General features: G+C 45.4%; 1 protein-coding gene across 1 annotated transcript; it reads left to right on the top strand.

Annotated features, from left to right (window-relative positions):
• The first annotated feature begins 88298 nt into the window (after nt 1-88298).
• LOC122541251 (complement C4-like) lies at nt 88299-217524 on the top strand. The gene is made up of 41 exons (XM_087979483.1): nt 88299-88517; nt 94703-94895; nt 99269-99449; nt 100674-100744; nt 101046-101131; nt 106361-106443; nt 107441-107528; nt 109487-109592; nt 111514-111640; nt 114021-114136; nt 117058-117201; nt 117523-117711; nt 119768-119962; nt 120882-121034; nt 125419-125545; nt 129745-129816; nt 143868-144062; nt 144690-144804; nt 148717-148787; nt 150012-150151; nt 155794-156003; nt 158056-158107; nt 159096-159179; nt 161220-161423; nt 162522-162597; nt 164958-165114; nt 166933-167043; nt 172692-172860; nt 179498-179712; nt 182876-183034; nt 184193-184252; nt 188057-188150; nt 192871-193024; nt 195975-196077; nt 203969-204043; nt 205372-205474; nt 206486-206575; nt 209230-209322; nt 213776-213859; nt 215113-215245; nt 217210-217524. The coding sequence occupies exons 1-41, from the start codon at nt 88453-88455 to the stop codon at nt 217349-217351; spliced, it is 5085 nt and encodes a 1694-aa protein (XP_087835609.1). The 5' UTR covers nt 88299-88452; the 3' UTR covers nt 217352-217524.
• The last annotated feature ends 70834 nt before the right edge of the window (nt 217525-288358 follow it).

Below are 288358 nucleotides of genomic sequence, written 5' to 3'. Positions count from 1 at the left end.
ACCCACACAGGCACTCCCACCACACATACACACAACCACACACAGACACCCCACACACACACACATACACAAACGCACAAAGACAAACAAACACACTCACACATACACACAACCACACACACAGACACAAGCACATGCAGACAAATACACACACAACATCCACACCCCACCCACATATGCACACATCCACACACAGAGACACACACGTACATACACACACATATGCACAAATACACACACAAAACACACCCACCCACACATACACACCCACCCACACACCCACCCACCCACCCACACACACACGCCCATGCACACACACACAGACATACGCATATTTACAACCGTAGTATTCCGTGCCTCAGAGCAAGAAATAATTCACTTAGTCACATTCGTCCACTCTGTTCCTATGGCCCTCCACATTTGCCATGCACTTTCTTTTTTTCAAAACTGCTACCGGGAACTATACAAAGCCAGGTCCAGAGGGCAACTATTAATGTTAAATTGTTAACGCCTCTTCTGCAAGAAGCTGGCGTTGTGCTGGCATTGTCATAGACTGTGCAATCCACTGAGTTCAGGATAAAGCTCTGGGATCATGGGTCAGCACCCACTAGGGCAGCTGGTAGACCTTGCACTCGCTTAGTAAATTGACTTAAATCACATAACACCAGGTTATAGTCCAACAGGTTTATTTGGAAGCACTAGCTTTCAGAGCGCTGCTCCTTCATCAGGTAACTACTGGGGCAGCATCATAAGACACAGACTTTATACCAAAAGATCGCAGTGTCATGCACTTAAAATGACATTTTGAACAATCCTAGATTACTGTTCATTCTTTACCTTTTAGAACGGTTTGCAGGTCTCAGTTCATTAATATATAAGTCCCAGAACTTCTTTTAACTCACATTCTCGAGGTAACTTAAGGTTTTTTTAAAAACAGATGACAGCTCAACTCAGGCAATGTATTAAGGGTGTGAGGTTAGAGTCTATCTGTATCCCAGTCTTGAGTCAGACCGGTTCTATTTCCAAAGTAGGAATTTATAAAATGTTATATGGATTAACTACCAGCATTGACTGCCTGCAGGTTGTGTGCTGTTGAGAAAAAATATAATTGTATCTGCAAATAAAATTCTGCAAATGCAAATTCACCCCACTGACTTATATAATCTCTGTGTGTGTGAGAGTGTGTGTGTGAGTGCATGTGAGAGAGTGTGAATGTTGAGACCTGCAAACCGTTCTAAAAGGTAAAGAATTAACAATAATCTAGGTTTGTTCAACATATCATTTTAATTGCATGACACTGCGATCTTTTGCTATAAATTCTGTGTCATATGATCCAGCCCCACTAGTTACCTGATAACGGAGGAGCGCTCTGAAAGCTAATGCTTCCAAGTAAACCTGTTGGACTATAACATGGTGTTGTGTGATTTTCAACATTGTCCATTCCAGTCCAACACTGGCATATCCAAATCAATAGTAAATAGATGTTGTAAAGATGGTTTCTTTGGAGCTGCGGAGACTTGTATTCTGTGGGAGTCAATGTAAACCAAAGATAGGTTTGTTATGAAGCTGTAGAGATGTACTGTACCTTTAAGAGAGTTGAAAAACTAGTAAGGACTAACAGAGCACAGAAAGTCCTGAACAAGGTAATAATGTAACACTTGGTCAACACAAATAGCAGTAGCTGGGTTGCCATGAAATGAAAATAAATTCAAATTTGGCCAATCAGTTTAAATTATGCCCCGAGATACAAAAATCCAATCAAATTTTTATTAAGTATTTTGATAATATTTAAACTGTTGAAACAATCTGATGTTTAAATTAATAAAAAGAAAATGTTCTCATTGTTGAAGAAATTATTTAGTCTGAGACTTGTTTCAAGAACTTTTATTTTTCGTGAATTCAAAGAGACGCAGTGACAGTCTTCATTGTCTCACAGCACTCTCCCAAGCCGAACAGTCTGCCTATATTTATACAATAATTCAAACAACTTTACTTGTTTTTACTTAGATTAAATACGATAAATAATGACAGAGAAAAACAAAGTGGAGGTACTCCCTTTGTTCCCAAACTTGCTCAAGGACAGAGAGACTAATGAGCTTAAGATACACCCTCTATATTTCATCAAACTATAATTACACAATCACTGTGATCTCCAGCAGTATTCTCTCATGACAGCTGCAAGCCTGAGAGCCAAGTCACCTTAAACTTTGGTCAAGTATCCCATCATGCAACAGTATGTCAAATTCTTACTACTTCCACACTCATAGTAAAGACCTGTTTTTCTTATCGAAAAGGTCCTTTACTGTTTCTTTATTCTTTGATGTGGGCGTCTTCATCCGCCTCTGAATTTAAAGGTTTGCTGGGCTATTTCAGAGACCAGTTAAGAATTAGAAAAATTAGAAAATGCATTTTGAGTCACAAGTAATAAAGAGAGATGCTTTCCAGTTGGGATTTAATGATTCAAATTAAATTCCACCTGCTGCAGAACTGGGATTTAAATCCATGCCCTCTACATTGCAAATGCAACAATATAGCTATTACAGCTTATTAAGATTTATGTTCAGCCATTTAGGACTACCAAGCAGGTTCAGTTCAATCCCATGGATTTTATTGCAGTTTTCCATAGTGTGGGCCTTTGGGCAACCACCATCTCCTCAATAACAGCCTTGTCTCCTCCTGCTCACCTTCGTGCACGTTCAAATGACAAGCATTTCTTCTTCAATGATATAGGAGCTGGGAGAAAAGCTGAGTTTACTCACTTGAGAGTGAAATTATTGCCAACAGTTTCCTGAGTCCATCCATTCACACTGCAGAAATGACATTTGGAAATAGAATAAATTAAACTATCAGCAGCACATGAGAAGAAATTATGCTCTCTCCATGCAAGGGAGAGTCAATGTAGGGCACATTTTCTTTCCTTCTTCAATATCCTTGCGTTGTAGAGACATCGAGTACAGCAGAGGTCCTTTGGTCCATCGAATCTGCACAAATCTATCTACAATGATCAGGCTTTCCACCTCCTGGCTCATGGCTTAGAATGTTATTGCATTCCAAGAGTTCATTCATGGACCTGTTTAAAGATTGTTAACCATTTCTATTGCATTCCCGGGCAGTGTATCCCAGACACTCTCTGGATAAAAGAAAAACGCTCATCAAATTCTCTCTAAACGTCCTGCCCTCCACCTTAAAATTACGTCCTCCTTCATTATTGATTCTCCAAATGAGAGGAACAGTTATTCCCTATCCACCCTGTCGATGTCCCTTATAATTAAAGGGAAGAGGGCGGCCTATGTAAAGATGAGGCATGAAGGTTCAATTGGGGCGATTGAGAGTTATAAGGTAGCCAGGAAGGATCTGAAGAGAGAGCTAAGAACAGCAAGTAGGGGACATGAAAAGTCCTTAGTTGATAGGATTAGGGAAAACCCTAAGGCTTTCTATAGGTATGTCAGGAATAAAAGAATGACTAGGGTAGGAATAGGTCCAGCCAAGGATAGTAGTGGGAAGTTGCGTGTGGAGGCTGAAGAGATTGGTGAGACACTGAATGAATACTTTTCATCAGTATTCACTCAGGAACAGGACATTGTTGCCGATGTGAATACTGAGTCACAATTAATTAGAATGGACGGCTTTGAGGTATGTAGAGAAGAGGTGTTGGAAATTCTGGAAAGGGTGAAAATAGATAAGTCCCCTGGGCCTGATGGAATTTATCCTAGGATTCTCTGGGAAGCAAGGGAGGAGATTGCAGAGCCATTGGCCTTGATTTTTATGTCCTCTTTGTCTACAGGAATAGTGCCAGTAGACTGGAGGATACCAAATGTGGTTCCCTTGTTCAAGAAGGGGAGTAGGGATAACCCTAGTAACTATAGGCCGGTGAGTCTCACTTCTGTTGTTGGCAAAGTCTTAGAGAGAATTGTAAGGGATAGGATTTATGAACATCTGGATAGGAATAATGTGATCAAGAATAGTCAGCATGGTTTTGTGAAGGGCAGGTCGTGCCTCACAAACATTATTGAATTCTTTGAGAAGGTGACTAAGGAGGTGGACGAGGGTAAACAGTAGATGTGGTGTATATGGATTTTAGTCAGGCGTTTGATAAGGTTCCCCATGGTAGGCTACTGCAAAAAATACAGAGGTATGGCATTGAGGGTGAGTTGGAGGTTTGGATTAGGAATTGGCTGGCTGGAAGAAGACAGAGGTTAGTAGTTGATGGTAAAGGTTCATTTTGGAGTGCAGTTACTAGCGATGTTCCGCAAGGATCTGTTTTGGGACCATTGCTGTTTGTCATTTTTATAAATGACATGGAGGAGGGGCTAGAAGGTTGGGTGAGCAAGTTTGCGGATGATACGAAAGTCGGTGGAGTTGTTGACAGTGAGAAAGGATGTGGCAGGTTACAGCGGGATATAGATAAGCTGCAAAGCTGGGCAGAAAGGTGGCAAATGGAGTTCAATGTAGGTAAGTGTGAAGTGATTCACTTTGGTAAGAGTAACAAAAAGATGGTGTACTGGGCTAATGGTCGGATACTTGGTAGTGTGGATGAGCAGAGGGATCTTGGTCTCCATGTACACAGATCTCTGAAAGTTGTCACCAAGGTAAATAGTGCTGTGAAGAAGGCATATGGCGTACTGACTTTTATTGGTAGAGGAATTGTGTTTCGGAGTCCTGAGGTCATGTTGCAGTTGTATAAGACTCTGGTGCGGCGCATCTGGAGTATTATGTGCAGTTTTGGTCACTATACTATAGGAAGGATGTGGAGGCACTGGAACGGGTGCAGAGGAGGTTTACCAGGATGTTGCCTGGTATGGTAGGAAGATCATATGAGGAAAGGCTGAGGCACTTGGGGCTGTTTCCATTGGAGAAAAGAAGGTTTAGGGGTGACTTGATAGAGGTGTACAAGATGATTAGGGGTTTAGATAGGGTTGACCGTGAGAACCTTTTTCCACGTATGAAGGCAGCTATTACGAGGGGGCATCGCTTTAAATTAAGGGGTAGTAGATATAGGACAGATGTTAGGGGTAGATTCTTTACTCAGCGAGTCGTGAGTTCATGGAATGCCCTGCCAGTAGCAGTGGTGGACTCTCCCTCTTTATTGGCATTTAAACGGGCATTGGATAGGCATATGGAGGATAGTGGGCTAGTTTAGGTTAGGTGGGCTTGGATCAGCACCACATCGAGGGCCAAAGGGCCTGTACAGCGCTGTATTTGTCTATGTTCTATGTTCTATAATCTCATACACCAATCAGATGCACCTTCAGGCTCTTCTGCTCTATAAAAGGGGGTAATACAACGAACATCAATTGTAATTTACTATAATTATATTATAAACCTCTGTAAGGTCACCCCTGAGCCTCCGACGCTCCAGGGAAAACAGCCCTACCCTATTCAACCTCTCCCTGTAGCTCAACTCCTCCAACCCTGGCAACATCCTTCTAAATCTTTTCTGAACCTTTTCAAGTTTCACAATTTATTTCCGATAGGAAAGAGACCAGAACTGCAATATTCCAAAAGTGATCTAACCAATGTCCTGTACAGACGCAACATGACCTCCCAACTCCTGTAGTCAATGCACTGACCAATAAAGGAAAGCATAGCAAATGCCTTCTTCACTATCCTATCTACCTGTGACTCCACTTCCAAAGAGCTATGAACCTGTACTCCAAGGTCACTTTGTTCAGCAATACTCCCCAGGACTTTACCATTAAGTGTAAAAGTCATGCTCTGATTTGCTATTCCAAAATGCAGCTCCTCACATTTATCTGAATTAAACTCCATCTGCCACTCCTGAGTCAATTGGCCTATCTGATCAAATTCCCCTTGTACTCTGAGGTAACCTTCTTCGCTGTCCACTACACCTCCAATTATGGTGTCATCTGCAAACTGAGTTGCTTTGGTCCCCTTATCTAGGAACCCATATCTTAATGTTGGAAGCAGTACACAGATGGTTCACAAGTTGATCACTGGTATGGTGCGATTGTCTTATCAGGAGAAGATTGAGTCAATTGGGCCTGTACTCATTGGAATGTAAAAGGTTGAATGGTGACCTTATTAAAACATATAAGATTCAATGAGGGGTACATTCATAGAGGATGTTTCCTCTTGTGACAGTGTGTACTCCCTGAGGGCATAATTGCAGAGTTATGAGGTTGAGGCATAGAATTGGAGTAGAGGATTATCAGGTTACCCATTTCTTCTCTGTCTTGCGGTATTATGTCATGTGACATAAAGTAAAAAATTACAATTGATAAGGGATTAAGGTTTTTATTGGGGGGTGGGCGCTGTCAGTATGGGTAGGTATTTGTGCTTATAACTTCAATGTTTGGTTGTCGTTGTTTATCACGGTGGCTGAGTGGTTAGTACTGCTGCCTCACAGCGCCCAGGACCTGGGTTTGATTCCTGCCTCAGGCGACTGCGTGGAATTTGAATGTTTGCTCCGGTTTCCTCTCACAATCCAAAGATGTGCCGGCCAGCTGAATTGGTCATGCTAACTGCCCTTAGTGTTAGGTGCATTGGTCAGTGGTTAAATATAAGGTGGGGGAATGTGTCTGGGTGGGTTACTCTTCAGATGGCTGTGTGGTCTTGTTGGGTCGAAGGGCCTGTTTCCATACTGTAGGGGATCTAATCTTCCAAGTTTTGTAGACCTTTTGCAACGTCTAGTATTAATTATCAGGTATTTTCAGAAAGCAATTTAAATAAACAAGCCTTAAGGGTGAACAAATTTCTACATGGATACTTAAAGACAACTGCCTTGAACAGCCATGGTTGAATGTCCTGCTAACTGATTCCTGAACCTGCTGGTGCGAGTTGGAATCTGGCATGTTCTTTCGGCATCTCTCTAGAGGTAGGATGATTGCATTCACCTTATACTCACAAGGCAGAGATTAACTCAAAAATATTCCTTACTATGTTGAAACAACTAGCCTCTTTGTAAATGCTTCAGTGCATTACTGAAAGGACTGAGAGTCCAGTTAAGTATAAAGCCAGATCAGACCTTGTCTCAAAATGTTCCCTCTGACCAGGAACAGGCAGTTTGTCCTTTTAAACTCCAAAGGTCTTTTATGCAGAGATATCGCATGTCTTGGACGTCAATGGCTGTGTGTGTATCACCGAAACAGAGCATTTTGCACGCATTTGCACCTTTAAGAAAAAGCTACAGTTTGCAGTTGAGTGCGGTTTTTGTTGTTAAAATACACAATTGACGACTCTCACGTGCCTGGTTGAAAGTGAGATATAAATACCTCCACAAAAATAAACTCCTGTCTGAATCCGACCTGCACACCACTGAAGTCTTACAGTAGTTTTCGCATTGAGGACACGCCACAAAACTGATCAAATGTCATCTGAAAGAAATATCGCCTTCTGTGGCTATGTTTTACTGTAACACAATTTACAGTAAAGGTGCTATGTGCATTTAAACTGTTGTTAAAGTCTAAAATGACAAAAGTATAATCATTTCAATACGATTTCTTCAGGTGTCTGCCCAAATTGCTTCAGATAACTGAAACAAAAGAAGTTTCACAAAACTTGGAACATTTTTGCACAAAGGACGTCAAGAAGTGGCACCTGCAGTTTCACATCTCGGAAATATTTCTGTCAGTTCCTTAAAGAGACAGCTATGCAGTGTTGTGCTTGCAAAAATGGGAAAAAGAGGCATATTGTTTCCCATATTACTTCTCCTTTTTCGGGTTTCTCCCTTTAATCAACCATAATCCTAACCCTACCCAACCCCATGTAGGAAAACATACTTTACGACATAGAGTTGTAGAGATCTACAGCACAACGGTCCCTTCAGCCCATTGAATCGGTTCTGATCAAAAACAACCACAAAACTATTCTACTGTATTTTCCAGCATTTGGTTCATATCCTTGCATGCCTCGGCATTGCAAATCTACACCTAACTGCGTCTTAAATAGAATAAGGGGTTCTGCCTCCACCATCCTTACAGGCAGTGAGTTTGAGATTCGCACTGAGTGAAAATAAATTTCCTCACATCATCTCTGTACCTCCTACTCCTTACATCTCTCTCTCTCTCTCTCGCTCTCTCTCTTTCACACACTCACACAGAGTTGATATTCAAATCAGTCATGCACCCTGTCCCACGTCCCCCAAGTTATTTTACTGTAAGGAAAACAACCATAGTTTGTCCAACCTTTCTGCATAACTGGCATTCTCCAGCCCGGAGTAATTCCACTCTGCACCACTCCATTGTAATCACATTCCTCCGATAATATAGATTGCAGGACTGCACACAGTACTGTAGGTGTACCCATTTTATACAGTTTCAGCATAATCTCCTTGCTCTTAAACTCTGTATCTTGGCTAATAAAGGAAAGCATCCCATATGCCTTCTTAACCCCTTTAACTACCTGACGCACGCTCTTAAGGGGTCAGTGTACATGCACCCCACTCTTAATATTCGGTGCTTCCACGGTTCTGCAATTGTTCGTGTATTCCCTTGTCTGTTTGTCCTGCCCAAGTGCATCAGCTCAGACTTATCTGGATTGAATTCCATTTTCCCACTGGTTAGTCCATCTGGCCAGTCTATCATTATCTTCCTGTAATCTCAGGTGGTCCCCTTCACGGTTCAGCAGCCCCATAACCTTTCGTGTCACCTGCAAACAACCCTCCTACATTCAAGTCTAAATCATTTATATATACCTTAAACAGTAAGGGCCCCCAAAACTGGTTATTGCAGAGCCCCACTTGACCCAGGTTTCCAATCACAAACAGTCAATCATCACCTTCTGCTTCCTGTCACTCAGCCAATTCTGGATCCAGATTCTAGATTAGAGTGGTGGTGGAAAAGCATCTGATTCCTGATGAAGGGTTTTTGCCCGAAATGTCGATTTTCCCACTCCTCGGGTGCTGCCTGACCTGCTGTACTTTTCCAGCACCACTCTAATCTAGACTCTGGTTTCCAGCTTCTGCAGTCCTCACTTTTGCCCAATTCTGGATCCAATTAGCCAATTTCCTTGGATCCCATGTTATCCTCGCTATCAGTCTCCCAGGGGGGACCTTATCAAAAGCCATGCGGTAGTCTTTATGCAATCATCTATACACTTTTTCAAAAAATCCAATCAAGTTAGTCATGCATGACTTTCCCTGAGTAATCCGTGCCTCTCCAGAAGGAAATTAATTATGTCCCTCGCAATTACTTCTAATGGCTTCCCCAACATTGAGGTGAGACCACTGGTCTGCAGTTTCCAGACTTATCCCAGGTTGGATGGTAGACATTACACAGTGATTGTCGTTGAGTGGCAGGAGATTTGTGAGGATGGAGCTAAACAGACGAGTGTGGATTTCCACGTCAGAAGACGCCATAAGCAGGAGTAGTTTACAATCAGAGGCGAGTCTCCTGGACTTCCTATTCTTTGTTTTAGATTGCCTGCAACAGCAAGTTCTCCTGATCGTTGGGAAATATAACTGAATTTCCATACTTTCACCTGGCGGGACGATTAATTTCCAGTCTCACAATCTGGGTGCTGTTTGATAAGTCATTATTTCAGAGTGGTTTGCAAAGCAATCGCGTTGCAAGCACTGAGGTCCCATTATCGCATGATTGTCACGACCTGAGTTTCCTTAAAAACTACAATGCAGGAACTGCCAAAGGCGAATGTGTGAAAACCCCAAATTCAGTGGAAGCAGGCTGAGAAAAATACGCTTTGAGTAACTGTTTCCATTGCGTCACATGGAGGTAAAAGATAGGTTTAAAAGTGTTGTAAATTGTTGTTGGTTTTAATACTCTCTGTTAGACTTAAAGAATAATGTTGTTCAATTTTACATTACATAGTAACCTCTTGGATAGTTCTTTGCCTCTTGAATTTTAACAGATTACAGCACAGGGTGAATCTTTTCTGTGTTGCTGGTTTAAATTCGCAGAGGGTTTTACCCCCGTGTCATAACAGTTTCATGATATCTGATTGAACATGATGTCACTTAATGCGTTGAAAAATTGAAAGGTTCATCAGTTGTCCTTAAAGTTCCACCTTTTTCACTGATGTCTTTTAGGGCAGGATATCCTCATCCTTACCCAGTCTGACTTTAGATGCACACGAATGTGTGAAACCCCCAAAGCCAGTGGAAACAGACTGATACCTCTCCGTACCAGAGGTGAGAAAAATAAGCTTTGAGTAACCGTTTCCATTGCGTCACATGCTGTCAGTGTTATGTTGCGTTGTAACGCCCACTTGCCTGTATAGTGGGCAATCTGGATGTATTTCCACCCTATTTGCAGAGCATCAAGAATGGCTTCCAGTGCAGTGTTCTGTATCCTGAGTCTTGGCTTTGGTAAGAAACTTCATTGATTCACTTGTTGGTATTAACTGGAGCGCCCAGGCAAACTTTGAAATGCACAAGGTTTGTGCTTGCTGTGGCATGGGACATTTCATATTAGCAATTTCTCACTGGGTATACTTTTACTTAATCAGTTTTGCTATTTCCTTTTAATAGATGTGGGGGCATGAACGACTGTCCAAGTATGCATTCTTTTGTGAACGTGCATGCGTTCACAGGTCAAGTCCAGTAATCAGTTCTACTCCGCAGCACACCCAAATTGGGAAGTGAAAAAAGAATAATTATTTCGCTTCTTTATTTCAGTTTCCGAACCAATTGTTCCCCACTGTGGTGACAGCATACATGTAAGAAAAAGTACTGCAGCACCGATGTTGATGTCTGTAACTATGGTACAGCGTGAGACTTCAAGTTAAGACAAAATATCGGCTGCTTTAAACATTGAACTAAGCAGCATAACATGGGATATGCCCGAAAGGAAAATAGAGCAAGGTTTATCATGGGTTTCTCAAAACTTCGTAAAAGTTCGCTCGGTTATTAGGGGGGAACCAAAATTTGTTGATACATTTGGAAGCGAACAGGCGAGATATAGTCTTGCTGGTTTTAAAACGGTTCTTTGAAGACGTGATTTGGCACAAAAAACATATTTTGGAGACCTACATTTGGTGTAATAGACATTGGCAATTGACATTGGCATCACGAGATGTTAAGAACAAAAAGTAATGTTTATTACAACCCGAAAGATGATAATATCCTCATAATTGGCGCGCTTTCAAAACAAAAAAAATAAACTACTGTATCTTCATCTATATCATCACGGAGTGAAAAATACGGGTTGGCAATGAAAGGATTGTACTTTTGAAATCCATTATCCAATGTTCAGTTAAACTGGGTGAATTCAAAGCTTAATATCTCCGAATGTGAATTCGCCCAATGGCGCGATTATCTTCCATAATCTTCATCAAAGTATTTATACCTGATTTATAAATCCATCACAAAACGATAACATCATTGAATCACAGTTCATCGTCTACCACCACAGTGGGAGAGCAATTTTAGTGTGTCAATTTCTGTAAGAGCTTTGGACAAGTTCACGTGGCCGTTCCGTTAACATTCCAGTAATTACCTTTAGGAGCAATATTTCACGCAGGCGCGTAAATACGGCGTTAAGTGTCTGACTTCGGTGTGAAATGCTGTTTGCTCTTTTACAGCAATGAGCGCTGAGAACATCAAAGTTCTTCAAAGCCCGGCATCTATGAATGTCACCGAGGGGAACACAGCCGCTATGCACTGTATGTACAAAGGATCTAATGGGCCAAGTGTCTTCAGGTGGTTCAGGGACAGGAAAGGAGGAACCGAGCTTTGCAACAGCACAGCACAATACAGAGGCCGGGTCATTGGGCCAGACAGGGAGAAAATCGAGGGAATGACGGGCACCTGGATTCAACTCACAAAGGTGACATTGAGCGACCAGGCGACCTATTATTGTAAAGTGGAATTTGTCACAAACAATGAATATTATGGCGAAGGAACAACACTTATTGTGACAGGTGAGTATTTAACAATAAAGTAGTACATTATAGAATCGAGGTGATGTAGCACAAAAACATATTTTGGAGACCTACATTTGGTGTAATAGACATTGGCATCACGAGATGTTAAGAACAAAAAGTAATGTTTATTACAACCCGAAAGATGATAATATCCTCATAATTGGCGCGCTTTCAAAACAAAAATAACCTACTGTATCTTCATCTATATCATCACGGAGTGAAAAATACGGGTTGGCAATGAAAGGATTGTACTTTTGAAATCCATTATCCAATGTTCAGTTAAACTGGGTGAATTCAAAGCTTAATATCTCCGAATGTGAATTCGCCCAATGGCGCGATTATCTTCCATAATCTTCATCAAAGTATTTATACCTGATTTATAAATCCATCACAAAACGATAACATCATTAAATCACAGTTCATCGTCTACCACCACAGTGGAAGAGCAATTTTAGTGTGTCAATTTCTGTAAGAGCTTTGGACAAGTTCACGTGGCCGTTCCGTTAACATTCCAGTAATTACCTTTAGGAGCAATATTTCACGCAGGCGCGTAAATACGGCGTTAAGTGTCTGACTTCGGTGTGAAATGCTGTTTGCTCTTTTACAGCAATGAGCGCTGAGAACATCAAAGTTCTTCAAAGCCCGGCATCTATGAATGTCACCGAGGGGAACACAGCCGCTATGCACTGTATGTACAAAGGATCTAATGGGCCAAGTGTCTTCAGGTGGTTCAGGGACAGGAAAGGAGGAACCGAGCTTTGCAACAGCACAGCACAATACAGAGGCCGGGTCATTGGGCCAGACAGGGAGAAAATCGAGGGAATGACGGGCGCCTGGATTCAACTCACAAAGGTGACATTGAGCGACCAGGCGACCTATTATTGTAAAGTGGAATTTGTCACAAACAATGAATATTATGGAGAAGGATCAACACTTACTGTGACAGGTGAGCATGCTGCACACAGTTATCTTTATCAATGAAATAGTAACATTATCGAATTGAGGAGCCTTTTAGCTCACGGTTATTTTTCTTAGACTAACAACGGTCCGATAGGCACAACTTCACAATTGAAAACATTAGGAACCATACAGTATTATGATCGGCGATTTTTTCTTTTGTTTTTCCGACCACGCGTCTTAAATGTTGTTCTGTAGTCTGACAACTCGAGAAATTATTTGATTCCATCCAGGCTACAAAAAAACCATTGCACCAACAACTCTAGGTTGGAAGGTAGAAGGGAGAGAGAGAGAGAGACACTTTGGGAAGTTACAATCACCAGGGAAGCGTGATGACACGTCTCCGGGTCCCAATGCAGCTCATCCCGTCTTAAAAGAGATGGTTACTTCGGCAGTTGGTACATTGGTGTTAACCTTGGAGAAAGTGAGGTCTGCAGATGATGGAGATCAGAGTCAAAAAGTGTGGCGCTAGAAAAGCACAGCCGGTCAGGCAGTATCCGAGGAGCAGGAGAATCGATGTTCCCAGCATAGGCTCCTCATTTCTGATGAAATCTGAATTCAATTTAAAAAAAATCTGGTCCAATGATGACCATGAAACAATTGTCGATTGTTGGTTCACGAATCTCCTTTTGGGGAAGGAAACTTCCATCCTTACTTGGTTTGGCCTACATGTGACTCCAGACACACAGTGATGTGTTTAATTCTTAATTGATTTATGGACAGTTAGGGATGGGACACTAAACTAGCCAGAGGCGCACACATCCTGTGGTGATAAAAAAAAAATGCATTGTGTTCTATGGAATGCTGCTCAATACATCGCCGGTATAATTTTAAGATGAGGGGAGAAAGATTAAAAAGGGGCGTGAGAGGCAACTTTTTCCACACAGCTCATAGCGGAATGTCTGCCAGAGGAAGAGGAAGGTGCAGATACAGTTGCAACATTGCAAATACGTTTGGATAAGTAAGTGACTAGGAATTGTCGAGAGGGATATGGGCCAAAGGCTGACAACGTGGGAGCAGTTTAGTTTGGGAAAACTGGTGGGCATGGGTGAGTTGGACCGAAGGGTCTGTTTCCATACTGGGTGACTCGATGAGAGCAGGTTAGGCGGTAAAGGAAATTAATAATATTTGTTTGCTTCCAGCAGCGATGACCAGAAATCACATAGCCATCGTTTCCAAGGGTAGACGGACAGCCCTGTTTATAACGGTAGCGGCATTTCTCCTGACCTTGCTCTCAGCGATAATTATCGTGATCTCCTGCCGGAACGAAACGAAAGGTACACACCGTTTCATTGGATAATCTCAGTCCCTCCACGCTGCTAGTCATGTCGCTTGCATTTTCATATATCCTTGCTCGGACGAGATGTTAATAGTCATATGTTTGGAACTCCCAGCTCTCCCATGGTGGAAATTCAGATCGGGGACGTAAAAGGGCCGGGTTCCTTGTATTCGGGCGCGTATTATATTTGTTTTGAACCGGTGTCCAGGTTTCAAACCTGAGGTGTCCTCAGTGGTTCAGAAAGGGAAGTAAAATCAGGGAAACTGAGCGTATAGGAGGAGGAGTCGGCCACTCATGGTGGAGCCCGCTGCTCCATCCAATGCCATCGGGGCTGATCCTTTATCTCAGCGCCATCCTTGTGCTTTAAGCTTCTGGTTCCCCTCCTCTCAGCCCTACAGGTGCTGCTCTGTAAAGTGAGACTGCCAACCCTCGTTCCAAGCACCGCTGTCGTTCCTCTTCGGGAAAAGAAAATGTTACTTTTGTCACATTTCGAATTTTTAACCCCGATTAACAACGATAGCTAACTGTAACTGCTTCCTGCAATTCGTCTCCAAGTTTCGGGCCCGACTGCCTTCATTGCCCCTCGCACCCTGCGTCTCACAGCAACTCCGTCAGTCAATGCTCCAATCAGATCGACTCTCCCACCCAACTTGGCACACACATTACCGTTTAACTATCATAGCAAGGACGAAATCAAAGCATGTGTGGATGGAACGCAATACAAATTAATTATGATTTCCTGAGCTGAATACAAACATCTCCCAACCCCGTTTACTTTGCCTCTCCTTCCGAAGCTAAAAAAGCAACAACTACCTCAGACTTATTGCAGTCGAATTTTATGATGTGTGATAATGCACGTGTTTAATAGAATAGTTGAGGCGGAGATGAGTTAAAGGCGCAAATTCGGAGCAGGGGAATTAAAGGGTGGCAATTAAAGCTTGGAAATGTTGAGCTGCGATTTCATGCCATTGACGTTTCTGATATTCCTTTTTTTCTCCCTGTACCAGAGACATTCCACAGAAGATCATCGCACAGAGCTGAAGATCAGGTGCATGACATCTCAGAATAACTGATTTGGAGATGCCGGTGTTGGACTGGGGTGTAAACAGTTAAAAATCACACAACGCCAGGTTATAGTCCAACAGGTTTAATTGGAAGCACTAGCTTTCGAAGCGCTGCTCCTTCATCAGGGCAACCCGCAATCACTTGATGTGAAGCTAGTGCTTCCAATTAAACCTGTTGGACTATAACCTGGTGTTGTGTGATTTTTAACTCAGAATAACCGAGCTTGGTTGTATCTCTTCAGCGCTGTGATACCTGTTAGCTAATAGCTGATGTGTATAAGCTGCAAATCCAAAACGATCATTCAAACGTTGGCTTGAGCGCTCATAGATTTATTAAGCAGGCAGCAAAAGTAAACCGATCAGACCCTACAGTGAGTAGGTAATGCTCATAAACAGAGTTGGGGATTGAAATGCAACACAGGCCTGAAGTCTGTATTTCATCCTAACATCAATTCAAATCACATTTCTCTTGAATTATTCATTGGGTGGTTTAGGCCAGTATTTATTGCTCACTCATATTTGCCCTTGAGAAGGTGGTGATGAGCTACGTTCCTGAACTGGTGCAGCTATTGTGGTAAAATCATAGAACCATACAGTCCAGAGAGGAGCTTGGGCTCATCAAGACTCCACTGGCAAAAACTACTCTCAATCCACACAAGTCCCACTTTCCAGCACTTGGCTCACCAATGTTATAACATTTCAAGTGCTTATTTAGAAAGGCTATGAGGATTCCTGCATCAATTACTCTCCCAGGCATTTCATTCCAGATTCCTAACACCGTTTGGGTAAATTTTGACTTCCACAAATCATTTCTAAATCTCCTGCCTTTTACCTTAATATTATAGCCCTTTATTGCTAACCTTTCAAATAAAGAGACTAGTTGCTTTCTATCCGCCCTGTCCACGTGCCTGATAATCTTTAACACATCAATAAGGTCCTCTCTCAGCCTGCACTTATCTAGCCGAGTTTATTCCGTTTCCCTTTGTGACGAAACTGCTCCATCTTAGACAACATCTTAGTGATTCTCCTCAACGATTATAATGACATCATTTCTATAGTGACCCAGAACTGTACACTGTCTCCCAACCAAATTCTTGTATAGCTCCAACATATCCTCCCTGTTCTTATAATCTATGGCACGACTGATGTAAATGCCCTGTCTACTTTCTTAACTACCCTAATAACCCGTCCTACCACCTTCAGGGATCTGTGGCCAAGAACCACAACATTCATGTGAGCTTCCCAGTGTCCTGCCATTCAATAAGTACTCCCTTGTCTTTTTATTTGTACTGATCTTCATCGACTCACATTTATCCGGGTTAAATTCCATCTGGTGCTGATCTACCCACTTGACCAATCTGTCTATACCCTCCCGCAAGCTGGGATAGTCTTCCTCACTGTCAATCAACCTGTCAACCTGTGTGTCATCTGCAAACTTACTTGTCTTCCGCCCCCATCCCTACATATTTCTTCAATTTTAATTGTATGCATCATGAGCAATAAAGGACTCAGTAATGAATCCTTTGGTATACCGCTAGCGACAGGCCTCCAACTGCACAAGCAGATTTCCTCCACCATCCTGTAGCTCCTATCACTAAGCTAATTCTCGATCTAACTTGCTAAGTCACTGTGAATCCTATGTACCTTTACGTTCTCTATCTGTCTTCCATCTAGTACCATGCCAAACGCTTTGCTAAAATCCGTACAAATGATAGCAACTAAACTATCATCATCTATACACCTGCTCACCTCCTTGAAAATTTCGATCAAATTTGTTAGGGAGCACCTCCCTCTGAGAAAGCCATGATGACTATTCTTGATCAAGCTTTGTCTGTCTGAGTGGAATTTCGTTTCCTCTTTTAGAATTGCCTTCAAAAGATTCCTTACCACTGATCAGGGAGAGCCATGTGGTTGTTTGAGAGGCTGTTAGGGAGGGAGTTTCAGGACTTCAACGTAACATCATCTATAACTTATATAATTCCCTCACTTTGAGCAGTATCATTCTGTGCAGATATCCAACTCTTGTCCAAGAGTATCAATGGCCTGAGCAACATCCTAATTAATAAAATGCCTTCCTTCCATACCATTGCTTTCCGATCAGAAATACTCACATAGTTCATTATCTTATGAATCATTTCAATCTTGTTGCACATCACTGCCATTTCATCACATCACACAATTGATTATAAGTTTAGTTTTTATTATGTTCATTTGAAAAAGAAGCAATTACCTCACGTTTTACAAACGGGAATTAAAAGCTAATATTTACTTAGATTCTTCTTCAAGTTACTTTCTGATTTTGAACTATTAACGAATTGCAGCTTCTTTAAATTTAGGAATATATTAACACACCCCTAATTATAGTTCCCTAGTACTCAGATGGTCACTTTAAATAAAACCCTGCAACGCCCAACTTCAGATTCAATGGCCTCTATAGCACTATCAGATTCTGATGCATTGGACTCAGAGTGAATTCCGTCCTTGGTGATCCTTTCATTCCAGTTTTGAAAGTTACTGTGGCTTGTTTTCGCTGGTCTAGCCAATGAGTACTTAAGTTATGTGTAGAACCATTTCAGTATCTCATCAGAGAGCAGCAAAAAGAACAGCCTTGAGTCCCCTGGCCTCAAGGTCTTTTGGCATGCCGTGATAGTGTCCCAACCTCGGTACTAGGAGGCCTAAATTCAGGTCCCTCTTCCTTCAGAGGTATATATTAACATCTCTGAGCAGATTAATTTGAAAATTGCTAAGCCTCACTCTGTTGTCATTTATTCCTTCTTCAAATAACCTTTTTAACATCTGCATATATTTAGACTTAAAATATTATCAACAGTAAAACTTAGTCATAAATCAACTTAGAGCTATTCAAATGAAACATTTTACATATTATTGTCATTTAGTGTTATTGTCAGTTAATACACTAATATCAAAGAGGTATTTTGCCTACGATGATGGTCAGTTAAGAAGTAAACTCTTTTTCAAGTTAGTAATCGAGTTTACTTAATAGTGCTATAATCATGCTTGTCGACAATTTCTCAACTATAGGGTGTCAATTCTTGACTGAAAATGCTGACTAAAAACAATTTGCAGAGGAAACAGAAGTGTTGATAAAAAATAATCGAACAATAGATAAATATATATCCATGCTTTCAGAGTAGGTGCATCTCCTTTTCTAAGCATTTTTCTCTACTTGATATATTCAGTAATGTATTCTATTTCTGTTCAACCAGGGAAGTGAAGAAGATAAGGTTCAATATTGTGCACTAGACTTTAAAGAAACAGAGCGAACATCTACAGCGAAAGACAAGGTAGCATGCAGTTTGTTGAAAGATTTATATTCATGTTAACTAACTTGATAATGCAGAGTTGTGCATGTACATTATGCAATAACGAAGCACTTCATTCAAATTTCGTATCTCATGGTACATTGGTCTATCCAGTTATCCTTCATAATATTAATACTGATATTAGAAATCACACTGAAAAGTCCATCAGAGCCATTACATGGACTGTTTAAAACCGTTATTACCCCTTTATATATTAATATGATTCTAAGATACTGAATTACTAAATTGCCCATGATGTAACCCATTGTTGGCTGATGCATACAGTTCTACTATGGAACATAGAGATCAAGTTCACTGACCAACTAATTTGACGAGGTAAATGCATCGTTAGTGGTCACTGATTAATTGCAAGTTATCTATTTTCAAGTTTCAATTCTAAACACTGACAGTAAGCACGAGGGAAAAAATATATACCAAAAAGCAACCTGACAGGAAACATGCCATAGTGTCTTCAATATATTTTTAAAAACCCACATTGAAGTGTAGCTCAAGTAACACATATTGTCAAAATAATATGTGATCTTAATTGTGTCCATGTTTTACTCTCCTCAAACAGACAAATGCAGAGGATAATTTACAATACTGCGCATTAAAATTCAGTGAGAAAAAGTGAAAACCAGTATGTCTGAAGAAAAGAACAAGTGAAGGTTAAGCGTCAATTTGTGGAATTATGGCAGAAAATTGGAATTCATTCAACATTTTTATCTCCAATGTTATAAAATTATTGTATATTTTAAAGGTGTGCAATTCAATGTATCTATCTATCTATTCAAAGTTTGTGCGAAGATTTGTAGCTCGGGTGCTCGTTGTTGAGGTTCTGTTCGCCGAGCTGGAAGTTTTTGTTGCAAACGTTTCGTCCCCTGGCTAGGCGACATCATCAGTGCTTGGGAGCCTCCTGCGAAGCGCTTCTTTGATGTTTCCTCCGGTGTTTATAGTGGTCTGTCCCTGCCGCTTCCGGTTGTCAGTTTCAGCTGTCCGCTGTAGTGGTTGGTATATTGGGTCCAGGTCGATGTGTTTGTTGATGGAGTTTGTGGATGAATGCCATGCCTCTAGGAATTCCCTGGCTGTTCTCTGTCTGGCTTGCCCTATAATGGTAGTGTTGTCCCAGTCGAATTCATTTTGCTTGTTGTCTGCGTGTGTGGCTACTAAGGATAGCTGGTCGTGTCGTTTCGTGGCTAGTTGGTGTTCATGTATGCGGATTGTTAGCTGTCTTCCTGTTTGTCCTATGTAGTGTTTTGTGCAGTCCTTGCATGGTATTTTGTACACTACATTAGTTTTGCTCATGTTGGGTATCGGGTCCTTCGTTCTGGTGAGTTGTTGTCTGAGCGTGGCTGTTGGTTTGTGTGCCGTTATGAGTCCTAGGGGTCGCAGTAGTCTGGCTGTCAGTTCTGAGATGCTCCTGATGTATGGTAGTGTGGCTAGTCCTTTTGGTTGTGGTATGTCCTCGTTCCATGGTCTTTCTCTTAGGCACCTGTTGATGAAGTTGCGCGGGTATCCGTTTTTGGCCAATACCTTGTATAGGTGTTCCTCTTCTTCTTTTTGCAGTTCTGGTGTACTGCAGTGTGTTGTGGCCCTTTTGAATAGTGTCCTGATGCAGCTTCGTTTGTGTGTGTTTGGGTGGTTACTTTCATAGTTTAGGACTTGGTCTGTGTGTGTGGCTTTCCTGTATACCCTTGTAGTGAATTCTCCGTTTGGTGTTCTCTGTACCATCACGTCTAGGAATGGGAGTTGGCTATCCTTTTCTTCTTCTCTCGTGAATCGGATTCCTGTGAGTGTGGCGTTGATGATCCGGTGTGTTTTTTCTATTTCCGTGTTTTTAATGATTACAAACGTGTCATCGACCTATCTGACCCAGAGTTTGGGTTGAATTTGTGGTAGGACTGTTTGTTCTAACCTTTGCATAACTGCCTCTGCTATGAGTCCAGAGATTGGTGATCCCATGGGTGTTCCGTTGATTTGTTCGTATATCTGGTTGTTGAATGTGAAGTGTGTTGTGAGGCACAAGTCCAGTAGTTTAAGTATGCCGTCTTTATTGATAGGTTCAGCGTCCTGTTTTCTGTTCTGTATGTCCAGTAGGTTGGCTATTGTTTCTCTGGCTAGGGTTTTGTCAATCGAAGTGAACAGTGCCGTCACGTCGAATGATATCATGGTTTCTTCTTTGTCTATGTGTATATTTCTGATGATGTCCAAGAATTCCTGTGTTGATTGTATAGAGTGTTTGGATCCGCTGACCAGGTGTTTCAGTTTCTGTTGTAGTTCTTTGGCCAGTTTGTATGATGGTGTCCCTGGCAGTGATAATATGGGTCTGAGTGAGATGTCTGGTTTGTGTACTGGGGGTGTTGTTGCTTTTCGGTTTCATTCTTTGTAGGTCAGCTCTGGTTATCTGTCCGTTTTTTTGTAGATTCCTCAGTGTGTTATTTATCCTATTGGTGAGTTGTGGTGTGGGGTCAAATTCCTTCATTTGGTAGGTGTTGATATCTGCAAGTAGTTGTTGTGCTTTTTGGATGTAATCTGATTTATCTAGGATGACCGTCATTCTGCCTTTATCTGCTGGTAGTATGATTATGTTCTTATCGTTTCTTAGTGATTTCAGTGCTTCCCTCTCCTTGGTGTTGAGGTTATGTGTTTGTCTTTTCCTTATTATCATAGGTACGACCGTTTGTCTCACTGTTTGTTGTGTCTCTTCTGTCAGTCCATTGTTCCTGAGTGTGCATTCTAGTGCTGCTAGGAAGTCTGCTGTCTTGGCGTCCCTGTGGTTGTAGTTGAGTCCCTTGGCCAGTATTGTTCTTTCCGTGTCTGTGAGCTGTCTGTGGGAGAGGTTTTTAACCCAGGTGTGTGTTGTAGTGTCCTCTTTGTTGTGTGTTAGTTCGGCCATTTTTTCTTTTAGTGCCGTTTTTTTGCGGTGTGTAGTCCTGTTCTGTCCTATGGTGACAGCCTGTTCTATGGTCCGGGTCCATTCCTGATTCGTGGTTTTTGAAATTAACGACTTTTGGCGCGCAATTTCTTGTTTGTATCTGTGGAGTCGGTTGTGCGCGTCTGTGATCATTACCTGGATCATCCTGAATCTGTTCTGCTTGGCTGTTTCCCCGGCTTGTGGGTTGTTAACTGGCGGTCTGTATCTGACACATTGTGGAAGGATTCGATTCTTTCGGCATTCGTGTAGGAACCGGAGTTGTTCGTATGTGGCGCTTAGTCGGTTAGCGCAGGATTCCCATTTCCTGGCTTGTCTCAGCATCTCTCGCCCGTAGGTGTTCAAAGTTTGTGCGAAGATTTGTAGCTCGGGTGCTCGTTGTTGTGGTTCTGTTCGCCGAGCTGGAAGTTTTTGTTGCAAACGTTTCTTCCCCTGTCTAGGCGACATCATCAGTGCTTGGGAGCCTCCTGCAAAGCGCTTCTTTGATGTTTCCTCTGGTGTTTATAGTGGTCTGTCCCTGCCGCTTCCGGTTGTCAGTTTCAGCTGTCCGCTGTAGTGGTTGGTATCTATCTGTCTATCTATCTGTCTGTCTGTCTGTCTGTCTGTCTGTCTGTCTGTCTGTCTGTCTGTCTGTCTGACTGACTGACTGACTGACTGACTGACTGACTATCTATCTATCGATCATATGAGCAATATAAACCATTTATCCCCTTGAGCTTGCACTGACGGAATAGAACATAGAACATTACAGCACAATACAGGCCCTTCTGCTCTTGATGTGGTGCCAACCTGTGGTACCAATCTGAAGCCCATCTATTCGACGCTATTCCATTTTCATCCATATGTTTATCTAATGACCATTCAAACGGCTTAAAGTTGGTGAAACTACTGTTGCAGGCAGTGTATTCTACGCCCCTACTACCCTTTGAGTAAAGAAACTATCTCTGACATCTGTCCCATATCTATCACCCTTCAATGTAAAGCTATGTCCCCTCGTGCTAGCCATCACCATCTGAGGAAAAAGACTCTCACTGTAACCCTCTGATTATCTTGTATGTCTCAATCATTTCATCTCTCAACCTTCTTCTCTCAAAAACAACCTCAAGTCCCTCAGCCTTTCCTCATCAGACCTTTCCTCCATACCAGGCAACATCCTAGTAAATCCCTCTGAACCCTTTCCAAAGATTCCACATCCTTCCTATAATGCACTGACCAGAACTGTACACAATATTCTAAGAGTGGCTGCACCAGAGTTTTGTACAGCTGCAGCAGGACCTTATGCCTCCGAAACTCAATCCCTCTCCCAATAAAAGCTAACACACCATATGCCTTCTTAACAACCCTATAACCTGGGTGGCAACGTTTAGGACATGGACACTGAGATCTCTGTATTCCTGTTGCTCACACTTTTATGCATTAAACTCAATTTGCCACCTCTCAGTCCACCTCTGCAGCTTATCGATGTCCCTCTGTCATCTGCAACATCTTTCAGTACTATCCACAACTCCACCAACTTTAGTGTCATCTGCAAATTTACTAAAGCAAAAGTGAGGACTGCAGATGCTGGAAACCAGAGTTTAGATCAGAGTGGTGCTGGAAAAACACAGCAGGTCAGGCAGCCTCCGAGGAGCAGGAAAATTGGCGTTTTGGACAAAAGCCCTTCATGAGGAATACTAACCCATCCTTTTACACCCTCATTTAGGTCATTTATAAACATGGCAAACAAAAGTGGCCCCAAAACAGATCCCTATGGTACACTACAAGTAACTCTACTCCAGGATGAACATTTCCCATCAATCACCACACTCTATCTTCTTTCAGCTAGCAAACTTCTGATCCAAACTGCTAAATCACCCTCAATCCCGTGCCTCTGTATTTTGTGCACTAGCCTACCATGGGGAAGCTTATCAAATGCCTTATTGAAATCCATATGCACCACATTAACTGCTTTACCCTCATCCACCTGTTTGGTCACCATCTCAAAGAACTCAATAAAGCTTGTGAGGCATACCCTATCCTTCACAAAACCGTGTTGACTATCCCTAATCAACTTATTCCTTTCGAGATGATTATAAATCCTATCTCTTACACCTTTCTCCAACACTTTACCCACAACTGAAGTAAGGCTCACTAGTCTATAATTACCAAGGTTGTCTTTTCTCCCCTTCTTGAACAAGGGGACAACATTTGCTATCCACCAGTTTCTATCCCTATTCCTGTAGACAATGACGACATAAAAATCAAAGCCAAAGGATTTGCAGTTCTCTCACTGACTTTCCAATAATCCTGGGATGAATCCCATGTGGCCCAGGGAACTTATCTATTTCCACACTTTCCAGAATTGTTAACGTCTCCTCCTTGTGAACATCAATCCTGTCTACTCTGGTAGCTTTTATCTGAGTATTTTCCTCGACAACATTTTTTTTTCAGTGTGAATACTGACAAAAAATATTCACTTAGCATGTCCCCTATCTCCTTGGATTCCGCACACAACCTCCCATTATTATCCTTGTTTGGCCCTAACCTTCCGCTAGTCATTCTTTTGTTCCTTACATATCTATAGAAAGCTTTAGTGTTTTCCTTGACCCTATCTGCCAACAACTTCTCATGTCCCCTCCTGGCTCTTCTTAGCTCTCTCTCTAGGTCTTACCTGGTTAACTTGTAACTCTCAAGCACACTAGCTGAGCCTTCACATCTCATCCTAACATAGGCCTTCTTCGGCTTGACAAGAGATTCAACTTCTTTAGTAAACCATGGCTCCCTCACTCGACGACTTCCTCTCTGCCTGCCAGGTGCATACTTATCAAGGACAAGCTGTAGCTGTTCCTTGAATAAGCTCCACGTTTCAATTGTGCCTATCCCTGAAGTTTCCTTCCCCATCCTATGCATCCTAAATCCTAATCACATCATAATTGCCTTTCCTCCAGCAATAACCTCTTGCCTTGCATTATATACCTATCTCTTTCCTTTGTTAAAGTAAACATAACCAAATTATGATCACTATCACCAAAGTGCTCACCAACCTTCAAATCTAACACCTGACCGGGTTCATTACCTAGTACCAAATGCAACATGACCTCGCCCCCTTGTTGGCTTGTGTCAGGAAACCATCCTGTACACATGGGATAAACACTGCCCCATCTAAAGTACTCAAACTACAGTATTTCCATCAATATTTGGAAAGATAAAGTCCCCATAACAACTACCGTGTTACTCTCACTTCTTTCCATAACTATCTTTGATATTCTTTCCTCTACATCTCTGGAAATATTCGGAAGCCTGTAGAAAACTCCTAACAGGTGACCTCTCCTTTCCTGTTTCTAACCTCAGCCCATATTACCTCAGTCCTCAAATGTCCTTTCTGCTACCATAATATTAACCTTGACTAATAATGCCATTTTGGATGTTATGGGGAGGTCATGGTTGATCATCCATTTAATTGCCATAACTCCTCACTATCCCCTACCATTAGAAAATCGAAATTTATCAACCTCTGTCTTGAACTAACTTAATGACTGAGGTTTCAGAACCCTCTGAAGTAGAGAACTCCATAGATTCGCTATCCTCTGAGTGAGAAAGCTCTTCTGCACACAGTTCTATATGGCTTCACTTTTGTCTTGAGATGGTGTCCCTCAGCTCTAGACCCCCATGATAAATGTCCTTTCCCCATTTATTCTGTATATCTGTTGAATAACTTCAGATGTTTTAATGAAGTTGCATCTCAATTTTCTAAACTGCATAGAATACAGGCACAGTCGCCTCATCAGTCGCCACAGAATCTTCCCACCATCCCAGAAGTCAGTTTGCTAAACCTTTCCTGCTTTCCCCTCCAGGGAAGTTATGTCTATCCACAAGGTTGGGGACAATATCCACACACAATACTCCAGGGGCAGTCTCATCAGTGTTCTTTATAACTGAACTTAGGTCTGTGCTCAATCTCTTCTCGTGATAAAGGGTAACATTTTTTGCCTTCTGAGTCTCTTGCTGCTGCATCTGCATGCTAACTTTCAGTGACTTATGAACAGGATTAGCTTTTTTATTAGTGCTACATTCCAACGGTTTTTAAAAAAATTGTTACCCACAGCTACAATCTATTTATTTGTAATAAATAATGATTATTATTCAGTTCAGAAATCTGGTTAGTGTTTTCTATCAATATCGGTCCGAAGGTCAGTGACACTGGGGAACGTTATGACCTTTTAAAAATATTTAACTTTTGTGCCGATTCTGAAAATAGCAGGGATAGATTTGCAAGGTGGAACACCAGTTAAAGGCAACAACTCTTTTAGATTTCGCTTTCATAAATCCATGAAGACTCTATCCAATCCGATCATTATTTTCTACCCATGAGGTAGTCTTTTTTATAATACATTCCGACATATTTCCATTGACGTCAAGTTAACAGGGCTCGAGTTAAGTCTTTGTCTCTCGGCCTCCATTCTGATACAGTGCGAGGAAACATGTAGAAGGTTCACCATTGCAAATTTAATCAAACATTGAAAGATATCAATATATCCACTTGTCTATCTATCGAACTACTCATTAATTGATCTACCCTTCCACTTACCCATCTATCCACCCAATCCATCTTCTATTCATCCAACATCCATCTGTCCATCTCCTGACCCAGGCACCCACCCACTTGTATACTTCTGAAATAAATTTATTTCACTTTAACAAAATGCTTTTTCAACAGAAATCAGACAAAGTCTCAGTGTCGTTTTCGGTTGATTATGCTGTTGGTGAGGTGTTAAACAAATTGTCAGCCAAGTAGAAAATTGTAATGGTAACCATTGAATCTGGTCCCTGAATGAGAATGCCAATACCTGAAGAATTAAAAATTTGTTTCCCAGCAACCTCCACAAATTCCACAGAACCCGTAATCTAAGTAGTTTTCTTAAACCTTTTTCGTGTTGTTACATAATAACTGGAAAGAATGTTCAGTTTTTGTGACATTGGCCACAGAATACTTCTGGATAACAACATATATTATTTGAAAGTTGCATAGACTTTGTAGGAAATAAAGGCTCATAGCAAGACTCGGGGCAGGAGACCATGAGGCAACCCAAGAAGACCTAGTCGAAGATCTAACCTTAACTGTGAGGCCCACCTTCATGGAAGAGAGCGTGCCCTTTATCAGACAGGATGGAAATTCCAACGGCCCAGCTCAAACTCGTGGATTGTTGTAGGAATATCCTTTTTCAGACAGCTATAACTTGAGAGAGAGTAAATATTGTGGTGATATGGGGAATGCTCACATGCTGTTAATAAGAAATATTTTGTTATTAAAGTTGAGTTGAACTGCAAACCAAGTTATGTGTCTCTTTGCCCACCTCACCGACAAGAGTGCGTGGGTAAAGTGTTTTTAATCTCTTTGTCCACCTCACCGGCAAGAGTGCATGGGTAAAATGTTTGTAATCTCTTTGTCCACCTTACTGACAAGAGTGTTTTAATACATAAAGTGGTCTACGTGCCCAAAGTACAGACAACATCACGTACGCATTCTTGACTAGATATAATGGGCCACTTTATTCATAGAGTTGACCAACAGTATTTAATAAATAACACCAGCACGACATTAACTGATAAAGGAACTCGAGATCGAATCATTGCCAGAAGAAGTTTTATCGCTGCACACTTGACTTTCTGAATAGAATGTGGTTGAACCTATAGTAGGCCACCAGCCCCAAGAGGAAAGGCATCAAATCAAAGTGGAATTATTCAACCATTACGCAAGCGCTGTTTGATAACACTGATGACTAAGATTAAAGTGATGGAGAGATACTTGGTTGGGTTAGTTATGTCCTGGGTTTTAAAAACAGGGAATGTCACAACATATTGTTGAGGACGAGTCAATATTCTTATTGTAGTGGAACAGCTCAGCTAGGAGTGTGGCAAATCCTGTAGCACATATCTTCAGTACCATTGTTGAAATGTCAGAGCCCATATCCTTTGCAGTATCTAGTGCTTTCATCTCTTTCTTGATATCACGTTGAGTGAATCAAAGGCTGAAGACAGTCAGTTGTGATGCTAGTAACCTCTGGAGAAGCCATGATGAATCATCCCCTTTGCATTTCTGTTTGACGATTATATCAAATATTTCAGTTTTAACTTTTATATTGATGTGTTGGGCTCGCCCATCATTGAGGATGGGAATATTTATGCAGCCTGTGAGTTAATTGTGTGCCAATGTACATGATTGGATGTAGCAGGACTACAGAACTTCGGTCTGATCCCTTGGTTGTTCAATCACTCAGCTCTGTCTATCACTTCACTCAAGTTTATAGCTTCAATAGATTGACACCTCATTTTTAGCTATACCTGGTTCTGACCCAGACATCTACGCCTGAATTCTTCCTTGAATCAGGACGTATCCCTGGCTTTCTGGTAATGGGAGAGAAATTGAAATTCCAGGCCTTGAGGTGGCACATTGTGTTCCAGTACAATTCTGCTGCGGCAGATGGTGTACAGCATCTCAGAGAAACTGAGCCCTGAGTTGCTTCATCTGGTCGAACTCTACTCCATTTAGCATGGTAGTAGTACCAAACAACGTGATGCATGCGCTCAGTGTGAAGTTGAGACTTTGTCTCAGGCAAGGGCCAATAGATGGTCACACAAGGGTGGCACAGTAGCTCAGTGGTTAGCACTGCTGCCTCACAGCACCAGGGTCCCAGGTTCCGTTCCAGCCTCGAGCGACTGTCTGTGAGGGGTTTGCACATTCTCTCCGTGTCTCTGCGGGTTTCCTCCGGGTGCTCCGGTTTCCTCCCACAGTCCAAAGATGTGCAGGTCATGTGAATTGGCCAGGCTAAATTGCCCACAGTGATAGTCAGAGGGAAATGGGTGTGGATGGGTTACTCTTCGGGGGGTTTGTGTGGTCTGGTTGGGCCGAAGGGTCTGTTTCCACACTGTAGGGAATCTAATCTAATCTTCTACTCCTCCTGTTATGAATGGATGTGCAGCTGCAGCAGGCAGATTGGTGAAGATGAAGTCATTCCCTTTCCTTCGTTCCCTCACCACCTGCTGCAGACTTGGTTAGCAGCTATGCCTTCTAGGACTCGACCAGCTTGGTCAATAACGTTGCTATCGAGGAAATCCTGGTGATGCACTTTAAAGTTGGCCACCACAGAGTAGATTCTGTGCAACTGACATATGGGCGAGTATTGATTCGTCAGCCAAAAGGGTGAGAAATGAGGTTGTCAGCAGATTTCATTCTGCATGTTTCCAAACAGAACCACCCTTTTCCTTGATGGTTTGAGAATTAATGGGGTCCATGGGAACACCCATGGTAAGGCCATCCTGATGTTCTCCCACTTCATAACCACATCTGCTGGGCCTTTCTGACGTTAGACAGAACCTCATTGAGAAAGAATATGGTCGAAGCATTCAAACCCGCCAGATGATATTTTTTTGGCGGGATCAGCTGCTCCTGATTCAGGAAGCTCACCTGAAACGTTAAATAGGCAGCCTTCTTCATTGACACTAATCTAACCTGTCTAATGTTCTCAGCCTTGTTTCAGAATTTCTTCACTGACGGTTCACAGAAACAGACACTGCAACGTACAAATGGGGAGCAACTGTAAGCCATTTGGCCCCTCGAGCCCTATACCGCCACTCAACATGTTCATGGTTTTGATTACTCCAACACTCCCACCTCTCTCTCTGATGACCTTTCACCCACTTGCTAACCGTGATGTTCCCTGCCTCCACATTCAAAGACATACCAACTCTCTGTCTCTACCACCTTTTAGAGTCATAGAGACATACAGCACAGAAACAGACCCTTCGGTCCAACTCGTCCATGCCAACCAGATTTCCCAACCCAATCCAGTCCCACCTGCCAGCACCCGGCCCATATCCTTCTAAAGCCTTCCTATTCATATACCCATCCAGATGCCTTTTAAATGTTGCAATCATACCAGCCTCCACCACTTCCTCTGGCAGCTCATTCCATACGCGTACCACCCTCTGCGTGAAAAATGCCCCTCATGTCTCTTTTATATCTCTCCCCTCTCACCCTAAACCCTCTCGTTCTGGAGGAAGGTTTTTTTCCGAGCTAAAAATAATATTTTCTACAGCACAGTGGTGACATCATTCTTGGATAACTGTAATTGCTGTATTCATTTAAAGAAAAATGTCTATGTATGGAAGTCATTCAGAAAATGCCCACGAGCCTGGAACCGGGAGGTTCTCTCAGGAGGAAAGGGGGAGCAAGCTTGGGTTAGATCAGCTGGAGATTAGAAGCGTAAACCCGCTAGACTTTCCTGAAATCTATATGTACCGCTGTCAAAATGTAAAATCAAAATGTCTAAACCCTGCAAGAGAAAAACCAAAAATCCTCATCTGCATCTTAAATGGAGAGCCCTTCTGTAAAAACAAAAGGGACAGCGATACATTTTGCCAGATTCTACAATAAGCAGTGACGTTGTCTCTGACTCCACTCTGTACATATGGATTTCAGGTAACTCACCTCTTACGCTTCTAAACTCCAATGGCTTGCCCAACCTTTCCACCTTATACAATCTGCTAGTCCGAGACTAATGCGCATTTTCTGAGTGACTTCGATACATTTACATTTTTTCTTTAAATAAGGACAGCCATCACACGCACAGTTATCCAAGAATGATTTCACCACTGTCCTGTAGAAATTAGTAATTTTGTATTCGATTCCTCTGACAATAAACAACGATACTAAATTAGCATTCTGCTCAGTTGCTGTGCCTGCACACTTGTTCGTTCACGCACTAGCATACCCAGACCACTCGGGAACCATGCGTAATCGAAAAGACCACATTCCAGTCATGAGGAAAGAGTAAAACCATGCATACCAAAATAGAGAACGAGAAGGTGTTAAGCAACTCTTTCCATTGCATCACAGCTGTATTCGCACAGAAGACGAGCGATCATTTTCTTGGCACACGTTCATGGGCAAGTCGGACGCACGGGTCTGTAGACAAAAATGGCTCTGAGCATAAGCAGCTGGGCAGCGATTGTGCTTTCTGATAACAAAGTTTTCAATGCATTTTATGTAACTGATAATGTCCATGCAGATTGCCCATTGTTCGCAGCTGGCAGACTCCGTGCAAAAATAAGCATAAGGAATTTCGTTCCTTTTGTAAAGTTGCATTTAAAATTACAGATGGCCTTTGCTGTCCAGACAAGCTAATGTGTTTTAGATTAGATTACATTACATTACAGTGTGGAAACAGGCCCTTCGGCCCAACAAGTCCACACCGACCCGCCGAAGCGAAACCCACCCATACCCCTAATCTAACACTACGGGCAATTTAGTATGGCCAATTCACCTGACCCTGCACATCTTTGTGACTGTGGGAGGAAACCGGAGCACCCGGAGGAAACCCACGCAGACACGGGGAGAACGTGCAAACTCCACACAGTCAGTCGCCTGAGGCGGGAATTGAACCCGGGTCTCTGGCGCTGTGAGGCAGCAGTGCTAACCACTGTGCCACCGTGCCGCCCACCGCTACTGCATTTAAAATCGAATTTTGGCGTCGTCACAGCAAACTCTTGTGTCCCTTTTCTGTCAGCAATAAGAGAAAGGCTGATCGCTGAAGGAGTCAAGAGCAATTTTGTCCAGGTTACTGTAGGCTCACATTTTCTAACTGTTCTTCAAAAGTATTGCGGAGGACTTGCTTACCATAATCACACCGAGTGAAAAAAACTCATTTTGTATAATTTCAGACGCTAGTGGTATGATGCAAATTTTCTGTCCAGTCCAAGCATCACAAGCATGTGAGGAGTATATGGTCCAGTATCTGTAATTGCTCATTATTATGCAACAGTAACGCGACACTTTAGTCAGTTAAGTTGATATATTTCTTAATTTGTTTCCAACTTCTTGCTAATATTCATGACGCTAATTATCATTTCCAGTTAGATACAGTTGAATGAGCATTATAACTAACTCGTTATAAAAATTGTCATTGTGCAATGATCGCGTCTAAAGGTAACTGGATTATAGTGCTAACAGTTAACCTATACTCACGCTGTTAACTACATGAAATGTGGAATTCATGTTGTTATGCTCACTTGTCTTGTTCATTTATACATTGACGCAGATGTTCTATGCTGTCAGAAACACGCAACGACGATTATCCTCCAATTCATTTAATGCACCAGTTAACCCAATAGCGATTAGAGGCAAAGATATTGCAATGGTAGGACATGATGTGAAGCAAGCCAATTAACTATGCACTTTAGGAAATGGAGAAAACCAATTTGGAATACAAATGGAATGTTTCTTTAAGAATGTATTTAATACAAGAAAGCAAGAATGAACTCTTGGTCAGAAGGAAGGAAAACTAATGATTGGGGCAAGTCAGGACCCAAGACCAAGAGGACGCCAGTAAAATATTTTCTTCATATCAATTTGTTATGGACCAGACCAAGCGCCCTCAAAATATACAGAAGGTACTCTAGACCCTAATTGTTTTCTTATTTTAGAAGTAAGTGCCAGGTGTTGCATCCTGGATTAGTCAAACTACCAGATTTAAAGCAAAACACACTTTAATCATAGTTAAAACACAAGAAAAGAAGGAAGAAAATTGAATAATTTGACACTACTGGAAAATTTAACAGAATGAGAGATGATCCAACTACTAAACAGTAATTGTTCCAATGCAGTAACACCCTTTGCAAAAGGCAATTTCTGTATCACAGTTTATCTCAAATGCAATTCTAGCAGCAGTAGAAAAAATATCAAGAGAAATACCCTGAGATAGGGTGAGCAGCAGGGAGAGATGTATTGAGGCTCTCACCCAGCTTCGAGACCCCAGCAGTTATAAATGAAAAACAAATTAAAACTGAAAACGCTGGTTTTGTGGGAGTTTGTCCCATTCCTTCGGGCTGCTTCTATACTCATTACTTTTAAAAGAAACTCCACGCCTCACCGGCGGGTAACTTTATGGAACCCAATAGACAGCTTAGTGCCATTGTCTTAAAACCGTTCTTCAAAAAAACATAACAGGAACAAAATATACTTCTTAAGCCATAATAAAGTCACAAATTAAAGTGACTAATACATGACAAACCAAAAACAAATGCCACAATTAATTGCAGGTTACTCAAATTAATAAGGCAAGTATGATTCCTCAGGAGTAGATAGCCAGTTTTCATTTATCTTCTTGTGGCTTGTCGTCAACGCTGCCTGGTCCAGAATTCTTTGCTCATCTTTAATTATATTTCAGAAGGTTGCCATGACCAACTTTCTGGAGAAGCTGCGGAATATAGCTGCAATAATAGCAATCTTTGGAAGGACGTTCAGTACTATCAGACTGCGACAGTGAAAGAACAGTGGTATGATTTGATGACAGGATGCTGTGTGCTCAAAATGGAACGTGCAACTGGTGCTGTTAATGTGTGTGTGCTGGTAGCGATCATTTGGAAGGTGCTGTCAAAGGAGGTATCCTTACTGGATGCACTGCATTTTGCAAATGGAGCACACTGTATGGTGGAGACAGCCAATGCTCAATTGTGCAGTTAAAGTGCCAATCATGACTTTAGACGTTAGATTAATTACAGTGTGGAAACAGGCCCTTCGGCCCAACAAGTCCACACCGACCCGCCGAAGCGAAACCCACCCATATCCCTACATTTACCCCTTACCTAACACTACGGGCAATTTAGTATGGCCAATTCACCTGACCCTGCACATCTTTGGTGCTGTGGGAGGAAGCCGGAGCACCCGGAAGAAACCCACGCAGACACGGGGAGAACGTGCAAACTCCACACAGTCAGTCGCCTGAGGCGGGAATTGAACCCGGGTCTCTGGCGCTGTGAGGCAGCAGTGCTAAACACTGTGCCACCGTGCCACCCATCATGTGGACAGCTTGCTAACTGTTATTGGGTTGCACACATCCAGACACGTGGATATTAGTTCATTTCACTCCTGACTTCGCCTGCGATGGTGGGCAGCCTTTGGAAATCAGGAGGAGTGTTTTGTTTTTATACTTGGGAGTCACTGGCCAGCCCACAAGTGGCAGAATCCCCAATCTTTGATGTGCTCCAGTAGTTGCAGTATTTACATGATCTACTAGTTCACTTTCTGACCAGGGTAATCCCCAGAATATTAATAGTGAAGGATCAATTGCCATTGCCTTGCATTAGGTGGCACAAATGTAACTTGTTCCTGTCAGCCCAGCCCTGGATATTTCCTAGGTCTTGTTGCATTTGGAAAGAAGCTGATTTTGAAGCTGAGGATATGTGAGTGGCAATGATCAGTGAACACCCGCATTTCTCACCGTGTGATGGTGGGAATGTCAGTGATTAATTAATTGAGAATAGTTCTATTAATCGAAGATAACAATACTGCAGTACACTGATTGACCACTACGTCTTAGCAACATGAAAATTCCCCCCTCTCTCTGTCTCTGTCTCTCATATATATATATATATATATATATATATATATATATATAATTTATATATATATAATTTATATCCACACATATACACAAGCTCTCTGGTCTCAATCCAACTTCTGTGTCAAGGTCTGATATTGTCATGTCATTATTAGCTGAGGTAAAGTGATTAAGAGCTGGGAGGCCATGCTGAAACTGTATAAAATGTCCTTTAGGCTACAGCTAAATTATTGTGTGTAGTTCTGGAATTGGAATTCACATTATAGTACGGATGTGATCGCCCTGGGGAGGGTACAGATGAGATTGACCAAGATGTTGTCATTGTTGGGGCAAATAGATTGTTTGGAATTGAGATTATTTCCTTCAGAGTAGATGAGATTGAGAGGGCATGATGCAGGTGCATAAAACTATGAGGAAAATAGAGAGGGTGGGTGGGAATTAACTTCTGCCCTTGGTGGAGGGGGCCAGTGACCAGGGTTGAGAGGAGATGCAAGGATAAACGTTTTCACACAGTCGGAAGCTGACACTCACTGCTTGAAAGGTTAATAGAGGCAGTAATCCTCGTGGCATTTAACATGTATTTAGATGCGCACTTCTGACGGCAAGCATGCAAATTTACAGGGCAAGTGATGGAAAATGGGATTAGAATTGTTCAGAGGTTGTTTTGGTCAGGGCAGAGTCAGTGGCCAAAAAGCCTTTTTCTGCGCTGACAGCTGTAAGAATCTATGGTTCAAGGACATGGGGTAAACATATTAAAGTTTGAAATGTCTCTTTCCAACATCAATTATACCAGTAAACCAGTAACTGGGTTTCATTTCGCTTTTTATTTTAGAAAACAAAATGACTTAGGGAAAAACATTTACTACCATTTATTTTAAACAAAAGAATTGCATTTATGTGCATTGTTCAACTTAATCGGGTTAAGACATTTCCTATTTATGTAATATTATAACCGTGTTCAAATATTTCACTTGCCCCAGGGATAGTAACATTCCATGGTGGCTCATTCAATACCTCACTGAACTATCTCATGAATAGGAAGTATTTAGAGGGATATGGACCAAATGCTGGGAAACGGGACTACACTAATTGAGGATATCTGGTCGACATGGACGAGCTGGATCAAAAGGTCTGGTTCCATGCAGTACAACTCTATGAGTCTATGACAGGGTCTTTATTTCAAGGCAGCTGTGAATGCCGTTTCAGGATGGTTCAGAGATTATCTGAAACCAGAGGTCGACATTTTCTGATAGCAATCAAAGTTAAAATGGTTTGTTCCACTAGTTGTTTCCCGACGTTTCTGTTTCCATGAAGCAATTGAGTTTGTAAAACAAAGGGTGGTGCATGTATAGAATGAGCTGTCAGAGGAAGTGATGGAGGCTGGTATAATTACAAATTTAAAAGGCATCTGGATGGGTACAGGAATAGAAAGGGTTTAAAGGGATATGGGCCAAATGCTGGCAAATGGTACTCGATTGATTAACATAACTGGGTGGCGTGGACAAGTTGGACCAGACGGTCTGTTACCATGTTGTACAGCTCCATGACTCTATGACACTTTATCACGTGTGCCACTTGTTTACATGACTCGGGTATGGCAGCTATGCATTAGGAAGCATGAAGAACTGTGACCGCACGGTTCTGTAGCAGACATATCCCTGACGGTTGTCTGTCCAGTCCATCAATATAAAATGTTGGGAGTGCAGATTCCAAAGGCATCAGCAGCGTGGTGGGATCCATCTTCAATCGTGAGAAGGGTTTCGGAAGATTCCATCCAAAATATTTACCTAAGATAAACAGAATTCAACTGTATTAATAATGTAGAGTTAATTATATCCAATGTATACTGCCTATGATGCTTGCATGTACAGCAATAATAGTTCCATATAATACCAGAGTATCAGGAAGCGGTTCCCAATCTAGCCAAGGCGAAGTTTTGGTCAACAGTTGCTCGTATTTCTCTCTTTGTTTATGATTTCTTTCGTCATTAACAGATTTTTAAAGTCCAGGCTATTTCCTGTTTCATAATAGGACAAACGCTTGGAAACATCACGGTGATCCAGAGCCCACCCCTGATTACTGCATCCGAAGGTGAAACTCTATTTCTGCACTGTATATGTAACGGGCAAATACGGATAGGTGCGTACAAGTGGCACCTCTATGTTCGAGGGGGCACTGCAGTGTCCAACAAAACTGTGCACTACAGAGGGCGTGTGTTCTTTCCAGACAGGGAGGCCTGCTTGGTAACAAAAGATGCATCGCTAAAAATCACTGACACCAAAATGAGTGATTCTGGAATCTATTATTGTGAAATGGAGTACACGATTTACGGAGCAAGATATGGGACAGGAACAAACCTTAAAGTGACAAGTTAGTATTTGATTACTGGTCTGGCCACTAATTCCCAGGAGAATTGTGGCAAAGTGTAACTTGGAACAAGGTCTTTCTTTCTGCATGACTGGAATTTCAGAGTTTTAAAGACTCAAGGGCTGATTCTTACGCTGAGATCTTCAGTGCAGGATGACCCGAACCTCAAAGAAATCAATTAACTCCAAACACTAACTAGAACTGGCATTCAGTTCAAAACCGCCAGATTTCATAGGTCACTTTCAATGGACAAAATCCACAGCTGATCGGTAGAACCACTTGTAGAATGAGGGAATAAATGTGCCAGGAGCAGGCAGTTGGGACTAGTTTGATTTGGGATTATGTTCGGCATGGACTGTTTGGATCGAAAGATCTGTTCCCTTACTGTATGACTGTGTATGCCTTCATATTCACCTCGCCCACCTGTCCTGATGCCTTAAGTGATTGTTGTGCATGCACACCAAGGTCCCTCTGATTCTCGCTGCTTAGCAGAGAGCTACTATTCATCAGCTATTTCCTTGTCTAGAGTGTGCTGCCAAGTGCATTCCAGATTGAGTGCCAGTTGCCACTGAACAGCCCAATTAACTCCCTCTTCCGTATCCTCTGTATCTAACTTTGTCCACCTCAGTATTTACCAGCCCCGCCCATTTTGAATCATCTGCAAACTTACTGATCAATCCTCCCACCTTCAAGTCAAAGCCATTTATCTCAACCGCAAACAGCACGGATCTCAACAATGACGGCCGAGGAACCCTACTGGACACAGACCTACTGCTGGAAAAACACCTCGCAGCAACTACCCTCTGCTTTCTTCCTCTCAGCCAACTGTGGGATCGAATGTGCCAAATTTCCTTGGGATTCCATGTTCTATTGGTCTCTCATGTCAAGATTTGCTTAAGTCCAAGTAGACTACAGCAAAAGCATTGCTCTCCTCGACGAGCAATTCAGTGAAGTTGGCCAGACATGACATATCCTTAACAAAACCATACTGACTTGATTAATCAGTGCATCTCCAAAAGCAGGTTAATTCTATCCCTTGAATTGGTTGCAATATCTCCCATCAGCAAGGTTAGTCTGGACACACAAACAAAACATTTCCGAGCAAAGACTGTGAACTAAAAGAAAAAGCGTCTTGTTGACTTGGTGAAAGAAATACACGACCTATCCTGAAAAGATTCACAATGCTTCTCGTCCCCTTGAGTAGTTGCTGTCAAGTAGAAAAACCACACAATCTCTGCATAACGAGCGCCTCGCAAAACCTGAAGTGCAAATACCGAACGATCAAGTCATTTCTTTTTAATTCTTCTTTTAGAAAAGTGCTACAACTTGTCGGTGAATCGCCTGAAGTAATGGCTTCAGTTTAATGGCCTAACATAAAGATGACACATGCGCAGATATGTGTTGCTCTGCTTACGTATGACAGAAAAACCCCACATAGAAAAATGTTTCAGTGGTGATGTATCCCGACAGTGATAGTGTTGCGATACATGTGAAATAACAAACAACACCCATTTTCAAGTTTTAAACTAATGTTTGTTTTTATACAGATATACGCTAATCACAGAATGAATGGAGAACGATAACTATCAAAAGTACAATAACAAGTATGTTATTTATTTTTTTTTTGTTTTGATCCTCCACCCACATGCCATCAGATCCAGCTAATGCCACAAGGATCCTTTGGACCATCAGAGCAGTGGTAAAGGTTGGATTGGTCCTCACAGCGATTTACTTCAATCGACGCTCCTGTCCCATTAAAGATACTAACGCTGAAACTAAAGAACCAGAATTTTTTTTTATTCACATTTGCACAGGGAAGGACATGGATTAGAGTCATACAACATGGAAACAGCCGGTTTGGCCCAGCTAGCCCATGCTGACCATGGTTCCAAACTAAACTAGTCCCACCTGCGAGGGCATGGACCTTTCCTGTTCGTGAACTTATTCAGAAGTCTTTTAAACGTTGCAACTGCACCTGTATGCACAGCTTTCTCTGGAAGTTCATTCTACACACCAGCCGCTCTGGATAAAAAAAAATTAAATCTTTCTCCTCTCGCCCTTAAAATATTTCCTCTAGTTTTGAACTTCTCCGTCCTGGGGAAAAGAGCCTTGTCATTCACCTTATATATGCTCCTCATGATTTTATAAACTTCAGTAAAGCCACCCCTCAACCTCCTACGCTCCAGTTAAAGGAAGTCCCAATCTTTTCAACTTATTTTTATGGCTCAGACTCCCCATTGCCGGCAACATTCTAACAACAGGACCGTTATCTTTAGATGTTAATCCAGGTAATATGGAATTTGAATTCTACAAAAGTGCAGAATTAAGACTGTACTGGTGACCACAGTCCCTTTTTGCAGCCCTTACCTGAGCTTGCTTCCATGTGACCCCAGGTCCCCAGCAAAGTTGCCAATAAACGTTGGCCGAGCCAGGGACATCAACATCCCATGAATGAATTTAAATAAAACCAAGGCAATCATAAAATCACACTCAGAATGCCCACTTCACTCAATGGAAATCGACTTTCAACATACTTTTCCTTTCATAATGAAATTCAAGTTATATTTGTACTTTCATTTCATGGTTCTTCTCCACCCCCGCCCCCACCCCCTTTAGTTCAACTGTCGCTTCAGTGGAGAGTTCACCGCCAGAACTGAGGCTGGCTAATAACTTACCTGATTTTACGAGATTCTTGTGAGTTTAACTTTCATTTCATTTTTTTCTTTTTAATTTTGATGCAGAGCTAAACTGCAAACAACCTTGTTTGCACTGCTGGGTGAACGGTCCTTAAGATCGAGTTTGCTTCATTTTAGCATTTAGTATTAAAGTTGCTTGGCTGCACTGAGACCTTTCCTTCATTCAGCTTGCCGCGTTACTGTGCTTTCTCCGTTAGTAAAGGCTAAAAAGAGAAACGCTGCCTCGTCATGGTTTGAGCTCAGACAGATTTTGGTATAGAAGGATTCATTGAATTTCCTTGCCTCGGTTTCCATTTTGTACCGCTTTGGGATTTTGGGGTGAGTCTTATTTCCACGGCATGAAAAAGTGAGTTTTGGCAATTTCACTGAACGCCGTAACTATAATTTTCAGATTACTGTTTTAGATGAGGTTCTGAAAGTCGCCCAGTAAAAGTTTTATTTCACCATATATGATATGAGATTCTTAGATCACGTCGATAACTCAATTAGATGCGTAGTTACTCAAAGGAAACAGTGATTTCAGTAGAAAAACCAGTTATCATAATTTAATCTATCCTGCCTAGTATCAGTCTGGGACAGCTGTCTTGCGCCATCTCCGTGGTCACCATGTACTCGCTGGCTGTACTGTACAGAACGGGTTGAACCAAAACATAGAATGCAGGGAAATATTTGGTGGCATCTTGAAAAATGTCCATATTACAGAGGAGGGAGTGATGGATGTCTTGAAATGTGTAAAGATGGATAAATCCCCAGGATCTGATCATGTGTACCTTACAACTCTGTGGGAAGCCAGAGAAGTGATTGCTGGGCCGCTTGTTGAGATATTAGTATCATCGATAGTCACAGGTGAGGTGAGGGAAGACTGGAGGTTGGCTAGGGTGGTGCCACTGGTTAAGAACGGTGGTAAGGACAAGCCAAGGAATGATAGACCAGCAAGTTTGATGTCAGTGGTGGACAAGTTGTTGAAGGGAATCCTGAGGGACAGGATTTACACGTATTTGGAAAGGCAAGGACGGATTAGGGATATTTAACATGGATTTGTGCGTCAGAAATGATGTCTCACGAATTTGATTGAGTTTTTTGAAGAAGTGACAAAGAGAATTGGTGAGGGCAGAACAGTGAACGTGATCTCTCTGGACTTCAGTAAGGCATTCGACAAGGTTCCCCATGAACACTGATCAGCAAGGTTAGATCTCATAGAATACAGGGAGAACTGGCCATTTGGATGCAGAACTGGCTCGAAGGTAGAAGACAGAGGGTAGTGGTGGAGGGTTGCTTTTCAGACTGGAGGCCTGTGACCAGTGGAGTGCCACAAGGATTAGTGCTGGATCCACTACTTTTTGTCATTTACATAAATGATTTGGATACGAACATAGGAGGTATAGTCAGTAAGTTTGCAGATGACACCAAAATTGGAGGTATAGTGGACAGCGAAGAAGATTACATCAGATGGCAACTGGATCTTGATCAGATGAGCCAATGGGCTGAGGAGTGGCAGATAAAGTTTAATTTAGATAAATGAGAAGTGTTGCATTCTGGGAAAACAAATTTTAGCAGGACTTATACACATAATGTTAAGATCCTCCTAGCGAGTGTTCCTGAACAAAGAGACCTTGGAGTGCAGGTTCATAGCTCTTTGAAAGTGGAGTCGCAGGTAGATAGGATAGTGGAGAAGGTGTTTGATATGCTTTCCTTTATTGGTCAGAGTATTGAGTACAGGTATTGTGATGTCATTTTGAGACTGTACAGGACATTGGTTAGACCACATTTGGAATATTGTGCACAATCCTGGTCTCCTTTCTATCGGAAGGATTTGAAATTTGAAAGGGTTCAGAAAAGATTTACAAGGATGTTGCCAGGGTTGGAGGGTTTATAGGGAGAGGTTGAATAGACTAGGGCTGATTTCCCTGGAGCGTTGGAGGCTGAGGGGTGACCTTACAGAGGTTTATAAAATCATGAGGGGCATGGATAGGGTATATAGACAAGGTTATTTCCCTAGGGTGGGGGAATCCAGAACTAGATAGCATAGATTTAGGGTGAGAGGGGAAAGATTTAAAAGTCACCAAAGGGGCAACTTTTTCACACAGAGGGTGTTCGTGTATGAAATGAGCTGCCAGAGGACGTGGTGGAAGCTGGTAAAAGGCATCTAGATGGGTATGTGAATCGGGAGGTTTTAGAGGGATATGGGCCGGGTGCTGACAAGTGGGACTAGACTGGGTTGGGATATCTGCTCAGCATGGACGAGTTGGACCAAAGGGTCTGTTTCCGTACTGTACATCTCTATGACTCTATGATTCTATAACAACTCTGCCAGGTGTCGGGTTTATGTTCGAGCTACTGGAATGGGAAGTGGAACAACCACCTCCTGACTCAGTGACAAAATATCTCGAACTTGGCCACTGTGAATAAGTTAAGAAAGAACGAGGCCTTTAGAAATGCTTAATAATAATCATGCTTAAAGTTATTTTTTCTTGTCTGGAAGTTGAGCTAAATGTTGTTTGATCAGTCAAATTGAGTCTTAATGAAGCATTCCGATAATGAATGGTCTAATGTGCATATCTTACTGCAATTCTGGACAGGACAATGGGTGTTACTACTGAAATGCAGAGCTTCGGAAGTCAATATCAAGAATAGCTCCAGTCAAACATTTTCTCCCAGTATCAGTGAAGTCGTCCCTGAGAAACTCGGAATTCAATAATGATATGAAGCTTCTGGCTGTAGAAAACCAAGCTGTGAAGGACTGATGGAAACAGCCGTTCTTTGGAACTACACAGTCAAGATTGTTGCTTCTGTGTGCCTACTGATTGATTACTTCCCCGCCAAACACAACAGGAACGTCTTGGCTATTGCAGCAGTCTACGCGACGCAGGGATATTATTAGTTCTGATTAAAGTTCACTGGACTCGAAACGTTCACAGGCAGCTGCTCACTCCGACCTTGCAGTAGGACCTGCAGATTCAGTGGGTGAGCTGCTCTTTTTTCAAATGATATCACAATTGCAAAGTCATTGGCGTGTTTGAAGAAAATAAGTATTGGGAGTTAGAGAAGAGCATTGGTGGACAGACCCAGGACCTGGGGGGCGGGTGGTGGGGGGGGGGGGGGGGGGGGGGGGGGGGGGGGGGGTGGGTGGGGTGGGGGGTGTGGGCTGGGGTGGGGGGGGTGGTGGGAGGCGAGGTGGTTAGGGATGGATGGATACATGACAGGATGGGTTGGGCTGGGGGGAGCTCAGGATATGGAGTAGAAAGGGGGTCCCAGGACATGGGGTATAGAGGATAGGGGGACCCAAGTCAAGGGGTAAAGAGGGTAGGGGCCCCAGGAAATGGGGTAGAGAAGGTGGGGGGCACCCAGGAGCGGGGGTAGAAGGTTTTGGGATTTGTGATGATGTGGCGATCCAGGTCAAAGGAGATAAGAATGGGACCACCCAGGGCAGGGGAATGACCGAGACAGAGCAAGAGGGAACCCAAGACATCGAGGTGGCAGATAGAGGGTTCAATCCAGGTGGAATGATGGGCTGAGAGTATGGGAGCAGTGAGGACAGGTGATGTTGTGAGCGAGGATGGGGGAGAGAGGATGGAGAGGCCATCAAAGAGAATCAGGGAGTGAGGATGGGAGGTTGTGAGGAAAGAGGAGACAATGAGGCCGGGAAGGCTGTGATGGAGGATCAGGGAAGTCAGAAAGGGGGAGGAATGAGGAATGAGGATGCTGGGTGGGTGTTGGTTGTCATGAGGATGGGAAGGATGCGTGGATGTGTGTGGTTGTCGGACTGAGGTGGAGTGAGAACTGGTGATAGCATGTGAAGACAAGACTGGAAGGGTGCACTGGAGAGGATAGGGTGTGGAACCACCAGGATATCTGTGTTGAAGTCCCAGAGATAACATTTCTGGGCACGTTCATTGGAAAATATTAGCTTGGTTAACTTTGGCTGTCTGTCCCACAGTCACAGTCCAGTCCCACAGATGGGAAAATCAAAGTGTCTGATAGACTGCACCACTAGTCTGGCTAATTGTTTGACCAAGTTGCAGTGTAGCAAAGGAGTAATTTCTGGCATCACCCAATCCCAGCTGAAGAACATAAACATGTGGAAGAATTATTTGAATTAGTCCCAGAGTGGGAAATGGCTGTCTCATTAAATGAGAGAGTGAGACTCAATGAGATTCTTGTAGAGAGGGGAGGAGCTCTCCTCTCTCCTCCTCCCTCTGCAAGGATCTCAGTGTGTGTGTGTCTCTCTCTCTCACTGTCATGTCCTCGGCCCTGAAACTCTTCAGCCACCTCCTGAAGCAGATTCGCTACCACAGCCACATCCAATTCCTCAGTTTCTTCTCCTCCTGTGTCATTAAATACCTAGTACTAACGGGCAAAGGGAACATTTCTCACACTGTTTTCAATCTATCCAGAGGGGAAAGGAACAGCGTCAGATCCATTCTCCCATCCCTTCCCAGAAGAGAAAAAATAACATTTTTAGGATCATAGCATCGTCACCGTCAGATGTGGAGAAACGTTCTTCTGCACTTTGCAGGAATCGGAGCAGACAGGAAAGTGACCATCCAACAGAGCAAAGGTTAAACAAGTTGCGACCTTACACTGGGGTTCAGAAAAATGAAAGGTAATCTCCTTGGAACATATAGGATTCTTAAAGTGGCTCAGCAGGGTAAATTCTGGAGAAACTCAGCAGGTCTGACACCATCTGTGGAGGCAACTAGAGTTAACGTTTCGAGTCCAGTCATCCAGTCTATTCAGATTTCTAATGTTCGCAACTTTTTTTTGTTTTATTTAAATGCTGAGAGGATGTTTCTCCTTGGGAAGGTCTAGAGCCAAGAGAGCAGAGTCTCCGAATAAAGAAGCGTCGATTTGAGACGATGAAAATAAATTTCTTCTCTCAAGGGTGGTGAGTCTCTGCAATTCCTTGCCACCGAGAGCTGTGGGGGCAAAAGCCTTGTATACACTTCAGGCTGAGTTAGATCGGTCATTGATCAGTCGAGGAATCATGGGTTATGGGAGAAGGCAAGAAAGTGGGTGTGATGAGAATCAGATCTACAGTAATCCTATGTAATGGTGAAGCAGGTTTGATGCTGTGAACAGGCTATTCCTGTTCCTGTTGCTCATGGTCTATCATCCAGCTACATGTACTAAGTTTGTAGATATAGAATCTTTTCGAATTCGTCACTTAAGACTAGGTTAGTAACTGAATATGCAAGCATAGATCCCAACCCCAGCTTTTCAACATGGCAACCATAGATAGAGACAAAAGCGCCCAGAAAATGACGTCTGGTAGGAGATAGTCATTGAAGAGTGTTGGATTTATTGTGACACTTCAACTAAACTTTAGCAAAGACTATACAGCATTGATCACGAGGGCCTGGAAACACATAGCATTTATCTTAAAGAAATGAGCAAGGATTGCATTATGCAATAAAAGTTAACAAGTATTCATGAAGTCGGAGAGAGTGAGGACTGCAGATGCTCGAGATCAGAGTCCAAAAGTCATGCATCCGAGGAGCAGGAGAGTCGATTTTTGGAGCACAAGCTCTTAATCGCGAATGTATCTATCAGAAAGTATTTATGAAGTAACTGTTATAAGAAGGACGGTCCTGGAAATAATTGACATCTAACGGAACCTATCAGGGTCTAGTAGGCGGTGTCATTAGTGAATGTCCATCACCCTCAAGAGCCAGTCACAGATTGATCACACACCCTTTGATCCAATTAGACATTAGCTTCGCTTCAGGTAGCCCAATCAGAATGTAGTAAAAGCATTGAGCGTGCAGTCGGTTGTGACTTTAAAGTAGCTAATAAACAGCGACTTTCAGTGACTAAAACACTATCTGCAAACGTGAAACTAAAGTCTGCAGAACCTGCAGCCCAATGAAAAATGGAAGACCACAGAATTGTCGTGGCGAGACGTGAGACCGAATGATTACCTCATGCAGTCGAAGCTGAAGCGGAAAGCAAGGACTGGAGGACAGCCAGACAGTCGCTTCTCTACTTCGGTAAATACTACCTGAACACTGAAGCTTCCCGAGTTACCTTACCAGAGTCTCATGTTACTTAAATAGTAAAAAATTCAAACATACAAATAGGTATTGGGATTGAGCTTTCAGTTAAAAGCATATGTTCTTGCATATGTTCCTTTGTGAGTTTTTTTTTGCATGTTTGTTGCACGGCCACTTATTTTTTTCTCGTCCAACTGAAATTGAACAGTTCATGAAACGCAAAAATCAAATCAATCCGAGAGTTGAACTGTTCACTGAAAGGAAGTGTTCTGGTGAGAAACCTGCAACACCGAAAGGAATTGGAGCGGCTCAGCCGAATCTTTGACTTGGCGCTGCCGTGCAATACCGTCAGCGCTGAACACTTGTTACACCCTACTCTCCCACAAACCCTCCATATCCTTTGATTCTCTGAGAAATTAAAAAATAACCAATCTTAAATGAACATGGATGATGACGAACTCATAAACACCTCAGATTGAGAATTTTAAGTATTAGAACATAGAACATACAGCGCAGTACAGGCCCTTCGGCCCTCGATGTTTCACTGCCCTGTGAAACCAATCTGAAGCCCATATAACCTACACTGTTCCATTCTCGTCCATATGTCTATCCAATGACTATTTAAATGCCCTTAAAGCTGGCGAGTCTGCTACCGTTGCAGGCAGGGCATTCCACGCCCCTACTACTCTCTGAGTAAAGAAACTACCTCTAACATCTGTCCTGTATCTATCATTCCTCAATTTAAAACTATGCCCCCTCATGCTAGCCATCATCATCCAAGGAAAAAGGCTCTCCCTCTCCAACGTATTTAACCCTCTAATTATCTTGTATGTCTCAATTAAATCACCTCTCAATCGTATTCTCTCTCACGAAAGCAGCCTCAAGTCCCTCAGCCTTTCCTTGTAAGACCTTCCCTCCTTACCAGGTATCATCGCAGTAAATCTCCTCTAAACCCTTTCCAAAGATTCCACATCCTCCCTATAATGCAGTGACCAGAACTGCACGCAACACTCCAAATATTCTGTCGTCTCTGAACAAATAATTTCTCCATCTCTCAATCCTAAGTGACCCAGGCATTACCCAGGCGTGTACTCACATGTTATGCCAGCCAGGGGTAATTACCACACAGTCTTTATCATAACAAGCCCTTTCAGTCTCTTCTTTATTATTGGGATCACCTCTAATGCCTCGAAAGTCCAGAAAGTTTCAAGAGAATGTCTGTTATAATATCAAACACTCAGCACAAAAAAAATCAATGCAATGAAACGTCACTTTTGAAAACATAAACAGAAATTGCTGGACCCAGTGAGCTTTCTTCAGAATTGATTACAGATCAGAAATAGTAGGGATATGTGCCAAACATGGACTGAGGGTGGGGGTAGAGGGAGGAGTAAACGATAGGTGAAGAAATGGGTAAAGGTCAGCCTGCGAGAATCAATGGCTGCTCATGGGGATCAATGGTAGCTGATAATGACTTGGTTTTGTAGTTGCCCATGCGATGACAAGGCCTGGTGTGTGGGTGTTGGGATGACCATATGGGAGAAGATACGCAAGCTCTAAAGTTGATGAACTCGATATTGAGTCCTGAAGGCCATAGGGTCCCAAGTGGGACATGAGAAGCTGTTCTTCCAGCTTGCGTTGAGCTTTCAGCAAGCTGGAGACAGAGATGCTGGCCAGGGAGTATGGTGGGTGGTTTGAAGCGTCAGGCAACAGGAAGCTCAGGGTCATTGCTGTGGACTGAAAACGATTCCCAAGCCTTTGTTTTATCTGGCCAATGTAGAGGCCACCTTGTGAGCAGCGAATACAGTAGACTGGATTGAATGAAGTGCAGGTAAACCCCTGTTTCACCTGGAACGTGTGTCTGCTGCCTTGGATATTGAGGAAGGAAGAAGTACATGGGCAAGTGTTACACCTTCTGCCCTTGCATGGGAAGGTGCTTGGGGGCTTGGAGTGGTTGTGGTGAGGACATGTTGCGAGTGGAGGAGCAGTGGAGGAGAATGTCCTGCAGGGAAGGTCCCTACCAAAGGCTGACAAAGGTGGAGTTGGGAATATATAGTGGTGTGTTCAGTGAAGGTGGTAGGAATGGTAGCTTATGATCCTTATTGCTACAGATCTTTATCCTGAAATGGTCAATGCTGTGTTTTATATATGCTAAAGAACAAATTCCTAATTGGAATTATTATTATTAGCTTAAATCATAATTGAGTTCAGGAATAAACATCTATGTCTAACTGGAAGGAATAATATACTAGAATATTTCACTCCGGAGCACTTTATTTCTCTCTGTGGGGATTATGACAAGGAAGGGGATCATTTATCTCCTTGATTTCTATGAGATAAATGTGATTGGTTTTGCATAGAACCAAGCGTTATGCAATGAAAGGTGCTTCATATCATTTTGGCACAAAATTGGAATGTAACTATGTAAGCCATTTAGTACAATTCAGTCATCGTTAATTTTTTTTTGTTATTTTCAGCGTCTAAGAAGGGAATTTCCTCAGTAACAAATTCCCAGCTTCTCCAATCCCTAAGCCACCTGCCATCTTTCCTTCCCCGTTGCTTTGTCAGGATCCAGAAACTCCCGACACAGAATCCTTTTACGAGTTGCTGCACCATACTGACTGCAGTACCCATCAACGTCTCAAGGGTAACGTAGGGGTCAGCAAGAAATACCCACTTTTGAAGAATGAGTAAGATACATGCAGCCAATGGGGGAAGCCAATGAGTGAATTCAATCCAACGATGGTTCGGCGGTATTTTCGTAAGGCAACAGAAAACCACAACCATCATAGGAAGGGAGAATTTTGCAATAGGTATATTTGGTGAGGAGAAGCATTTTTTCAAGGTTTGAAAGTTCCTCATAGAAAAAAAGCATTAACTGAAATAAAGTGCAAAAGGCTAATTATTACCTAGCTTGCAATCATAACAAATAAAGACCAAGTGTAAGATATGATGCCGCTACCTAACATGATTGAGATTTCAGTGCCGAGTTGACAATGGTTGAGACCCTCAGAAACACCCTTATTACTAAGGTTACAGTCCCGAAGTTGAGCTCACTGTCAGAAGCAATTACTTTTTTCATGTTTTCAATATTATAATACTAACTAGTAAGATTTACACCGAATCACTGCACAAACTCAAAGCGAATGTTAGAAACCGAAATAATGGAGCACACTCTAATCTCAGGGAATAAAGAAGTAGGGAGGGAGGAGTGGAAGGTTTGGAAAGGTAAATGGGAAAATATAAAAACGCATCAATACATCATTTTATGTTCTGTCCTGAGGCTTTTCTGAGGATGGTCACGAGAACTACAGTTCAACTTTCGGGCCTACATTTCACTGACTTTCCCTTAACTTTCCCTAACTCCAGTGATACACTCAAATGGAGTTACATTGTCTGGCACATTTGCGTTGACGTATGGGGCAACTTCGATCAGAGTGGTGCTGGAAAAGCACAGCAGGTCAGGCAGCATCCAAGGAGCAGGGAAATCGACGCTTCAGGCAGAAGCCCTTCATCAGGAATAGAGAGAGGAAGCCTCCAGGGTGGGGAGACATGGGGTAATTTGCTGAGTCAGGACATGATTTGGAAGAATTCGGCAATATCTTCAATGATCAACACCACTCTGCTCGAGCTGAAGCCGTAGTGCACAAGGGTAAACCTGAATTGCGCAATTTTATTCTATTCAAAGTGAGGGGAGGCAATCGGCATACTTTAGACATAAAAATGAAGAGGAAGAACTAACGCACACAACTGGGTCCCAGGTTCGATTCCAGCCTCGGGCGACTGTCTGTGTGGAGCTTGCACATTCTCCCGGTGTCTGCGTGGGTTTCCTCCGGGTGGAGAAAGTGAGGTCTGCAGATGCTGGAGATCAGAGCTGGAAATGTGTTGCTGGAAAAGCGCAGCAGGTCAGGCAGCATCCAGGGAACAGGAGAATCGACGTTTCGGGCATAAGCCCTTCTTCAGGAATGCTCCGGGTGCTCCGGTTTCCTCCCACAGTCCAAAGATGTGTAGGTCAGGTGAATTGGCCGTGCTAAACTGCCCATAGTGTTAGGTGCATTAGTCAGAGGGAAATGGGTCCAGGTGGATTACTCTTCGGAGGGACGGTGTGGACTGGTTGGGCCGAAGGGCCTGTTTCCACACAGGAGGGAATCTAATCTAATCTTTTCAAAGTACCATCACGGTTGATATGTTTTCGCTGATTGGTGAGTCACGGATAATCAATTGCATATGTGTTTCCAAAACAGTCTCAAGTAAGTCACAATGCGAGAGTCCTTCTGAGAAGTGACAGCATATAAACACAGATCTTTATGAAATAAAGTTCAGTCTTGAATTGCCAAGTTGACATCATGTAAGTTTCAATAGAGTCCATTATTCCTTTCTACGAACCTCTCCTTTTTGCAGCTCCTCCATCAAGACCTTCGATCCTGTCTTTCTACAACACACTATATGAGAAGAAGCTTCATGTATGTCACGGGAAATCCAAAAGGAAGTGCAAGGCAGAAGTCCAATATCGCTTCATAGGTCCACGTGCATCTGCTATTGTGGCGCAATGCACCAACCAAGTCCATTTCCGCTGCGTCACAATTCAAATAGATACATCTGAGCGGAGCCGGCACGAGGTGGGTAATTGTTGGCAAGAGTATATTTCAATACAGTTTCGAAATCTCGAAAATACCGGAATCTCAATCCCCAATGACATTTCAGTTGATCTTGCAAAACCTGCTCAATGTGAACATTGCTGTTCACAAAGCTGGAGCGTCGAATTTACCCTAGTTCTTTAAGAAGGGCCAGATCGATCATTGGAAATTGGACCGCGCTGTTCAAAACAAGCTCAATTTGCAACAGAAATTAGTTCCTAATGGATATTCTCCTGGCAACGAATCTCGCTGCTCTTGTCAACACACGGGAAGAGTTATAGACCGTGGAGGAAAGTGTCTGGGCGGCACGGTGACTGAGTGGGTTAGCACTGCTGTTTCACAGCACCAGAGACATGGGTTCAATCCCAGCCTCGGGCGACTGCCTGTGGAGGTTGGACATTTTCCCCGTGTCTGTGTGGGTTTCTTCCCAGACTTCAAAAATGTGCAGGTTAGGGTAAATTGCCCATAGTGTTCAGGGATGTGTAACTTAGGTACATTGGATAGGGATAAGTGTAGGGGAATGGGTCAGGATGGACTTATTAGCCTGTTTCCATAGTGTCGGGAATATAATCTAAGAAACACATTGGTGTCCAGAAAAATGATCATACCGTTGGGGGTAGATTTCAGGAGGAAGAGAAACACTATGCGCTTTGGAGAAATGTGAGCCGTTTTCCCCCTTCCTTTGATATCCTCAACCCTGAAACTAAGGGCGCCTCAAATATGAGCTGTTGTCTTCTTTTGGCGTTTGGAAACATTTGAAGTTGGGTGAAAGGCGGAGGGTGGGTGCGTGGCTGAAGGGGAAATGGAATTGGGGGCTGACTTCTTGCTCAGCAGCTGTTCGAGAAGCTCAAGGCTGGACGATCCAAACCCCCATACTATCCCTCCCCTCAGCTGGAAAACCCGTGCAGCAAGGCCCTGCTGAAAAGAGTCTGTAATAGATTGACCAGAACCTCAAAGACCACTCCACTTTGAGCTGGTGACAAAGCACCAGCTCGCTATAAAAGCTGACTACACGCACCACAAGTAGTAAACAAAGCTGCTGAAGCATTTGCTGTCCTTACCTCTTCCGACGGAAGCAGACTGCTCCGAAGATCCCACCGATACCCAGTAAAGTTACCACCGCGGCACGAACACACCACAATATCTGTACGTCGCTCATGACGACCGTTCCTTCGTTGTTCCTTATCATATTGCCCCCTGTGGAGTTAGAGGATCACTGTGTGAATCTCCAATTCGCCTCCTGATTCAAGGCAAAGAACGCGGCACCTCTAGGGGACGATGTTTGCCTTCAGCGCTGAGGTGGCGACTGACACAGAGCAGACCGTTCAGTCAGAGAGATGTACAGCACCTCAACAGACCCTTCAGTCTAACCAGATATCCCAACCCAAATCTAGTCCCACCTGCCAGCACTGACTGATCGAACAACATTTGGCTCAGCTTCCAGTCAAGAAAAAAACCTTTAAGAATGATTATTATTAAACCTTTCTAAAGGTCTCGTTCTTTCTTAACTTATTCACAGTGGCCAAGTTCGAGATATTTTGTCACTGAGTCAGGAGGTGGTTGTTGCACTCCCCATTCCAGTAGCTCGAACATAAACCCGACACCTGACAGAGTTGTTATAGAATCATAGAGTCATAGAGATGTACAGTACGGAAACAGACCTTTGGTCCAACTCGTCCATGCTGAGCAGATATCCCAACCCAGTCTAGTCCCACTTGCCAGCACCCGGCCCATCTTCCTCTAAACCCTTCCTATTTACATACCTATCGAGATGCATTTTAAATGCTGTAATTGTACCAGCCTCCACCACTTCCTCTGGCAGCTCATTTCATACACGCACCACCCTCTTTGTGAAAAGGTTGCCCCCTTTGGTGTCTTTTAAATCTTTCCCCATCTCACCCTAAACCTATGCCCTTTAGTTCTGGACTACACCACCCCAGGGAAAAGACTTTGACTATTTACTCTATCCATGCCCCTCATGATTTTATAAACCTCTATAAGGTCACCCCTCAGCCTCCAACGCTCCAGGGAAAACAGCCCCAGCCTGTTCAACCTCTCCCTATAAACCCTCCAACCCTGGCAACATCCTTGTAAATCTTTTCTGAACCCTTTCAAGTTTCACAACATCTTTCTGATAGGAAGAAGACCAGAATTGCACGCAATATTCCAAAAATGGCCTAACCAATGTCCTGTACAGCCGCAACATGACCTCCCAACTCCTGTACTCAATACTCTGACCAACAAAGCGGTTTCTGTTTTACCCTAAATCGTTACCTCCAAGGCTCCAAACGCCAGCATTAATCTTTATGGTTAAGGTTACAAGATGGCTTTTGTTTGTAACGATAATCAAGTAAGAAGACTTCCTTCATGACACATGTTGGTCCATTTCTAGATGTTCCCTCTCCCCAGCTCAGTCAGCCAGCCTGGGAAAGGACTATCCCTTGAAGGCTTGAAGATAAGGCAACATTTGTTCTGGGTGTTGGTGATGTTTTCTCGGTAATGTCTGGGCTAGGCTTTATTAACCATCCCTAGTTCTCCTGGACAAGGTTATTCTGAACCGCCTTCTTGAAAGTGTGGCCTTCTTCTATACTGTCGGGATTCTATGATTCTTGCACTGTGCAGGGACACTAAGAGAAGGGAATCCTAGGATTTTGACACAGGGACAGCAAGGGCGCTTTATAATACAATAATACATAATTCTAATACAATAAACTTCAATCTGCAATTTGAGAGGGAGAGGGTACAATGGGAAGTGACAATATTTCTGTTGAATAAAGGGAACTATGGAGCTATGAGGAAGGAGCTGGCCAAAGTTCAATGGTGCAATCCCTTAGCAGGGATGACAGTGGAGGAACAATGGCGGATATTTCTGTGTATAATGCAAAAGATGCAGGATCAGTTCATTCCAAAAAGGAAGAAAGATCCCAGGAGGAGGCATGGGTGGCCGTGGCTGACGAGGGAAGTTAAGAAACATATAAAGTTAAAAAATAAAAAGCATAACATAGCAAAGATAAGTGGGAAAATGGAGGACTGGGAAGCTTTTAAAGAGCAACAGAGGATTACTAAGAACGAAATACGCAGAGAAAAAAAATGAGGTACGAAGGTAAACTGTCCAATAATATAAAGGAGAATAGTGAAAGCTGTTTTTAGGTATGTGAAAGGCAAAAGCATGGTTTAGGCTAAAATTGGGCCCTTGAAGACAGAAACGGGAATATATTACGGGGAACAAAGAAATGGCAGAAGAATTGAACTGGTACTTCAGATCTGTGTTCATTGGGGAAGACACAAGCAATCTCCCTGAGGTAACAGTGGCTGAAGGACCTGAACTGAAGGGAATTTATATTTGCCAGGAATTGGTGTTGGAGAGACTGTTAGGTCTGAAGGTTGATAAGTCCCCGGGGCCTGATGGTCTACATCCCAGGGTACTGAAGGAGGTGGCTCAAGAATTCTTGCATGCGTTAGTGATTATTTTCCAGATTTCGATAGATTTGGGATCAGTTTCCTGCAGATTGGAGGGTGGCTAATGTTGTACCACTTTTTAAGAAAGGTGGGAGAGAGAAAACAGGAAATTATAGACCAGTTAGTCTGACCTCAGTGGTGGGAAAGATGCTGGAGTCTATTATAAAGGATGAAATCATGACACATCTGGTTAGTAGTAACAGGATAGGTCAGAGTCAGCATGGATTTCTAAAGGGGAAATCATGCTTGACTAATCTTCTGGAATTTTTTGAGGATGTAACTCTGAAGATGGACGAGGGAGATCCAGGAGATGTAGTGTACCTGGACTTTCAGAAAGCTTTTGATAAAGTCGCACATCGGAGGTTAGTGAGCAAAATTAGGGTGCATGGTATTGGGGGCAAAGTACTAACTTGGATTGAAAGTTGGTTGGCTGATAGGAAACAAAGAGTTGTGATAAATGGCTCCATTTCGGAATGGCAGGCAGTGACGAGTGGGGTACCGCAGGGATCAGTACTGGGACCGCAGCTTTTTACAATATATGTTAATGATATAGAAGATGGTATTAGCAATAACATTAGCAAATTTGCTGATGATACTAAGCTGGGTGGCAGGGTGAAATGTGATGAGGATGTTAGGAGATTACAGGGTGACTTGGACAAGTTAGGTGAGTGGTCAGATGCAGATTAATGTGGATAAATGTATGGTTATCCACTTTGGTGGCAAGAACAGGAAGGCAGATTACTACCTAAATAGAATCAATTTAGGTAAAGGGGCAGTACAAAGAGATCTGGGTGTTCTTGTACACCAGTCAATGAAGGCAAGCATGCAGGTACAGCAGGTAGTGAAGAAGGCTAACAGCATGCTGGCCTTCATAACAAGAGGGATTGAGTATAGAAGCAAAGAGATTCTTCTGCAGCTATACAGGGCCCTGGTGAGACCACACCTGGAGTACTGTGTGCAGTTCTGGTCTCCAAATTTGAGGAAAGACATTCTGGCTATTGAGGGAGTGCAGCATAGGTTCACGAGGTCAATTCCTGGAATGGCGGGATTACCTTACACTGAAAGACTGGAGCGACTGGGCTTGTATACCCTTGAGCTTAGAAGACTGAGAGGGTATCTGATTGAGACATATAAGATTATTAAAGGATTGGACACTCTGGAGGCAGGAAACATGTTTCCGCTGATGGGTGAGTGCCGAACCAGAGGACACAGTTTAAAAATATGGGGTCGACCATTTAGGACAGAGATGAGGAGAAACTTCTTCACCCAGAGAGTGGTGGTTGTGTGGAATGCCCTGCCCCAGAGGGCAGTGGAGGCCCAGTCTCTGGATTCATTTAAGAAAGAGTTGGATAGAGCTCTCAAGGATAGTGGAATTCAGGGTTATGGAGATAAGGCAGGAACAGGATACTGATTAAGGATGATCAGCCATGATCATATTGAATGGTGGTGCAGTCTCGAAGGGCAGAATGGACTACTCCTGCACCTATTGTCTATTGTCTATTTAGTTCCAAGTCATGGTCGTGTGTTGCTTGGAGGGGAAGGACTGCGGCAGTTGCTTTCATGGAATCATACAATCCCTTCAGTGTAGACGCAGGCCACTCGTCTAGATTAGAATGGTGCTGGAAAAGCACAGTAGTTCAGGCAGCATCCGAGGACCAGTAAAATCGACGTTTCGGGCAAAAGCCCTTCATCAGGAATACATCCATCGAGTCCACACCTTGCATCTCATAATGGGCAGGCTACTCTTGTAAAGCAATGTTAGCTCACTTGGCTGCAAGGCCAGTTTGCAATGCAGCAACCCATGTGTGTGCTCAATTCACACTCTGGATGAGATTACCGTGAAAGTCTCTCTGTCTCAACCTCTCCCTTCACATGAGATGTGGTGGCCCTCAAGATAACCCGCCATCAAGAGTCTGCCCTACAGTCCTTGTCAGTCTGGATGGCGGAGGTCGCGGGTGTGGATGGGGGATTTGTGATTAACTGCAGTGCACCCTATTGGGTGGTCGAGATACTGCTGCTATTCCCAGATCTCAGGCTCTGCAGCTCTGTTGGATTTTCAGAAATTGCATTGGGACATGTGCAGGGGTGCGGAGAACAATCGCTAGTATCTGGGCTTAAGGGGAATTTCACCTCATAAGCACCAGTGGTATCCCTATAAGTGGTTGTCATATCGAACACAATCATAATCGAGCATGATGATCGAAATAAATTGGCAAGTGGACTATGGCAAGCAAATGCGGTTCAAACTATTAGCAACTTCGGTTATCTGAAGTTTTAATTTTATCTCAAGTAGTCCCACCATCAGTATCTATTGACCACTGTATGCACTATCCCAAATGTTTCTATCATTTAGAACTTCGTCAATTTTGGTTTTGGTACAATTTCTTTCAAAAATTGCCTATTGATCGGTCTTACTGCACTTCATGATTTTTTTCACAGTAAACAGTCAGAATTTCATCCATGCCATTCATAAAAAAAGTTTGTCATTCCCCATTCCCCTCCACTCCACTCAGAAAAAGATACACAGAGACCCGGCTTATTCCAAGATTCAGATATAAACTAAAACGCCAAGGAACTGCAGATGTTGGAAATCAGAAATCGCTGGAGACATCTCATAGAATTCTATTGGAGTGTAAAAGCATGCCATTTGGCCCATCGAGTCCACAAAGACCCTCCTACGCAGATCAACCCTATATTTCCTTAAGCTAGACCTTGTGGGCAATCTAGCAATCCCCAATCCAGCACATATCCAAAGTGGAAGGAGATCGAAGCACCCGGAGAAAGCAGCTGCAGACGCGGGGAGAATGTGCGAACTCCACACAGTCACCCGAGTGTGGGAGCGAACCCGCGTCCCTGGCGCCTTTGAGGCTGTAGTGCCACGAAGGCGGAGTGAACATGTCAGGTACAATGACTCATGTTCTGCCTCGACCCTGCAATTCCTCTGCAATTCCTCACAGATGCTGCCAGGTGGGCTGAGGTTTTCCAGGTTTTCTGCGCTCATTTTGGAGAGCTGGTCATTGCTCGACTTTGCTATTTTCCAGGTCAAAGTTATTGACAGAAGTTGTCCCTTGCTGTGAAAACAGGCCTGATCGGGATGTTTCGAAGTTTAGTATGTGCTAACAACATCATGACTCCAATTTCTCACAAACCGTTACTTTTTCCTTCATTGTTCTGTCCCATTCTTTGTCCATCGGCTTAACAACAATTCTTAACGACAAAGAATTAAAAAGAACGTAAGAAATGTGGTTTAGCATTGTTGTTCTCTGTATTACTTCTTTGGGTGCTTCGCCATTCAGTCATTACCAAAGAATAGAGTCCCAGTTTGCTAGTTCGAGGCTGATATTAGGCATATGTAATTTGCCATCGTTAATTTCCTGACTGCATGAATCACTTCAAAATCTGGGAAACGGGTAAGTCAGTAACGTTGTTGTTTTAACAGATGCCGCCCTGTTATGCGTCTGGATTCCACCACCTACATCAAGGGTGTTTGACTTTGTCAAATTAAGTACCAAAGCACTAATATTTTACACTTCTGATTCAAGTCTGGTAAGACTTCTGCGGAACTGATTGAAACATGGACTCCATTTCTTCCCCCCCTCCTCCCCCGATCCTGTCAGTCCTGCTGAGTTTCTCTAACACTTTCTGTCTGTTTTCCGCCAGCCGCAGCTTTATGGTACAGAGGTCGAATATTTCACTTACTTGTCACGACCACTGTAGTCCCTGTTCCATAGGCGTCACCCACTCCCACGAGTACAATTTTGCAGATATAGAACCCGGTGTCCTCCGCTTTCAGATCGATGATTCTGATCGAAGCGTCTCTCCTCTCCCTGAAATCCTCTTGACTAGCCGCGGCCACTCGGCCTCGGAACTCCGGTGTGTTGTTGGAGACTTCTCTCCCCTGTGCAATGCCTCCCCTGTACCACGTGTAACCGCCGATAACACTGGGCCCCTGATACCAACAGCCCAGGCGCGCTGTCTCACCGGGCTCTTTACTGAGAATTTCCGGGCTTTGAATGACTGTGATATTGCCAACAGCAGCTGCTGCAAATGGTTAAAGTAAACGAGTTATGGGGTGAGCTGCACGTTGTATGAAAATTATTGCGTACTGCATCAAGCGGGAGCGCTCACGTCCTGCAAATGAACCCTTTCAAAATTAACCATGTCATTCTAAAGCACACATCGCCAATCTTCCAAATCCATAGGTAATTCAGAGGCATTTGGATGGGTATATGAATAGGAAGGGTTTGGAGGGATATGGGCCAAGTGCTGGCAGGTGGGACTAGATTGGGTTGGGATATCTGGTCGGCATGGACGGGTTGAACTGAAGGGTCAGTTTCCGTGCTGTACATCTCTGTGACTCTATGTGTTCACTGCAGCAAGTTAATAGGTCGCTATATACTTAGGAGAACATGGACTTCAATGGAGTACTATAGACAGCATACAGACGCTGTGGTCAGTTGGTTCATCCGATTACAGTATTGTACTCGAAATACAGGTCATCTAATTTAACAAGTGGACTGTGACAAGCAAATGACTTTCGAGCAATGTACAATCAAACTTCTGTTATAGAAATTCCCACCCTACCTTTAAATTTGTATCTGAATATTAACATCTATTGCTCATCAATCTCATATTACTATCGGTTAAAACTCATCATCTTTGTTATTGGTTCCATGTACAAATGACTATTGATCGGTCTTATTCCAAGTCAAGGCAAAACGGCGAGGATTCTATCTCTGCCACTTATGACGAAATGTTTGTCATGCCCCGTTCCACCGCCGCAGAAACTACCCTCACCCCGTTTATTCCAAAATTCAAACATCACCCAAAAAAACCCCAGAGAACTGCGAATGCTGGAAATCTGAAACAAAATCGAAACAAAAACGAAATTGCTGGACAAACTCAACAGGTCTGACAGCATCTGTGGAGAGAAAGTAGAGTTAATGTGATACATGTTCTGAAAAAGGGTCCCTCCACCCAAAGCATTAACTCTGCCTTCTCTCCACAGACGCTGCCAGACCTACTGAGGTTTTCCAGGAATTTTTGATTTGACTCAAATATTAGCGTGGTGCTTATTTGCTCACTGGAAGAGCTCGACTTTGCTCTTTTTCAGCTATTACATTGACAAATGTGTCCCTTGGTGTGCAAATAGACATGATCTGTATGTTACAAAGCTTGGTACAAGGTGTTGACACCATCTTGGCTCCAATTTCTAATAATCCAATTATTTTACCTTCATTGCTCTGTTACATTTATTGCACGTCGGTAATTACTTTTTCAACAACTAAGGCTTAAGAAGAATGCAAAAAAAGTGATTCTGACATTGCTATTCTCTGTATTACTTCATTGTTAAAATTCACACGATACCAGGTTATAGTCCAACAGGCTTAATTGGAAGCACTAGCTTTCGGAGAGACGCTCCTTCATCAGATACCTGATCAATCCCCTGATGAAGGAGCGCCGCTCCGAAGGCTAGTGCTTCCAATTAACCCTGTTGGACTATAACCTGGCGTTGTGTGCAGCCCAGTCCAACACCGGCATCTCCAAATCATTACTTCATTGTGTGTTTTGCCTGTAGGGTCATTGACAAACGATAGAGTTCAGGATTCCAGGTTGATGGTTTTCGCAATTATTCGACTGTATAGATTTGACGTCGGTATATTTCTCTTTGGAATGAATCATTTCAAAATCTGGGAGAATGCTTTCTGGCCTGAAATTCATGGCGCCGTTCTGAGGAGGGAGTGAGCTGAGCAACAGTCATGCAAGACAAATAATAATCGAATAGCAATCGTAGAGATGCATATTTTAGCGCCTATTTACGTATCCAGGTTCCATCATTAACACCAAGGATGCTTGACTTCGACAAGTGAGCGTAAATAGCTAAGCACGACAACAGTATTATGCTACATTTCTGAATCAAGTCTTACATAACCCCGATTGTACTGGCTTCCTCCCTCTTCCGTCGTGTAAAATATAAAAAGGTTTGTACACCCGTACGAATATGTTCAGGAACAGCTTCTTCCCCGCTGTTGTCATTAGAATTCTGAACAGACCTCTCACATTTTAACTGTAATGTTGATCTTGCTCTCTGTGCACCTTCTCTGCAGCTGTGACATTGTACTTTACCATTGTCTTACCCTGATGGACTTTACAGGGCCTGTACTGCGCCGACAGCAAAACCTCTCACCGTACTCAGGCACATGTGACGATAGTAAATCAAATTAAACCAAAATATGACTTCTTCGGAACTGAAGAGCTACTTTCAGTCTTGAAACATTGACTCTGTTTCTCTCTTCACAGATGTTATCTGTTCAGCTGAGTTTCTGATTTCTTTTTTTTTTAATGCTACATTTCAGTGATTCGCACCTACCATCCTGCATTAGGGCGGGCACGGTGGCACTGTGGTTAGCACTGCTACCTCACAACGCCAGAGTCCCATGTTCGATTCTAGCCTTGGGAATGTAGAGTTTGCACATTCTCCTCGTGTCTCCTCCCGCCATCCAAAGATTACATTATTTGTGGTATGGAAACAGGCCCTTCGTGCCAACAAGTCCACGCAGAAGTGCAACCCACCCAGACCCATTCCCCTACATTTACCCCTTATCTAACACTACGGCTAATTCACCTAACCTGCACGTTTTTGGACTGTGGGAGGAAACCGGAGCACCCGGAGGAAACCCACGCAGACACGGGGAGAACGTGCAAACTCCACACTGACAGGAATTGAACCCAGGTCTCTGGTGCTGTGAGGCAGCAGTGCTAACCATTGTGCCGCCCACGAGTGCTGCCATGTGCAGGTCAAGTGAATCGGTCATGTTAAATTGCCTATTAGTCAGAGGGAGTTGGGTCTGGGTGGGTTACTCTTCAGAGAGTCGGTGTGGACGAATTGGGCCGAAGGGCCTGTTTCCACACTGTAGGGAATCTAATCTAATCCACTATCAGAATGAATAGCTTTGCTTCACACGCGTCCTTACCTGTGATCATTGTCATGATCCAGCTTTTCCCAGTAAAGTGGCTGAAATTCATGGCGCTGTTCTAAGGAGGAGGTAAGCTGCGCAACAGTCGTGCAACCCAAATAATAATCATCGAGATGCGTATAAACGGCATGGAAAGCATTGCGCAACATCCTGACAACCGCGCAGGGGACTTCGGAGGCGGCGTGGCTGCAGGCTCGGTCAGCCTGTGAAGGTCCGAGCCCGAGCTGGGATGTCTGGAGCGGGCAACTCCTGGCGGCGAGGCGTCCCTGAAGGAAAGTTTGAACTCTTCTTATTTCAATTCAGACTCTTTTTAAGTTATATTTTATTTATTTTTACTTAAAGTTAATGTGAATGACGCTTATACACAGCGATGGTGCAAGTTTTTCACTTTATCTTATACTGAAATACATACTCTCTTCCAATTTTTCTCTCTCTCTCTTTTCCGGAAATAAGCTAAGTTAAAGTCAGCAATTTTTCGTTTTGCGATTTCTAGTCCTTGGCCCATATGTTTTGTGTCGTAGATCAGTTGTAACTACAATGAAACCCTACTTAAGACCATAAGACATAGGAGCGGAAGTAAGGCCATTCGGCCCATCGAGTCCACTCTGCCATTCAATCATGGCTGATGGGCATTTCAACTCCACTTACCCACATTCTCCCCGTAGCCCTTAACTCTCTGTGACATCAAGAATTTATCAATCTCTGCCTTGAAGACATTTAGCGTCCCGGCCTCCACTGCACTCTGTGGCAATGAATTCCACAGGCCCACCACTCTCTGGCTGAAGAAATGTCTCCGCATTTCTGTTCTGAATTTACCCCCTCTAATTCTAAGGCTGTGTCCACGGGTCCTACTCTCCTCGCCTACTTGTTTGGCTACGCCAAACTCACATTTATTGCAATCACTTGGTTAATACAATATCTAAATGAGATAGTGTAACTTAACATTTGATACTTCCATGGAGAGTAACAGTCACGTGACTCCTTTATGTTATGTCGGATGATTGATTTGCTTTGAGAGCACCCATTTTGATTTTTTTAGTTTGGGAGCACAGATCATAAGATTTCAACAAGCACTTTGCTGTTCTGTAGAATTTTGCATTTTCCACTCGACACTTCTACAGCATAATTATAATTTTTGTATGTGCAGTGAATTCGTTATGGGAGGCTAGATCGCGTGGTCACCCGTCGAGTTCACGGACAGTGATGGGATTAGATTAGATTTAGTGTGGAAACAGGCCCTTCGGCCCAACAAGTCCACACCGACCCGCCGAAGCGCAACCCACCCATTCCCCTACATTTACCCCTTTACCTAACACTACGGGCAATTTAGCATGGCCAATTCACCTGACCTGCACATCTTTGGACTGTGGGAGGAAACCGGAGCACCCGGAGGAAACCCACGCAGACACAGGGAGAACGTGCAAACTCCACACAGTCAGTCGCCTGAGGCGGGTCTCTGGTGCTGTGAGGCAGCAGTGCTAACCACTGTGCCACTGAAGAAAGATGCAGCTGACCTAAGCCAGTATAGTTCACCAAATGGAGGGGTAGATATAATTGGCTCCGATTACCCCAAATACGAAAATGGAGGCCTGCCAAGTGTCCAGTTCCTGAGAGAGCAGAATTATCGTCATGTTCATTTACGAGTCAGGTGGATAGTTTATGTATAATTGTTGCGCAATTTACTGTGGCTCTGTGGCTTCAATACTGTTAAACATCTTTCTGAAATAGTTACCCAAACTAATATTCAGTCTGCGGCTTCCTGAATGAAATCAGTGTTGTTACAACATTTGCAAAGCCAGCAGCACTCGAGCTGTACCAAACCAGAAAATGCTGGGAAAGCTCAGCCGGTCTGGCAACATCTGTGCAGAGAAATCAGTGTTAACTTTTCGGGTCCGCTGACCCTTACAGCACAGGAGTTGTACTAACTTTGTAGGAGAGAGTGAGGACTGCAGGTGCTGGAGATCAGAATCAAAAAGTGTGGCACCCAGCCGGTCAGGCAGCATCCCAGGAGCAGGAGAGTGGGTGTTTTGAGCATAAGCTCTTCATCCAGAAAGTGGGGGGTAGAAGAGAGGCAAGGGGACTGAGAGATAAATGGGAGAAGGCTGGGGCTGGGGGAAGGTAGATGGTGATAGGTCGGAGTGGAGTGTAGAGTGGATAGATGGGAAGGAAGATGGACAAATAAGACAGTTCAAGAGGGCCGTGCTGAGTTGGAGGGTTGAGTCTGGGATAAGGTTGGGGGAGGGGAGATTAGGAAACTGATGAAATCGACATTGATTCCGAGTGGTTGGAGGGTCTCAAGGTGGAAGATGAGGTGCTCTTCTTCCAGTCATTGGTGACTAGGATGTGGCTGTGGAGGAGGCTCAGGACTTGCATGCCCTTGGCGGAGTGGGAGAGGGAGCTGATGTGATCTTACAGGGTGATGGGGTTATTTAGTCCGGGTGTACCAGAGATATCCTCTGAAATATTCTGCAAGTTTGCTCCTGTCTCCCCAATGTAGAGGACACCACATGAGAGCAACAGACACAGCAGATGAGGTGTTTGGATGTGCAGGAAAATCTCTGCCGGATGTGGAATGACCCTTTGGGGCCTTGAATGGAGGTGGGGGGGGGGGGTGGTGGGAGGTGTGGGCGCAGGTTTTACACCTCTTGTGGTGGCAAGGGAAGGTGCTGGGAGTGGACGGTGGGTTGGTGGAGGGCATGGACTTAACTAAGGAGTCAAGGATGGAATGGTCTCTGCGGAATGCTGAGAGGGATGGGGAGGGAAATATATTTCTGGTGGAGGGGTCTGACTGTAGGTGGCGGAAATGGCGGAAGATAGTTCATTGCATTCAGAGCCTGATGGGGTGGAACGTGAGGACCGGGGTGGGTTCTGTCCTTGTTGCAGTTGGAAGGGTGGTTTTCAAGGGCAGGGGCGCGGGAAGGGGACTTCCTCAAAAAACTTCAACTATTTTCATGAGATGTGATTCAATCTTTTTTATGAATCCAAGTCGATGTGCTGCAAAGACCAAAATGATTTGAGTGCAGTAATTCTGTCTATCAATGCATATTGTAATAATTCGACATTTGCCTCGAACAAAGATCAGTAATTTTCTACAGGAATCATCGAAACATCAGATAGTACTCCACCAGACATCCTTCACTTCAGTGAGAGGTACCCACTTCCTCAAAAGTCTCACTGGTTTCTCGCCATGTTATTTTCAGTAGAATGGATTTTTAACGTAATATTCTGTAAAACGTCTCAAATGGATGACACAACGCGATTTTCTTTGACATGCCTATAAGTGGCACACTGATAATTTAGGAATGGGGCAATGCATGTGTGAATCCGAAGGACATTCGCATAGTGTTAAGTGAGTGCTTCACATCTGTCTTTACGAGGGAGCAGGACGGTACTAATACAGTATTCCAGAAGATGGACTTTGAAGCTCTTCAGCAAAATGAGTGAAGAGGTTTTTGAAGGTTTTCCCAGCTTTAAAAGGAGACAAATCCCTAGATTTGTATTCCAGTCTAATATGGGAGATGTAGGAGGACATTATATGGGCTCTGACCCAAAGGTTTAAGTCACCTCTGGCTACAGTGGAGGTACCAGAGGACTGAGGGACAACTAATGTGCTCCATTTTGCAAGGAAGGTTGAGATAGACCAAGGAATTACAGACCAGGAAGTCGAACATCAGTGGTAGGAAAACTATTCTAGAAAATACTGAAAGATAAAATTATTCTTTTTTTTTCAAGAAGGTGTTTGTGTAAGAGTAGGATTGTTGATATTTTATTTTGATTTCAGCACAGTCTTTGGCAAAGTCCCTTATTGGAAACCGATAAGAAAGGTAAAAGCGAATGGATCCAAAATTGACTTAGTGACAGGGAACAGAGAATGGTGGTAGAAGGCTGTTTGTGGGATTGGAGCCCGTTGTGCAGTCGTGTACCACAGGGATCATTGCTGGATCCTTTACTATTTGTAACACTTATGAGGAATTTAGTTAAGAATCTAGAAGGGAAATGTCAAATAAGTTTGCAGATAACACAAAGGTTGGCGAGATTGTTAGCAGAGGGGTAAAGTGTTAGGGTACAAGAGAATGTAATTGGATTGGTCAGATTGACAGATCAATGAGTGAATGAAAGTTACCCCTAATAAACATTCCTGAAGAAGGGCTTATGCCCGAAAAGCCGATTCTCTTGCTCTTTGGATGCTGCCTGACCTGCTGCGCTTTTCCAGCAACACATTTTCAGCTCTGATCTCCAGCATCTGCAGCCCTCACTTTCTCCCCTAATAAACTTGTGCACTGTTGAATAAAGAACAAGACAAAGGAATACTCAACGAATGACAGGACACTGGGAAGCTCGGAGTACCAGAGGAATCTTGGGGTCCTTGTCAACAGATCCTTGTACGTGGCAGGAAAGTGTTAACAGAATAGTTAAGAACGCTTATGGGATGCTTATCTTCATAAGAATGCTGAGTTATATTGAACTGTACATAACTTTGGTAAGGTCACATTTGGAGTACTGTGTGCAATTGTGGTCACCACACTATAGGAAGGATGTGATTGTGCTGGAGGGGGTGTAAAGGACATTTACCAGGATGTTGCCTGGGATGGAGCATTTTTATTGTGAAGAGAGGCTGGGTAAGCTCAAGCTGTTCTTTTTTGTTTTGGAGTAGCGAAAGTTGAGGGGGGAACCTGATACGATGTGGAAGATTATGAGGGACGTGGAGAGGGTGGATGGAAGGCACCAATTAGTTGAAGAGTCAACAACACGGGAACATAAATTTAAAGTGGAAAGCAAGAGATTTAGAGTGAATTTGAGGGAAAATGGTTTCACCCAGAGGGGGTGGGGTGAAGTGGAGGGGGGATGTGCGATGCAGGGTAGTTAATGCTGGAACCCTCACAAACTTTAACAAGTACTTGGGCGAACACTTGAAGTGTCATCACATTGAAGTCTATGGATTAAGTACCAGAAAATGAGATTCGAGCATGTAGTAGTTTAGTTTGATGTGTACATATTTTTATTTCTGTATTTAATAATGGTGATGCACCTTGTCGATAGTACCCTTGCACTGGTCCAGAAGTAGATTCAATGGTTTGGATATGATGATGAGAATGAAGAATGAAAACTCACAAACCTTTATCCATATCTTTGATATAAATACACAAGAGTTTTCAAGTTAAGTTAGGGGGTGGTTTCACCACTGTATTGTATTTAAAATTAATTCTTCCCAGGGTTCTGACTTGGCTATATGTCATCATCTGTACTTTCGTGTTGCCATTGGTAAGATTAAACTGTTTCTAAAGTATTTTTAGTTTCTATGCTTTCTACGTGACGGTGTTCTTTAGAGTAACTGGAGCAAAATGATCTTTATGAAAGGAAATTCACGTCGAGAACGTGTTGGATTTCAATCGCTTAATTTGTAATTAGAGACGTTTTACACTTTGTCATCAAACCAAAAGAAATAAAACAGACTCATTAATGGTTAATGAGTCCAATCCAATAACCATTGGCTCTGCTAATTGATACTTAACCCTTTCTAATAAATTGATCACAGAACACACAGTAAAGCAAATAAAGATTGTGGACCCTGGCACTCTGAAATGGCAAATGAAGCATGATGGGAATGCCCAGCAACCGTGGGAAGAAACAAATTTGTCACTTCCGGTTTAGTTTTCCACGATTCTCCGACAGACCGAATGCTATTGGACCTGATAAAAATGTACAAACCTATAAAAAAGGGAGAGTCTGTGAATCTGAACATAAGGGCAGGAAACTGTTGGCTTTGCACAGATTCCCTTCAACTGCCACGCTTGAATTCAAGCCCATTGGTGTCAATAGAACAGAATGACAAGTAAATTTAAAACGGTCAGTCACTGAAATCTGTTTGTTTTGAGCAGTGCAAGTGTCCAATTTCATCAGTAAAATCAGTAAGGCCAGAAATAATAGAGGAAAGTTGATATTGAGGCAAATGTAAGGTTTGTCGTGTAACGGGGAGTTGCTGTAAATATGGAAAGAGTGAGGGAGATCTAAAGGAGTGCCAAGAGAGAACATGAAAATAGAGGAAGGGAAACTAATCGCAAAAGCAAAACTCCATCCTAAATATAAAGCAGACCAAGACATTGCAACTAATCAAAGACACTAAAATAAATACGTTTCAGAAGACCAAATGCATGGGCGAGGTTCCCAATGATTGTATTCCCGAAAGATGCAGACACCTAGCAATGTATCAGCAAAAATAGATATAAATCAGATAGGTTCAAGTAGTTAAAGACATGGTGCCCCAAATAATGGTAATTCATAAACGAAAAAAAAAGTATTTTAATTGAGAGGCTGTAGAGGCGATCACGTTGTCATTCGGCTTATTCAATATCTTTATTTTTCTGGAAGAGTGTTTGAAGTATCTTGGGTTCTCGGTATTCAAACGTCATCCGAGGCAGATGGTCTGTCTCCAAGTTTCATGACGTAATTGCGCTGGCGTCAGCCGCAATCTTTCATGTCACTCCTGTCTCAGAGGTGGCTTCAGAGAGTTGCGGTCCTGCACACTGCTCGCCATTGCACGGGGTTTTTTTTTCAAAGAGATAGCGCTCTGAATCCACTAGCTAAATACAATCGGGCGAGGGGAACGAATTGCAACAATTCTCAGGAATAAGTATCGCTGGCATTTCGGGAAGGTATGGACTATGAAATAAAAACCCGCGTTGAATTGGACAAGAAAAATCGTGTTGATTAATTGGTTAAATTCGTTGATTTCAGAGAGTGCAGTGGTGAGGACAGTGAGGCTGCGGTTTTCCAGACGGGCTTTAATTTGGAATATATCGCGCAATCAGTGTTTCGACGAAATTAATGTCCGTGGCGTGAATAGCCAAGATCTCTTCCCCAGAATAGGGGAGTGCAAAACTAGAGAGCATAGGTTTAAGGTAAGAGGGGAAGGATTTAAAAAGGCAACCTGATTTTCACGCAGATGGTATATGCAATCAGCTGCCAGAGAAAGTGGTGGAGGCTGGTACAATTACAACGTTTAAAAGGTTAAAAATCACACAACACCAGGTTATAGTCCAACAGGTTTAATTGGAAGCACAGATGATGAAGGAGCGTCGCTCCGAAAGCTAGTGTGGTTCCAATTAAACCTGTTGGACTGTAACCTGGTGTTGTGTGATTTTTAACTTTGTACACCCCAGTCCAACACCGGTATCTCCAAATCATAACGTTTAAAAGGCATCTGGATGGCTATATGAGTAGGAAGGATTTGGAGAGTCATGGGTCCAGTGCTGGCAAATGGGAGTAGATTGGGTCGGCATGGACGAGTTGAACCGTAGGGTCTGTTTCCTCTATGACTCCAAGACTAGCGTAACATTAACTTCCAACCAACAAATGGCAATGATGGTTGGCTCGCGGGGCGCAAGATCTCTTCATCACTGGACGCCAAGAGGAGAACTTAAAACGGTTACATTGTCTACAGAGAGGTGGGTTACTTGAATGAAATTTGCGCAAGGTGACAAAAATGTCGGGTATTTTTGTTTACGCGCCAAGGAAAAGATGGAGGGACATCTGTGGAAACGGAGTAACACGAAGCAAAGGAAATCATGAGCATGCAGCAACACAGTATCTGACCATGGCGCGATTTGGTTAGAGGTGACCACCCTCTGGCTCTGGGAATGGGCGAGGTAGGAGAGTCGGCCAACCCATCATCCACACATTGCAGCAACTAACTACCTAACTCACTAAACTAGCTGCTGAGCGCGCCCCTGCTGGCAAAACTGCCGAAGTACCGACCCAGAATCCAATGCTGGAGGATGAACTCAATCCCCTGAGGAGGTTTCTGATTTCCTCTCTCGGAGGGCCATGTGACTTTGGAACTCTCTGCCTCAGAAGAAAATGACGTGGAGATCATTTCCAGCAAACAGGGGGCCGGGTCTTGCTTGGCAAGAACCATCAGGCTCATAAGCGACAGGTGGGAATGTGGAATTCAAAACACAAACGGGTGAACCTGTATTAAGGTGGCACAGACTTGAGCGGCCAGATGGTCTGTTTTGGCTTCGTGATCCGAAAACGCGTATTCAATCCAACATAAGGTATTGCCCAGAGATGAAGGGAAATATAGAGTAAATCCGGGGTGTGTAAACTGGCTTCCTTTCCTACCAGCGCTCCAAGTCAGCAGGTCCCAGCCTTATTGCTGCCACTTTATGTGCAAGGGTGGGAAGGCCAGCAGATCGGATCGAACACCGGATTTACGTTTCAATTCAGATTTTCATTTGTCGAGTTCCGTGCAGAGCAAATTGAAGTGGCGTGTAAAATTAGCACGACATCCGTTCTGGACTTGTTTTTTTCCGGCAGACAGCCAGGTTAAAGCTGACTCCAGTCAATGAGAGCAGGTCCCGATCAGATTACATCAATTGTCCCGGAGTAAATTGTGCACTATTCCAAGAAGCCTGTGGTCATCGGCCTTGCCATTTCCGAAAATAGAACGCAACATATTTCACACATTTCAGACCTGCTTCACGCGAAGTTTGAGTCGGAAAATGGGGCGGTTCCTGTATGGCTATCGCTTGGGGCAGTTTCTATCTTTATTCCCCGGGAAGTTGAATTGAGGAGGTCAAGCAGACCATCCGGTCAATGTTTCAGAGGAGCTCCCTGAGTACTCATTGAATTAACAATGTGAAACACCGGAAATGTGACTTTACAGTATCCTTGCTCACCCTGTGAAAGCTACAGTCCTGGCCCCACAGAATTGATTGTTGCTGGCAGCCTGCGTGGTAAGCTGCATAGAATGTGGGTGTTAAGCAGCTGCGGCACGTTAGAGACGGGTTTTTTTTGCACCAAGCGAATGTATGATTTTTTTAAACTGCCAATCCATCTAATACCTTAGACTTCTTGCTCAACATTTACCTGCAACTGTGATAATCTCGACCCTTCTTTGCAATTCAATGCAAGTGAGTGAAACTCCGGAAATACGTGCTACGTGCACGCACACACCTACACAAACACAGTGACGCACACACAAACATATACACACAAACACACGCATACTCGTGCACCCACATGTACACACACAAGCTTACATACAAATACACAGATACACACACGCATACACAAGGACACACATACACAGAAACACACAAACACACCCGTATACACACATACACATGCAAATGCACACACACACTTTCTATCTGTGGTGTCCAAGTTGTATTATACTGAAAAGACAACTAACGGAACCTTCAGCGAAAGTGAGGACTGCAGATGCTGGAGATTAGAATCGAGTGTGTGGTGCTGGAAAAGCACAGCAGCTCAGGCAGCATCCGAGGAGCAGGGGAGTCGACGTTTCGGGCAGGAGCCCTTCCTCAGGAATGAGGCCACTGATTGACTGAAACTTAATGTGGACAAGCATAGTCAATAATGGCTGCCGAATTCTACACTAGTCGTAAAACGACTGAAGACGCTTCCATAGTTTGCCTGGAGAAGAGTAAAATGTGGAAACCCGTAAAACTGTCGGGTGTGACTGTCCTGAGCTGTAGCATATGAATTCCAGGGCAGCACTTTCCAAACCCATCAAAAACCCATCAAGGAGGACAGCAGCAGCAGAAACGTAGAAACACGACCATCTGCGATTTCCCTCCAAACCATACTCCAGTTGCAACTATATTGCCATTTCTTCCCGGCCCAATGACGCTCCTTTGTTAATCACCGTCACTATACATGGGTCACGGTCAAAAGATATGGGGTAGGCAATCTAGAGCAGAGTTAAAGTGAGGAGAAAGTGAGGACTGCAGATGCTGGAGACCAGAGCTGAAATCAGCCCAGAGTTAAAGTGAAATGACTTCGCCCAGGGAGTAACCAGGTCAGGTCTGCTCTGGGGTCGGTGATTCACCATGACCAAACCTATGCCATACCGGGCAGGAAGATCGCTGAGTGTCTCGCACTCCTCAGGGATATGATCGCCTACGTGTAGGACAGAGGGTTGGACACCTGCCTGATCAGCCTGGACCAGGAGAAAGCCTTTGACAGGATATTGCACACGTATATGAGAGATGTTCTGTCCAAAATGGGCTTTGGGGAGGGAATCTGCAATTGGATCAGACTGCTCTACACCAACATTGTCAGTGCAGTCTCAATCAATGGGTGGGAATCAGATAGCTTCCCAGTCAGATCTGGAGTCAGGCAGGGCTGCCCCCTCTCTCCTGCCTTGTTTGTGTGCTGCATAGAGCTATTTGCCAAGTCCATCAGGAAGGATGCGAGCCTGAGAGGGGTGACTACTCCTGGCAGCGGGGGCCTGCAGGTTAAGGCCTCCCTGTACATGGATAACGTCGCCGTTTTCTGCTTGGATCCGCTGTCCATGCGCATATGTGACCAGTTCGAACGGTCCTCGGGGACCAAGGTAAACCGAGGCAAGAGCGAGGCCATGCTCTTCAGGAACTGGGCTGACCAATCCTCGATCCCCTTCACTGTCAGGACTGACCACCTGAAGGTGCTGGGTATTTGGTTCGGGAGGGTGGGGTGGGGGGTGGTGCGGCTGGGGCGTGCGCCAAGTCTTGGGAGGAGCGTATCAGGAAAGTGAGGCAGAAACTGGGCAGATGGAAGCTACGGTCGCTCTCCATCGCGGGAAAAAATCTGGTCATCAGGTGTAAGGCACTGTCATTGCTATTATACGTGGCACAGGTCTGGCCTAATTCCAGAACCTGTGCCGTTGCAGTCACCCGGGCCATCTTCCAGTTTATATGGAGATCAAAGATGGACCGGGTCCTAAGGGACTCACTGTACAAAGATCTGGGCAACGGGGGAAAAATACACCCAATGCCACCCTCACCCTGATGGCCACCTTTGTGTGTGGCTGCATCAAGCTGTGCGTGGATCCCCGGTACGCAAACACCAAGTGTCACTACATACTGAGGTTCTACCTGTCCCCGGTGTTGCAAAGGATGAGCCTGGCCTCGCTGCCGCGGAATGCTCCGAGTAGTTGGACCATTCCATATTACCTGTCCTTCGTGGAGAAGTTTATGAAGAAAAACACCTTTGACCACAAGTCCATCAGGAAGTGGTCAGCACATAGTGTACTTGACACCTTTCGGGAAAAGGAGAGGGCGGATCCTATCGAGTGGTTCCCTGAGCAGACTGTCAAAGCCATTTGGCAGAATGCCTCATCGCCAGAACTTTCCAACAAGCACCAAGACATGGCTTGGCTGGTGGTGAGAAGGGCTCTGCCTGTGAGATCCTTTATGCATGCCCGGACTCTCAGCCGCACCGCACGCTGCCCTCAAAGCAGCTGCGGGGGGGAACGGGACTGTCACACACCTCCTTCTGGAATGTGCCTATGCAGAGGAAGTCTGGTGAGGAATGCAGTGGTGTTTGTCGAGGTTCGTCCCGAGCAGCGCCGTGACGCGGGACTCCGTTCTCTACGGTCTGTTCCCCGGGACGCACACCGAGACGAACATCAACTGTGCCTGGAGGATCATCAACTCAGTGAAGGACGCTCTCTGGGTGGTCCGAAACCTGCTGATCTTCCAGCTGAAGGAGTTGACCCCGACTGAGTGTTGCAGACTGGCCCATCCCAAGGTCCAGGACTACGTGTTGAGGGACGCACTGAAGCTTGGGGCAGCTGCCGCCAAGGCGCGGTGGGGAAAGACCACCGTGTAACATCTGCCTGCCTAAAGAAGAACAGGGGACCCATGCAGTCATTTGGGCTCCACTGACGCCTCAGCAGAAGAGCTGGATAGTAAATGTACAGACTTGTATATAGGAAAAATAAATTTCAATGTCTGTATGTAAAGCAATGCAATGTGTGCACAAGAATGGCATGACCAATTGTAAAGAGATCCAAATAATTTTATGAATAAAGTATATTTTTGAAATTTAAAAAGATTCTCTGCCAAAGAAAGCAGTTGATGCCGATGCATTGAATGTTTTCGACAATGAGGTAGTTCTAGCTCTTAGGACTAAAGGGATCAAATGATATGGTGGGGGTGGGGTTGGGGGTGGGGGGAAGAAGAAAAAGGATGCAGCCTTGGATAATCAACCATGCTCATATTGAATGGTGGCATAAGCCTGTAGGGATGAATCATTTCTTTTTTATAGGGGAAGCTGCACTAACATTCCCAGATCTGCAAACATAGTCGTGGTAAGCTGGAAGCTAGGTAACTATTCTCACATTAATACCTGGTTGGTCTGCAGAGATGAACATCCCTGGAGCTACGACCATAGCCTGTTCTGTGGGATGATTAGTCATTGCAGATTTCAACAATCATTTTTCCAGTTGGATATGTCTGTTTTTGTTTCTAAATAATCAAACTTATACAGTCATAGAGTCATAGAGATGTACAGCATGGAAACAGACCCTTCGGTCCAAACCGTCCATGCCAACCAGATATCCCAACCCAATCTAGTCCCACCTTCCAGCACCCGGCCCATATCCCTCCAAACCCTTCCTATTCATAGACCCATCCAAATGCCTCTTAAATGTTGCAATTGTACCACTTCCTCTGGCAGCTCATTCCATACACATACCATCCTCTGTGTGAAAAAGTTGCCCCTTAGGTCTCCTTTATATCTTTTCCCTCTCACCCTAAACCTATGCACTCTAGTTCTGGACTCCCCCACCCCAGGGAAAAGACTTTGCCTATTTATCCTAACCATGCCCCGCACTCCAAGGTCTCTTTGTTCAGCAACACTCCCTAGGACCTTACCATTAAGGGTATAACTCCTGTTACGATTTGCTTTCCCAAAATGCAGCACCTCGCATTTATCTGAATTAAACTCTATCTGCCACTTCTCAGCCCATTGGCCCATCTGACCAAGATCCCGCTGTAACCTCCTTTCTCTTATGTTTCTATACCAGCACCCCATGGAGTGTAAGCATTGAAGAGTCTGCTGGCGAATTCGCAATACCCTGCCCCGAGACTTCATCAGCTTTCAACTGCCCTGATTCGTTTGCATTTTCGCCATTCGGTCAGAACGCTGTGACTGAAGTGGGACCGCTTTCCCAACAGGAAAACCACGATTTAAACCCTGGGTTTTTCAGGGCCTTTTCTCACGTTTATAGTGGAGCAGGAAGGACACGAATGGAATCAGTTTCGGGGACAGGGTGGAAATGCAATGAGAGGACCCCTGATTGTGGCATTGTTGACTGATGGTCGTTGGTATGGGAGATGTTTGGAAGGTTAAAAAAAAGAAACCAATTGCTCGTTGTAGGTTTATGCAACCATCACAAGAGACTTAAAACATATATACCACTGGCAATATTTTTTGCGTTAAAATCATTCTGTTCCAAGTGCCAAAACCTAATACATAGTGAGGACTCAGGCGTTAGTAGACTCATTGTCGAAACATTGCAGATACCCCTGAGGGCAATTCAGGTGCGTTATATCTCATGATCTCGATAACATCGTCATTCCTTTAAGAATGAGCTGTATAACGAGTTCTGAGAAGATTTGTAGCTCAGGTTGAGCTTCATGAGCTGTATGTGGTGAAATATTGCCACCTATTGGTGTGGACACGTATAACACAAACGGAATGTGCAGACCAAATTTCTCACCTTTTGGGGCCGCCATCTTTCAGATTTGAAGTCGAGCGAAAGCCCTTCCTCCTCTCGTTCAAGTACAAATTCCACAGGATAATTTAGAAACCCAGCAACTTTCCCTTTGACCAGGAAAATATTTATTCCTCAACTGACGCCGACAAGAAAAATCGAGCGTCTCATCGACTTTGGAGTTTATAATGATTGAACAAGCCATGAACAAACATAGTATTCTTCCATGTCCTCCTTAAGTAGCAAATATTATGTGAAATATTATGTGAAAGTACTTCATCATCTCTCAAGCTATTTGTAAGATTGTGGAGTTCGATCGAGGATCCTGTTTAAATTCAAGTCTTTCAATTAATCCCAGAACCAGTCAAACCAGAACTAGAGGTATCTTGTGGTGCAATGGTCTTAGTACCTATATCTCAAGAATAAGAGACCTCAGTTCCACCCCACCACCTCCAAAGGTGTGTTAACATTTCTGTGCAGGTTGATGAGGGAGTATATCTACAATCAGAGCCAGCTATCAGATATGATGAACCATGAATGATTTTATTGTCTCATGTATTTAGGAAAATCCAGTCAGAAGTGTTCTGTCCCCAGAATCCGGCGCCAATTTGGATTTCAAAATGAATAAAATGCAATTGCTTAAATACAGCCTCATCTTCTGTTCAGTTGGCAGAAAACTGTACAGGCAGAAAGATGAGAAAGAATACAGTGTTTCGGGTCCTCCACAGCCCTTCTGGTCAAGGCCAGCTCCAGGTTTGCTGAAGGTCTCCGGGGTTTCTGTAAGGTGTTCCCCTTTCCGGGCCGTGATGAGTCTCAGTTCGGCAGCCCAGCCGATGCCCCAGGAAGCCCTCGCTTGCTGCCACCACCACACCAACATCACTAGAAGTCCCAGTCCGGGTCATACAACTCAGTAACTCAGCTTCATTTCCAAGATATGTGGTGACTTTTAATGGCAGGAAAGTCAATTTCGTTGGCTAATATTCTAGGAATAACCTTTGAGGGAAGGGACCTACTGGACCAGAAATGATAGTAGAGGCATTTCAAAAATCTTGGAGGACCGATTTACCTCCTGATGTGCAGAGAAAATGGTGTCTGACGGCTGCAATCTGCCGTCAAGCCTTTCCACAGGTTATGGTTTCACTCGCATTCACACACTGTATTGTACAAGACACCCTCGAGAGACCAGGGAAATCTCCTGGAAAAGTGACAAACAGATCTGGCGAGGATCAGTTTGTACTTAAGTTGATCCAATGTTGCATCTTCAAATGCAGGTAATGCTTCACATCAACAGAAGTTAATTCACTGAGACATTAAAGTTAGATGTTGAATGAAGCTTGCAGGCATACTGAGATCCAAGTGAATAGAACCCTCAAACATTGGAAGCTAGTCTTTGTGCTATCCATTCATGGGATGTCGTTTTCCTTGGCTCAATGAGCATTTATTTCCCATTCTGATCTGCCCTTGAGAAGGTGGTGGTGAGCTCCCATTTTAAACAATTGCAACCAATTTGCTGTAGGTCAGTGAACGATACTGTTCAGAAGGGAGTTCTGGGACATTAACGCAGGAAGGATGAGGTATTCCCAAGTCAGGATGATGAGTGATTTGGAGGGGAACCTGCAATGGTCTCCATGTATCTGCTGCCTTTGTCCTTCCAGATGACCAGTGCGTTTCGAAGATGCTGTCGAAGGAGCTTTGTGGGATTTCTGCAGTGCATACAGTTGCTATAGAGCACCACTGGTGGAGGGACTGACATTTGAGGATATGGAACCGCTCAAGCGAACTACTTTGTCCTGGATGGAGTCATGCTTCTTGAGTGTTGTTGGAGCTGCACCCATCCAAACAAGAAGAGACTGTTCCATCAAGTGTCTTACCTGTGCTGTGTAGATGGTAGATATGGTTTGATTTCCTACCTACGAGATGCCTAGCTTGCATCTGTAACCATAGCACTGATATGACCAGTTCAATTTAGTTTCTGGACAATGCTAACTCCATCAATGCTAACTCCATGCTGTTGATAGTGGAGGATTCACTGAGGATGATCCTGGTAAACATTGGGCACAAAAATCCTTATTCATTCTGCAGTAACTAGTTATTTTATTGACAGTTGATACTATAGTCTTAGCAGGACCTATACACTTAATGGTAAGGTCCTAGGGAGTGTTGCTGAAAAAAGAGACCTTGGAGCGCAGGTTCATAACTCCTTGAAAATGGAGTCTCAGGTAGATAGGATAGTGAAGAAGGCATTTGGTATGCTTTCCTTTATTGGTCAGAGTATTGAGTACAGGAGTTGGGAGGTCACCTTGTGGCTGTACAGAACATTGGTTAAGCCACTGTTGGACTATTATGTGCAATTCTGGTCTCCTTCCTATCAGAAAGATGTTGTGAAACTTGAAAGCTTCAGAGAAGATTTACAAAGATGTTTCCAGGGTTGGAGGATTTGAGCCATAGGGAGAGGTTGAATAGGCTGGGGCTGTTTTGCCTGGAGCGTTGGAGGCAAAGAGGTGACCTTATAGAGGTTTATAAAATCCTTGAGGGGCAGATTCGATTACATACAGTGTGGAAACAGACCCTTCGGCCCAACAAGTCCATGCTGACCCACAACCCACCCCCCCCCCTACACGTAACACTATGGGCAATTTAGCATGGCTAATTCACCTAACCTGCACATTTTTGGACTGTGGGAGGAAACCGGAGCACCCGGAGGAAACCCACGCAGACACGGGGAGAATGTGCAAACTCCACACAGTCAGTCGCCTGAGGCGGGAATTGAACCCGGGTCTCTGGCGCTGTGAGGCAGCAGTGCTAACCACTGTGCCACCGTGCCACCCACATGGATGGGGTAAATGAACAAGTTCTTTTCCCTGGGTGGGAGAGTCCTGAACTAGTGTGCATAGGTTTCGGGTGAGAGGGGAAAGATGTAAAAGAGACCTAAAGGGCAACCTTTTCATGCAGAGGGTGGTGTGTATATGGAATGAGCTGCCAGAGGAAGTTGTGGAGGCTGGTACAATTGCAACATTTAAAAGGCATTTGGATGGGTCTATGAATAGGAAGGGTTTGAAGGGATATGGGCCAGGCGCTGGAAGGTGGGACTGGATTGGATTGGGATATCTGGTCAGCATGGACAGGTTGGACCGAAGGATCTGTTTCCTTGCTGTACATCTCTATGTCTCCATGACTCTATATGTAAAGCTGAGGTTAAAAGTAATGTTGGTCATTCTCAGAAGGCAAGTCAGCATTGGTGGCGAGAAACAAAGTTAACATTTCAGGTTGATATTCTTTCATCAGGCAGAAGAAAGATGATATCACAAGTTTTTCTTTAAGCTCGTGCAAATGTGCAAGCAACAGAAAAGTGCCAGAAGATTTGTGGAAGGGCAGGAGAGATGAACTAACAAGAGGTTTCATGATACCAAAAACCAAAAGGAATGGAAATTGATGCAATAAAGAAACAAAGACCAGGTACAGACAAGGTGTCAGTGACTATATAGCAAGCACGCGAATGTATCAGGAAGGGCTAAAGGAATAAAGAAGCCGAGAGAGAGAGAGAGACAAAGAGACAGACAGAGAGAGAGAGAGAAAAAAAATGCATGTATGCATGATGGTGGCGGAGGTGAAATGATGTAAAATTGTTGAACTCAATGTTAAGGCCAGGAGTCTATGAACTGCTGAGATGAAAGATGAGTAGCTGTTCTTCAAGGTTGCCTTAAGTTTGATTATTTAGGAACGAAAACCAACATATCCACCTGGAATAATGATTGTTGAAATCTGCAATAACTAATCGTCCCACAGAACAGCTTGTGGTTACAGCTCCAGGGATGGTCACCTCTGCAGACCATCCAGGTATTAACGTGAGAATAGTTACCTAGTTTCCAGCTTACCACGACTATGTTTGCAGATCTGGGAATGTTAGTGCGGCTTCCCCTATAAACCAAATGAGTGTGATTACGTCCATATTAAGGAAATTTGCATAACATCTTCACAGATTGATCTAACAAGATTCTTTAGATGAATTTCCTTATGTAAAATCATTTCAGTACACTTGGGGAACCAAGGAAATTCATCCCATAATGCATTTTGTATAAGTAATTTGAGAAACTCTTTTACAGACAGAAATTGTTTTAACTGCATGACAACTTTTGAAAGAAAAACCTGTGCAAAGAGACATTAAAGAGCTACACGAATAAAAGCTCTTGCTGTTGTATCTGGCTTAGGTTGCCCTCGGCTATTCTCTGCCTCTAGTGTATCCTATATAAGTGGCATTTAGATTTGGACTGTCGATGTAAGTGGGACCTACATTTTCTCTCCCATTTTGAATTATTTCTAGATTTGCTTACTAGTTGAAAATGGTCCCTCAATTTGATCACGGCTGAAAATTATTTCTACTTGGTCATAGCTACACAGTTATCTGTCTCACCTGAACGTTTCCTATTGCCGCAAATTGTTGCTTTATGAATATAAGTGCAACTTTATTTCAAAAGTGACCACTGAGTCCTTTACTATCACCTATTCCGGCGGAAAAAAAATCCAGATCAGAACAAAGTCATGAGGTTTAAAAAACAAAATGCCACACATCTCATTAAAATGTGACCGTTTATGCCCTCTATTTCATAAAAATGGGTGGGTGGGGGTTTAGAATTGATTGAATAATAAAATTAAATGGCTTTCAAGGAGAAATCAAATGTGTTTAAATGAATCATTATTTAGGGGACATTTGAAGAAGATGTTTCTGGATGTTGACTTTTTCTGTAACCCACATGTTTAGTACACTGGATTGGACCTGAACAAGCAAGTACCTCATGATATGGATATGGTGCAGCAAACAATGAAGAAGGCATGCAGATTGTTGGTGTTCATAGCCAAAGGATTCGAGTACAGGAGCATGGATTTTCTGCTGTAGTTGGACACATGCCTTGGTGAGACCATACCTGGAGTAATGCGTGCAGTTTTGTTCCCTTTACCTGAGTAAGTAGTTCTGATGATGGAGGGGTTACAGCAAAGATTAACCAGTCTGTATCCTGAGATGGCAGCACTGATGTACGAAGAGAGATTGGATCAAATTTTCAAATTCACTGGCGTTCAGAGGACTGAGGGGAATGTCATAGAAACCTCTAAAATTCTAGCAAGACTGGGGTGGGTGGGAGAGGGGATCTCATAGAAAATATAAAATTGTAAGAAGGACAAGACAGAGTAAACTCAGGGACTGTATGCATGGTGATTAGGAGTCTAGAACCAATGCGACAGTCTAAGGATAAGGGAATGATCATTTAGGATTGATATGAGGGTAACTTACTTCACACAGAAGGTGAGACCAAAGCATTGAGTGTTTTCAAGAAGGTGATAGATATAGTATTTAGCGTGAAAAGGGTCAAATTGTAAGAGGAGAAAGCGGGGAGAGGGTAATGAGTTGGAAGATCAACCACCATCACAGGGAATGGTGAAGCAGAATGAATCCTGCTTCTATTTTCTATGTATGTATGAGACATTCCAGTAACAAGGTGGGATGTATGAGAGACTATCTGATTGAAACACATTTTAAGGGGCTTTACAGGATAAGTGCTGAACACGTGTCTCCATTAAAATCACAGGGTCAGATTCTCACAATAAGGGAATTGTCACATCAGACTGCAGTGAGAAATTTCTTCCATGGAAGGTGTGGGAATCGTTCAACTCTCAGCCAGGAAACGAAGTGATGGTTGACTCACTGAGTCTATCCAAGTCTTTCCAAGATTTTAAGTGAACCGAATGAAAGGGGGTTAATGGGGAACACTGTACCAAAAACATGTCGATGAACCTCATTGGGTTGAAAAATGGAATAGACTTGAGGGGTCAAATGTTCTGTGCGAGCTCCTTTCTACACTGTTCTTGTGTTTCAAATGAATTTTTCAAGAATATCAATTGTGGCAGTCGGAGTAAATACGAAGCAGCATTTATAACTTACAATTTGTAATAACCTCTATAGGGAGAGAAAGTCCTAACTGTAACATACATTCCAGACAAAAGCTGCTCACCAACAGGCAATACTAGAATTGTTTGTTTCAAACTAGCCTCACATCCCATGAGAAGATACCCTATTATGTATTCGTTGACTCATGACGAATGTTATGCTTCTGGACTTCATTCACGGGTCAATACCAAATGTTGTGCAACTGCTCCGGCTCGTTTTCCCGTAACTGATTTGCATGGATGGGAAATCACCAGGTACAGAGAAAAAAATGCCCTTTATTCCAGAGATAAATGGACATTGAGAAACATCCCCTCAATGAATATTATCTGCAGTGATAGAGTCATAGAGCACAGAAACAGACCCTCCATCCAACCAGTCCACGCCAAACATAATCCCAAACCAAACCCTTTGGAAGCTAATGCCGCAAGAGTTGAAACAGATCTAGGCCATTCAGTCTGTTGAATCTTCTCTCTCATTCAATTACATTATCTGATAACTCTGAACTCCATTTTCCTCCCATTATCCCATGCCCTTGATTCCACTATTGGTTAAAAATAGACCAACTCATCTTTGAATATATTTAACTAAAATCCTCTGTGGTAAAGAATTCCAGATTCACCACCATCTGAGAAAAGACATTCCTCCCGTCTCTGTCTTAAATTGGCGACCTTTACTCTGAGATTATGCCCATTTGATCCTCAGCATTCCCACAAAGGGAAATACTCTGCCAACATGTATTCGGTCAAGCACATTAAGAATCTTATATGCTTCAACTGGTTGCCTATTTCTCTTCAAAACTCCAATGTGCACACACTCAACTTCTCCATGTAGGGAAAAAAACTATGCCTGATATCAAACTTGTCAACAATCTCTGGACTGCTTCCAATGCCAGTCCATCCTTCTTTCTCTGGGCGACCAAACGGTACACAGTATCTAAGTCAAGCCTTACTCGTCTCTTGCTCAACTTTAGCAAAAAGTTTCCTATTTGTACATACAATTCATTAAGGCCTACGTTCCATTTTCCTTGCCTACTACCCGCTGAATATATATGCTAGCATTTCAATGATTTATGCACGAGGACACGAAAATCCTCAGTGCTGCAGTTTTCCACAGTCCTCAATTATAATAATATTCAGCTCATCTATTCTTGCCAACTTCACATCTTTCCACACTGTATGCCATTTGCTAAGTTTTTCTCAGTCACTTAACCTGTCCATATTCTGCTTCAGATCACTTCTTTGATCGTCACTGATTGCTGTCCCACCTGTTTTTGGATCATCTCCAAACTTTATAAGGGTCCATTCACTCCACTCATTCATCTCATTAATACACATTCTAGGTGATTCTGGTCCCACTATGGATTTTTTGTGGGACTCCACTTGTTACCAGTTGCCTGATTGTAAATGCTCCCATTGCCCAAATTGCATTTTTTTTTAAAAAAATTAACCAACCCTCTAGGCACGCAAATGATTAAGTTAGATTGAATTCCCTACAGTATGGAAACAGGCCCTTCAGCCCAACAAGTCCACACTGACCCTCCTGAAGAAGGGCTAATGCCCGAAACGTCGATTCTCCTGTTCCCTAGATGCTGCCTGACCTGCTGCGCTTCTCCAGCAACATATTTCCATCTCTGATCTCCAGCATCTGCAGACCTCATTTTCTCCACACTGACCCTCCAAAGAGTAACACACCCAGACCCATTCCACTACCCTATATTTACCCCTGACTAACGCACCTAACACTATGGGCAATTTAGTATGGCCAATGCACCACATCTTTGGATTGTGGGAGGAAACCAGAGCACCCAGAGGAAATTCACGCAGACACGGGGAGAATGTGCAAACTCCACACAGACAGTCACCCGAGGTGGGACTCAAACCCGGGTCACTAGCGCTGTGAGGCATCAGTGCTAACCACTGAGCCACCGTGCCGCCCCCACATACACTTTGCATATGTCTTCGTGGTAAGGAATTTCAAAAATACTAAGCAAATATACTACCAGTATACCAAGTTTTTTAAAGAATTAAGTACCACTATGTGTAATATCTTACCAAGCACCTTTTGGTAATGTGCATGCACGGGCTCTCGATGATCAATTCTGCTTCATACCTCCTCAAGAAATTCAATTAAATTTATCAGATATAATTTCCTCTTTATGAAACCATGCTGACTCTACTTGATTATATTGTGTACTTCTGTATGCTCTACAATTACATAATTTATAATAGATTCTGTTACATTATTCACAATTACAGATGTTAAGGTAACTGGCCATTTCTTTCACTCTCCTTTTCTTTGTCTCTCTGTTCCTTGTTGAATATTCTTAATGCTACATAACAAAATTAAATGGTCTATCGAGGGGAGGTCAAGTTTGTTCGATAGAGTACTGGTTTAGGTTTGGTAAAAGAGCAAGATTCTGTATTTGTTTTTGTTTCTTGTGCCTGTTTAATGGATCTCTGTGTGTTGTGCAACTGACCTGAAGCTGACTTCGTGATTCATTGACATTCTAATAAAAAGTTGAGAAGTGTCCTTGTTTAATATGTTTCGCATTTTTTTAGGGATTTGACAGAGTGAATAAGAGTGTTACATTGGCAGTTTTCCAATCCTCTGGCACTTCTCCCGAATCCAAGGATTCTTGGGTGCTAACTATCCGATCATCCACCAGCTCTGTAGTTACTTCCCTGTAAATATTCTAGGATGTAACCCATCAAGTCATGTGATCTTTCACCTTTAGCCCCATTTGTTTCCCAGGTACTTTTCTATGGTGATAGTTATTATATTAATTTCACACTCCCTCCCCATTTGCCCCTTGATTGTTTAGTATTTTTGAAATTCCTTACCACGAAGACCGATGCAAAGTGTTTATTGTTTATTCAACTCATCTGCCAGTTCCTGATTCTATGCTGGTATGTTCTCAGCCTCACTCTCTAAGGGACCTGTTCTTAGTTTGGCCTGGAGCTCCTTATTATCCGTGTAAAGAACTCCTGGTGTCCATTTTTATGATTCTTGCTATTTTACCCTTTTCTCTCTCTTCGATTTTAGTTGACCAGTTTTGTAATTTCACTATCTCTTGGTAACTAACTTCTTCCATTTTGAGTCTGGGCCACAAGACCCCTTTAAACGCTGCTGCAAGGCCCTTCAGACTCCATGATGATAGTGTTCCTGAAAGGGCTATGGTTGGCAACAAATGCTCTCTCGTTATCTCCCTGCCCCTCAGCTCCCACCCCCCACCGCCCCCCCACCCCGCCCCCCATTGTTTTGCCTCTGCAACAGTATTCAGTGAAATATTTCATGATTAGTCTGCTGTGGCATTGTTATGAAATTGAACTTTCTACATAAAGTGGTTTCGTTTTACTTTTTCTTCAGCAAACGCACTGGGAAAGTGGACTAGATTCCCTACAGTATGGAAATGGGCCCTTCGACACAACAAATTCACACCGACCCTCCAAACGATAGCCCACCTAGAGCCATTCCCCTACCCTATATTTACCCCTGACTAATGCGCCTGACACTATGGCATTTTAGCATGGACAATTCACCTGATCTGCAGATCTTTGGATTGTGGGAGGAAACTAGAGCAAACCCACGCAGAGATGGGGTGAATGTGCAAACTTCACACAGACAGTCGCCCAAAGTGGGAATTGAGCCCAGGTTCCTGGTGCTGTGAGGCAGCAGTGCTAACCACTGAGCCAGGAATGCACCGCATAATTGTACTAGTCAAAGTGTAAATTTGCATGGCACTATCCAAATTCTCTCTTGATATGCGAGCATCCATATGAACACCACCTATTGCTTATTGCTGCAGACACTGGCAGAGAATACAACTATTTCTGCAAGCCTGGGGTTACTGATTAATGCCCTTCAACCTCGAACTCCTGAACAAGTGGTCACTCGCTTTGCACACTACCAGAATAAAGGTCTTCTCCCTGCAATTGCATCATATGTAGTGAAAGTCCAGACACAACAATCAGTTTGCGAGTGTCTGTTGATCATTAGCTAAAAGAGTGCGAGGGAACAGTTTCCATCAATATCTGCTTCAGCTAGGCTTCTGTCAACCATCTGTCACACCATGGAATATCCACTATTTGTCTGGGTGAAGGCAGCTCCTACAACACTCAGGAAGTTTGACACCATGCCAAACAAAGCAGCCTGCTTGGTTGATACCATGTCCATAACCATTCGCTTCTTCCACCACCGATGTTCAGTAGCAACAGTATCTAACATCTAAAAGAAACACAACAAAAATTAACCAGTGATCCTTAGACTGCACCATCCAAGCACAAAACCATTACCATCGGAGAACGAGTTACAGATTCATTGGTGCACCATCTACTGCAGGTTCTATACTGCAAGTCATTCACCATCCAGAGTTTGAATATGTCACTGTTTCTTGACTCTTTCTGGGTCAATATGCTGGAGGTCCATTCCTAATAATATCTTGGGTGTCTCTACACCACATGGACCTTAACGGTTTCAGAAGACAGCTCACCGTCACCTTCTCAAGGCAATTGGGGGTGGAAAACCAATTCTGGTGCAATAAACAAAGTCAACAACCCATAATTGAATAAGACAAATGCATCTTCTTAATATTTCTAATCTAAGCTTATCTAACTGGGCAGCACGGTGGCACAGTGGTTAGCACTGTTGCCTCACAGCGCCAGAGACCTGGTTCAATTCCCGCCTCAGCCAACAGTCTGTGTGGAGTTTGCACGTTCTCCCCGTGTCTGCGTGGGTTTCCTCCCACTGTCCAAAAATGTGCAGGTTAGGTGAATTGGCCATGCTAAATTACCCGTAGTATTAGTGGAAGGGGTAAATTTAGGGGAATGGTTCTGGGTGGGTTGCTCTTCGGAGGGTCAGTGTGGACCTGTTGGGCCAAAGGGCCTGTTTCCACACTGTAAGTAACCTAACTTCACCATAAACACAATTATTCAATTCATCAGTTGCTTATTGTGGCAGCAAATTCCTCATTCTCACTTTTCCCTGCGAAAAAAATTCCCAACACTATCTATCACATTAACAGTGATTTGGAATGATTAGAATCCCTACAGTGTGGAAGCAAGCCACTTGCCCCATCAATATACCAAAGCTGACCTTGGATATCTGCGAGGCTTTTTTTTTGGATCCCCCTGGAAATGCTGTACAACCTAACATATTCTTGCACTAACTAAAAAAATAAACATCAATTGGATCACCTTTGTGTGGTATCTTTTAAAAAAAAAACTCTCAATACCTATAATCTCTCAATTATGGTTTTATCTTCAGAATTCCTCTTTGCATCTTCTCTAGTTTCTCCTGGTTTGTCACAACCTCCATTCTCCATCATACGGTGGCTCAGTGGTTAGCAGCAGCAGAGACCCGGGTTCAATTCCCACCTCGAGCAACTGTCTGTGTGCAGTTTGCACATTCTCCCCATGTCTGCGTGGGAGTGCTCTGGTTTGCTCCCCCAGTCCAAAGATGTGCAGGTCAGGTGAATTGGCCATGCTAAATTGCCGGTAGTGTTAGGTGAAAGGGTAAATATAGGGAAATGGGTCTGGGTGGGTTGCTCTTCGGAGGGTCGGTATGGACTTGTTGGGCTGAAGGGCCTGTTTCCACACTGTAAGTAATCTAATCATATTCTTCTTTCTCTTTTCCATCTTCTCTCTCAGTTTTTCTATAACAGATGCTGCTTTCTTGTAGACTATGGGCAAAGAATAACCGACTACTGGGACATCTGGTTAATATATTGTGTGAGGCAGTCAGATACTATGCTCAGTGCATGAGTTATGTATGAAAATGGAAAATATGTGAAATTTTCTGGAGTTAGTGTTATTACTGCTCAGACCAATTCCCTTGAGCACAGGCGGAAAACATGTTGTTATCCTGAATCTGAGTCTCTTATCAGCTTATCAAGTTGAATGACAACATGCCCCTAACTCTATTGGGACTCTTCCTATCTGTGAGTTACAACATCATTTTATTGGCCCAACTAAAACCTTGGTGTAACATCCATTTAGAAAATTAGATTATGTGTGTGTTTGTGAGTGAGTGAGTGTGTGAGTCTGTGTGTGTGTATGAGTCTGTGTGTGTGTATGTGTGAGTGTGTGTGAGTGAGAGAGCGAGAGAGTGCATGTGTGAGAGAGTGTGCGTGTACGCGCATGTATGTGAGAGAGAGTGTGTGTGAGAGAGAGTGTGTGTGTGTGTGAGTGTGTATGAGAGAGTGCGTGTGTGCATGTGTGAGAGAGAGAGTGAGAGTGCATGTGTGTGAGTGTGAGAGAGAGTGTGCATGTGTGTGAGAGAGTGCGTGTGCATATGTGTGAGAGAGAGAGTGAGAGCGCGTGTGTGTGAGTGTGAGAGAGAGTGAGAGTGCATGTGCTCGCGTGTGTGTGAGTGTGTGAGAGAGTGCGTGTGTGTGAGAGAGAGTGAGAGTGCGGGTGTGTGAGTGTGAGAGAGAGTGAGAGTGCGTGTGTGTGAGAGAGTGTGTGCATGTGTGTGAGAGAGTGCGTGTGCATATGTGTGAGAGAGGGAGAGTGCGTGTGTGAGAGAGTGCGTGTGCGCGCATGTGTGTGTGTGTGTGAGAGAGAATGGATGTGTGCGCGTGTGTGTGTGAGAGAGAGTGTGTGTGTGTGCATGCGTGTGAGAGAGTGAGAGTGCGTGTGTGAGTGTGTGTGAAAGAGTGCGTGTGTGTGAGAGAGAGTGAGAGTGCATGTGTGCATGTGTGTGAGAGAGAGTGAGAGTGTGTGTGTGTGAGTGTGTGTGAGAGTGCATGTGTGTGAGAGAGAGTAAGAGTGCGTGTGTGCATGTGTGTGAGAGAGGTGAGAGTGTGTGTGCGTGTGAGCGTGAGAGAGTGAGAGTGCATGTGTGCGAGCGAGAGAGAGAGTGAGAGTGCGTGTGTCTGTGTGAGAGAGAGTGAGAGTGTGTGTGTGTGAGTGTGAGAGAGAGTGAGTGCGTGTGTGCATGTGTGTGAGAGAGAGTGGGTGTGTGCGTGTGTGTGTGAGAGAGGGAGAGTGCATGTATGCATGTGTGCGTGTGTGAGAGAGAGTGAGAGTGCGTGTGTGTGTGAGAGAGAGAGTGAGAGTGCGTGTGTGCATGTGTGTGAGAGAGAGGGAGAGTGCGTGTGTGCATGTGTGTGAGAGAGAGTGGGTGTGTGCGTGTGTGTGAGAGAGAGGGAGAGTGCATGTATGCATGTGTGCGTGTGTGAGAGAGAGTGAGAGTGCGTGTGTGTGTGTGAGAGAGAGTGAGAGTGCGTGTGTGCATGTGTGTGAGAGAGAGTGGGTGTGTGTGTGCATGTGTGTGCGTGAGAGAGGGAGAGTGCATGTGTGTGAGTGTGAGAGAGAGTGAGAGTGGGTGTGTGCGTGTGTGTGAGAGAGAGAGTGAGAGTGTGTGTGCGCGTGTGTGTGAGAGAGTGTGCGTGTGTGTGAGAGAGTGCGTGTGTATATGTGTGAGAGAGGGAGAGTGCATGTGTACGTGTGTGTGAGAAAGTGCATGTGTGCGCATGTGTGTGTGTGAGAGAGAGAGTGGATGTGTGCGCGTGTGTGTGTGAGAGAGTGAGAGTGCGCATGTGTGAGTGTGAGAGAGAGTGAGTGTGTGTGTGCATGTATGAGAGAGAGTGCATGTGTGTGTATGTGTGAGTGTGTATGAAAATGTGTGTGTGCACATGTGTGAGTGTGTGAGAGAGTGTGTGGGTGCGTGTGTGTGTGAGAGAAGAGAGTGCGTGTGTGTGTGAGTGTGAGAGAGGGTGTGCATGCATGTGTATGTGTGTGAGAGAGAGTGCATGTGTGCGTGTGTATGTGAGTGTGTGAGAGTGCATGTGTGTGTATGTGTGTGAGAGAGTGTGTCTGAGTGTGTGAGAGAGAGAGTGCATGTATGTGCGTGAGTCTGTGTGTATGTGTGTAGTCTGTGTGTGTCAGTGTGTGTGTGTATGTGTGTGAGTCTGTGTGAGTGTGCATATGCGTGTGTCTGTGTGTGTGTATGTGTGAGTCTGTGTGTGTGTATGTGTGTGAGTCTGTGTGTGTCTGTGTGTATGTGTGTGAGTCTGTGTGTGTATGTGTGTGAGTCTGTGTGTGCGAATCTGTGTGTATGTGTGTGTATGTGTGTGAGGCTGTGTGTGTGTCTGTGTGTGTATATGTGTATGAGTCTGTGTGTGTATTTGTGTGTCTGTGTGTGTGAGTCTGTGTGTGAGTCTGTGTGTGCCTGTGTGTGTATGTGTGTGAGTCTGTGTGTGTATGTGTGTCTGTGTGTGTGAGTCTGTGTGAGTCTGTGTGTATGAGTCTGTGTGTGTATGTGTGTGAGTCTGTGTGTGTGTCTGTGTGTGTGTGTATGTGCGTGTGTGTGTGTGAGTCTGTGTGTGTATGTGTGTGAGTCTGTGTGTATGTGTGTGAGTCTGTGTGTGTCTGTGTGTGTGTATATGCGTGTGTGTGTGAGTCTGTGTGCGTGTGTCTGTGTGTGTGTATGTGTGTGAGTCTGTGTGTGTATGTGTGTGAGTCTGTGTGTGCGAATCTGTGTGTATGTGTGAGTGTGTGTGTATGTGTGTGCGTCTGTGTGTGTATATGTGTATGAGTCTGTGCGTGTGTATTTGTGTGTCTGTGTGTGTGAGTCTGTGTGTGAGTCTGTGTGCCTGTGTGTGTATGAGTGTGAGTCTGTGTGTGTGTGTGTCTGTGTGTGTGAGTCTGTGTGAGTCTGTGTGTGTATGTGTGTGAGTCTGTGTGTGAGTCTGTGTGCCTGTGTGTGTATGAGTGTGAGTCTGTGTGTATGTGTGTGTCTGTGTGTGTGAGTCTGTGTGAGTCTGTGTGTGTATGTGTGTGAGTCTGTGTGTGAGTCTGTGTGTGTGTATGTGTGTGTGTCTATGTGTGTGAGTCTGTGTGAGAGTCTGTGTGTGTGTCTGTGTGTGTGTGAGTCTGTGTGCGTGTGTATGTGTGTGTGTATGAGTCTGTGTGCGTGTGGTTGGTCGGTGTCTGGGTGGGGGGCAGAACATCAATTCAAATTACGCACACGAGTCCACTGAAATGTCCAGCAATGTAAATGATTAACGATTGAGTCAATATTCCTGTGGTGTCCTGTCTATAGAACTTTCCACCACACATTCAGGTTGCCATTTCGCGGAGCCTTCCCACAGACAGCGGCCCGTCCTTTCCAGCAATGGCATGGCAAGTCTTCCTCTTCTGGCTGTCTGTGCTGATATCTGTGGCTGAACAAACACCCTCGTAAGTGAATGCAAAGTCAATGCTCCAGAGCTATTCTGAGTGCGTGATGTTAAGAATGGTGAAACGTCAAAAGTTCGCGCCCTGACAAGGCATTTTACAAGGAGCGAGGAGAGTTCAGCGGCATGGAGTCTCGAATCAATGGTCTCAGGGTTACAGAGCGAATCGGGGAAGTTCCACGCGATGCCCATTTTATTTCCTGTCAGTTGGGTTGTACATGGTTCCAAGGACATGGAGGGCACTCCATTCTCATCCTGCTCCCAAACGCACGAAACTTCTCTCACCTTTTTTTTCCGCCTGTGGGCTATTCTGTGAAAAGAGCCGACCGCGTCCCTTCCATTTCAACGGTGGCTATATAATTCGCAAGTGGCCAGGGCATCGGCTAGGATTTCTGTGGCTCTGGATTTTTGTGTTTAGTTGTTCCTTTTTTTTCCCGTTCTGGTCTGCTTTGTTTCTGCTTGTAGGGAAATTTGAGGCGCCCAGCCAATCTGAAAGACACTTGACTGACGGTTAAGGAATTTGTCTCCCTCCGGTGGTAATGTTGGTTTACTTATTGAGGTGTGGGTGTGGGTGGAATTTGGGGCTGTGTACGGGAGGTTTACCAGATTGGTACCAGAAACGGACACGTTGGCATCCACACCGGGAGGTTGGATGGGCCTCAGGATTCACCCTGTTCGGAGATCTATTTTCCTTAGAGGTTTCTGAAACTTTGGGACATTCGGCCTCAGAAGGCTGTGAACGTGGGGACAGAGGCGGAGGGATTCTCGTTGGGCAGGGAATCAAAGGTTTATCTTGGGTTAAATGGGCAAGAGGAATTCCAAACACAACCGATCAGCCCCTCAAATTGCCCCCCCCCCCCCCCCCGCTCATACTTACTTTTAAAAAAAAATCAATTTGCTGTTTTGCATTGCTGTGCGTGTGAGCGTCAGTTTGTGTGTCTGTCTGGATGCGTGTGCGTCTGTGTCTCTGTGTATTTGTGTGTCTGTGTGCGTGTGCGTCTGTGTCTCTGTGTATTTGTGTGTCTGTGTGCGTGTGCGTCTGTGTCTCTGTGTATTTGTACGTCTATGTGCGTGTGCGTCTGTGTCTCTGTGTATTTGTGTGTCTATGCGCGTGTGCGTCTGTGTCTCTGTGTATTTGTGTGTCTGTGTGCGTGTGCGTCTGTGTCTCTGTGTATTTGTGTGTCTGTGTGCGTGTGCGTCTGTGTATTTGTACGTCTATGTGCGTGTGCGTCTGTGTCTCTGTGTATTTGTGTGTCTATGCGCGTGTGCGTCTGTGTCTCTGTGTATTTGTGTGTCTGTGTGCGTGTGCGTCTGTGTCTCTGTGTATTTGTGTGTCTGTGTGCGTGTGCGTCTGTGTCTCTGTGTATTTGTACGTCTATGTGCGTGTGCGTCTGTGTCTCTGTGTATTTGTGTGTCTGTGTGCGTGTGCGTCTGTGTCTCTGTGTATTTGTGTGTCTGTGTGCGTGTGCGTCTGTGTCCCTGTGTGTATTTGTGTGTCTGTGTGCGTGTGCGTCTGTGTCTCTGTGTGTATTTGTGCATCTATGTGCGTGTGCGTCTGTGTCCCTGTGTGTATTTGTGCGTCTATGTGCGTGTGCGCCTGTGTCTCTGCGTGTATTTGTGTGTCTATGTGCGTGTGCGTCTGTGTCTCTGCGTGTATTTGTGTGTCTATGTGCGTGTGCGTCTGTGTCTCTGTATGTATTTGTGCGTCTGTGTGTGTGTGCGTCTGTGTCCCTGTGTGTATTTGTGTATCTATGTGCGTGTGTGCCTGTGTCTCTGCGTGTATTTGTGTGTCTGTGTGCGTGTGCATCTGTGTCCGTGTGTATTTGTGTGTCTATGTGCGTGTCCGTCTGTGTCCCTGTGTGTATTTGTGTGTCTATGTGCGTGTGCATCTGTATCCCTGTGTGTATTTGTGTGTCTATGTGCGTGTCCGTCTGTATCCCTGTGTGTATTTGTGTGTCTGTGTGCGTGTGCGTCTGTGTCCCTGTGTGTATGTGTGTGTCTATGTGTGTGTCCGTCTGTGTACCTGTGTGTATTTGTGTGTCTATGTGCGTGTGCGTCTGTGTCCCTGTGTGTATTTGTGTGTCTATGTGCGTGTGCATCTGTGTCCCTGTGTGTATTTGTGTGTCTATGTGCGTGTGCGTCTGTGTCCCTGTGTGTATTTGTGTGTCCATGTGCGTGTCCGTCTGTATCCCTGTGTGTATTTGTGTGTCTGTGTGCGTGTGCGTCTGTGTCCCTGTGTGTATGTGTGTGTCTATGTGCGTGTGCGTCTGTGTACCTGTGTGTATTTGTGTGTCTATGTGCGTGTGCGTCTGTGTCCCTGTGTGTATTTGTGTGTCTATGTGCGTGTCCGTCTGTGTCCCTGTGTGTATTTGTGTGTCTGTGTGCGTGTGCGTCTGCGTCCCTGTGTGTATTTGTGTGTCTATGTACGTGTCCATCTGTATCCCTGTGTGTATTTGTGTGTCTGTGTGCGTCTGTGTCCCTGTGTGTATTTGTGCATCTATGTGCCTGTGCGTCTGTGTCTCTGCGTGTATTTGTGTGTCTATGTGCGTGTGCGTCTGTGTCTCTGCGTGTATTTGTGTGTCTATGTGCGTGTGCGTCTGTGTCCCTGTGTGTATTTGTGCGTCTATGTGCGTGTGCGTCTGTATCCCTGTGTGTATTTGTGTGTCTGTGTGCGTCTGTGTCCCTGTGTGTATTTGTGCATCTATGTGCCTGTGCGTCTGTGTCTCTGCGTGTATTTGTGTGTCTATGTGCGTGTGCGTCTGTGTCTCTGCGTGTATTTGTGCGTCTATGTGCCTGTGCGTCTGTGTCTCTGCGTGTATTTGTGTGTCTATGTGCATGTGCGTCTGTGTCTCTGCGTGTATTTGTGTGTCTATGTGCGTGTGCGTCTGTGTCCCTGTGTGTATTTGTGCATCTATGTGCGTGTGCGTCTGTGTCCTTGTGTGTATTTGTGCGTCTATGTGCATGTGTGCCTTTGTCTCTGCGTGTATTTGTGTGTCTATGTGCATGTGCGTCTGTGTCCCTGTGTGTATTTGTGTGTCTATGTGCGTGTGTGGCTGTGTCCCTGTGTGTATTTGTGTGCCTATGTGCGTGTCCGTCTGTGTCCCTGTGTGTATTTGTGTGTCTATGTGCGTGTCCGTCTGTGTCTCTGCGTGTATTTGTGTGTCTATGTGCGTGTGCGTCTGTGTCTCTGCGTGTGCTTGTGTATCTGTCCAGTTGTCTGTTTTTTCGTAATCTTATGTCGATTTGTATGGGTGAATATATGTATTTCTGAGTGTGAGTGTGCATCTTTGTGTGCATGTGTTTGTGTGTATGTGTCTGGGTATCACTGTATGTGTATTTGTCTCTGAGTATCGGTATTCTTATGCCACTGTGGGCGGGTACGTGTTTATTTGTGTTCTGTGTGTTAATGTGCGTCTCTGTGTGTATATGTATGCGTGTGTATGCGTCTGTGTTTGTATGTGTCTGTGTCTCAGTATATGTGTGCGTGTGTCTCTGTGTGTTGGTATGCACACATCAGTGTGTGCAGGTCGATGTACATTTGTTTGTGTCTCTATCAGTGTGCGTTTCTGTGTGTAAGTGTATGCATGTGAATATGTCTGTGTGTACGTATGGCTGAGCATTAGTTTATGTATGTTGGTATTCCTATCTCAGTGTGTGCGGATGTATGTGCATTTATCTGTGTGTGGGTGTGTCTGTGCATTTGCTTGTGTATCTGTGTGCGTGTCTATGTGTGGGTAATTCTTGTGTCTTTATGTGTACATGTCTGTGTGTCAGTATGTGCCTCTCTGCGCGTATGTCTGCTTTGTGTCAGTGTGTGTGTGCAAAATCATAAACGGTGAGTTATAAAGAAAGGCTGGATAGGCTGGGACATTTTTTCACTGAAGTGGAGGAGGCTAAGAGGCGATCCGATCGAAGTTTGTGCAACAATGAGAGGGATAGACATAAGAGGGATTTTTTTTCACACAGAGGGTGGTTCGCGTGTGGAATGAGCTTTCTGAGAAAGTGGTGAATGCGAGGAAAATTACAACGTTTAAAAGACATTTGAATGGATTCATGAATAGGAAAGGTCTGGAGGGATATGGGCCAGGAGCAGGCAGGTGTGATGTCCACCACGGTCTGTTGGACCGCAGGGTCTGTCTCTGCGCTGTTTGATTTGATGACTACTCTACCGACAGAATAGATGGGGAGAAACTGTTCACACTGAGAAAAGGGGGGAAAAAAAGAATGGGAGGGCACAGATGATGTGCAAAAGAAGGAAGGTGGTGTGGGGGGAGGGGAGGTGGGGGAGGGCGTGGGAGAAAAGCATTTTCACACATCGAGTGGCTAGCCTTTGGAATCCAATGCCTGGGAACGTGGTGGGAACGTGGTTCAACTGAGTCATCCAAGAGGAACGTTGAATGGTTCATTAGATAGAGATTGTAAGCAGGGAGGTGGCGGAGTGGCAGGATCTTGGCACTAGATAACAGAATGGGTGCAGGAACGATGCTGTGTGTGTAGCTGTGTGTCCTGACGTATCTGTGTATGTGGCTTGTGTGTATGCATGCCTGTATTCGTGAGCATGACTGTGAGTCTGTATGTCTGTATCCCCCCATGTCTGCTTAGATGTACGTTCAGGTCTGTGTGCATATGTTAATGATTGCTTGTGTTTGAGGAAATCTGTGTTTGCGAAATGTGTGTGTGTGTATGTGTGTGTGTGTGCATGTGTGTGCGTGTATGTGTGTGTGTGTGTCTGTGTGTGCGTGCCGATCTGCGTGAGAGAGCCTGTTTTTGTGAATGTGTGTACGTGCGTGAATGTGTGCGTTTTCGTGTGTGTGTCTTTGTGTGTGTGTGTGTGTGTATGTGTGTGTCTTTGTGTGTGTGTGTGTGAGAGAGAGAGAGAGAGAGAGCCGACATGTATGTATATGTACGTGTGCTTGCTATTTCAGGTGAGGTCAGAGCCTTCAAATAATCCTCCTGATTACAGGTGAAACATGTTAGCGACTAGTAGGGCTGCATCTGTCTTGGGTCACAGCCTTTAGAAAAGGATGCAAGCCTGAGTGAAATTATGTAATGCAGATATGAAACACAATCACATGGGGTGCTTTGGATTTCAGGGTGCAAGTTTAACCTCCCTAACAGCAGTGGTCAACGAGAAAGCAAAAACAGTGGAAATCTGTTTTCTTAACAATTTAGCCTCATGAAGCAGAGTGGGACGTTTACTGTTGTTGATGTAGAACTTTTTTCCGCACTTGCGGTAACTTTAATGTGACTGATGTAGTATTTGGAACTGGCAGCCTGAATGGATGCTGTTTGCAGCAATGATGAATTACAATGATAGAGCGACTTATCTCTGGTTGATATTTAGCAGAGTCCCCATTGCATGAAACATCCCCAGATGATGTTTCGGCTGGTCAATGGGCTAAGTGTCCACCATCTGTCGCGAACGGAATTCATTTCCAAATTTAAGTTTCGCTTTTTTTTTTCAGATGCGACCTCATATCTAAGGTCAAACAAAACTAAAGTTTAATTCCTGCCCTATTTAACTGTGCTGCCTTATACACGGATAACTGTCTGACAGGCTAAGGACTGCCAAGCGTTAAATTAATATTAATAACATGACAAGAAGTTTGACACTCCTGCTTCCCAAGGCCAGCCGGTTGGTTTCCATAGAAACAGCGTAAGGAAACCATCACAGTGCTATGTAGAATATTCGATACAGAACTTGATCATATTTAGCAGATTCCAAATCAGAAGAAGAAGAAAATACAGGAGATAAATATTAAATTAATGCCGTTATAATGGCAATTAAACTTTGATTGGAATTCATTAAATCATAATTCTGCATTTTTTTTCCTTAAAAGTTCATTTTGAATACAGGGAAGTGTATTCAAAACATCTCTGGGGAATTTTGCAGCGAGACTAGGGGGTAAAGAGTTGATGCTGCATCCAATCAGTGCTGCTGGCATCTGCGGAGAGTGTAACAGAACACAGCGTGTGGTGAAACTCACGCCTTTCCATTTAGTTGGTCATTTCAAATGAGCAAGTGACGGAAATGCGTGTCAATTTCACGCAGGCTGGCGCTGGCATGTTCAAGGCCATTCGGGGGGCCGCACTGTCCCCTGCACGCCCCGCCTCCCAATGGCTGCACTCACTTGCTATTTTGATTAACTCGTTGTTTGACTCCTCTTTTGTAATTGACAAAACTCCTAGCTACTTAATCAGTGCCCCCAACATCATTCACATCGGGGTGAAGGAGAGCGTCGCTATCCAGTTGGATGGAGCAGAAAATCCCGTCAAGGTCAAAGTTTATTTATTCGATGTGACGGGCTCCAGAAAGCTTTCCAAGGATGTTGATTTTGAACTAACGGCAGGAAATGGTTACCGTCAAATCAAAGACATTGCCGTAAGTACTGCCATCGGGACTCATGCAGCGACGTGCGAACCCCTCTGTCATTTATTGATTTAAGTGCCACTGTTGAGGGAGTGCACCTTCTCGCCCCAAATGAGACGTCCGTGTTTTGATACAAGGTGGAAGCTTCCTGCGCTTATACTTAAAATTCCAGTCCACTAGTCTCTCCCAGAACTTGGCGATTATTTAAATGTGGAGAAACTGAGGTCTGCAGATGCTGGAGAACAGAGTCGAGAGTGTGGTGCTGGAAAAGCACAGCGGGTCAGGTAGCATCCGAGGAGCAGGAAAACCGACGTTTCGGGCCGTTTCCTGACCGAAACGTCGATTCTTCTGCTCCTTGGATGCTGCCTGACCCTGCTGTGTTTTTCCAGCAACACACTGTCGACAATTATTCAAATGTGGCCTCGGTACACCTTTGCGTAATGGCGTTGAAACTAGACCCTAAAATACTCTTGACTTAACCACTATAATAAATGCCGGTAATATTTGTACAGGTGGGTTAACTGAAGTGCTCAGTTCATTCTTCAAAGCTCTACGTCTTTTCCTTTAGTGTCGGTGTCACTAACAACGCCAGTGTTACATCCCCATCCTTAGGGCTCAATGGGCTGTTGCGCCGTTTAGAATGCAGTGGAGAGCCAGTTACAGTGCTATAGTTCTGCAACAGGGGGCTGGTTTCCTTCCGTATTGGATATGACTCAAGCAAATGGGTTTTTACAACAACTGATGAGAGTTGCTATGGTCACCACAAAGGGAATCAGCGCTATATTCCACATTTGACGAAGTAAACTTGAGTACCACCAGCAAAAGCAGTGAGGGGATTTGAACCCAGGTCCACAGATCATTAACTTAGGCATTTTAGATCACTATCCTAATGACATTGCTTTTTCACAGCCAGCCCCTTGCATTTTTGCACCGTAAGCTACACTCTAATGGATGTAAAATATGTTCCTATATGTCTGCACCGTAGCGCATACAAAACACATCTTGCAGCCATGATAAATGCAAGTTAGTTGATGCTATTTATAAAAGACGAGCACATAAAACATGTACATTGATGCATATCCTACATGTGATACGGGCTAAGTTAAAGCTAATATTTCCATTCTTAGAAATGGTTTTAACCTATGAAAGCTATCCTTGGTCATAGAGTCATAGAGATGTACAGCATGGAAACAGTTACTTCAGTCCAGCCCGTCCATGCCGACCAGATATCCCAACTCAATATAGTCACACCTGCCAGCACCCGGCCCATATCTCTCCAAACCCTTCCTATTCATGTACCCATCCAAATGCCTTTTAAATGTTGCAATAGCACCAGCCCCTATCACTTCCTCTAGCAGCTCCTTCCATACACTTACCACTCTCTGTGTGAAAAGATTGCCCCTTAGGTCTCTTTCATATCTTTCCCAATTCACCCTAAACCTATGCCCTCTAGTTCTGGATCCCCAGGGAAAAGACTTTGTCTATTTATCCTATCCATGCCCCTCATAATTTTGTAAACCTCTATAAGGTCACCCCTCAGCCTCCGACGCTCCAGGGAAAACAGCCCCAGCCCTGTTCAGCCTCTCCTTATAGCTCAAATCCTCCAACTCTGTATTTCGACTCACCGGTATGTTACGGTCACCATTCCCAGTTGAAGCTAGTGTTAATACTGGCTGAAATTAGTGGTCCCACCCTGCAGGAAACTGACCAGAACTTGTGGAGTCCATGCATGTTGAACATAAAAACTCAGGAATTGTTTTCACGAATTCTGCATTTTTCAATATTAAAGTTCCACTTTAAAAGTTTTCCAACCTGTCTTCAGAGGGACTACATTGGCCTGGCAATAATAAGCTTTCCCCCTTACGCCACTGGTCTTCCTATGAATAAATAAAAATGAAATTTCACACCATGTATCTAACAGTATATTAAACTTCAAATACAACAAAATAGCTTCAATGCTTGTGAGAAAAAAAGATGTATGTGTTTGTGGAATGTTAAAATCCTTTTATTACTATTGAATATCATATTTTAAAAGTCTTGAAAAAATATTAGTTCTTTTAATTTCAACTTCCACCTTAATCCAACCTATCTGTTCTAATAACTTTCTTTGAAATGGAAAAAAAACTGACTTGCCGTCTGTGAGCATACTTTGATATGGTTGGTTGCTTCATTTGGTGGATGACATCCCTTCTGATGGATGCCTGAGATCCCCAAGTCTTGGCATCAGTTAGGAGCAGACATTAAGAAACGGGAAGCCATGCAGGGAGTTTGCTGGAAAGAAAAGGTCGGGGCAACTTTTCCACGATTATGATTTCAATTACTATCACTTTAATGCTGACGACACAACCTGGGGCAATGTGAAGACGCAGAACAACATGTGTTGGAGGATTCACTTTTTATGGAAATTTACAGATTACAGACAATTTTGTGAGATTTGTGTTATACTTTAAAATTTCAAAATGCAACAGTTTATTTGAGACTTTAACCCTTCAGACAACAGGAAGCAGTTTGATCAGTTAAGTCAGGAAGCTTTATTTAAGTCACCAAGTAATATTTATTAAAGTAGGGCAGGGACTTGACAGGTTTATTGCGGCCCTTGCTTCCCAATTCAACTTATGGTGCACTGTGGACACTCAATCTCTGGTTTCTCTTGAAGAACACTGCTCCAGATTCGCCAGTCTGGTGAAGAAACCACTCACTATCTACCCTGTCAAGATCTTCCATGAGCGTGCATTTTGTACATGAGATAGTCATTGAGTCATAGAGATGTACAGCATGGAAACAGACCCTTCGGTCCAACCTGTCCATGCCGACCAATCTAGTCCTACCTGCCAGCACCCAGCCCATATCCCTCCAAACCCTTCCTATTCATATACCCATCCAAATGCCTTTTAAATGTTGCAATTGTACCAGCCTGCACCACTTCCTCTGGCAGCTCATTCCATACACGTGCCACACTCTGTGTGAAAAAGATGCCCCTTGGGTCTCTTTTATATATTTCCCCTCTCACCCTAAATCTATGCCCTCTAGTTCTGGATTCCCCGACCCCAGGGAAAAGACCTTGTCTATTTATCCTATCCACGCCCCTCATGATTTTATAAACCTCTATTAGGTCACCCCTCAGCTTCCAACGCTCCAGGGAAAACAGCCCCAGCCTGTTCAGCCTCTCCCTGTAGCTCAAATCCTCCAACCATGGCAACATCCTTGTAAATCTTTTCTGAACCCTTTCAAGTTTCACAACATCCTTCCAATAGGAAGGAGACCAGAATTACATGGGAATATTCCAACAGTGGCCTAACCAATGTCCTGTACAGCCACAACATGACCTCCCAACTCCTGTACTCAATACTCTGACCAATAAAGGAAAGCATACCAAACGCCTTCTTCACTATCCTATCTACCTGCGACTCCACTTTCAAGGAGCTATGAACCTGCACTCTAAGGTCTCTTTGTTCAGCAACACTCCCTAGGACTTTACCATTAAGTGCATCATCTCGCATTCGTTAAAATTTCAGCGTGCGCCTAATTAACCTAGCCTCCCATTACAATACAACACTCTCACCCTAGCACTCAATGTAATGTTTATTCACTTTGCTTGTCAATGTAGATATATCGGTCCTTGAATATGAAGACAAAACGGTATAGTATTCCAGATGTTGCCCATATAAAGCCATGCAAGTATAGCTAGATATTTAATTCCTGTATTGCAATCACCTTGCAATAAAAACCACAATGCCGTTCCATTTAAGTTTTTGGGCTTTTTCTTTACAAGATTACAAAACTAATACAAAATAATGTGACCACTTTACAATATAATAGCAACAACAATATAAATAAAGCAAACAAATTATTAATCTACTCCACAAACTACCAAAACACAGAGTAAAATATAAGAAAATAAAACTCTCTATAAAAAAAGCTACGATACGGTAAATAACTAACAGAAAAGGATAACTAAAGATTCAAAATCGAATTACATCAAGTCATAACAAGATAGCTTAATAAAGTTACAACACTCAACGCTGTCTCATTGTAGCTCCCCATCGATGGGAGCAATAGTAAGCAGACCCGTATTTATACGGGATTCTTCCTCCAAGGGGCCTTCGAACTGACAGACATCATCCTCACGGCTAGACAAAGGCACTAGATACCATTCCATTTCTTAACTGCTTAATGTATTTGCATGTTGCGTTTGAGCTCATTGCACAACCAGATCTCTCTGAGCATCGGGATATGCAAATATCATACTTATTAATCAAATCCTATTCAGTATTTCTATTTCTATAGCAAAGTGAAGAATCTCACACTTGATATGATGCAATTAATCTTGATGCAAAGTAACTAGGTAAAGGTACTGCTAACCTCCATGTTATCCAACCCTGCAGGCTTCCGCTAATCTCATGAAGGAGGTTAACATTATGAAACGTAAAGACAAATACATTTCTCTTGCTGCTGAATGCCCGCAACTCTTTACAGGAAGGAGAATGGTTCCAATCCTACTATCAACAAAAAAGGGTTACATATTCATTCAGACTGACAAGCCAATATACACGCCCGGTGAAAATGGTGAGTGATAGGCCCGCTATAATGTACAGGTTTCAGCACGAGCGTGAAATGGCGAGTGAAGTGTACCCGCCGAATGGCTTTGAATAGCTAATATTCTGTCTGCTCAATAATGAAAGTGAAACAACAATTGGACTTAAGAAAAGAATTTGGTACAAGTCTGTCTTGGATTGATTATCCAACTCCTTCATGGGTATTGCTGGTTTGGCCAATTTTTATTCCTCATAACCAATTCACCCGCAAAAGATGGTACTGAGCTGTTTCCTTGAACCTCTCCGATCCTTGGAGCGTAGGAGCATCCACTGTGTTGTTAGAGAGAGTATTTCAGGGCATTGAGCCAGTGACAGTGGTGATGTACAACTTGGAGTGGAACTTGCACTTGCTGCCCTTATCGTTTCAAGTCGTAGATGTAACGGGTTTGAAAAATGGTGTCAAAGAAAATTTGGTGAGTTGAGGCGGTGCACCTTGGAGATGGTAACATTTGCACTTCAACCCATGCCCAGTTCCATTGATTTCGATTGAAATATTCGTATTTCAAAGGAAGTCACACGATCATTCGAGAATAGAAAGGGGGGGGGGGGATCACATAGCTGTTAGATATTCACAGGGGAATCACGTGGGAGCGTAAATGAGAACAATCTGCAGTATGGGCGGAAGGGGGCAGAAGATTGACTTAGTCAGAAAGCTGGTCCAGACCATAGGAATGCTGCAGTTTCTGGGATTCACCCGCATCAAAAGCGAACCCATTCGTCCACACTCCCCACTCGTGTCCAACTGTGCACACATCGCGCTAAGAATCAGTTTGAGGCCCCTTGTGCTGCAGTGGTAGCCTCCCTAACTCTGAGCCAGGAGTCCCGAGTTCAACTCCCACCTACTCCAGTGTTGTTTCAAAACATCTTTAAAAGCTTAAAACCCAGTTCTAAAGACTGAAGGTCTGTCTCATTGATAGCCTTGCTTTCTGTTCAGTCTTATTGAAGTTATTGGGATTGATTCTACAAGGAGATTGTAACTGGTGACAAACACAATGCTATATTCTATGTAACTCGCAGAGATGCTTATTGGCTCTAATTTCCCACTGGGCTTTTGAAGTGTGGGGTTATCATGCAACCAGGCTACTTAGAACACTGGAAGTAAATGAATAAACAAAAAGGGTGGTTATGAAAACCAGGTTTCTTTTTCATTTAATAAATATTATTATTCAAACGTCAATTTATTTTTATTGTACAGTGCGTTACAGGATCTTTACTCTGGATCAATATATGAGACCAGTGAGCGAGACGATTAAAATAACTACATATGTGAGTACGCTACTAATTATATCGCACTTTCTCACTGATTTCCTTTTGTTTGCTTCGTTTAATTGACTTCAATTCCCAATGTCATCTTGGTGAACTTTACCAGTCCTGGCCTCCTTGGTAAACAATGAGGCACAACAGAAGTCAACATTCACAATGAACAAAGTTTTGAATTATGTTCAGTGAATTAACCAGCAAAAGTACAGCGGCATGGTGGCTCGGTGCAGTCATGCTTAATTTACTTGAATAGAAAAGGGGTGCCAAATATGACCAATACCAAAGATTCATCCAATTGTCCTTCTAGAATTCCAGAAATGTGCAGTTTCCCAGCAAGATCATGCGGTCGGGAGAAGTGTTCAGTCGCCACATAAAAATCCCGGATATCGCCGAGTAAGTACATGAAACTGTTTTGGAAATGGGTCTTTTACCCTGAGGGAGAACCCTAATCATTTACTTTTCTCAAGAAATCGAAACGCTTCGGCAGATCCGGTAATAATCTCCTCCGAGTGGGCACCTGTTCGCCAGTGGAATACCAAATAATCATATCACCGTGAAAAGAATTTGCAAGTAAACTAAATCATTATTCATTCGTTAGAACGGAGCCTTCCCTGCTATCCAGATCCATAGAAATGACTTACACTTTGAAAATTGTACTTCGACATTATCCATTAATTATCGCATAGAGTGGTGCCTTCAAATTTAAACTTAATGTTCACCTCGCTCGTTGTGCAGCTGTAACATTGTATTCCTCGCCCTGTTCTACCAGCCTAATGCATTCGTTTTGGTATGAGGTGCCTGTACCGCACGCAAAACAAAACCTCTCACTGTACTTAGGTACATGTGACAATAATAAATCAACTCAGAAAAACAAATCAAATCAAAAGTGAAAAGGGGTACAATGCATAACCACAACAGTTTGAGGTTGAGGTATTGGAGAGAAACATTCTCAGGATATAGATAGGACTGGAAAAGGCTTTTGCAAACGATCTAGCTATTTGTACTATTTATTTCTAGATAGATGTCGAGTTGTGTAGATGTCCAGATAGATAGATGGATGTCTAGATAGATAGATGTCTAGACAGACAGAAAAATGGAAATCTAGATAGATGTCCCGAGAGATAGATGTCAAGATAGATTGATGTCTGGATGTATAGCTGTATAGGTGGATAGACGGATGGACAGATGGGCAGGTAGACAGATAGATAGAAACATTTAATTGACAATATGACCCTGCCTCTGTTCTGCGAAACTCCCCACATTTTAACTCTCAAACCTCCACTTTAACAATCAAAAATGAGCCGGGCCCTTTGGGAGGAAACTCCACACAGACAGTTTCCTGAAGCTGGAATCAAACCCAGCTCGCTGGCAGCTATGAGGCAGAAGTACTAACCACTGTGCCACCCATTAGGCATGAAGGTGCCCTAATGTGTGGAACTTACTGCCCACCCAGCCCTCAACAAGGCCACTGGGATTGAAATGATGGCTTTCTCCCGTGTGCTGGTACATGATCATTAATCTGATTCTTTCTCCATGGCTCTTCTGGTACCCTAGCAGAGTTAAGAGGATTGGCCATGGGAAATGCAGGGTTATAGGGATAGGGAAGAGGGTGGGTCTGGATGGGATGCTCTTGGGAGCGTCAGTATGGACTCGATGGGCCGAACAGACTACTTCCACACTGTAGGGATTCTATCATTCATTACAAATCTGCCTGAAAACAATGACCATATTTCCTTTGTATGGCTGCAAAGTTTCCTTATATCAACCTAGAGTCTGACTGACCATACGTCAATGTATATTCAGTCAGTCTGCAACTGATGGCTAGAACCCAATGAAATGTACAGTTCACAGAGGCCTCCCAGTCCAGGAACTATAACAAATGGGAGATTTGTGAAGACACCAGGTGCTCCTCTCTCCTCCCACAGTCCAAAGATGTGCAGGTTAGTGGATTAGCCATAGGAAATTGTCCCATAATGCCCAGGGATTTGCAGGCTGGGTAGACTAGCCATAGTTAATGTGGGTTACAGGGATGGGCTAGGAGGTGGAGGGTAGGTGTGGTCCTCTTGGGAGAGGCAGTGTGGAATCGATGGGCTGAATGAGCCACTTCCACCCTGTCAGGATTCTATGATTGGCATTTGTCCAGTTTCTTTCAGAATGTCCCAGAACACGTTACATCTAAAAATGGACGTGCTGTTAATGCAAAAGAAAGGTCAAATGCAGTTGCACATAGCAAAACCATTCAAACATCAACTTGATGACACCTCCTGGTCAGTTTGGTTCACCAGTAAAGGACTCCAAGATGAACTCGCATGCTCTATTTCAACACAAGCATCATGGGATTAGTTCCATCCTTTTGGTGGGTCAGATTATACATTGAATATGATGTCTCATTCAGAAGATGTCAACTCCAACTGTCGCTCAGTATGACGCTGGGAATGCCAGCTTAGGACATTTTGAAGAAAACTCGTTCTTCCACAGATGCCATGGTATGTTGTTAGCTGAAATGAAACAATTTCACCCGCTCCCTTTTAGCCCTGGCCTTTACACGTGTGAGCGCTACACCTCAACCACTGCTGATGCAATGAAAGAATGGGATGGCGCTGTGCTCTTTGTTACACCCCTTAAGGATTTGGAGCAAATGGCAGGCGTGATTTAAACTTTGAGAAAAGTAAAGTAGGTACATGGAGCAGATGTGAGAATAACATGGCAAAGGAAATGCATCATGGATCATGAATTCTTAGTCACATGTTTGGAACCCAGGAAAGCACATTGTTAGCTGGATATGTTGCTCTAGTCAAAAGTAACATGCAGGTATTATAGTGCAGGGCCGAAATGAAATTGTCAAATGCTATTAATGCCATCTGAATTTTACAAGTTAGTCACTGGTAGTTCTTGTGCGGGGTAGTGGACTGACGCAAACTAAGCAGTGGTAATTGTACCATCACTGCGCAATACATAGCATGAGAGGTGATGTCATTGAAACACGTGAGATGCTGAGGGGAATAGACAGGATGGATGTTGAAGGGCTGATTCTCCTTAAGGCAGAGGTTGGAACGAAGGGGCACTGTTTAAAGATTTGGTATTTCCTGTTTAAAGATGGACCTGAGCGTGAGTCTTTGAAATTCTCTTCCACAGCAAATGGGGGAGGAGGAGTTATTGAACAGCTTTGAGACAGGCTTGTCTTCATTCAGCAAGGGAGTTCATGGTTACCAGGTGGAAACAAAAAGGTGGAGTTGAGGCCATATTCAGATCGCTTGTAATCTTAGTGAATTGCAAAGTAGGCTGGATGAGTCTTTTTCCTGCTCCTAATTGAAGTAAACGTATGTTTGTTCCAGTGCATGCATCCAATTAACCAAATGTGGTGAAGTCTCAGTTTCCACAATATTTAACCAAAGCGAGTTTATACATTGACCAATGTGAATTTCCCTTGACTTCCATAGAAAATAATCTTGTGTGAGCTAGTGAAGGTGTTTATCTTTTTCACCTAATGTCTCGGGCCAGTTTCTCATCACAACACCAAGAATTCAACAACCTACTGAATTAGTGAGTTTTGAGAAGGCTTGTAGTTCAGGTTGAGGTTCTGGATGTAGGTTTGCTCGCTGAGCTGGAAGATTTGTTTTCAGATGTTTCGTCACCATACTAGGTAACATCTTCAGTGAGCCTCCTCAGTGAGGAGGAAACACTGGTGGTGCAGCCTACTTTCTATTTACATACGGATGAGGAAGGACACCACTTCGACTGGGACAACACATCCATCCCAGGACAAGCCAAACAGAGAGACACACTAGAATTCCTGGAAATATGGCATTCCAATCGGAACTCTATCAACAAACACATTGACTTGGATCCCATTAACCATCCCTGAGAAAAAGAACAGGAAATGACATCACCAACCCAAGGAAACCCAAATACATAAATAGAAAGCAGGCTACACCACCATTGCTTCATCCAGAGGCTCACTGAAGATGTTACCAAGGGTAGTGATGAAACATCTGAAAATGAACCTTCCAGCTCAGCGAGCAAACCTACATCCAGAACCAACCAATTGTTCAATGCAACAGGAACCATCTTGTGCCCAGTTAAAACATTCTTATCTTGAACTCAATTTCCATAAAAGTCAAGGAAAAACTGTGTCTTATTATGTGTATTTTAAATGATTTTTTTTAACTCCCAGAGGAACCTAGAGAAAAAAACAATAAATAGATTATGCGAACATTTGTATTCCATTTGTTTTAGGTGGGATTTCAACTTCTGACCATAGTATAAAGGAGAAAGTATTGAATTGCTCACCTCCTACAATCAGTCATGCTTTATTACTCATCTGACTGGATAGCTGGCAAAGAACCTGATATCAGTCAGTTTACGAGAAACAGAAGTGCATGTTACCTTCAATCTGTGATGTCCGACTTGTATTCAGCTGTATAAAGGGGATGTGAAAGCCAGCTTCACTTACATCAATGCAAGTTACCACAGGACAATTCTTACAAAGCAAACATACTTTCCACGGTACAACACTATTAAACCCAGACATTTTTTGTGATACAGAAAATAGACCATCTGTCCCAAATTGGGTGAGGTAGATGCTGTTTTGACAGATATAGAGTCCTACAGCAGAAAAACAGACCCTTCAGTCCAACCGGTCCATACCAAACATAATCCCAAATTAAACTGGTCCCACCTGTCTGCTCCTGGCCCATATCACTCCTAACATTTCCTGTTCATGTATCTTTCCAAATATCTTTTAAATGTTGTAATTGTACCCGCATCCACTACTTTCTCAGGAACATCATTCCACACCCTCTGTGTAAACAAAATGCCTCCATGTAATTTTTAAATCTCTCTCCTCTCACCTTAAAAATGTGTCCCCTAGTCTTGAAACTCCCCCATCCTCGGGAAAAGAAAACTACCATTAATTGTATCTACACCCCCTCCCCACCCCCCACCCCCAACTATTTTATAAACTTTGTTCAGGTCGCCTCTCAACCTCCTACACTCCAGTGAAGTCACAGCCTATCCAACCTTTCCCTATAACTCAACCCTCCATACCTGGCAACATCCTGTTAACTCATTTATGAACCCTCTCCAGCTTAATAATATCCTTGCTATATAACTGGGTGACCAGAACTGGACACAATACCCCTGAACAAGCGTCACCAACGTCCTTATACAACCTCGGTTAAAGTACGAACATCGAATCAGATTTGTTCCAATGTGTGTTTGATTGGCTGCAGTCACGAGTTTTTCTTTTTAGCTTTGTTCAGCTCAGTTCCTCATTTCTTTGAACTTCCTTGTCTATTTATTTTGATCTGTCATGGTACTTGGTTTTACCTGAGCTGCTAACTAGAAAATTGTCCGACTGACTTGTGTCTGACTGAAGCTAAAGCCAGGTCAGGCCACTGGTGTTTTGAAATTCCAAGAACATATTTTTACTGAAAATATAATTTGCAACAAGTTCCTGGAATCACCTATCAGGCAGAATGTTATCTGTGCCCGATTCAACATACGTAGCTCATATCAACAGCTAAATTGAATTTCTGTACCTTTCTATCACCCGCGTGAAACCATTCTGAGATCTACTTGACTGCAGCTCTGAAGAATGCCCTGTTAAACTTTTCTAAACAGGCCTGGCATTTGGAGGATTGAGGCTCAATTTGAGGATTCACCAATGTCCAAGGAATCCGCACGATTTGAGGTCAAGGAATTCGGTAACCATCTTTAACACTTGTATAATGAGGGAGAAAATATAATGATTTACCTTCAATTGTTCCTGACTGTCTTTTAACGCTCATTTGAATTATCTCAGTATCTTGGTCGAGAGGCGAGTTTATAAAATATTTTTAATGTCCATGTTTGATAAAGTTAGAGAGGGGAATAATTTCAAATCAGACTGGTATCCTGCTGATATCCTTGAATAGGGCTAAGTTCAAATGTTGTTACTCAATGTGTAAAAAACTCATAGATAATGCTTATACAGTTGTTACAAAATGTATCACCTCACCCCTATATATCCATCCGAAGTGAAGTGAATGGAAATATAGATCTGGAGAGATATGTGTAATTCACTACTGTTCATTTTCCAACCACCACAAAAGCAAAAATGAATCCAAGCGACTTATACCCATCTGGCTAATCGACCAGGCAATTTTCATTTCTATCTAAGTCTTTGGAACATGACATTGTTGGGTAACACTATCTAATACAAGTTGTTCCAATCAGCATTTGTCTGCTTGTTTCTTTGCCTTTCTATTCATCCATCCACACATCTACTTATCTTTCTGTCTGTCTGTCTGTATCTGTTTGCTCACTTGTCTAGCTCTGTATACAATGCTACTTTAAAGAAATTTGTGCATGCATGATATGGAAAGTTGATAGTATTGCATAAAGCCATTGGATTCTAAACATCCATTGTGGATGTGTTAATGCATTGCATGGGTAACCTTAGGTAAAATCTGTAGTATGTAATATCCTTCAGAAAAGCCAGGGAAACCCAGAGAGGTGTTAACCAGTGACAGATCCAATCTCATCTGTATTTAATATTTTTTTTGCCAAAGTTCAGACTATTTTTCAACTGAGAAAGAGAAACAAGTTACAGACTTTCATTCATAAAATCATAACCTGCTGCAATGCAAATATTGTATTCTCTCTTAAGTACCCATACTACAAATGTTTTGGAATTATATTTGACTTCAATATATTTTAAAGTCCTCCCCAGTTTCAAAGTCGAGATTGAGTGCCAGGAAAAATATTACCTCATAACGAAGGACGAATTCAAGTGCAAACTTTCGGCAGAGTGAGTACAATATCGTTATCTCATACAACACTCTTTATGCAACCCTACATTTCTGTCTGTTTTTCTGCTTGCATTGCTTCGAGAAACGAAAAGTGAGGCAGCTTCTGCAATCAGTGACCAGTTCTGAACTCATGTACCTCAGACAGACAAGGGTTCAAAATAGGACTCATTCGGTTTTATTTGAGAGTTGTCATAGCCATAGAGTCACAGAGATGTACAGCATGGAAACAGACACTTCAGTCCAACCCGTCCATGCCGACCAGATATCCCAACCCAACCTAGTCACAGTTGCCAGCACTTGGCGCATATCCCTCTAAACCTTCCAATTCATATACCCATCCAGATGCCTCTTAAATGTTGCAATTGTACCAACTTCCACCACTTCCTCTGGCATACACATACCACCCTCTGCATGAAATAGTTGACCCTTCAGTGTCTTTTATATCTTTCCCCTCTCACCCTAAATCTATGCCCTCTAGTTCTGGACTCAGGGAAAAGACCTTCTCTATTTATCCTATCTGCACCCCTAATGATTTTATAAACCTCTATAAGGTCACCGCTCATCATCCGACACTCTAGGGAAAACAGCCCTAGCCTGTTCAACCTCTCCCTATAGCTCAAATCCTTCAAACCTGGCAACATCCTTGTAAATCTTTTCTGAACCCTTTCAAGTTTCACAACATCTTTCCAATAGGAAGGAGACCATAATTGCACCCATTATTCCCTAATCAATGCTCTGTACAACTGCAACATGACCTCCCAACTCCTGTATTCACTGCTCTGACCAATAAAAGAAACTATACCAAACGCCTTCTTCACTATCCTATCTACCTGCGACTCCACTTTCAAGGACCTACAGGCAAAACACGCCTTTATACACACAGGGCGTGTGTTTCAACTTAACAGATGAGGTGACAACTATTCGCTGCTTTATTTCTTGGTAGATAAGCAGGAGGCTGGGAGAAAACAGCAAGGCAGGCAGCATCAGGAGGTGGAGAGGTCAGTATTATGGGTTTAATCTTCTTCAGGTTACAGCTTGCTGAGTTCATTCAACCTCCTGCTTGTCTACCTTGGATTCCAGCATCTGCAGTTTTATTTTTGTCTGACCAGGTTTTATTTCTTGGATAAATTCCCTAATCAGAGTCATCCAGATTAAAATGTATAAAGAGACTGGCAGTTCTTTGTCAATCAGTATGAATGGGTGCAATCACATTGGGAAAGCATCTAGCAAGTAGATTGTAGTTCCAGACTAAACAGCACTCTGCTGCAGGAGAAATTGTTATGAAGGGACAATATTTTAGCAATTTGCTAATTTAGCGACCTTAATAAAATAAACATCATTGTTAGAATCCAAAGGCAAGGTTATATAGTGTCACGATAAGGTGCCTGAGAATAGGGCATATAAGTCTAGACTGAAGAATTCTCTTATGGGTGAAAATATCATGATTTGGAGATGCCAGTGTTGGACTGGGGTGTACAAAGTTAAAAATCACACGACACCAGGTTATAGCCCCACAGGTTTATTTGGAAGCACACTAGCTTTCGGAGCGCTGCTCCTTCATCAGGTGGTTGTGGGTTGTCCTGATGAAGGAGCAGCGCTCCGAAAGCTAGTGCTTCCAAATAAACCTGTGGGGCTATAACCTGGTGCCGTGTGATTTTTAACATTGAAAAGATCATGACCACACCAGATGCATTCATTTCAAAGTACTGATATAAATCATGTTGCGATTTCCCCTTGAATTGGTATTCTTGAGCATTGTCCTGATCCACGCAAGACCAACATCCTTGACAAAATGCATCTTATTTCAGCAACACCATTTCTCACTTTTTGGCCATCGGAAGTGTTGATTTCGTATACCTTTGGATTGCCCTGCACTATTCCAAATGTTTACAAGCAGCATCTGGTCTCTTTGGAATAACGTTGTCACACTTTTCCCAATTTTTATTTTAATGAAAAGCTACACATTCGGAAAACCTGTGGAAGGAATGGCTTATGTGAGATTTGGGACTGTTGATGAAACAGACAAGACTGAATATCTTCGGGGACTGGAACAAACAGAACAGGTGAGGTTGCCCTTACATTCAGAAACAAAATGTTGCTGATAAGCAGTCAGAACGACATGAAAAAGAGCATTATTTTCCTCAGTTGTCATGAAGCAACAATATTTTGTCAAGTTGTTGATTTAGCGACCTTCATAAGTGAACATCATTGTTATAATTCAACGGCAAAGTGATATAATGTCACAATAAGGCGTCTGAGAATAGGGTGTATAAGTCTACACAGAGGGATATTGTTATGGGTGGAATACACAACCTGACCTCCCAGACACATGCATTTCTAGTCACTGATATGAATCACGTTGTGAAATTTCAGATTCGGAGCATATCGGCAGTCCAACATAACTAATAATAAAGAGTTAGACTTCAGTAGTAGATGTTGATCACAAGCAGGGAGAAGTCTTTGATACTAATGTGAAAAACAAACTGCCCGCCTGCTTTAAACGCCATCTGATTTCCATTGACTTCAAAGCAGCATAAGATCAGGCTGGTGTATAGAGCAGATGTCCCAACTTTGCTCTCAATGTTCTACGGCTGCTCATGGCTTCCTACACGTGAGCTGATGAGACTGACGTTCACCCTCGGGCTATTTTATGAGTAATCGTGCAGTTCCTATGAATTTGTGTCGTAGATACTGGCAGGTTTGTGGACAATTTGCCTAACCAAACTAAACATTTCAGGACAATCCATTTCAACAAGGTCTCCGATTTGTTTTAATCACAGTTAGAGTTGGCCTATGCAGTTGGAATCTGAATATTAAGATCGAGTCATCGAGAGATACAGCATGGAAACAGACCCTTCAGTGCAACCTGTCCATACCGACCACATGTCCAAAATTAATCTAGTCCCATTTGCCAGCACTTGGCCCATACCCCTCTAAACCCCTCACTATTCATGTACCATCTAGATGCCTTTTAAGTGTTGTAATTGTTCCAACTCTACCATTGCCTCTGGCAGGCCATACTATACACGCATCACTCTCTGCTCCTTAAACCATTCCCCTCTCAAGTTCACCCTATGCCCTCTAGTTTTAGAATCCCCTAGCCTGGGGACAAGACCTTACCCATGCCCTTCATGGAGTCATACAACATGGAAACAGACGCTTTGGTCCAACCACTCCATCCTGAACAGAATCCCAAACTGAACTAGTCCCTCCTGCCTGCTCCTGGCTCATAGTCCTCCAAATCTTTCCTATTCATGTACTTATGTCATTGTAATTGTGTATGCATCCACCACCCCCCCAGGAGGGCCATTCCACATGTGAACCACCCTTTGTGTAAAAGAAATTGCCCCTCATGTCTTTTTTTAAAAATGTCTCCGTCCTCTCACCTTAAAAATGTGCCCCCTATGATTTTATAAACCTCTACAAGGTCATCCCTCAGCCTCAGACACTCCAGAGAAAATAGATTAGATTACCTACAGTTTGGAAACAGGCCCTTCAGCCCAACCAGTCCACACTGACACTCCGAAGAGTAACCCACCCAGACTCATCTCCCTCTGACTAATGCTCCTAACACTATAGGACAATTTAGCATGGCCAATTAACCTGACCTGCACATCTTTGGACTGTGGGAGGAAACCGGAGCACCCGGAGGAAACCCACGCAGACACGGGGAGAATGTGCAAGCTCCACACAGACACAGTCGCCCAAGGCTGGAATTGAACCTGGGACCCTGGTGCTGTGAGCCACAGACTCTCCCTATAGTTCAAACCCTCCAACTCTGGCGACATCCTTGTCCATCTTTTCTGCACTCTTGCAAGTTTCACAACATTTTTGCTACAGCAGGGAGACCCGAATTTAACACGATAATTCAGGAGTAAATTCTAGTAAACAAACCTCAAGGTAGGAGAAAGCACGGAGATAGAAAACAATAAAGCACTGAATTACACTTGGACGACATTGATGTATATTCATTCTCATCTCTAGGTCAAGCATGGAGAAGCAGAGATTTCCCTAACAACGGCAAATCTCCTGGAAAGAATCAAACCTTTGCAAATGAAGGATCTTGTGGGTCACAATATGTATTTGGCGGTCACTGTTTTTGAAACATCCAGTAAGTGTCTCTTTCCAACTTTGATCCTCCTTTACAAGTTATTCCCCTGATGACCATGGGAGAACCATCCCTAGGCCGGATGCAGCTGGGTTGAAGGGTGCAATGCTTGCTTTGGATTTTAGGCATCGCATACTGAAATGGAACTTGCCTTCACCCGACATTTCAAGATCAGAGTGGTGCTGGAAAAGCACAGCCGGTCAGGCAGCATCCGAGGAGCAGGAAAATCGATGTTTCGGGCAAAAGCCCTTCATCAGGCATGAGGCTAGGAGCCTTGGGGGTGGAGAGATAAATGGGAGGGGGAGAGGGCTGGGGAGAAGGTAGCTGATATTTTCCTAATTAGCCTGCTCAGAGGTGTAATTGCACATCTCCAGGGAAGGTTAGACTCAAATTCCAGCCTCTTGGTTCAGAGTTAGGGTTACTATCACTGTGGACCAAATGATTGCAATCTTAGAACTTGCAGGTAAAATGCAATTTTCTTGAAATCATTACCCACAACGTAATATTCAGGTCACAAGAAACAAAGCAATTACATTGTTAGCATTGTGTTACCTCGTTATCAAATAATTGTCTTCATTACTTTATGTCATTTCTGGGGGGGAAATGGCTGTCTCCTCAAGCCCTGGCAACCAATGTCATCATGAGTGTGTGTGCATTTAACTCATATCCTATACATAAGTATAAAGGCAGTCTAATTGGACTGCCAAGTTAACTTGATCAATTAAGGTTGATGCAGCCCCAGCTTCTGATAAATGTTATCAATTGAACAGATTGGACGATGGATATGAGGGTATAGTGGTAGGAGTAATTCAGAGACCTGAACTACTCTTTCAAAACCTTAAGGTTTGGAGTAGGAATAGGCCACTGATCCATCAAGTCTTCTTCACTAGTCAATGGTTGATCACTTAACCATCTGCTCCACCTTCCCTCCTTATTGCCATAACTCCTGATCTCTTATTGATTAAAAATATGTCCATCTCTGGCTCGCTTGTTGTCTCTCTCTGGAGACATAGGAGTCGAGCCACACTACTTGCATTTGGTCAAATCCAGTTCATAAATCAGGACAATATGTCTAGGATGAGTAAGTAATATCAACTGTATTTGGATAAGCCCAGTACAATGCTGAACAAAACAATGGACACTCACTCGGCATCTTATCAATTTTGGTCAGAATTAAATGTCACAAGGTACGTAGTTCAAATCAGATGAAACAAATCATATCTAACTGAAGGAAACAAGGTCCAGTCACAATCAATACACCATCAATAAATGAGCTGCAATTGCGAAGCCTTGCATTTCATTAGTTACAACCTATTATCCAAAAATTAACCATTTACTCCTACTTTCCATTTTATCCCCATTTCATGCAAAATAAAATGCATCCAGTCCCAGAAGACCTAAATGCAATAACTCTTGTGTGGTGTCTCATTGAATGCCTTTTAGAAGCTCCAATATATTACATTCACTGTTTCCCCTGAACTACTTTGCTAGCTACACCATCACAAAAACTCCACGCTTTGTCGAACACAATTTGCTTTCGTTAAGTTGATTGCCTCTGTGTAGTGATTGGGACCAGGTGGATCTTACTGACTATGAAATCCTTGATTGCAGTTATTTACCTGGGTGAATCAGGGAGCCCTGGCTGACCAGTATAAACACAGGGGTAAAAAGAAATAAACAAAAAATAAGCAGATTAAATATATATATATATATAAATAAATAAGGAATGCAGAGAGTCTCCTGATTTCAAGGACTAACTGCAAGCTGGCTGGCCACAGCCAGTGTACTGTGCACATGTAAATAAAGTGTGATTTGGTGATGGGATACTGGCCCGTGTGGAGTGATTTCAACCTGCATGAAGATATTATGATTTACCATATGCCCATGGTCCGTTGAGGAGCTGGGCTTGCAATATTAGTAACATTAAATTCCATCTGGTTCATTAAGGCAATGCTTATCTTTTCTGATCGACATGCCCACAGCAATGGGTTAACTCATATCCCTCTGAAATGCTCCTAACAAGCACCCAGTTCAGGGACAAATAAGGGTGGACAACAAATGCTCCCTTTTGTCAGTGACTCTTGTGGTGGAAACAAAGAGCAGCAGGAAAATGATTGCAAATGGAAATGAAAGAAAACTTCATCAAAAACTTGAATTCAAACAGAAGGTGGTGGAGGCAGATGTAATAGCAACATTTAAGAGGCATACATGATAGGTAGGGAGTAGAGGGATATGGACAGTATGGAGGCAAATGCTTTTTAGTTCAGAAAGGCATTATCTGTTGGCATAGCCTTGGTGGATCAAAGGATCTGTTCCTGTGCTGTATTATATGTTGTTAAATAATAAACAAACACAAGTGAAAGCTCTTTCTATTTTCTGACAGGTGGAGAAATGGAAGAAGTCGAAATCAAAAACATCAAGTTTGTTTCCTCGCCGTATGCAATCGATTTATCAAAGACCAGCGGTTACTTCATCCCAAAAGTTCCATTCACTGTGTTGGTATGTACAGCCACAGTGGCTCTGTACATAGTGTCTGATATAGTACAGACCCACATGGGTATATCCAAAACAAGGACAGAAATTACTGGGAAAACTCAGCAAAATCTGGCAGCATGTGGAGAGAAGGCAAAGTTAATGTCTTGGGTCTAGTGACCCATCTGCAGAGCTGCTAGCAACTAGGACAAGGTGGTATATATGCTGAAGGTAACGTGGGGTGGGTGGGGGAAGGAGTGAGGGGATAGGCAGTGACGCAGCCCAGAGAAAGAGAGAGAGAGAGAGAGAGAGAGAGAGAAAGAGAACAACAGTTAGGAAAAGAGATGGATGCTAGTACCTGTGGGAAACAAGAAAATACCAAGGAAAGGAGATGGCTTAGTGGTATAATCACTGGACTGTTATTCTAGAGACCCAGGTAATGTTGGAGGGATGTGATTTTGAATCCCACAGATGGTAGAATTTGAATGCAATAAAAATCTGGAATTGTGAGTCTGATAATGAACAATCGTTGGGGAGCAGAGGAGGGGGACAAACCGTTCTGTTTCAATAATGCCTTTTACAAAGGGAAATCCTACGGAAACCCTACCTGATCTCGCCTGCTTGTAACTCCAGACCCACAGCAATGTGGCTAACTGGGTGGATAACAAATGCTATCCTAGCCAGTAGTGCCCAGATCCCATGAATTTAGGGAAAACAAGCTGGTAACACGTTTTAAAATACTTGTGGTCCCTACTATCAGTAATTCACTCTCACCAGCCTGTTATAATCCATCCCTTTGTCTGCTCAACAGCTGTTGTCTCTCTGGGTTCCATCTCCACCCAATTCCCCCACCCTCCTTCCTCTGTTATTTCCGCACCCAGCCTTCTTCAATCTGACTGAAGGTGTGAAGCTTGCCAGTTAAGTGGCTGAGGGCTCCCTCCTGTTCTGCAGTCTGGGAGAAAGCTTTGTGTGTGAGGGCGGTGGGGACAAGATTTGAACAAGGAACAAATCCCAGCTTAATTAGTGTTAAATAATGCTTATCCAGAAATGCTCTTGTGTTCAGCAATGTGCGTTCTTGTCCACTGCACATACCCCATTACCTCAGGTACCATTATGCTGACGTTTCCACCAGAAATGTCATTGTCATCAATCTGTCAGCAATTTGGTCAAAATCCCAGCTGCCCATATGGCCTTGCTTCAATCCTTCCACAGTAATAATTACAGCAGGAAATCTGGATCCATCGTGTTATCAGGGTACATTTGTACATCTGCTTTAACAAAAAGTTAAATGATGAAGTATGATACTTTACAACACCATTGTAGGGAAGGCAACATTTGCAGGTTTCATTAAAGGGATTGATGGTAGTCCAGCAATGATGGGCAAAGTACTTAGCTGGTGATCATTTAATGAGGTTGAAACCCAGTGAGATAAATCAATAAACGATATAAATGGAACACGAAATGACACGACCAGCTATCCTTAGTCACGAAACGACACGACCAGCTATCCTTAGTAGCCACACACGCAGACAACAAGCAACATGAATTCGACTGGGACAACACTACTATCATAGGGCAAGCCAGACAGAGAACAGCCAGGGAATTCCTAGAGGCATGGCATTCATCCACAAACTCCATCAACAAACACATCGACCTGGACCCAATATACCAACCACTACAGCGGACAGCTGAAACTGACAACCGGAAGCGGCAGGGACAGACCACTATAAACACCGGAGGAAACATCAAAGAAGCGCTTCGCAGGAGGCTCCCAAGCACTGATGATGGCGCCGAGCCAGGGGACGAAACGTTTGCAACAAAAACATCCAGCTCGGCGAACAGAACCACAGCATAAATGGAACCTCAGGAAATGATATACCAGACCAGAAAGCAATTGCAGATAAAGGCATTGAGTGAGAATTCCAAGTCTCGCTTACAAGCTGAAAGGAGTTGGAGAGGCGAGATGTAAAGCCAAGAATAGAGCCAGGGAAAATTGGAAGCAAAAGAAAGAGGAAAAGGCCATTTTAGGAAGGTTGGAGGCAAGGTTGGTACGTTTGTGAATGACACCGAAATTGATGTACAGTGGACAGTGAAGAAGATTATCTAGGATTACAAAGAGATCTTAATCAACTGGGTCAATGGGCTGAGGAGTGGCAGAATGAGTTAAATTTGCATAAGTGTGAGGTATTGCATTTTGGTAAAACAAACAGGGGCAGGATTTGATAGGACCCTGGGTAGAGTTGTAGAACAGAGAGACCTAGGGATTCAGGTACATAATTCTTTGAAGTTTGTGTCATGGGTAAACAGGGTGGTTAAGACATTTAGCACACTTGCCTTCATTGCTCAGACCTTTGAGGTTGTACAGGACGTTGGTGTGTTCTCTTCTGGACTACTGTGTCCAGTTCTTGTCGCCATGTTATAGGAAAGATATTATTAAGCTAGAGACGTTCAGGAAAGATTTACCAGGATGATCCTGGGAATGGAGGGTTTGAGTTATATGGAGAGATTGGGTCGGCTGGGACTTTTTTACTGGACCGTAGGAGGTTGAGAGGCGACCTAATAGAAGTTTATAAAGTTATGGCAGATATAGATAGAGTTAATGGTAGTTATGTTTTCCCTAGGATGGGGGATTTCAAGACTAGGAAGCATATTTTTAAGGTGAGAGGAGAAAGGTTTTAAAAGGACATGAGGGGCAACTCTTTTACAGAGTTCATGTGTGGCATGAACTTCCAGAGGAAGTGATGAATGCAGGTACAGTTACAACATTTAAAAGACATTTGGACAAATAATTGGATAAACATGGATAAGAAATGTTTGGCGGGATATGGGCCAAGCGCAGGCAGGTGGGAATGGTTTAGTCTGGGGACATGAAGGCTGGACCGAAGGGTTTGTTTCTGTGCTGTATGACTCTACGTCTCATCCCGAATCGCTGTCCTTTTCACTTTCAGGCACAGGTAACATATCCTGATGGGTCTCCTGCCTCAGGCGTACCTGTGAAATTGGAAGGAAAACAGCCACAAAATACAGAGGAGAATGGCCAGGTGATGCTAATAATGCAGTCTCCTGCGGATGCTGACACCTTTGAAATTAAGGTGAGAACAGACAATTCGCAAAATTGTGATCTTTAAGAATTCATGCATCAACTTGTTGCAAGTATCAGTGCGCCTTTGGAAAAGGTCGCTAACTTGGGAGTAATATCTTGAAAAATCTAGAACAGAATCCAGAGTATCAAATGAGTAAATTGCATTGAGTAGGAAAATTCTTTCCTTCTTGATCAAATCACTGAAAAGTGCTCGGGCTCATTTCATCATAAAGTCATGTCTGTACATCTGATTAGACAAAAGGAAGCAAGGTCAGCAATAGTCACTTGATGAGGAAAGGTGGGATAACCTGTGTCTGCCTTGTCCTGCCAGGTGACAGCTGGGAATGATGCAGAAATAATGGAAGCAAAGAAAACTGTGAGAATCTACCAATCCAACAGCAAGAGCTACCTCCACGTCAATGTGCCACACGACGTATTAGATCCAGGTAGCTCATTCTCTGCAGATCTAGCAGCGGTCACTTCAATAGGTAGTGAAAATGTCAAGTATTACTACTACATGGTGAGTACGTTACTGTATCACAATTGATCCTGAACTCTATTCACACACAGATATGCACTCAATTTGGGTCCATCTTTCTTTTTCTGGGACGAGCCACAGCAGATAATATTGGCAATGATGCAAGAATGAGGAGCAGGTTGAGGCCATTCCACACTTGGAAAACATGGATCCACAGCTAGTAAAGTGGCAGCTGCTCGAATGATGGCCTCAACTCAACTTAATAGAGCCATAGAGCATGAGCAACTCACCCGAGCTGATCAGGTTTCGCAAACTGCACTAGTCCTATTTGCCTGCATTTGGCCCAAATCCCTCTAAACCTTTCCTATTCATGTACCTATCCAAATGTCCTTTAAATGCTGTAGTTGTACCAGCCTCTACCATTTCCTCAGACAGCTCGTTCCAAACATGCACCACCCTCTGTGTGAAAAAGTTGCCCCTCAGGTTCCTTTTAAATCTTGCCTCTCTCACCTTTAACCTATACCTTGTAGTTTTGGACTCCCCTACCCCGGGGAAAAGACCTTAGCTAGTCACCTTATCGATATCCTTCGTGATTTTATAAAACTCTGTACGGTCATCCTTCAGCCTCTGATGCTCCAGGGAAAAATGTCCCAGTGTATCCAACCTCTCCTTATACCTCAAACCCTTCCAGTCCGATCAACGTCCTTGCAATTTTTTTTTCTGTAACCTTTCTAATTTAACAACATCCTTCCCATAAAATGGTGACCAGAATGACTTGCACAGCTATAATATGACATCCCAACTCCTGTACGCAATGCTCTGACCGATAAAGGCAATCAGGAGCCTTCTTCACTATCCTATCTTCACTATCCTATCCATCTGTGTACATGCACCCCTGCAGATACCTGCAGGTGTTTGTTCAACATTCGGGAAGGTCTTGGTTTGCTGTCTAGTCCCCATTGCCCTAGATTCCCTTCTCGATTAAAAATCAAACTTAGCCTTAAACATCCTAAATGATCCTGCCTTCACTGCTCTCAGGGAAAGTGAATTCCACAGATCACTGACTTAAGAAATAAAATACATTTTCTCTTAAATGGCGAATGTCTCATGTTTAAACTATCACCTAGTTTTACAGGGAAACATCTTTTCAACACTAATCTTTAATATGTATGTTTCAGTTAAATCATGCCTTATAAAGTTTCAACTTTGATCTCCAGCATCTGCAGACTCACTTTCTCCTCGAAAATTCCAATCAATACAGGCTTAATCTTCACTTATAAGACAAGCATCTTCTTTGAGCTGCTTCCAATAGAACTTTACCCCTTCTTTATGTGGAGTGGAAACTGTACACATTACTTCAATTACAATCTAAATAAGATTCCATGCAGTTGCATTCTGCTCTTCTTACAGAAGATCACTATGCTCCATTTGCCTTTCTAAATGTTTATTGCACCCACTTTTTATGATTTGTGTACAAGGACATTATCATAACAATCAGGCCTGTAGACAATAAACTCTTGGCCAGTATAGCTGCTATTGACTCATTTTACAATGTCGTTGCCCTTCATGATAACCGCAGCTGGTATGGGAAGTGAACCCACACGGTTGGCATTACTCAGGGTCGCAACCCAGCCCTCCAGTCAACCGATCCCCCTACTACACCTGGTGGACAAACCTCGAAATTACCCCAAAGCAGCAAGTTTTGTCAGGGCATGCAATGCTGGAGCACAAATTCCACATTAAAGCACCCAATTCTGCCAGTGGGGCATGTTTTGGGGCACCTCTAAGTCCTAGAGCCACACACATGTAAGCGTGACAATTCAGCCTGGTTCGTGTCCTCGGTTTTATTAAAGCAGGGATACGTCAAGAGGCCAATCCGAATATCTCCCATCTATGCAGACAACTTCAAATTTACACATCTACATGCACACAGCTATCTAAAGGACACGCATAGCATACATGCACCTACACATGCAGGAGTATAAACATACATTTGGAGACACGTGCACACCTACACCCTTAAATGTACTCATATTCCAAAACATTCTGTGAGATTGTTGCTTATGTGGGTACAGTCTGCTGTTTTTGCTCCTGACAGATCATTAGCAAAGGCACCATCCTTAAAATGGATAGAATTCAGAAAACGGAAATCACAAAACTTTCCTTCCCACTGAGTACCACCATGGTTCCCGCGTTCCGGCTGGTCATCTACTATTACATCAATGTCGGTGGCAAAACAGAGAGGGTGGCAAATTCTGCCTGGATCGATGTTAAGGATGTCTGCGAAGGCAAGGTATGGTTTTACTGATGTGATTTCGGAACGTTATGACACTGAGCTTTAACCTGAAATATTGGAACAGTCAGCCTGGGAGAAATGAGTTGCTCTGCAACTTTCTGTAAATCAAAAATGGCCCTGCAGCCGACTATGTCTATGATGTCCATTCACCTGCCTATTGTACTGTGGCATTTTAAGTGCTCATCCAGATGCTTCTTTAATGTTGAGAGACTACTTTCCTCAACTACTCTCTCAGGCAGCACTTTCCATATTTGTACCACCGTCTGGGGTGAAGTAATTCTTTGTCATATGGTCTCTAAACCAGTTCCCCCTCACCTTAGATTCGTGCCCTCTGGTCTTAGATCCCCATCATGGGGAAGAGATTCTCATGATTCCTCTGTCTGTGCCTCAATTCTTTAGGTCACAAACTTCAGCCTCCTCTGCTCCAAGGAGAGCAAACCCAACTTGTCCGGTCTCTCCTTATAACTGAGATGTCTCATCCCAGGCAACATTCTGATTGGTGGAGAGGTGTGTGTGTGTGTATTTTCAGTAAGTTCACCAGGCAATATTCTGGTTAATCTCCTCTGTATCCTCTCCGGTTAAATCATCTCCTTATCTCCTTTCAACAGTATGGCGCCCAGGACTGTACATAATAGTCCACTTGTGTCTAACCAACCTTTTATACAGTTGAAACCTGCTGGGTTTCTCTGGTTTTGTGTATTTCAGATCTCCAAACATTCACAGTTCTTTTTTTTCCACACTGTTGATTCTTATGCATGTCCCCTTTTGGTGTACAAGGACGCACTTTCATAGCATTTAAGGTGTTGTGTTGAGAATTTGGATATTGGTGATCAGTGATCACAGTCAGTCACTACATACTCCAAAAACTAGCATCATCCACCATTGACTCTGGGTCCCACTTTCATGTTTGCTCCAGATTACACTAAAAGGTATGACCAAGGAGTACTATAACCCGGGAGGAAAAGCTAACCTGTTTGTCGAGACTGAAGACAACGGAAATGTGTACCTTGCCATTGTTGACACCGCGATCTACATCCTCAACAACAAGAACAAGCTTACAGCAAAGAAAGTAAGTGGTTTAATGCACGGAGCTTTGGGAAGACCTAATGTTTTGTTCTGTAAAATGCATCAATTTACAATAACCTCTCCCTAGTTAAAGGGAAAACTGCTACTGGCCATTTCACATCATGATTTTGCCCAAAATATGTTCCCTTCCTTCTCAGGGAGAGCTTATAATGCAGGTTGGGCACAACAAGGAATCTCTCAATGTTTAGTTAGAATAACTAATCGTTATTTACTTAGAGTACATGGTCACAAAAAGTTGTATGTTTCAATCTCAATGAAATGTGTATGCTCAGAGACTTTTCCGTTAACATGCGCTTCATGTGCCACCAACACAATTTGTCCTGCCAGGACTGGATGCAGTTTAAAATGGGCTCTTGTGGTGTGGTGGTAGTGTCCCAACCTCTGGATGAAGGGGCCCAAGTTCAAATTCCACCTGCTCCAGAGGTGTGTAATAACATCTCTAAACAAGATGACTGGAAAATAACTAAAACTCTGCAGTGACCAGCCATTGAAGAAACTGTACTCATTCCCAACCTGAGGAAAGGTTTGGAGCATACATTGAGTACTACCAGGAGTTATGCTACCTCTACTCTAACATGACTTTGAATTGGGGATTATCTGCAGGCTGCTGGAAGTATCTGGCAAGGAAAAAAGAATAACGTTTTTAAAAATGCACTGCAAGTGAAATAAAGGTTAGGATGTCATATATGGGATTATGGAAAATACGGAAGCAAATGATAAGGACTAATACAAGAACAAGAGAGGACCATCAGTCGCTCAAGCCTGTTCAACCGTACAATGAGATCACAACTGATCTGTGGGCTAACTTCATAACACACTTGAACAATTTTAAAAATCAATATTTGATTCCATTTGATGCAGAATGAATTAGCTTGTATGATTTTTTCTGATGAGAAAAGTTATTCATAATTACATACACAAGAGGTAGGAAGGAGAATAGACCCAATGGCTTGGTCTACAAGTCAGAAGAGTTTTGATCAGATTCACACTGCGGATCCACTTCCCATCCACTCCCTAGATCCCTTCAATCACTGATGTACTGCAAATGCATTTATCTAAGTCTTAAATACACCCAAAGATGTAGCACTTGCAACACTCTGGTCTGGAGAATTCCAAAGAGACGTAACCATGTGAATGATGACATTTCTCCTCCTTCAGCCCAAAACATCTGCCTCAAATCTGCTCTGAGCACTATCGCATCGTGTCAATTTCCTGCCCTTCCCCCAATAACACCTTTTCTGTTCAATAACCATCCAATGCCATCTCAGTTGAACCTGCCTTCACCAAATGTTGAGGCATTACATTGCATTGATTAACTACTTACTCATGCGTGAAAAAAAAGGTTTTTCTCACTAAGATACTTTAAAACTGTGCCCTTTGGTTTTTGGTTTGCTTATGAGTGGGAACAGTTTCTCACTGACCGTTCTGACCAGGCTCCTCATTGTTTTGAAAATTTCTATCCACCCTCCTGCTAACCGTCTCCTCTTCCAAGTAAAACAAGCCCCAATGTCTCCTAGCTTTCCTGAAGCATCTCATCCCTGGGATCATTCTTGGAATCCACTTTTGGACTCTCTCCAATGCATTTACATATTTCCTATGGTTTGGTGCCCAGAACTATATACAATACCACAGCTGAGGTCTGACAATCGTTTTAATGTAAGTTTACCATAACTTCCCTAATCTTGCAGTCTATGCCACTAGTAATGAAGCCAAGAATATGCTCTGCCTTATTAACAGATCTTGCTACCTGATCTGCCACCTTTATTGACATATATACACATAGACACATGCTCCAGCACACCCTTTGAAATTGTACTGTGATAATCCCTACAAGACACTTTGGGAATCTCTAATTAATCTCCCCATGGATCTGATTGAGTATGAGCCCCCTTGGTATCAGGCAATGGCTACCCAACTGGAATTCACCACCTGAGTCAGGGATGACTCTGCAGAACTATCTGTCCTGGGCTAGTGGCTCAAGTAGTGGCTCTATTTTGGTGCTCAACTATAAATGATGTTTCTTTCCAGTCAGGTTTCCTGAGTTATTCCCAGTATCCTTTATTTTGTGCTGCCTCCTAGTGTTTTCACAACAATGTGCATCACCTCACACTTCTCCACATTAAGCTCCCTCTGCCACCATTTTGCCCCCACTCTACCAATGCTTTAAAACCCTTCAGTTCTATACTGTCCAACTCACAGCTTACGATTCTACCAAACTTTGTGTCATCCAGAACTTTAAAATTGATCTCAAAACACCAGGGATATGGATAAGGAAAAGTGGGTTCTGTTTATCTCCCATTGAAGCCCATTCTTTGTCTGTGGATTATTCTTATTCCAATTGAGCAAGATCATTTTCTGCAGTCATCGTGGATGTTAACTACAATGATCACTGCTTCTAAATGTGTTTCCAGTACCACTTGATCTATCTGGACCAACTCACACCCAAGGATCAGGTCCAGCAGTGTTTTCTGTGGACTGAACATATACTGCTGTTGGATATTTACCTGAACACACTTTTGCTATGCTTCGCCCACACTGCCCCTTGAAATACCACTATTCTAGTCATTGTAGAGTTAATTAATATCCCACAATATGACTTCCCTATGATGTCGCCACCTCTCAATTATATGCTTGCAGATTTGTTCCTATATATCCTTTCGGTTAGCTGGTGGTCAGTATATTGGACTGAGCAATGTAGTTGTATCTTTCTTAATCCTTAACTCAACCCAAAATTAATCTGTCCTGGAACTCTCTGAAGCAATGCTGCCCTGAAACAAAACCTAGCCCATTACAACTAAGTCAAACTCAATTACACCTTGTCGAACAGACTACGCATTTAACACTGGGTGTTCAAGATGTTTGAATACTTGACTAACATAGACTCATAGAGTCATAGAGATGTACAGCATGGAAACAGACCCTTTGGTCCAACTCATCCATGCCGACCAGATATCCCAACCCAATCTAGTCCCATTTGCCAGCACTGTGCCAGTATCCCTTTAAATCCTTCCTATTCATATACCCATCCAGATGCCTTTTAAATTCTGTAATTGTACCAGCCTCCACCACTTCCTCTGGCAGCTCATTCCATACACACACCATCACCTGTGTGAGAAAGTTGCCCCTTAAGTCTTTTTTATATCTTACCCTAAACCTATGCCCTCTAGTTCTGGACTCCCCCACCCCAGGGAAGAAAATTTGGCTATTCATCCTATCCATGCCCCTCATGATTTTATAAACCTCAGCCTCCGACGCTCCAGGGAAAACAGCCCCAGCCTATTTAACCTCTCCCTATAGCTCAAAGCCTCCAACCCTGGCAACATCCTTGTAAATCTTTTCTGATCCCTTTCAAGTTTCACAACATCCTTCTGGTAGAAGTCGTCCAGAATTGCACGCAATATTCCAATAGTGGCCTAACCAATGTCCTGTACAGCCACAGCATGACCTCTCAACTCCTGTACTCAATACTCTGACCAATAAAGGAAAGCATACCAAATGCCTTCTTCACTATCCTATCTACCTGCGACTCCACTTTCAAGGAGCTATGAACCTGCACTCCAAGATCTCTGTTCAGCAACACTCCCTAGGACTTTAACATTAAGTGTATAAGTCCTGCTAAGATTTGCTTTCCCAAAATAAGCACCTCGCATTTATCGGAATTAAACTCCATCTGCCACTTCTCAGCCCATTGACCCATCTGGTCCAGATCCTGTTGTAATCTGAGGTAATCCTCTTTGCTGTCCACTACACCTCCAAACTTACTAACTGTACCTCTTATGCTCGCATCCAAATCATTTATGTAAATGACAAAAAGTAGAGGACCCAGCACCGATCCTTGTGGCACTCCACTGATCACAGCCCTCCAGTGTGAAAAACAACCCTCCACCACCACCCTCTGCCTTCTACCTTTGAGCCAGCAACACGTCAGATGATTCGACGTTCATCATCAACACAAAAACTCTGCACCTTTTGGAGCAGTGAGTTTTTTTTGAGTTTTCTGATTATAACATCACTTGTGGGTGCCCCAGACATTTTTTGTGTGTGTGTGAGTTTTATGCAGTTGTGTCAGTTAACACTGAAAGCTTTGTGGTCAATAAAAGGCCAAATTATGGGCCACTGTGACCACCAGGCCAGAGGAATGGAGATAGAGACTTTCTCCCTAAAAACTTCCTATTCAGATCAACTAACAGAACTCAGTGACCCAATGAGAAAACACAAGGATTATTATTTTAAATAAAATTTACTTGGATTTATCCTGGAAACTGGGGCCATGTTTTAAATTATAATAATTGTGTGAAGCTCATTATGTTCACTTAGATCCTTCTTCGTTGAGCTATTTCTTCTGTTTGACTTTTGGCTGTAATTAGATCTTTGAAGAGATGAATTCCTATGACCTTGGTTGCACATTTGGAAGTGGTGCTGACAGCAAACATGTTTTCAAGGATGCTGGGCTGGCTTTTATTTCCAATGTGGACACTGCAGACTATCGAGATGGTAAGCTAAGCATTTGGAAACAAATCACGTGTGTGTGTGTGTGTGTGTGTGTGTGTGTGTGTGTGTGTGTGTGTGTGTGTGTGTGTGTGTGTGTGTGTGTGTGTGTGTGTGTGTGTGTGTGTGTGTGTGTGTGTGTGTGTGTGTGTGTGTGTGTAAACAGCATCCATGTGTGAGAGTGAGTGTGCGTGCGTGAGAGAGAGAGAGAAAGAGTGTGTGTGAGACTGCGTGTGTAATAGCGTCCATGTGTGAGAGTAAGTGTGTGTGTGAGACTGTGTGTGTAACAGCGTCCATGTGTGAGAGTGTGTGTGTGTGTGTTAGTGTGAAAATGAGTATGCGTGTGAGTGTGTGTGTGTATGTATGGGTGTGCGTGTGTGAGAGAGCGTGTGGGAGTGTGTATGTGTAAGAGCATGTGTGTGTAGGAGTATGCACGTGTGAGACCATGTGTGTGTGTGTGTGTGTGTGTTGTGTGTAACAGCATCCATGTGTGTGTGTGTGTGTGTGTGAGAGACCGTGTGTGTGAGACTGTGTGTGTAACAGCATCCATGTGTGCGAGTGAGTGTGTGTGTGAGAGAGAGTGGTGGTGTGAAAGTGAGTGTGTGTGTGAGTGTACGTGTGTATGTAAGAGTGTGAGACTGTGTGAGAGTGTGTATGTGTCAGAACATGTGTGTGTAAAAGTATGCGCATGTGAGATGGAGTGTGTGTGTGTGTGTGTGAAAGTGAGTGTGCGTGGGAGTGTGTGTGTCTAAGTAAGAGTGTGCATGTGTGAGACTGTGTGTGTGTGTGTGTTTGTGTGTGTGTGCTGTGTGTAACAGCGTCCATGAGTGAGAGTGAAGGTGTGTGTGTGAGAGAGAGAGAGAGTGTGTGAGAGCATGTGTGTGTAAGAGTATGCATGTGTAAGAGAACGCATGTGTGAGACTGAGTGTGTGTATGTGTTGCATATAACAGCATCCATATGTGAGTGTGTGTGTGTGTGTGAGAGAGTGTGTGTGAGACTGTGTGTGTAACAGCATCCATGTGTGAGATTGAGTGTGTGAGAGAGTGTGTGTGAAAGTGAGTGTGCCTGTGAGTGTGTGTGTATGTATGTATGAATGTGTGTGCATGTGTGTGAGAGACTGTGAGAGAGTGTGTATGTGTAAGAGCGTGTGTGTGTACGAGTATGCGTGTGTGAGACCCAGTGTGTGTGTGTGAGTGAGAGAGAGTGTGTGTGAGACTGTGTGTAACAGCATCCATGTGTGTGAGACTGTGTGAGTGTGTATGTGTAAGAGCGTGTGTGTGTAAGAGTATGCGCATGTGAGAGTGTGTGTGTATATGTGTGTGTGTGTGTGTAATACTGAGTTTCATAGATATCCACACGAATGTTTGCACCCCCCAGTATCACAGTATGTGGCAGCGCTGATGAGATTAATATTTGCGTCCATTCTATTTCCCTTGAACTGAGTGGATGATTCGGCCATTACAGAGGGGAATTCAGAGTCAGTAAGCCTGGGTACAGATAGATGCAGTAATTCCTCCAGATTTCTTTCCCTAAAAGACACCAATGATCTGAATCTTTTATATTTTGAAGAAATAACAACTGAAGTCAATTTTCACTGTCACTAAGACGAGTTGTGTTCTCCAAATGTATTGATTCAAGTTCTACCATTGGGTATGATTTGAGCCTGAAAGAAGCCTCTGGAGGCAAGTCCAGTGACATTGGCACTATGTTAACATCTTCAAATCACATTTACTTAGATAGTTCCCCTTGACGGAGAGAAAAAATCCTACATTTTTAAACATGAATGTTGATGAGGAGCAGTCACCACAATCAGGTTCAATGATGTAGCTTACTGGAATCAATCCACTGTAACTTGATGACCCATGCGTATTTGGCTTTAATTGAATTATTATACAAAAGAATAATTTAAATTGGTGCTCAACAGATTGAGACACAATTTTGGACAGGTAAGGTATATTGATGAAACTTTTAGTCTTTGCTATTTCTGATACGACAATATCAGATTCCTGGCTGCTACCTTTAGCAGAGCATTGTAAGGTTAAAATTTATTCAAAAGTGTAAGATTTTCACAGTCTAGTCTAGAGACACGTGAGCAGATGAAACATGCACTTGCGTTAGTTTCAGGAGCTCACTTTGCTGGACAGTTCCTCAGCTGAAATCAGAAGCAATACATTGGGCCATCAAGGTAATGAGCAAGAATAGGTCATTCAGTCTGCTCCATCATTTAGTTAATCATGGCTGGTCTGATTGTAACCTCCTTTGATGTCTTTTCATCCCCATGCTTGCCAATCATCCACCTTCCTCTGTCAGAAAAAAAACATCCAAAGAATCTGCTTCCCTCTGCTTTTCAGGAGCAAAGCACCAAAGACTCATGGCCCTTAATGAGAAATGAGAAAACTCACCTCACCTTTGTTTTGAATGGGTCACCCTTTGTTTTTGTCCGAATACCTTCAGTGCTGGACTCTCCCATGCGCAGAAACAGTTTCTACATATCTACTCCGTCAAGCCACTTGAGGATTTTATGTGCTTCAATCAGTCACTCTTACTCCTAAACTTCAGCTGATACATTCCAAGTCTTGCTATTCCAATGTATTTCCTCATAAGAAAACTTGTCCATTCCCGGCATTAGTCGGAAAGCCCTTCTCGAACATTTTCCCTGAAATAAGGTGACCAATTTGTTTTAAAATTCATTCATGGGATGAGGAAATGGCTGGCCGGCCCAGCATTTATTGCCATCCCTAATTGCCCAGGGGGCAGTTAAGAGTCGGCAACGTCGTTGTGGGTGTGGAGTCACATGTAGGCCAGACCAGGTAAGGATGGCAGTTCCCTTCCATAAAGGATATTAGTGAACCAGATGGGGTTTTTCCTGACAATCGACAATGATTTCACAGTCATCATTTGGCCCTTCATTTCAGATTTTTAAAAGATTGAACACAAATTACATCATTGCCAGGATTCAATCCAGGGACCCCAGAACATTACCTGGATCTCTGGATTAATAGTTTACCAATAATACCATGGGCCATCACCTCCCGTTGAACATGCTACTCTCCTACACTGTTCTCCAGGTGTGGCCTCACCACTGTCTGACATAACTGAAGGAAAGCCTCTCTCCTTTTGTGCTCAATTTCCCTCACAATAAGCAATAACATCCTATTAGGTTTCCTAATTACAGGTACTGCTATAGTCACATTTTATGATTCATGCAGTAGGACACACATCTCTCTACATCTCAGGGTTCTGCAATCTCTCATTATTTGAGTAATGTTTTTTTTAAAAAAATTCTTCCGAAATGGACAACTTCACATTTGCCAAATGGTTGCCCACTCACTTAACCGATCTATATGTGTTTTTGCAGCCTCCTAATGTCCTCTTCATGACTTACTTTCCTACATATCTTTATATCATCAGCAAATTTGACACTGGTGCTTTCTGAAGGCCACAGTTTCTGGCTTAGGGAGTATCATGCTACCCCAGAGTGCCACAGGGCCTCCCAGTGCAGGTTTGTGTCATGTTTAAAGTTGAGTTGAAATTATACATTCCTGAATTAAAATCTCTGCCTTACTTGAACCCAATAAGATCCTTGGAGTACTTTCAATTTTGAGCAAAAGTAAGGAATATGCAATCTTGAATTCACCATCCATTAAACTCCACAGTAGATTTCACTTTCCAATGAAGACAAGAGAAGGGAAAACTCAATGAAGTGAAGAGTGTGGGACTTAGTCTACATGACCAATTTGTTCAGCATTGCTAAAAATGTAAAATAGCCAAACTGGTTGCATATGCTTTACACTATGCGTATGAAAAAGATCGAAATGTCATGTATGTACAATGTTTGAATGAATTGAGTGGTTTAAATCTCGGATTGCCATATTTCCTCTCGGTATAATTTCAGCAAACAAGTTAATCAAAACTGAGTTTTGCTCTGAGACTGAAATAGCACTATGACATCATGTTTCAAGTGATTTCAGTGACAAAGCATCACATTTTTACTTACTTTTTCACTTGCATTCCATCACCCTAACTTCACCCTAACCCTATGTTTACACTAAGTTTTCACTGTGGCCAACATAAAGGATGCCAATAGATAATCAATAATCAGTAAACATTTAATTGACATAAGGTCACTGGAGGCATGATATCCTGTCAGTTTCTAGACACATGAGACATTTCATTATTAATCAACAATGTAATCTCTTTACAGGATATTCCTGCAAAACGGGTGACAGTAGGATGAAAAGATCTTTGGACATTCAAGCACAGTACGTGGGAAAAGGTAGGGAAGAAGTTGATATTCACTCTGATTTGAAGATTTGGCTGGAGAGGTTTAGAATGGTCACAAGACTTGAAATTATGTTGTGTGCTTATTGTGCCTGGAATTTCTTTGCTAGTTCAGTGATTCATTTATCTGTTTTACAGTAAGTGTTGTCACCATCTATGCAGCAATGAACAAAGTAATTTATTGGTATTAGTATAGCTCAGTTTTAAAGCTACAGAATTTATGATCACTTTTTTTCCCCAAGTCTGCATTGCAGCAAAGTCACAGCTGTGCACTGGGGTAGTGTCAATGTTACTATGTACTTTGCAATGAAGAAGCTGTTTGGAAATTTAATTGTTTAGATATAAAGTCACTTATACATTGAGTGAGAAGTTCGGGTACATGAATAGTGTTTTCAACTTAAATGAGCACAATTATAAGATAATGAAGTCAGAGTGGCTAAAGCAAACTGAGAAAATAGGTTAAATGATAGCATAGTACAGAATTTGTGGTAGATATTGAAGGAAAAATTCAATAAATCACCGTGAAATTTTTTGTAATGTAAAAGAATCTATGAGAAGGATGCACCATCCATGCTTTTCTAAGGAAATTAAGGTTAATATAAAATTGAAATTGAATGCCTACAGTAGTGACAAGATGAATGTTAGGTCAGAAGATTTTACAGATTTTTGAAATTACCAAAGCATAAATTTGAAAAAAGGGAGAAATTAGGGTATGAGAGAAAGCTAGCCAGAAATTTGATAGTTGATATTATGAGTCTCTACAAATATTAATAAGAGAAAGCAGGCCACTTAATTGATAGTTGGTGACTTGGAGGGTTAAAATGGTGAATTAATAATGGGAAACAATGAAATGGCAGGAATATTTAAAGGGCATTTTGCGCTTGTCTTTATTATAAGGAAGTCACAAAAATCATCCACATAATTCTTCAAACTCAAGAGGTGAAAGGGAAATGTTTCATTTCAAACACAATTGAAGGTTTTTTTTTTGTTTTGACACTTTAACTTACAAGGCAAAATGAGACAGTCTGGTGCAGAACCACAGTAAACGTAACTTAAGTTATAAATAATACCTGTTAAAGCTAGGCAGTGCCTTTATGGGTATAAATGGCTCTTGCTTCACATTTGAGTGTAGGGCATGAATGGACACTCAGCCCTGGTCTCTCAGCAATATCTAAATGGTCTTCTGCCTCCACTTGGCCAACATTTCTCTTGAAGTCTTAATGGGCACGGTGGAAGTCGCTACATATTAAGTCTTTCCAAGCCAAAGCCAACAGCAATTGATTCATTATGATCTGATTAACCTTAATGAGGCAAGACTTAATGCTGATTAAGTCACGTGATCACTCTTTAATTGTCACTCATTGATTGATATTTTCTCATGAATGGTACTTTAATGTGTCATTTTTCCAACTCTCTATCCTTTTCACTACAGTCTGTTTATTGTCTCCATTTGAAATTTTGACTGAAATATTATTTACCACATTATTTAAGGAAAGGTCAATGTGTCCCGGCAAAACCCAATGACTGATATTCTTAAGTTAATTTCTCAATTCTCATTGGGTTGGTGAAGTTCACATTAGGCCAGACACTTTCTTATAATTGACTGTTTGGTCTTCTTAGAGTTATTTGTGAAATGATGTTTTGTTTTAATGACTTGATAGAGATTTTGTGACCCTGTTTTATTTAATAATGACTAAAGATAGGTTATAAAGAAGCTACTTATCACACCAAAATAATAGAAAACTAATGCAGAATAACACAAAGTACCAAGCTATACAAACTGTCAGACAGAACATGTGAAAAGTGTGAAGTAGTGAGATCCTTCAATATATAGCCTTGAGTGCTGAAAGTCTAATGGAAATTTACAATTGAAAAGCTGAAACACAATGGTACGAGTTAACGAGAATATCAAGATTACATTTAATCAAAAGATTAAGTTTAGGTACGTGTTACTGCATCACATCAAGAACAAACTGAACCAGCACCACTACCAGCACCACTACTAGTATAGGATAGCTACAACCATGATTCCTTGATAAGATCTAACAAGCTGGAAAGAGTTAAAATTCACAGAACACCAGGTTAAAGTCCAACAGGTATTTTTGGAAGTCCTAGCTTTCGGAGCACTGCTCCTTCGTCGGGTACCTGTGGAGCAGGATGATAAGACGCAGAATTTATAGCAAAAGATCATAGTGTCATACATGCAACTGACACGATATATTGAACAAACCTCCACATCTAAGCTGGAAGGACACCAACTCTACCTTATTCAACACTGGAAATCTGCATGTTCTCACAATCATGAAATCGCACTGAGCTAAACAGGGGCTCTCAGTCTTTAGCTGTAACTCGCAGACAATTTTGCTTTGTCTTCATTCTGTTTGCAATCCAAAGATGCATTTCTTTGTCAAATTGAGGCTAAACAGAGTTACATGATATTAAAACATTAAAATCTACACTGAGTACAGTTGAGCAGAACAATATATTGTTAGATAAATCAATAAGTATTGTATTGTTAAACTAAACTAAACTAAGCATAAAATCTTCGAGTCATAGAGTCATACAACATGTAAACAGAGCCTTCAGTCCAACCAATCCATGTCGACCGTAATCCCAAACTGCACTAGTCCCACACGCCTGATCCTGGCCCATATCCCTCCAAACCGCTCCTAGTCATCGAATTAAATGCTGCAAATGTGTCCACATCGATTACTTTCTCAGGATGTTCACTCCACACACAAAACACCCTCTGTGTACAATCTGCCCCCATGCCTTTTTTAAATCTCTCTCCTCTCACCTTTAAAATGTGCCCTCTAGTCTTTTCATCCCCTATCGTAGGGAAAATAAACTACCATTAACCCTATCTATACCCGTCATTATTTTGTGAACTTTTTTTAAAAATTTATTTTTATTCAAAAGAAGAATTCTTTTTTCTTTTGAATATTACAACAAATGCAAAACCAAACGATTCAAACTAATATTTAAAAAGAAACAGAACTGTGAATTACACAAATAAATACTAACTAATAACTAAGCTAAAAAAGAAAATTCTTAATGATAATAATAATGATAACAGCCATAACACAGCTCTGCAAAACACAACAATAGTCCTCAATTATTGAGCGTACAAGTTTATACATATTCATGTGTTCGCAGTTCCTCTCCTCTGGATATCAAACCCATTACTTAGAATTGTCATGGCTAAATAAAAGCCCTTATTAGTATAGTGGACAAATCTGTACCCAGATAGTCCAAAGAGGACTGCCACATCTTATAGAAATTCTCAATTTTATGGTGCACCATACTCGTAAGAAAGTCCAAGGGGATGTGCTCCATGACTAGCTTATGCCAGCTCACCAGCTCCAGGGAATTTCCTGACACCCACCCTAATAGAATGTTCTTTCTTGCACAAAAAGTGTGGATGCTGAAAAGCCTTTTTTTGTTGTGTGTGTCCAATGAGAGTGAATTAACAAAGCCAAGAAGAGGAGATACCGTGTCCATCTTCATCTCTGTCCCCAAGGCCTTTTCTATCTTGCCTACCACGGTGCTCCGGTATGCCTGCAGTCTGTGGCAGGACCAAAGACAATGAGTAAGCGTGCCCCTGCTCACTTTGCATTTAGGACCCATTGGAGATGCTCCTGCTTTAAATTTAGCGAGGCAGTCTGGGGCCAGTGGATCCTGTGGAGAATCTTCAATTGCAAGGCATAGATCCTGTTGCAAATCGAGACCCTTCTTGCATTTTCCTAGATATCCTCCCATATTTCAGAAGAGATCTCAATGTCCAACTCCCCCTTGCATATCCTACAAAGCCACTCGGTCTCATCCGAGGGACCCTCTCCCAATAGGTGATAAGCGTTGCTAACAGATAACGTATCCTCAGCACTCAACACTCTCTTCTCCATGTCAGACCTATAATGGTCAGTTAGAAGTGTGTGACGTTTGTAATTTGGAAGAACCGAAAGAGGTCCCTACTGGGCAACTCATATTTCCGGCCAACTGGACAAAAGACATCAGTATGTCCCCTTCGAATAAGTTACCCAGGCAAGACACACCCCTAGCTGCCCATAGCTTAAACAGAGTCCGTCATCCCTGGCTGAAAGCCCAGCATACCAACTATGGGTATCAAAAATGATGTTTTGGCAATAGTGCCCTTACGCTGATGCATTGCCCTCCACGCCTTGACAGTGTTGATGACTATCGGGCTATGGCAATATTCCTTAACTGTTCTCATTTTGTCCAAGAACAGCAGGCTAATAAGGGGGCATCTTGTCTCAGATGCTTCAATGTCCAACCAAAGTGGGTGAAGGTCCCCTGGGCCCAATCATTCATGTAAGATAGCAACAAGCTTAACTGATAGTTTTTGATATCTAGGAGGCCCAGTCCTCCCAGTCTGTATGGTAACTGCAGTTTAGTCAATTTAATTAGGGGTCGCTTGTGATACCAGAAAAAAGAACTGAACCAGCCATTCAGTCTTCTAAATATTTGCTTCGTAAAAAGCAGAGGAAGCCTTCACATAGAATACAACATGCAGGGCTGAGTGTTCATTTTAATGAGGGCCATTCGATCTAACCAAGAGATCAGAAACACCTCCCATCTACGAAGGTCCTGCTTGATTCTGTCGAATACATGGGCAAAATTGGCTTTAAATGGCTGATCAAAAATGGGACTATAAATATACCTACGTAGAGAAAGCCCTCCTGCAATCATCTAAAAGGGGAACTGAGATCCGCCCTCAGGATCGGACGCTCTCGGGAGACCACCCATGGGCATGGCCTCTGACTTTGCAAAATTGATCTTATAACCTGAGAAGCCACTAAATAGATTGATGTATTGTATCAGGTGTGGCACCGAGACTGTGGGGTTTGAGAAGACGAGAACATCATCCACATACAGTGCAATCTTATGTGATTTGATTTCCACTTCTGGAGCGGTTATATTGGGATCCCTGCGTATTGCCTTGATCGTATTGATTCGATCACCAATGTGAAAAGCAATGGTGACAAGGGACTGCCCTGTCGACTGCCCCTACAAATATTAAAATTGCTTGACCGTACACCCTTGGTGAGGACCGCTGCAACAGGATCACTAGACAAAGCCTCCAGCCACTTGATGAAGGTCCCTCCCAGGCCAAACCACTTCAAAGTATGAGAAAGATATGGCCACTCGACCCTGTCAAATGCCTTTTCCACATCTAAGGAGATCACCAATCCCTGTACCGATCCCTCACTGGGAGGCTCATCAGGACCAGGCGCCTTTCCATCCTGGAGCTGCTTCACAGCCTCCTGCACCTCTTGTTCTGACAACGGGGCATTGAGGAGAGACTCATGTTCAGGGGTCAATCTCGGAAAAAAAGACTCCATTCTAACCCGTCCACTCTCACAGCTCTCAGATTGGTACAATTCAGAGTAATATTTCTGCAATGCTGCATTGATCCTTTTAGAATCGTGGGTCAAATTTCCAGTGTCTTCTCTGATCGAGGTAATGGCTTGGGAGTCGCTCCTTTTCCTAGCAAGGTATGAGAGGTACTTGCCCGGCTTATCCCCATGCTCAAACAGCCTTTGACTTGCCAGTGTAAGCTCCTTCTTGGCTGTCCATATGAGCATCGGGTTCAGTGTAGGCTGGAGCGCCGTGATCCTCTGAAGTTTAACCAGCGAGGGCCTGTCAAAGTCTGCCTTTTCAGCTACTTTCAGACACGTCTCGAGCAAGCGCTGCTGTTCGCCTGTCTGCCACTTCTTACTGGCTGAATAGGAAATAACCAACTCCCTAGCATGGGCTTTAGCTGTTTCCCAAATGATGGATGGGCTACAGGCTGAGCCTGAATTAATGTCTAAAAAAGCCCTGAACCCACTCAAAAAGAATTCAATAAACTTTCTATCCTTAAGGATGAAGGAGTCCAGTCACCAGTGCCTTGATCCTATCACTGTATCCTTACTCTTCACCATTAAATACACTGGGGCATGATCAGAAATAGTGATATTGCCAATTGTACGTGACACCACCGAGCCCAGCCCAGGGGTCAGAAAAAAGATCAGTCCTGGTATGGCATTTATGTGGGTTCGAAAAGAACATGAAGTCCCTGTCAGTAGGGTAAAGGTGCCTCCAAATATCTGCCAACCCCAATTCAGCACCCTTAATTGTTTAGATTGCAAAGAAGATATCAGTGGGCCTTTGGGCAATCTGTCTACCACAGGGTCTGTGAAATAATCAAAATCCCATCCTACGATGATATGTTGAGGTGCAAGGTTAACCAGCCTAGGAGGTGCGTCTGTCAAGAATTTAAGGGGGTGGGCCGGGGGACACCTGCCATTAAAAATTTAATATCCTATACTCTTCCTCATGTATCAAAGCTTTAGGGATTACAAATCTCCCGTGTGTGTCTTTAATGCCCTCTAATAACTTAAATGGGAGATTCTTTCCAACTGAACTGGCCACCCGTCTACTCCTCATATTGAAAGATGAAAAATAAACCCGGTCATCCCCATTCTGTTGCAGTTTCAAATGCTCTGCATCATCCAAGTGTGTTTGTTGTAATAAGGCAACATCCACCCTCTCCCTTTTAAGGCTGGAAAGTACCTTCAAAGAGAGTCTGGCTCCTGTATCTGCTACGCTGCAAGACCTGGGTAAAAGGGCTGATGAACCCCTTTGACACCCCTTAATATTCCAGGTGCACCACTTAAACACATCCTTAGCCATAACCTTCCACAGCACCATCTAGACTCCAGAGAGGAAGAATCCAAACTACAGGTTGCTGAGCTTTAATGCAAAATAATCCACAGAACCCAAAGTTTACACGGACTAAAATAACTACATCCAACAAATCTCCAAAACTTATAAAAATTATATCCAGCAAAAACAGAACAAACAAAAAAAATCGCCAAAGGCACTGATTGGAGAAATTTATCCCCTATTCAAAGGGGGTACCTACACATCCTACAACCCTACTAACCATCCCATCCGCCCTCTCAACACCTACCAGCTAGGGTCGCGCCACATGCACCAATCACCCAGTAGAGAAAAAACAAAACCCAAGAGCAAGGTTAGTACTATAGACGTGTGAACTAAAAATAAATATATCACCCATCCCTTAACATAACTTAGAAATTAGGAAAAAAATACTCTATCCATCCCGGACATCATTTCACACAACTTATTAACAGAGAGGAGACTCCACCAAGTCCTTGCTAAAGAAAATCAAACCTGAACAGCTCTGCCCTCTGCGCCTATTCAGCCGTTTGACTAAAGTCAGCGCATCCACAAAGTTCTACACTTTCTCTGAACTATCAATCATAATAGTTCTCCATTATGATTGATCCGAAGCACAGCTGGATATCTTAAAGAATACTGGATCCCAAGCTCTCTCAATCTCCTCTTGATGCCGTCGTAGGGCTTCCTTTTCCAGACCACTGCCGCCGAGAAGTCTTGAAAAAACTTGACCCTGGAGCCACCACATACCAATGTCCTCGGGTCCCTCCTCTGGGCTCTAGAGGCTTCCATGACCCTCTGCTTGTCTTTATAATAATGGAACCTCACCAGGACAGAGCGTGGGCACTGATCCACACCTGGCTTTCGTGCTGCGATCCGGTGGGCTCTCTCAATTGTTGTTGTGGTTCTGTTCGCCGAGCTGGGAATTTGTGTTGCAGACATTTCGTCCCTTGTCTAGGTGACATCCTCAGTGCTTGGGAACTTCCTGTGAAGCGCTTCTGTGATCTTTCCTCCGGCATTTATAGTGATTTGTCCCTGCCGCTTCCGGTTGTCAGTTTCAGCTGTCAGTTGCAGTGGTCGGTATATTGGGTCCAGGTCGATGTGCTTATTGATTGAATCTGTGAATGAGAGCCATACCTCTAGGAATTCCCTGGCTGTTCTCTGTTTGGCTTGTCCTATAATAGTAGTGTTATCCCAGTCGAACTCATGTTGCTTGTCATCTGAGTGTGTGACTACTAAGGATAGCTGGTCGTGTCATTTCGTGGCTAGTTAGTGTTCATGGATGCGGGCCATTAGCTGTCTTCCTGTTTGTCCTATGTAGTGTTTTGTGCAGTCCTTGCATGGGATTTTGTACAGTACATTGGTTTTGCTCATGTTGGGTATCGGGTCCTTTGTCCTGGTGAGTTGTTGTCTGAGAGTGGCTGTTGGTTTGTGTGCTGTTATGAGTCCTAGGGGTCGCAGTAGTCTGGCTGTCAGTTCGGAAATGCTCTTGATGTATGGTAGTGTGGCTAGTCCTTTGGGTTTCAGCATGTCCTCATTCCGTTGTCTTTCCCTTAGGCATCTGTTGATGAAAATGCGGGGTATCCGTTTTTGACAAATACATTGTATAGGTGTTCTTCTTCCTCTTTTTGCAGTTCTGGTGTACTGCAGCAGATACCCAGCATGAGCAAAACTAATGTAGTGTACAAAATCCCATGCAAGGACTGCACAAAACACTACATTGGACAAACAGGAAGACAGCTAACAGTCTGCATCCATGAACACCAACTAGCCACGAAACGACACGACCAGCTATCCTTCGTAGCCACACACTCAGATGACAAGCAACATGAGTTTGACTGGGACAACACTACTATTATAGGACAAGCCAAACAGAGAACAGCCAGGGAATTCCTAGAGGCATGGCACTCATCCACAGATTCAATCAGTAAGCACATCGACCTGGACCCAATATACCGGCCACTGCAACGGACAGCTGGAACTGACAACCGCAAGCGGCAGATTCAAATCACTATAAATGCTGGAGGAAACATCACAGAAGCGCTTCACAGGAGGCTCCCAAGCACTGAGGATGTCACCTAGACAGGGGACGAAACGTCTGCAACACAAATTCCCAGCTCGGCGAACAGAACCACAACAACGAGCACCCGAGCTACAAATCTTCTCCCAAACTTTGAATCTTTCAATTGTTATCCTTCCCTGCTGAGCTTCCAAACCAAGGAACTCTGGGAACCACTTCTCAAAGAACTCCACCGGCCGCTCACCTTCCGCCCCATCTGGTATGCCAACACCGCGCAGGTTCTTTCTTCTGCTCCTGTTTTTGAGATCGTCTACCAGATCCAACAGACCCTGGACCTGAGCTTCAATCCGGCTCTGGGAGGAGTCAGTCTCTGCCTCTACCCCTGCAGCCTGGCGCTTGAGCTCATCAGCCCTTTTACCCAGGTCTTGCAGCGTAGCAGATACAGGAGCCAGCTTCTCTTTGATTTTTTTTTCCCCTGGATCTGCTTCCCCAGGATCTCGCGAGATTTGGCCAGCTCCTCAATCAGGGTGTGGTGAGCAAGCAAGCCCTCTGCTTCAGAGGGCTGGGCCATGGCCCCGGTCCCAGGTGAACTCCCTCCTTTCTTTGTCATTCTTCCAGCTGCAAGGACAAAGGTAAGTAAGATTTTTCAGGTTTCCAGCTCCTGTGCTGTATTTTTATGCACAGTAAAGTGCTTTGGATGGGTTCTGGCTCTCTCAGGTCGGTGTTGCAGCGCGGAACCCAGCAGACGCGATCCTACCAGGACTCCGCCATCTTGGATCCCCTCCATTTTGTGAACTCTGTAAGGTCACCTTTCGTGGTCCAGTGAAAGTAGTCTCAGCCTTTCTCTATAAGTTAAACTTTCAATATCTGGTAACATCTTGACCTCTCTCGTGCTTCATAATATTGTTCCTATAACTGGGTGACCAGAACTGGAAACAGTATTCCAGAAGAGGCCTCACCAATGTCCTGTACAACCTCAATATCAGAAGGAAATTAAAACAGTTATTATCACAGGGGAAAGGATCTGGGAAACCTACTAGAACTAAAGGTTCACAACTCCCATAGTTTTGATCATTGAGTGGTAAAAGACACTGGATAGGAGATCCATTAGCTGTGATCTTCAAAAATTCCTCACATTATGGAAAAGTCACGGCAGATTCGAAAATGGTTAATGTTACACCTTTATTCAAGGCAGGAAGGAAAGTCGTAACTTTGGAACAATAAGCAAGTTAATGCAACTTAGCTCCAAAGAACACTGTGAGAATTTCTTGTTAAAGACGTAATGGTGGGACTTGTAGGTATCATAATATCATCAGGTAGAGTCATCCTCATCTGGCAATAGTGAAATCATCAGCTTGAACGAGGGGGCATAGCTACAAATTGTGGGGTGATAGATTTAAGACAGATGTCAGAGGCAGGTTATTTACTCAGAGAGTGGTAAGGGCGAGTAATGCCCTGCCTGCCAATGTAGTTAATTCAGCCACATTAGGGAGATTTAAACAATCCTTGGATAAGCATGTGGATGATGATGGGAGAGCGTAGGGGGACGAGCTAAGAATAGTTCACAGGTCAGCGCAACATCGAGGGCCGAAGGGTCTGTTCTGCGCTGTATTATTCTATTTCTATGTTCTATGTTTGATTAATTTAATAGAAGCAAGGTGGATAAAGGGGAAAAAGTGAACTTGTATTTCTGAATGACATTCAAAAAGTGTGACGTTAAATATTATTAAACACAATAAAGAGCTTATGATGGAGGGCTAACATGTCAGCATGGAAAAGAATGGGTTTTCTAATAGGAAGTTGAGAGCACAGATAAATGGCTCACTTACAGACTGGCAAGCTTTTGCTAGTGGCACAGGGATCAAGGTCAGGGCCACAGCTATTTACGGACTACGCCAATGACATGGATGAAGGAAGAGAATGTCAGTTTCAGAATTCTACTGATGACATAAATGTAAGTAGGAAACTAAATTGTGAAGAGGATTTGAGGAGTTTGCAAAGGGATTTTGATATCTTTGATGAGTGGCAACACACTTGGGAGGCAGATGACAGTGTGGGCAAAAGATGAACTTGTCCCTTTTTGATGAGGAACAGGAAAGTAGCATACCAATAGAATACAGGGAGACAGCAACACTTCGTGATACAGCGTGTTCTGGGTGGCCTGGTAGATGAATCAGTAGAAACATAGAAAGTAGGTGCAGGAGTAGGCCATTCGGCCCTCCGAGCCTGCACTACCATTCAGTACGATCATGGCTGATCGTGTAATCTCAGTATCCCACTCCTGCTTTCATTCCATGTCCCTGGATCCCTTTTGCTGCAAGGTCCACATCCAGCTCCCTCTTGAATATATCTAACAAACTGGCCCCAACAGCTTCCTGTGGGAGAGAGTTCCACAAGTTCCCAACTGTCTGAGTGAAGAAATTCTTCCTCATCTCAGCCCTGAATGTCCTACCACTTATTCTTAGACTGTGACCCCTAGTTCTGGACTTGCCCAACATCGGGAACATACTTCCCGCCTCCAGCCTGTCCAGTCCCATCAGGATTTTGTATGTTTCCATGAGATTCCCCCTCATTGTTCTACATTCCACTGAATACAAGCCCAGTTGATCCAGTCTTTCCTCATACGTCAGTCCTGCCATCCCGGGAATCAGGCTGGTGAAACTTCGCTGGAACTCCTCAATAGGAAGAATGTTCTTCCTTAGATTAGGAGACCAAATCTGCCCACAATACTCAAGGTGTGGCCTCACCAAGGCCCTGTCTAACTGCAGCAAGACATCCCTAATTCCAAATCCTCTCGCTATGAAGGCCAGCATGCCATGAGCTTTCCTCGCTGACTGCTGCACCTTCACGCCAACCTTCAATGACTGCTCCACCATGACACCCAGGTCTTGTTGCACCTCACCTATTCCTAAACCACTCAGATAATAACCTGCCTTGATGTTTTTGTGACCAAAGTGGATAACCTCACATTTATCCATTTTATTTTGTATTTGCCAAGTATTTGTCCACTTACACAGCCTGTCCAAGTCACCCTGCAGCCTCTTAGCATCCTCCTCACAGCACACACTGCCACCCAGCTCAGTGCTGTCTGCAAATTTGGAGACATTGCTTTCAATTCCTTCGTCCAAATTGTTAATGTATATTGTGAGCAGCTGAGGTCCCAGCACTGAACCCTGTGGCACCCCACTGATCACCGTCTGCCTGTTATTCCAACTCTCTGCCTCCTGTCTGCAAACCAGTTCTCCATCCACATCAATACATTACCTCCGATAGTATGAGCAAGGGACTTGGAATGCAGCTGCAGCACGTGATTCAGGCGGTTAGTAGAATGTCAGTGTTTAGTTTGAGGTGTATCGAGAACAAAAGCAGGGAAATTTTTATTTTTCTCTTGCAGTTTTCCAGTTGTATGGGATTTTAGTTTGAATGTATCGAGAGTAATGTTTAGGTCTTCACACTGAAGAAAAGGTGGAATCACATTAAAAGCTGTTCATAGAGAGTTCAATTGATTGATCCCAGTGATTAAATTGCAGTCTTATGAGGAAACATTAAGAGAGCTGTTCTGATGCCTATCGGACTTTAGAAAAATGAGAGAGAGGCTGTAAAATCAGCAGATGACAATTTGGAAAATTGAGGCCTACCATTTAAGAGAGAGAATCATAGAAAGAACCCCTACAGTGTGGAAACAGGCCCGTCGGCCCAACAAGTCCACACCGACCCCCCGAAGAGTATCCCACCCAAACCCAATCCCCTATCCAATTACTGTACATTTTACCCCTCACGAACACATCCCTGAACGCTGCAGGTAATTTAGCATGGCCAATTCACTAACCTACGCAGCTTTGGACTGTGGGAGGAAACCGGAGCACGTGGAGCAGAACCGCGCAGACCCGGGGAGAATGTGCAAATTCCACAGAGACAGTCACCCGAGGCTGGAATCAAACCCAAGTCCCTGGCGTCGTGAGGCAGCAGTGCTAACCACTGAGCCACCATGATGCCCCAAAGTGGGAGAAAATGTGTGTTTTTTCTCTCTCAGAGACTCGTTGCCATAGAGCAGTTGAGGTTAGTTGGTTGAATATATTCAAAGTTAAAAATCACACAACACCAGGTTATAGTCCAATAGGTTTAATTGGAAGCACACTAGCTTCCAATTAAACCTGTTGGACTATAACCTGGTGTTGTGTGATTTTTAACTTTGTACACCCCAGTCCAACACCGGCATCTCCGAATCATGAATATATTCAAGGCTGAGTTACACAATATTAATTTGCTTTATGATTAAGTGAATGGTTTGGGATATGGAGAGTGGTGCTGAGGACCCAATCAGAACAGCTGTGTTGTTACTGCATGGTGCAGAAGGCTTGGGGAGCAGCAGGGCCTCCTCCTGTTAACAATTTGTATATACTTGAAAGAACATTAAGCACAGCATCTAATATTGCCTTCAATTTACTTTTATAAGTCGGGAAATCAGATGTGGTACATAACAGCCGATCAATTGATATTAATCGTTTTTTAAAATTTACCAAAGCTAAAATTACCGCTTCGGATCATCGTGCATTAACAATGTGGAGATTCAGAAAAGATTTACAAGGATGTTGCCAGGGTTGGAGGGTTTAAGCTATAGGGACAGGCTGAATAAGCTGGGGCTATTTTCTCTGGAGCGTCAGAGGCTGAGGAGTGACCTTACAAAGGTTTATAAAATCATGAGGGGCGTGGAAAGGGTAAACAGACAAGGTCTTTTCCCTGAGGCAGGGGACTGCAGAACTAAGTAGGTTTAGGTTGAGAGGAGAAAGATTTAAAAGGGACCTAAGGGGCAACATTTCCACCCAGAGGGTGGTGCATGTGTGGAAAGAGCTGCCAAAGGAAGTGGTGAAGGCTGGTACAACTACAGCATTTAAAAGGCATCTCGATGGATGCATGAATAGGAAGGGTTTAGAGGGATATGGGCCAAGTGCTGGCAAATGGAACTAATTGGGTTAGGATATCTGGTTGGCATGGGTGAGTTGGACGGAAGGGTCTGTTTCTGTGGTATGACTCTATGATTATGACTCTATTTGACATTATCTGTTAAATAAGCGAGAAGGTGCACAGATCAACATTAAATTTAAAATTTGAGAGGGTCATTCAGAATAGTGGGGAAGAAGCTGATCTTGAGTCTGTTGATACGTGTATATTGCGCCTTTTAATGTTACATTGATACACGCGGGAATGCCTTTGTCTACAGGCAGAGTTCCAGTGAGTGCGACACTCTCTGTGGTTTGAAATGCAGAGCCTGATGCATACTCATTGCAGCATCTCATTTGTCTGCCTCTTTTTATCGTATACAGTAAGCCACTATACCAACAGCAGCCTAAGGAAGTGCTGTACGGATGGGATGACTGAAATTCCAATGAAGACTGCCTGCGGAGAACGAGCAAAACGCATCGACGAGGAAGAATGCAGAAAGGCGTTTCTCACCTGCTGTGACTTTGCTGTGGAACTGAGGAAGAACCAGTCACAGAAGGTGGACCTGGTGGGAAGGAGTAAGTGATCATCAATAAAGCAAATAAATGGGGAGCTACCCATATTTAGCCTGGAGAGTAAGCAAGGGGCAAGACAGGCATTCAGGAATGCTAAGGAAACTGATCTGTTGTAATTGCAATATGTTAGGCAATAGCCAATCACTCTGGGTGCCACTGTTAGAACAGACACAGCTGGAAATGTTTATCAGGCCTATGGAGGGGAAAACAGAAAGAGCTACAATTAGGGTGTGGTAACATGAGAATTCTGTCAGGTTTTGGGAAGAAGGTAGCACCACAGTAAATCACTGGGCCCATCCTATTTCCTGAACACTTCCATTTCACACTGCTCCCCCACAACTGAGTGAGTTATTGTGAGGAATGTCGCCGGAGAATTCAGTAGAATTAATATCGCGAGAGATGAATTAGGGGCTGTCCACTCAATGTTTTAAAATATTGCATAAACATCAATCAGAATGCATGCAACTGCTTTCCCCCGGCACCTCCCCCCTTGAACTGTCTTTGCAAACACAAAAATTATTTCTGTTATTTGTCTGAGCAAGTTGGGCAGATTGCATTTGAGATTCAGTGGAATATACTTGCTCGAGCTATTTTCCAAAATTTGAAATGACACCATTTGTTGTTATTCAGCTGCGGGAGATTATGAAGATGACTTCTTTGATGAGTCCAGTGTCCGCATTCGTAGCAACTTCCCGCAGACCTGGCAATGGAGAACCTATTCCGGTTTGAGGAAAGGAGAGAATAAGTAAGATTAATAATCAATATTTCTCAACGTGCGGGTTTCTGAGGCACAACTGGTGGCGAGTTTAACTGCTTGCCACTATCTAGAATAAATGATGCTAGTTCAGTTGTATATGATTCCCTGTTTTCCCAACACTACAATGGTGACTGTTCATTAACAAGCTCTTCCCTGGCTAAAATATGCCCTCAGATATCCCAAAAGGTCATGGACATCCCAGAAAAACTTTGGAAATGCACGTTGTTCATTGGGTGATATCGAATTCAGTGGGATGTCATGTGGTCCTTGCCTCTGGGATAGCAGATCCAGATTTTACCTCGCAAGGATAGCAAGCCACACCAAATCAGCCTCGCTATCACTGGATTGGCAACACAATGGAATTTAAATATTTAACAACCCTCAAAATTGCTCAATTTTCCTCATCAGACCTTTATTAAATATTAAATGTTGGACAACCGTTTTGTAACTTAAACAAATATTAACAGTTCATTATTAAGAATGCAAGTTCTGCAGAACACAGTTGGATTACAAGGAGAAAGTGAGGATGGCTGATGCTGGAGAGTCAGAGTCAAAAAGGGTGGTGCTGGAAAAACACAGCCGGTGAGGCAGCATTCAGGGAACAGGAGAGTCAATGAAGGGCTTATGCCCGAAACGTTGACTCTCCCAGCCCACAGATGCTGCCTGACCAGCTGTGCTTTTCCAGCACCTCCCTTTTCAACAGATGGACTACAAGACAATCAAATTAATATTTATGATCTAAGCCCAATCTTCTTTAAACATAATTCCCCATGCTCACACCAACAGACAGACATTAGGGATAATATTTTTTAAATAAATGAATCCTAAATTGCTGGGGTGATATCCATTTTAATGGTGGATACCAAGCCTTCATGAAATCTGCTGGGTTGTGCTACAGGCTTGTAGGATTGTATCTTGCTTGAATTCTGAAGTCACTGGCCTTTGGAAACAGAATCCGCAGACATCTGGAGACATTTCCTGATTTCTTGTGCACTGACATTCTTTTCTCAGGACTTTCAACAAGTCAGTAACTAAAGAGTGCAAAGGAAAGGAAGCAGCTCAACAGCTCACAAAGCAACACAGCATCATGTTCAAAGCCCAGTCAAATAAAGCTCAGCCTTTTTTTTTCTTTCTTTTATGACATTCCCTGTGATTGGCTAGCCAGCACCAGAACTCCCATAATTGGCCAATTCAACATCCAGCTTGAGTTCCCTGACCATCACCACATAGTACCAATTCATCTACAGTGTTCTTTGAGCAGTAATAAACCTACATTATATTTCCAGGCCAATCCCCAAGCAGCAAGCACCCGTCTTTTGTTCTCTCCTTTGTTTAAAGAAAAAAACAAGCTGCAGTTTAAAGTTCAAATCCGAACTTCAACTCACAGTTCCAAATCAAGAATAAGAGAAAAAAAGGACAAATAATGATGGTCTCAATGTAGTCAAGAAATGTGCATTCATAATGTGGTAGGAATATTGAGTTTCAACGTTCAAGCTGAGAAAAGTGAGACATTCCTGTTTAGACCTGCATTTGAAAGGAATTTGAAACCTCTGTTATCACAATTCAGAGTTTGACACTATAATATTCATTGATAAGTGCATTACCAACATGACTGTGGGGAAAGGAGGGTGTGGCAGGGAGGAAGTCAATATAGGGTCTATTGGTTGCAGTGGAATAAACTGATGAGATAATCGAAAGTCCCATCACCATTCTGGTTGGGATAGATTCAGGAACAACCTCTTTGTCCTGACCATGGAGGGCATCATGACATGATGGGTCACAGATGCCTTTGGGCACGGAACCCAGGAAGTGGGTTAACATTTGGGGATGGAAAGCCGCGATCACCCAGTTAGCTGAAGAACATTGGGAAGAGGGTTCCACGGAGCTTGCACAATGGCGCAGACCCATGATGTGTTTCCGCACTTTGTATTCTCTGTAAATCTGTAGAAATCGATGGAAATACGCATCTCCTGCATATTTGATTTGTTGCAAGTTTCTGCTCAATTCAGTTCCTGTATTCTGTGCCATTGCTCTGAAAGTGCTTGGCTGAGAAGCTTCAGTTTAATTGTAGCCTAATCATCAAAAGAGTTAACGTTTCATCATCATATAACTTATTTATGTCCATTCACATTTCAATTTAAATGATGGAATGCAACATTTGAACATGTATATCAGTGTGAAATATTTTGTTAGCTATTCCCAACACATAATTTAAAATAAATTAATACACAGGATTTTTCAATTCACTCACATTCATGCTGTCCAAGGTCACTTTGTCCATAGCAACTATTTTGCACTGTCCTGACCTCAACCGTTGGCCACCATTCATGTCCCCTCCACCTTCCCCAATAGTAGGTCACATTTATTGCTCCCCCATTTCTCATCACTGATATACGGGTCTGGAACTTTTAATATCACCACTGTTAGCGGGAGGAGGAGGGAACATAAACCCGATACCTCTGTCTCAACGCACCAGCATCAGGTCTCCAATGAACTTTTCCTCTTCGAAGACCTTCAATCTGACTCAGCCTCCTGGATTCCAGTTCACTTCCACATGTGACCATGAGTGTTTCTCCCCAGCCTTTCCTGCAGCCCCTCCCCCATAGAGATACAAAGAGATGTACATTGCAGAAAAATGCTATTCTGCCCATTGCATCTGCAGCAGTCAGAAACAACCGCCTAACTGTTCTAATCCTATTTGGCCCATTGTCTAAAATACCTTGGCATCATTAGTGCATCTCTAAGTACGTGTTAAACATTGAGATTTTCTGCTTCTGCTACCCTCACAGGCAGTAAAGTCTACTTTCCCACCACCCTCTGGGTGAAAAGGTTTCTCCTCACAGGCAGTTAAGCAGTTTTTCCTCTAATACTTCAGCCCTTTAACTTAACTCGATGTCCCCCTGGGTAACTGACTCCTCCAACAAGGGCTAAAGTTTCTTCCTGTCTATGTTATGTGTAGTGATGGTATTTGGCACTTACAATATGCTATCATCTCTTCGTGTTTGGTCTCCTCGTCATCCCAGTCATTATTACTGACAGAGAATTTGGAGGGTAGGCGTGATTGATTAACTTGTCTGTGGCAGTTCATTCCAACAGTTTCATTCTAATTTAGTGTCATCGTTATCATTGTATGAGTTCCCATGGGAGGGCTATTGTGATGTAGTGGCAGTGTCTTCTCTCGGGGCCAGTCAGTGTGTGATCAAGTCCCAACTGCTGCAGAGCTGTGTCATTGCTTAAAAATATCTATGATGCCCGCTCCAGTTGTAAATTGCAATGCTGAAAGTCAGTTCATTTCCACCTTGCTATGCAGGGAAGATTAGATTACTTACAGTATGGAAATAGGCCCTTCGGCCCAACAAGTCCACACTGACCCGCCGAAGCGCAACCCACCCATACCCCTACATTTACCCCTTCCCCTAACACTACGGGCAATTTAGCATGGCCAATTCACCTGACCTGCACATCTTTGGACTGTGGGAGGAAACTGGAGCACCCGGAGGAAACCCACATAGACACGGGGAAAATGTGCAAACCTGGGAATTGAACCCGGGTCTCTGGCGCTGTGAGGCAGCAGTGCTAGGCGCTGTGCCACCGTGCCGCCCACTGCCTACTGCACCTGGTATTCCCAGGCGTTCTCCCATCCAAGTACTAACCAAGCCTGAGTCTGCTTAGTTTCTGAGATCAGACGAGACCCCATTCAATGTTGAACGGAACAGCTTGCTCTCCAATAAGCTGCCATGGTCCAACTCAGCATTCAAAAGCATTGCTTACTAAATTCTGTTCAATACTGCACAGTAACTCTGAGAGTTTTAACCTCCAACAATCGACACTTGGGCATCACCTTTTGTCCTCCCATATCCAACCTTTCAGATATTCATGTACATTCTCGTGTATTTCCAGGTTGGTCCTCAACCTTCCGGATTCCATCACAACTTGGGAAATTCAGGCGGTTGGCATGTTTAGGAACAAAGGTAAAGTGTATGGCTACTCTGACATAAGTTTGTGAAACGGTGTTAGTGTTGAATTAATGTACTCACTCCTTCAATGTTGAGCTCTGCTCAACTCATCCTTGTCTGGTCTACAGTGAGATTTTAAGTTCTGGCCCCACACCACCAGGGACCCAGGTTCAATTCTACCCTCAGGTGACTGATCAGCATGGACGAGTTGGACCGAAGGGTCTGTGTCCATGCTATACATCTCTATGACTTTTTATGACTGTCTGCGTGGAGTTTGCACGTTCTCCCCGTGGGTTTCATGTGGGTGCACCAGTTTCCTCCTACAGTCCAAAGGCCTGCAGATTAGGTGGATTCACCATGCTAAATTGCCCCACTGTGTTCAGGGATGTGTAGGCTATGTGGGTTAGCCATGGCAAATGTAAGGTTACAGGGAGAAGGTTGGGGGAGGGGTGGGTGTTTAGTGGGATGCTCTACGGAGGGTCAGTTTGGACTCGATAGTCCAAATGGCTTGCTTCCACGGCTGGGATTCTATTTATCGGGGCACACATTGCATGTTTGAGATAGCTGACAATTCTAGTCAGAAGTGGGTACTGCAGATGCTGGAGATAAGAGTCAAGGTTAGAGTGGTGCTGGAAAAAGGACTTTTGTCCAAAATGCCGATTTTTCCTGCTCCTTGGATGCTGCCTGACCTGCTGTGCTTTTCCAGCACCACTCTAATCTTGACAATTCTAGTCTCAGCTCAAATGTGCAACACCGATGTCCAATCTGGCCCATTTTATTTCCATTCATTTTGGGGCAATGTAAAAAGGATCGCCAGCTTGTTGTCACTGATGTTTTCATAAGCTTGACTACAGGTCAACCTCAGTTGTGCAGACTTACGGACTTTGAAGGAGCTTTCTTGTGGGACAAGTATTTGGAGAACATCTGACTTTTGGCAGAATGTGCATGCAGCCCAGCAACAGGAAGTCAGATGAGGCAATTTGGCTGTATGAGTTACTTTCAGCAAGAGGTTATTTCTAAAACAGCAACTTCCACCAATGTAAAGAGCTTCTCCCTTACTCCGATCCTGATGTAGGATGGCGTATTGTAAGCCAGCACTGAAAAACAGCTCATGCTGAAGCACCAGCAGCCAAGCTGCAAGAACCTTCCTTCCAGCAGTGTGTGCATACAAGAAGAGGCATTCACAATGGTCGCCAAATATGTGCACATACATTTCGACATGTCTTTGTTAATTTCCAGGTTTTTGTGTTGCGGAGCCAAAGAAAATGAAAGTCTTCCGGCCATTCTTCATACATTTGAGGCTCCCATATTCGGTCAAAAGAAATGAACAATTGGAAGTGAGAGCAATATTGTACAATTACCTTGCTGAGGATATTGAGGTAAGATTGAAAACAGAAAGTAACCGTTAGCATTGACGTGATAGTCCCATAAATATAGGTGTAACGGATGTGAGATAGTTCTGTTCAGTTGTACTGGCAAGCTCAAAAGACCTCCCCTAATCTCTGTCCATTCATAGAGTGAGCAAATGATGTCTGGAAATCCCAGACATGACTCTCACTACAAGCTATATGTCGACATCAATGCTGAGCTAGCTAAAATGATGAGGGAGGTAAGTTAAAAGGTAGGGCAGTGTGGTGCTGGAAAAGCATAGTACGTCAGGCAGCATCGGAGAAGCAGGAGAATCGATATTTCAGGCAAAAGCCCTTCATCAGGCTTGTGAGTCGAGGGGGTGGAGACATAAATGGGAGTGGGGTGGGGCTGGCAGGGAGGTAGCTGGGAATGTGATAGGTAGACGGAGGTGGGGATAATGGGGATAGGTCAGAGAGGAAAATGGAGTGGATTAATGGGAAGGTAGATGGACAGGTAGGACAGGCCAAGAGGGCAGTGCTGAAGGTTAGATCTGGGATAATGTGGGGGGAGGGGAAATGAGGAAACTGGTGAAATCCACATTGACCTTGTGTGATTGGAGGTTCCCAAGGTGGCAGATGAGGTATTCTTCCTCCAGGTGTCTGGTGGCTAGGATTTGGCAGTGCTCACTTTCTCCTTAAAGATAGAGCAGTGGTGCTGCAGTGGTAGACCTTTGAAGCGTTCGTTAATAACCCTTAGCAGGATTTATCACTGTGAGAGAGAAACACTCTTTGAGAAATATGCATCATTCTCAACAATAAAGTTGAGAATAATACAAAATTGAAAGAGACGTGGATTCTCTTTAAGAACCAATCAAATTAAAATCCTGTTAGTGTCAGAGACATGGATTATCTTTAAGAAACAACAAAGAAGTACTAAAAATAACATGAAAGAATAGGAAACAGAGTGAGAAAGCAGGCAAGTAATATGAAAACAGATAGTAAGAGCCTCTACAAATATTTGACTGGGAAATGTGTAGCTAATCTTGGTATTATTTCAAAACAGAGAGAGAGAGAGAGAGAGAGCTAATCTGGGAATAGAAGTCAATGAAATGGTTGAGATTTGTGTGTGCAGAAAATCTGATTCAAAACTCATCAGGTTTGGCAACATCTTTGGGAGAAAAGCAGAATTGATCATTTGAGCCCAGTGATACTTCATGCCCCCCATTAACTCCGTGACTGTTAATCTGAGTTTCTTAGCGATTTTTGCTCTTTAATTAAAAATATTTTGTACTTGCTACATTTGCTTAAAGTAAGATCTGGCACGACACCAAATAGGGCACTATTCGGGTAGATGACAGAAAACCTGGTCAAAACGTGCTGATTTTTAGGAATATCTTAAGAGAATTAGACTGGCTGAGAGATTTGGAGCTGGGGCAGTTAATGGTACTGATGGTGGGGAGGTTAACACTGAGTCTGCTCTAGACCCCATAACTGATGGAGTACATTAAGCAGGAAGAGTGTGGGGATAACCAGGATGATACAGGATATGAAGGGATTTGGAAACCAAAGATAAGAATGTTTATAATTGAGGCTGTGCTCGCTGGGAAACAGTGGAGGCTCGCAAGGCCGGCAGAGGTCTTTGAACAAGACTTGATGTCAGAAAAATGTTACAGTGTTAAATAATCCCACATATATGGAAGGCTGAATGAGGGAGGATTTCACTAAAAAGGCAGCCAGATAGAATGCATAAAGGTCCGATAGATCCACTTCCCAAAGGATCCGAGTGTTCTTTCCGGTGTCCGAACCACTCTTTTGATCATCTCTGGGATATGGACAGACCGGCATTTTTTGGACAATCCATGGTTGCCGTGGAGAAAGGAGGGATGAGCCGTCCTCTAGAATCCTTGGGATGTAGATATATTGACAATTGAAGGGCACAGAGTCTGCATTAGAGTGGTGCTGGAAAAGCACAGCAGGTCAGGCAGCATCCGAGGAGCAGGAAAAGGGCATTCCAGGATTTTGACCCAGCGAGGAATGGCGGATAGCACGTGGCTTGGAGGGGAACTCACAGTTGGTGGTGCCCTTGTCCTTACAAGGTGACAGAGGTTGGCATGTTTGAGAGGTGACCTCACTGAGCAGATTCGCTAGTCAGCCTCGAGATGTCTAAAATCAAACTGCCGACAGTGTTGCCCACATTAAAACAGTGACTGCTCTTGGCTGTGAAACACTTTCAGACATCCACAGTATGGTTAAATTCAGAAAACAGATGGAAAGGGTGAAGATAAAATCCAGTACCGGCATTCTGTCCTTAAACAAAGGAGACTCCAACAATATGAGGGAGGAGTTAGCTAAAGTAGACTGGAAGCAGAGTTTATGGTGGAACAGTTGACCAACAGTGAAGGATTTTCAAAGCAACTTTTCAAAATGCTCGGCAAAAGGATATACCAGTGAAAAGGAAGGACTGTAGGAAAAAGGGGTCATTTGCCATGGGTGTCTAAGGAAATAAAAGAGGCTATCAAAGTGACAAGAGGAGGCATACAACACGACCAAGATCAGCAGGAACCTAGAAGATTGGGGGAGCTTTAAAGGTCAACAGAAAGCCAGCAAAAGGCTATAAAGAAAAGTAAGTTGGATTATGAGAATAAACTAGCTCAGAATATAAAGACTGATAGCAAACGTTTCTATAAATATATACAATGAGAAAAAGTGGCTAAAGTAAACATTAGTCCTTTACAGGATGGGAAGGGGAATATAGTAATGGGATATGAGGAAATGGCTGAAGCATTGAACAGGGATTTTGTGTCATCTTCACAGTGGAGGTCACTAATAACATGCCAGTGATTGACAAAGAGATGAAAGTAAGTGAGGACCTGGAAATAATCATTATTATGGAAGAGATAGCGTTAGGCAAGCTAATGGAGCTAAGGGTAGACAAGTCTCCTGGCCCTGATGGAATGCATCCCAGGGTTCTAAAAGAGATGGTGGGAGAAATAGCAAACTGACATTTGGTAATTTTCCGAAATTCACTGGACTCTGGGGCAGTTCCAGCAGATTGAAAAAACAGACAGTGTGATGCCACTGTTTTAAAAAGGAGGTAGACAAAAGATGGGGAACTATAGACCGGTTAGCTTAGCCTCTGTCATGGGGAAAATGCTTGAGTCTATAATCAAGGAAGAAATAACAAGGCATCTCGATAGAGATTGTCCCACAAGGCAGACACAGCATGGGTTCATGAGGGGCAGGTCATGTTTAACTAACCTACTGGAATTCTATGAAGACATTTATGAGGATGGTGGACAAAAGGGACCCAGTAGATATGGTCTATTTGGATTTCCAAAAAGCATTCAACAAGGTGCCACACAAAAGGCTGCTGCATTAGATCAAGATGCAAGGCATTATAGGCAATGTATTAGCCTGGATAGAAGATTGGTTAACCATTGGGAATCAATGAGTAGGGATTAATGAGTGCTGTTCTGGTTGGCAATTAGTAACTACCGGTGTGCCTCAGGAACAGTGCTGGGACCACAATTATTCACAATTTACATAGATGATTTGGAGCTGGGGACCACATATAGTGTGTCAACGTTTGCAGATGACATGAGGGTGAGTGGTAGAGCGAGGTGCGCAGAGAACTGTGAGACTTTGCAAAGGGCCATAGATAGTTTAAGTGAGTGGGCAAAGGTCTGGCAGATGGAGTACAATGTTAATAAGCGTGATGTAATCCACTTTGGTTGGAATAACAGTAAAAAGAGCTATTCCTTGTGTGGTAAAAAACTGCAGCATGCTGCTGTGCAGAGGGACCTGGGTGTCCTTGTGCATGAATCACAGAAGGTGCAACAGGTAATTAGGAAGGCAAATGGAATTTTGTCCTTCATTAGTAAAGGGATTGAACTTAAAAGCATGGAGGTTATGTTGCAGCTGTACAGGGTGCTGGTGAGGCCACACCTGGAGTACTGCAGGCAGTTTTGGTTTCCTTACTTGAGAAAGGATGTACTGGCGCTAGAGGGGGTGCAGAGGAGGCTCACCAGGTTGATTCTGGAGTTGAGGGGGTTGGCTTATGAGGAGTGACTGTGTAGTCTGGGATTATATTCATTGGAATTTAGAAAATTGAGGGGGGGATCTTATAGAAACATAAAAAATTATTAAGGGAATAGATAAGATAGAAGTAGCGAGAATGTTTCCACTGGCGGGTGTAAATAGGACAAGAGAGCATAGCTGTAAAATTAGGGGGAAGCAGATTTGGGACCGAATTGAGAAGAAACTTCTTCAGCCAGAGGGTTGTGAATCTGTGGAATTCCCTGCCCAGTGAAGTAGTTGAGGTTTCCTCAGTAAATGTTTTTAAAGCTCGGATAGATAATTTTTTTAAACAGTCAAGGAATTAAGGGTTACAGTGAGAGGGCGGGTAAGTGGAGCTGAGGCCATGAAAAAGACCGGCCATGGTCTTACTGAGTGGCAGAGCAGGCTCGAAGGGTCAGATGGACTACTCCTGCTCATTATCCCAAGGATGCATAAAGGTACCAGCAAAATGCTGAGGTAGGGTGTAACAAAGTGAAAGGCAGCAATAGAGATCGAGATAGATTGTGAACGGCACGGTGGCTCGGTGATCAGCGCTGCTGCCTCACAGCACCGGGGACCTGGGTTCCATTCCAGCCTCGGGTGACTGTCTGTGTGGAGCTTGTACATTCTCCTCGCATCTGCTTCAGGTGCTCCAGTTTCCTCCCACAGTCCAAAGATGTGCAGATCAGTTGAATTGGCTGTGGGAAATTGTCCATAGTGTTCAGGGATGCACAGATTAGATGCATTGGTCAGGGGTAAATGTAGGTAAAAACAAGGACTGCAGATGCTGGAAACCAGATTCTAGATTAGAGTGGTGCTGGAAAAGCACAGCAGTTCAGGCAGCATCCGAGAAGCAGGAAAATCGATGTTTTGGGCAAAAGCCCTTCACCAGGAATAGAGCTCTATTCCTGATGAAGGGCTTTTGCCTGAAACGTCGATTTTCCTGCTTCAGGGGTAAATGTAGGTTAGAGGAATGGGTGGGTTACACTCTGGGGGGTCGGTATGGACTTGTTGGGGTGAAGGGCCTGTTTCCACACTGTAGGGATTCTAAAACTAATCACAAATTTAAGAACATAGCTTTCACCAGTCGTTTGAAATGGAAGTCATGTTTTTCAATGGTGGTGACCTGAACTAGCTTCAAGACCCATGTGAGATGTGGACTCAACAGACTTTAACCTGGAGACAGCAGCACTGTATCTAGAATTCCTCAGTCTGAAATAGCTGACACCGAACAGGCGGAGGCCTGGTTGGTTAGCTCAGTTGGCTAACCAGCTGTTTTTTTTTTAATGCAAGGTGATACCAACAGAGTGGGTTCAATTCCTGTAGCAGCTGAGGTTACTACAAAGGAATTTCCTTCCCATTCTCTCCCCTCACCTGAAGTATGCTGAGCCTCAATTAACCATGACCCCAGTTCATCTCTTTCTCACAAAAGAGCAGATCTATGGCCTGGGTAAGACCATGACAACTTTATCGTACAGTCCCAGTTGCTACAACAAGCAATTGGAGCTCAGTCTCTTTGCAAAGATGGATAATGGATATCTTTATTGAGAGAATGCATGATCTGTAACTGTTTCACTTTACTGATATTAACCCAACAACATCTATCTTGCAAACAGATCAAGATATACATGAAGCCTGTAGATTCCCTTTGCAGTCCTGCCACAGGCGAGAAAAATGCAAGAACTGTCATCGTTCAAGCGAACTCGGCCTATCCTATCTACTTCTCTGTTGTCCCACTAGCCATCGGCACCATTCCAATTTCTGTGGTGGCATACAGCAATGCAGGAATGATAAGTGATGCCATTACAAAGAACCTCAAAGTGGTGGTGAGCAGTAGTTGTTCATTTTTATACAAAAGCAATACACGGTATACTGAAAGAAACACAGAGAATGCTGGAGGAACTTGGTAGGTCTGGGCAGCATCTGTAGAGAAAGGAAAACAGAGTTAATGTTCCAAGTCCAGTGTTACTCTTGTTCAAAACCAATGTAGTATCCCCCCAGCATTTTATCCCTCACTTGTTACTATGCAGTTGCAGGTTCTGGTAAGGAGTGTGCTGCTGAATTGAATTGAATTGAATTGGCTTTATTATCACATGTACTCAAATGAATACAGTGAAAAGTTTATAAGTCACCACTTGCAGTGCCATTTTAGGCACTGAGGACCGAGGTACAATCCTCAGTTACAGAATAGAGAAATGAAGAACAAAATGACGTTACAGCTACACACAGTACAAGGCATCCATCAGTTGAGGTGGGGGCTGATGTAATCGTGAACGTTTGTGAACACTGCCTGAAACCAGTAGCTGCAGTTCAAAATGTCACAGGCAGTGGTACACAATGGAGCAGCCTGAGGTTATAAAAGCTGCCTTCTACATGCAAGTGTTTATTTGTATTTCTCATTGCAACACCAATATCAATATTGGGATCTGAAACAAACTGAAAAATGTCATTACGCAAGGTCCTTGAACTGAAATGTTTACGGTTGTGACCTGTCCAATTCACGACCCAAGAGTATTTTTTGATTTTATTGACGAACATGTTCGATGAGAGTGTTAGCAGAGGCTGGTTTAAAGCTATTACAACCATGTTCCCATTCATTCTTACACTCATACAGTGGCTATTGACTGAATAGTCAATTGGAAACATAGACAAATGAACATTTCAGCTACATTGTAACTCACCAGCAGCCCACCTGACTCTAATACAGCTTTAAATAATAATCCCCGCTTTAATTGGGGTGGCATGGTGGCTCAGTGGCCTCACAATGCCAGGGAGTTCGATTCCCACCTCGTGTGACTGTCTGTGGAGTTTGCATGTTCTGCCCGTGTCTGTGAGGGTTTCCTCCCGCTATCCAAAGGTGTGCAGGTCAGGTGAATTGCCCATGGCGTTAGGTGCATTTGTTTGGTGGGTTACTCTTCGGAGGTCGGTGTGGACTTGTTGGGCCAAACGGCCTGTTTCCATACTGTAGGGAATCTAATTTATTTCACAGTTGCGTCTAAACATTGGTGCCTTAAGTCGCTGATGTGAAAATGAAATTTCTTTGGCACATTTCAAAGTGAGCGTCAACAAAATTGACTTATCTAACTTGCAACTCTTCCAAGGCACATTTATGTCACATGTACTTCACATAGTCTTTTCACTGTGTTGCATTTGAGATAAATAAGATGGCACACTGCAAAAATGCTGAAAGAATGAACTATCGCAACAGACATGAAAGAAATACACAATAACCAGATGCTTTACAGCTCCATTGCCAGAGCGGGGTTCAATTCCCACACTGGCTGAGATTACCCAGAAGGAATCTCTTTCTCATCTTTGCCCCTTTACCTGGGGTGTTGTGATCCTCAGGTCAACCACCACATCCAAAGGGGTATAGATGTTCCTCAAAAGGAGGTTAAAAACTTAATTTTGACACTGGCCCTCAGAAGGGTATACAGTACTAGGATAAGTGACCATATGATTTGCCACTTTGAAGTCTTAAGAAGCACCTTAGGGCAAGAGGTAACAATACAAAGAAACATACAAAGCTGAGAGCTTCCATCAATGATGGAGGAGTCAAAAATCAGGGATATACAGGATTGGCAAAATGCTGTGTTTCTTTTACAGAGGGGGCGTGCTGTTGGGTGTTAATAGGAGTGGGGGAGAAATTACAGAAATAAAGATAAAATAAAAGGCCATGGAGGGATTTAAAAAGAATTACAAGAATGTTAAAATTGCTGGGCCAGAAGGCAACGTAGATCAGTTAGCACGAGTAATGTCTGAAGAGCCATTCCAAGTCACCTTTGCCAAGGCTACAATACCGGAGGTCATGAGGTCTATGTTATGTGACGTCCTCATTTCTGTTCCACTCAGCTGTGCCCATTCTTTTGCTCATCTAGGGAGAAGGGGTGATGAAAACAGAAGAAAGAAGCATTGCTATTAATCCAAATGGTGAGCATTAGGGCATGCGCAATAAATAACTTTACTCCATAGTCGAACAGAAAAGCATCTCTCTGGCACATCCACTGTGTTAAAGTTGTCATTGAAGAGTCAATGAGTTGTGCATCAGGCTGAATGAATGTTACCAGCATTCTGGGGATGAGAGCCCTGAACACAGCCAGCAAAGGAGGAAGATTTGGTGCTAATAGCTTCCTGGTGTGACCCCCTCCCCACTTTCCTTTCCTCAGAATCCTTTCCTCAGGGTGCAATCCCAGCAGTGTCACCGGCTCCAGTGGCGCTACGGAGACGCCAACCCCTTGTGGCGGGAAATCGGCAGCAATAAATCCCGCGCCTGCTTCCTGTAAAATACTGCGCCAGGATGGGGATCACTCCCGGCCGTCATCTGCACCCTCGCCTTAAGAAAAGAAAATCATGTAAGGTTTAGGGTGAGAAGGGAAAAATTTAAAAGGGGCCTAAGGGGCAATGTTTTCACGCAAAGCGTGGTACGTGTATGGAATGAGCTGCCAGAGGAATGGTGGAGGCTGGTACAATTACAACATTTAAAAGGCATCTGGATGGGTACATGAATAGGACGAGTTTGGAGGGATATGGGCCCAATGCTGGCAAATGGGACTCAATTAATTTAGGATATCTAGTCAGCATGAATGAGTTGAACTGAAGTGTCTGTTTCTGTGCTGTACATCTCTATGAGTCTATGTCAACCAAGATGCACCATGATTTGAATAAAAGATGAGAGACTTAACAAACAATCCACATCTATTTCAAAATATAATTTCAGTTACATCACACTGTAACCCTTTTGCTATAAATTCTGTGTCTTACGATCTTATACTCCACAACCACCTGATGAAGGAGCAGCGCTCTGAAAGTTAGTGCTTCCAAATGAACCTGTTGGACTATAGCCTGGTGTTGTGTGATTTTTAACAAGATGCACCATGACCATCTTTCTGAAATTGTTTATCTTCTTCATCATCATTAGGGAGGAGTGCCTATGAGATCTTTGAAGAAATACCTTCCAACATGGTTCCAGACACCAATTCCTACCTTTACATTCGTGCCAGAGGTAAACCACATTTTTACTTTGAAGAAGGAAATCTGCAATTGGTCATCCTGTGACTATCACTGAAGATTATGTGAGCTTTTCTTCAGCATCTTGTCCCACTGTAGTTCCTCCTTTCCCAAGGCATACCATCCTGAAACTAAGAGCAAAAAGTGTTGGAGAAACTCAATCAGCCTGGCAGCATCTGTGCAGAGAGATACGGAGCTATTGTGGAGAGCCCAATAGGAATCTTCCTCAGAACTGAAGAGAGGTTAGAAAGTGAAGGGTTTTGTGCTGAACATGAGCAGGAACAAGTGGAACAGAACGGAAGGTCGGGGGAAGGGGTGATTAAAGATCACAGGTATCACAGGCCTGGGGTGGCACGGTGGCTCAGTGGTTAGCACTCAAGCCTCACAACGCCAGGGATCCGGGTTCGACTCTCACCTCGGGCGACTGTCTGTGTGAAATTTGCACATTCTCCCTGTGTCTGTGTGGGTTTCCTCTGGGTGCTCTGGTTTCCTCCCACAATCCGAAGATGTGCTGGTCAGGTGAATTGGCCATGGGAAATTGCCCATAGTGTCAGGTGCATTAGTCAGGTTTAAATGTGGGGAATGGGTCTGGGTGAGTTACTCTTTGGAGGGTCGGTGTGGACTTGTTGGGCCGAAGGGCTTGTTTCCATACCGTAGGGAATCTAACCTAAAAACAAAGGCAGTGGGAATGCTTGTGAAGAAAAGATAAAGCATTGGGCCAGAGAAGGTGTTAATAGCAGAATAATTATACTTTAGCTGAAAGCAAAAGTGTGATACAGATGCTGGGGAGGAAAAGAATGGTGCATTCTGTTTGGAAGATGTTTTCTGTTTTATTTCCTGCTCAAGACCATTTAAAATCCCAACATTTCTATGATGTGCTTCCATTTGATGAAACTCACAATTATTACTATTTCTCAACACTTGTCAATCTCTGGCATACAAATGTCATGAGAAAGCACAATATTTATTGCCTATTCATAATGTGGGTGCAAATACAATCTGCAAGCATGTTACTGAGACTGAAAGGTTTGAGTTATGAGTAGATGCTAGGTAGGTGGGAGCATTGGAGGCTGAGGGGTGATCCTGTAGAAGTTTATAAAATCATGAGGGGGACACAGAAGGTGGGATAGCCAAGGTCTTTTCCCCAGGGTAGGGGAGTCCAAAACTAGAAGACAGAGATTTAAGGTGAAAGCAAAAAGATTTAAAAAGGGGGTGATATATGTATGAAATGAGCTGTCAGAGGAAGTGTTAGAAGTAGGTACAATTGCAACATTTAAAAGACATTTGACAGGTCTGTGAATAGGAATAGTTTAGAGGGATAAGGCTGGTTCAGTTTGTGAGATCTGGTTGGCGTGGAAAGTTGGGCTGCGATTCGAAAAGTGTGGCGCTGGAAAAGCACAGCAGATCAGGCAGCATCAGAGGAGCAGGAGAGTCAATGTTTTGGGCATAAGCCCTTCATCAGGAACGCTCGCAACGTAGGGCTTGTGCCTGAAATGTCAATTCTCCTACTCCTCGGATGCTGCCTGACCGGCTGTGCTTTTCCAGCACCACACTTTTTGACTCTGACTCTCCAGCATCGGCAGTCCTCGCTCTCTCCTAGCTGGGCTGAGATGCCTGAATTTGTGCTGTTACAAAAAAAATAAAAATTGCTTTTCGAAAGACGATGGTGAGCCACCTTCAGGGGCTGTTGTGGTGGAGGATAACCAGAGACGCTCAGGGAAGGAGTTCAAGGACTTTGACCCAGTGACAGTGAAAGAGCACCGATACATTTCATAGTCAAGTGACTTGGTGGGAAACTTGTCTTTCTAAGCTGCAAAGTTAAAAGGTGCTATCGAAAGGGGAGCCTTTGAGAATTACACCAGTTTGCAGATGGTGCATGTGTCTGCTCAAGTGCGAGTTCAAGTTCAGGAACTACCAACGTTTAATTCCAGGAACTGCCTGCTGTTCTTCAATGCTGTCTTTGGAAAGATCCCTGGTGCTCCTGTGTTCAGTGACTAAAGTGCTTCTTTCCCATTCCATCTTCTTTTTCCTTCAGGTGAAATGATGGGAGAGTCAGTGGAGAACTGTTTAACGCCAGAGGGAATCAACCTGCTCATCCGACAGCCCAAGGGGTGCGCTGAGCAAACATCAATGTACATGTCACCGACTGTCTTTGCTGTTAGGTATCTAGATAAAAGCGAGCAGTGGCTCAACCTGAAAGCTGAAAGGAAAGATGAAGCCATTCAACATATCGAAGCAGGTGGAGTCTCCACTATTTGGATGTTTAACCAAAATGGTTATGTTTATATTTTAGCTACAGAGTGAGCACTCATTGTTATAGAGTCATCCAGCTTGGAAACAGACCCTCCCATTCAACCAGTCCATGCTGAACATCATGCCAAATTAAACCAATCCCACCTGCCTGCTCCTTGCCCATGTCCCTCCAAAACTTTCCTGCTAAACCAGGTGAGTTTTAAATGTTCTAACTGTGCCCACATCCACCACTTCCTCAGGAAGTTCATTCCACACAGTGTGTAAAAAAAAAAAATTGCCCCTCATGTTCTTTTTAAATCTCTCTCCTCTCACCTTAAGAATATGCCCCCTAGCCTTGAAATTCCCCATCTTAGGGAAAAGGTACCTGCCATTAACCCTGTATATATCCCTCATGATTTTATAAACCTCTAGGTCACTCCTCAACCTCCTACACTCCAATGAAAAACATCCCGGCAAAACCAGTCTTTCTTTATCTCTCAAACATTATATACCCGTCACTATCCTGGTCAATCTCCTCTGAACCCTCTCCAGCTTAATAATATCCTTCCTCTAACAGGGCAACCAGAACTGGACACTGTACTACAGAAGAAGCCTCACTAATGTCCTGTCTAACCTCAACATGATGTCCCAGCTCCTGTAGTCAATTAAAATTGGGCATCTGAATATGGTATTAGCCCCAGTGCGTTAAATTTCAAGCCTGAATAGGGAAAAAAGGCATCCTTTACCAAATCAAAGTACAAATCTGCAGTTCTTTCCCCTAAAGGTGGAACTGGAATCTTTCAGTTTAAAGATGTTCTTTGGTTGGCTGGGAGCATTAGAGCTACTGGCATAGATGTTGAGAATCAGATCAGCTATCCTTCTAATTAATGGTGAATCAGTGAGTTACTGTTGTATCTCCAATATGATGGTGACAAATTCAGGCCATTGGCTCATAGTGTGCAGCCTAAGAGTGCTGATCGACCCTAGTATTTTACAACAATAACTGTCCCTTACTGCATAGGTTCCTAAAAACCCGCGTAATATAGATAAAGGAGACAGTTGATGCCATTTAGTAAGCGTATTCAATCTGACATTTTATTTTCAGGGTACAATAGAATACTGGAGTTCAAAAAGGCAGATGGTTCCTACGGAGCGTGGCTAAATCGCCCCAGTAGTACATGGTGGGTTTCACATCTTTCCCATTCTTCTCGCGAAACAAATGTGGTTGTTAATTTCACTCAGTGTCTGAATTCAGTGTGAATTACTGGATGTACCCTTGAATAACATGCAGTTGAGAATGTGGTGCTGGAAAAGCACAGCAGGTCAGGGAGCATCCGGGGAGCAAGTGAATCGACGTTTCAGGCAAAAGCCCTTCATCAGGAATAACATGCGGTCAGGGGATAGACACTCATTCTGTCCTCATGCCCAAATTTCGTAATCTATGAATTGGGATTGAAATTGAAGTAGATGATCTTAGATTTAGAGTGACTCTTTTTTAAAATCCATTCACAGGATGTGGTCATAGAATTATAGAGTTAATGAGATGTACAGCATGGAAACAGACCCTTCATTGTAATTGTACCAGCCTCCACCACTTCCTCTGGCAGCTCATTCCATACATAAACCACCCTCTGCATGAAAAAAATTGCCCATTAGGTCTCTTTTAAATTTCTCCCCTCTCACCCTAAACCTATGTCCTCTAGTTCTCGACTCCCCCAACCCAGGGAAAAGATGTTGTCTATTTACCCTATCCATGCCCCTCAAGGTTTTATAAACCTCTATAAGGTCACCCCTCAGCCTCCGACACTCCAGGGAAAACAACCCCAGCCTTTTCAACCTCTCCCTATAGCTCAAACCCTCCAACCCTGGCAACGTCCTTGTAAATCTTTTGTGAACCCTTTCAAGTTTCACAATATCCTTCCAATAACAGGGAGACCAGAATTGCATGCAATATTCAAAACGTGGCCTAGCCAATGTCCTGTACAGCTGCAACATGACCTCTCAACTCTTTGACTCAATGCTCTGACCAATAAAGGAAAGCATACCAAATGCCTTCTTCACTATCCTGTCTACCTGCGACTCCACTTTCAAGGAGCTATGAACCTCACTCCAAGATCTCGTTGTTCAGCAACACTCGCCAGGACCTTACCATTAAGTGTATAAGTCCTGCTCTGGATTGCCTTCCAGAATGCAGCACCTCACATTTATCTGAATATCCTGGCCTTGCTGGCCAGGCCACTGTTCATTTCCCATCCCAAAGGATAGCTGAGAGTCAAGCACATTGCCGTGGATCTAGAGTCACATGTAGACTACACAATGTAAGGATAGCAGATTTCCTTCCCTAATGGACATCAGTGAACCAGAAGGGCTTTCCTGACAATTGGCAACAGTTTCACAGTCATCATTAGACTCTCAATCCCAGATCTACTTTTATTATCAAATTCAGATTCCACCATCTGCCATGGTGGGATTTGAACCAACATTCCAGGATATTGCCTAGGTCTCTGGATTAATAGTCAAGAGCTAATGCCACTAGGCCATTGCCTCCTCTTCCAAAGATTCACACATCATTTAACATCAACTTTTGAATATATTGTATTAATGACAATTTGTTCTTTTGAAAAAAAAGTATTCTTAAATGTACTCAACCAGGGTCTAAGTGGATGCAGATCTCCCTGGGAAATGTTTCTGGAAATGTTTCCAGATGCTCCCATCAGGAACAGTAACATAGAATGATTTGTAGCAGATAATGAGACACAGTTAATATATCCCGTCTGTACCGATTATGTAAGAACCATCCAGCTAAATCCCAAATTTCAGTTCGTGGTCTGTAGCCCAGTAGGTTTGGGGAGCTCAAAAGTATATGTAGGATGTCATCAAATACAGCCCGTACAATCCTACTGGCAGGGAGTTTGAAACTCTCAATACAACTCTAAGTTCAAATACCAAAGAATTTGCATGACTTTATTTGATTGAAATACCTAAAATGACAATGTATTATTTAACCACTAGCTGTTCCAATACAGACAGCATCCCACAAATACACCATCGATGAAGGCTATGCAGCAACACTGTTTTTAATCTCATGTGTTGTTTCTCTCCAGTCCACAAAAAGAAACAATCTGTCCTCTTGATTTTTAAGACAAAGTCTCTCTGCTAAAGACTTCACTCTCACAGCAGCGAATTCAAGTTTTCAGTTCCAACAGCCAGCAAAAAAACACCAACTACCTGAAAGCGAAACCAAAATCCTATTAGGTCTGTGTGAGCCTGACCCTGCCCACTCAAGATTCTTCTGTCTTAGTAAAGACATCCAGGGTAGGACTCAGAACTGTTTTCCCAACTCTCTCTGTGAAGGAGACATTTCAGTCCCACTGTGGCATCACCCATCTGCAACAGAAACAGGACACAACACATCATTCTCAAAGGAGGAATATTGAATATTCTGGTTTTGGGTTCACTTGTAACAGAATAATTAAAACAATACAGATTTCAACTCGTTTCTGAATGATCTTTCTATTTCTTTTAATGTCTCACATTTCAGGCTAACAGCGTTTGTGGTTAAGATACTCTCGATTGTTCGGACTCAGATTCAGGTCAACGAAGAGCACATTCAACAATCCGCCTTGTATTTGGTCAAAGGTCAGAGGCCAACCGGATACTTTGTCGATCCCAAACCAGTGATTCACAGAGAAATGCAGGTTCGGTGAACTTTTACACTGACTCCAAGTAAAGTCATGCCAAGTCTTTGGTATTTGAACTGAGAGTTGTATTTTATGATCTGCTTTTCCAGCCTTGGTATTGGTCTCCGCTGATTTCAGTAAAGGAATGAAACTCCTGGGGGATAGGGTGTGAACTCGATCCCTTAATCTTCCAGATGGATGGTTTGAGTTGCGTTCCACGTGAACCCAGTTCCTATGAGATTTCAAATCCATTAATCCAGGAGTGATATGGGGCTGTTATAGTCATGTTTATTGGTTGTTTGCAAAGATTTCCCACATTCCAGGTCATCATAGCTACTTCAATTGTCCACCTATTGATCCCCAACCATGCCCTGGTGTTTTACCTGATGCAGCAATGCTTATGACATCCATTGCAACAGGAAACTGGTGTTGGATATCCTGGTATTGAATAATTCAACAAACATTTACCGCAAGTAACTATTAAATGCACATTTTACATGTATAGGCACATAAGTGTCTGGGATAGGTTTAAACCATTACCTGAGAACAGACACATAAGTAGCTAAGTTAGCTATAAACTGTTAGGTTACAACAGAGCAAGTGCCTACAATAAGCTATCATGCTTCAAGTGATCATGGGTTAAGATGGAGTTTGCATTTGTCATAATGAAGCAGTGATGAATGCCATGAGCAGTACACTTACATATCCATCGTGATACACTAAACAACACGGTGGCACAGTTGTTAGCACTGCTGCCTCACAGCGCCGGAGACCCGGGTTCAATTCCCGCCTCAGGCGACTGACTATGTGGAGTTTGCACGTTCTCCCCGTGTCTGCGTGGGTTTCCTCCGGGTGCTCCGGTTTCCTCCCACAGTCCAAAGATGTGCAGGGTCAGGTGAATTGGCCATGCTAAATTGCCCGTAGTGTTAGGTAAAGGGGTAAATGTAGGGGAATGGGTGGGTTGCGCTTCGGCGGGTCGGTGTGGACTTGTTGGGCCGAAGGGCCTGTTTCCACACTGTAATGTAATCTAATCTAACACTTGGTGCTTTGCTGAGATAAGGAATCTCAAGTGAGTACTAATAGCTCTCATGCCTTTTGAGACTGAATTCCATGGCCAATTTATCTTTGTCCTAGAAAACTGTGGTGCTGCTGGGAACAATTTTGTCACGCTTATCCATAGTCTTCCAGCACCGGGTATTACATGGCAGCATGTTCACTGAATTGATGTTAAGCACTCAGAACATACAGCCAGGGTTGGTCTGAAACAGTACACCACCTTGGACCCATTAGGGCCAACTGGGTAGGGGTGGTTTATACCATTCCTTCTCGCTGGTTCAACTAGTTATTCAGATCATGGCTCATCTTATCCCAGAACTCCCCTTCCCTGAAACAGCCCTGAAACTATTTATTCCACCAGATTCCAAAATCTCAGTCTTTGAAGCACTCCTCACTGCTCTCTGGAACTGAAAATTCAGAAGGCTCACTGTGCTGTGACTGAAGATTTTAAATGTCCAACCTGCATATCTGAGATTATGGAGGACTAGTTCTTCTGTCTGGCCACAGTTCCTGCACAGCTTCACTCTATCAAGGTCTTGAAACAATGCATATATTTCAATGTGATCACCTCCCATTCTTCTGAGCTGCATGTGGCTCACTGCATACTATGTATATATTCAACCTCTCCTCCAAGGACAACAGCTGAAAACCAATGTGGGGAATTGTGAATGTGCGTGTGAATGTGTACTGCTGGACTCTGATACAATATCAACAATCAGCAAAGTGGACTTCTTCCAGTCAGCTCAGCCAAGCTCTCCTCCTCTGATTTGTGTGTTTCAGGGTGGAATTGGTGGAGCCGAAAGCAAAATTGCCTTGACTGCCTTCGTTACCATAGCACTGCAACATTCCCTGCCTTCATTTCTGCCAGAGTCTGAAAAGGAGCAGCAAGTGGTAAGGCTCATTTCTCCCGCGTTATCCATATTTCCCGCGCGTCTTTGTTGCAGAGATGGCAATGTTGCAAGTGGAGATCAAATGCAGATAAAACGGGGGACAAGAGAAGATGTTCCAGGTCAATATCAACTCTGATTATGACACAATGTGGGAGGGAGCTGTTCTGCTTCCTGTGTGTCCAGTTTTCCTCCCTGGACATTGATTTCACAGCTACAAACTATTCCAATGGCTCAGTTCTAACGATTTCGGAAAGTGAATGCTGCTGTTATTTTGCTAAAAGCATTCTTATTAGTGACTTTATAGATACTGTTGGAATATTGCGTGCAATTCTGGTGTCCTTCCTATTGGAAAGAGGTTGTGAAACTTGAAAGGGTTCAGAAAAGATTTACAAGGATGTTGCCAGGGTTGGAGGATTTGAGCTACAGGGAGAGACTGAATAGGCTCGGGCGTTTTTCCCTGGAGTGTCGGAGGCTGAGGGGTGACCTTATAAAAGTTTACAAAATTATGAGGGGCATGGATAGGATAAATAGGCAAAGTCTTTTCTTTGGGATCGGGGAGTCCAGAACTAGAGGGCATAGGTTTAGGGTGAGAGGGGAAAGATATAAAAGAGACCTAAGGGACAACTTTTTCACACAGAGGGTGGTACGGGTATGGAATGAGCTGCCATAGGAAGTGGTGGAGGCTGGTACAATTGCAACATTTAAGAGGCATTTGGGTGGGTCAATGAATAGGAAGGGTTTGGAGGGATATGGGCCGGGTGCTGGCAGGTGGGACTAGATTGGGTTGGGATATCTGTTCAGCATAGATGAGTTGGGCCGAAGGGTCTGTTTCCGTGCTGTACATCTCTATGACTCTGTGACTCTATATCTGTATTCGATGCATTACCAAATTCGTAAATAGCTACATCTGGTGGACAGCTATGTACCTGTCATTTCTGCACAGGATAAAACGACAAATTGCATTCCAATAATCTTCACTTGGATTCCAGTGAGATTACCATCATTGAATCGGTCGGCATTCTGGATCTTCCCATTGATCAGTACTGGACTGGAACAGTCATCTAAACTACAGGAGCAGGCCTGAGGCAGTGAGGAACTTATCTCCTCACTCCCCAGAACTTCTCCACAATCTGTGGGATGTAAAGTCAAGAGTGTGATGGAATATTCCCCACTTGTCTGTCATGAGTGCAGCCCCAATGACACTCGAGAATCTTGAAACCATCCACGCGAAATCAGCCACTTGATTCGCACCTATCTGTCGCTTTCAATATTCACTCCCTCCTGCAGCAGCCCACAGACAGCACAGTGTGTACCATCTTAGCGAGTTTTGAGAAGATTTGTAGCTCAGGTTGAGGTTCTGGAAGTAGGTTTGCTCGCTGAGCTGGAAGGTTCATTTTCAGACGTTTCGTCGCCCTACTAGGTAACATCATCAGTGAGTCTCTGGATGAACATAGAACATAGAACAATACAGCACAGAACAGGCCCTTCGGCCCATGATGTTGTGCCGAACATTTGTCCTAGCTTAAGTACCCATCCATGTACCTATCCAATTGCCGCTTAAAGGTCACCAAAGATTCTGACTCTACCACTCCCACAGGCAGCGCATTCTATGCCCCCACCACTCTCTGGGTAAAGAACCCACCCCTGACATCTCCCCTATACCTTTCACCCTTCACCTTAAAGTTATGTCCCCTTGTAACGCTCTGTTGTACCCGGGGAAAAAGTTTCTGACTGTCTACTCTATCTATTCCTCTGATCATCTTATAAACCTCTATCAAGTCACCCCTCATCCTTCGCCGTTCCAACGAGAAAAGGCCTAGCACTCTCAACCTATCCTCGTATGACCTATTCTTCATTCCAGGCAACATCCTGTAAATCTTCTCTGCACCCTCTCCAAAGCTTCCACATCTTTCCTAAAGTGAGGCGACCAGAACTGCACACAGTACTCCAAATGTGGCCTAACCAAAGTCCTGTACAGTTGCAACATCACTTCACGACTCTTGAATTCAATCCCTCTGCTAATGAACGCTAATACACCATAGGCCTTCTTACAAGCTCTATCCACCTGAGTGGCAACTTTCAAAGATCTATGAACATAGACCCCAAGATCCCTCTGCTCCTCCACCTCACTAAGAACCCTACCGTTAACCCTGTATTCCGCATTCTTATTTGTCTTTCCAAAATGGACAACCTCACACTTGGCAGGGTTGAACTCCATCTGCCACTCCTCAGACCAGCTCTGCATCATGTCTAAGTCCCTTTGTAGCCGACAACAGCCCTCCTCACTATCCACAACTCCACCAATCTTCGTATCATCTGCAAATTTACTGACCCACCCTTCGATTCCCTCATCCAAGTCATTAATAAAAATTACAAACAGCAGAGGACCCAGAACTGATCCCTGCGGAACTCCACTTGTAACTGGGCTCCAGGCTGAATATTTACCATCTACCACCACTCTCTGACTTCGACCGGTTAGCCAATTTTCTATCCAATTGGCCAAATTTCCCTCTATCCCATGCCTCCTGACTTTCCGCATAAGCCTACCATGGGGAACCTTATCAAATGCCTTACTAAAATCCATGTATACTACATCCACTGCTCTACCCTCATCCACATGCTTGGTCAACTCCTCAACGAATTCAATAAGACTTGTAAGGCAAGACCTACCCCTCACAAATCCATGCTGGCTGTCCCTAATCAAGCAGTGTCTTTCCAGTTACTCATAAATCCTATCCCTCAGTACCCTTTCCATTACTTTACCTACCACCGAAGTAAGACTAACTAGCCTGTAATTCCCGGGGTTATCCCTATTCCCTTTTTTGAACAGGGGCACAACATTCGCCACTCTCCAGTCCCCTGGTACCACCCCCGTTGACAGTGAAGATGAAAAGATCATTGCCAACGGTACTGCAATTTCCTCTCTTGCTTCCCACATAATCCTAGGATATATCCCATCAGGCCCGGGGTACTTGTCTATCCTCAAGTTGTTCAAAATGTCCAACACATCTTCCTTCCTAACAAGTATCTCCTCTAGCTTACCAGTCCATTTCACACTCTCCTCTTCAACAATACGGTCCCTCTCGTTCGTAAATACTAAGAAAAGTACTCATTCAAGACCTCTCCTATCTCTTCCGACTCAATACACAGTCTCCCACTACTGTCCTTGATTGGACCTACCCTCCTTCTCATCATTCTCATGTTTTTCACATACGCATAAAATGCCTTTGGGTTATCCTTGATCCTATCCGCCAAAGATTTTTCATGCCCTCTCCTAATCCCTTTCTTCAGGTCCCTTCTGGCTATCCTGTATCCCTCCACTGCTCTGTCTGAACCCTGTTTCCTCAACCTTATGTAAGCCTCTTGCTTCGTAGCATTGCTTCATAGCATCCCTACAGTGTGGAAACAGGCCATTAGGCCTAACAAGAGGAACTCATCTCCTCACTCCCTAGAGCCTCTCCACCACCTGCAGAACGTAAAGTCAAGAGTGTGATGAAATATTCCCCAGTTGCCTGAGATGAGTGCAGCTCCAATGACACTCAAGAATATTGAAGCCATCTACGAAAAATCAGCCACTTGATTCACACCTACCCATTGCTTTCAATATTCACTGAAGAGTCGCCCACCCAGACCCATTTCCCTACATTTACCCCCTGACTAATGCACCTAATCGACACATCCCTGAACACTGTGGGGTAATTTAGTATGGCCAATCCAGCCTAGCCGGCACATCTTTGGATTGTGGGAGGAAACCCACGCAGACACGGGGAGAATGTGCAAACTCCACACAGCCAGTCGCCTGAGGCTGGAATCGAACCCAGATCCCTGGTGCTGTGAGGCAGCAGTGCTAACCACTGAGCCACCGTACCACCCTTGGCTCATCGTGCATGTCCTATCTAACAATTGGCATGCCTTCTCTTCCTGTGCAATCCATAAAAATAAAGGAGGCAACAGCATACTAGTGTTATCGATAGACCATTAATCCAGGTAATGATCGGTGGACGCAGTTCCAAATCCTGCATGAGCAGACGGTGGAATTTGAATTCAATAAAAGTCTGGAATTAAGGGTCCAGTGATGACCATGAATCTGTTCTCAATTGTTCGAAAAACCCACCTAGCTCTCCAATGCACTTCAGGGAAGGAAATCTGCCATCCTCACCTAGTCTGCCCTAGATGTGACTCCAACCCACATCAACATTGTGGTTGACCCTTAACTGCCCTCTGGACAATAAATGCTGGCCTAGTCAGTGATGCCCACATCATATGAGTGATGTTTTGAGGAAAGACCTGGGATAGGCTTCCAAGATTATCACCTTAACTGCTCATTCAGGGGCAGCACAGTGGCTCAATAGTTAGCACTGTTGTTTCCCAGCGCTAGGGACCTGGGTTTGAATCCAGCCTTGGGCAACTGTCTGGGTGGTGATTGCATGTTCTCCCCATGTCTGTGTGGGTTTCCTCTGGGTTCTCTGGTTTCCTCCCACAATCCAAAAGATGTGCAGGTCAGGTGAACTGCCTATGCTAAATTGCCCATAGTGTTAGGTGCATTAGTCAGGGGTAAATGTAGGGTAGGGGAATGGATCTGGTTAGGTTATTCTTCAGACGGTTGGTGTGGACTTGTTGGGCCGAAGGAGCTGTTTCCATACTGTAGGGAATCTAATCTAATGAGGGCTGAATTTACACACTTAATGGTAATGGCCTGGGGAGTTTTGCTGAACAAAGAGACCTTAGAGTGCAGATTTGTAGTTCCTTGAGAGTGGAGTTGTGGGTAGATAGGATAGTGAAGAAGGCATTTGGTACACTTGCCTTAATTGGTCAATGCATTGAGTAGAGGAGTTGGGAGGCCAAGTTGCAGCTGCACAAGACATTGGTTAGACCACTTTTGGAATACTACATTCAATTCTGATCTCCCTGCGATAGGAAAGATGTTGTGAAACCTGAAAGGGTTCAGAAAAAAATTACAAGGATGTTACCAGGGTTGGAGGGTTTGATCTACAGTGAGAGGCTGAACAGGCTGGGGTTGTTTTCCCTGTAGCGTCGGAGGCTGAGGGGTGACCTTATGAAAATTTCTAAAATCATGGGGGGGCATGGATAGTGTGAATATCCAATATGCTCCCCAGGGTAAAGAAGTTCAAAACTAGAGGGCGCAAGTTTAAGGTGAGATGGAAAAGATTTAAAAGGGACCCAAGGGGCAACATTTTAATCAGAGGGTGGTGCGTGTATGGAATGAGCTGCCAGAGGAAGTGGTGGAGGCTGGTACAGTTACAACATTTAAAAGGCATCTGGATGGGTATATGAATAGGAAGGGTTTAGAAAGATGTGGGCCAAGTGCTGGCAAACGGGACTAGATTAGTTGAGGATATCTGGTCAGCATAGGCAAGTTGCTGTACATCTCTGTGAATCTATAATTATCACATCCCTTGTGCTTTTGCCCCAGTGTGACCAATGAACCTCTCCTGAACTGATTGTCGAATGGAAGGTGCTGGCCGTTAGCATTATGAAATCAGAGGGACAAAGGAAGCCTCCATTTCAAGCGTACTTTCCAGGACATTGTATGTGAATTCAAAGCTTCTGCCAAAAGGAAGCATTCCCATGGTGTAAATTGTGAATACTTCTTCCTCACAATTCCGTCTTAATGTTTTGTACTTTCAGAAAAACAGCATTCAGATGGCTTTTAACTACCTCTCAAATGAACTTGACAATATCCAGCGACCCTACGTGTTGGCCATTACCGCTTATGCTCTTGCCTTGGTGAATCTTGAAAGTTCGGAGGCTCTTATTGCAAATGACAAACTGAGAAAAATTGCAATTTATGATAAAGGTAAGCGGTTAACATCAATCTTGGTGTAGGAGCTGGTGGGAAATATCGAAGAAGGAGCATTTTGTCCTTGAAGTGGCTTTTTAACAGTGTTGCATGTTTAGCCCTATGCAAAAGCACGTCATAAATAAAGTTATGAAGGTGACTTGATCACATAGAGCTGGCAGGATGGTAAAGGCTTATGCAGCGACATGGATTCACTCCCGCTTTGTTCGGTCCCACAAAATATGTTGTATCTAAACAGTCATCAAACCTTTACATCGCAGCAGGTATCTTTTTTCAAATTCCATATCCAGTCAGCTGTTAACATCTTCACCTCAAATATTAGTAATCTGTCACACGAGAGGAAGCTGAAGAAGATCTCAGGAACTAAATCCAACTTTACAACCATCTGTCTGTACAGGTTATGCCATGGATATCCATGGACTTTTCAGTACAATTAGGATAGCAGCCTTTCCCATCATTTCAGGCAGGGAGCTCCACAGACCGAGCACCTTCCGAAACAATTTCTACCCTCCTGTTGTTAGAATACCAGATGGACTCACAAACTCTTAACATTTGCCTGTACCTGTGTTTTTGTTTATGCCGCTGTTTACCTATTACTTACTTACCTATGCTATTTAACTCTGTGATCTGCCTGTACTGCTTGCAAGACAAAGCTTTTCACTGTGCCTCAGTACATGTGACAATAAACTCAATTTAATTCAAATATTTTACTCAATTCCTGCTTGAATCATCCTACAAAACACTTTGAATCTATGTCCCCTGGTTACAATCCCTGCCCTATTAGGGGCAGCATGGTGGCTCAGTGGTTAGCACTGCTGCCTCACAGCACCAGTGACCTGGGTTTGATTCCAGCCTTGGACAACTGTCTGTGTGGAGCTTGCATGCTGTCCCTGTGTCTGCCTGGGTTTCCTCTGGGTGCTCCAGTTTCCTCCCACAGTCCAAAAATGTGCAGGTCAGGTGAAATTGCCCATAGTGTTCAGGGATGTGTGCATTAGTCAGGGATAAATGTAGGATAATAGGGGAAGGGAACAGGTCTGGGTGGATTACTCTTTGGAGGGGTTGGTGTGGGCTGAAGGGCCTGTTTCCACACTGTAGGGACTCTAAAACAAAATGGCTCCTTCTTATATATTCAATTGAAGTGCCTGAGAGGTTACGACAAAGGACTTTCTTTCACAACTTCCTCCCCCTTACCTGAGGCATTGTGACCCTCCAGTTAAATCACCTCCAGTCGTCTCTGTCTGATGAGCCAGTGCTTTTATCTATTGCGTTACATATCTCAATTAAGTCACTTTCCACATCCATTAATCTACAGAGGAAGAATACTCCACAAATAATTCTTCATAACTGAATAAAAACCATAATGTCTGTGGATGCTGGAAATCAGAAACAAAAACAGAAATCGCTGGGAAGGCTCTGCACATCTGTGGAGAGAAATCAGAGTTAACGTTTCAGGTTCAGTGACCCTTCCTCTGAACTGATGGTACCTGGGAAACATTGCTTTTTATGCAGAAGGTGGGGTCGGGGGAGGGGGTAAGGAGTAAAGGAGAGGTGGGTATGGAACCCAAAGGGAGAGAAGAAAGGATTCTGGGTAATCCAAAATGGAGGACAGGAAAAATTTCTGGCTGTAACAGGCTGCTCCTTTTTTGAAGTATTTTAGTTGTTGGAGGTGAATTCCTCGAATTCCAGGTGCAGCAATTACTTTTTTATATGCTGTTGCATTGTTTTGGAATTTTGGAGATAAAACAAGTCAAAACAACAACACTTTTAAAAGGGAGAAGAACAGACAAAGGAAGCACATGGTAAGGTCAGTGCAGGAGAGTGAGAGAGAGAGAAAGAAACCTACATTGCTAACTGTCAGAGTTAGCAGTTACTGCCTTTGCTGTTGAATTCATGTATCGCTGGACATCGAAATGCATCTGGGAAAATTAACAAACAGTGAAGTTCACAACTGATCTTGGAGGAACCTGTCTGGGAGAGGTCACAGCACAGAAACAGAATAATGCATGCAATTCTGGTCTCCTTCCTATCGGAAAGATGTTGTGAAGCTTGAAAGGGTTCAGAAAAGATTTACAAGGATGTTGCCAGGGTTGGAGGATTTGAGCTACAGGGAGAGGCTGAATAGGTTAGGGCTGTTTTCCCTGGAGCATCGGAGGCTGAGGGGTAACATTATAGAGGTTATAAAATCATGGGGGGGAGCGTGGACAGGATAAATAGACAAAGTCTTTTCCCTGGGGTGGAGGTGTCCAGAACTAAAGAGCATAGGTTTAAGGTGAAACGGGAAAGATATAAAAGAGACCTAAGGGGCAACCTTTTCACGCAGAAGGTGGTACATGTATGGAATGAGCTGCCAGAGGATGTGGTGGAGGCTGGTACAGTTGCAACATTTAAAAGGCATTTGGATGGATATATGAATAGGAAGGGTTTGGAGGGATATGGACCAGGTGCTGCCAGGTGGGACGAGATTGAGTTGGGATATCTGGTCAGCATGGACGAGTTTGACCGAAAGGGTCTGTTTCCATGCTATGACTCTATGAACAGTTGGGTAAAGGTGTGGATAGACTTGGGAAATTAATAGCAATTTTTGGACAATAGTGACCAACAATGGGTTGTGTGTGTAATATCAGAGTGTGTGAGCAAGGCAGCAGAGAAAGGCCTAGTATTTGGAGGTTGGGGTAAAGGCATGGGAGAAGGTGACTCCAGCACTAAAATTGTTGAACTTGATATTGAGTCCAGGAGGCTGTCAAGTTCCCAAGTGAAAATGAGCATTATTATCTCAGGCTAGGCACTTTCCCTTCCTGAAGAAGGGCTAATGCCCGAAACGTCGATTCTCCTGTTCCCTAGATGCTGCCTGACCTGCTGCGCTTCTCCAGCAACACATTTCCATCTCTGATCTCCAGCATCTGCAGACCTCATTTTCTCTACTTTCCTCTTCATCCCTTCTGAATAAGGTCCTGTATACCCTTCTGAGACATTTTATGTACCTGCCCTGTTACCTGCAGGAGCCCCACAGACATGCATCTCAAGGTACATCAGTTTCTCTTCACCTCTCAGAATTCCTGTTTATTCTTTTGTTCCATTCTCCAAAGGAATTGTGTCACACTCCAGATTGAATTCTGACTGGCCCTCAGTAGGAATAACAGATTAAACATCTGTATTATTTCAGACACTCATATCAAAATCATTAATGCACATGACAAAAAAGTACAGGACCCAAGACTGAACCTCCTGGGACTCTACTGGAAGCAGACATCTGTTACAGTCATAGAGATGTACAACATGGAAACAGACCCTTCGGTCCAACCCGTCCATGCCGACCAGATATCCCAACCCAATCTAGTCCCATCTGCCAGCACCCGGCCCATATCCCTCCAAACCCTTCCTATTCATATAACCATCCAGATGCCTCTTAAATGTTGCATTTGTACCAGCCTCCACCACATCCTCTGGCAGCCCAAATAGTCTATTTATTCCAAGTTTGCAGGCACTAATTGGTGTAGTATCCCAAGATCACTACTATTTACAATCTATATTAATGCCTGCATTTCAATACTCTATTCGTTTGTCAATGGTCTCAAGCAAGATTGGATTGCAAATGGTGAGGAGGGCTGCAAAAACCCTGCGCTCTTTTCACTAAAATAGTAATGCAAAGACCTAGGTAACTCTGAGCTTGAAATCCACCACAGATGACCACTCTTAACTGGGAGGAAAACTGCTATCCTTATCTGGTCTTGCCTAAGTATGACTCCAGACCTAGAGCAATACAGGATTGAAACTGGATGGACCACAGTATTAACTAAAGCACAAGAAACAATGGCCTGACAGTCATACTTTTAATCACACCTTCCACACTACGTCCAAGACACCATCAACACCAGGGGGGGCGTCACTGAGGTATTTTAGTCGAGGGAGTCGCCCTGGGAGCCCTCAACGTTGCTTCAGAATCCATGAAGTCTCACGGTATCTAGTCAAACATGAACAAGGAGACCTCCTGATTACGATGCATATTCCTATCTCCTGATGGATAGATAATGTGGAGCAACATTTTGAGGTAGCATGAAGGGTGACAAGAGCACAATTGGTGTGGGATTTCAATGTCCATTGCTAAGACTGACTTAGTACCTTCACAAAAAAGAAATCATTGAGCAAGAAATCTTTGCTTCTTGCAACTGAACCGATTTTACTGTCGATTGCTCTTGGGATCCAGTAGATTTTAGCTTTTCTGATCAAGCTGCTGGGAGGGAACCTCGTAAAAAGCCATTCTGAAATCCGCTCAGGGTGCATTGAGTAGGCGATTGAGATCAATCCTCCTTGGTAATGTCTCAAAAAGATTACAGTCATGGAGATGTACAGTACGGAAACAGACTCTTCGGTCCAACCCGTCCATGCCGACCAGATATGTCGGGGTAGTAAGACAAGGCCTTTTATTAAGAAATCCAGCTAACTGTCCTTGATTCATCTCTGCCTTTCAAACTAAAAGTTAAACTTGTTCCCCAGATTTGTTTGGAAGAATTTTTTTCCTCTATTAATGTCAGGCTGACTGAGGAGCAAACAGTCAGCAAATGTCTTTTACAGTAATGGTACATGATCCCATCCTAATCCTAACACATTCCCTCCAGCACCCTATCTCCGGTCCCATTTTAATCCCATATTATATCCAATTTGGAATAGCGTAACCAGAACTGTCGAACCTTGGTTGCTGTCTTTCTGCATTGTACGCTGACTCAGTGGTTAGCACTGTTACTCCACAATGCTAGGGTCCTGGGTTCGGTTCCAGCCTGGACTGACTGTCTGCGTTGAATGTTCTCCCCGTGTCTGTGTGAGTTTGCTCCAGGTTTCTTCTCACAGTCCAAAGGTGTGCATGTTAGGTGTATAGGCCATGCTAAATTGTCCAGAATGTAGGCTACAGGGATTAGCCATGGGAAATGCAGGGTTATGGGGACAGAGTAGGTTGTTGGGTCCGGGTGGGATGCTCTTTGAAGGGTCGGTATGGACTGAATGGCCTGCTTCCACACTGTAAGGATTCTTGCTGCACCACTTAAGTGATATCTGTCCTGTCCTTCCAAGTGCCCACTTGTATCCTTAACTCATGTAATTTCATCACTTGACTCCTATCATTAAACTATATGTCACTAATCCCTGACAGCTTCTTTATTAGCTGTTTTTAAGTATTTGATCCATACTCAAATACTGTTTTTTTGCCAAAGACATGCGGGTTAGGGCGGACTGGCCTTGCTAAATTGTCTGTAGTGTGCCGGGGCATGCAAGCTAGGTGGGTTAGCTGTGAGGAATGTAGGGTTACAGGATAGAGTAAAGGGGTTGGGTCAGGGCAGAGGATCAGTGTGGACTTGATGGGCTGAATGACTTGATTCCACACTCGTAGGGATTCTATGATTTACAGTTTTCTTCTCTCCCTTCTAAATGTAGGCTCCTTTCTCCATCACCCTGGCAAGCTAATTTAACTTGGCCCCAACAAAGTCAGTCATGCTATTGCTTAGGCCACCTTTGGATTAGTGCATTCAATTCTGACCTCCCTGCTATCGGAATGATGTTGTGAAACGTTGGTAAGTTCCCAGGGAGTGTTGCTGAACAAAGAGACCTTGGAGTGCAGGTTCATAGCTCCTTGAAAGTGGAGTCGCAGGACATAGGATAGTAAAGAAGGTGTTTGGTATGCTTTCTTTTATTGGTCAAAGCATTGAGTATAGGGGTTGGGAGGTCATGTTCCAGCTGTACAGGACATTTGTTAGGCCACTTTTGGAATATTTCGTGCAATTCTGGTGTCCGTCCTATTGGAAGGATGTTGTGAAACTTGAAAGGGTTCAGAAAAGATTTACAAGGATGGTGCCAGGGTTGGAGGATTTGAGCTATAGGGAGAGGCTGAACAGGCTGGGGCTGTTTTCCCTGGAGCGTCGGAGGCTGAGGGGTGACCTTATAGAGGTTTACAAAATCATGAGGGGCATGGAAAGGATAATTAGGCAAAGTCATTTCCCTGGGGGTCAGGATGTCCAAAACTAGAGGGCATAGGTTTAGGGTGAGAGGGGAAAGATTTAAAAGGGACCTGACAGGCAACTTTTTCATGCAGAGGGTGGTACGTGTATGGAATGAGTTTCCAGAGGAAGTGTTGGAGGCCGGTACAACTGCAACATTTAAAAGGCATTTGGATGGGTATATAAATAGGAAGGGATTAGAGGGGTAGGCCTAATGCTGACAAATGTGACTAGATTAATGGACAGGTTGGAGAGGTTTCTGTGTTGTATGTTTCTGTGTCTCTAGTTAAGAGTCCATTCTTGTCTGCCACCTCTCCTGTGGAGCCATTTGGGATCAGTCAATAGCTGTAAGGCACTGACGAAACTATTATTACAGAAGTCAGCACCAGTCCGAAATCAGAGTGATCATCGAGTGACAATATCTGACTTGACTTGGTGCTTGGTAGCATCGTTGTAAATTGTAAACTCCGGTTATCATTGGAATAGTACAAGTACCAAAGTCAACTGAAATAACATCCGCCCACAATGTTACTGTTGGCAGAACACAGCAGTTGGACCTTGAACCTCGAGGTCAGTAGGGAGTTAACCAGCCTTCCCATTTGCAGGCAATAACTCTGATGACCTGTTTGTGTTTTGAAATGCAAAAATAGAAAATGGAACCCGTCACTGGAAGGCTGACGAGAAAATGTTGTACATTGGGGAACAACAACTGGGCAAGGTGCCCCGGGCCTCAGCTATAACTGTGGAGGCCACCTCATATGCGTTGCTGCTGGCCTTACTCATGGAAGACCTCCACTACGCAAACACCATTGCAAAATGGCTGACGGAACAGCGGAACTACAATGGTGGATTCCGTTCCACTCAGGTATATTTTGTGCTGATATCGGGATGATTGTATGTGTTTGTGTTCAGAAAAAAAGAAGCACAAGATGTGCTTTCTCTTTGTAGCTCTCCCCGCACCTGACATCTTTTACATACGTCACAACAAATCGGGTGTGATTTGGGGAATATTTGGAAAGCGTTTTGGCGTTAGCCACACTGATTCAGAGTTTGTGGGTGTAATTCCACTGCAAGGAGCTGAGTGCAAAAGTCTAGAGTGATCCCCAGCGCAGTACTGAGGGAGCACTGCACTGCTGCAGGTGCCATCACTCACACCAGTCGAATTGAACCCTGTCTACCCTCAAATGATGTGGAAGATCCAATGGCACTAATGTTGAAGAAAAGCCCCAGATTATGATTCTCAAGCACCTCACAGGCTCTAAAATATTTTGGAATGTTCTGACATGGAAAATGGCTGCAGCAATTCAAGTCTTTCTTTTCACATGTCAGGTGGCCTGTTTCGTTTATACCACTTCAAATTGCTTTTCTCAGGTACAAAGAGGCAGGGCTTCTTTTTGAATTTTTCTAAAATATCCCATTTGTCTGCCACTGCTTCTGTCTCTCTCTCTCTCTCACACACACACACACACACACACAGACACACACACACATGCTCTCTCTCTCTCACACTCTCTCTCACACGCGCGCACACACACAGTCTGTCTCACACACATACAGACACACACACAGTCTCCCTCACACACAAACACTCTCTCTGTCACACAGTCTCTCTCTCACACACACACTCTCTCATACACACTCACTCACACACTCTCCCTCTCTCTCCCTCTCACATTCTCTCTCACACTGTCTTTCTGTCTCTCTCACACATTCTTTCTCACACACACACTCCACACACACACATTCTCTCTCTCTTTCTCACGCACACACACTTGTTCTTTCTCTCTCATACTCGCACTCTCTCACACTCATACACTCTCACGCACACACGCTCTCTTATCACACATGCTCTTTCTCTCTCACACATGCACACATACACATGCTCTCTCTCTTTCTCTCTCTCTCTCTCACACACACACACACACACACACACACACACACACACACACACACACACACACACACACACACACACACACACACACACACACACACACACACACACACACAGAAGTCTATGGGGTGAATTTGTATGTTTAGAGTTGTATTTACAGATACATTCTATTTTGTTCAAAAAACACACAATTTGTAGCCACAGTCAGTGTGGCATTTTATAAATTGGTGCTTTGGAAATAAAACCAGTCTGACTCCAAGTTAAAACACCGACAGATTGTAATCGAGGCCTCACATCTAAAATGCACCTGAGATGTCACCTCTTGTACGTACTGATAAAACCTCTAGTTTTCTCTTGGAAGAAATTCTGGGAGTAGCATTTTAATCAATTGAAACCTGCGTCTCCTCTCTAACTGGTTAGCGATTTAATGGGAGGGAGTCAGCCATTTTCGGTGTTCTGTACATTTACATCAGTTGTATGACCCTTTGATCTTTTACTTATAAATTCTGTGTCTGAGGCATCCTCTCTCACTACACCTGATGAAGAAGCAGTGTACTGAAAACTTGTATTTCACATAAGCCTGTTGGACTATAATCTTACATTAAGGAGTTAGTGATAGTCCTAGACCAGAAATCTCGAGATGAACTACTGAAGAGGATTTGAAGCTGAGCTTTTTTCTAGAAGTCACAATTACCTCAAACCTGTCAATGTGTCAGAGAAAGGGATTCTAGTGTGAGTGCTGTACAAAGATTGCTGTTGGATTGTAAAAAAATGCAGAGAATTGTGGATGGTGGAAATCAGAAACAAAAACAGAAATTGCTGGAAAAGCTCAGCAGGCCTGGCAGCGTCTGTGGAGAGAAATCAGAGTTAACCCTTCAGTTCGATGACCCTTCCTCAGAACTGATGGCAGTGCAGAAAAGTTGGTTTTGTGCAGGAGATAGAGAAGGGTGGGGTGGGTGTTAAGGAGGAAACAATAGGTGAGGATCGAGCCCAGTGAGTAGAGAAAAACAATTAGATTGTTTTAGAACTTGTAAAGGAAGGTTTTGACCAAAGTGATAACACTTTTACCTTGTGTTTAAAACTCTTTCGATCTGGGTTCAAAGTAAGGGGATTGGCTGATTCTATTTTACTGTTTTGCTGAATAGATTCCCCTTTTATTTTGGTATCAAAATCTGCAACATTACATTCTTCTCTCAGAGTGAAGGACTGACTCTTTAAAAACAAAATATGATCTGTTTAGTTGGATTTCAGTGCTGGAAAAGCACAGCAGGTCAGGCAGCATCCAAGGAGCAGGAGATCGACCTTTCGGGCATGAGCCCTTCTCCATTCTCCTGCTCCTTGGATGCTGCCTGACCTGCTACGCTTTTCCAGCAACACATTTTCAGCCCTGATCTCCAGCATCTGCAGTCCTCACTTTCTCCTTGGTTGGATTTCAGTCAGGCATCTGACAAGTCCAGTAAGAGCATCTCATCCAATAATAATTATATAGCTACCACTATGACTTATCAAGCGCACATTTAATTAATTGAATTTAAATTCCACCAACTCCTGGGTTAGAATTCTAGAGATATTAATACATTGCTACCATCTCAAGGATGAAACATGAGGAAGGTTCCTATCACAGGTTTGTCTGAAAGGAAGCCTCTTTATCCATAGCACACCAAGTGAGCTGGTCACACATAGACATGATTATATACTTACTTTTTGCACATGATACAAACCAGTGCAGCCATATCATTCAATCAGCATGTGTATGCCCATCAATTGCTAATGAATACATTGCAGCAAAGTTAACCCTCATTTGTGGGCGGCACGGTGGCACAGTGGTTAGCACTGCTGCCTCACAGCGCCAGAGACCCGGGTTCAATTCCCGACTCAGGCGACTGACTGTGTGGAGTTTGCACATTCTCCCCGTGTCTGCGTGGGTTTCCTCCGGGTGCTCCGGTTTCCTCCCACAGTCCAAAGATGTGCGGGTCAGGTGAATTGGCCATGCTAAATTGCCCGTAGTGTTAGGTTAAAGGGGTAAATGTAGGGGTATGGGTGGGTTGCGCTTCGGCGGGTCGGTGTGGACTTGTTGGGCCGAAGGGCCTGTTTCCACACTGTAAGTAATCTAATCTAATCTCTTTCCCGAAAGGACACAGTTTTAGCCCTGGAAGCTCTGGCAGAGTACAGCATTGCGAGCTATCAAGAAGACGAAGTAGATATTACATTCACATTCAGCAGCCCTAGCAGAAGCGGTTCAGAGAAAGTTGCAGTAAAGGGGAAAAACGCTCTGGTTCAGGAGCAACTGAAGGTAAGAACCGAATCACAAAGCAACTCTTTGCTGAAAGGATTTCAACACCATTCCGAATGAACAGTACGTTAAATCTGTGCGAATATATCAACACCAAATGTGCATTCGAAAGTGAGTTTAGAAATCGCAAGAGCATCCCGATCTTCCTCAGAGCTGATTTTGGGGGGTATTTGGTTTGCAGGGACGGTGGGGGAGGGGAGGGGGCTGAGATATGTCTCACTTGGAAATTCACCAACAGGAAAGCTGGTATCTATCACGCGGGGAGTCGGGAAGGATAGAGCAAGTGAAATTGGACTTGGGAAGACCAGCAGAATAGGCTGAATCCCAGTGTCATGACAGCACATGGCATGCATTGCTTCTGAAGGTGTTCAGGATGGGTTTTGGTCCAGTGTGTTTAACCAATGACTGACGCAACGTCAATTGCTTTGCTCTCCTTGTCCAGGTCCATTTTTAACATCCACAGCATGCCAGAGCAGCTCAGCTTGGATTTAAATCTCGCCATCAGATGATGTAGGTGGTAGATCACCTTTTGATCTTTTACTTATAAATTCTGTGTCTTCTCCGTCACTACAGATGAAGGAGCAGCACTCCGAAAGCTTGTATTTGCAAATAAACCTGTTGGACTGTAACTTGGTATGATGTGATTTTTGACTGACAGCACGGGATTAGTAATAGTCCTAGACCAGAAATGTTGAGATGAACGACTGAAGAGGATTTGAAACTGCACTTCCTTAGAAGTCGCAATTACCTTAAACCCAGTTTGAAGTAGGGATTCTCTTGTGAGTACTGTACAAAGGTTGGATTGTTAAAAACCCAAAAAGAATTGTGCATGCTGGAAATCTGAAATAAAGACAGAAATTGCTGGAAAAGCTCAGCAGGTCTGGCAGCACCCGTGGAGAGAAATCAGAGTTAACGTCTCAGGTCGAGTGACCCTTCCTCAGAACTGATCGTAGCTCGGAAATGTAGGTTTTGTGCAGAAGATAGAGAGGAGGGTAAGGAGTAAACATTAGGTGAGGATCGAACCCCTCAGAACACTGGTGAGACAGTGACATGAATACAACCTTGAGCTGGATCAGAGAATAACATTCAAAGACCTGGCGTGTGAACTACAAACAGAACCATAGTCCATAACATGCAATTTGTTGTGTTTTGTCATAGTTCCCCCTGGGAGAATGTATTAACGTGCAGCTGTCGGGCAGAGGGAATGGAACACTCACTGTGAGTAGATTTTTTTTGTTAACTGTTTGACTAACTATGTAAACAGTGCATAGTACTTTCCAGAGTTGTGCCACTCCGGGTGGCATGGAAAGAGTGTTGCCAATGACAATCCAGAAAGAATGGGTTATCCTACACAAAACACCTATCAGCTTTGGTACATACAATGAGACAAGAATGTTTCACCTGGCCTCGGGGGGTTTTGTGAAGTTGGGGAGTGGGGGCGGGCAGAAACTGGGGACACAGTCTCAGTTTCATGGGGACATGGTGGCTCAGTGATTAGCACTTCAGTCTCACAGCACCAGAGACCTGGGTTTGGTTGCACCCTCGGGCATCTGTCTATGTGGAGTTTGCACATTCCCACCATGTCTGCGTGGGTTTCCTCCGGGTGCTCCGGTTTCCTCCCACAGTCCAAAAGAGGTGCAGGTCAGGTGGATTGGCCGTGCTAAGTTGCCCATAGTGTCAGGTACATTAGTGAGAGGGCAATGGGCCTGGGTGGGTTACTCTTCAGCGGCTCGGTGTGGACTACATTTACTTACATTAGATTACTTACAGTGTGGAAACAGGCCCTTCGGCCCAACAAGTCCACACCGACCCGCCGAAGCGCAACCCACCCAGACCCATTCCCCTACATTTACCCCTTCACCTGACACTACGGGCAATTTAGCGTGGCCTAATTCACCTAACCTGCACAGTTTTTGGATTGTGGGAGAACACGGGGAGAATGCGCAAACTCCACACAGAGAGTCGCTTGAGGCAGGAATTGAACCCGGGTCTCTGGCGCTGTGAGGCAGCAGTGCTAACCACTGTGCCACCATGCCGCCTGTAAGTTGGGCCAAATGGCCTGTTTCTATACTGTAGAGAGTCTAATCTCAGTCTAAGGGACAGACAATCTTGGACAGAGCTGAGGATGACTTTCTTCATTCTGAGAGTGAGCCTTTATATTAGATTACTTACAGTGTGGAAACAGGCCCTTCAGCCCAACAAGTCCACACTGACCCGCCCTCCCAGACCCATTTCTCTATATTTACCCCTTCATCTAACACTACGGGCAATTTAGCATGGCCAGTTCACCTAACCTGCACACCTTTGGATTGTGGGAAGAAACCGGAGCACCCGGAGGAAACCCATGCAGACACAGGGAGAATGTGCAAACTCCATACAGACAGTCGCCTGAGTCGGGAATTGAACCCGGGTCTCTGTGCTAACCACTGTGCCACCGTGAATCACTCAAGGTAGAAATAAAGAGATTTTTAGATATTAAGGATGTTGAGGAATACAGGTATGCCCCGCTATCCGAAAGTAGAGTGTTCCTATGAAACCATTTTAAGTCGAAATGGCAACGAAGCATTAATTTACATAAGAAAAACATCACCTTTTCTCGTAAAAGCAAAAATCCGCTTTGGATTTCTTTCGGTTAGCGAAAACAGGTACTAACGTAGGTCTTTCGGAAAAGCGAAGTAGCGTAAATCGGGGGGATACCTGTGCAAGGACGTTGTGGGAAAATGGCATTAAGATAGTAATCCTTCCAATTAAATGAGGGGCAGATTTGATGGTCAAATTAGCCTACTCCTGCTCCTATTTCATAGTTTCCAATACTCCTGTATTCCTATGCTGTGGCCCTGTTATATTCAACAGATATCTGCTGTTTTTATCAGTTCTACGTACGTTGTTAATCAAAGACAAGTCTATTATCCGACTTTGATGTGGTAACATGTCTCTTTAATTTAAACTGTATTCTGCAACGCTCCATATGATCACAGTCCTAATGAAAGGCTTTTGCCCGAAACGTCGATTTTCCTGCTCCTCGGATGCTGCCTGACCTGCTGTGCTTTTCCAGCATCACTCTAATCTTGACTCCATATGATTACGGCTCATAGTCCCCCAACTCCTGCCCCTACACATGCACTGAATACAATCCTTCATCCATATTGTCCTGTCCTTGAAGCACTGGAGTCACTGCAGAAAACAACATTGCAACAAGTGAGCCAGAATAAAGGGATTACAACTATCAAGAAAGATTGAACAGTCTGGGTGTATTCTCTTCACAGAAGAGAAGGTAGGGGAAAATATCTGTAATGACCCACTTGGAAAAACACACTGATACTCCAGCCCCACAAGCATTGCCACTGAAATTAAAGATTGAACCAAGTTACTCAAAGTGCCTAACTTATCTGCCAGTTCAGGTTAGCAAAAAATACTAACTGGATTTCTGTACCTAACAAGTACTATTAGCTTATGCTCGATAGGCTGAATGGCCTGCTTCCATACTGTAGGGATTCTACTATCAGTTCTCACCACAAAATATGAATGATCAACTCATGTCTCTAAACTTGAACCCCTTCTTAAACCTCGATAAACGCAATTTCATATAGACACCAAGAAACAAGAAAATATAAGGGGTGGCATGGTGGCTCAATGGTTTGCACTGCTGCCTCACACTGCCGGACCCAGGTTTGATTCCACCCCTCGGGGGTGACTGTCCGTGTGGAGTTTACACATTCTCCCCGTGTCTGCGTGGGTTTCCTCCAGGTGCTCCATTTTCCTCCCACTGTCCAAAGATGTGCAGTCTGGGTGGATTGGCTATGCTAAATTGCCCATAATGTCCAGGCAAGTGCAGGCTTAAGTAGGTTAGCTGTGGAAAATGCAGGGATGGCATGGGTCTGGGTAGAATGCTCTTTAGAGGGTTGGTATAGGCTGAATGGCCTCTTCCACCTTGTAGGATTCTATGGTTCTATCATCAGTTCTAACCACAAACAAACAAAACATGAATGATCAATTTTTATCTCTACTAACTTAAACTTGAACACCTTCTTAAACCCTGATACACAATTCCATACAGACACTGAAAAACCAGAAAATATAATTGTTATGAGTGATGAACTTAAAGAGAGGAACACAGTTCAATAGCACCAGGATTCAATGATATATCAGTTTGCTCCTTCCAAATCCTTACGGTCTCTGATTTCCTAATTTGCATGTCCTTCCAATATTAGCTTGGTGACTAAGTTTCAGACAGATCTTCCCATCATCGAGTCATACAGTACAGAAGCAGACCCTTCAGTCCAACTCGTCCCTGCTGACCAGATACCCTAAATTAATCTAGCTCTATTTGCCAGTATTTGGCCCATATCTCTCTGAACCTTTCCTATTCATGTACTCATCCAGATGGCTTTTAAATGCTGTAATTGTCCCACCTCATTAGTATTCTCAACAATTAGATTAGATTAGATAAGATTCCCTACAGTATGGAAACAGGCCCTTCAGCCCAACAAGTCCACACCAACCCTCTGAAGAGTAACTCACCGAGACCCATGGCCCTACATTTACCCCTGACTAACGCACCTCATACTATGGGCAATTTATCATGGCCAATTCACCTGACCTGCACACCTTTGGATTGTGGGAGGAAACCCGAGCACCCGGAGGAAACCCACGCAGACACTGGGAGAATGTGCAACCTCCACACAGACAGTCGCCCAAGGTGGAAACAAACCTGTGTCCCTGGCGCTGTGAGTCTGCAGTGCTAACCACTGAGCCACCGTGCCACCCCTTCTATGCACGTTCTAGCAATCTGGCCAGTACTCATCTTATTATAGTTTTGCACAGTGTCCCTAAAATATTCTGGCCAAATAATTGTCTCCTGTTTACTTAGAAGTCCTAATGCTAATCATCACCTAACCCTATTGATGGTTTCTCAAGAAATGAACTATAAACATCATCATTACCCACATCCCTTGCCAAATTGCTGAAAGTCTGATTCATTGTTTTAACCAAGATTTTATCTTTCTCTCCAAAAAATGTTAGTTCCTGAAAACGTACCAACTGCTGGAGGAACCTAAGGACACCTGCAATTATTTCAAACTTGAGGTCACAGTTAAGGGCAAAGTGGAATATAAAGGTAAGTATTGGCTGGGTCCATGTTGCATTTGGATCATGGAATCGTAGAAAGCTACAGAACAAAAAAATTGCCATTTGGACCATCCTGTCTGTGCTGACACTGTAAAAGACCAGGCAGAGATAGGCCCAGATCATACCTTTTACCTGTGATCTTGTAAGTTCCTCAGCTTCGTGCTTTTACAAATGACGTTTACATTTATTCGTGAAATCATCTTCCAATATCTTCTCAGGAGCAATAGCATTTGGATGAATCATTGAGTGAAAAACTCCCTTATCTCCAGTCTCATTGTTTCCCAAAGTTATAAATCACACAACACCAGGTTGTAGTCCAATAGGTTTATTTGGAAGCACTAGCTTTCAGAGCGCTGCTCCTTCATCAGGTGGTTGTGGAGTGTAAGATTGTAAGACACAGAATGTATAGCAAAAGTTTACAATGTGATGTAACTGAAATTATATATTGAAAAAGACCTGTATTGTTTGTTAAGTCTCTCATCTGTTCGAATGACCATGTCGGTTTCAGTCCTTTCGTATGTAAATCGCAAAACTTTTTCTCAAAAGTTATATTCTCAAGTATTATACTCCACAACCCCTTGATGAAGAAGCATCGCTCCGAAAGCTAGTGCTTCCAATTAAACCTGTCAGACTATAACCTGGTGTTGTGGGATTTTTAACTTTGTACACTCCAGTCCAACACCGGCATCTCCAAGTTATTGTTTCCCAATGACTTTAATCTATCACCTCCTGTCCTTAACACACCCCCTCTGCTCCCTCTCAAAAGCCTTTCCATCTTGCCTGTAATTGGGTGATCAAAATTCCAAGTATGCACATAGACAAGCAGGAAACAAGGGGAGGCAATTCAGATCATTCCGTCTGCCTCACCTTTCACTTAGATCATGGCTCATCTGATTTTAACCTCAACTCCAACAATCTTCCTTCGCTTCGGTCATCGACAATCTATCTACATTGACATTATGCATGCACTGGGAAGGGAATTCCAGATTCATGCTCCGAAAGAATGTTTTGCCTCACCTCTGCCTTAAGTAGGTGACCCCTTACTTTCAAGCTACCATCCCCGGCTCTAAATTCTGCCTCACGAGGAGCATTCTTTCCAACATCAACTCCGCTCAGGATCTTACATGTTTCAATTAAGTCACCTATAACTCTTCTAACTTCCAGAGGAGACATTCCTGGAAGTGTCTAGCCTTTGCTCATAAGGCAATTTGTTTGTTCCATGTATTAGATCAGTAACCTTTTCTAAAGTGCTTCCAGTGCATTAACATCCTTCCATAAGACCAGTGACTTTGTATTGTATCACAGTACTCCAGATACAGTCTTACCAAGGAAAGCAAAATGCTGCACATGGTGTAAATCTGATCAACGTTCTCCAACGTACTTATGCACCATCCTCCACAACCCACCAACAGCTGTGTCATGTTTGTGTCTTGTCTGCTTTGCACTTAGTAGAGGACGTATTCTCTCCTTTTCTCACCTTAACTTACACCCACTTTATGTCTCTTTTCTTTCCCCACTGTTAGCAATCCAGTTTGCCCTTTGCACTGGCACTCTACATCATCTGCCCTCTTGCTCCTTCTCTGCTCCTGAGAAAAGAATCACTTTTCAACACCCTTCAGTTTTGAAGAAGAGTCCTACCAGACTCGACATATCAACCCTGTTTCTCTCTCCACAGACCTGCTGAGCTTTTCCAGTACTCTCTCTCTCTCTCTCTGTCTGTTTGCAATCTCTCTAAAGCCCTATATAACTGAAGTGTAACCTCCCTATTCTTGCAGCCAGCACCCCTCACAGTCAAATAGGACATTCGATCAATTTTGCTGATTACTTGCCGTATGGAATTTCCCATATTACTCCAACCAAGTCCGAACCAATGTTTTATAAATCTCTAATATGGTCTTTTAGGTTTTATTTTCATTCTAAAGTCATAGAGTCATAGAGATGTACAGCCCTTCGGAAACAGACCCTTCGGTCCAAATCGTCCATGCTGACCAGATATCCTAAATTAATCTCATCCCATTTGCCAGCATTTGGCCCATATCTCTCCAAACCCTTCCTATTCATATACCCAACCAGATGCCTTTTAAATGTTGCAATTGGACCAGCCTCCACCACTTCCTCTGGCAGCTCATTCCACCCTCTGCATGAAAACATTGCATCTTAGCTTCCTTTTAGAACTTTCCCCTCTCACCCTAAGCCTATGCCCTCTAGTTTTGGACTCCCCTGCCCTGTGGAAAAGGCCTTGGCTATTCTCCCTATCCATGCCCCTCATTATTTTATAAATCTCTATAAGGTCAACCCTTAGCCTCTATGCTTGAGGGAAAACAGCACCAGCCTATTTAGCCACTCCCTATAGCTCAAATCTTCCAACCCTGGAAACATCCTTGTAGATCTTTTCTGAACCCTTTCAGGTTTTCTAACATCCTTCCTGTAACAGAGAGTCCACAATTGCACACAGTATTCCAATAGTGGCCTAACCAATGTCCTGTACAGCTGCAGCACGACCTCCCAACTCCTGTACTCAATGCACTGACCAATAAAGAAAAACGTACCAAGTGCCTTCCTCACTATCCTATCTACCTGTGACTCCACTTTCAAGAAGCTATGAATCTGCACTCTAGGGTCTCTTTATTCAGCAACACTCCCCAGGACCTTACCATTGAGTGTATAAGTCCTGCCTTGATTTGCCTTTCCAAAATGCAGTACCTCACATTTATCTAAATTAAACTCCATCTGATCAAGATCCTATTGTATGCTGTCCACTGTGCCAACAATTTTGGTGTCATCTGCTATCTTGATAACTATACCTACTACGATCACATCCAAATCATTTATAAAAAATGACAAACAGTAGAGGACCCAGCACCAATCCTTGCAGCACTCCACGGTCACAGGCCTCCAGTCTGAAAAACAACCCTCCACCACCACCCTCTGTCTCCTACCTTCGAACAGTTCTGTATCCAAATGGCCAGTTCTCCCTGTATTCCTTGCTAACTAGTTGAAAATATTTTTCCTGTCATTGTGATGAGAGAATTGTGCAGATCATTTTCATCTTCAGAAGATTCAGTCTTGCCACAGGCTCGGCGGTAACCCACTCAGAATGGACAGCACTGTCTCCTCCATGAGGCTTAGAACATGCAGATGCTCTCCTCCTCCAGATAGTTTCTGCTGCTTCAGTCTGTCCATTGCATTGGCTGCCTGATGGTGCAAAGGATGTCATTGTTATGCCATCTGTCTGGGTGATGCTGTCAGTTGGCAGTTGTAGCCATTGTTTTTTTTAAAAACCCTTCTCAACTTGTCCTGTCATCTGTAGTGGTTTGTGTATGTGAATATCAATGTCTTTTTGCTTACTTACTATTTTTCAGAGTCATGTTGTCCATACTATAGTTTTCTATAATAGCCCTCCCAAAGCAATTCTTCACATTTAATGCCATCTGTCGTGTTTCTAACAATTTCTCTGTTCTGTCCATATCATCCTGAAATCTACAACTGCACTAACATACAACTACTAATTTAGTGAGAACTTGATAAATTCACTGAGATGCAAATTTCTTCAATTCAAAAGCATATTTGAAGATTAGCAAATGCCTGTTGTGATTAGATTAGATTAGATTACTTACAGTGTGGAAACAAGCCCTTCGGCCCAACAAGTCCACACCGCCCCGCCGAAGCGTAACCCACCCATACCCCTACATTTACCCCTTACCTAACACTACGGGCAATTTAGTATGGCCAATTCACCTGACCTGCACATCTTTGGATTGTGGGAGGAAACCGGAGCACCCGGAGGAAACCCACGCAGACACGGGGAGAACGTGCAAACTCCACACAGTCTGTCGCCTGAGGCGGGAATTGAACCCGGGTCTCTGGCGCTGTGAGGCAGCAGTGCTAACCACTGTGCCACCGTGCCGCCCACCACGTGTGATTAAAATTTTGATTAAAATTGCATTTGTAAGTGTTGTTACCTTGCTTCTCAGAGGGGCGGGTGTTCATGTTTCTATGTCAGTCATTGTATAACGTGTGGAAATGTGCAGCTTCTGTTATAGACCGAAAACAATGCAAGTGCCTAAATCATGCATCAATTTAACCAAACATAGTCGAAGAAAGTGGGCATTTATAAACCAATAATGTGATGGGTCTCCTAATCTTGGAATTCTCTTCATTAGAAAGTAGTAGAGGCTAGGACATTGATATTCAAAGCTGAGCTCGATAGAGTTTTGTTAAACGGGCATTGGATAGGCATATGGAGGATAGTGGGCTAGTGTAGGTTAGGTGGGCTTGGATCGGCGCAACATCGAGGGCCAAAAGGCCTGTACTGCGCTGTATTTTTTTCTATGTCTAAAAGGTTATAGAGAGTAGAGTTGGCGTCACACCCAGATTACCCATGAACTTATATAGTTGTGGAGCAAGGTTGAAGGACCAATTCACCTTCTCCTGTCCCTGTTGTTATGATCCATCGGACAGGAGCAATTGGCTACTCGGCAAAAGTGAGGACTGCAGATGCTGGAAACCAGAGCTTAGATCAGAGTGGTGCTGGAAAAGCACAGCAGGCCAGGCAGCATCCGAGGAGCAGGAAAATCGACGTTTCGGGCAAAAGCCCTTCATCAGGATTAGAGGCAGGAAGCCTCCAGGGTGGAGAGATAAATGGGCAATTGGTTACAGCTGAATGCAGTAAAGGAATAGAATGATGCTAAAATTTTCAACTCTTGCAGGAGACTCAGATTACCCTGACTATGGAGATTATGGCGCGTTGGCAGCAGACCAGCCCATGGATAAGATTAGATGGTTTGATCTGCGTTCCCGGAGAAAGAGGGATGCTCCAGCTAATGATGCAGCCACAACCCTTTATTACGAAGTCTGTGCTTGGTCAGTGTCAACAACGTCGGCAGAAATCGATGCTGATTTGTGGGATTTGCAGTTGACCTGCGAAACTGTCAACGATTATTGTTGTTACTCTGACTGAAACTAACTTTTGGAGCATGCGCTTAAACAGGAATAGGCTACTCAATGCCCTTGAGCCTGCTCCACCATTCATTATGGTGCTTGAGCTCAATATCCTAACTCCCCAACCCACCCCAACCACTCCCCCCCCGCCCCTTCATCACCCCTTGGTCCCTTTAGCCACAGGAGCTGCATCTACCTCCACCTTTAAACAACATAATGTTTTTAATCTCAGTCACTTTCTGTGGTCACAGAGTGATGGAGTTGTAGAGATGTGCAGCACGGAAACAGATCTCTCGGTCCAACTTGTCCATGCCAACCACACATTCTGCATTAATCTAGTCCCATTTGCCAGCATTTGGCCCATATCCCTGCAAACCTTTCCTATTTATCTACCCATCCAGATGCCTTTTATTTGCACCAGACTCCACCATCTCTTCTAGCAGCTCATTCCATGCATGCATCACCCTCTGTATGATAACATTGCTCCCCCAGGGCCCTTCTAAGTCTTTCCCCTCTCACCTTAAACCTATGCTGACTAGTTTTGGACCCCCCTATACTGGGGATAAGACCTTGGCTATTCACCCTATCCATGCCCCTCATGATTTTATAAATTTCTATAAGGTCACCCCTCATCCTCTGACATGCCAGAGGAAAATAGCCTCAGGATTGAACGCAGCATTCCAAAAGTGACCCAACTGATGTCCTATACAGCTCCAATATGACATCCCAACCCCTGTATTCAATACTCTGACCAATAAAGGCAAGCATACCAAACGTCTTCTTCATTACCCATGTCTACCTGTCACTTTGCTTTCAAGGAACTATGAATTGGGTAACGAATTGCACAGGCTCCCTGCTCTCTGGGTGAAGAAATTTCTCCTCTTCTTAATCCTAAAACATTTAAACCTTATCCTTTAAACTATGACCCCCAGGTCCTCATTTCCCCCCACCATTGGGAGCATTCTTCCTGCATCTAACCTGTGTGGTCCTGTTAGAATTTGACAGGTCTCTATGAGAACCCCTCCCCCCATTCTTCTCAAGTCCAGTGAGCATAATCCCAACCGACCTAATCTCTCCTCATACATCAGGCCTGCCATCCCATGAGTCAAAGTGTAAACCCAGTTGCGCACAGCACCTGTTACCAGTGACGCTACATGCCTCCAGTGGGTGTACGGTAGAGGCATTCCCAGTTTGCAATCATATTGATGAGAAGGTTCTCATTTAGAGGAAATAAAATGCCGGGAGAAAGTCAGAACGGTGAACGTGATATAGCTGGAACATTCACTTCACACTGCAAAACAATCTTACTGGTGTCGACCAGATATCCCAACCCAATCTAGTCCCAACTGCCAGCACCCGGCCCATATCCCTCTAATTCATATACCCATCCAGATGCCTTTTAAATGTTGCAATTTTACCAGCCTCCACCACTTCCTCTGGCAGCTCGTTCCATACACGTACCACCCTCTGTGTGAAAAGGTTGCCCCTTAGGTCTCTTTTATATCTTTCCCCTCTCACCCTTAACCTATGCCCTCTAGTTCTGGACTCCCTGACCCCAGGGAAAAGATTTTGTGTATTTATCCTATCCACGCCCCTCATAATTTGATGTCACAATTTCATGAATTTTACACGAACCTTCTCACGTTTAAGTCAGTATTATCGCTTCTAGAAGGCTTAGGTTTAAGGTGAGAGGGGAAAGATTTAAAAGGGACCTAAGGGGCAACTTTTTCACGCAGAAGGTGGTGAGTGTATGGAATGAGCTGCCAGAGGAAGTGGTGGAGGCTGGTACAATTTCACATCTGGATGGGTACATGACTAGGAAGGGTTTAGAGGGATATGGACCAGGAGCTGGCAAATGGGACTAGATTATGCTGAGATACCTGGTCGGCATGGACAAGTTGGACCGAAGGGTCTGTTTCCGTGCTGTACATCTCTATGGCTGCGTCAAGATATCTTTTCTCTTGAACTGACTACAAAGCAAGCTGCCAATCCACCTCCACCCATTATCATCTTATTGAGCCATTGGCCCATCAGGGGAGGGAAAGGAGGCAAGGTTCAAATCCCCTCCAGCCAAAATGGGGATTGAGCCTCATGGTGTTGGCAACAACTTGATCCATACCAGTTGACTGAGCCAACCAACCCAGGAGCCCAGGTTGCTCTGGCAATGACACTTTTACTTAATCGGGGGGGGAGACAACAGCCTCGTGGTAAGATCACTGGCTGTTAATCCAGAGACCCAGTTAAATTTCTGGGGATCCAGGTTCAAATCCTAGCATGGCAGATGATGGATTTTGAATTCACTGACAAACTGGAGTTAGGAATCTAACGGTGACCGTGAATCCACTGTCAGTTGTTGACATCAGGCTCACTAATGCCCTTTAGGGAAGGAAAGTGCCATCCTTACCTGGTCTGTAAAGTAACTCCACAAGGACCAGTGTCCTGTCACCCGTTATTTGCACGTGGAGAAAGTTTGACTTTGATCCAGCTCCATCAGAGCTAGTTTTCAGAGTGAACAGGGCGTCTGACACTCCTGTTTGTATCTGTCAGCCAGGGCTCCCTAATTGAACAAGATGAACAGCCCCAATCAGAGAGCTCACATTCTATGAGGTCCACCTGGCTGACTTTATTACAATCACTGTAGTCGGGTCTGACCTACAAGTGACTCCAGACTGACAGCGATGTGGTTGACTCCTAACTGCCCTCTGTCCAATTAGGGATGGATAATAAATACTGGGCCTAATTAGTAATGCCTTCATCCTATGAACAAATACGCACATTAAAATGAAACTTGGCATTCACTCTTACTTTGGCTGTACTGTGAGCTAACCGATTATAGTGGAGCGATTTGAAAAATTTGTTTTATTTCACAAAGGCATGACCCAGATGGTGACAACGAACAGAAGGCCTCTGGGATGGCTATTGTGGACATCTCACTGCTCAGTGGCTTTGAGCCAGAAAACGCAGATTTGGATAAGGTCAGACTTATTACCTTCCCACGTTTATTGCTGTTCGAATAATGATGGGCGTTACTAACTTGTCGAAACAAAACAGTGCACTTGTTATGAAATCACAGAATCAAATTAGGCTGTCAAAATGATCTGACGTTGGTGTCTTCTTGTTGTTTTGTTGAGATGGGTGGAATCCTTCCATTGCTAAAGTGGGCCTGGAGTAGGGACAGTAAATTGAAATAAGCTATCAGACTTCTTCTTTTTGAAAATAGCCCTTTTCCTGTCAGTGGCATGGCATGGATATTATTATGTCACTATAGTCTTAGTGGACCATAGGGGTTGCTCTCCCATGAGAGAGAAACGACTAGTGGTGATTTAACCTGAGGGCCTCAGGTGAGGGAAGAGTTTGAGAAGGAGAACCTTTCATGGTAACCTCAAAACCAGTGATGGGAATTGAACCCATGCTGTTGGCATCACACTGCTCTGTGAGCCAACGATCCAGCTGAACTGAACTAAACTAATTCCCTGCTGTGAGTATGAGCTGCCACTTATCAACTCAAGTCTGAATGGGTCCAGGTCTTTCTCCAGATGCAGACTGCGCTATTATGCACAAAGTTGCAAGTGGAGAGGGACCCTACACAGACATTAGTGAACATCCCCACTTCCAACTTTATAGTGGTTGGGGAGGGTTTAAACTAAAAGGGCCGCAGGGTAGGAATCTACCCAAGGTGTCAGAGGAAGCAAGGACAAATGACAAGGGGAATAAGAGAAGTGAGAGGCCAAGGATTCAAGAGTTCGAGTCATAGAGTCATGGAGATGTACAGCATGGAAACAGACCCTTCAGTCCAACTCGTCCATGCCGACCAGATATGCCGACCCAATCTAGTCCCACCTGCCAGCACCCGGCCCATATCCCTCCAAACCCTTTCTATTCATATACCCATCCAGATGCCTTTTAATCGTTGCAATTATACCAGCCTCCACCACTTCCTCTGGCAACTCATTCCATACACGTACCACCCTCTGCGTGAAAAGGTTGCCCCTTAGGTCTCTTTTATATCTTTCCCCTCTCACCCTAAACCTATGCCCTCTAGTTCTGGACTCCCCCACCCCAGGGAAAAGACTTTGCCTATTTATCCTATCCATGCCCCTATCCATGATTTTATAAACCTCCATAAGGTCAGCCCTTAGCACCCGACACTCCAGGGAAAACAGCCCCAGCCTTTCCCTATAGCTCAAATCCTCCACCCCTGGCAACATCCTTGTAAATCTTTTCTGAACCCTTTCAAGTTTCACAACCATGCCATATTCCAACAGTGGCCTAACCAACGTCCTGTACAGCCGCTACATGACCTCCCAACTCCTGTACTCAGTGCTCTGACCAATAAAGGAAAGCATACCAAACGCCTTCTTCACTATCCTATCTACCTGCGACTCCACTTTCGAGGAGCTATGAACCTGCACTCCAAGGTCTCTTTGTTCATCATAAAAGGTTTCTTTGACCACGTTTGTGTGTGTCATTGTTGCTGCATTAGCACTGCCAAAGTGCTGCATATTTGTTTCTGGCAAGAACTAAGTGCTGAGAGTAATTTGGTAGTCCCCTTGGGAGTTGAGTTTACTTGCCAATTCACAATGAATGGCAAATCAATGTTGATCCTCAGGCAGGCCAATCTAGTAGAATATGTAGTTTGTGTCTCTTTCCTCAGGATGTGACCTTTCTAGAAATCTGTATTACGAGGGAATTTTGCCTTGATTGCATTTGCAATCCAAACCACAGTTTTGCTGCTGTCACTGGCACTACAGGTTTGGAAATATTCACATGATTTCCAGAAACACATCCCAAAAATCCCTCACCACCTGTGAATTGGCACCACCCTTAGTTGATCAAATGGTAAAATAGTGGGAATGGGACAAGGAAAGTTTAAAAAGTCAAGCCTTAAGGCTTTGTGTCTGAATGCATGGAACATTCAAAATAAAGTGGATGAATTAACCCCGCACATCGATGTGAATGGATATGATAGAGACAGGAGTACGGAGACATGGCTGCAGGGTGACCAGGGATGGGAACTGAATATCTGGGGATATTCATCATTTAGGAAGGATGGACTAGACTAAAAAGGTGCTGGAGTCGCACTCTGCTTAAAGCGGATATGTAAAAGCGCTATTACGGGAAGATATTGGCTCACGTAATGTCGAATCTATGTGGATAGAGTTGAAAAATACCAAGGGGCAGACAAACATTAGTGGGCTTGCACATAGACCATCAAAAAAAAGGTAATGGTGGTGTTGGGAGTGGAATTGAAAGGGAAATCAGACATGGCTGTAATAAACGAATATGGGTAATTATAGGTGCCCTTAATCTGCAGATAGGATCAAATTAGTTACAATACAGTAGAGGAATTCCTAAAGTGTAGACAGGATGGACCAAAACATTGAGGAACCGATTAGAAAACCGATTAGACTGGGTGTCATACAACAAGAAAGGAATAATTGGTAATTATTGTTGTGAGAGATCCCTTGGCGATGAGTGACCATAATATGATAGAACCCTTCATCCAGATAGAAAGGGAAGTAGTTAATTCTGAGATTAACATCCTGAATCTTAATAAGCGAAACTGCAAATGAGGTAGTGAGTTGGCTATGCAGGATTGGGAAATGTTACTGAAAGGAATGACAGTGGATTGCAAGCATTACAAAAGTGAATGAGTAAACTACAAAAGAATTTTTCATTCCTATCTGGAGCAAGAATGCAAAAAGAATAGTGGCCAATCCCATGATTTATGAAGGGATTTAGAAATAACGTTAGATTCAAATGTAAGGCAGGCGAATTAGAAAGCAAAAGCAACAGACCCGAGAATTGACATTAAAAGTCATCAAAGAAGGCCAAAGGGGTCGATTACTAAGGGGAATGTAGAGGATAAGCTTGCGGTGAACATAAGAACTGACTGTAAACATTTCAAAAGGTATGTAATGAGAATAAAATTGATGAAGACTAATGTAGGTGCCACGCAGTCAGAAACAGGGGAATTTATAATGGGGAGTAATGAAACAGCTGTCAAATCAAATTCACGCTTCACTTCAGTCACCACGAAGGAAATAACATACCGGCAACGATGGAGAGTACAGGGTTTAGAAAGAGGGAGGAACTGAGGCAGATTCTGAAATAGCTTTGGAGAAACCGACAGGATTGAAGACTGATAAATCCCCAGTGCCTGATAATCTACATCCCAGACTACTTAAGAAAGTTGCTGTGGAAATAGTGGATACATATACGGTCACCTTCCAAGATTCTTCAGACTCTGCAACAGTTCTTATGAATTGGAGGGTAGCTAATGTAACCCCGCCATGTTAAAAGGGCGACAGGGTGAAAACAGGGAATTACAGACCAGCGAGTCTGATGTCTGCAGTGGGAAAGATGCTTGAGCCCATTGTCAAGGGACGTATAGCACAGCCATTAGAAAACAATGGTAGAATTAACACAGTCAGCGTGGATTTACGAAAGGGGGAATCATACTTGACAAATCTACTGGAGTTCTTCAAGGATGCAACCAACAGAATTGATCAGGAAGAGCCAGGGAATGTGACTTATTTGGATTTTCAAAAGGGCTATTGACAAAACCACGTAAGAGACTAATGTATAAAATTAAAGCACATGGGATTGAGGGGTAGTGTATTGACATGGATAGAAAATGGGTTAGCACACAGGGAGCAAAGGATGGGAATAAGGAGTCTTTTTCTGAATGGCAAGCAGTGACTAGAAGGGTGCCACAGGAATTGGTTCTCCGACCCAAGTTATTCATAATATATACAAATGATTAGACGAGCGAACTAAATATATTATCTCAAAGTTTACAGATGACACAAAGCTGGGTGGTGGGTGAGCTGTGAGGAGGATGGATCAATGTTGCGGTATGATTTGGACAGGCTTTAGTAAGTGGGCAAATGCATGGCAGGTGAAGTACAATGTGGTAGATGTGAGGTTTTACACTTTGGCAGCGAAAATCAGAAGGCAAATTATTATTTGAATGGCTGTAAACTGGCATAGGGGAATGTTGAATGAGACCTAGCTGTCCTCATGTACGAGTCCCTGAAAGCTGCAGCAGTCAGCAAAGAAGGAAAAACTGTGTGGTAGTCTTCATCATCAGAGGATTCGAGTACAGGAACAAGGGTGTCTTGCAGCTTGTTATACAGGGCATTGGTGAGGCTACACCTGGAGTGTTCTGTACAGATTTGGTCTCCTTATCTGAGGAAGAACGTTCTTGCTATTGGAGTGCAGCAAAGGTTGACCAGATTGATTCCTGGGATGGCAGGACTAAGAGCTTGATTCGGTTGGGTTGTATTCCCTGGAGTTGAGAAGAACAAAGGGGGAATCTCATAGCAACTGCGGGAGAAAATACGGGTCCCGGCCTCCCCATGACATGGCCACAAAACAGACAGCGCAAAACGTCTGCACTTAGCCACTGAGACTACCCACAATGCCAAAAATTAGCCAAACCAGCCGCCCCAGGCATCACAGGACATGACTCATTCAGCCCCAGACCGAGTCTTCAGATTAACTGATAATGAGCCTCCCACTCTACAATAGCCCAGCCACCTCTGATGTCCCTAGGTCACAGCTGCTCCCACTAGGAGTCAAGCCTTTGCAAAGGGTCCCCAGACAAGGAGGCACCAAAGGTGCCCCCTCAATAAGACGAACACATTGATACCAGGATGAAACCCACTAACACCTACACCAGCCAAGAATCAGAATCTCCTGAGTCAATTAAGAAACTCATTGTCAGACACCGGACACTTGGCTCTTTTCAATGAATGAACTTTATTCCTCTTTGTTGTACAACCAACACCATTGTCTCATAACTCACACTTCATTTCTGTTAGGGATTAAAACTCCACTGTATCCTCTGTTCGGGGAAGAAGCTGTGACTCGTTCTGAACAGCCTGTCAGTGACTGTTTCAGTGGGAGTCAAGTCTCTTCCGCAGTGTCGCTGTCTGTTAAATAAATCCTTGTCAGTTCTCAGTCCGATCTGTGTGTTGGTGATCTCTGATTAATTGCGCTAAATTCTCCGACGGAAACCTATGAAATGCTGACAGGATTAGAAAGGTTAGACACAGGACGGATGTCCCAGTCGTGGGAGAAACAGGAACTGCAGATGCTGGAAACCGGAGTCTAGATTAGAGTGGTGCTGGAAAAGCACAGCAGGTCAGGCAGCATCCGAGGAGCAGGAAAATCGATGTTTCGGGCAAAAGCCCTTCATCAGGAATTCCTCCTGATGAAGGGCTTTTGCCCGAAATGTCGATTTTCCTGCTCCTCAGATGCTGCCTGACCTGCTGTGCTTTTCCAGCACCACTCTAATCCAGGGGTGGGAGAGTCCAGTCAGAGTTTAAGGTTAAGGTGGAAACGTTTTGAGACAAAGAGGGGAAATTTCTTCACCCAGAGAGTGCTGAGCATTTGTAATTCACTACGACAGAAAGTGGGTGACAGCAAAACATTGTGTTTTCAAGACAAAAGTAGAGATAGATTTTGTGGCGTTAGGAGCAAGGGACACAGGACTATGGTACTGAGCTCCATGATCAGCCATGATCATAACGAAAGGCAGAGTAGGCTTGACAGGTCCAATGGCTGTCTCCTGCTCTTATCCTCCAGGTTCAATACCCGGGTTCAATTCCAGCCTCGGGGCGACTGTCTATGTGGAGTTTGTACGTTCTCCCCGTGTCTGCGTGGGTTTCCCTCCGAGTGCTCCGGTTTCCTCTCACAGTCCAAAGATGTGCAGGTTAGGGTGAATTGGCCGTGCTAAATTGCCCGTAGTGTAGGCTATTAATTTGGGATAAAAACATAGAACAAAACACTGCAGAGCAGGCCCTTCAGCCCTCGATGTTGCGCTGACCTGTGAACTATTCTCAGCTCGTCTCCCTACACCCCATCATCATCCATGTGCTTATCCAAGGATTGTTTAAATCTCCCTAATGTGGCTGTGTTGACTACATTGGCAGGCAGGGCATTCCACACCCTTACACTCTCTGAGTAAGTAACCTGCCTCTGACATCTCTCTTAAATCTATCACCCCTCAAACTGTAGTTATGCCCCCTTGTACAAGCTGACATCATCATCCTAGGAAAAAGACTTTCACTGTCTACCCTATCTAATCGTCTGATCATCTTGTATTCTCTATCAAATCCTCTCTTAGCCTTCTTCTTTCCAATGAGAACAGACCTAAGTCTCTCAGCCTCTGAGCCTCTCAGGTTAGGGGAATGGATCTGGGTGGGTTGCTCTTTGGAGGGTCGGTGTGGACTTGTTGGGCTGAAGGACCTATCTCCACCCCATAGGGATTCTAATTCTAGACTTGGAGTAATGTGTTCAGCTTTGGTCCCATTCTTGAAAGGAGGATAGATTCAGCAGATTCATTCCTAAGCCTTTTAAGGAGAGATTGAAGAGGCTGGGACTGTATACTGTAGGGTTTCAAAGAATGAGATGTTATCTTATTGAAACTCACCAAGTTCTTACAGTGCATGTCAGGTTGGATATAGATAGAATGTTTCCCCGAGGCTGGTGTGTCAAGAGCCAGAGACCACAGTCTCAAAGTAAGGAATAGTCCAATTAAGACTGAAATGGGGAGGAATTCCTTCAGTCAGAGGTTGGTGAACCTCAAGAGGGAATCTCAAGATGGAAATCAATAAGTTTCTGGAGATGGGAATGAAGGGACATCATTGAAGTAGATGAGTATCCATAACCTACAATGCTAGAAGAGAGGCTGAAGGGCTTTCTCCTGTTCCTATGCTCCTGTATCCCTGAGTCTGTGATGATTAACCCCCATCAACAACCATCTTCCTTTTGAATGGGTTGTAACCCAAGCAGGTCCCCTTGACTTTAATTACACGAGGCTCCTTGGTCTACAGTTGATGGTCACTCTCACTGCTGGAGTCCAGCTCTTCAGCCCAACTGAACGATCAAGGTTATACTGAGGTGAAGAGCTGAGAGATCCGGGAAAGACCCAAACTCAGCATCAGTGAGCAGGTTATTGACGTACAAAGGTTAACTCATTTGACAAAGAAGATGTATAACTACATACATAATTCACCTTGCCCTGTTAAGTCTGGGGCAAATTTCACAAACCATGAAGCAGTTGTTCCAGACTGGCACCCTATCTCCTGCACTTCGCAAGGTCAGCCCACCTACACACCTTTCAACTGTGGGAGGAAACTGGAGCACCAGGAGAAAACCTGCACAGACACAGGGAGAATGTGCAAACGCCACACAGACAGTCACCTGAGGCTGGAATTGAGCCCCGGTCCCTGGTTTGGCCTCAAAGGGAGAAACTCTCCATGAAATTCAATGAAAATGGCACTCTGACTAAATGTCGGAGAACTCAGTTCTGTCTGTTACATCTCTATATACATCTGCTACTTAGCTCACTGCGCATCCCATAGATGGACAAAACTTGATAAAAGATTAAGTTGCAAACCATAAATAGTTATTCAATCAGAATTGACTTCCAATTAATGGAGATAGTGTAAAGGTGTGACAAGGAATGCAACTATTTTTCCTTGACCCACTATTGGACAGAGACAAAAATGGGAGCACCCTTTGTAATGTTCAGTTCCACCATTAGGCCATGTTGGTCTCCCAAATGCTTCTGATCAGCATGAGCTATTGCAACCCCTTCTTTGGTATCTCCACTTTCCAATCAGTGTTGATTAATAGAACTAATTGGTAATTGTCATGAGCGTTTGGACACGAGGGCCAAAGTGAATTTGAATATTCTTTCCCGGATGAAGAGCTTCCCCTTGTTGCAATCAGGTGAACCCCAGAATCTGTCATTGCACTGTCCCTCTATTAGAATACACAGCAAGAGAAGTGTCGCTATCAATAAGGAGTGAACATGTTTGTCATGATGGTAATTGGAAATATGTTATTTTCCAGCTGAAAAACCTCGCTGACAGGTACATCGATTCGTATGAGTTCAAAGATGGGAGGATGCTCCTCTATCTAAACACGGTAATGTTACGGTTTGCCAATTATTTTATATATGCTCATTCCCTCTTTGCTTACCATAACTGGAAATTCAGGCAGCATCAGCCAAATCTATTGCAATTGAGTGTTTGGGGCAAGGAACCATTGCATAGGGATCCCTTGGCCTGTTCACCTTAAAGCAAATGGAGCTTTCATCTAGAACTGAATTTTGAATGAAAGCAGTCAGCACATTACAGAGCCTTGAGGAATTATCGGTTTATACACCAGCAATGCTATGATGGCCACTGTGAACAATGGAATTGTCCTTTATGCTTCCATCAACAATAATGTCTGAGCTTTTCATCTATTGCAGTTCCAATAGCGAGGAAGATATTATGTTGTGTAGTACAGGAGCCTAGTGCAACGGGACATGTTATTTTTGACATTTGAGCTGAACCTTTCAGGAATCAAATCAGAAAGTACTTTATCACATGAAGTGATGTGGATGGTTCAATGCTTCCTGCAAAGAACACTGGATATTAGCAATAATTGGACCTTTAAAGACTTAGACTCATAGAGCTGTACAGCACAGAAACAGACCCTTTAGGCCAACCCGTCCATGCTGACCAGATATCCCAACCCAATCCAGTCCCACCTGCCAGCACCCAGCCCATATCCCTCCAAAACCTTCCTATTCATCCAGATTAATGTTGGAATTGTACCAGCCTCCAACACTTCCTCTGGCAGCCCATTCCACACACATGTACCACCCTCTGTGTGAAAATGTTGCCCCTTTGATCTCTTTTGTATCTTTCCCCTCTCACCTTACACCTATGCTCTCAAGTTTTGGACTCCCCCACCCCAGGGAAAAGACTTTGTCTATTTACCCTATCCATGCTCCTCATGATTTTATAAACCTCTATAAGGTCACCCCTCAGTCTCCGACGCTCCAAGTAAAAACAGCCCTAGCCTATTCAACCTCTCCCGAGAGCTCAAAACCTCCTGGCAACATCCTTGTAAATCTTTTCTGAACCCTTTCAAATTTCACAACATCCTTCTGATAGGAAGGAGACCAGAATTGCAGGCAATATTCCAAAAGTGGCCTAAAACCAATGTCCTGTACAGCCGCAACATGACCTCCCAACTCCTGTACTCAATAACTTTTACTGGGGAGGGATATCAGGGGATCTGTTACTAAAAGTCGGAAAAATGGGATTATCAATAACCTGGGATCACAGTGAATAGAGTTGAGGGCTCAATCAGCAAGCCGTCACCTCCCATGTCTATGTCCTAGAATTGCAGTTTAAAATGATGGGAGAGTGCATTTTATGTGTCCCTTTGTGAACCTGCTTTGTGAATTGCTTCCCATCTAGGTCACAAAATACAGAGAATGTTTTGTATTCGGTGCTAAGCAGATTATTCCCATTGGATTGATACAACCAGCAAGTGCGACACTTTACGATTATTACAACCCAAGTGAGTAGAGAATCTGCCTCAATATATTTCCTGGTTTGAAAACATAACAGAGAGGTCTTCTCTTGGAATGATGAACCATGGCATGAAACATTCATTTCCCAACTGTGGACTCCAGGGTAAATCTAATAAGGCTGTGGACTCTTATGGAACAGTCTAAAGCCCATCAAAACATATCCAGGAGAGTTAGTGGTGGAACCATGTAAGGAGTCCCATGAGGCTATTCTCAACGCCAAGAGCATCTTGCTGCATCTTTTACTCTTTGTCAAATGGCAAGGCAAGTTTCATATTAGACAGGAGCGGGTTGCTGCTGGAGGGGAACATGGCTTAATATTCAGTTCCTATCTAAACATGGCACTGGGGCTAGGAATGCTGGTCAATTCAGGGATATCCCGGCAGTGGCAAGTTTTTCCAGCAACAGCGCATGGGAAAAGGGGGCTAGAATTGGACGTGAGGGACAGCACAGGGATTGCTTGATGAGGCGAGTTTGGTAAGATGCAGTGAGAAATCTCACTCGATTGCACGGCAATGCAAAACCTTCTAAAAATCTAAATGCGTTTATCCAGAAATCATATAAGGTTCAGCCTGAGGAGCTGGCACTGAGACTCAACACTGGCCGTCTGACTCCTTGGGCCTACCAGGCCAGACAATAAGTTCATTGGCTGGTCTTTTCATGGACTCAGCTCCACTCACCCACTCGCTCACCATGACCCTTAATTCCTTTACTGTTCAAAAATCTATCTTTGCCTTAAAAATGTTCAACGAGGCAGCCTCAACCGCTTCACTGGGCGGGGAAATCCACAGACTCAGAACCCTTTGGGTGAAGAGGTTCCTCCTCAACTCAGTCCTAAATCTACTCCCCCCCTCCCCTCGTTCCAGTTTCACCCGCCAGTGGAAACAACCTCCCTGCCGATATGGTAGACATTAGCGTTTGGAATGTCAGACCACTGCAGCTAACAGTAACACAAATATGGCAAGTAAGTTAATTCTGGTCATTTGTTGATTGGGTTGCAGGTATTAAATGCTCCATATTTTATAATGCTCCAGAACAAAGCACCATCGTATCAAAGCTCTGTCAGCATGACGTTTGTGAATGTGCTGAAGGTAAGTTTCAATCCGTGCATATTAGAAAATAGAAAGATAATCAACAACTGTGCTTAACCTTCTGGTACAGTCTGATTTGTGCTGTCTGAGCTGTTGCAGTTCCAACATTATTGGATGATGGTTCTTTGAGCGAGACTGGCGAAAGTTTGAGTTATTCTCCCTCAGAGCAGGGAAGGTGAAGAGGGCATTTAATAGAGTTGTTCGGACTCACACGTGGCAGTGACCGAGTAATTAAGGAGTAAAGTGGTTAGTAGAGGGCATGGAATGACATAATGTCTTGAGGCCTGTGTCATATATACAGACAGGGTGGTTAAGAAGCTGTTTAGCATGCTTGCCTTCATTGCTCGGTCCTTTGAGTATAGGAGTTGGGACGTCATGTTGAGGCTGTACACGACATTGGTGAGGCCTCTTCTGGAATACTGTGTCCACTTCGGGTCACTCCGTTACAGGAAGGATATTATTAAGCTGGGAAAAGTTCAGAAAATATTGACTAGGATATTGCCAGATATGGAAGGGTTGAGTTAGGCTGGGACCTTTTCCGCTGAACTGTAGCAGGTTGAGAGGAGACCTTGTAGAAATTTATAGAATCATGATAGGGTGAGATTAGGTAGGGTTAATGATCAGTGTCTTTTCCCTAGGATGGAAGGTTTCAAGACTAGCGGGCACGTTTTCAAGATGAGAGGAGAGAGATTTCAAAATGACATGAGGGGCCAGCTTTTTACACAGAGGGTGCTTTGCGTGTGGAATGAATTTCCTCAGGAAATGGTGGACATGGGCACAGTTAGAATGTTTAAAAGACATTTGGACAAGTGCATGCGTAGGAAGGGTTTGGACATGGGCCAGGAGCAGGCAGGTGGGTCTAGGAGAAAGTGAGGACTGCCGATGATTGAGATCAGAGCTGAAAAATGTGTTACTGGAAAAGCGCAGCAGGTCAGTCAGCATCCAAGGAGCAGGAGAATCGACAGGCTTATGCCCGAAACATCAATTCTCCTGCTCCTCGGATGCTGCCTGACCTGCTGCGCTTTTCCAGCAACACATTTTTCGGCAGGTGGGACTAGTTTAGTTTGGGATTATGGTCGGCATGGACTGGTTAGCGAAAGGGTCAGCTTCCCTGCTGTGTGATGCTCTGACTAATAAACTAAAATCACAGCAGTTCTCTGCAGTCTGGATTGTGTCAGCTGACAGGACAGCAGCAGGAAATTTAAACGTAGCTTTCAAACAGAAATTGAACATATACTGGTGTGGGGGGAGGAGCAGGAATGGGAGACCAATTGTACTTCTTTTTGCAAAAGCCAGCACAGATAGGATGGATTAAATGGCCTTGTTCCATTCTATAATTCAATGGAAGCATCACCTTAAGATATTAATGTTTGGGGTAGTGGTAACTTTTAATTATATTATTTAAATTGATTTATCAAATCCATCAATCATCACACACTAGTATCCAGAGGTGGAATATGGATTACTCTTAAAATAAGCACTACTTTTCACCCTGGCCCATAACTTTAATTTTTAATCTGATTGTGGGATGTGGGCGTTTATTGCCTGTCCCAGTCGCCCCTTGAAGAGGCGGTGGTGAGCTGCCTTCTTGATCCGCAGCAGTGTTGGGGTGGAAGACCATCCACAGTGCTCTCAGGAAGGAGGCCCCTGGAAGGAATAGCAATATATTTCCGAGGGGCGGTGGGGGCTATGGAGGGAAACCTGCCAGTGATGGTGTTTCCATGTTTCTGCTGCTCTTGTCTTCACTGCGGAGGGTTTGGAAGGTGCTGTTGGAGGAGCCTTGGTGAGTCACTGCAATGTAGACGGCACACACTGCTACTGTCGTGCGTCAGCGGTGAGGGAGCTGGGTGTTGAAGAGCGATAGATGAGTGCTGCTTTCTCCCTGGATGGTGTCAAGCTTCTTGAGTGTTATTGGAGCTGCACTCATCCAGGCAAGAGGGGAGTTCTCCACCACACTCCTGGCTTGTGCACGTAGATAATGGAAAAGCTTTGGGCATCAGGAGGTGAGTTACTCACTGTAGGATTACGAGGCTTTGACCTTGCCAAAGTATGGCTGGACGAGCTTGGTTTCTCATCAACAGTAACACCTGAATACTCCAGTCACACTCACTGTTGTCTCATAGAGTCATGGAGATGTACAGCACGGAAACAGACCCTTCCGTCCAACTCGTCCATGCCAACCGGATATCCCAAACTAATCTAGTCTCATTTGCCAGCACCCGGCCCATATCCCTCTAAACCCTTCCAATTCATATACCAATCCAGATGCCTTTTAAATGTTGTAATTGTACCAGCCTCCACCACTTCCTCTGGCAGCCCATTCCACACACGCACCACCCTCTATGTGGAAATGTTGCCCCTTAGGTCCCTTTTATATCTTTCCCCTTTCATTCTAAACCTATGCCCTCTAGTTCTGGATTCCCCCCAACCAGGGAAAAGACCTTGTCTATTTACCCCATCCATCACTCCTCAGCCTCCGACACTCCAGGGAAAACAGTCCCAGTCAATTCAGCCTATCTCACACAATAGAAAGTTATTGCCACACACTATTCATTTGCCCAATAATCTATCCTATTTCACAGTCTATCACCAGTTGTAAACATGAATCTCTTTAACCCTTTCTCTCTCTCTCTTTCTCTTTCTCTCTCTGTCAGGTAGCTGCCCTCGACTGAAGAGGACATTTACCTCGGATGTGGACAATGACAAACGCATCGATTTTGCCTGCTACACCCCAATTGTCGATTACGGTAAATGCTTCAGATTCGTGTGTGTGGAAATGTTGAGATGGAATGGGTCTGCACCTTAATTATTAGCGCTCTGCATAAAGCACTCGATTTGCCAACAGAATTGAAAGATGGACGCAAAGGTTATTAATTCAGGGGCCAGAATATTACAGGGGCCTGAATGAAGTGAGCTACGGCAATAAATCCGGGAGAATTGCACGAGTGTGACTTGCCTCCAAATCAGGACCAATTTTCCACCTAAGTTCCAGGCATCGAGATTAGATTCTCTCGGCAGTGGGGTGAGATGCCAACGAATGAGGATTATTGCTTGCAGCCAACGTTATTGACTGCCAATCTCACCTCGCCAACATGCAGCTCGCTCTGAGACTGCCTGCCACGAGGGAGCTACACGTTGACAGTCCCTGGCATGAAGGTCAGACCCTCAGTTCACCTCTTGCTTCTCCGGATGCCCATCAGGTCACCCAATGCCAACATCTGAAGGCCCATTCCAAGGGCTGTAACCAGGGGAGTCCATAGGGACCCCTTCTGCACTGTAAAGATGCCAACCCCCGAACCCCCCCCCATCTCCCCAGGACACTGGCATCCGGCACATGGATCGGACCAGGCCGCATCCTGGATGCTCATGGCACCCCATGACCCTGCCTCACCCTTGTACACTTTGCCCCCTCATTCAGAGAGATGCCAGGCTCACATGTCTCCTGTGCCACCCTGCTGTTGTCATTGTACCCACCTCCATTGTACCTTCCTCTGGCAGCTCGTTCCATACACGTACTACCCTCCGTGTGAAAATGTTGCCCCTCAGTTCCCTTTTAAATCTTTCCCCTCCCACCTTCAACCTATGCCGTCTAGATCTGACTCCCCCATCCCATGGTGGGGTTAAATTAGCTACCCTCCGAACTGGAGAAACTGTATCCACAGTCTGAAAAACCACCCATGACTATTTCTTGTGCCACTTCCTTACGGTCTCTGGGGTATGGATTAATCAGACCATAGATATGTCATAGAGTCATAGAGATGTACAGCATGGAAACAGACCCTTCGGTCCAACCCGTCCATGCTGACCAGATATCCCAACCCAATCTAGTCCCACCTGCCAGCACCCGGCCCATATCCCTCCAAACCCTTCCTATTCATATACCCATCCAGATGCCTTTTAAATGCTATAATTGTACCAGCCTCCACCACTTCCTCTGGCAGCTCATTCCATACATGTACCACCCTCTGTGTGAAAAAGTTGTCCCTTAGGTCCCTTTTATATCCTTCCCCTCTCAACCTAAACCTATGCCGTCTAGTTCTGGACTCGCCGACCCCAGGGAAAAGACTTTGTCTATTTAACCTATCCATGCCCCTCATGATTTTATAAACCTCTATAAGGTCATCCCTCAGCCTCCCGTGCTTCAGGGAAAACAGCCCCAGTCTCCCATGGGGAATGCCTTACTGAAGTCAATATAGATCATAGCTACCGCTCTGCCCTCATCAATCTTCTTTGTTGCTTCTTCAAAAAACTCAATCAAGTTTGTGAGACATGATTTCCCATGCACAAAGCCACGCTGACTATCCCTAATCAGTCCTTGCCTTTCCAAAGACATGTACATTTTATCCCTCAGGATTCTCTCCAACAACTTGCCCACCACTGAGGTCAGGCTCACTGGTCTACAGTTCCCTGGCTTGTCCTTACCACTCTTCTTAAACAGTGGCACCACATTAGCCAACCTCCAGTCTTCCGGCACCTCACCTGTGACTATCGATGATACAAATATCTCAGCAAGGGTATCAGCCTTCATTCCCATCAATTTTCCCAACACCATTTCTTTCCTAATATAAATTTACTTCAGTTCCTCCCACTCATAAACCCAGTCTCCCCATCATTTCTGGTTTGTTATTTGTGTTCACCTTTGTGAAGACTGAAGCGAAGTAAGGACTTAGTTTGTCAGCCATTTTCCTGTTCCCTGTTAAAAATTCCCCTGTCTCTGACTGTAGGGGACATGCTTTAGTTTTCATCAATTGCTTTTCTTCTTACGTACCATACATAGTTGAGTTATAGTCGATATAATGTAATATTTGACCCCCCCATTTTTGGCCAATTAACCTGGAATTTTCCATATGTCTCACGTAAAAGTTGACCCTAGTTTTTTGCAGATAGCAGATCAATGTAACTGAGTCACCATGCAGGGTGTCACGTCCCACTCCGCTCCAGGTCTTCCAGTCTGCCGATTGTTACTCTCCCCTCCTGGTCTTCCAGTCCGCTGGCTGTTAGTTCCACCCTGGGTTTTCAGAATTACCATAATTCTTTTTTTTTATTCACTTAGAGATCAGCTGGGCTTCTGCTAATGATAGGTATCAATTTTGACAGGCATGAGTCTCAGCCCTTCAAAAACAGTGTCCATGTAATAGTCGACCCCATAAATTTAACCTTAAAAAGTAGTCAAAAATCTTTGACTGTTACTCGAGTATGTACAGTACCTAAAGAAGCTTTTACAGTCAGTTCTTATGTTTCCTGCAAGTTTACTCTCATACTCTATGTTTCCCTTCTTAATCAATCCCTTACTGACTCCTAAACTGTTCCCACTTCTCAGGCTTATTGGTTTTTTTCCTTGCCAATGTGTAGGCCCCATTTTTACATCTCATACTGTCTCTAACTTCCCTGGTAAGCCTTGGACAGGGATATAGAGCAGGTGGGAGGTGGCAGAGAGGAGACGGAGTCAGAGTGGACAAGGCTATTGACCTGCTCCATACCCGCTTGGTGTTCCTCCAAACGGCCAACACTCCACCATCCTGGGTGGCAGCCTCAAGTCGAGCTGGCAAGGTCTGGCGCCATGGCCTCCTCCTCCAGTCCTGTTTGATAAGGAGGTTCCTCCCTGCTGCCAGTACCTCTGGGTGCGCTGTACTGGCAAAGTGGGGTGCCAAATCCAGCCTGTCTGCCACTTCCAGGCTAAAGGTCGTGAGCTGGACGCAGCAGGCCCAGGCAGGCAGTGTGTGCTTTTGAACATGGTACCTCTGGGTGCCAGTCCTATCCGAGATACCCGGACTGGAGCGAGATCTCCCAGCTAAGGCGAGTGTTAGGATTGAGCTATAACCTGACGATAGTGCGGGGGTGGGTAGCTAATTAGGCAGTGTCTGGGAGGAAAGAGTGAGAAACCTCATTTAGGACTCCCGGGATGAGACTGCCTGTAAAAGCCCATCAGAACTGACACTCAATGAGAATAAAAGTAAGATTGAGTCCACAGTCTCGGGTAGGGTGAGCTTGATCAGCTGGTTGGTGTGCGGACTGACTGCAGATTTATGTTATCTGTCTATCACAATCTGATTCCCCTCACTGACAGTGAGGATTGTAAGAAATACTTCACAGTGTAAACAAACCTCATCAAAATAAATTAACTTCCCAATTTACCTTGGTGGTATGGGGGAGCGGGGGGGGGGGGGGCTGGTCATTAATCTGTAATTGCTTGTCACATGGGTAGCAAAATGGAAAAGGTTGACATTGTGTATATGCAGGTTGTTTATACACTTATGTGGATATGCAAATTGGGATGTGTATAAAATTATGACAGACATATGCAGAGTAAAATCAGAAAGATCTTTTTTTCTCTTTTACTGTATTAGTGCAGTCAGTAACCTAAGGGCACAGATTTAAATTAATAGAATTTAGAACATAGAAGAGTTACAGCACAGGAACAGGCCTCTCGGCCTACAAAGTTGTGTCGAACACGGCACCAAAGTAAACTAATCCCCTCTGCCTGCCTTCGCTTAATCTTCCAACTCGGCACCGCCCTCATGATCTGTCCTACCTGTCCATCTTCCTTCCCACCTATCCACTCCACCCTCCTCCCTGATCTATCACCTTTATCCCCACCTCCGTCTACCTATCGTATTTTCAGCTACCTTGCCCCCAAGCCCCACCCCTTCCCATTTATCTCTCCACCCCCCTGGACTCACAAGCCTCATTCCTGAGGAAGGGCTTTTGCCCGAAAGATAGACTCTCCTGCTCCTTGGATGCTGCCTGACTGGCTGTGCTTTTCCAGCACCTCACTCGCGACTCCCCTCATATCCCTCCATTCCTCACATATTCCTTGTTTATTTAAAAGTCCCCTTAAGTGCCCCTATTGTACCTAATTTGTGAAAGGCTGAGAGGAAATTGGGGAAGATCTTGTTTTCACCCAGAAGTTACTGCCTGTCAAAAAAAGAGACATTAGTAGAGGCAGAAACCTTCATAACATTTGACAACAGCAGCCTTGGATAAGCACTGGGATTAAGTAGATTGGACTGGCTAGGAGAGATCTCGCCCCAGCCTGGGTATCTTGGATTGGGCTGGCTGTGATAGACAGATAACATAAACCTGCAGTTAGATGGGCCAAATGGACTCCTTCCGGGTGGTAACATTCCTTTTCAGGTTTGATGACTTAAGCCTCTGTTTAAAAGAAATTTAAAGTTTGAAGTGATGCTTGATGTCTTTCAGCCTATATAGTCCAGGTGATCAACGTAAACACACAAGGAAGTTTCATCATCTACAGTGTTTCTATTACAAGGCCCGTCAAACGTTGTAAGTAAACTTAGCACATCTCCTCTCCATAGATTTCTCAATTTGGGCCCCATAACCATCCAATACCAGTTGATGAATTATTGATCTGAGCAATTGGAATAATTGACCATTAAGTGCAGGGCGTTGAATCGAAAGCCGGAGCTTTGTCTAGTACGTCGGCCTCACACTCACCTGCTGTCTTGTTGCAAAACCTCAACTTGACTTTAATGTTGATCATAGACATCCCACTTCGAGGATGGAAGGTCAGTCGCTACCCAAAGGCAGTTTTCCCCAGGGAATCCGTTCCAAGGCAATCCAGTCTCAGACATTGCAGGGTCTTCCCACCCAACGGAGCTGTGAACAAGGAGTAATTCCTGCACCCCCGCCCCCCCCAACCCAGAGGTGATATCAAATCGGCCATCTACAATTCTCCACCAACAGCGCCACTGGCAGAGGTGGCCACCATCAGTACTACAGCCCAGCTGTCAGAAGCAATTGACAATGGGTCCCTGGGGAAAAGTAATTGCAGGCGGGATAAGGGGAGGAGGGAAGAAGAGGGACACCGGGAAGGTGGAGATGGGGCCAAAAGCAAGGGTGGTTGGTTGTCTCTCCATGTTCGGAGAGGCAAGGGGAGGGAGTGGGATGCCCCAGTGGTACCTTTGCTGGGCTGTTAATCCAGAGCCCCTGGGAATATAGGTTCAAATCCTGCCACAGCCGATGGTGGAATTTGAATTCAATGAAGGAAACTAAAATCTTGAATAAAGAATATATTGATGACCATGAACCAATTGTGATGGGGAAAACCCATCTGGTTCACGAATGGAACTAAATAGCTATGCTCATCTGGTCTGGCCTACATGTGACACCACACCCACAGTGATGGGGATCACTCTTAACAGATCAACTGGACTTAGCAACAAATGCTGGCCTAGCCAGTGGTGCCCTCAGCCCGTGAGTGAGTTTTATAAAAAAAGCAAGTAGCTATTTACGGGTCTCAATTGTTCTGACATCAATTCTGGTCCCTCAACCGTCTCCTGACAAAGCATAACATCAGGGAGGCTGAAACAGCAGCAATGGTGAAAATCTCTGGGTTGGTCTAATATCTTTCATTTTTTTTAAGAAGAGTTTTGTTGTCTCATATCATTAAGCATAAATTCACTCTAGAACGAGTTTGCAAGGATTTGGCTATTCAGTTGGTTTGCTGCGCCCATCGATGCTATGTTTTTGCTTGAAGACCAAAATTATACCAGGCTTCCTTCTCGTCTTTAAATCAGCAAAGGATGAGAACATCATGGAGAATGACATCCGGCACGTACTGAAACGGAAATCATGCTCAATTGAGCTGCAGGTCAGGCAGTCCTACCTTTTGATGGGAAAGGATGGCAAGACCACGGATCTGAGCAGGAAGTAAGTACCATTAAAACCTCGTTCAAGGTAAAAATGGCAGTCATACTGGGTGGCAGCCTTCTCTGTCCCTCATGGTAACTGGGAATTATCTCACAATACGGATCGTCACGTAACAACCTCACTTCAGAATCAGAGACCCCTTTTGACTGCAGCAACCAATGAGCATTGCAATTAGCATGGTGCCCTTTATCACAAGGGCGTAGGGTACAGGGGTGAAGGAACTAAAAATTGTCCATGGTTTCAGGAATACCTTGACATCAGGTGTACTACATCCAGCTTTGGTCTGCACATTCATGGAAGGCATTTTTAGCCAAATCCCTGTTCACATGTTATAGTCATAGACTCATACAGCACGGAAACAGACCCTCTGGTCCAACTCGTCCATGCCAACTTCACCTGATCCAGCCCCATTTGCCAGTATTTGGCCCATATCCCTCTGAACCTTTCCTATTCATGTACCCATCCAGATGCCTTTTAAATGCTGTAATTGTACCCGCCTTCACCCCTTTCTCTGGCAGCTCATTCCATGCATGCACCACCCTCTGCAGGAAAAAGGTGCCCCTTAGGTCCCTTTTATATCTTTCCCCTCTCACCTCAAACCTATGGCCTTGAGTTTTAGGCTCCCCTATCCTGGGGAGAAAGGCCTTGACTATTCACCCTATCCATACCCCTCATCTTGCACATCTAAGACTTGAAACCAACCCGAGTTCAAATTAGCTGCTAAATTTTCACAATTTCTCTTCACTCAGTTATGGGATATGGGTATCATTGGCAAGGTTAGCATTTAGTGCCCGTCCCTCGTTGCCCCCTTTGAGAAGATGGTGGTGAGTTGCCTTCTTGAACTGCTGCAGTCCACCTGCTGTGGGTTGACCCACAATGCCATTAGGGAGGGAATTCCAGGATTTTGACCCAAAGGAATGGTGATATATCTCCAAGTCAGGATGGTGAGTGGCTTGGAGGGGAAATTGAAGGTGATGGTGTTCTCATGTATCTGCTGCCCTTGTCCTTCTCGGTGGAAGTGGTCGTGGGTTTGGAAGGTGCTGACTGAGAATCCTTGCTGAATTGCTGCAGTGCATCTTGTAGATAGCACACGCTGACTGTCGGTGGTGAAGGTGGTGGATGTGGTGCCAACCAAGAGGGCTGCTTTGTCCTGGATTTCTTGAGTGTTGTTGGAGCTGCACCCATCCAGGCAAGTGGGGAGTATTCCAGCACACTCCTGACTTGTGCCTTGCAGATGATGGACAGGCTTTGGGAAATCAGGAGGTGAACTAATCACCACAGTATTCCTAACCTGCTCTTGTAGCCGCTGTGTTTACATGGTGAGTCCGGCTGAGTTTCTGCCCAATGGAAAAGGCAACAGCTTTTTAATTCCAAATGTTTTGCTGAATCAGTGGAGAGATTTGAACCCGCAACCCCAGGACCTTACTCAGGGCCTCTTGATTGGTAATCCAGTGATATTACCAGTGAACACTGTGTCACGAATTGCAACACAGATGTTTCACTGGCTGTAGCTTGGCTTACAAAATACTGATTAATTGTAAGTTCTGCCTTCCCTCTTTGAAAGGCTTCATGTTGGAATATAAAATTATTGCATATTAATGCTAATACATTAATATTAATTAGAATACATTGCATATTAATTATAATACATGAATATTAATTATAACATATTAATATTAATTATAATATATTGTATATTAATTATAATACATGAATATTAATTATAACATATTAATATTAATTATAATATATTGTATATTAATTATAATACATTTTATATTAATTATAATAAATTACATATTAATTATAGTACAATAACATTAATTATAATACATTGCATAATAATTATGATACATTATTATGATACATAACATGCACTGGAAGTGTTTGAAGGTTATACTAACCTAAAATATTCTCCTTCTTCTCTCCTGCTCCTCTCCTTCCCCACCATCCCAACCCGACAGTATACAGTATATTCTTGACTCGGACTCTTGGATTGAAGCGATTCCTTCTGGTGAAAGATGCCGGGGCTCGAATTTCAGGAAAAGCTGTGAAGATCTATATAAGTTCATTCAAACTCTTGAAATCGAAGGCTGTCAAATATAATGACATCTGGACATTTTGTTGCTCATCCCTTGAGCTGCTTCCTCACTGCAAGGCGCATGCTCTGTTCGATAACCTGTCTGACTACAAAATAATCGGTCAATGGAGGAACGTTTAATCGATATACATCTCTCAATTGCTTCAACCTGTTCTTTGTCATAAACTATGAACCCGAATGTGTTTTGTGTGTTGCTTTAGTGTGCCCAGTAGGAGTGTCGGAGTTTTGCTTCAAATACTGAAAAGCATTTTAAAGGGGAATTGCACCTTGCTGGGCCCATTTGCACATCCTGCCATGTGGAACCGAGCCAATCTGCCGTCACTTACGGCGATCATTCTGTCCACACTGCCCAGTGAACATTCCCAATCCCATCCTCGGAAACAGACACTGCTTCTCCCGGTCCAGAATTGGGCCTCTTCCAGGTCTGGAGACTGACCTCCTGAGCTGCAGCTGGATGAAAGCCAGGCCAAGGGGATAGCTTCTCTAGAGAGCTGGCATCAGCACGACGGGCCTAATGGCCTCCTCAATTTAAAATACGGAACACAGGGTGCTCCAGCTCCAGCTGGGTAAAAGCCAGACCAAAAGGGGATAGTTCCACCACAGAGCTGGCATCAGCGCGACGGGCCTAATGGCCTCCTGTCCTCCTCAATTTAAAATGCCAAACAGAGGGTGCTGCATCTGTGTTGGCACCTCCTTCTTTACTCAGAGAGCAGTAAGGGCGTGGAATGCCCTGCCTGCAACGTAGGGGATTCGCCAACATTGAACAGTTCAACCCCAGGGCATCAATGTGGACTTCACCAGTTTCCACATTTCCCCACCCCCACCTTACCCCAGTTCCATCCTTCCAGCTCAACACCATCCCCATGACTTGTCCTACCTGCCAATCTCCCTTCCCACCTATCTGCTCCACCCTCCCCTCTGACCTATCGCCTTCACCCCCACCCCCATTCACCCATTGTACTCTTTGCTACCTTCCCCCACCCTCCCCTCTGACCTATCACCTTCATCCCCTCCCCCGTTCACCCATTGTACTCTATGCTACTTTTTCCCCTCTCATTTATCTCTCCACACTGGAGTCTCCCTGCCTCCATTCCTGATGAAGGGCTTTTGCCTGAAACATCGATTTTCCTGCTCCTCGGATGCTGCCTGACCTGCTGTGCTTTTCCAGCACCACTCTGATCTAAACTCTGGTTTCCCGCATCTGCAGTCCTCACTTTTGCCTCGCCAACATTGAGGACATTTCAATGGCCATTGGAGAAACATATGGATGAGGATGGAATAGTGTAGGTTAGATGGGCTTCAAATTGGTTTCACAGGTTGGCGCAACATCAAGGGCCGAAGGGCCTGTACTGCGCTGGAGTGTTCTATGTCCTGCACACTTTGGAGATCAGCCAAAGGAAGACCACCTGGCTTCTCCTGCGCTGCAACAGGTTTCCTCAATGGACCCAGGGTGGGCCTGAGGAAGTAAGGCGAAGGGTGCAACTCCCCTGGTTTGAGCCCCTTCTGTTGCACTTGGTCACTGCTGGGTTTCCCAGCGCGGGGATGCAGCCTATGGGAACGTGCCCACAAAAACCCCACGTGGGCTGGCTTCAATTTTTTTTATCACCTGGAAGTGAATCGTTCCCTACCACCTATTTTATGCAGCGTATGAATCACGGTTGCATTTGGTGGTTCGGTGGGAGAATTCTTGTCCCTCACACGGGAAGCCCGGTTTCGATTCCTGGCCAACGTATGCTCGCCCTAGCCTTCAGTGGTTCGTACCGCTGCCTCGCAGCACCATGGAACTGGGTTCGATTCCACCCTTGGGTGACTGTCCATGTGGCATTGGCACACTCTCCCCGTGTCTGCGTGGGTTTCCTCCGGGTGCTCTGGTTTCCTCCCACAGTCCAAAGATGTGCAGGTCAGGGTGGATTGACCATGCTAAATTTCCCCATAGTGTGCAGGCTAGATGGGTTGGCCGTGAGAAATGCGGGGTGACGAGGATGGGGTGAGGCTGAGTGGGATGGTCTTCAGAGGGTCAGTGTGGACTTGATGGGTCAAATGGCCTGCTTCTGCATTGTAGGGATTCTATGACTAGAAGCTGAAATTCAGTTACATACAAGTCACCAGTGTACCAGACCAGGGAGTGAGGTTGTCAAATTGGGTTTTAACAGCAGGGGGCAGTATGACAGCAAGGTCCTCAGGACTGTTATAATGGGGGTGACATTGTTAAAAGAGTGGTAAAGAAGTCTCTGAAAATGTAAGTTCAGATGAGGCTTAATGATTCGAGGATGAGATAACATTAGGGGGAGTGGGTCAGAGAAAGGATGGATTAGGGAAGTGAGTCAGGGACACTGTATCCCAACACGTGTCTGTGATACTGAACACCGGGAGGATGCAGTGACACTGCACTCAGCACAGGGCAGTGCTAGTGTAATCCTGCATGAGTTAGTCACTTTGGACCACAGCACTGGTCAGTAAAGCTGTAACCCAGCAGGTGTTGGTGTTATAGACAGACTACAATTAAACTATGGGCAAGATTAGACTAGTGCTGAAAAAGCACAGCAGGTCAGGCAGCATCCAAGGGGCAGAAAAATCGACATTTCAGGCAAAAACCAGGAGCCTCGGATGCTGCCTGACCTGCTGTGCTTTTCCAGCACCACACTAATCTTGGCTATAGTATCTGCAGTACCCACTTTCGCCTACAATTAAACTATACCCCAGTGGGTTTCAGCAATACCCAAACCCTGCAGTCGAACGTACTGACACTGATTAAATTTTGTCTCTTTCATTTCCGACCTCGTTCAGATATTGATGACGAAAAGCTTCATTAACTGTGGTTTTTTAGACCTGATGTGGAGGAGCCGGTGTTGGACTGGAGTGGACAAAGTTAAAAATCACACAACGCCAGGTTACAGTCCAACAGGTTTGTTTGGCAGCACTAGCTTTCGGAGCGCCGCTCCGAACACAATCACCTGATGAAGGAGCGGCGCTCCGAAAGCTAGTGCTTCCAAATAAACCTGTTGGACTGTACCCTGGTGTTGTGTGATTTTTAACTTTGTCCACCCCAGTCCAACACCGGCTCCTCCAAATCATGTACAAGAGGTGGCAGTGATACACCGAATTGAGGATACCATGATCGACTTGCTAAAATCTCCTTGGTGACTCAAAGCATCGCACCTTCAATTTTAGTCATCAACCGTGGGGTTTTTAAAAAAATTTTGTTTGTTTATATTCTCGAGTATGTGGTTCTCAGGGAGTGAATGCACAGCCTTATTTTAAGTCCTGCAATGATCTCAGCTGACGGTCAAGTCAGAGTCCAGAATGCAACCTGGCTTGAGAGGTCATGTGATTTGTTTTTTTATTTGTTAGTTAGCATTGTGGTCCGTCCCTGAAACATTTCCTCCTGAGGCTGCGGAGATGCTGCAAACAGTAATACAAAGGTTTACGGTGTAGAAGGAAGACAGCAAAGTAACAAGGCTTTATTGCTCAGAGGCTTGAGTGGAGGGATTGGGACATCCTGTTGAGGTTGTACAGGCCATCGGTGAGGCCTGTTCTGGAGGGGTGTGTTCATTTCTGGTCGCCCTGTTAGAGGAAGGATATCATTAAACTGGAGAGGGTTCAGAAATTTACCAGGATGTTGCCAGGAATGCAGTCTTTGAGTTATGTGGAGAGGCTGGATAGGCTGGGACATTGCTCACTGGAGTGTCGGAGGCTGAGGGGTGACCTTATATAAGCTTAGGAAATCATGAGGAATATGGATAGAGTTAACGGTAGGTGTTTTTTTTTTCGTAGGATGTGGGGTGTCAAGACTGGATGAGAGGAGAGCGATTTTAAAAAGATGTGAGGGGCATTTTCTTTAAGCAGAGGGTGGTTCACGTGTGGAATGAACTGAGAGACAAAGAGTCATAGAGATGTACAGCACGGAAACAGACCCTTCGGTCCAACCCGTCCATGACGACGAGATATCCCAACCCAATCTAGTCCCACCTGCCAGCACTTGGCCCATATCCCCCCCAAGCCCTTCCTATTTATATACCCATCCTTTTAAATGCTACAATTGGACCAGCTTCCACCACTTTCTCTGGCAGCTCATTCCACACATGTACCACCCTCTGCGTGGAAAAGTTGCCCCTTAGGTCTCTTTTAAATCTTTCCTCTCTCACCCTAAACCTATGCCCCCTAATTCTGGATTCCCCCACCCCAGGGAAAAGACCTTGTCTATTTACCCTATCTGTGCCCCTCATGATTTTACAAACCTCTATAAGGTCACCCCTCAGCCTCCGACGTTCCAGGGAAAACAGCCCCAGCCTGTTCAGCCTCTCCCTGTAGCTCAAACCCTCCAACCCTGGCAACATCCTTGTAAATCTTTTCTGAACCCTTTCAAGTTTCACAACATCTTTCTGATAGGAAGGAGACCAGAATTGCACGCAATATTCCAACAGTGGCCTAACCAATGTCCTGTACAGCCGCAACATGACCCCCCAACTCCTGTACTCAATACCCTGACCAATAAAGGAAAGCATACCAAACGCCTTCTTCACTATCCTATCTACTTGCAACTCCACTTTCAAGGAGCTATGAACCTGAACTCCAAGGTCTCTTTGTTCAGCAACACTTCCTAAGACCTTACCATTAAGTGTATAAGTCCTGCTAAGATTTGCTTTCCCAAAATGCAGCATCTCGTATTTATTTGAATTAACCTCCATCTGCCACTTCTCAGCCCATTGGCTCATCTGATCCAGATCCCGTTGTAATCCGAGATAACCCTCTTTGCTGTCCACTACACCTCCAATTTTGGTGTCATCTGCAAACTTACCTCTTATGCTTGCAACAAAATTATTTACATAAATTACAAAAAGTAGTGGACCCAGCACCAATCCTTGTGGCACTCCACTGGTCACAGGCCTCCAGTCTGAAAAACAACCCTCCACCATCACCCTCTGTCTTCTACCTTTGAGCCAGTTCTGTATCCAAATGGCTAGTTCTCCCTGTATTCCATGAGAATTAACCTTGCTAATCAGTCTCCCATGGGGAACCTTGTCGAAAGCTTTACTGAAGTCCATATAGATCATGTCTACTGCTTTGCTCTTATCAATCCTCTTTGTTACTTCTTCAAAAAACTCAATCAAATTTGTGAAACATGATTTCCCTCGCAAAAGACATGCTGACTATCCCTAATCAGTCCTTGCCTTTCCAAATACATCTACATCCTGTCCCTTAGGATTCCCTCCAACAACTTGCCCACCACTGAGGTCAGGCTCACTGGGCTATAGTTCCCTGGCTTGTCCTTACCACCTTTTTAAAATTGTGGCACCATGTTAGCTCTAGTCTTCCGGCACCTCACCTGTGACTATCGATGATACAAATATCTCAGCAAGAGGCCCAGCAATCACTTCCCTAGCTTCCCACAGAGTTCTAAGCTACACCTGATCAGGTCCTGGGGATTTATCACTTTTAAGCATATCAAGACATCCAGCACTTCCTCCTCTGTAATACAGGCATTTTTCAAGATGTCACCATCTATTTCCCTACAGTCTATATCTTCCATATCCTTTTCCACAGTAAATACTGATGCAAAATACTCGTTTAGTATCTCCCCCATCTCCTACGGCTCCACACAAAGGCCGCCTTGCTGAACTTTGAAGGGCCATATTCTCTCCCTCGTTATCCTTTTGTCCTTAATGTATTTGCAAAACCCTTTAGATTCTCCTTAATTCTATTTGCCAAAGCTATCTCATGTCCCTTTTTTGCCTTCCTGATTTCCCTCTTAAGTATACTTCTACTTCCTTTATACTCTTCTAAGGATTCACTCGAGCTTTCTGCATCCTCTCTGAGACATCCTTGATCCTGGCACCAGGGAGGCAACATACCATTCTGTTATTTTTTTGCTGCTGGCCACAGAAACGTCTGACTTACTGAGGAAGTGGTGAATGTGGGCACAGTTACAATGGTTAAAAGACATCTAGCTAAGTACACGAGCAAGAAACGTTTGGAGGGATATGGGCCAGGAGTAGGCAGGTGGGACTAGTTTAGTTTAGGACTATGTTTGACACGTACTGGTTGGGCCAACGCCTGTGTTTCTGTGCTGTATGACTCTGTGACTATGACCGTATGTTACAGTTAGAAGATCTTCACAAAACCATGAACATGAATTTTCAACCTGTTTCTTAGCACTCAAGTCCGGAGAAATTATACTCTTCTCTCAACTCTTTAACTTTCCAATTAACTGGCTCCTTTCAGTTGTTGTTTCTTGAATTGTAGAGACAACTTTATAATTCCTTCCAGAGTCTGATAGCATGAATGTTTTACAGATATAATGATCTACTTTTTATCAAATCTTATCAAATCCAACAGCCTGAATATTTCTGTCCCAGACTCTCCAGTGTTGGAAACTTCTCAAATCAGGGAACATGTTGCTGCTGGTTTCCTCTTAAATGAATGGAGCTGGAATCTGCTTTCGAAAGTCTAAAACTTGTTGAGTCAAGGTTAGTGTGGTGCTGGAAAAGCACAGCAGGTCAGGCAACATCCAAGGAGTAGGAAAATCGATGTTTCGGGCAAATGGCCTTCTTCACGACTCTGATGAAGGGCCTTTGCCTGGAACATTGATTCTCCTGCTCCTTGGATGCTGCCTGACCTGCTGTGCTTTCCCAGCACCAAACTAACCTTGACTCTAATCTCCAGCATCCACAGTGCCCACCTCTGCCTAAAACTTGCCGAACCCAACTTCTGGTACATTCTGATGAAAGCTTTCACATCTCCTAAACTGAACTTGAAAAGAAAAGAAAACTAACGATTCAATATCTTTACACTGCTGGTCACAAACCCGAAGGTATAACCATCTGATTCCATTAACACTCCAGGGCTCTTCCATCTCTTGACAGCAGACACTCTTTCAGAAGGAATTTCCAGCCTTTTTTAAATTAAAAAGTTCTTTCATGGCACTAACCCACATTTATATGCAAAAAAGTCAAATTCTAAAAGTTCACTGCAGCTCATCGACAGTGTCATTGCCCTTGGGACCAACCATTCCAACAGATAATTGGACGTCTGGTAACAGGGGTTGTTTGTGAGATTCAAAACCCTTTGCACTCATAAACCTGATCCTCACCACCAACGCTTGGAATGCCCATGTAATCTTTGTTCATTGTTCTATGGGAAATAGTTTTTAGGGCAATGAAGCTGGGTCAAGTGAAGTATGAATCATAGAACCCCTACTTCAGCTCAACAAGTCCACATTGATCTGGACCAGATGGGCCAATGGGCTGAGGAGTGGCAGATTGAGTTTAATTCAGATAAATGCGAGGTGCTGCACTTTGGGAAAGCAAATCTTAGCAGGACTTATACACTTAATGGTAAGGTCTTAGGGAGTGTTGCTGAACAAAGAGACCTTGGAGTGCAGGTTTATAGCTCCTCGAAAGTGGAGTCAGGTAGATAGGATAGTGAAGAAGGCGTTTGGTATGCTTTCCTTTATTGGTCAGAGTATTGAGTACAGGAGTTGGGAGGTAATGTTGCGGCTGTACAGGACATTGGTTTGGCCACTGTTGGAATATTTCACGCAATTCTGGTCTCCTTCCTATCAGAAGGATGTTTTGAAACCTGAAAGGGTTCAGAAAAGATTGACAAGGATGTCGCCAGGGTTGGAGGATTTAGATTAGATTACCTACTTACAGTGGTAAACAGGCCCTTCAGCCCAGCAAATCCACACAGACCCACCAAAGAGTAACCCACCCAGACCCATTTCCCTCTGACTAATGCTCCTAACACTACAGGCAGTTTAGCATGGCCAATTCACCTGACCTGCACATCTTTGGACTGTGGGAGGAAACCAGAGGAAACACACACAGACATGGGGAGAATGTGCAAACTCCACACAGGCAGTCGCCCGAGGCTGGAATTGAACTGGGACCATGGTGCTGTGAGGTAGCAGTGCTAACCGCTGAGCCACCGTGACGCTTTTTAAGCTATATCTGAACTACAGGGAGAGGCTGAACAGGCTGGGGCTGTTTTCCCTGGAGCGTTGGAGGCTGAGGGGTGACCTTCTAGAGGTTTAAAAATCATGAGAGCCATGGATAGGGTAAATAGACAAGGTCTTTTCCCTGGGGTGGGAGAGTCCAGAACGAGAGAGCATAGGTTTAGGGTGAGAGGGGAAAGATATAAAAGAGACCTAAGGGATAATTCTTTCACACAGAGCATGGTACGTGTATGGAATGAGTTGCCAGAGGATGTGTTGGAGGCTAGTACAATTGCAACATTTAAAAGGCATCTGGATGGGTATATGAATAGGAAAGGTTTGGAGGGATACGGGCTGCGTTGGGATATCTGATTGGCATGGACGTGTTGGACCGAAAGGTCTGTTTCCATGCTGTACATCTCTATGAAGAGTAGCCCACCAAGACACATTCTCCTACATTTACTCCTGACTAATGCACCTAATGTACACATCATTGCCATGACACCCGCACATTCTCCCACGCAGACACGGGGAGAATGTGCAAACTCCACACAGGCAGTAGCCCGAGGCTGGAATCAAACCCGGGTTCCTGGCACTGCAAGGCAGCAGTGCTAACCACTGAGCCACCGTGCCACTTCTGATGCTTTCTTTTAAATAAAAGTGATCACAATATCACCAGGTTTGGAGCAGCCGTGTAAAAGATCAAGTGCAATGAGCTGAATAATATTTTCCTGCGGCAAATTTCAATTCGTTGTGGAATTGGAATCAAACCTGGATAGAGTGTGATTGAACAAATCAAGACCTTCAGCAAAGAATTCTTTACAAAAAAAGTGGACACATTCTCATGCGGGGAGAGAAAGTGCACCTAAAGCTGCAGCCCCCTGGATGGTTAAAAATATAAATGAGTTAAAATGTGATCAAAGCTTAGGGGCTTCAGGAAACTGTAAGGTTTATAATAAGGTAGAGAACCATGCTGAATATACAAAGTACAGAAGAGATTTTTAAAAAGCAAATATGGAGAGAGTATGAAGACGGTTAGAAATTAACTCAATGAGCAAAAGAGCAGTCAAAGGAAAATTGGAAACCAGTCAGGGAAGAAAAAGAGGTCCATCTGTAGAGAAAGGGGACAAGGATGAAGTACTGAAGCACTCGGCCTGTCTTGAACGTAAAGTAGGACACAGTTGTATTACTGGGTCGGATGGAAACAGATAAAGGAGATATATAAAATATTGACAGTGTTCAAAGTAGAAACGTCCCCTTTTGTGGGACTTGACTCCTTTTGGAAAATTGGAAGATTGTGCTCAGAGCCATCACAAGTTCTACTCTTGACTCCTTTTTGGAAGTTAAGAGTGGAAACTGTGATGGCCCTGAACACAATCTTCCAATCACCATTGTGTTTGAGTAGTGTCAGTCAGCTGGAGGATTGCAAAACTTATATGGGCGTGTTCAAAAAACACAGAGAATGATTCACGCCAGGAAGCTTAAAGTCAGTATTGGGGACTTTTAAAGGCAATAATCCAGGACACAACTAATGGGTAAAATACTGGCTAACAAACTCACATCAGCAAGTAATTAATCAAGGTAAATCCCTGTTAACGATCTTGCCCCAAGTTTTTTGATGAAGTAACTGAGAGGCTGAATCAAGATTGTTGACTGTTGACATTGTGCATACAGACGTTTGAAAGCAGTTGATGAAGTGTTGCTTAACAGGAGCTTTGTAGGTAAAACTGAAGCCCAGGGGGCAACGACAGTCTGGGTACGAATGTGGCTAAGGGGCAGAAAGCAAAGCTATTGGTGAATGGTCATTTTTCGGACTGAAGGAAGGCAAAGCGTTCTAGTTCACCGGCAGTCAATCACTTGGCCATTGTGGTCCGTACAAATGATAGGGACTTGGGTGCACAGACCATTATAGTTTTGTGGGATATAGGTAAAGTAGTGTTACTTTTGCAATTATAATTACTTATGCAAGGTAAATGAACTCACACCAGTGTGTAATTGTTTCAACTAAGAGCTGAGTCAACTAGAATGCAAACTATGTGGAGGAAATACATAATTGTTTTTGTATTAGCTAAAATTGTGTGCAAGAATGAAACGTGACTGCAAAACAATGGTAGATGTTACAGACAAATAGATAAGGTGCTGTGAGGATGTAGGTTAAGCCAGATATGCTTGTACAAGCAGTAGTTATAAGCATCTGTTTCCCACTTTTACAGAAACACAGGAACAAACCCCAATTAGAAGGTCATAAGGATCAGTATGGTTGGGGAAAGCACAGATGGAGGGAGTAGATAATACCTAACAATGGGCCACAGCAGGATGTGGTCAAACGGCCTTGTGAGGCCAGAAATAAGCATTTTGTCACAGATAAGGCCGGATAAGGCAAGAGATAAACAGGAATAATGGGCGCCGGTCTTAGAGAAGTGGGAGATGTAAACAGGGGAGGAGCAATGGGATAAAAAAAAGGAACCAAATTACATAAATATCGTGTATTCGTTGAATTCGCTGTGTGTGTGTGTGTCCCTACCTTGTAGACAGTGGACATCGCACCCTCTTGCAAGGGTAAAATAAATGACACTACTGATTCAGATCTTGTCTCGGACTGAAATTATTGAAGTGAGTGAGCTTTGTTTCCCACAGTTTGTAGAGCCGATATAGATTTCAAATATCCTCCTTATCTGATGGTGGCACCTTCAAAGATTTGCATGCACCAGATCACCAGGTGTACCACCTTTAAAACTGTACTATACATTTAATACCGTCCTTGCTCACAAAATCCAAACAAAATCATCTACTGTGAACTTGGCTGCAATGCATTGTATCTGGCAACTCTCTGTCCATTTCATCAGTCTGTGCGGGTCCTCTTGAATTTCCCCTCATTGTTCTCTACACTCTATGAGTTGAATCTCATCTACAAACAATGATGGTCTGTGCACCCAAGTCCCTATCATTCATACGGATCACAATGGCCAAGTGATTTTACCCACTGGTTGTGTCCTGGATTGTTGCCTTTAAAAGTCCCCAATACTGACTTTAAGCTTCCTGGTGTGAATCATTCTCCGTGTTTTTTGAACATGCCCGTATTTTTGCAATCCTCCAGCTGACTGACACTGCTCAAACACAATGGTGATTGGAAGATTGTGCTCAGGGCCATCACAATTTCCACTCTTGACTCCCATCGTACCCCAAAAGGGGACCTTTCTTTATTGAGAGGAAAATCAAGAGGACCGACACAGACTGACAAAATGGGCAGAGAGTTGCCAGATACAATGCATTGCAACCAAGTGCACAGTGAAAGATTTTGTTTGGATTTTGTGAGCAAGGACGGTATTAAATGGATAGTACAGTTTTAAAGGTGGTACACCTCGTGATCTGGTGCATGCAAATCTTTGAAGGTGCCACCATCAGATAAGGAGGATATTCGAAATCTATAACGGGTCATGAACCCAGGAAGATGTGCTAAGTCTGAGCTGGAGTATTGCATTCAATTCGGATTGCACCTCTCCTCTCTTGGAAGCATATCAAAGCCGACAAAGAGTGCAGAGCAGAATTAGTCATACAGTGTGGGAACAAACCCTCGGTCCAACGCATTGACCAGACGTCCCAATTTAACCTAGTCCCAGTTGCCACCACTTGGCCAATATTTCTCCAAGGAGAAAGTGAGGTCTGCAGATGCTGGAGATCAGAGCTGGAAATGTGTTGCTGGAAAGGCGCAGCAGGTCAGGCAGCATCCAGGGAACAGGAGAATCGATTTTTCGGGCATAAGCCCTTCTTCAGGAATGAGGAAAGTTTGTCCAGCAGGCTAAGATAAAAGGTAGGGAGGAGGGACTTGGGGGAGGTGCGTCGGAAATGTGATAGGTGGCTTCTGTGCAGAGGAGATGACCTGGGGGGTGCAGTGAGAGAGGGACTCACTGAAATCTTTGTAGAGGGAGGAAGAGAGCTTCTTCAAGGAAGGCATCCTTGTAAGAGGATTCGCAGTAGGTTGAAATCTTTGAGGAGAAAGTGAGGTCTGCAGATGCCGGAGATCAGAGCTGGAAATGTGTTGCTGGAAAGGCGCAGCAGGTCAGGCAGCATCCAGGGAACAGGAGAATCGACGTTTCGGGCATAAGCCCTTCTTCAGGAATGAGGAAAGTTTGTCCAGCAGGCTAAGATAAAAGGTAGGGAGGAGGGACTTGGGGGAGGGGCGTTGGAAATGTGATAGGTGGCTTCTGTGCAGAGGAGATGACCTGGGGTGTGCAGTGAGAGAGGGACTCACTGAAATCTTTGTAGAGGGAGGAAGAGAGCTTCTTCAAGGAAGGCATCCTTGTAAGAGGATTCACAGTAGGTTGAAATCTTTGAGGAGAAAGTGAGGTCTGCAGATGCTGGAGATCAGAGCTGGAAATGTGTTGCTGGAAAGGCGCAGCAGGTCAGGCAGCATTCAGGGAACAGGAGAATCGACGTTTCGGGCATAAGCCCTTCTTCAGGAATGAGGAAAGTTTGTCCAGCAGGCTAAGATAAAAGGTAGGGAGGAGGGAGTTGGGGGAGGGGCGTCGGAAATGTGATAGGTGGCTTCTGTGCAGAGGAGATGACCTGGGGGGTGCAGTGAGAGAGGGACTCACTGAAATCTTTGTAGAGGGAGGAAGAGAGCTTCTTCAAGGAAGGCATCCTTGTAAGAGGATTCGCAGTAGGTTGAAATCTTTGAGGAGAAAGTGAGGTCTGCAGATGCTGGAGATCAGAGCTGGAAATGTGTTGCTGGAAAGGCGCAGCAGGTCAGGCAGCATCCAGGGAACAGGAGAATCGACGTTTCGGGCATAAGCCCTTCTTCAGGAATGAGGAAAGTTTGTTCAACAGGCTAAGATAAAAGGTAGGGAGGAGGGACTTGGGGGAGGGGCGTCGGAAATGTGATAGGTGGCTTCTGTGCAGAGGAGATGACCTGGGGGGTGCAGTGAGAGAGGGACTCACTGAAATCTTTGTAGAGGGAGGAAGAGAGCTTCTTCAAGGAAGGCATCCTTGTAAGAGGATTCGCAGTACGTTGAAATCTTTGAGGAGAAAGTGAGGTCTGCAGATGCTGGAGATCAGAGCTGGAAATGTGTTGCTGGAAAGGCGCAGCAGGTCAGGCAGCATCCAGGGAACAGGAGAATCGACGTTTCGGGCATAAGCCCTTCTTCAGGAATGAGGAAAGTTTGTCCAGCAGGCTAAGATAAAAGGTAGGGAGGAGGGACTTGGGGGAGGGGCGTTGGAAATGTGATAGGTGGCTTCTGTGCAGAGGAGATGACCTGGGGGGTGCAGTGAGAGAGGGACTCACTGAAATCTTTGTAGAGGGAGGAAGAGAGCTTCTTCAAGGAAGGCATCCTTGTAAGAGGATTCGCAGTAGGTTGAAATCTTTGAGGAGAAAGTGAGGTCTGCAGATGCTGGAGATCAGAGCTGGAAATGTGTTGCTGGAAAGGCGCAGCAGGTCAGGCAGCATCCAGGGAACAGGAGAATCGACGTTTCGGGCATCCGCCCTTCTTCAGGAATGAGGAAAGTTTGTCCAGCAGGCTAAGATAAAAGGTAGGGAGGAGGGACTTGGGGGAGGGGCGTCGGAAATGTGATAGGTGGCTTCTGTGCAGAGGAGATGACCTGGGGGGTGCAGTGAGAGCGGGTTTCACTGAAATCTTTGTAGAGGGAGGAAGAGAGCTTCCTCAAGGAAGGCATCCTTGTAAGAGGATTCGCAGTAGATTGAAATCTTTGAGGAGAAAGTGAGGTCTGCAGATGCTGGAGATCAGAGCTGCAAATGTGTTGCTGGAAAGGCGCAGCAGGTCAGGCAGCATCCAGGGAACAGGAGAATCGACGTTTCGGGCATAAGCCCTTCTTCAGGAATGAGGAAAGTTTGTTCAACAGGCTAAGATAAAAGGTAGGGAGGAGGGACTTGGGGGAGGGGCGTCGGAAATGTGATAGGTGGCTTCTGTGCAGAGGAGATGACCTGGGGGGTGCAGTGAGAGAGGGACTCACTGAAATCTTTGTAGAGGGAGGAAGAGAGCTTCTTCAAGGAAGGCATCCTTGTAAGAGGATTCGCAGTAGGTTGAAATCTTTGAGGAGAAAGTGAGGTCTGCAGATGCTGGAGATCAGAGCTGGAAATGTGTTGCTGGAAAGGCGCAGCAGGTCAGGCAGCATCCAGGGAACAGGAGAATCGACGTTTCGGGCATAAGCCCTTCTTCAGGAATGAGGAAAGTTTGTCCAGCAGGCTAAGATAAAAGGTAGGGAGGAGGGACTTGGGGGAGGGGCGTTGGAAATGTGATAGGTGGCTTCTGTGCAGAGGAGATGACCTGGGGGGTGCAGTGAGAGAGGGACTCACTGAAATCTTTGTAGAGGGAGGAAGAGAGCTTCTTCAAGGAAGGCATCCTTGTAAGAGGATTCGCAGTAGGTTGAAATCTTTGAGGAGAAAGTGAGGTCTGCAGATGCTGGAGATCAGAGCTGGAAATGTGTTGCTGGAAAGGCGCAGCAGGTCAGGCAGCATCCAGGGAACAGGAGAATCGACGTTTCGGGCATCCGCCCTTCTTCAGGAATGAGGAAAGTTTGTCCAGCAGGCTAAGATAAAAGGTAGGGAGGAGGGACTTGGGGGAGGGGCGTCGGAAATGTGATAGGTGGCTTCTGTGCAGAGGAGATGACCTGGGGGGTGCAGTGAGAGCGGGTTTCACTGAAATCTTTGTAGAGGGAGGAAGAGAGCTTCCTCAAGGAAGGCATCCTTGTAAGAGGATTCGCAGTAGATTGAAATCTTTGAGGAGAAAGTGAGGTCTGCAGATGCTGGAGATCAGAGCTGGAAATGTGTTGCTGGAAAGGCGCAGCAGGTCAGGCAGCATCCAGGGAACAGGAGAATCGACGTTTCGGGCATAAGCCCTTCTTCAGGAATGAGAAAAGTTTGTCCAGCAGGCTAAGATAAAAGGTAGGGAGGAGGGACTTGGGGGAGGGGCGTCGGAAATGTGATAGGTGGCTTCTGTGCAGAGGAGATGACCTGGGGGGTGCAGTGAGAGAGGGACTCACTGAAATCTTTGTAGAGGGAGGAAGAGAGCTTCTTCAAGGAAGGCATCCTTGTAAGAGGATTCGCAGTAGGTTGAAATCTTTGAGGAGAAAGTGAGGTCTGCAGATACTGGAGATCAGAGCTGGAAATGTATTGCTGGAAAGGCGCAGCAGGTCAGGCAGCATCCAGGGAACAGGAGAATCGACGTTTCGGGCATAAGCCCTTCTTCAGGAATGAGGAAAGTTTGTCCAGCAGGCTAAGATAAAAGGTAGGGAGGAGGGACTTGGGGGAGGGGCGTCGGAAATGTGATAGGTGGCTTCAGTGCAGAGGAGATGACCTGGGGGGTGCAGTGAGAGAGGGACTCACTGAAATCTTTGTAGAGGGAGGAAGAGAGCTTCTTCAAGGAAGGCATCCTTGTAAGAGGATTCGCAGTAGGTTGAAATCTTTGAGGAGAAAGTGAGGTCTGCAGATGCTGGAGATCAGAGCTGGAAATGTGTTGCTGGAAAGGCGCAGCAGGTCAGGCAGCATCCAGGGAACAGGAGAATCGACGTTTCGGGCATAAGCCCTTCTTCAGGAATGAGGAAAGTTTGTCCAGCAGGCTAAGATAAAAGGTAGGGAGGAGGGACTTGGGGGTGGGGCGTCGGAGATGTGATAGGTGGCTTCTGTGCAGAGGAGATGACCTGGGGGGTGCAGTGAGAGAGGGACTCACTGAAATCTTTGTAGAGGGAGGAAGAGAGCTTCTTCAAGGAAGGCATCCTTATAAGAGGATTCGCAGTAGGTTGAAATCTTTGAGGAGAAAGTGAGGTCTGCAGATGCAGGAGATCAGAGCTGGATATGTGTTTCTGGAAAGGCGCAGCAGGTCAAGCAGCATCCAGGGAACAGGAGAATCGACGTTTCGGGCATAAGCCCTTCTTCAGGAATGAGGAAGGTTTGTCCAGCAGGCTAAAATAAAAGGTAGGGAGGAGGGACTTGGGGGAGGGGCGTCGGAAATGTGATAGGTGGCTTCTGTGCAGAGGAGATGACCTGGGGGGTGCAGTGAGAGAGGGACTCACTGAAATCTTTGTAGAGGTAGGAAGAGAGCTTCTTCAAGGAAGGCATCCTTGTAAGAGGATTCGCAGTAGGTTGAAATCTTTGAGGAGAAAGTGAGGTCTGCAGATGCTGGAGATCAGAGCTGGAAATGTGTTGCTGGAAAGGCGCAGCAGGTCAGGCAGCATCCAGGGAACAGGAGAATCGACGTTTCGGGAATAAGCCCTTCTTCAGGAATGAGGAAAGTTTGTCCAGCAGGCTAAGATAAAAGGTAGGGAGGAGGGACTTGGGGGAGGGGCGTCGGAAATGTGATAGGTGGCTTCTGTGCAGAGGAGATGACCTGGGGGGTGCAGTGAGAGAGGGACTCACTGAAATCTTTGTAGAGGGAGGAAGAGAGCTTCTTCAAGGAAGGCATCCTTGTAAGAGGATTCGCAGTAGGTTGAAATCTTTGAGGAGAAAGTGAGGTCTGCAGATGCTGGAGATCAGAGCTGGAAATGTGTTGCTGGAAAGGCGCAGCAGGTCAGGCAGCATCCAGGGAACAGGAGAATCGACGTTTCGGGCATAAGCCCTTCTTCAGGAATGAGGAAAGTTTGTCCAGCAGGCTAAGATAAAAGGTAGGGAGGAGGGACTTGGGGGAGGGGCGTCGGAAATGTGATAGGTGGCTTCTGTGCAAAGGAGATGACCTGGGGGGTGCAGTGAGAGAGGGACTCACTGAAATCTTTGTGGAGGGAGGAAGAGAGCTTCTTCAAGGAAGGCATCCTTGTAAGAGGATTCGCAGTAGGTTGAAATCTTTGAGGAGAAAGTGAGGTCTGCAGATGCTGGAGATCAGAGCTGGAAATGTGTTGCTGGAAAGGCGCAGCAGGTCAGGCAGCATCCAGGGAACAGGAGAATCGACGTTTCGGGCATAAGCCCTTCTTCAGGAATGAGGAAAGTTTGTCCAGCAGGCTAAGATAAAAGGTAGGGAGGAGGGACTTGGGGGAGGGGCGTCGGAAATGTGATAGGTGGCTTCTGTGCAGAGGAGATGACCTGGAGTGTGCAGTGAGAGAGGGACTCACTGAAATCTTTGTAGAGGGAGGAAGAGAGCTTCATCAAGGAAGGCATCCTTGTTAGAGGATTCGCAGTAGGTTGAAATCTTTGAGGAGAAAGTGAGGTCTGCAGATGCTGGAGATCAGAGCTGGAAATGTGTTGCTGGAAAGGCGCAGCAGGTCAGGCAGCATCCAGGGAACAGGAGAATCGACGTTTTGGGCATAAGCCCTTCTTCAGGAATGAGGAAAGTTTGTCCAGCAGGCTAAGATAAAAGGTAGGGAGGAGGGACTTGGGGGAGGGGCGTCGGAAATGTGATAGGTGGCTTCTGTGCAGAGGAGATGACCTGGGGGGTGCAGTGAGAGAGGGACTCACTGAAATCTTTGTAGAGGGAGGAAGAAAGCTTCTTCAAGGAAGGCATCCTTGCAAGAGGATTCGCAGTAGGTTGAAATCTTTGAGGAGAAAGTGAGGTCTGCAGATGCTGGAGATCAGAGCTGGAAATGTGTTGCTGGAAAGGCGCAGCAGGTCAGGCAGCATCCAGGGAACAGGAGAATCGACGTTTCGGGCATAAGCCCTTCTTCAGGAATGAGGAAAGTTTGTCCAGCAGGCTAAGATAAAAGGTAGGGAGGAGGGACTTGGGGGAGGGGCGTCGGAAATGTGATAGGTGGCTTCTGTGCAGAGGAGATGACCTGGGGGGTGCAGTGAGAGCGGGTTTCACTGAAATCTTTGTAGAGGGAGGAAGAGAGCTTCCTCAAGGAAGGCATCCTTGAAAGAGGATTCGCAGTAGGTTGAAATCTTTGAGGAGAAAGTGAGGTCTGCAGATGCTGGAGATTAGAGCTGGAAATGTGTTGCTGGAAAGGCGCAGCAGGTCAGGCAGCATCCAGGGAACAGGAGAATCGACGTTTCGGGCATAAGCCCTTCTTCAGGAATGAGGAAAGTTTGTCCAGCAGGCTAAGATAAAAGGTAGGGAGGAGGGACTTGGGGGAGGGGCGTCGGAAATGTGATAGGTGGCTTCAGTGCAGAGGAGATGACCTGGGGTGTGCAGTGAGAGAGGGACTCACTGAAATCTTTGTAGAGGGAGGAAGAGAGCTGCTTCAAGGAAGGCATCCTTGTAAGAGGATTCGCAGTAGATTGAAATCTTTGAGGAGAAAGTGAGGTCTGCAGATGCTGGAGATCAGAGCTGGAAATGTGTTGCTGGAAAGGCGCAGCAGGTCAGGCAGCATCCAGGGAACAGGAGAATCGACGTTTCGGGCATAAGCCCTTCTTCAGGAATGAGGAAAGTTTGTCCAGCAGGCTAAGATAAAAGGTAGGGAGGAGGGACTTGGGGGAGGGGCGTCGGAAATGTGATAGGTGGCTTCTGTGCAGAGGAGATGACCTGGGGTGTGCAGTGAGAGAGGGACTCACTGAAATCTTTGTAGAGGGAGGAAGAGAGCTTCTTCAAGGAAGGCATCCTTGTAAGAGGATTCGCAGTAGGTTGAAATCTTTGAGGAGAAAGTGAGGTCTGCAGATGCTGGAGATCAGAGCTGGAAATGTGTTGCTGGAAAGGCGCAGCAGGTCAGGCAGCATCCAGGGAACAGGAGAATCGACGTTTCGGGCATAAGCCCTTCTTCAGGAATGAGGAAAGTTTGTCCAGCAGGCTAAGATAAAAGGTAGGGAGGAGGGACTTGGGGGAGGGGCGTCGGAAATGTGATAGGTGGCTTCAATGCAGAGGAGATGACCTGGGGTGTGCAGTGAGAGAGGGACTCACTGAAATCTTTGTAGAGGGAGGAAGAGAGCTTCTTCAAGGAAGGCATCCTTGTAAGAGGATTCGCAGTAGATAGAAATCTTTGAGGAGAAAGTGAGGTCTGCAGATGCTGGAGATCAGAGCTGGAAATGTGTTGCTGGAAAGGCGCAGCAGGTCAGGCAGCATCCAGGGAACAGGAGAATCGACGTTTTGGGCATAAGCCCTTCTTCAGGAATGAGGAAAGTTTGTCCAGCAGGCTAAGATAAAAGGTAGGGAGGAGGGACTTGGGGGAGGGGCGTCGGAAATGTGATAGGTGGCTTCTGTGCAGAGGAGATGACCTGGGGGGTGCAGTGAGAGAGGGACTCACTGAAATCTTTGTAGAGGGAGGAAGAGAGCTTCTTCAAGGAAGGCATCCTTGTAAGAGGATTCGCAGTAGGTTGAAATCTTTGAGGAGAAAGTGAGGTCTGCAGATGCTGGAGATCAGAGCTGGAAATGTGTTGCTGGAAAGGCGCAGCAGGTCAGGCAGCATCCAGGGAACAGGAGAGTCGACGTTTCGGGCATAAGCCCTTCTTCAGGAATGAGGAAAGTTTGTCCAGCAGGCTAAGATAAAAGGTAGGGAGGAGGGACTTGGGGGAGGGGCGTCGGAAATGTGATAGGTGGCTTCTGTGCAAAGGAGATGACCTGGGGGGTGCAGTGAGAGAGGGACTCACTGAAATCTTTGTGGAGGGAGGAAGAGAGCTTCTTCAAGGAAGGCATCCTTGTAAGAGGATTCGCAGTAGGTTGAAATCTTTGAGGAGAAAGTGAGGTCTGCAGATGCTGGAGATCAGAGCTGGAAATGTGTTGCTGGAAAGGCGCAGCAGGTCAGGCAGCATCCAGGGAACAGGAGAATCGACGTTTCGGGCATAAGCCCTTCTTCAGGAATGAGGAAAGTTTGTCCAGCAGGTTAAGATAAAAGGTAGGGAGGAGGGACTTGGGGGAGGGGCGTCGGAAATGTGATAGGTGGCTTCAGTGCAGAGGAGATGACCTGGGGGGTGCAGTGAGAGAGGGACTCACGGAAATCTTTGTAGAGGGAGGAAGAGAGCTTCTTCAAGGAAGGCATCCTTGTAAGAGGATTCGCAGTAGATTGAAATCTTTGAGGAGAAAGTGAGGTCTGCAGATGCTGGAGATCAGAGCTGGAAATGTGTTGCTGGAAAGGCGCAGCAGGTCAGGCAGCATCCAGGGAACAGGAGAATCGACGTTTCGGGCATAAGCCCTTCTTCAGGAATGAGGAAAGTTTGTCCAGCAGGCTAAGATAAAAGGTAGGGAGGAGGGACTTGGGGGAGGGGCGTCGGATATGTGATAGGTGGCTTCTGTGCAGAGGAGATGACCTGGGGGGTGCAGTGAGAGAGGGACTCACTGAAATCTTTGTAGAGGGAGGAAGAGAGCTTCTTCAAGGAAGGCATCCTTGTAAGAGTAGGTTGAAATCTTTGAGGAGAAAGTGAGGTCTGCAGATGCTGGAGATCAGAGCTGGAAATGTGTTGCTGGAAAGGCGCAGCAGGTCAGGCAGCATCCAGGGAACAGGAGAATCGACGTTTCGGGCATAAGCCCTTCTTCAGGAATGAGGAAAGTTTGCCCAGCAGGCTAAGATAAATGGTAGGGAGGAGGGACTTGGGGGAGGGACGTCGGAAATGTGATAGGTGGCTTCTGTGCAAAGGAGATAACCTGGGGGGTGCAGTGCGAGAGGGACTCACTGAAATCTTTGTGGAGGGAGGAAGAGAGCTTCTTCAAGGAAGGCATCCTTGTAAGAGGATTCGCAGTTGGTTGAAATCTTTGAGGAGAAAGTGAGGTCTGCAGATGCTGGAGATCAGAGCTGGAAATGTGTTGCTGGAGAGGCGCAGCAGGTCAGGCAGCATCCAGGGAACAGGAGAATCGACGTTTCGGGCATAAGCCCTTCTTCAGGAATGAGGAAAGTTTGCCCAGCAGGCTAAGATAAATGGTAGGGAGGAGGGACTTGGGGGAGGGGCATCGGAAATGTGATAGGTGGCTTCTGTGCAGAGGAGATGACCTGGGGGGTGCAGTGAGAGAGGGACTCACTGAAATCTTTGTAGAGGGAGGAAGAGAGCTTCTTCAAGGAAGGCATCCTTGTAAGAGGATTCGCAGTAGGTTGAAATCTTTGAGGAGAAAGTGAGGTCTGCAGATGCTGGAGATCAGAGCTGGAAATGTGTTGCTGGAAAGGCGCAGCAGGTCAGGCAGCATCCAGGGAACAGGAGAATCGATTTTTCGGGCATAAGCCCTTCTTCAGGAATGAGGAAAGTTTGTCCAGCAGGCTAAGATAAAAGGTAGGGAGGAGGGACTTGGGGGAGGGGCGTCGGAAATGTGATAGGTGGTTTCAGTGCAGAGGAGATGACCTGGGGGCTGCAGTGAGAGAGGGACTCACTGAAATCTTTGTAGAGGGAGGAAGAGAGCTTCCTCAAGGAAGGCATCCTTGTAAGAGGATTCGCAGTAGGTTGAAATCTTTGAGGAGAAAGTGAGGTCTGCAGATGCTGGAGATCAGAGCTGGAAATGTGTTGCTGGAAAGGCGCAGCAGGTCAGGCAGCATCCAGGGAACAGGAGAATCGACGTTTCGGGAATAAGCCCTTCTTCAGGAATGAGGAAAGTTTGTCCAGCAGGCGAAGATAAAAGGTAGGGAGGAGGGACTTGGGGAAGGGGCGTCGGAAATGTGATAGGTGGCTTCTGTGCAGAGGAGATGACCTGGGGGGTGCAGTGAGAGAGGGACTCACTGAAATCTTTGTCGTGGGAGGAAGAGAGCTTCTTCAAGGAAGGCATCCTTGTAAGAGGATTCGCAGTAGGTTGAAATCTTTGAGGAGAAAGTGAGGTCTGCAGAGGCTGGAGATCAGAGCTGGAAATGTGTTGCTGGAAAGGCGCAGCAGGTCAGGCAGCATCCAGGGAACAGGAGAATCGACGTTTCGGGCATAAGCCCTTTTCAGGAATGAGGAAAGTTTGTCCAGCAGGCTAAGATAAAAGGAAGGAAGGAGGGACTTGGGGGAGGGGCGTCGGAAATGTGATAGGTGGCTTCTGTGCAGAGGAGATGACCTGGGGGTGCAGTGAGAGAGGGACTCACTGAAATCTTTGTAGAGGGAGGAAGAGAGCTTCTTCAAGGAAGGCATCCTTGTAAGAGGATTCGCAGTACGTTGAAATCTTTGAGGAGAAAGTGAGGTCTGCAGATGCTGGAGATCAGAGCTGGAAATGTGTTGTTGGAAAGGCGCAGCAGGTCAGGCAGCATCCAGAAAACAGGAGAATCGACATTTCGGGCATAAGCCCTTCTTCAGGAATGAGGAAAGTTTGTCCAGCAGGTTAAGATAAAAGGTAGGGAGGAGGGACTTGGGGGAGGGGCGTCGGAAATGTGATAGGTGGCTTCAGTGCAGAGGAGATGACCTGGGGGGTGCAGTGAGAGAGGGACTCACGGAAATCTTTGTAGAGGGAGGAAGAGAGCTTCTTCAAGGAAGGCATCCTTGTAAGAGGATTCGCAGTAGGTTGAAATCTTTGAGGAGAAAGTGAGGTCTGCAGATGCTGGAGATCAGAGCTGGAAATGTGTTGCTGGAAAGGCGCAGCAGGTCAGGCAGCATCCAGGGAACAGGAGAATCGACGTTTCGGGCATAAGCCCTTCTTCAGGAATGAGGAAAGTTTGTCCAGCAGGCTAAGATAAAAGGTAGGGAGGAGGGACTTGGGGGAGGGGCGTCGGAAATGTGATAGGTGGCTTCTGTGCAGAGGAGATAACCTGGGGGGTGCAGTGAGAGAGCGACTCACTGAAATTTTTGTAGAGGGAGGAAGAGAGCTTCTTCAAGGAAGGCATCCTTGTAAGAGGATTCGCAGAAGGTTGAAATCTTTGAGGAGAAAGTGAGGTCAGCAGATGCTGGAGATCGGAGCTGGAAATGTGTTGCTGGAAAGGCGCAGCAGGTCAGGCAGCATCCAGGGAACAGGAGAATTGACGTTTCGGGCATAAGCCCTTCTTCAGGAATGAGGAAAGTTTGTCCAGCAGGCTAAGATAAAAGGTAGGGAGGAGGGACTTAGGGGAGGGGCGTCGGAAATGTGATAGGTGGCTTCTGTGCAGAGGAGATTACCTGGGGTGTGCAGTGAGAGAGGAACTCACTGAAATCTTTGTAGAGGGAGGAAGAGAGCTTCTTCAAGGAAGGCATCCTTGTAAGAGGATTCGCAGTAGTTTGAAATCTTTGAGGAGAAAGTGAGGTCTGCAGATGCTGGAGATCAGAGCTGGAAATGTGTTGCTGGAAAGGCGCAGCAGGTCAGGCAGCATCCAGGGAACAGGAGAGTCGACGTTTCGGGCATAAGCCCTTCTTCAGGAATGAGGAAAGTTTGTCCAGCAGGCTAAGATAAAAGGTAGGGAGGAGGGACTTGGGGGAGGGGCGTCGGAAATGTGATAGGTGGCGTCTGTGCAAAGGAGATGACCTGGGGGGTGCAGTGAGAGAGGGACTCACTGAAATCTTTGTGGAGGGAGGAAGAGAGCTTCTTCAAGGAAGGCATCCTTGTAAGAGGATTCGCAGTACGTTGAAATCTTTGAGGAGAAAGTGAGGTCTGCAGATGCTGGAGATCAGAGCTGGAAATGTGTTGCTGGAAAGGCGCAGCAGGTCAAGCAGCATCCAGGGAACAGGAGAATCGACGTTTCGGGCATAAGCCCTTCTTCAGGAATGAGGAAAGTTTGTCCAGCAGGTTAAGATAAAAGGTAGGGAGGAGGGACTTGGGGGAGGGGCGTCGGAAATGTGATAGGTGGCTTCAGTGCAGAGGAGATGACCTGGGCGGTGCAGTGAGAGAGGGACTCACGGAAATCTTTGTAGAGGGAGGAAGAGAGCTTCTTCATGGAAGGCATCCTTGTTAGAGGATTCGCAGTAGATTGAAATCTTTGAGGAGAAAGTGAGGTCTGCAGATGCTGGAGATCAGAGCTGGAAATGTGTTGCTGGAAAGGCGCAGCAGGTCAGGCAGCATCCAGGGAACAGGAGAATCGACGTTTCGGGCATAAGCCCTTCTTCAGGAATGAGGAAAGTTTGTCCAGCAGGCTAAGATAAAAGGTAGGGAGGAGGGACTTGGGGGAGGGGCGTCGGAAATGTGATAGGTGGCTTCTGTGCAGAGGAGATGACCTGGGGGGTGCAGTGAGAGAGGGACTCACTGAAATCTTTGTAGAGGGAGGAAGAGAGCTTCTTCAAGGAAGGCATCCTTGTAAGAGTAGGTTGAAATCTTTGAGGAGAAAGTGAGGTCTGCAGATGCTGGAGATCAGAGCTGGAAATGTGTTGCTGGAAAGGCGCAGCAGGTCAGGCAGCATCCAGGGAACAGGAGAATCGACGTTTCGGGCATAAGCCCTTCTTCAGGAATGAGGAAAGTTTGCCCAGCAGGCTAAGATAAATGGTAGGGAGGAGGGACTTGGGGGAGGGACGTCGGAAATGTGATATGTGGCTTCTGTGCAAAGGAGATGACCTGGGGGGTGCAGTGCGAGAGGGACTCACTGAAATCTTTGTGGAGGGAGGAAGAGAGCTTCTTCAAGGAAGGCATCCTTGTCAGAGGATTCGCAGTTGGTTGAAATCTTTGAGGAGAAAGTGAGGTCTGCAGATGCTGGAGATCAGAGCTGGAAATGTGTTGCTGGAGAGGCGCAGCAGGTCAGGCAGCATCCAGGGAACAGGAGAATCGACGTTTCGGGCATAAGCCCTTCTTCAGGAATGAGGAAAGTTTGCCCAGCAGGCTAAGATAAATGGTAGGGAGGAGGGACTTGGGGGAGGGGCATCGGAAATGTGATAGGTGGCTTCTGTGCAGAGGAGATGACCTGGGGGGTGCAGTGAGAGAGGGACTCACTGAAATCTTTGTAGAGGGAGGAAGAGAGCTTCTTCAAGGAAGGCATCCTTGTAAGAGGATTCGCAGTAGGTTGAAATCTTTGAGGAGAAACTGAGGTCTGCAAATGCTGGAGATCAGAGCTGGAAATGTGTTGCTGGAAAGGCGCAGCAGGTCAGGCAGCATCCAGGGAACAGGAGAATCGATTTTTCGGGCATAAGCCCTTCTTCAGGAATGAGGAAAGTTTGTCCAGCAGGCTAAGATAAAAGGTAGGGAGGAAGGACTTGGGGGAGGTGCGTCGGAAATGTGATAGGTGGCTTCTGTGCAGAGGAGATGACCTGGGGGGTGCAGTGAGAGAGGGACTCACTGAAATCTTTGTAGAGGGAGGAAGAGAGCTTCCTCAAGGAAGGCATCCTTGTAAGAGGATTCGCAGTAGGTTGAAATCTTTGAGGAGAAAGTGAGGTCTGCAGATGCTGGAGATCAGAGCTGGAAATGTGTTGCTGGAAAGGCGCAGCAGGTCAGGCAGCATCCAGGGAACAGGAGAATCGACGTTTCGGGAATAAGCCCTTCTTCAGGAATGAGGAAAGTTTGTCCAGCAGGCTAAGATAAAAGGTAGGGAGGAGGGACTTGGGGAAGGGGCGTCGGAAATGTGATAGGTGGCTTCTGTGCAGAGGAGATGACCTGGGGGGTGCAGTGAGAGAGGGACTCACTGAAATCTTTGTCGTGGGAGGAAGAGAGCTTCTTCAAGGAAGGCATCCTTGTAAGAGGATTCGCAGTAGGTTGAAATCTTTGAGGAGAAAGTGAGGTCTGCAGATGCTGGAGATCAGAGCTTGAAATGTGTTGCTGGAAAGGCGCAACAGGTCAGGCAGCATCCAGGGAACAGGAGAATCGACGTTTCGGGCATAAGCCCTTTTCAGGAATGAGGAAAGTTTGTCCAGCAGGCTAAGATAAAAGGAAGGAAGGAGGGACTTGGGGGAGGGGCGTCGGAAATGTGATAGGTGGCTTCTGTGCAGAGGAGATGACCTGGGGGTGCAGTGAGAGAGGGACTCACTGAAATCTTTGTAGAGGGAGGAAGAGAGCTTCTTCAAGGAAGGCATCCTTGTAAGAGGATTCGCAGTAGGTTGAAATCTTTGAGGAGAAAGTGAGGTCTGCAGATGCTGGAGATCAGAGCTGGAAATGTGTTGTTGGAAAGGCGCAGCAGGTCAGGCAGCATCCAGAAAACAGGAGAATCGACATTTCGGGCAGAAGCCCTTCTTCAGGAATGAGGAAAGTTTGTCCAGCAGGTTAAGATAAAAGGTAGGGAGGAGGGACTTGGGGGAGGGGCGTCGGAAATGTGATAGGTGGCTTCAGTGCAGAGGAGATGACCTGAGGGGTGCAGTGAGAGAGGGACTCACGGAAATCTTTGTAGAGGGAGGAAGAGAGCTTCTTCAAGGAAGGCATCCTTGTAAGAGGATTCGCAGTAGGTTGAAATCTTTGAGGAGAAAGTGAGGTCTGCAGATGCTGGAGATCAGAGCTGGAAATGTGTTGCTGGAAAGGCGCAGCAGGTCAGGCAGCATCCAGGGAACAGGAGAATCGACGTTTCGGGCATAAGCCCTTCTTCAGGAATGAGGAAAGTTTGTCCAGCAGGCTAAGATAAAAGGTAGGGAGGAGGGAGTTGGGGGAGGGGCGTCGGAAATGTGATAGGTGGCTTCTGTGCAGAGGAGATAACCTGGGGGGTGCAGTGAGAGAGCGACTCACTGAAATTTTTGTAGAGGGAGGAAGAGAGCTTCTTCAAGGAAGGCATCCTTGTAAGAGGATTCGCAGAAGGTTGAAATCTTTGAGGAGAAAGTGAGGTCTGCAGATGCTGGAGATCGGAGCTGGAAATGTGTTGCTGGAAAGGCGCAGCAGGTCAGGCAGCATCCAGGGAACAGGAGAATTGACGTTTCGGGCATAAGCCCTTCTTCAGGAATGAGGAAAGTTTGTCCAGCAGGCTAAGATAAAAGGTAGGGAGGAGGGACTTAGGGGAGGGGCGTCGGAAATGTGATAGGTGGCTTCTGTGCAGAGGAGATTACCTGGGGTGTGCAGTGAGAGAGGAACTCACTGAAATCTTTGTAGAGGGAGGAAGAGAGCTTCTTCAAGGAAGGCATCCTTGTAAGAGGATTCGCAGTAGGTTGAAATCTTTGAGGAGAAAGTGAGGTCTGCAGATGCTGGAGATCAGAGCTGGAAATGTGTTGCTGGAAAGGCGCAGCAGGTCAGGCAGCATCCAGGGAACAGGAGAATCGACGTTTCGGACATAAGCCCTTTTCAGGAATGAGGAAAGTTTGTCCAGCAGGCTAAGATAAAAGGTAGGGAGGAGGGACTTGGGGGAGGGGCGTTGGAAATGTGATAGGTGGCTTCTGTGCAGAGGAGATGACCCGGGGGTTGCAGTGAGAGAGGGACTCACTGAAATCTTTGTAGAGGGAGGAAGGGAGCTTCCTCAAGGAAGGCATCCTTGTAAGAGGATTCGCAGTAGGTTGAAATCTTTGAGGAGAAAGTGAGGTCTGCAGATGCTGGAGATCAGAGCTGGAAATGTGTTGCTGGAAAGGCGCAGCAGGTCAGGCAACATCCAGGGAACAGGAGAATCGACGTTTCGGGAATAAGCCCTTCTTCAGGAATGAGGAAAGTTTGTCCAGCAGGCTAAGATAAATGGTAGGGAGGAGGGACTTGGGGAAGGGGCGTCGGAAATGTGATAGGTGGCTTCTGTGCAGAGGAGATGACCTGGGGGGTGCAGTGAGAGAGGGACTCACTGAAATCTTTGTAGTGGGAGGAAGAGAGCTTCTTCAAGGAAGGCATCCTTGTAAGAGGATTCGCAGTTCGTTGAAATCTTTGAGGAGAAAGTGAGGTCTGCAGATGCTGGAGATCAGAGCTGGAAATGTGTTGCTGGAAAGGCGCAGCAGGTCAGGCAGCATCCAGGGAACAGGAGAATCGACGTTTTGGGCATAAGCCCTTCTTCAGGAATGAGGAAAGTTTGTCCAGCAGGCTAAGATAAAAGGTAGGGAGGAGGGACTTGGGGGAGGGGCGTCGGAAATGTGATAGGTGGCTTCTGTGCAGAGGAGATGACCTGGGGGGTGCAGTGAGAGAGGGACTCACTGAAATCTTTGTAGAGGGAGGAAGAAAGCTTCTTCTAGGAAGGCATCCTTGTAAGAGGATTCGCAGTAGCTTGAAATCTTTGAGGAGAAAGTGAGGTCTGCAGATGCTGGAGATCAGAGCTGGAAATGTGTTGCTGGAAAGGCGCAGCAGGTCAGGCAGCATCCAGGGAACAGGAGAATCGACGTTTTGGGCATAAGCCCTTCTTCAGGAATGAGGAAAGTTTGTCCAGCAGGCTAAGATAAAAGGTAGGGAGGAGGGACTTGGGGGAGTGGCGTCGGAAATGTGATAGGTGGCTTCTGTGCAGAGGAGATGACCTGGGGGGTGCAGTGAGAGCGGGTTTCTCTGAAATCTTTGTAGAGGGAGGAAGAGAGCTTCCTCAAGGAAGGCATCCTTGAAAGAGGATTCGCAGTAGGTTGAAATCTTTGAGGATAAAGTGAGGTCTGCAGATGCTGGAGATTAGAGCTGGAAATGTGTTGCTGGAAAGGCGCAGCAGGTCAGGCAGCATCCAGGGAACAGGAGAATCGACGTTTCGGGCATAAGCCCTTCTTCAGGACTGAGGAAAGTTTGTCCAGCAGACGAAGATAAAAGGTAGGCAGGAGGGACTTGGGGGAGGGGCGTCGGAAATGTGATAGGTGGCTTCAGTGCAGAGGAGATGACCTGGGGTGTGCAGTGAGAGAGGGACTCACTGAAATCTTTGTAGAGGGAGGAAGAGAGCTTCTTCAAGGAAGGCATCCTTGTCAGAGGATTCGCAGTAGATTGAAATCTTTGAGGAGAAAGTGAGGTCTGCAGATGCTGGAGATCAGAGCTGGAAATGTGTTGCTGGAAACGCGCAGCAGGTCAGGCAGCATCCAGGGAACAGGAGAATCGACGTTTCGGGCATAAGCCCTTCTTCAGGAATGAGGAAAGTTTGTCCAGCAGGCTAAGATAAAAGGTAGGGAGGAGGGACTTGGGGGAGGGGCGTCGGAAATGTGATAGGTGGCTTCTGTGCAGAGGAGATGACCTGGGGTGTGCAGTGAGAGAGGGACTCACTGAAATCTTTGTAGAGGGAGGAAGAGAGCTTCTTCAAGGAAGGCATCCTTGTAAGAGGATTCGCAGTAGGTTGAAATCTTTGAGGAGAAAGTGAGGTCTGCAGATGCTGGAGATCAGAGCTGGAAATGTGTTGCTGGAAAGGCGCAGCAGGTCAGGCAGCATCCAGGGAACAGGAGAATCGACGTTTCGGGCATAAGCCCTTCTTCAGGAATGAGGAAAGTTTGTCCAGCAGGCTAAGATAAAAGGTAGGGAGGAGGGACTTAGGGGAGGGGCGTCGGAAATGTGATAGGTGGCTTCTGTGCAGAGGAGATTACCTGGGGTGTGCAGTGAGAGAGGAACTCACTGAAATCTTTGTAGAGGGAGGAAGAGAGCTTCTTCAAGGAAGGCATCCTTGTAAGAGGATTCGCAGTAGGTTGAAATCTTTGAGGAGAAAGTGAGGTCTGCAGATGCTGGAGATCAGAGCTGGAAATGTGTTGCTGGAAAGGCGCAGCAGGTCAGGCAGCATCCAGGGAACAGGAGAATCGACGTTTCGGACATAAGCCCTTTTCAGGAATGAGGAAAGTTTGTCCAGCAGGCTAAGATAAAAGGTAGGGAGGAGGGACTTGGGGGAGGGGCGTTGGAAATGTGATAGGTGGCTTCTGTGCAGAGGAGATGACCCGGGGGTTGCAGTGAGAGAGGGACTCACTGAAATCTTTGTAGAGGGAGGAAGGGAGCTTCCTCAAGGAAGGCATCCTTGTAAGAGGATTCGCAGTAGGTTGAAATCTTTGAGGAGAAAGTGAGGTCTGCAGATGCTGGAGATCAGAGCTGGAAATGTGTTGCTGGAAAGGCGCAGCAGGTCAGGCAACATCCAGGGAACAGGAGAATCGACGTTTCGGGAATAAGCCCTTCTTCAGGAATGAGGAAAGTTTGTCCAGCAGGCTAAGATAAATGGTAGGGAGGAGGGACTTGGGGAAGGGGCGTCGGAAATGTGATAGGTGGCTTCTGTGCAGAGGAGATGACCTGGGGGGTGCAGTGAGAGAGGGACTCACTGAAATCTTTGTAGTGGGAGGAAGAGAGCTTCTTCAAGGAAGGCATCCTTGTAAGAGGATTCGCAGTTCGTTGAAATCTTTGAGGAGAAAGTGAGGTCTGCAGATGCTGGAGATCAGAGCTGGAAATGTGTTGCTGGAAAGGCGCAGCAGGTCAGGCAGCATCCAGGGAACAGGAGAATCGACGTTTTGGGCATAAGCCCTTCTTCAGGAATGAGGAAAGTTTGTCCAGCAGGCTAAGATAAAAGGTAGGGAGGAGGGACTTGGGGGAGGGGCGTCGGAAATGTGATAGGTGGCTTCTGTGCAGAGGAGATGACCTGGGGGGTGCAGTGAGAGAGGGACTCACTGAAATCTTTGTAGAGGGAGGAAGAAAGCTTCTTCTAGGAAGGCATCCTTGTAAGAGGATTCGCAGTAGCTTGAAATCTTTGAGGAGAAAGTGAGGTCTGCAGATGCTGGAGATCAGAGCTGGAAATGTGTTGCTGGAAAGGCGCAGCAGGTCAGGCAGCATCCAGGGAACAGGAGAATCGACGTTTTGGGCATAAGCCCTTCTTCAGGAATGAGGAAAGTTTGTCCAGCAGGCTAAGATAAAAGGTAGGGAGGAGGGACTTGGGGGAGTGGCGTCGGAAATGTGATAGGTGGCTTCTGTGCAGAGGAGATGACCTGGGGGGTGCAGTGAGAGCGGGTTTCTCTGAAATCTTTGTAGAGGGAGGAAGAGAGCTTCCTCAAGGAAGGCATCCTTGAAAGAGGATTCGCAGTAGGTTGAAATCTTTGAGGATAAAGTGAGGTCTGCAGATGCTGGAGATTAGAGCTGGAAATGTGTTGCTGGAAAGGCGCAGCAGGTCAGGCAGCATCCAGGGAACAGGAGAATCGACGTTTCGGGCATAAGCCCTTCTTCAGGACTGAGGAAAGTTTGTCCAGCAGACGAAGATAAAAGGTAGGCAGGAGGGACTTGGGGGAGGGGCGTCGGAAATGTGATAGGTGGCTTCAGTGCAGAGGAGATGACCTGGGGTGTGCAGTGAGAGAGGGACTCACTGAAATCTTTGTAGAGGGAGGAAGAGAGCTTCTTCAAGGAAGGCATCCTTGTCAGAGGATTCGCAGTAGATTGAAATCTTTGAGGAGAAAGTGAGGTCTGCAGATGCTGGAGATCAGAGCTGGAAATGTGTTGCTGGAAACGCGCAGCAGGTCAGGCAGCATCCAGGGAACAGGAGAATCGACGTTTCGGGCATAAGCCCTTCTTCAGGAATGAGGAAAGTTTGTCCAGCAGGCTAAGATAAAAGGTAGGGAGGAGGGACTTGGGGGAGGGGCGTCGGAAATGTGATAGGTGGCTTCTGTGCAGAGGAGATGACCTGGGGTGTGCAGTGAGAGAGGGACTCACTGAAATCTTTGTAGAGGGAGGAAGAGAGCTTCTTCAAGGAAGGCATCCTTGTAAGAGGATTCGCAGTAGGTTGAAATCTTTGAGGAGAAAGTGAGGTCTGCAGATGCTGGAGATCAGAGCTGGAAATGTGTTGCTGGAAAGGCGCAGCAGGTCAGGCAGCATCCAGGGAACAGGAGAATCGACGTTTCGGGCATAAGCCCTTCTTCAGGAATGAGGAAAGTTTGTCCAGCAGGCTAAGATAAAAGGTAGGGAGGAGGGACTTGGGGGAGGGGCGTCGGAAATGTGATAGGTGGCTTCAGTGCAGAGGAGATGACCTGGGGTGTGCAGTGAGAGAGGGACTCACTGAAATCTTTGTAGAGGGAGGAAGAGAGCTTCTTCAAGGAAGGCATCCTTGTAAGAGGATTCGCAGTAGATTGAAATCTTTGAGGAGAAAGTGAGGTCTGCAGATGCTGGAGATCAGAGCTTGAAATGTGTTGCTGGAAAGGAGCAGCAGGTCAGGCAGCATCCAGGGAACAGGAGAATCGACGTTTCGGGCATAAGCCCTTCTTCAGGAATGAGGAAAGTTTGTCCAGCAGGCTAAGATAAAAGGTAGGGAGGAGGGACTTGGGGGAGGGGCGTTGGAAATGTGATAGGTGGCTTCTGTGCAGAGGAGATGACATGGAGTGTGCAGTGAGAGAGCGACTCACTGAAATCTTTGTAGAGGGAGGAAGAGAGCTTCATCAAGGAAGGCATCCTTGTAAGAGGATTCGCAGTAGGTTGAAATCTTTGAGGAGAAAGTGAGGTCTGCAGATGCCGGAGATCAGAGCTGGAAATGTGTTGCTGGAAAGGCGCAGCAGGTCAGGCAGCATCCAGGAACAGGAGAATCGACGTTTTGGGCATAAGCCCTTCTTCAGGAATGAGGAAAGTTTGTCCAGCAGGCTAAGATAAAAGGTAGGGAGGAGGGACTTGTGGGAGGGGCGTCGGAAATGTGATAGGTGGCTTCTGTGCAGAGGAGATGACCTGGGGGGTGCAGTGAGAGAGGGGCTCACTGAAATCTTTGTAGAGGGAGGAAGACAGCTTCTTCAAGGAAGGCATCCTTGTCAGAGGATTCGCAGTAGGTTGAAATCTTTGAGGAGAAAGTGAGGTCTGCAGATGCTGGAGATCAGAGCTGGAAATGTGTTGCTGGAAAGGCGCAGCAGGTCAGGCAGCATCCGGGGAACAGGAGAATCGACGTTTCGGGCATAAGCCCTTCTTCAGGAATGAGGAAAGTTTGTCCAGCAGGCTAAGATAAAAGGTAGGGAGGAGGGACTTGGGGGAGGGGCGTCGGAAATGTGATAGGTGGCTTCTGTGCAGAGGAGATGACCTGGGAGGTGCAGTGAGAGCGGGTTTCACTGAAATCTTTGTAGAGGGAGGAAGAGAGCTTCCTCAAGGAAGGCATAGTTGAAAGAGGATTCGCAGTAGGTTGAAATCTTTGAGGAGAAAGTGAGGTCTGCAGATGCTGGAGATTAGAGCTGGAAATGTGTTGCTGGAAAGGCGCAGCAGGTCAGGCAGCATCCAGGGAACAGGAGAATCGACGTTTCGGGCATAAGCCCTTCTTCAGGACTGAGGAAAGTTTGTCCAGCAGGCTAAGATAAAAGGTAGGGAGGAGGGACTTGGGGGAGGGGCGTCGGAAATGTGATAGGTGGCTTCAGTGCAGAGGAGATGACCTGGGGTGTGCAGTGAGAGAGGGACTCACTGAAATCTTTGTAGAGGGAGGAAGAGAGCTTCTTCAAGGAAGGCATCCTTGTAAGAGGATTCGCAGTAGATTGAAATCTTTGAGGAGAAAGTGAGGTCTGCAGATGCTGGAGATCAGAGCTGGAAATGTGTTGCTGGAAAGGCGCAGCAGGTCAGGCAGCATCCAGGGAACAGGAGAATCGACGTTTCGGGCATAAGCCCTTCTTCAGGAATGAGGAAAGTTTGTCCAGCAGGCTAAGATAAAAGGTAGGGAGGAGGGACTTGGGGGAGGGGCGTCGGAAATGTGATAGGTGGCTTCTGTTCAGAGGAGATGACCTGGGGTGTGCTGTGAGAGAGGGACTCACTGAAATCTTTGTAGAGGGAGGAAGAGAGCTTCTTCAAGGAAGGCATCCTTGTAAGAGGATTCGCAGTAGGTTGAAATCTTTGAGGAGAAAGTGAGGTCTGCAGATGCTGGAGATCAGAGATGGAAATGTGTTGCTGGAAAGGCGCAGCAGGTCAGGCAGCATCCAGGGAACAGGAGAATCGACGTTTCGGGCATAAGCCCTTCTTCAGGAATGAGGAAAGTTTGTCCAGCAGGCTAAGATAAAAGGTAGGGAGGAGGGACTTGGGGGAGGGGCGTCGGAAATGTGATAGGTGGCTTCAGTGCAGAGGAGATGACCTGGGGTGTGCAGTGAGAGAGGGACTCACTGAAATCTTTGTAGAGGGAGGAAGAGAGCTTCTTCAAGGAAGGCATCCTTGTAAGAGGATTCGCAGTAGATTGAAATCTTTGAGGAGAAAGTGAGGTCTGCAGATGCTGGAGATCAGAGCTGGAAATGTGTTGCTGGAAAGGCGCAGCAGGTCAGGCAGCATCCAGGGAACAGGAGAATCGACGTTTCGGGCATAAGCCCTTCTTCAGGAATGAGGAAAGTTTGTCCAGCAGGCTAAGATAAAAGGTAGGGAGGAGGGACTTGGGGGAGGGGCGTCGGAAATGTGATAGGTGGCTTCTGTGCAGAGGAGATGACCTGGGGGGTGCAGTGAGAGAGGGACTCACTGAAATCTTTGTAGAGGGAGGAAGAGAGCTTCTTCAAGGAAGGCATCCTTGTAAGAGGATTCGCAGTAGGTTGAAATCTTTGAGGAGAAAGTGAGGTCTGCAGATGCTGGAGATCAGAGCTGGAAATGTGTTGCTGGAAAGGCGCAGCAGGTCAGGCAGCATCCAGGGAACAGGAGAATCGACGTTTCGGGCATAAGCCCTTCTTCAGGAATGAGGAAAGTTTGTCCAGCAGGTTAAGATAAAAGGTAGCGAGGAGGGACTTGGGGGAGGGGCGTCGGAAATGTGATAGGTGGCTTCAGTGCAGAGGAGATGACCTGGGGGGTGCAGTGAGAGAGGGACTCACGGAAATCTTTGTAGAGGGAGGAAGAGAGCTTCTTCAAGGAAGGCATCCTTGTAAGAGGATTCGCAGTAGATTGAAATCTTTGAGGAGAAAGTGAGGTCTGCAGATGCTGGAGATCAGAGCTGGAAATGTGTTGCTGGAAAGGCGCAGCAGGTCAGGCAGCATCCAGGGAACAGGAGAATCGACGTTTCGGGCATAAGCCCTTCTTCAGGAATGAGGAAAGTTTGTCCAGCAGGCTAAGATAAAAGGTAGGGAGGAGGGACTTGGGGAAGGGGCGTCGGAAATGTGATAGGTGGCTTCTGTGCAGAGGAGATGACCTGGGGGGTGCAGTGAGAGAGGGTCTCACTGAAATCTTTGTAGAGGGAGGAAGAGAGCTTCTTCAAGGAAGGCATCCTTGTAAGAGTAGGTTGAAATCTTTGAGGAGAAAGTGAGGTCTGCAGATGCTGGAGATCAGAGCTGGAAATGTGTTGCTGGAAAGGCGCAGCAGGTCATGCAGCATCCAGGGAACAGGAGAATCGACGTTTCGGGCATAAGCCCTTCTTCAGGAATGAGGAAAGTTTGCCCAGCAGGCTAAGATAAATGGTAGGGAGGAGGGACTTGGGGGAGGGACGTCGGAAATGTGATAGGTGGCTTCTGTGCAAAGGAGATGACCTGGGGGGTGCAGTGCGAGAGGGACTCACTGAAATCTTTGTGGAGGGAGGAAGAGAGCTTCTTCAAGGAAGGCATCCTTGTAAGAGGATTCGCAGTTGGTTGAAATCTTTGAGGAGAAAGTGAGGTCTGCAGATGCTGGAGATCAGAGCTGGAAATGTGTTGCTGGAAAGGCGCAGCAGGTCAGGCAGCATCCAGGGAACAGGAGAATCGACGTTTCGGGCATAAGCCCTTCTTCAGGAATGAGGAAAGTTTGCCCAGCAGGCTAAGATAAATGGTAGGGAGGAGGGACTTGGGGGAGGGGCATCGGAAATGTGATAGGTGGCTTCTGTGCAGAGGAGATGACCTGGGGGGTGCAGTGAGAGAGGGACTCACTGAAATCTTTGTCGAGGGTGGAAGAGAGCTTCTTCAAGGAAGGCATCCTTGTAAGAGGATTCGCAGTAGGTTGAAATCTTTGAGGAGAAAGTGAGGTCTGCAGATGCTGGAGATCAGAGCTGGAAATGTGTTGCTGGAAAGGCGCAGCACGTCAGGCAGCATCCAGGGAACAGGAGAATCGACGTTTCGGGCATAGGCCCTTCTTCAGGAATGAGGAAAGTTTGTCCAGCAGGCTAAGATAAAAGGTAGGGAGGAGGGACTTGGGGGAGGGGCGTCGGAAATGTGATAGGTGGTTTCAGTGCAGAGGAGATGACCTCAGGGCTGCAGTGAGAGAGGGACTCACTGAAATCTTTGTAGAGGGAGGAAGAGAGCTTCCTCAAGGAAGGCATCCTTGTAAGAGGATTCGCAGTAGGTTGAAATCTTTGAGGAGAAAGTGAGGTCTGCAGATGCTGGAGATCAGAGCTGGAAATGTGTTGCTGGAAAGGCGCAGCAGGTCAGGCAGCATCCAGGGAACAGGAGAATCGACGTTTCGGGAATAAGCCCTTCTTCAGGAATGAGGAAAGTTTGTCCAGCAGGCTAAGATAAAAGGTAGGGAGGAGGGACTTAGGGGAGGGGCGTCGGAAATGTGATAGGTGGCTTCTGTGCAGAGGAGATGACCTGGGGCGTGCAGTGAGAGAGGGACTCACTGAAATCTTTGTAGTGGGAGGAAGAGAGCTTCTTCAAGGAAGGCATCCTTGTAAGAGGATTCGCAGTAGGTTGAAATCTTTGAGGAGAAAGTGAGGTCTGCAGATGCTGGAGATCAGAGCTGGAAATGTGTTGCTGGAAAGGCGCAGCAGGTCAGGCAGCATCCAGGGAACAGGAGAATCGACGTTTCGGGAATAAGCCCTTCTTCAGGAATGAGGAAAGTTTGTCCAGCAGGCTAAGATAAAAGGAAGGAAGGAGGGACTTGGGGGAGGGGCGTCGGAAATGTGATAGGTGGCTTCTGTGCAGAGGAGATGACCTGGGGGGTGCAGTGAGAGAGGGACTCACTGAAATCTTTGTAGAGGGAGGAAGAGAGCTTCTTCAAGGAAGGCATCCTTGTAAGAGGATTCGCAGTAGGTTGAAATCTTTGAGGAGAAAGTGAGGTCTGCAGATGCTGGAGATCAGAGCTGGAAATGTGTTGTTGGAAAGGGGCAGCAGGTCAGGCAGCATCCAGAAAACAGGAGAATCGACATTTCGGGCATAAGCCCTTCTTCAGGAATGAGGAAAGTTTGTCCAGCAGGTTAAGATAAAAGGTAGGGAGGAGGGACTTGGGGGAGGGGCGTCGGAAATGTGATAGGTGGCTTCAGTGCAGAGGAGATGACCTGGGGGGTGCAGTGAGAGAGGGACTCACTGAAATCTTTGTAGAGGGAGGAAGAGAGCTTTTTCAAGGAAGGCATCCTTGTAAGAGGATTCGCAGTAGGTTGAAATCTTTGAGGAGAAAGTGAGGTCTGCAGATGCTGGAGATCAGAGCTGGAAATGTGTTGCTGGAAAGGCGCAGCAGGTCAGGCAGCATCCAGGGAACAGGAGAATCGACGTTTCGGGCATAAGCCCTTCTTCAGGAATGAGGAAAGTTTGTCCAGCAGGCTAAGATAAAAGGTAGGGAGGAGGGACTTAGGGGAGGGGCGTCGGAAATGTGATAGGTGGCTTCTGTGCAGAGGAGATTACCTGGGGTGTGCAGTGAGAGAGGAACTCACTGAAATCTTTGTAGAGGGAGGAAGAGAGCTTCTTCAAGGAAGGCATCCTTGTAAGAGGATTCGCAGTAGGTTGAAATCTTTGAGGAGAAAGTGAGGTCTGCAGATGCTGGAGATCAGAGCTGGAAATGTGTTGCTGGAAAGGCGCAGCAGGTCAGGCAGCATCCAGGGAACAGGAGAATCGACGTTTCGGACATAAGCCCTTTTCAGGAATGAGGAAAGTTTGTCCAGCAGGCTAAGATAAAAGGTAGGGAGGAGGGACTTGGGGGAGGGGCGTTGGAAATGTGATAGGTGGCTTCTGTGCAGAGGAGATGACCCGGGGGTTGCAGTGAGAGAGGGACTCACTGAAATCTTTGTAGAGGGAGGAAGAGAGCTTCCTCAAGGAAGGCATCCTTGTAAGAGGATTCGCAGTAGGTTGAAATCTTTGAGGAGAAAGTGAGGTCTGCAGATGCTGGAGATCAGAGCTGGAAATGTGTTGCTGGAAAGGCGCAGCAGGTCAGGCAACATCCAGGGAACAGGAGAATCGACGTTTCGGGAATAAGCCCTTCTTCAGGAATGAGGAAAGTTTGTCCAGCAGGCTAAGATAAATGGTAGGGAGGAGGGACTTGGGGAAGGGGCGTCGGAAATGTGATAGGTGGCTTCTGTGCAGAGGAGATGACCTGGGGGGTGCAGTGAGAGAGGGACTCACTGAAATCTTTGTAGTGGGAGGAAGAGAGCTTCTTCAAGGAAGGCATCCTTGTAAGAGGATTCGCAGTAGGTTGAAATCTTTGAGGAGAAAGTGAGGTCTGCAGATGCTGGAGATCAGAGCTGGAAATGTGTTGCTGGAAAGGCGCAGCAGGTCAGGCAGCATCCAGGGAACAGGTGAATCGACGTTTTGGGCATAAGCCCTTTTCAGGAATGAGGAAAGTTTGTCAAGCAGGCTAAGATAAAAGGTAGGGAGGAGGGACTTGGTGGAGGGGCGTCGGAAATGTGATAGGTGGCTTCTGTGCAGAGGAGATGACCTGGGGTGTGCAGTGAGAGGGGGACTCACTGAAATCTTTGTAGAGGGAGTAAGAGAGCTTCTTCAAGGAAGGCATCCTTGTAAGAGGATTCGTAGTAGGTTGAAATCTTTGAGGAGAAAGTGAGGTCTGCAGATGCTGGAGATCAGAGCTGGAAATGTGTTGCTGGAAGGGCGCAGCAGGTCAGGCAGCATCCAGGGAACAGGAGAATCGACATTTCGGGCATAAGTCCTTTTCAGGAATGAGGAAAGTTTGTCCAGCAGGCTAAGATAAAAGGTAGGGAGGAGGGACTTGGGGGAGGGGCGTCGGAAATGTGATAGGTGGCTTCTGTGCAGAGGAGATGACCTGGGCGGTGCAGTGAGAGGGGGACTCACTGAAATCTTTGTAGAGGGAGGAAGAGAGCTTCTTCAAGGAAGGCATCCTTGTAAGAGGATTCGCAGTAGGTTGAAATCTTTGAGGAGAAACTGAGGTCTGCAGATGCTGGAGATCAGAGCTGGAAATGTGTTGCTGGAAAGGCACAGCAGGTCAGGCAGCATCCAGGGAACAGGAGAATCGACGTTTCGGGCATAAGCCCTTCTTCAGGACTGAGGAAAGTTTGTCCAGCAGACGAAGATAAAAGGTAGGCAGGAGGGACTTGGGGGAGGGGCGTCGGAAATGTGATAGGTGGCTTCAGTGCAGAGGAGATGACCTGGGGGGTGCAGTGAGAGAGGGACTCACTGAAATCTTTGTAGAGGGAGGAAGAGAGCTTCTTCAAGGAAGGCATCCTTGTAAAAAGGATTCGCTGCAGCTTGAAATCTTTGAGGAGAAAGTGAGGTCTGCAGATGCTGGAAATCAGAGCTGGAAATGTGTTGCTGGAAAGGCGCAGCAGGTCAGGCAGCATCCAGGGAACAGGAGAATCGACGTTTCGGGCATAAGCCCTTCTTCAGGAATGAGGAAGGTTTGTCCAGCAGGCTAAGATAAAAGGGAGGGAGGAGGGACTTGGGGGAGGGGCGTCGGAAATGTGATAGGTGGCTTCTGTGCAGAGGAGAAGACCTGGGGTTGCAGTGAGAGAGGGACTCACTGAAATTTTTGTCGAGGGAGGAAGAGAGCTTCTTCAAGGAAGGCATTCTTGTAAGAGGATTCGCAGTAGGTTGAAATCTTTGAGGAGAAAGTGAGGTCTGCAGATGCTGGAGATCAGAGCTGGAAATGTGTTGCTGGAAAGGCGCAGCAGGTCAGGCAGCATCCAGGGAACAGGAGAATCGACGTTTCGGGCATAAGCCCTTCTTCAGGAATGAGGAAAGTTTGTCCAGCAGGCTAAGATAAAAGGTAGGGAGGAGGGACTTGGGGGAGGGGCGTCGGAAATGTGATCGGTGGCTTCTGTGCAGAGGAGATGACCTGGGGGGTGCAGTGAGAGTGGGACTCACTGAAATCTTTGTAGAGGGAGGAAGAGAGCTTCTTCAAGGAAGGCATCCTTGTAAGAGGATTCGCAGTCGGTTGAAATCTTTGAGGAGAAACTGAGGTCTGCAGATGCTGGAGATCAGAGCTGGAAATGTGTTGCTGGAAAGGCACAGCAGGTCAGGCAGCATCCAGGGAACAGGAGAATCGACGTTTCGGGCATAAGTCCTTCTTCAGGAATGAGGAAGGTTTGTCCAGCAGGCTAAGATAAAAGGTAGGGAGGAGGGAGTTGGGGGAGGGGCGTCGGAAATGTGATAGGTGGCTTCTGTGCAGAGAAGATGACCTGGGGGGTGCAGTGAGAGAGGGACTCACTGAAATCTTTGTAGAGGGAGGAAGAGAGCTTCTTCAAGGAAGGCATCCTTGTAAGAGGATTCGCAGTAGGTTGAAATCTTTGAGGAGAAAGTGAGGTCTGCAGATCCTGGAGATCAGAGCTGGAAATGTGTTGCTGGAAAGGCGCAGCAGGTCAGGCAGCATCCAGGGAACAGGAGAATCGACGTTTCGGGCATAAGCCCTTCTTCAGGAATGAGGAACGTTTGTCCAGCAGGCTAAGATAAAAGTTAGGGAGGAGGAACTTGGGGGAGGGGCATCGGAAATGTGATAGGTAGCTTCTGTGCAGAGGAGATGACCTGGGGGGTGCAGTGAGAGAGGGACTCACTGAAATCTTTGTAGAGGGAGGAAGAGAGGTTCCTCAAGGAAGGCACCCTTGTAAGAGGATTCGCAGTAGGTTGAAATCTTTGAGGAGAAAGTGAGGTCTGCAGATGCTGGAGATCAGAGCTGGAAATGTGTTGCTGGAAAGGCGCAGCAGGTCAGGCAGCATCCAGGGAACAGGAGAATCGACGTTTCGGGCATAAGCCCTTCTTCAGGAATGAGGAAAGTTTGTCCAGCAGGCTAAGATAAAAGGTAGGGAGGAGGGACTTGGGGGAGGTGCGTCGGAAATGTGATAGGTGGCTTCTGTGCAGAGGAGATGACCTGGGGTGTGCAGTGAGAGAGGAACTCACTGAAATCATTGTAGAGGGACGAAGAGAGCTTCTTCAAGGAAGGCATCCTTGTAAAAGGATTCGCAGTAGGTTGAAATCTTTGAGGAGAAAGTGAGGTCTGCAGATGCTGGAGATCAGAGCTGGAAATGTGTTGCTGGAAAGGCGCAGCACGTCAGGCAGCATCCAGGGAACAGGAGAATCGACGTTTCGGGCATAGGCCCTTCTTCAGGAATGAGGAAAGTTTGTCCAGCAGGCTAAGATAAAAGGTAGGGAGGAGGGACTTGGGGGAGGGGCGTCGGAAATGTGATAGGTGGTTTCAGTGCAGAGGAGATGACCTGGGGGCTGCAGTGAGAGAGGGACTCACTGAAATCTTTGTAGAGGGAGGAAGAGAGCTTCCTCAAGGAAGGCATCCTTGTAAGAGGATTCGCAGTAGGTTGAAATCTTTGAGGAGAAAGTGAGGTCTGCAGATGCTGGAGATCAGAGCTGGAAATGTGTTGCTGGAAAGGCGCAGCAGGTCAGGCAGCATCCAGGGAACAGGAGAATCGACGTTTCGGGAATAAGCCCTTCTTCAGGAATGAGGAAAGTTTGTCCAGCAGGCTAAGATAAAAGGTAGGGAGGAGGGACTTGGGGAAGGGGCGTCGGAAATGTGATAGGTGGCTTCTGTGCAGAGGAGATGACCTGGGGGGTGCAGTGAGAGAGGGACTCACTGAAATCTTTGTAGTGGGAGGAAGAGAGCTTCTTCAAGGAAGGCATCCTTGTAAGAGGATTCGCAGTAGGTTGAAATCTTTGAGGAGAAAGTGAGGTCTGCAGATGCTGGAGATCAGAGCTGGAAATGTGTTGCTGGAAAGGCGCAGCAGGGCAGGCAGCATCCAGAAAACAGGAGAATCGACATTTCGGGCATAAGCCCTTCTTCAGGAATGAGGAAAGTTTGTCCAGCAGGTTAAGATAAAAGGTAGGGAGGAGGGACTTGGGGGAGGGGCGTCGGAAATGTGATAGGTGGCTTCAGTGCAGAGGAGATGACCTGGGGGGTGCAGTGAGAGAGGGACTCAGGGAAATCTTTGTAGAGGGAGGAAGAGAGCTTCTTCAAGGAAGGCATCCTTGTAAGAGGATTCGCAGAAGGTTGAAATCTTTGAGGAGAAAGTGAGGTCTGCAGATGCTGGAGATCAGAGCTGGAAATGTGTTGCTGGAAAGGCGCAGCAGGTCAGGCAGCATCCAGGGAACAGGAGAATCGACGTTTCGGGCATAAGCCCTTCTTCAGGAATGAGGAAAGTTTGTCCAGCAGGCTAAGATAAAAGGTAGGGAGGAGGGACTTAGGGGAGGGGCGTCGGAAATGTGATAGGTGGCTTCTGTACAGAGGAGATGACCTGGGGTGTGCAGTGAGAGAGCGACTCACTGAAATTTTTGTAGAGGGAGGAAGAGAGCTTCTTCAAGGAAGGCATCCTTGTAAGAGGATTCGCAGAAGGTTGAAATCTTTGAGGAGAAAGTGAGGTCTGCAGATGCTGGAGATCAGAGCTGGAAATGTGTTGCTGGAAAGGCGCAGCAGGTCAGGCAGCATCCAGGGAACAGGAGAATTGACGTTTCGGGCATAAGCCCTTCTTCAGGAATGAGGAAAGTTTGTCCAGCAGGCTAAGATAAAAGGTAGGGAGGAGGGACTTAGGGGAGGGGCGTCGGAAATGTGATAGGTGGCTTCTGTGCAGAGGAGATTACCTGGGGTGTGCAGTGAGAGAGGAACTCACTGAAATCTTTGTAGAGGGAGGAAGAGAGCTTCTTCAAGGAAGGCATCCTTGTAAGAGGATTCGCAGTAGGTTGAAATCTTTGAGGAGAAAGTGAGGTCTGCAGATGCTGGAGATCAGAGCTGGAAATGTGTTGCTGGAAAGGCGCAGCAGGTCAGGCAGCATCCAGGGAACAGGAGAATCGACGTTTCGGACATAAGCCCTTCTTCAGGAATGAGGAAAGTTTGTCCAGCAGTCTAAGATAAAAGGTAGGGAGGAGGGACTTGGGGGAGGGGCGTTGGAAATGTGATAGGTGGCTTCTGTGCAGAGGAGATGACCCGGGGGTTGCAGTCAGAGAGGGACTCACTGAAATCTTTGTAGAGGGAGGAAGAGAGCTTCCTCAAGGAAGGCATCCTTGTAAGAGGATTCGCAGTAGGTTGAAATCTTTGAGGAGAAAGTGAGGTCTGCAGATGCTGGAGATCAGAGCTGGAAATGTGTTGCTGGAAAGGCGCAGCAGGTCAGGCAACATCCAGGGAACAGGAGAATTGACGTTTCGGGAATAAGCCCTTCTTCAGGAATGAGGAAAGTTTGTCCAGCAGGCTAAGATAAATGGTAGGGAGGAGGGACTTGGGGGAGGGGCGTCGGAAATGTGATAGGTGGCTTCTGTGCAGAGGAGATGACCTGGGGTGTGCAGTGAGAGGGGGACTCACTGAAATCTTTGTAGAGGGAGTAAGAGAGCTTCTTCAAGGAAGGCATCCTTGTAAGAGGATTCGCAGTAGGTTGAAATCTTTGAGGAGAAAGTGAGGTCTGCAGATGCTGGAGATCAGAGCTGGAAATGTGTTGCTGGAAAGGCGCAGCAGGTCAGGCAGCATCCAGGGAACAGGAGAATCGACGTTTCGGGCATAAGCCCTTCTTCAGGAATGAGGAAGGTTTGTCCAACCGGCCTAAGATCAAAGGTAGGGAGGAGGGACTTGGGGGAGGGGCATCGGAAATGTGATAGGTGACTTCTGTGCAGAGGAGATGACCTGAGGGGTGCAGTGAGAGAGAGACTCACTGAAATCTTTGTAGAGGGAGGAAGAGAGCTTCTTCAAGGAAGGCATCCTTGAAAGAGGATTCGCAGTAGGTTGAAATCTTTGAGGAGAAAGTGAGGTCTGCAGATGCTGGAGATCAGAGCTGGAAATGTGTTGCTGGAAAGGCGCAGCAAGGTCAGGCAGCATCCAGGGAACAGGAGAATCGACGTTTCGGGCATAAGCCCTTTTCAGGAATGAGGAAAGTTTGTCCAGCAGGCTAAGATAAAAGGTAGGGAGGAGGGACTTGGGGGAGGGGCGTCGGAAATGTGATAGGTGGCTTCTGTGCAGAGGAGATGACCTGGGCGGTGCAGTGAGAGGGGGACTCACTGAAATCTTTGTAGAGGGAGGAAGAGAGCTTCTTCAAGGAAGGCATCCTTGTAAGAGGATTCGCAGAAGGTTGAAATCTTTGAGGAGAAAGTGAGGTCTGCAGATGCTGGAGATCAGAGCTGGAAATGTGTTGTTGGAAAGGGGCAGCAGGTCAGGCAACATCCAGGGAACAGGAGAATCGACGTTTCGGGCATAAGCCCTTCTTCAGGAATGAGGAAAGTTTGTCCAGCAGGCTAAGATAAAAGGTAGGGAGGAGGGACTTGGGGGAGGGGCGTCGGAAATGTGATAGGTGGCTTCAGTGCAGAGGAGATGACCTGGGGGGTGCAGTGAGAGAGGGACTCAGGGAAATCTTTGTAGAGGGAGGAAGAGAGCTTCTTCAAGGAAGGCATCCTTGTAAGAGGATTCGCAGTAGGTTGAAATCTTTGAGGAGAAAGTGAGGTCTGCAGATGCTGGAGATCAGAGCTGGAAATGTGTTGCTGGAAAGGCGCAGCAGGTCAGGCAGCATCCAGGGAACAGGAGAATCGACGTTTCGGGCATAAGCCCTTCTTCAGGAATGAGTAAAGTTTGTCCAGCAGGCTAAGATAAAAGGTAGGAAGGAGGGACTTAGGGGAGGGGCGTCGGAAATGTGATAGGTGGCTTCTGTGCAGAGGAGATTACCTGGGGTGTGCAGTGAGAGAGGAACTCACTGAAATCTTTGTAGAGGGAGGAAGAGAGCTTCTTCAAGGAAGGCATCCTTGTAAGAGGATTCGCAGTAGGTTGAAATCTTTGAGGAGAAAGTGAGGTCTGCAGATGCTGGAGATCAGAGCTGGAAATGTGTTGCTGGAAAGGCGCAGCAGGTCAGGCAGCATCCAGGGAACAGGAGAATCGACGTTTCGGACATAAGCCCTTCTTCAGGAATGAGGAAAGTTTGTCCAGCAGGCTAAGATAAAAGGTAGGGAGGAGGGACTTGGGGGAGGGGCGTTGGAAATGTGATAGGTGGCTTCTGTGCAGAGGAGATGACCCGGGGGTTGCAGTCAGAGAGGGACTCACTGAAATCTTTGTAGAGGGAGGAAGAGAGCTTCCTCAAGGAAGGCATCCTTGTAAGAGGATTCGCAGTAGGTTGAAATCTTTGAGGAGAAAGTGAGGTCTGCAGATGCTGGAGATCAGAGCTGGAAATGTGTTGCTGGAAAGGCGCAGCAGGTCAGGCAGCATCCAGGGAACAGGAGAATCGACGTTTCGGGCATAAGCCCTTCTTCAGGAATGAGGAAGGTTTGTCCAGCAGGCTAAGATAAAAGGTAGGGAGGAGGGACTTGGGGGAGGGGCATCGGAAATGTGATAGGTGACTTCTGTGCAGAGGAGATGACCTGAGGGGTGCAGTGAGAGAGAGACTCACTGAAATCTTTGTAGAGGGAGGAAGAGAGCTTCTTCAAGGAAGGCATCCTTGAAAGAGGATTCGCAGTAGGTTGAAATCTTTGAGGAGAAAGTGAGGTCTGCAGATGCTGGAGATCAGAGCTGGAAATGTGTTGCTGGAAAGGCGCAGCAGGTCAGGCAGCATCCAGGGAACAGGAGAATCGACGTTTCGGGCATAAGCCCTTTTCAGGAATGAGGAAAGTTTGTCCAGCAGGCTAAGATAAAAGGTAGGGAGGAGGGACTTGTGGGAGGGGCGTCGGAAATGTGATAGGTGGCTTCAGTGCAGAGGAGATGACCTGGGGGGTGCAGTGAGAGAGGGACTCACGGAAATCTTTGTAGAGGGAGGAAGAGAGCTTCTTCAAGGAAGGCATCCTTGTAAGAGGATTCGCAGTAGGTTGAAATCTTTGAGGAGAAAGTGAGGTCTGCAGATGCTGGAGATCAGAGCTGGAAATGTGTTGCTGGAAAGGCGCAGCAGGTCAGTCAGCATCCAGGGAACAGGAGAATCGACGTTTCGGGCATAAGCCCTTCTTCAGGAATGAGGAAAGTTTGTCCAGCAGGCTAAGATAAAAGGTAGGGAGGAGGGACTTAGGGGAGGGGCGTCGGAAATGTGATAGGTGGCTTCTGTGCAGAGGAGATTACCTGGGGTTTGCAGTGAGAGAGGAACTCACTGAAATCTTTGTAGAGGGAGGAAGAGAGCTTCTTCAAGGAAGGCATCCTTGTAAGAGGATTCGCAGTAGGTTGAAATCTTTGAGGAGAAAGTGAGGTCTGCAGATGCTGGAGATCAGAGCTGGAAATGTGTTGCTGGAAAGGCGCAGCAGGTCAGGCAGCATCCAGGGAACAGGAGAATCGACGTTTCGGACATAAGCCCTTCTTCAGGAATGAGGAAAGTTTGTCCAGCAGGCTAAGATAAAAGGTAGGGAGGAGGGACTTGGGCGAGGGGCGTCGGAAATGTGATAGGTGGCTTCTGTGCAGAGGAGATGACCCGGGGGTTGCAGTCAGAGAGGGACTCACTGAAATCTTTGTAGAGGGAGGAAGAGAGCTTCCTCAAGGAAGGCATCCTTGTAAGAGGATTCGCAGTAGGTTGAAATCTTTGAGGAGAAAGTGAGGTCTGCAGATGCTGGAGATCAGAGCTGGAAATGTGTTGCTGGAAAGGCGCAGCAGGTCAGGCAACATCCAGGGAACAGGAGAATAGACGTTTCGGGAATAAGCCCATCTTCAGGAATGAGGAAAGTTTGTCCAGCAGGCTAAGATAAAAGGTAGGGAGGAGGGACTTGGGGAAGGGGCGTCGGAAATGTGATAGGTGGCTTCTGTGCAGAGGAGATGACCTGGGGGGTGCAGTGAGAGAGGGACTCACTGAAATCTTTGTAGTGGGAGGAAGAGAGCTTCTTCAAGGAAGGCATCCTTGTAAGAGGATTCGCAGTAGGTTGAAATCTTTGAGGAGAAAGTGAGGTCTGCAGATGCTGGAGATCAGAGCTGGAAATGTGTTGCTGGAAAGGCGCAGCAGGTCAGGCAGCATCCAGGGAACAGGAGAATCGACGTTTCGGGCATAAGCCCTTTTCAGGAATGAGGAAAGTTTGTCAAGCAGGCTAAGATAAAAGGTAGGGAGGAGGGACTTGGGGGAGGGGCGTCGGAAATGTGATAGGTGGCTTCTGTGCAGAGGAGATGACCTGGGGTGTGCAGTGAGAGGGGGACTCACTGAAATCTTTGTAGAGGGAGTAAGAGAGCTTCTTCAAGGAAGGCATCCTTGTAAGAGGATTCGCAGTAGGTTGAAATCTTTGAGGAGAAAGTGAGGTCTGCAGATGCTGGAGATCAGAGCTGGAAATGTGTTGCTGGAAAGGCGCAGCAAGTCAGGCAGCATCCAGGGAACAGGAGAATCGACGTTTCGGGCATAAGCCCTTCTTCAGGAATGAGGAAGGTTTGTCCAGCAGGCTAAGATAAAAGGTAGGGAGGAGGGACTTGGGGGAGGGGCATCGGAAATGTGATAGGTGACTTCTGTGCAGAGGAGATGACCTGGGGGGTGCAGTGAGAGAGGGACTCACTGAAATCTTTGTAGAGGGAGGAAGAGAGGCTCCTCAAGGAAGGCATCCTTGTAAGAGGATTCGCAGTAGGTTGAAATCTTTGAGGAGAAAGTGAGGTCTGCAGATGCTGGAGATCAGAGCTGGAAATGTGTTGCTGGAAAGGCGTAGCAGGTCAGGCAGCATCAGGGAACAGGAGAATCGACGTTTCGGGCTTAAGCCCTTCTTCAGGAATGACGAAAGTTTGTCCAGCAGGCTAAGATAAAAGGTAGGGAGGAGGGACTTGGGGGAGGGGCGTCGGAAATGTGATAGGTGGCTTCTGTGCAGAGGAGATTACCTGGGGTGTGCAGTGAGAGAGGAACTCACTGAAATCTTTGTAGAGGGAGGAAGAGAGCTTCTTCAAGGAAGGCATCCTTGAAAGAGGATTCGCAGTAGGTTGAAATCTTTGAGGAGAAAGTGAGGTCTGCAGATGCTGGAGATCAGAGCTGGAAATGTGTTGCTGGAAAGGCGCAGCAGGTCAGGCAGCATCCAGGGAACAGGAGAATCGACGTTTCGGGCATAAGCCCTTTTCAGGAATGAGGAAAGTTTGTCCAGCAGGCTAAGATAAAAGGTAGGGAGGAGGGACTTGGGGGAGGGGCGTCGGAAATGTGATAGGTGGCTTCTGTGCAGAGGAGATGACCTGGGCGGTGCAGTGAGAGGGGGACTCACTGAAATCTTTGTAGAGGGAGGAAGAGAGCTTCTTCAAGGAAGGCATCCTTGTAAGAGGATTCGCAGTAGGTTGAAATCTTTGAGGAGAAAGTGAGGTCTGCAGATGCTGGAGATCAGAGCTGGAAATGTGTTGCTGGAAAGGCACAGCAGGTCAGGCAGCATCCAGGGAACAGGAGAATCGACGTTTCGGGCATAAGCCTTTCTTCAGGAATGAGGAATGTTTGTCCAGCAGGCTAAGATAAAAGGTAGGGAGGAGGGACTTGGGGGAGGGGCGTTGGAAATGTGATAGGTGGCTTCTGTGCAGAGGAGATGACCTGGGGGGTGCAGTGAGAGAGGGACTCACTGAAATCTTTGTAGAGGGAGGAAGAGAGCTTCTTCAAGGAAGGCATCCTTGTAAGAGGATTCGCAGTAGGTTGAAATCTTTGAGGAGAAAGTGAGGTCTGCAGATGCTGGAGATCAGAGCTGGAAATGTGTTGCTGGAAAGGCGCAGCAGGTCAGGCAGCATCCAGGGAACAGGAGAATCGACATTTCGGGCATAAGCCCTTCTTCAGGAATGAGGAAAGTTTGTCCAGCAGGCTAAGATAAAAGGTAGGGAGGAGGGACTTGGTGGAGGGGCGTCGGAAATGTGATCGGTGGCTTCTGTGCAGAGGAGATGACCTGGGGGGTGCAGTGAGAGTGGGACTCACTGAAATCTTTGTAGAGGGAGGAAGAGAGCTTCTTCAAGGAAGGCATCCTTGTAAGAGGATTCGCAGTAGGTTGAAATCTTTGAGGAGAAAGTGAGGTCTGCAGATGCTGGAGATCAGAGCTGGAAATGTGTTGCTGGAAAGGCGCAGCAGGTCAGGCAGCATCCAGGGAACAGGAGAATCGACGTTTCGGGCATAAGCCCTTCTTCAGGAATGAGGAAAGTTTGTCCAGCAGGCTAAGATAAAAGGTAGGGAGGAGGGACTTAGGGGAGGGGCGTCGGAAATGTGATAGGTGGCTTCAGTGCAGAGGAGATGACCTGGGGGGTGCAGTGAGAGAGGGACTCACTGAAATCTTTGTAGAGGGAGGAAGAGAGCTTCCTCAAGGAAGGCATCTTTGTAAAAAGGATTCGCTGTAGCTTGAAATCTTTGAGGAGAAAGTGAGGTCTGCAGATGCTGGAAATCAGAGCTGGAAATGTGTTGCTGGAAAGGCGCAGCAGGTCAGGCAACATCCAGGGAACAGGAGAATCGACGTTTTGGGCATAAGCCCTTCTTCAGGAATGAGGAAAGTTTGTTCAGCAGGCTAAGATAAAAGGTAGGGAGGAGGGACTTGGGGGAGGGGCGTCGGAAATGTGATAGGAAGCTTCTGTGCAGAGGAGATGACCTGGGGTTGCAGTGAGAGAGGGACTCACTGAAATTTTTGTCGAGGGAGGAAGAGAGCTTCTTCAAGGAAGGCATTCTTGTAAGAGGATTCGCACTAGGTTGAAATCTTTGAGGAGAAAGTGAGGTCTGCAGATGCTGGAGATCAGAGCTGGAAATGTGTTGCTGGAAAGGCGCAGCAGGTCAGGCAGCATCCAGGGAACAGGAGAATCAACGTTTCGGGCATAAGCCCTTCATCAGGAATGAGGAAAGTTTGTCCAGCAGGCTAAGATAAAAGGTAGGGAGGAGGGACTTGGGGAAGGGGCGTCGGAAATGTGATAGGTGGCTTCTGTGCAGAGGAGATGAACTGGGGGATGCAGTGAGAGAGGGACTCACTGAAATCTTTGTAGAGGGAGGAAGAGAGCTTCCTCAAGGAAGGCATCCTTGTAAGAGGATTCGCAGTAGGTTGAAATCTTTGAGGAGAAAGTGAGGTCTGCAGATGCTGGAGATCAGAGCTGGAAATGTGTTGCTGGAAAGGCGCAGCAGGTCAGGCAGCATCCAGGGAGCAGGAGAATCAACGTTTCGGTCATAAGCCCTTCTTCAGGAATGAGGAAAGTTTGTCCAGCAGGCTAAGATAAAAGGTAGGGAGGAGGGACTTAGGGGAGGGGCGTCGGAAATTTGATAGGTGGCTTCAGTGCAGAGGAGATGACCTCGGGGTGTGCAGTGAGAGAGGGACTCACTGAAATCTTTGTAGAGGGAGGAAGAGAGCTTCCTCAAGGAAGGCATCCTTGTAAGAGGATTCGCAGTAGGTTGAAATCTTTGAGGAGAAAGTGAGGTCTGCAGATGCTGGAGATCAGAGCTGGAAATGTGTTGCTGGAAAGGCGCAGCAGGTCAGGCAGCATCCAGGGAGCAGGAGAATCAACGTTTCGGTCATAAGCCCTTCTTCAGGAATGAGGAAAGTTTGTCCAGCAGGCTAAGATAAAAGGTAGGGAGGAGGGACTTAGGGGAGGGGCGCCGGAAATGTGATAGGTGGCTTCTGTGCAGAGGAGATGACCTGGGGAGTGCAGTGAGAGAGGGACTCACTGAAATCTTTGTAGAGGGAGGAAGAGAGCTTCTTCAAGGAAGGCATCCTTGTAAGAGGATTCGCAGTAGGTTGAAATCTTTGAGGAGAAAGTGAGTTCTGCAGATGCTGGAGATCAGAGCTGGAAATGTGTTGCTGGAAAGGCGCAGCAGGTCAGGCAGCATCCAGGGAACAGAAGAATCGACGTTTCGGGCATAAGCCCTTCTTCAGGAATGAGGAAAGTTTGTCCAGCAGGCTAAGATAAAAGGTAGGGAGGAGGGACTTAGGGGAGGGGCGTCGGAAATGTGATAGGTGGCTTCAGTGCAGAGGAGATGACCTGGGGGGTGCAGTGAGAGAGGGACTCACTGAAATCTTTGTAGAGGGAGGAAGAGAGCTTCCTCTTAGAAGGCATCTTTGTAAAAAGGATTCGCTGTAGCTTGAAATCTTTGAGGAGAAAGTGAGGTCTGCAGATGCTGGAAATCAGAGCTGGAAATGTGTTGCTGGAAAGGCGCAGCAGGTCAGGCAACATCCAGGGAACAGGAGAATCGACGTTTTGGGCATAAGCCCTTCTTCAGGAATGAGGAAAGTTTGTTCAGCAGGCTAAGATAAAAGGTAGGGAGGAGGGACTTGGGGGAGGGGCGTCGGAAATGTGATAGGTGGCTTCTGTGCAGAGCAGATGAACTGGGGGGTGCAGTCAGAGAGGGACTCACTGAAATCTTTGTAGAGGGAGGAAGAGAGCTTCTTCAAGGAAGGCATCCTTGTAAGAGGATTCGCAGTAGGTTGAAATCTTTGAGGAGAAAGTGAGTTCTGCAGATGCTGGAGATCAGAGCTGGAAATGTGTTGCTGGAAAGGCGCAGCAGGTCAGGCAGCATCCAGGGAACAGAAGAATCGACGTTTCGGGCATAAGCCCTTCTTCAGGAATGAGGAAAGTTTGTCCAGCAGGCTAAGATAAAAGGTAGGGAGGAGGGACTTGGGGGAGGGGCGTCGGAAATGTGATAGGTGGCTTCTGTGCAGAGCAGATGAACTGGGGGGTGCAGTGAGAGAGGGACTCACTGAAATCTTTGTAGAGGGAGGAAGAGAGCTTCCTCAAGGAAGGCATCCTTGTAAGAGGATTCGCAGTAGGTTGAAATCTTTGAGGAGAAAGTGAGGTCTGCAGATGCTGGAGATCAGAGCTGGAAATGTGTTGCTGGAAAGGCGCAGCAGGTCAGGCAGCATCCAGGGAGCAGGAGAATCAACGTTTCGGTCATAAGCCCTTCTTCAGGAATGAGGAAAGTTTGTCCAGCAGGCTAAGATAAAAGGTAGGGAGGAGGGACTTAGGGGAGGGGCGTCGGAAATGTGATAGGTGGCTTCTGTGCAGAGGAGATGACCTGGGGGGTGCAGTGAGAGAGGGACTCACTGAAATCTTTGTAGAGGGAGGAAGAGAGCTTCTTCAAGGAAGGCATCCTTGTAAGAGGATTCGCAGTAGGTTGAAATCTTTGAGGAGAAAGTGAGTTCTGCAGATGCTGGAGATCAGAGCTGGAAATGTGTTGCTGGAAAGGCGCAGCAAGTCAGGCAGCATCCAGGGAACAGGAGAATCGACGTTTCGGGCAAAAGCCCTTCTTCAGGAATGAGGAAAGTTTGTCCAGCAGGCTAAGATAAAAGGTAGGGAGGAGGAACTTGGGGGAGGGGCGTCGGAAATGTGATAGGTGGCTTCTGTGCAGAGCAGATGAACTGGGGGGTGCAGTCAGAGAGGGACTCACTGAAATCTTTGTAGAGGGAGGAAGAGAGCTTCCTCAAGGAAGGCATCCTTGTAAGAGGATTCGCAGTAGGTTGAAATCTTTGAGGAGAAAGTGAGGTCTGCAGATGCTGGAGATCAGAGCTGGAAATGTGTTGCTGGAAAGGCGCAGCAGGTCAGGCAGCATCCAGGGAGCAGGAGAATCAACGTTTCGGTCATAAGCCCTTCTTCAGGAATGAGGAAAGTTTGTCCAGCAGGCTAAGATAAAAGGTAGGGAGGAGGGACTTGGGGGAGGGGCGTCGGAAATGTGATAGGTGGCTTCTGTGCAGAGCAGATGAACTGGGGGGTGCAGTCAGAGAGGGACTCACTGAAATCTTTGTAGAGGGAGGAAGAGAGCTTCCTCAAGGAAGGCATCCTTGTAAGAGGATTCGCAGTAGGTTGAAATCTTTGAGGAGAAAGTGAGGTCTGCAGATGCTGGAGATCAGAGCTGGAAATGTGTTGCTGGAAAGGCGCAGCAGGTCAGGCAGCATCCAGGGAGCAGGAGAATCAACGTTTCGGTCATAAGCCCTTCTTCAGGAATGAGGAAAGTTTGTCCAGCAGGCTAAGATAAAAGGTAGGGAGGAGGGACTTAGGGGAGGGGCGTCGGAAATGTGATAGGTGGCTTCTGTGCAGAGGAGATGACCTGGGGGGTGCAGTGAGAGAGGGACTCACTGAAATCTTTGTAGAGGGAGGAAGAGAGCTTCTTCAAGGAAGGCATCCTTGTAAGAGGATTCGCAGTAGGTTGAAATCTTTGAGGAGAAAGTGAGTTCTGCAGATGCTGGAGATCAGAGCTGGAAATGTGTTGCTGGAAAGGCGCAGCAAGTCAGGCAGCATCCAGGGAACAGGAGAATCGACGTTTCGGGCAAAAGCCCTTCTTCAGGAATGAGGAAAGTTTGTCCAGCAGGCTAAGATAAAAGGTAGGGAGGAGGAACTTGGGGGAGGGGCGTCGGAAATGTGATAGGTGGCTTCTGTGCAGAGCAGATGAACTGGGGGGTGCAGTCAGAGAGGGACTCACTGAAATCTTTGTAGAGGGAGGAAGAGAGCTTCCTCAAGGAAGGCATCCTTGTAAGAGGATTCGCAGTAGGTTGAAATCTTTGAGGAGAAAGTGAGGTCTGCAGATGCTGGAGATCAGAGCTGGAAATGTGTTGCTGGAAAGGCGCAGCAGGTCAGGCAGCATCCAGGGAGCAGGAGAATCAACGTTTCGGTCATAAGCCCTTCTTCAGGAATGAGGAAAGTTTGTCCAGCAGGCTAAGATAAAAGGTAGGGAGGAGGGACTTAGGGGAGGGGCGTCGGAAATTTGATAGGTGGCTTCAGTGCAGAGGAGATGACCTCGGGGGTGCAGTGAGAGAGGGACTCACTAAAATTTTTGTAGAGGGAGGAAGAGAGCTTCCTCAAGGAAGGCATCCTTGTAAGAGGATTCGCAGTAAGTTGAAATCTTTGAGGAGAAAGTGAGGTCTGCAGATGCTGGAGATCAGAGCTGGAAATTTGTTGCTGGAAAGGCGCAGCAGGTCAGGCAGCATCCAGGGAACAGTAGAATCGACGTTTCGGGCATAAGCCCTTCTTCAGGAATGAGGAAAGTTTGTCCAGCAGGCTAAGATAAAAGGTAGGGAGGAGGGACTTAGGGGAGGGGCGTCGGAAATGTGATAGGTGGCTTCTGTGCAGAGGAGACGACCTGGGGTGTGCAGTGAGAGAGGGACTCACTGAAATCTTTGTAGAGGGAGGAAGAGAGCTTCTTCAAGGAAGGCATCCTTGTAAGAGGATTCGCAGTAGGTTGAAATCTTTGAGTAGAAAGTGAGGTCTGCAGATGCTGGAGATCAGAGCTGGAAATGTGTTGCTGGAAAGGCGCAGCAGGTCAGGCAGCATCCAGGGAACAGGAGAATCGACGTTTCGGGCATAAGCCCATCTTCAGGAATGAGGAAAGTTTGTCCAGCAGGCTAAGATAAAAGGTAGGGAGGAGGGACTTGGGGGAGGGGCGTCGGAAATGTGATAGGTGGCTTCTGTGCAGAGGAGATGACCTGGGGTGTGCAGTGAGAGAGGGACTCACTGAAATCTTTGTAGAGGGAGGAAGAGAGCTTCCTCAAGGAAGGCATCCTTGTAAGAGGATTCGCAGTAGGTTGAAATCTTTGTGGAGAAAGTGAGGTCTGCAGATGCTGGAGATCAGAGCTGGAAATGTGTTGCTGGAAAGGCGCAGCAGGTCAGGCAGCATCCAGGGAACAGGAGAATCGACGTTTCGGGCATAAGCCCATCTTCAGGAATGAGGAAAGTTTGTCCAGCAGGCTAAGATAAAAGGTAGGGAGGAGGGACTTGGGGGAGGGGCGTCGGAAATGTGATAGGTGGCTTCTGTGCAGAGGAGATGACCTGGGATGTGCAGTGAGAGAGAGACTCACTGAAATCTTTGTAGAGGGAGGAAGAGAGCTTCTTCAAGGAAGGCATCCTTGTAAGAGGATTCGCAGTAGGTTGAAATCTTTGTGGAGAAAGTGAGGTCTGCAGATGCTGGAGATCAGAGCTGGAAATGTGTTGCTGGAAAGGCGCAGCAGGTCAGGCAGCATCCAGGGAACAGGAGAATCGACGTTTCGGGCATAGGCCCTTCTTCAGGAATGAGGAAAGTTTGTCCAGCAGGCTAAGATAAAAGGTAGGGAGGAGGGACTTGGGGGAGGGGCGTCGGAAATGTGATAGGTGGCTTCTGTGCGGAGGAGATGACCTGGGATGTGCAGTGAGAGAGGGACTCACTGAAATCTTTGTAGAGGGAGGAAGAGAGCTTCTTCAAGGAAGGCATCCTTGAAAGAGGATTCGCAGTAGGTTGAAATCTTTGAGGAGAAAGTGAGGTCTGCAGATGCTGGAGATCAGAGCTGGAAATGTGTTGCTGGAAAGGCGCAGCAGGTCAGGCAGCATCCAGGGAACAGGGGAATCGTCGTTTCGGGCATAAGCCCTTCTTCAGGAATGAGGAAAGTTTGTCCAGCAGGATAAGATAAAAGGTAGGGAGGAGGGACTTGGGGGAGGGGCGTCGGAAATGTGATAGGTGGCTTCTGTGCAGAGGAGATGACCTGGGCGGTGCAGTGAGAGAGGAACTCACTGAAATCTTTGTAGAGGGAGGAAGAGAGCTTCTTCAAGGAAGGCATCCTTGTAAGAGGATTCGCAGTAGGTTGAAATCTTTGAGGAGAAAGTGAGGTCTGCAGATGCTGGAGATCAGTGCTGGAAATGTGTTGCTGGAAAGGCGCACCACGTCAGGCAGCATCCAGGGAACAGGAGAATCGACGTTTCGGGCATAAGCCCTTCTTCAGGAATGCGGAAAGTTTGTCCAGCAGGCTAAGATAAAAGGTAGGGAGGAGGGACTTAGGGGAGGGGCGTCGGAAATGTGATAGGTGGCTTCTGTGCAGAGGAGATGACCTGGGGGGTGCAGTGAGAGAGGAACTCACTGAAATCTTTGTAGAGGGAGGAAGAGAGCTTCTTCAAGGAAGGCATCCTTGTAAGAGGATTCGCAGTAGGTTGAAATCTTTGAGGAGAAAGTGAGGTCTGCAGATGCTGGAGATCAGAGCTGGAAATGTGTTGCTGGAAAGGCGCAGCAGGTCAGGCAGCATCCAGGGAACAGGAGAATCGTCGTTTCAGAGCTAAGCCCTTCTTCAGGAATGAGGAAAGTTTGTCCAGCAGGATAAGATAAAAGGTAGGGAGGAGGGAGTTGGGGGAGGGGCGTCGGAAATGTGATAGGTGGCTTCTGTGCAGAGGAGATGGCCTGGGGGGTGCAGTGAGAGAGGGACTCACTGAAATCTTTGTAGAGGGAGGAAGAGAGCTTCTTCAAGGAAGGCATCCTTGTAAGAGGATTCGCAGTAGGTTGAAATCTTTGAGGAGAAAGTGAGATCAGAGCTTGAAATGTGTTGCTGGAAAGGCGCAGCAGGTCAGGCAGCATCCAGGGTACAGGAGAATCGACGTTTCGGGCATAAGCCCTTCTTCAGGAATGAGGAAAGTTTGTCCAGCAGGCTAAGATAAAAGGTAGGGAGGAGGGACTTGGGGGAGGGGCATCGGAATTGTCATAGGTGGCTTCTGTGCAGAGGTGATGACCTGGGGGGTGCAGTGAGAGAGGGACTCACTGAAATCTTTGTAGAGGGAGGAAGAGAGCTTCTTCAAGGAAGGCATCCTTGTAAGAGGATTCGCAGTAGGTTGAAATCTTTGAGGAGAAAGTGAGGTCTGCAGATGCTGGAGATCAGAGCTGGAAATGTGTTGCTGGAAAGGCGCAGCAGGTCAGGCAGCATCCAGGGAACAGGAGAATCGACATTTCGGGCATAAGCCCTTCTTCAGGAATGAGGAAAGTTTGTCCAGCAGGCTAAGATAAATGGTAGGGAGGAGGGACTTGGGGGAGGGGCGTCGGAAATGTGATAGGTGGCTTCTGTGCAGAGGAGATGACCTGGGGTGTGCAGTGAGAGAGGGACTCACTGAAATCTTTGTAGCGTGAGGAAGAGAGCTTCTTCAAGGATGGCATCCTTGTAAGAGGATTCGCAGTAGGTTGAAATCTTTGAGGAGAAAGTGAGGTCTGCAGATGCTGGAGATCAGAGCTGGAAATGTGTTGCTGGAAAGGCGCAGCAGGTCAGGCAGCATCCAGGGAACAGGAGAATCGACGTTTCGGGCAGAAGCCCTTCTTCAGGAATGAGGAAAGTTTGTCCAGCAGGATAAGATAAAAGGTAGTGAGGAGGGACTTGGGGGAGGGGCGTCGGAAATGTGATACGTGGCTTCTGTGCAGAGAGATGACCTGGGGTGTGCAGTGAGAGAGGGACTCACTGAAATCTTTGTAGAGGGAGGAAGAGAGCTTCTTCAAGGAAGGCATCCTTGTAAGAGGATTCGCAGTAGGTTGAAATCTTTGAGGAGAAAGTGAGGTCTGCAGATGCTGGAGATCATAGCTGGAAATGTGTTGCTGGAAAGGCGCAGCAGGTCAGGCAGCATCCAGGGAACAGGAGAATCGACGTTTCAGGCATAAGCCCTTCTTCAGGAATGAGGAAAGTTTGTCCAGCAGGCTAAGATAAAAGGTAGGGAGGAGGGACTTGGGGGAGGTGCGTCGGAAATGTGATAGGTGGCTTCTGTGCAGAGGAGATGACCTGGGGGGTGCAGTGAGAGAGGGACTCACTGAAATCTTTGTAGAGGGAGGAAGAGAGCTTCTTCAAGGAAGGCATCCTTGTAAGAGGATTCGCAGAAGGTTGAAATCTTTGAGGAGAAAGTGAGGGCTGCAGATGCTGGAGATCAGAGCTGAAAATGTGTTACTGGAAAGGCGCAGCAGGTCAGGCAGCATCCAGGGAATAGGAGAATCGACGTTTCGGGCATAAGCCCTTCTTCAGGAATGAGGAAAGTTTGTCCAGCAGGCTAAGATAAAAGGTAGGGAGGAGGGACTTGGGGGAGGGGCGTCGGAAATGTGATAGGTGGCTTCTGTGCAGAGGAGATGACCTGGGGGGTGCAGTGAGAGAGGGACTCACTGAAATCTTTGTAGAGGGAGGAAGAGAGCTTCCTCAAGGATGGCATCCTTGTAAGAGGATTCGCAGTAGGTTGAAATCTTTGAGGAGAAAGTGAGGTCTGCAGATGCTGGAGATCAGAGCTGGAAATGTGTTGCTGGAAAGGCGCAGCAGGTGAGGCAGCATCCAGGGAACAGGAGAATCGACGTTTCGGGCAGAAGCCCTTCTTCAGGAATGAGGAAAGTTTGTCCAGCAGGCTAAGATAAAAGGTAGGGAGGAGGGACTTGGGGGAGGGGCGTCGGAAATGTGATAGGTGGCTTCTGTGCAGAGGAGATGACCTGGGGTTTGCAGTGAGAGAGGGACTCACTGAAATCTCTTTAGAGGGAGGAAGAGAGCTTCTTCAAGGAAGGCATCCTTGTAAGAGGATTCGCAGTAGGTTGAAATCTTTGAGGAGAAAGTGAGGTCTGCAGATGCTGGAGATCAGAGCTGGAAATGTGTTGCTGGAAAGGCGCAGCAGGTCAGGCAGCATCCAGGGAACAGGAGAATCGACGTTTCGGGCATAAGCCCTTCTTCAGGAATGAGGAAAGTTTGTCCAGCAGGCTAAGATAAAAGGTAGGGAGGAGGGACTTGGGGGAGGGGCGTCAGAAATGTGATAGGTGGCTTCTGTGCAGAGGAGATGACCTGGGGGTTGCAGTGAGAGAGGGACTCACTGAAATCTTTGTGGAGGGAGGAAGAGAGCTTCTTCAAGGAAGGCATCCTTGTAAGAGGATTCGCAGTAGGTTGAAATCTTTGAGGAGAAAGTGAGGTCTGCAGATGCTGGAGATCAGAGCTGGAAATGTGTTGCTGGAAAGGCGCAGCAGGTCAGGCAGCATCCAGGGAACAGGAGAATCAACGTTTCGGGCATAAGCCCTTCTTCAGGAATGAGGAAAGTTTGTCCAGCAGGCTAAGATAAAAGGTAGGGAGGAGGGACTTGGGGGAGGGGCGTCGGAAATGTGATAGGTGGCTTCTGTGCAGAGGAGATGACCTGGGGGTTGCAGTGAGAGAGGGACTCACTGAAATCTTTGTAGAGGGAGGAAGAGAGCTTCTTCAAGGAAGGCATCCTTGTAAGAGGATTCGCAGTAGGTTGAAATCTTTGAGGAGAAAGTGAGGTCTGCAGATGCTGGAGATCAGAGCTGGAAATGTGTTGCTGGAAAGGCGCAGCAGGTCAGGCAGCATCCAGGGAACAGGAGAATCGATGTATCGGGCATAAGCCCTTCTTCAGGAATGAGGAAAGTTTGTCCAGCAGGCTAAGATAAAAGGTAGGGAGGAGGGACTTGGGGGAGGGGCGTCGGAAATGTGATAGGTGGCTTCTGTGCAGAGTAGATGACCTGGGGTTTGCAGTGAGAGAGGGACTCACTGAAATCTTTGTAGAGGGAGGAAGAGAGCTTCTTCAAGGAAGGCATCCTTGTAAGAGGATTCGCAGTAGGTTGAAATCTTTGAGGAGAAAGTGAGGTCTGCAGATGCTGGAGATCAGAGCTGGAAATGTGTTGCTGGAAAGGCGCAGCAGGTCAGGCAGCACCAGGGAACACGAGAATCGACGTTTCGGGCATAAGCCCTTCTTCAGGAATGAGGAAAGTTTGTCCAGCAGGCTAAGATAAAAGGTAGGGAGGAGGGACTTGGGGAGGGGAGTCGGAAATGTGATAGGTGGCTTCTGTGCAGAGGAGATGCCCTGGGGGGTGCAGTCAGAGAGGGACTCACTGAAATCTTTGTAGAGGGAGGAAGAGAGCTTCTTCAAGGAAGGCATCCTTGTAAGAGGATTCGCAGTAGGTTGAAATCTTTGAGGAGAAAGTGAGGTCTGCAGATGCTGGAGATCAGAGCTGGAAATGTGTTGCTGGAAAGGCGCAGCAGGTCAGGCAGCATCCAGGGAACAAGAGAATCGACGTTTCGGGCATAAGCCCTACATCAGGAATGAGGAAAGTTTGTCCAGCAGGCTAAGATAAAAGGTAGGGAGGAGGGACTTGGGGGAGGGGCGTCGGAAATGTGATAGGTGGCTTCTGTGCAGAGGAGATGCCCTGGGGGGTGCAGTGAGAGAGGGACTCACTGAAATCTTTGCAGAGGGAGGAAGAGAGCTTCCTCAAGGAAGGCATCCTTGTAAGAGGATTCGCAGTAGGTTGAAATCTTTGAGGAGAAAGTGAGGTCTGCAGATCCTGGAGATCAGAGCTGGAAATGTGTTGCTGGAAAGGCGCAGCAGGTCAGGCAGCATCCAGGGAACAGGAGAATCGACGTTTCGGGCATAAGCCCTTCTTCAGGAATGAGGAAAGTTTGTCCAGCAGGCTAAGATAAAAGGTAGGGAGGAGGGACTTGGGGGAGGGGCGTCGGAAATGTGATAGGTGGCTTCTGTGCAGAGGAGATGACCTGGGGGTTGCAGTGAGAGAGGGACTCACTGAAATCTTTGCAGAGGGAGGAAGAGAGCTTCTTCAAGGAAGGCATCCTTGTAAGAGGATTCGCAGTAGGTTGAAATCTTTGAGGAGAAAGTGAGGTCTGCAGATGCTGGAGATCAGAGCTGGAAATGTGTTGCTGGAAAGGCGCAGCAGGTCAGGCAGCATCCAGGGAACAGGAGAATCGATGTTTCGGGCATAAGCCCTTCTTCAGGAATGAGGAAAGTTTGTCCAGCAGGCTAAGATAAAAGGTAGGGAGGAGGGACATGGGGGAGGGGCGTCGGAAATGTGATAGGTGGCTTCTGTGCAGAGGAGATGACCTGGGGGGTGCAGTGAGAGAGGGACTCACTTAAATCTTTGTAGAGGGAGGAAGAGAGCTTCTTCAAGGAAGGCATCCTTGTAAGAGGATTCGCAGTAGGTTGAAATCTTTGAGGAGAAAGTGAGGTCTGCAGATGCTGGAGATCAGAGCTGGAAATGTGTTGCTCGAAAGGCGCAGCAGGTCAGGCAGCATCCAGGGAACAGGAGAATCGACGTTTCGGGCATAAGCCCTTCTTCAGGAATGAGGAAAGTTTATCCAGCAGGATAAGATAAAAGGTAGGGAGGAGGGACTTAGGGGAGGGGCGTCGGAAATGTGTTATGTGGCTTCTGTGCAGAGGAGATGCCCTGGGGGGTGCAGTGAGAGAGGGACTCACTGAAATCTTTGTAGAGGGAGGAAGAGAGCTTCTTCAAGGAAGGCATCCTTGTAAGAGGATTCGCAGTAGGTTGAAATCTTTGAGGAGAAAGTGAGGTCTGCAGATGCTGGAGATCAGAGCTGGAAATGTGTTGCTGGAAAGGCGCAGCAGGTCAGGCAGCATCCAGGGATCAGGAGAATCGACATTTCGGGCATAAGCCCTTCTTCAGGAATGAGGAAAGTTTGTCCAGCAGGCTAAGATAAAAGGTAGGGAGGAGGGACTTGGGGGAGGGGCGTCGGAAATGTGATACGTGGCTTCTGTGCAGAGGAGACGACCTGGGGTGTGCAGTGAGAGAGGGACTCACTGAAATCTTTGTAGAGGGGGGAAGAGAGCTTCTTCAAGGAAGGCATCCTTGTAAGAGGATTCGCAGTAGGTTGAAATCTTTGAGGAGAAAGTGAGGTCTGCAGATGCTGGAGATCAGAGCTGGAAATGTGTTGCTGGAAAGGCGCATCAGGTCAGGCAGCATCCAGGGAACAAGAGAATCGACGTTTCGGGCATAAGCCCTTCATCAGGAATGAGGAAAGTTTGTCCAGCAGGCTAAGATAAAAGGTAGGGAGGAGGGACTTGGGGGAGGGGCGTCGGAAATGTGATAGGTGGCTTCTGTGCAGAGGAGATGCCCTGGGGGGTGCAGTCAGAGAGGGACTCACTGAAATCTTTGTAGAGGGAGGAAGAGAGCTTCTTCAAGGAAGGCATCCTTGTAAGAGGATTCGCAGTGGGTTGAAATCTTTGAGGAGAAAGTGAGGTCTGCAGATGCTGGAGATCAGAGCTGGAAATGTGTTGCTGGAAAGGCGCAGCAGGTCAGGCAGCATCCAGGGAACAAGAGAATCGACGTTTCGGGCATAAGCCATTCATCAGGAATGAGGAAAGTTTGTCCAGCAGGCTAAGATAAAAGGTAGGGAGGAGGGACTTGGGGGAGGGGCGTCGGAAATGTGATAGGTGGCTTCTGTGCAGAGGAGATGCCCTGGGGGGTGCAGTGAGAGAGGGACTCACTGAAATCTTTGTAGAGGGAGGAAGAGAGCTTCTTCAAGGAAGGCATCCTTGTAAGAGGATTCGCAGTAGTTTGAAATCTTTGAGGAGAAAGTGAGGTCTGCAGATGCTGGAGATCAGAGCTGGAAATGTGTTGCTGGAAAGGCGCAGCAGGTCAGGCAGCATCCAGGGAACAGGAGAATCGACGTTTCGGGCATAAGCCGTTCTTCAGGAATGAGGAAAGTTTGTCCAGCAGGCTAAGATAAAAGGTAGGGAGGAGGGACTTGGGGGAGGGGCATCGGAAATGTCATAGATGGCTTCTGTGCAGAGGAGATCACCTGGGGGGTGCAGTGAGAGAGGGACTCACTGAAATCTTTGTTGAGGGAGGAAGAGAGCTTCCTCAAGGAAGGCATCCTTGTAAGAGGATTCGCAGTAGGTTGAAATCTTTGAGGAGAAAGTGAGGGCTGCAGATCCTGGAGATCAGAGCTGGAAATGTGTTGCTGGAAAGGCGCAGCAGGTCAGGCAGCATCCAGGGAACAGGAGAATCGACGTTTCGGGCATAAGCCCTTCTTCAGGAATGTGGAAAGTTTGTCCAGCAGGCTAAGATAAAAGGTAGGGAGGAGGGACTTGGGGGAGGGGCGTCGGAAATGTGATACGTGGCTTCTGTGCAGAGGAGACGACCTGGGGTGTGCAGTGAGAGAGGGACTCACTGAAATCTTTGTAGAGGGAGGAAGAGAGCTTCTTCAAGGAAGGCATCCTTGTAAGAGGATTCGCAGTAGGTTGAAATCTTTGAGGAGAAAGTGAGGTCTGCAGATGCTGGAGATCAGAGCTGGAAATGTGTTGCTGGAAAGGCGCAGCAGGTCAGGCAGCATCCAGGGAACAAGAGAATCGACGTTTCGGGCATAAGCCCTTCATCAGGAATGAGGAAAGTTTGTCCAGCAGGCTAAGATAAAAGGTAGGGAGGAGGGACTTGGGGGAGGGGCGTCGGAAATGTGATAGGTGGCTTCTGTGCAGAGGAGATGCCCTGGGGCGTGCAGTGAGAGAGGGACTCACTGAAATCTTTGTCGAGGGAGGAAGAGAGCTTCTTCAAGGAAGGCATCCTTGTAAGAGGATTCGCAGTGGGTTGAAATCTTTGAGGAGAAAGTGAGGTCTGCAGATGCTGGAGCTCAGAGCTGGAAATGTGTTGCTGGAAAGGCGCAGCAGGTCAGGCAGCATCCAGGGAACAAGAGAATCGACGTTTCGGGCATAAGCCCTTCATCAGGAATGAGGAAAGTTTGTCCAGCAGGCTAAGATAAAAGGTAGGGAGGAGGGACTTGGGGGAGGGGCGTCGGAAATGTGATAGGTGGCTTCTGTGCAGAGGAGATGCCCTGGGGGGTGCAGTGAGAGAGGGACTCACTGAAATCTTTGTAGAGGGAGGAAGAGAGCTTCCTCAAGGAAGGCATCCTTGTAAGAGGATTCGCAGTAGGTTGAAATCTTTGAGGAGAAAGTGAGGTCTGCAGATCCTGGAGATCAGAGCTGGAAATGTGTTGCTGGAAAGGCGCAGCAGGTCAGGCAGCATCCAGGGAACAGGAGAATCGACGTTTCGGGCATAAGCCCTTCTTCAGGAATGAGGAAAGTTTGTCCAGCAGGCTAAGATAAAAGGTAGGGAGGAGGGACTTGGGGGAGGGGCGTCGGAAATGTGATAGGTGGCTTCTGTGCAGAGGAGATGACCTGGGGGATGCAGTGAGAGAGGGACTCACTGAAATCTTTGTAGAGGGAGGAAGAGAGCTTCTTCAAGGAAGGCATCCTTGTAAGAGGATTCGCAGTAGGTTGAAATCTTTGAGGAGAAAGTGAGGTCTGCAGATGCTGGAGATCAGAGCTGGAAATGTGTTGCTGGAAAGGCGCAGCAGGTCAGGCAGCATCCAGGGAACAGGAGAATCGACGTTTCGGGCATAAGCCCTTCTTCAGGAATGAGGAAAGTTTGTCCAGCAGGCTAAGATAAATGGTAGGGAGGAGGGAATTGGGGGAGAGGCGTTGGAAATGTGATAGGTGGCTTCAGTGCAGAGGAGATGACCTGGGGGGTGCAGTGAGAGAGGGACTCACTGAAATCTTTGTAGAGGGAGGAAGAGAGCTTCCTCAATAAAGGCATCCTTGTCAGAGGATTCGCAGTAGGTTGAAATCTTTGAGGAGAAAGTGAGGTCTGCAGATGCTGGAGATCAGAGCTGGAAATGTGTTGCTGGAAAGGCGCAGCAGGTCAGGCAGCAACCAGGGAACAGGAGAGTCGACGTTTCGGGCATAAGCCCTTCTTCAGGAATGAGGAAAGTTTGTCCAGCAGGCTAAGATAAAAGGTAGGGAGGAGGGACCTGGGGGAGGGGCGTCGGAAATGTGTTAGGTGGCTTCTGTGCAGAGGAGATGCCCTGGGGGGTGCAGTGAGAGAGGGACTCACTGAAATCTTTGTAGAGGGAGGAAGAGAGCTTCTTCAAGGAAGGCATCCTTGTAAGAGGATTCGCAGTAGGTTGAAATCTTTGAGGAGAAAGTGAGGTCTGCAGATGCTGGAGATCAGAGCTGGAAATGTGTTGCTGGAAAGGCGCAGCAGGTCAGGCAGCATCCAGGGAACAGGAGAATCGACGTTTCGGGCATAAGCCCTTCTTCAGGAATGAGGAAAGTTTGTCCAGCAGGCTAAGATAAAAGGTAGGGAGGAGGGAGTTGGGGGAGGGGCGTCGGAAATGTGATAGATGGCTTCTATGCAGAGGAGATGACCTGGGCGGTGCAGTGAGAGAGGGACTCACTGAAATCTTTGTAGAGGGAGGAAGAGAGCTTCTTCAAGGAAGGCATCCTTGTAAGAGGATTCGCAGTAGGTTGAAATCTTTGAGGAGAAAGTGAGGTCTGCAGATGCTGGAGATCAGAGCTGGAAATGTGTTGCTGGAAAGGCGCAGAGGTCAGGCAGCATCCAGGGAACAGGAGAATCGACGTTTCGGGCATAAGCCCTTCTTCAGGAATGAGGAAAGTTTGTCCAGCAGGCTAAGATAAAAGGTAGGGAGGAGGGACTTGGGGAGGGCAGTCGGACATGTGATAGGTGGCTTCTGTGCAGAGGAGATGACCTGGGGGGTGCAGTGAGAGAGGGACTCACTGAAATCTTTGTAGAGGGAGGAAGAGAGCTTCTTCAAGGAAGGCATCCTAGTAAGAGGATTCACAGTCGGTTGAAATCTTTGAGGAGAAAGTGAGGTCTGCAGATGCTGGAGATCAGAGCTGGAAATGTGTTGCTGGAAAGGCGCAGCAGGTCAGGCAGCATCCAGGGAACAGGAGAATCGACGTTTCGGGCATAAGCCCTTCTTCAGGAATGAGGAAAGTTTGTCCAGCAGGCTCAGATAAAAGGTAGGGAGGAGGGACTTGGGGAGGGGAGTCGGACATGTGATAGGTGGCTTCTGTGCAGAGGAGATGACCTGGGGGGTGCAGTGAGAGAGGGACTCACTGAAATCTTTGTAGAGGGAGGAAGAGAGCTTCTTCAAGGAAGGCATCCTTGTAAGAGGATTCGCAGTAGGTTGAAATCTTTGAGGAGAAAGTGAGGTCTGCAGATGCTGGAGATCAGAGCTGGAAATGTGTTGCTGGAAAGGAGCAGCAAGTCAGGCAGCATCCAGGGAACAGGAGAATCGACGTTTCGGGCATAAGCCCTTCTTCAGGAATGAGGAAAGTTTGTCCAGCAGGCTAAGATAAAAGGTAGGGAGGAGGGACTTGGGGGAGGGGCGTCGGAAATGTGATAGGTGGCTTCTGTGCAGAGCAGATGACCTGGGGGGTGCAGTGAGAGAGGGACTCACTGAAATCTTTGTAGAGGAAGGAAGAGAGCTTCCTCAAGGAAGGCATCCTTGTAAGAGGATTCGCAGTAGGTTGAAATCTTTGAGGAGAAAGTGAGATCTGCAGATGCTGGAGATCAGAGCTGGAAATGTGTTGCTGGAAAGGCGCAGCAGGTCAGGCAGCATCCAGGGAACAGGAGAATCGACGTTTCGGGCATCAGCCCTTCTTCAGGAATGAGGAAAGTTTGTCCAGCAGGCTAAGAGAAAAGGTAGGGAGGAGGGACTTGGGGGAGGGGCGTCAGAAATGTGATAGGTGGCTTCTGTGCAGAGGAGATGACCTGGGGTGTGCAGTGAGAGAGGGACTCACTGAAATCTTTGTAGAGGGAGGAAGAGAGCTTCTTCAAGGAAGGCATCCTTGTAAGAGGATTCACAGTAGGTTGAAATCTTTGAGGCGAAAGTGAGGTCTGCAGATGCTGGAGATCAGAGCTGGAAATGTGTTGCTGGAAAGGCGCAGCAGGTCAGGCAGCATCAAGGGAACAGGAGAATCGACGTTTCGGGCATAAGCCCTTCTTCAGGAATGAGGAAAGTTTGTCCAGCAGGCTAAGATGAAAGGAAGGAAGGAGGGACTTGGGCGAGGGGCGTCGGAAATGTGATAGGTGGCTTCTGTGCAGAGGAGATGACCTGGGGGGTGCAGTGAGAGAGGGACTGACTGAAATCTTTGTGGAAGTAGGAAGAGAGTGTCTTCAAGGAAGGCATCCTTGTAAGAGGTTTCGCAGTAGGTTGGAATCTTTGAGGAGAAAGTGAGGTCTGCAGATGCTGGAGATCAGAGCTGGAAATGTGTTGCTGGAAAGGCGCAGCAGGTCAGGCAGCATCCAGGGAACAGGAGAATCGACGTTTCGGTCATAAGCCCTTCTTCAGGAATGAGGAAAGGTTATCCAGCAGGCTAAGATAAAAGGTAGGGAGGAGGGAGTTGGGGGAGGGGCGTCGGAAATGTGATAGGTGGCTTCTGTGCAGAGGAGATGACCTGGGTGGTGCAGTGAGAGAGGGACTCACTGAAATCTTTGCAGAGGGAGGAAGAGAGCTTCTTCAAGGAATGCATCCTTGTATGAGGATTCGCAGTAGGTTGAAATCTTTGAGGAGAAAGTGAGGTCTGCAGATGCTGGAGATCAGAGCTGAAAATGTGTTGCTGGAAAGGCGCAGCAGGTCAGGCAGCGTCCAGGGAACAGGAGAATCGACGTTTCGGGCATAAGCCCTTCTTCAGGAATGAGGAAAGTTTGTCCAGCAGGCTAAGATAAAAGGTAGGGAGGAGGGACTTGGGGGAGGGGCGTCGGAAATGTGATAGGTGGCTTCTATGCAGAGGAGATGACCTGGGCGGTGCAGTGAGAGAGGGACTCACTGAAATCTTTGTAGAGGGAGGAAGAGAGCTTCCTCAATAAAGGCATCCTTGTAAGAGGATTCGCAGTAGGTTGAAATCTTTGAGGAGAAAGTGAGGTCTGCAGATGCTGGAGATCAGAGCTGGAAATGTGTTGCTGGAAAGGCGCAGCAAGGTCAGGCAGCATCCAGGGAACAGGAGAATCGACGTTTCGGGCATATGCCCTTCTTCAGGAATGAGGAAATTTTGTCCAGCAGGCTAAGATAAAAGGTAGGGAGGAGGGAGTTGGGGGAGGGGCGTCGGAAATGTGATACGTGGCTTCTGTGCAGAGCAGATGACCTGGGGGGTGCAGTGAGAGAGGGACTCACTGAAATCTTTGTAGAGGGAGGAAGAGAGCTTCTTCAAGGAAGGCATCCTTGTAAGAGGATTCGCAGTAGGTTGAAATCTTTGAGGAGAAAGTGAGGTCTGCAGATGCTGGAGATCAGAGCTGGAAATTTGTTGCTGGAAAGGCGCAGCAGGTCAGGCAGCATCCAGGGAACAGGAGAATCGACGTTTCGGGCATCCGCCCTTCTTCAGGAATGAGGAAAGTTTGTCCAGCAGGCTAAGATAAAAGGTAGGGAGGAGGGACTTGGGGGAGGGGCGTCGGAAATGTGATAGGTGGCTTCTGTGCAGAGGAGATGACCTGGGGTGTGCAGTGAGAGAGGGACTCACTGAAATCTTTGTAGAGGGAGGAAGAGAGCTTCCTCAAGGAAGGCATCCTTGTAAGAGGATTCGCAGTAGGTTGAAATCTTTGAGGTGAAAGTGAGGTCTGCAGATGCTGGATATCAGAGCTGGAAATGTGTTGGTGGAAAGGCGCAGCAGGTCAGGCAGCATCCAGGGAACAGGAAAATCGACGTTTCGGGCATAAGCCCTTCTTCAGGAATGAGGAAATTTTTTCCAGCAGGCTAAGATAAAAGGTAGGGAGGAGGGACTTGGGGGAGGGGCGTCGGAAATGTGATAGGTGGCTTCTGAGCAGAGGAGATGACCTGGGGGGTGCAGTGAGAGAGGGGCTCACTGAAAACTTTGTAGAGGGAGGAAGAGAGCTTCTTCAAGGACGGCATCCTTGTAAGAGGATTCGCAGTAGGTTGAAATCTTTGAGGAAAAAGTGAGGTCTGCAGATGCTGGAGATCAGAGCTGGAAATGTGTTGGTGGAAAGGCGCAGCAGGTCAGGCAGCATCCAGGGAACAGGAGAATCGACGTTTCGGGCATAAGCCCTTCTTCAGGAATGAGGAAAGTTTGTCCAGCAGACTAAGATACAAGGTAGGGAGGAGGGACTTGGGGGAGGGGCGTCGGAAAAGTGATAGGGGGCTTCTGTGCAGAGGAGACGACCTGGGGTTTGCAATGAGAGAGGGACTCACTGAAATCTTTGTAGAGGGAGGAAGTGAGCTTCCTCAAGGAAGGCATCCTTGTAAGAGGATTCGCAGTAGGTTGAAATCTTTGAGGAGAAAGTGAGGTCTGCAGATGCTGGCGATCAGAGCTGGAAATGTGTTGCCGGAAAGGCGCAGCAGGTCAGGCAGCATCCAGGGAACAGGAGAATCGACGTTTCGGGCATAAGCCCTTCTTCAGGAATGAGGAAAGTTTGTCCAGCAGGCTAAGATAAAAGGAAGGAAGGAGGGACTTGGGGGAGGGGCATCGGAAATGTGATAGGTGGCTTCTGTGCAGAGCAGATGACCTGGGGGGTGCAGTGAGAGAAGGACTCACTGAAATCTTTGTTGAGGGAGGAAGAGAGCTTCCTCAAGGAAGGCATCCTTGTAAGAGGATTCGCAGTAGGTTGAAATCTTTGAGGAGAAAGTGAGGTCTGCAGATGCTGGAGATCAGAGCTGGAAATTTGTTGCTGGAAAGGCGCAGCAGGTCAGGCAGCATCCAGGGAACAGGAAAATCGACGTTTCGGGCATAAGACCTTCTTCAGGAATGAGGAAAGTTTGTCCAGCAGGCTAAGATAAAAGGTAGGGAGGAGGGACTTGGGGGAGGGGGGTCGGAAATGTGATAGGTGGCTTCTGTGCAGAGGAGATGACCTGGGGGGTGCAGTGAGAGAGGGACTCACTGAAATCTTTGTAGAGGGAGGAAGAGAGCTTCTTCAAGGAAGGCATCCTTGTAAGAGGATTCGCAGCAGGTTGAAATCTTTGAGGAGAAAGTGAGGTCTGCAGATGCTGGAGATCAGAGCTGGAAATGTGTTGCTGGAAAGGCGCAGCAGGTCAGGCAGCATCCAGGGAACAGGAGAATCGACGTTTCGGGCATAAGCCCTTCTTCAGTAATGAGGAAAGTTTGTCCAGCAGGCTAAGAGGTCATCTCCTCTGCACAGAAGCCACCTATCACATTTCCGACGCCCCTCCCCCAAGTCCCTCCTCCCTACCTTTTATCTTAGCCTGCTGGACAAACTTTCCTCATTCCTGAAGAAGGGCTTATGCCCGAAACGTCGATTCTCCTGTTCCCTGGATGCTGCCTGACCTGCTGCGCCTTTCCAGCAACACATTTCCAGCTCTATATTTCTCCAAACCGTTCCTATTCATATACCCATCCAAATGCCTTTTAAATGTTGCAATTGTACCAATCTCCACCACTCCCTCTGGCAGCTCGATTCATACCGCCCTCTGCGTGAAAATGTTACCCCTCAAGTCCTTTTTAAATCGTTCCTCTCTCCCCTCAAACCTATGCAGTCTAGTTTTGGACTCCTCCGCCCCAGCAAAAAAAGACCTCGGCTATTCACCTTATCTATGCCCCTCAAGATTTTATAAACCCCTCTAAACCCTCAGCCATCGAGGCTCCAGGGAAGAAAGCTCCAGTGTATTCAGCCTCTCCCCGTAATTCAATTGCGACGTTTAAAAGACACTTGGATAAGTCCCTGAATCAGAAAGGTTTGGAGGGATATGGGCCTGGAGCAGGCAGGTGGCATTAGTTTTATTTGGCATTCTGTTTGGTTAGACCCAAGGGTCGGTTTCCGTGCTGGATGACGCTATGAGGGGGTTTGGAACATTGGCGGAGTAGATCAGGCCTGCAGGTGTTAAAGCTCAGAAGAATGAGAGATGACATTTCCAGAGCTTTTAAAATTCTGATGGTGTTTGACAGGGTAGCTGCGGAACTGAGGTTTCCCCTCAGAGGGGAGTCTGGATCTGGTGGACACTTTTTAAACTAAGTGGAGAGGGGGGGGCGGGTCTCCCATTTAATATGAAGATGAGAAGGAATGACTTCTCTTAGAGGCTTGTGAGTATTTGGACTTCTCTCCCCTGAGAACAGTGGAATGAAAATATCTGAGGAGACATTGAACAGATTTCTGATTGTGTGTAAAGGTTATCCTATGGGGTTAGGAGCTGGGGTGGGTCGGGCAGAAAAGTAGAATAAGGACTGCACTGAGGTCAGCCATGGTGTAAATAAATGGCCTAATGAGTCTAATGGACAACTCCTGCTCCCATTCCATATGATCCTTCGAAGAGGGCATCAGGGCTGACTGCACAGCTCTTTCAAAGAGCCAGTATTAGCACAACGAGTTGAATGGCCTCTTTCCACACTGCAGCAGACATCCCACGATTCAGTGAGGGAAAAATGTCCAAACTCATTCAGTTTCGCCACATGGATTTAAACCCAGACAATCCAGTCAGGAGTCCCAGTGTGGTCCATTCCAGAGTCCCAGTGCGGCCCAGTACAGGTCTTTGGGCCAGCCGCTGACTTTGGGGCTGAGAAGATATTTATCTGAAGGAGGTCAGAGGGCATCCGATGGACATACTGGCAAAGGCAGTATTGGAAAAACTGACTGAGAATGAGGAAGTTAGTTTATTGGAAACCTAAACAGAAACTGCAGGGTGTATGACACAATACAGACTGCAGCACTGCTACACATATTATTCCAGCGTTGCTTCCTTTCACTTAACACCTTTAATGCAGTAAAATGTTCCAAGAGTGTTTAACAGCAGCGAGAACAAAAATGCATGTGTGAAGCCACTAGCCCATGAGTAGGGATGTTCGCTAATCGCACTTAATCGCTGCAGCAACTCATCTTGAGAAAACTGAGCTTCAGGAGAGTTTTATCATTTTTTTCAAAATAAACTGACTTCACCATCTGGAAATAAGTTATTTCACAACAAGCGGAAATGTAAGACTATTGTTTATAAAGATGGCAGCGTCAGATGTTTGGGCGAGCTGCCTCACAGATCATTTAAGCAACAGTCAGTCAGTGTCACCCTCATAGATTCCGACGGCGCCCACAATGTGCCAGACACCAACACGACCATCCCTGAATATGTCCTATGCCAACGGCAGGACAGACCCAGCAGAGATGGCAGCTCACAGTGGTATATGGTCTGGGTGGCATTGTCCCAGGAGCCTTTACCATTATCTCTGGATGCCGTGATGTTTCCTGGCGCTCTTGGTGAAACACAGGCAAGAAGGAATTTCCTGCTGGTTAGCGTCTTCCCAGCCACACCATCCCCCTCAACACGACTCCATTTTGAACAATACTTGGAGGAAGCACGGAGAGTGGCAAGGGTGCAGAATACACTCAGGATGGAAGACTTCAATATTCATCGCCAGCAGCAGCTTGGCACCACCCCTACTGACAGATCACCAAAGAACATAGCTGCTCGGCTGGCTCTGAGGCAGATGGTGAGGAAAGCAACAACACAGAAAAATGCCTTGACCTCTTCCTCATTAATCTGTCACCACCAGATACATTTGCCCATGCCAGA

Source organism: Chiloscyllium plagiosum, unplaced genomic scaffold, assembly GCF_037043375.1.
Source record: "Chiloscyllium plagiosum isolate Xiang-an unplaced genomic scaffold, Cpla_swu_hap1 HiC_scaffold_35, whole genome shotgun sequence".
Classification (NCBI taxonomy): domain Eukaryota; kingdom Metazoa; phylum Chordata; class Chondrichthyes; order Orectolobiformes; family Hemiscylliidae; genus Chiloscyllium; species Chiloscyllium plagiosum.
This window is presented reverse-complemented; position numbering and strand designations above follow the sequence as displayed.

Bases quoted from the DNA above. Each gene is read 5' to 3' on its own strand.
- LOC122541251 (XM_087979483.1), top strand. From the start codon at position 88,453: ATGGCATGGCAAGTCTTCCTCTTCTGGCTGTCTGTGCTGATATCTGTG. The intron at 106,444-107,440 runs GTAACCATCTTT...TATATTTTAAAG, and splicing joins ATTTGAGGTCAAGGAATTCG to TCCTCCCCAGTTTCAAAGTC. The intron at 125,546-129,744 runs GTAAGCTAAGCA...ATCTCTTTACAG, and splicing joins CACTGCAGACTATCGAGATG to GATATTCCTGCAAAACGGGT.